The 288,358-nt window shown below is 42.6% G+C and overlaps 2 protein-coding genes and 2 pseudogenes across 3 annotated transcripts; all 4 read right to left on the bottom strand.

Moving 5' to 3' along the window:
* Positions 1 to 50,521: 50,521 nt before the first annotated feature.
* DCLK3 (doublecortin like kinase 3) lies at positions 50,522 to 75,455 on the bottom strand. Its single transcript, XM_003256841.3, has 5 exons — positions 75,392 to 75,455; positions 72,803 to 74,679; positions 57,029 to 57,161; positions 53,564 to 53,731; positions 50,522 to 51,109 (listed from the first exon to the last, which is right to left on the bottom strand). Exons 2-5 carry the CDS (start codon positions 74,252 to 74,254, stop codon positions 50,916 to 50,918), a joined length of 1,947 nt encoding a protein of 648 aa, XP_003256889.1. The 5' UTR covers positions 74,255 to 74,679; positions 75,392 to 75,455; the 3' UTR covers positions 50,522 to 50,915.
* A 27,219-nt stretch (positions 75,456 to 102,674) lies between these two features.
* LOC100594998 lies at positions 102,675 to 104,385 on the bottom strand (annotated as a pseudogene).
* Positions 104,386 to 155,586: 51,201 nt separating this feature from the next.
* On the bottom strand, positions 155,587 to 280,188 carry TRANK1 (tetratricopeptide repeat and ankyrin repeat containing 1). 2 transcript variants are annotated; one of them, XR_004029793.1, is made up of 25 exons: positions 279,894 to 280,188; positions 243,081 to 243,212; positions 237,913 to 238,039; positions 233,882 to 234,032; positions 230,409 to 230,527; positions 227,644 to 227,727; positions 226,971 to 227,109; positions 224,583 to 224,714; positions 209,442 to 209,612; positions 199,498 to 199,659; positions 196,088 to 196,342; positions 193,993 to 194,169; positions 190,446 to 193,325; positions 187,426 to 187,625; positions 187,001 to 187,138; positions 182,486 to 182,632; positions 181,532 to 181,688; positions 177,903 to 177,991; positions 173,894 to 173,997; positions 173,653 to 173,785; positions 170,378 to 170,523; positions 166,491 to 169,537; positions 165,156 to 165,254; positions 163,969 to 164,175; positions 155,587 to 157,542 (listed from the first exon to the last, which is right to left on the bottom strand). XR_004029793.1 is itself a non-coding variant. In XM_030812149.1 (24 exons), exons 1-24 carry the CDS (start codon positions 279,914 to 279,916, stop codon positions 164,075 to 164,077), a joined length of 8,913 nt encoding a protein of 2,970 aa, XP_030668009.1. In that variant the 5' UTR covers positions 279,917 to 280,188; the 3' UTR covers positions 159,236 to 164,074. The 2 variants fall into 2 exon arrangements, 1 of the variants encoding a protein (XP_030668009.1); XM_030812149.1 differs by lacking the exon at positions 155,587 to 157,542 and having other exon boundaries at positions 159,236 to 164,175.
* Positions 210,138 to 215,450, bottom strand: LOC105740286 (annotated as a pseudogene).
* Positions 280,189 to 288,358: the final 8,170 nt, after the last annotated feature.

The raw sequence follows: 288,358 nt of genomic DNA, 5'->3' as shown, positions 1-288,358 counted from the left end.
CATCCAGCTGTATTTATATATGGTGATGGTCTTCAAATTTATTTTTCACATATACCTTAACAGAAATTTGAAAAGCAATGTACCCAGTCACACATTTTTCTGCATAAGTTTAAATAAGTGCAAAAGATATAACATCCAGCATATAAGTGTTGATATTTTTTAAAATCAGACTTGTTAACTATCACTCATTTAAATATTTATAAGAGAAATTAAGTATCATGGTAGTTCGATATCAACTATCATCTCATATTAAAAAAAATTGATCATTTTAATGGTATCATCCAATGGTCCATGCAAAATGTGATTTAACTTTTGGAAACCAAAGTTTTTTTGTAAATAAAATGGTGTTCCCAAGTCCAAGGAGGATTAAAACCACAGACATTAACACTAAAGCTGATGTTTGCCCAGTTATTCAAACAGCTTGTGAGTAGAAAAACTTACATACTATTCCCAACAAAAGCCCAAAACAACTCATTGGTAGGACTGGGCACATGCTGAGTAACTGAAAAGAACAACTCAAATCACACTGAGAAGAATCAGTGGCTCTATAAATGTAAAAATGGTATACAAGAATTTTGCTAAGCCTCTATTGGCAGTGTAAACCTCTGATTATCTTATAAATGTCTGACCAGAGATCAGCAAATTACTTTTTTTTAATCCCCTCCCCTACCTTCATGGATCTTCAGCCTTACAGAGTTCCAACTAAGAAAACAAAAAATGAAAATTAAACAGAATTATTGAAAGCTGGCAAGAAGTATGAGGACACAGACAGTTTAAAACTAAAGGAACTGAAGGGAGTGTGGCAAGAGAGAGTGGGAGTCTTGAGGAGGAAAGCTCCTCTAGGGGCTGAGAAAAAGAAAGCTGGAAACAAGGGGGACGCAAGGAGGGAAAGCTAAAGCCCACCTCCTCTCCCAATTCTCCATTCCAGGAGGATTCTGTGTGGGGATTACAGAAGATGATTCAAGTTCGAAATAATTAAGTGCTTTGAACATTCTTCTGGAACTGTTGTATCATGGATGGACTAAGAAAAGTCTTCTTCCTCTATGGGACCTTGCTATCCCACCCATCACATATTAATGGCTTTGTAAATAGACTTGCATTTAGGTTCTGCTTCCAACATACATATGATTTGGAAAGAGATGAAAAATTTTAGTTAAGTCTGAAGTTTTCCCTTTTCCAGATGGAGGAGGGAGAAGGGCCTGCCACCCATAGAAACTGCCTGAGATCCAACAACAGTCCACAGAGCTAGTCAGTTTCCTGGACTAGAGAAGACCCTGAGAGGAAATACAATATGCATCTGTTAAACACCCCAAACCACACGTCTTCCATCCTGCACAAGTGAGTGGATCTTTCACATCTGAGTCACATCTAAGTACCTACATCCTAGAGTGAGACAGGTCCTCAAGGTTGCTATCTTAAAGAAAGTGAACTATAATTATCTTCATGAACCAAAGTAAGAGCCAAGAGACTAGAGTTCAAGTTACCTGTCTCAGCTCAAAGAGGTAAGCACAAAAAGTACAAAGTAGACATGCATTATTTTTGTAAGCTCCAAGATCATAAAATTAATATAGAAGAATCACACATCAGAAGTTTATCACTCCTTCAGCAATTTATTTTTTCTTTTATCTTGCCTTTCTCTAGTTCTCTCTCTGATTCTATGGAGAGAATGTAATGGTGCCTTTCTACTTTATAAAAATTAAACATTTTTACTCCTATTATCATATTCTGAACAGCTGATCTCTATACTCAAGAGATATTTTTCAATGCACAAGAAACTGATCATCATTTTCAATCATTATCACCAGCTGGGGCTGGCAGACTTCTAAGATGACCCTGCAATAACATTCGCCCTTCTATAAGCCCTGCCCTTTGGAAAGGGTGGAATTTGTGATAAGATAAATTTTACTCCCACAATTAAGTTTTGTTATATGGCACAGTTAAATTTAAGAAAAGGAGATGGTCCAGATGGGGCTAACTTAATCAGAATTTTCTCCAGCTGTTGGGAGAAGAAGTCAGAGATTCAAACATAAGAAGGACTCAATGTGCTGCCACTGCTGGCTTTGAAAGTAGAAGAGGTCATGTGAAAGGAAACTAAAAGCAACCTCTAGAAGCTGAGGGTGACCTCCAGCCGACAGCCAGTGAGAAAACAAGACCTCAGTCCTACTGCCACAGGGAACTGGCTTCTACCAACAACCTGAATGAGCTTGGAAACCTATTCTTCCCAAAACGTCCCAATAGGAAGGCACTTTAGACCCTGTGCAGAGAACCCAGCCATGCTTTGCTAGACTTTTGACCTACAGAACTGTGAGCTAATTAATGGTGGTGTTTTAAACTTCTAAATTTGTGGAAATTTGTTATACAGCAATAGAAAATGAATATGACAGTCTTGGATTTAAAATAAAAATATTCACAAATACTAAATAAGATTAAGGACAAATTTTATTTCATCTCATAATTAAATGACTGGACACAAATTTATGTGCGCAGAACATGCTGTGATTGGCTTGGTGAAGGGTTTATCTATTGAGAAAACAAAGTTGCTTTCAAATAGTACATGTAGTTCATAGTCACCCCCATCTGATTCTTAAAGTTACAAATACCGAACTTTTGAATGGAGAATAAAAGCCTCAAAAAGGAGTAGTAAATGTTTCTAGAGCCAAAGAGGACAAAGGAAAGGGTTTTCTATATATCAAATTTGCATTTGAAAAACAGGGGTCATTAGGAGCATCCCTCTTGTCATGATTGCATCCAAAACTCATATAGCATCTCCTCTGGAAGATGCTCACCTGCTAAAAGAGAAAGCTAAATATCTAAAAGCCAGAAACACAACATGCCAAATGTAAATCTACAGTTTTAGCAGTTGGGCATGAATGACAGGAAGGATGAATATCCCCTGAAAAATATATTTAACTGTCGCTGCTGGGATAATAAATTCAACTAACTGTAAAAATGTGCTTCTTAAAGAAATGGCTTTATAAAATTATTCTCTAGGAAGTGTGAAACTTCATACACTTATTCCATTGGAGGAGAATTTAAAACCACTCATACATTACTATCATACAGCTGATGAGACATGAAGCTTCCTTATCAGTAACAACAGATACACTGCTATAGTCAAGATGCTTTCACAATGGCAATAGAAAAAGGAGCCTGTACCAGCTTCCCAGATCCAGAAACAGCATAACAAGAGCCAGCTTGCTGGATCACAGGCAGATAACCCAGCTGTGCCTTCCTCAAAGGCGGGGAAGAGGATATTTACCAGTGAGGTTGAAGAACCTTCCAAAACTTTCATTCTAATCTTTCTTGGTTTTCACTTTCTTCTACTAGAGCTACCCAGTAATAAAACACCAGCAAAAAAATCTATGTCTTTGTACCACGTTGTTATATTTATATTTGAATTTGGCCCAAGAGCAAAAATGTATACCGACACATTGAATATGAAAATTTATCCTGGCACATTGAATATATGAGTTTAACTTTTCTAAATATTTTCTGATTCATGTCCTCTTAGCGGTAAGCCAGTTTCTCTGCCTGCACCGTATTTATCACAGCCTGAGAAGAGACCAGGGCAAATGCTGTCTCAGCCAAGAGGAGAACATAATGGAGAGGAGTCCATGCCCAACAAGAGAAAAAATAAGCCCACCCAATTAGCCCTGGAAGACCCAGGAATTTCTTAGTCCCTAGTAGGGGTGGAAGCTCTGGAGAAAAGTTGGATCTATAGTAAGCAAAGTAAAGAAGTTAACTTTTCACATCTGAATCTGCTGGAGGTAAATTTGGAACCCTCTTGCACAAAGATTTCACGGTAGTTTGAACAGTGGAAAATGAGGAAAGAATTGAGTCATCCACTGGCCCACAGCAGTGGAGTCAGAATGAATTCAGAAACCTGCCTCTTTGGCTTTGTGCTACAAATCAGTGTACTGTGTAATCTAGTGTTGCCAACAAGTCCTGGTTTACCTGGGAATTTCCCAGTTTTAGCACTGAAAGTCTCATGTCTAGGGAAACCCCTCAATCCTCCATGAATCCTGTCTTTGTATATGTCAGCTTGCAACCATTCATTACAAGTAAGTGTAGGAGTAAATGTAAAGCAGAATAATTTAACTGGATTAGATATCCACTTAACACGGCTTTTAATATTGTGGCATAACTCATGTTATCTTCAAGGAAACATAATGATTTATAGTTATCAATGGACACATTTAAACTGCCTTTTGATAGTCACTTACTCGCAGAGTTTTGGGCGTGAGGTCTGATTTCTTAAAGAAGAAAGTGTTAAACTGATCCATAATGTCTTGGACAAGTACTTAAGAGAACAATCATTCTTTGCATTGAAATTACCCCAGGATAGTATACACATATGTTAATTTGTGTTTGTTCTAGTTGCTGAAAACACCTGAAGCATCCAAAATAACAGAAGCACTGATGTAATTTGGCTCTGTGTCCCCACCCAAATTTCATGTTGAATTATAATCCCCAGTGTTGGGGGAGGAACCTGGTGGGAGGTGATTGGATCATGGGGCAATTTCCCCCTTGCTGTTCTCATGAGAGTGAGTGAATTCTCAAGACATCTACTTGTTCGACAGTGTGTAGCACTTCCCCATTTGCTCTCTCTCTCCTGCTCCACCATGTGAAAATGTGCCTGCTTCCCCTTCCGCCATGTTTGCAAGTTTCCTGAGGCCTCCCCAACCATGCTTCCTGTCAGCCTGCAGAACCGTGAGCCAGTTAAACCTCTTTTCTTTATAAATTACCCAGTCCTCAGGTGGTTCTTTATAGTAAGGCTAGAATGGACTAATACAGGCATAGTAGGCAGTAGCATAGCAAAGACAGTGGCTACAAATGTATCACCAATATAAATTATGTTGAGCAGAAGTGGAGAGTGGAATTGATGGATCAGCCCAGCCCACTCTGTCAACATCTTGCCTACCTGCAGGAGGGAAGAGCCGAAGGAGGCAAAAATGACAGAAGGTCTGAAGGTCCTGCCACCTCCTTATCCTTACTCCCAACAGAAAAGGAGTCACTTGTCCACTCCCTTCAGTTACTAATTTTAGCTTCTAGAATTGATCAATAATGTGCTTTGGCTCTCATCACCCAAAATCAATAAGAAAATTGCTAATAACATCACTGCAAATTATAACTACTTTTAGGGAAATGTGTCCTGTCAAAATGAGTCATATTAATGCAAACACCATGGAGAAGGGGTCAACCTGAAAAGCAAATGCAATAAAAACAAAAAAGCACAAAGCGACTTAATTAAACTAAAAATCTTCTGCACAGCAAAATAAACAAATAAAAATAATCAACAGAGTGAACAGATAACCTGCAGAATGCAGAAAACATTTGCAAACTCTGCACTTGTTAAAGGACTAATATCCAGAATCTACAAGGAACTCAAACAACTCACCACCAACAACAAAAGCAACAACAAATAGCCCCACTAAAAAGTGGGCAAATGACATGAACAGACATTTTTCAAAATAATACATACAAATGTTCGACAAGCATATGAAAAAAACTCAATGTCATTAATCATCAGAGAAACACAAATTACCACCACAATGAGATACCATCCCATGTCAGTAAGAATGACTATTATTAAAAAGTCAAAAAGTAACAGATGTTGGTGGGGATGCAGAGGAAAGGCAATGCTTATACACCATTGGTGGCAATGTAAAGTAGTACAACCTCTATGGAAAACAGTATGGAGATTTCTCAAAGAAATAAAAATTGAACTACCATTAAATCCAGCAATCCCTGAAGGAAAAGAAATCATTTTACTAAAAAGATACCTGCACTGGTATGTTTATTTCACCCCTATTCATGATAGCAAATATATGGAATCAACCTAAGTGTACATCAACAGATGACTGGATAAAGAAAATGTGATATACATATGTATGTGTATATATACATACAATGAAATTTCATTTATATATATATATATAAAAATATACACACAATGAAATACTACTCAGCCATAAAAAAACAATGATATCATGTCTTTTGCAACAACATGGATGGATGGAACTGGACGCCATTATCTTAGGTAAAGAAATAAAAATAATCAACAGGGTGAACAGATAACCTACAGAATGGAGAAGATATTTGCAAACTCTGCATCTGTCAAAGGACTAATATCCAGAATCTACAAGTATAATCCCATTAAAAAGTGGACAAAGGACATGAAAAGATATTTTTCAAAAGAACAAATACAAATGTCTTCTTTGCTTCTTTACTTGTAATTTTTGCTTAAATAACTCAGAAGCAGAAAGTCAAATACTGCGTATTCTCATGTATAAGTGGTAGCTAAATAATGTGTACACATGGACATAGTGAAATAATAGACCTTGGAGACCCGGAAAGTTAGCAGAGTAGGAGGAGGGTGAGGGATGAGAAATTACTTCATGGGTACAATATACACTATTTGGGTGATGGCTACACTAAAAGCCTAGACTTCACCACTACACAATATATAAAATTTTTAAAGTCTGTTTTTATAGATTTAGGGGGTACAAGTGCAGTAACAAGTAACAAAACTGCACTTGTACCCCCTAAATCTATAAAAACAAACTTTAGGCCGGACACGGTGGCTCACACCTGTAATCCCAGCACTTTGGGAGGCCAAGGTGGGCAGATCACCTGAGGTCAGGAGTTTGAGACCGGCCCGGCCAACATGGCGAAAACTCGTCTCTACTAAAAATACAAAAATTAGCGGGGCATGATGGCAAGTGCCTGTAATCCCAGCTACTTGGGAGGCTGAGGCAGGAGAATCGCTTGAACCTGGAAGGCGGTGGTTGCAGTGAGCCGAGATTGTGCCACTGCACTCCAGCCTGGGTGACAGAGCAAGACTCCATCTCAAAAAAAAAAAAAAAAAAAAAAAACTTTAAAAATGAAAGAATGTGTTTCTTTCTCCATTGGTACCTATTGGGAGAAGGTGAGAAACCCAGCAATAACAAGCAACTGTAATACTGTTTTTGTAGTTTTTCTGTAAATCTAAAACTGTTCTCAAACTTCTTTTTTTTTTTTAGAAAACATGTATTCTGCTTCCAGCATCACTGATGAATCAAGTGATGTGGCAAGACCCAGGCAATTCTCTGGGTATTAGCTTCCCCCCTTCTATAAAATGATATTCTAGGTTCAGCCTTGGTTAATTAAGTCCGTAAGGGGTTGAAAAAAAAAAAGAAAAGAAAAGTTACTGTGTATAAAACAGTGCTGCAGATTCCTTTCCTCTCTGGTATTCTGGATCCTTGCTATTCAAAATACGTTCCGTGGACCAGCAGCATCCACACTTGGAGCTTGTTAGAGAGGTTGAATCTCAGGACCTGCTGCAGGTCTGCTGCAGAATCTGCATTTTAACAAGATCCCAGGTAAACAGTGTACAGGTAGGAAGCATTCTTCTAGATGGCAGTAAGGACATGGGCTCCATGCAAATGGGTCATATACCAAGAGTCCATTTGGGATCCCATTCAAAGCTGTATATCCCCATTTAACTGCACTTGCTGCTGCCATCCACCTTACAAACTTCTTTTACCCGACACCTCAAGCTCAAAATCCAAACAAGGGCCTTCATTTTTAGGTGAACTACTGTATACCACAGTTTTTGTAGCAGGAGAAATCATGTAGCTATAACTGAATTTATGCATCACCCCCACTAACCCAAAAAACACATGGTGTGACTGTAAGCACCCGTGTTCACTGTGCCCACAGCCTAGAAAGAAGCCGATTTATCAAGGCAGGAGAATTGCAAAGGAGAAAGATTAATTCATGCAGGACCAGCTACGTGGGAGACCAGAGTTTTGTTACTACTCAAATTAGTCTCCCCAAGCATTAGGGGATCAGAGTTTTTAAGGACAACTTGGTGGATGGGGGGAAGCCAGTGAGCTGGGAGTACTGATTGGTCAGGTCAGAGAAGAAATCATAGGGAGTCGAAGTTATCTTCTTGCATTGAGCCAGTTCCTGGGTCGGGGCCACAAGATCAGAAGAGTCATTTTACTGATCTGGGTGGTGCAGGGTCTACAAAATATCTCAAGCACAGATCTTAGGTTTTACAATAAGTGATTTTATCCCCAGGAGCAATTTGAGAAGCGTCAGAATCTTGTCACTTCCACCTTCATGACTCCTAAACCATAATTTCTAATCTTGTGGCTAATTTATTAGGCCTAGAAAGGTAACCTAGTCCCCAGGCAAGAAGGTTTGTTTTGGGTAAGGGAAGAGAGAGACCCTCTCATATTGTTTTATACTCAGTACCTGTTTTAAAAAAACAACAAGGAAGTAAAACCAAAGACAGGCAGCCCGACGCCAGGCCTGAAACCAGGCCTGGGCCTGCCTGGCCTAAACCCAGTAGTTAAAAATCAACTCATAACTTAAAAACCAATGTTATTCATAGATTCCCAACATTGTATAGAAGAACATTGTGAAACTCCCTGCCCTGTTCTGTTTCTCTCTGACCACCAGTGCATGCAGCCCGTCACGTACCCCTTGCTTTCTCAAATCAATCACGACCCTTTCATGTGAAATCCTTAGAGTTGTGAGCCCTTAAAAGGGACAGGGATTGCTCACTCGGGGAGCTCGGATTTTAAAGCAGTAGGTTGCCAATGCTCCCAGCTGAATAAAGCCCTTCCTTCTACAACTGGGTGTCTGAGAGGTTTTGTCTGCGGCTCGTCCTGCTACATGGGGAAAGGCTGTTATTGTCTTTGTTTTAAACTATAAACTAAGTTCCTCCCATAGTTCAGCCTACTTTCAGGAATGAACAAGGACAGCTTGGAGGTTAGAAGCAAGTTGGAGTTGGTTAGGTCAGATCTCTTTCACTGTCTCAATTATAATTTTGCAATGGCAGTTTCATGACCAAATTTACAATATGCAGACCAAAATGCCTTTATGAGAACTCCAGAAAGCAGTCCTCTAAGCTTTAAGACTGTTGTTTATTGACACCCAAAGGTCATCATAAAATGTATCTTGCTACAGCTATTGCCACTTCACTAAAGCCTGCTGAGGCCTTGCCCAGGAACTTTCTTCTTAGCCCTGCAAGAGTATCAGGTCTGCTTCTATAAACTCATGCCATCAGCTGGCCTCTCCTGAGTCACTCAAGCTACACACTCCTTCCTGCTTTTACTTACTTGAAAAGCTGGCCTCCCATCAAAACTCAGGGTCTCCTTATGTGTTACTACTCTATAAATCCAGAACCGACTTACCCTTTTCCAAGGGAGTCAAGCTTAAAAGTGTCCCAAGCCCACCAACCAATCTCAGACTATTACATTACATTCATCAAAGACATAAGCTCTCATTAAGCACGTCATGGAATGCTGAACACACCAAGGGCAGGTTCAACCATGTATCCTGTCTGCTGTCTTGAAATTTTTTGTGTGTTCCTTAGATATTATCGAATGCTCCAGGAGGAAAAAGAAAAGGGTTTCCACAATCAAATAGGGTTGTGAAACTACTTGCTGTCTTGGAGATTCACAGTGATCATTAGCATATTAAAGGTTCTGGGTCTTCTTTCAAAATGGAAATCGATTTAACCATGTTTAAACCAGCATTTCCCAAATTTACTTGGTCATTTAACCTTCTTTGGTTAAAATATCTCAAAAAACTAGTTCAGGGATAACTGGCTTAAAAGAAATTAAAGTATAGTATTATTTTAAAATCTCAAATTAAATAAAATCTTGGCATAAAAGTAGTTGTTTCAGAGACAAATGGCAGAATAGAAAGTCCCAGCCCTTATTCCCCAGAGAAAATACAATTTAACAATATGCAGACCAAAATGCTTTTATGAGAACTCCAGAAACCAGTGAAGACATGCAGCAGCCCCAAGGGAGTGAAAGGCTATAGATAAAATAAGAGCCTGTTTCACTTTATTCCTAATTTCCCCTCCCCCAAGCCAACAAAGCTCAGCTTGTCTCACAGCTTCTGGGGAGTGGGTAAGAAGAGTAGAACATGTATCCAATGTTCTAATATTTTCAGAGAGCTTCCTGAAGCACAGGTTTCAGTCTTCACTAACTTGTAGCACTAAGAGAACTGACATAGTTTGCATGCCTGGGAGCCACTGAAGCAAGGAAAAGATGAGGCAGCTTGCTGCAGCACCAAAGAGCCTACAGGACCACATAGGGAAGCTGAGACATCTCAATACAATCAGAAGAAGGCACCAAACTCATGGCCTCTCCCTAGGGATGTAGTGAGAAGAATGAGCATATGTTTGGCATTCCAACTTTGCAGAGAGCTACCTAAAAGATTAGTGTCTATCTCACCTGATTCTATGTGCATACAGGGAGCTGTCATACTTTGGATGCTTGGGGACCTGAGAACAAAGGAGAAGAGAGTGGCTGGTTGCTGCACCAGAGAACCTGCAGTACCGGAGACAGACACTAGAAAAAGCAAGAGATTACAAGCTCCTGAAAAACAAACTAGCAAACCTCTCTAATTGGGAAACTATGTGTACAAGCCCAGAAATGTTGCATCCACCCAAAAAAGGTTTCAAAGGCCCCCAGAATCTATAGCCAGGATGATTGGTGAGTTCTTCCCTCAATGAAGCCAGTCCATAAAGACTGGGAAGTGTCAGTGTTTTTTTCAAATGCACAAAAGTCAGCTCCCATGTCCCCCAACCCCAAAAATCACAAGGCATACAAAGAAACAGGGAAACATAGCCAAATCAAGAAAAAAAATAAATTTTCAGGAACCAACCCAAAGGAAATAGAGATCTATTGATTACTTGACAAATAATACAAAATAACTGTCTTAAAGAGGCTCAATTATTTATAAGACAGCACAAATAACTAAACAAAATCAGAAAAACAATTCATAAATAAAATGAAAATATCAACAAAGAGGTAGAAACTATACAAAACAACCAAGCAAAAATTATAGAGCTGAAAAATACAATAACTGAATTGAAAAATATACTAGAGGCATACAACAACAGACTTGATCAAGTAGGAAGAAAGAATTAGCAAATGTGAGAATAGATCATAAAAACTTATTGAGTCACAGAAGAAGAAAGAATAAAGAAAAATTAAGAACTCCTAAGAAACTTATGGGACATCATCAAGCAGAACACCATCTGCATTATGGGAATTCAAGGAGAAGAGAAAGAGAGAAAAGAACAGAGAGCTTATTCAAAGAAATAACTGCTGAAAATCTCCAAAATCTAAGGTAGGAAATGGACATCCAAATGCAAGAAACATAAAGAAACAGGATCATGACTAACATAAACCCAAAGAGGTCCCCACCAGGATGCATTATAATCACATTGTCAAAAGTCAAAGATAAAGAGAGATTCTTGAAAGCAGCAAGAGAAAAGTGACTCATGATGTCCAATGAAAATTCTATAAGATTATCGATGGATTTCTCAGCACACACCTCACAGGAAAGAAGGGAGTGAGATAATATATTCAAAGAGCTGAAAGAAAAAAAATGCAGGCAATATACTATATCCAGCAAACCTGTCCATTGGAAATGAAGAATAAAGATTTTTCCAGATAAATAAAATGTGAGGAGGTTTATTATCCTAGATCTGCCTTACAAGAAATGCCACAGGAAGTCCTACTAGTTTAAATATAAGATTTCTACAGTAGTCCCCCGTTATCTGTGGGGAATACACTTCAAGACTCCCAGGGGACACGTGAAACCATAGATAGTAACAAATCTGATTGCTGTTGATTGAACACATTTCTGTTCATGTCCTCTACCTACAAATTTAATGCCTTATGCATCTCAATTAAGTACTCCTCATGCACTGTGGCCATGATTTTGGCAATTTAAGGTGCTACAGCAAAACTAGCACAGATTCGATTTTCCTTCTTCACAATTTCATGAATAGAAGTTTTGTTCTTACTATAGATCTTAGCAATCTCAGTGCACATTTTTTTTCTTGTTAAGTTGAGAACTTTCACCTTTTCACTTAAAGAAAGCATTTTACAGCTTTTCTGGCAAATCTGAATTGCCAGCATAACTACTCTTGTGCTTCAGGTGATTATTAAGTAAAATAAGAATTACTTGAACTTAAGCACTGCAATACAACAGTCATTATCACAACTGAGACAGCTTCTAAGTGACTAAGCAGCAGGGAGCATATACAGTGTAGATATGCTGAAAAAAGGAATGATTCATACCCCAAGCAGGACTGAACAAAATGACACAATATTTCATCATGCTACTCAAAACAGAGTAAAATTTAAAAGTTATGAATAGTTCATTTCAAAAATATTCCATTTAATATTTTGGGGCTGTGGTTGACTGCAGGTAACCAAAACTGTAGAGAGTGAAACTGTGGGTAATGGGGGACTACTGTAGAGAGCAACATGAAGGTATATTAAAATATAAAGCTTCTTGGTAAAGATAAATATATTTTAAAAATACAGAATACTGTAATACTTTATTAGTGGTTGTATTAGTTCATTTTTGCACTGCTCTAAAGAAATATCTAAGACTGGCTAATTTATAAAGAAAACATGTTTAGTTGGCTCACAGTTCCACAGGCTCTACAGGAAGCATGGTTAGGGAGACGGCAGGAAACTCCATCATGGCGGAAGGCTAAGGGGAAGCAAGCAAATCTTACATGATGAGAACAAGAGGCAGAAAGAGATGGGGGCGGTGCCACACACTTTTAAATAACCAAATCTTATGAGCACTCACTCACTACTATGAGAGCAATACTGAGGGGAAACCGACACCCAGATCAAATCACCTCCCACTATGCCCCACCTCCCACATTGGGGATTACAATTTGACATGACATTTGGGTGGGAACACAAACCAAACCTATATCTTTCTGCCCCTGACTCCTCCAAAATCTCATGTTCTACTCACATTTGAAAATATAATCATGTCTTCCCAACAGTTCCCCAATGAGTTAACTCATTCCAGCATTAACTCAAAAGTCCAAAGTTTCATCTGAGACAAAACTAGTCCCTTCCTGTAAAATCAAAAACAAGTTAGTTATTTCCAAGATACAATTAGGGTATAGGCAGTGGGTAAATATTCCCTTTCCAAAAGGAAGAAATTGGAAAAAAGAAAGTCATTACAGGCCCCATGCAAGTCCAATTCAAAGCAGGGCAGTCATCAAATCTTAAAGCTCCAAAATAATCTCCTTTGACTCCATGTCTCACATCTAGGGCACACTGATGCAAGGGGTGGGCTCCCAAGGCCTTGGACAGCCCATGTGGCTCTGCAGGGTACACCCCCCATGGCTGTTTTCACGGGGTGCTGTTGAGTGCCTGCAGGTTTTCCAAGCACAGGGTGTAAGCTGTCAATGAATCTACCATTCTGGGGCCTGGAGGATAGTGGCCCTCTTCTCACAGATTCACCAGGCAGTGTGCCCCCATGGGGACTCTGTGTGGGAGCTCCCACCCCACATTTCTCCTCTGCACTTCCATAGCAGAGATTCAAAATGAGGGCTCCACTCCTACAGGAGGCTTCTACCTGAACATCCAGGCTTTTCCATGCATCTTCTGCAATATAGGCAGAGGCTCCCAAGCCTCAACTCTTGGACTCTGCACAACCGCAGGCTTAAAACCACATGAAAGCCACCAAGGCTTGTGTCATTCACCTTCTGAAGCAGCAGCCCAAGTACTTGGACCCCCTTGAGCCACAGCTGGAGCTGGAGCAGCCAAGATGCAAAGAGCGATGTCCCAAGGCTGCTCAGGGCAGCAGGGCAGTGCCCTGGCTCACAAAATCATTCTCCCCTCGTAGGCCCCTGGGCCTGTGATGGCAGGGGCTGCCATGAAGTTCTCTGAAATGCCTCCAGGGCCTTTTTCCCATTGTCTTGGCTATTAGTACTTCCCTTCCTTTTAGTTATGCAAATTTCTACAGCCTGCTTCAATTCCACCTCTGAAAATGGGTTTTTTTCTACCACATGGCCAAATTTTCCAAACTTTTACTCTCTGCTTCCCTTTTAAATATAATTTCCAGTTTCAGGTCATTTCTTTGTTCATGTATATGAGAATAGGCTTTTAGAAGCAGCCAGGCTACTGTTCAAACACTTTGCTGCTTAGAAATTTCTTCTGCCAAATACCCTAAATCATCTCTCTCAAGCTCAAAGTTCTGCAGATCCCTAGAGCAGAGGCACAATGCTGCCAGGTTCTTTGCTAATGCATAACAAAAGAGACCTTTGCTCCAGTTCCCAATAAGTTCCTCATCTCCATCTGAGGCTTCATAAGCCTGGCCATCTCTGTTCATATCACTATCAGCATTTTGTTTGAAACATCCAACAAGTTTCTAGGAAGTTCCAAACTTTCCCTCATCTTCCTGTCTTCTTCTGAGCCCTCCAAACTGTTCTGACTTCTGCCTGTTACCCAATTCCAAAGCTGCTTTCACATTTTCAGGTATCTTTATATCAATGCCCCTATCCTAGGTACCAATTTCCTATATTAGCTTGTTCTCACACTGCTATAAAGAAATACCTGAGACTGGGTAATTTATAAAGAAAAATATTTAATTGGCTCATGGTACCACAGGCTCTACAGGAAGCATGGCTTGGGAGACTTCAGGAAACTTACAATCATAGCAAAAGGGGAGGTAGGCACATCTTACATGGCCAGAGCAGGAGAAAAGAGAGAGGGGGAGGTGCTGCACACTTTTAAACAGCCAAATCTCATGAGCACTCATTCACTGTCACAAGAGCAGCACTGAGGGGGAAATCCAGCCCCATGATCCAATCACCTCTCACTAGGCCCCACCTCTCACATGGAGACTACAACTTGACATGAGATTTGGGTAGGGACACAGACCCAAACCATATCAGTGATGCATAAAGCACTTTTAATTCTGGTATAGAAGTTAAAAAACAATAACATTTTTTAAATTACATTATAAAATTATATTAATGGGTACACAATACATAAAGATGTAATTTATGACATTAATTACATAAAATGAGGGTAGAGAGATGTGAAAGAGTAGTTTTTGTACACAATTGGAGTTGTTACCAGCTTAAAATAAGAATGTGGTAACTATAAGATGTTTTACATAAAGCCCATGGTAACCACAGAGAAAATGCCTACAGAAAATACACAAAATAAAATGAAAAAGAAATCAAAGCATGACAATCAAAAAATCAACAAAACACAAAGTATAGTATCAAGAGAGGAAAAGAGGAACAGAACAGCTACAAGACAGATAGAAACAACAGTCATAGTAAGTTTTCCTTTCTCAATAATTTCTTCAAATGTAAATTATTAAACTCCACAATCAAAAGACAGAATAACTGAATGAATTAAAGAAAAACAACAAGATCCATCTATATGCTGTCTACAAGAGACTTACCTTAAATGTAGACATAGGCTGAAAGTGAAAAATTGAAAAATGATAGTCCATGCAAATAGTAACCACAAGAGAGCAAGGGTAATCATACTTACATCAGACAAAATAGAACTTAAGTCAAAAACTGTCACAATAGACAATGAAGAACACTATATTATTATTTTATTATATAAGAATTAAAGTCTTTCAACAGGAAGATAAAACAATTATAAATACATAGACAACAAATATTACAACATCCAAATATATGAAGCAAAAATTGATGAAAGTTTAAGGGAGAAATAGACAGGAACATGATAATAGTAGGAAATTTCAATACCCCACCACTTTTGACAATGACTCAAATCATCAGGTGGATAATCAATAAGGAAACATAAGACTTAAATAAAACTAAAGATCAATTGGACCTAACAGACATATATAGAACAGTCCATCCAGCAGCAGAAGAATATACATTCTTGTGAAGCACACATGGAATATTTTCCAGGGTAGACTATATGTCAGACCACAAAGCAAGTCTTAACAAATTAAAGAAGATTGATATCAAATTAAGTATCTTTTCTGACTACTACCAAATATAACTAGAAATAAAAAGTAGTAGGAAAACTGGAAAATTTACAAATATGTGGAAATTAAACAATATACTTTAACAACAAAAAGGTCAAAAGAAATTACAAGAAAATATCTTGAGGCCAGTGACAACAAAAACACAATGTACAAAAACAAGATACAGCAAAAGCAGCACTAAAAGTGAAGTTTATAACATGTCTACTTTAAACTAGAAAAAGAATCTCAAATCAAAAATTTAACTTTATATCTCAAAAAACTAGAAAAAAAAGAATAAACTAAACCCAAAGTTAGCAAAAGAAAGAAAATGATAAAAATTAGAGCAGAAATAAAGGAGTGAGCAGAAAAACAATAGGAAAGAACAAGAAAACTAAGAGTTGGACTTTTATAAGATCAAAAAATTGATAAGTCCTTAGCTAGATTAGCTAAGAAAAGCAGAGACAGACTCAAATAACTAAAATCAGAAATGAAGAAGGAAACATTACAACTGATACCACAGCAATAAAAAAGATTATAAAGGCTTACTATAAATAATTATATACCAACAAATTGGATAACCTAGAAGAAATGAATAAATTTCTAGAATATACAATCTACCAGGACCAATTTATGAATAAATAAAAAATCTGAACAGAGCTATAACTAATAAGGAAATTTAATCAATAATCAAAAACCTCCCAACATAAAGCCCTGAACCAGATGGCTTCACTGGAAAATTCTATGAAACATTTAAAGAATCAATGTCAATTTTTTTCAAACTCTTCTTGAAAATAAAGAGAAGGGAAGATTTCCAAACTCATTTTATGAGACCAGCATTACCCTGATGCCAAAGTCAGACAAAGATACCACAAGAAAGAAAATTATAGAGCAATATTTCTGATGGATATTAATGCAGAAACTTCAGCAAAATACTAGCAGACTCATCATCTCAATTGATGAATAAAAAGCATTTAACAAAATTAAAAATTTCATGATAAAAAATAACCATCAAACTAGGAATAGAAGAAAATTACCTCAACATAATAAAGATCATATATGAAAAGCCCACAGCTAACATCATATGCAATGGTGAAAAACATAGCTTTTCCTCTAAGATTAGGAACAAGGCAAGGATGCCCACTTTCAGCACTTCTATTTAGCATAGTACTGGAAGTTCTAGTCAGAGCAATTAGACAGAAAAAAGAAATAAAAGACATGGAAATTGGAAAGAAAGAAGTAAATTATCTCTGTTCATAGATGACACGATCTTATATGCAGAAAATCCTAAAGGTTCCACACAAAAATACTGTTAGAATTAAAAATAAAAAAATTCAGCAAAGTTGCAGGATACAAAATCAACACTCAAAAATTAATTGTGTTTCTATACACTAAAAACGAGCAATTAAAAAAATAAATTTAAAAAGAAATTAGGAAATAAGCACTTCAAAAACAAAATTAGTAAACAGTATGGACATTCCTCAAAAAATTACAAATAAAACTATCACACAACTAGCAATGCCACCTCTAGGGCACACATCCAAAATTTGATGCAATCAGGTGCACCAAAATCTCACAAATCACCACTAAAGGGCTTACTCATGTGACCAAATACCACCTGTACCCCATCAACTTATGAAAAAACTAAATAAATAAATAAATTTTTTTTTTAATTATTTTTTTTTATTATACTTTAGGGTTTTAGGGTACATGTGCACAATGTGCAGGTTTGTTACATATGTATCCATGTGCCATGTTGATTTCCTGCACCCATTAACTCGTCATTTAGCATTAGGTGTATCTCCTAAGGCTGTCCCTCCCCCCTCCCCCCACCCCACAACAGTGCCCGGAGTGTGATGTTCCCCTTCCTGTGTCCATGAGTTCTCATTGTTCAATTCCCACCTATGAGAGAGAACATGCGGTGTTTGGTTTTTTGTCCTTGCGATAGTTTACTGAGAATGATGTTTTCCAGTTTCATCCATGTCCCTACAAAGGACACGAACTCATCATTTTTTATGGCTGCATAGTATTCCATGGTGTATATGTGCCACATTTTCTTAATCCAGTCTATCATTGTTGGACATTTGGGTTGGTTCCAACTCTTTGCTATTGTGAATAGTGCCGCAATAAACATACGTGTGCATGTGTCTTTATAGCAGCATGATTTATAGTCCTTTGGGTATATACCCAGTAATGGGATGGCTGGGTCAAATGGTATTTCTAGTTCTAGATCCCTGAGGAATCGCCACACTGACTTCCACAATGGTTGAACTAGTTTACAGTCCCACCAACAGTGTAAAAGTGTTCCTATTTCTCCACATCCTCTCCAGCACCTGTTGTTTCCTGATTTTTTAATGATGGCCATTCTAACTGGTGTGAGATGGTATCTCACTGTGGTTTTGATTTGCATTTCTCTGATGGCCAGTGATGATGAGCATTTCTTCATGTGTTTTCTGGCTGCATAAATGTCTTCTTTTGAGAAGTGTTTGTTCATGTCCTCTGCCCATTTTTTGATGGGGTTGTTTGTTTTTTTCTTGTAAATTTGTTTGAGCTCATTGTAGATTCTGGATATTAGCCCTTTGTCAGATGAGTAGGTTGCAAAAATTTTCTCCCATTCTGTAGGTTGCCTGTTCATTCTGATGATAGTTTCTTTTGCTGTGCAGAAGCTCTTTAGTTTAATGAGATCCCATTTGTCGATTTTGGCTTTTGTTGCCATTGCTTTTGGTGTTTTAGACATGAAGTCCTTGCCCACGCCTATGTCCTGAATGGTATTGCCTAGGTTTTCTTGTAGGATTTTAATGGTTTTAGGTCTAACATATAAGTCTTTAATCCATCTTGAATTAATTTTTGTATAACGTGTAAGGAAGGGATCCAGTTGCAGCTTTCTACATATGGCTAGCCAGTTTTCCCAGCACCGTTTATTAGATAGGGAATCCTTTCCCCATTTCTTGTTTTTGTCAGGTTTGTCAAAGATCAGATAGTTGTAGCTATGCGGCATCATTTCTGAGGGCTCTGTTCTGTTCCATTGATCTATGTCTCTGTTGTGGTACCAGTACCATGCTGTTTTGGTTACTGTAGCCTTGTAGTATAGTTTAAAGTCAGGTAGCGTGATGCCTCCAGCTTTGTTCTTTTGGCTTAGGATTGACTTGGCGATGCGGGCTCTTTTTTGGTTCCATATGAACTTTAAAGTAGTTTTTTCCAATTCTGTGAAGAAAGTCATTGGTAGCTTGATGGGGATGGCATTGAATCTAATAAATTTTTAAAAAATCGATGCAATCCCATTTACGATAGCATCAAAAAGGAATAAAGTTAACAAGGAGAAAAAAGGATGTGAGGGTGATCTCGCTGCAACATCTGTCACCCCATTGATTGCCAGGGTTGATTTGGCTGATCCAGCTGGATAGGTGGGTGTCTCTTTTCTCCCTCACTGCTCTCTGTGCATCTCTCTTGAAGCTGTGCACTGGTCGAAGGGGATGACCATCCCCCATAGAGAAGTATCAGTCTTCGGTCAAGGGTATACAAGAAGCTGCATTCCCCTGTTGGAACCTCCAAACAAGCTCTCAAGGTCCATTTGTAAGACAATGTAGGGTAGTCAAGCTTCCAAGACTCCAGACACTTCCAAATGAGGTGCTGCATGTGGCAGTCTGCCTTTCTTTTGAAAAAAACATAAAAACACAAGGAGACAAAAGACTTGCACAATGAAAACTATAAAACAATGCTAAAATAAATAAAAGAAGACATAAATAAATGGAAAGACATCCTATGTTCATGAATTGGAAGACTTCATTTTGTGAAAATGTACTGCCCAAAGTAAACTACAGAGTCAATCCAATCCCTATTGAAATCTTTATCACATTTTTTGCAGAAATAAAAGGAATATCCTAAAATTTCTATGGAATCTCAAAGGACCCCAAATAGCCAAAATAATCTTGAGAAAAAAGAACAAAGCTGGAGGCTTCACACTTCCTGACTTCAAAGCATATTACAAAGCTACAGTAATCAAATATTTACATAATATTTTAAGTGTATATTATCATAATAACATAATCAAATATTGACATAAAGCCAAACATATAGACCAATGGAACAGAAAAGAAAGCCCAAAAATAAATCCATAGGTCAAATCATAGCAAGGGTGCCGAGACAACACAAAAGAGAAAGCATATTGTCTTCAACAAATAGTAGTTAAAAAAATTCAATATCTACATGAAAAAGAATGAAGATGAACTCTTATCTTACATCATAAACAAAAATTTTTCAAAATAGATTAAGCACCTAAACATAGGACCTGAAATGGAAAAAATTCTAAGAAGAAAACATAGGCTTTATGACACTGGAATGGGCAATGATTTCTTGGATGTGACACCAAAAGCACAGGTAACAAAAGCAAAAATAGATAAATGAGATTACATCAAACTTAAAAACTTGTGCAGCAAAAAGAACAGTCAATTGAGTGAAAAGGCAATCTACAGAGTGGGGGAGAATATCTGCAAACCATATGTTGGACAAAGGCTTAATATCTAGATATATTTTTAAAACTCCTATAACTTGATAATAAAAAAATCAAAGGACTTGAATAGACATTTCTTCAAAAAAGATATGCCAATAGCCAATAAGCATATGAAAAGATGCTCCACATCTCTAATCACCAAAGAAATGTAAACAAAACCACAATAAGATATCACCTCATAGCCATTAGGATGGTCACTATCAAAAAGATAGAAAATAATAAATGTTGGTTAGAATATGTACAAATTGGAACCGTTGTACAATGTTGGTGTGACTGTAAAATGGTACAACTCGTCTGGAACAGTATAGACATTCCTCAAAAAATTAAAAGTAGAACTATCACATGACCCAGCAATCCCACTTCAAGGTACACATCCAAAACATTTGAAAACAGGATCTCAAAGAGGTATTTGTGTACTCATGTTCATTGCAGCATTATTCACAATAGCCAAGATATGGGAGCAACCTAAATGTCCATGACAGATGAATGGATAAAGAAAATGTAGTTGCCAGGGCATATACACCATGGAATACTACACAGCCATAAAAAATGATGAGTTCATGTCCTTTGTAGGGACATGGATAAAGCTGAAAACCATCATTTTCAGCAAACTATCACAAGGACAAAAAACCAAATACCGCATGTGCTCACTCACAGGTGGGAATTGAACAATGAGAACACATGGACACAGGAAGGGGAACATCACACACTGGAGACTGTTGTGGGGTGGGGTGAGGGGGGAAGGATAGCATTAGGAGATATACCTAATGCTAAATGACGAGTTAATGGGTGCGGTGCACCAACATCGCACATGTATACATATGTAAGAAACCTGCACGTTGTGCACATGTACCCTAAAACTTAAAGTATAATAATAATAAAATTTTTAAAAGAGGCACATAAATGTCTTGTTAAAAAAAAAAAAGAAAATGTAGTGGCCAGGGGTTGCAGGTGGGGGAAATAGGGTGCCGTTCAATGAGTATAGAGTTTCAGTCATGCAAGATTAAAACGTTCTAGAAATCTGTTTACAAAAATATGCATACAGTTAACAATAATGTAACGTACACTTAAAATTAAGAGGCAGAAAACTAGAAAAAGAAAAGCAAATTAAATCCAAAATAAAAAGAATAAATAAATAATAATATTAAGTCACAAATCAATGAAATAGAAAACAGGAAATCAGTAGAGAAAATAGACAGAACCAAAAACTGGTTCTTGGAAAAGATATATAAAGTCCATAAGCTTCTAGCCAGGCTAACTAAGAAAAAGAAAATGGAATGAACACAAGTCACTAATAACAGAAATGAAAGAAAGACATTACTAAAAATCCTATGAACATTAAAATAATAATAAAGGAGTATTAATAACTCTATGTCCACAAATTTGATAACCTAATTGAAGTGGATCCATTCGTTGAAAGACACAATCTGTCAAAACTCACACAAGAAGAAATAGACCATTGGAATAGGCCTTTATCCATTAAAGAAATTAAATCAATAATTTATAACCTTCCAAAACAGAAAGAACCAGGCCTAGATGGGTTCACTGGTGAATTCTAGCAAGCATTTAGGAAGAAATACCAATTCTCTACAATCTCTTTCAGAAGACAGAAGCAGAGGGACTTTCCTAGTTCATTTTATGAGGTTGGCATTACCTTAATGCAAAAACCAAAGATATAAGAAAATAAAACTACAGACCAATATCTGTTATGAACATAGATGCAAAATTCCTCAACAAAATATTAAGAAATCAGACCTAACAATGTATAAAAAGAATCATACATCACCAAGTGAGATTTATTGTAAGTATGCAAACCTTGTTTGGCAATAGAAAACCAATTAATGTAATACAGCATATCAACAGGCTAAAGAAGAAAAAACACACAATAGATGTAGAAAAAGCATTTGACAAAACCCAACACCCATTCATGATTTTTTAAAACCTTTCAGTGAATTAGAAATAGAACTTCCTCAAAAACTCTACAGCTAACATACTTAATGGTGAGAAACTGGCAGTTTTCTCACTAAGATCAGGAACAAGCCAAGGAAGTCCCCTCTCATCATTCTGTTTCAACATTGTACTGAAAGTCTTAACTAGTGTAATAAGAAAAGGAAATAACTAACTACAAATAGTAGTTAAAATTCAATATCTATATGAAAAAGAATGAAGATGAACTCTTATCTTACACCAGGAAATAAAAGCTACACTGATTAAGAATAAATAAATAAAACTGTCTTGCTGAAATAAATAAAAGAAGACATAAATTAATAGAAAGACATCTTATGTTCATGAATTGGAAGACTTACTTTTGTTAAAATGTCCATACTACTCAAAGTAACGTACAGATTCAATGCAATTCGTATCAAATTGTTTAATCATAATTTTGCAGGAAAAAAAGGAATATCCTAAAATTAATATGGACTCTCAAAGGACCCCAAATATCCAAAATAATCTTGAGAAAGAAGAAAAGCTGGAGGCCTCACACTTCCTGTCTTCAAAGCATGTTACCAAGCTACAGTAGTCAAACCAGTTCACAGGTGACATGACTGTCTATGAAGAAAATCCAAAAAAATTCACACACACACAAAAAAAAAACCCTGGAACCAAAAGGCAATTTTAACAAGGTGGCAGGATACAAGGTTAATACAAAAAAGTCAATCACTTTCCTTTATGTCAGCAATGAACAAGTAAAATTAAAAATTAAAAAATAATGCCATTTACATTAGCACCTCTTAAAAATAAAATACTTAGGTATAAATCTAATAAAATATGTACAAGATCTATATGAGGAAAACTTCCAAACTCTGATCAAACAAATCAAAGGAGCTAAAGAAGTGCAGAGATATTTTTGTTTTGGCGAGTAGGAAGACCCAATAGTGTCATGATGTCAGTTCTTCTCAAGTTGATCTATAGATTTAATGAAATCACAGTCGAAATTCCAGCAAGTTATTTTGTAGCTACTAACAAACTGATTCTAAAGTTTACATATAGAGGCAAATGACACAGAATAACCAACACAATATTAAAGGAAGACTGATACTACCTGACTTCATGACATTATAAAGCTTCAGTAATCAAGACAGTGTGGTACTGGTGACAGAATAGATAAATATATCAATTTAACAGAATGGAAAGCCTAGAAATAAGCCCACATAAATATAAGTAACTAATCTTTGACAAAGGAGAAAAGGCAGTACAGTGGAGCAAATAGTTTTTTCAATAAATGGTGCTGGAACAATTGACCATCCAAATGCAAAAAATAAAATAAAATGAATCTACAGATACACCTCACACCCGTCACAAAAATTAACTCAAGATGGCTCATAGACCTAAATTTAAAATGCAAAACTATAAAACTCCTACAAGATTACATAGAAGAAAATCTAGATAACCTTGGGCTTGGTGATGACTTTTTAGATACATCAAAGGCATGATCCATGAAAGGAAGAATTTATAAGCTGGACTTTATTAAAGTTAAAAAATTTTGGTATGAAGGACACTGTCAAGAGAATGAAAAAACAAGCCAACAGACTGGGAGAAATATTTACAAAAGACATAGTTGATAAAGGACTGTCATTCAAAACATAACAAAGATACTCAACAGTAAGAACACAAACAACCCAATTTAAAAATATTGCAAAGAGTCTAATAGACACTTCACCAAAGAAGATGCACAGATGGCAAATAAGCATATGAAACGATCCACATCATAAGTCATCAGGGAAATAGAAATTAAAACAACAATGAGATATCCCAATTTAAAAAATAGTTGTTTCCCTGGTAATAGGGGAAGAGATGGTAAAGAGGTGGGGCCTTGAGAAGTTTAGATTCACAACTTAATCTTCCTTGGGTATTTTAATACATAGTGGCTTTTAGGTAGAAAAATCCAGTTATTTATTTGAACTGAAAATATTTATCATAATCTTATAGCATCTACCAGAAAATAATAAGTTTATTTATTTTTACATCATTCTTTTTGTCCTTTAAAAAAAAACAGGAAAATAAAATCCAGGAAAAAATATATACCACAACTTGATATTCCCTTAAATGATTAAGTAGGAGAAAACACTGGGGTGGGGGGTGGTGCCTAGCAAGTTTTTTTCACAGTTACATCGTATAGCTGCAAAATCAAACATCACTGAACACATGGAAGATTTGATTCCACCTGGCTATTACACAAGACTACTGCATGTTTTCCTTTCACTACTGGCACATTTATTAGGCCTGATCTCCTACACATTCCTATCACCTTTATCCTGCTTATAATCTACTTTGTGCTGCTCCACTTACTCCTCTCCAGCTGTTGTCCACCCTTCTCTGTCCTGCTCTGGGCCCCAGCAGGCTGGACTTTGTGGAATACATTTCCCAGGTTCATTTGCCCTCTCACTTCTGATTGGATTTGACAAATGGAGTTACCAGCAAGCAGCTGAAGGGCAGAGGGAAGGAATTATGTGTTTATTCCCTGGCTGCCTCCCCACTAGACAATAGTTAGACATGGTCTCTGTTTTTCTACCCAAGCTCGCACTGCCTTTTGGGAAGGCCCTCTCCAGCAGCTATAGCTCTTGCCAACTTCACATCACCACTAACCCTTTGCCTGTCAGGAAAGGCAATGTCTTCCCACTGATTTTGATCCTACAGTGCCTCGTTACTCTTTGTTAGTGCCCTTCACCCTATCTACATCTTTGCAAACACCTCTTCATTAAATTCTCCTAAATTATAATTGCATGCACCATCCATTTCCTGCAGGACTCTGACCAATCCACCACTGTTAAGATAAACTGAGCACAAAGCCACTTCAACAAAATATTTGAGTAGCAAGCAACAAATTTTTTCATATGTTCATGGAGCAAGCTCCAAGTTAGAATGAATATCTGTCTCCACATTGCATACTAGGCTTCCTAATTAATCTATCGCATCATTTCCAATTTGTGTTATGAAAGCTTGTGCTAAAGAGAAACTTTAAAGAGATCTGTGCTGTGAGATCCTGTCACAGAGGGCAGAGTCTGCATAAAAGAAGAGCTATTCCAACATAAAAACAGAATAGGGGTGGCAGAGAGGCCCCACTAGAGGGAGCCAGCCTTCAACAGGTGGTGTCAGGGAGGGTCAGAACCAATTGCGAGAGGTTAATTTGGGTTGTTCTGAATGGCCAACCCCAAGAAGATAGTTCAGGATAGGTGATGCCCACAAGTAATCGGGCAGAGGAGGATTCTCACGGTGATTAATGAAAGTCTTGGCCCCTGACTCCTGTAAACTCACAAGGAAAATTAAATTTCCCACTAGATTCCTCCCCTGCCTGGGGACAGAAAAGCCCATTGTTCAGTCCCTCAGGATGCAGGCAGGCAAAAGAATTATTACAAAAAAATATTCAATTACCTGGGTTCCAAGGGCTGCCTCACCTTTCTCTCCAACTTTGGAGCCTCCACCAGCCTGCAATAGAGGCAGGGGGAAGAGGGGTGACCTGCACCAAGCCTCCTGCCTCATGCTGGGCACTTTACATACCTTCTTTCATGGAAGATGACTCTCTATATTACCCCAAAGGATAGATATACACAGAGGGAGCCACCGACCTTCCTGATGAAACAGGTGTCAAGAGGCAAAGCCATCCTGGTTAATATTCCAGGGTCATAGAAGGTTATCCTACCTTACTTAATTTATTTAACAAAATACAGCAAGGAGGTTTGGGGGACGGAAGCGGGGAAAGGATAAATAGGTGAATAGGTGAAGCACAGGGGATATTAAGGGCAGTGAAACTATTCTCTATGAAACTGTAATGGGAGATACATGTCTTTATGCATTTGTCAGAACCCATAGAATTATATAACTCAAAGAGTCAACCTTAATATAATCTATGGGTTATAGTCAATAGTAATGTATCAATAGTGGTTTAATTGTAACATATGTACCACACTAATGCAAGGTGTTTCTAGTAGGGAAATTGTGTCCTTTGGGTGGAGGGGACTGGAAGGATGAGTATATGGAACTCTCTATGCTATCTGCTCAATTGTCCTGTAAATCTAAAACTGTACTAAAAAACAGCCTATTGATTATAAAATATGATGATGGTGATGATAATGCCACCCACTGAGCACCTACCCATCTTTATTGCCTTGGAGTGCATCTTGCCCTTCTCCCATCGGAGGTATAGGAGGCATTGTAGCTAGGTCTATTTGGCTGATCTGGACATGCCAAGCATAGGGACGGCCCAATGCTAAAGTGTCCAGCTACAGCTCAGTGTCACAAGATACTAAGAACTCAATGAAAAAGGGGGCAGTAAACCTCCTGATGAAATACCTCTAAATTAAGGGCAAAGGCCATGGTAGCAAGAAGACTCCTCCCTGACAATATCACTAGCAGTCAGCAGAAATTGGGAAGGGCTGTGACATGCTCACAGTTATGTTTTGTTTTGTCTTTTAATGTGTATGTCTGTCATCATGAATGAATACTTCTGAGGTAAGAAGGAGGTAACTATCCAGACTTCCATGATGTAATACTTATCACAGCATTCTAAAAATGCCTTAAGATACTGGGAACCTAAGATTTTCTAAGCCATTCCAAGAACCCAAGGAATCAAGCTTCTGAAAAGGCTGTGGGATTACTGTGGGTTCTCAGGAGGGCAAAGCGTGAGACCTGGGAGCATAGTGTTTTAGGGAGGTGATCCCAGGAAGCAGAAGTGAGGAAGTGAGGGAGCGAGGGAGGCAGGAGAAGGAGGAAGGCCAACAGCAGCAGGGTAAAAGGGCCTGATAGCTGGCAACGGGTAGCTGATGACAATCTCCACGGAATATCAAAAATAATCAGACCAGCCACTTATAGTGGAACAAAATAAAAGGAAGGCCACCTATAATCATGACTGAACACAAAGACAAGGACACCGAAGAGCCACAGAAATAATCAAACATCTCCTTCTTTCTAATATGAATGAGTTCTGCCTCTTTATCAACAACAACCCTAGCTCCACTTCATCACTCCTGCCTCTTAAATAAAAATTATTAAAATATCCAGTCATCAAATTCCCCTAATACCCCATTCAGCACTCAATTCAGGGAATAAAAAAACTTACTGCCCACAATCCTCTTCAAAATCACCCAGCACAAGTCTCCCTTAATTCTTTATTACAACTCCCCATGGTATGGTTCTCCCTCATTGCAGCAAACTGTAAACCCTTACCTTGTTTGACTTCAGATGGGTCCTGTGGCCTTTGGTTGATGGACATTTATACTAATGTGTATTCATGAGTGTATTAGTGAGTTAATCACCAATGCAGGCAACTGGGAATCAATCCCATGTGGACCACGGAGAAACTGTCTAGAACACATCCCAGAATTGTGCCACCAGAAGATGGAGAGACTGAAGAATCCATGTGGGACTGCCATTCTCCTTTACTTGAAAGTTGCTCCTGGGGCATTAACTCCTCTACATTTTTGGATTGTGTCTGCATGAGGCTGAGTGACCTTTCACAGCATCAGAGGACTCCCAGGGACAGGAACACAGAGAAACACCTTGAGTTGTGCTCCTAGTACACTCATTGTGGGTCTTATGAAGTGCATGGAACTGTCCACCAGACATGTCCCAATACTAGGTGGTCCAAGGGGGTATGGTGCGGTGCAAACTTCTGCCACAGGTGTCTTGGTACTCATGATAATCCTGATTTTACTGATACAGAAAACAAGACTCAAAGATGTTAGAAGTGTTGAACTAGGCCACATAGCTGTTTGCTCAATATTAAAAAAAACAACATTGCTGAGGTTAGGCATGGTGGCTCACACTTGTAATCCCAGCACATTGGGAGGCAGAGGCAGAAAGATCACTTCAGCCCAGGAGTTTGAGACCAGCCTGGGCAAGATGGCAAAACCCTGTCTCTACAAAAAATATAAAAATTAGCCAGGTGTGGTGGCATGCACCTGTAGTCCCAGCTACTCCAGAGGCTGAGTGGGGTGGATCACTCAAGCCCGAGAGTTAAAGTCTCCAGCAAGCCATAATCATGCCACTTCACTCCAACCTAGGCAAGAGTGAAACCCTCTCTTGAAAAAAATTTGTTTGCTAAAATTTTTCTGCCAGAGACACATTTTTGCTCTTTTTGTTAGATGCATTTCTATGATATTGTAAATAAGAGGGAATGTGTTAAGTCCCACTTCTCACCCTGTCAAGTAGTAGAATGGGGTTTGTGAGTTACCTGCTACTGCAAGCCATCTTAAGGAATATGCATAATTACATGGAGCAATGGTTTGCAAACTCTTTTTTAGTCACGGAACCCTTTTCTTCTTCAGGGTAAATCTTATGAGGAACACACAGCACAGATGAAAGTCCAGAGCTTCCCCTACTTGAGACATACCCCATGGCCTCAGCCAGCTTCTGAGGCCCCTCCAGGAATGCCCAGGACTCTATAGAGCACAGAAGTAAATCAGGAGTAAATAACAGAATATTGGAGTTCTAGGTGCCTACACCAGCCTGACCTCTATCAGCCTGTTACACTGAGCTAGTCAAGTCACCATTCAGGGTTTTGCTGCCTTATCTATGAGATGGTGCTCCTTTGGCCCTAGAATTCCAGTTTCTTTATTACATTGTAGAAATACTTCATATATCGACCTTTGCTTGAAGGTTAGCCCCAGCCCTGCTAACATGATTCACAGTTAAGCCTACTCATTCTTCAAATACAAAATTCAACTGTCTCAATAGTCCGCATGCATCAGTAGCACCTGCTGTAACACCTACTCTCCTTTATTGTTTATTTGTTGAAACACATTGTCTTGTCCCCCTGCTACCAGCAGGGGTGCATGGTCCTTGATCCTGGGAGATTTGGGAGAAAGAATTCAGCCAAGAGACAATTAGTAATGCAAGCAAAAGGTTTACTAAAGACATAAGAGTACACTCCCAGAGATGATTGGGCTAATGCAGCTGGAAAACAGCTTCAGGCTGGCCCAGCTGGAAAAATAACAGTAGCAGTGCCATCAAGAAAGTGTTTAAAGAGACAGTACGAAAAGGAGTCAGAGTGGGCTGCCTGAAAGAGAGACTGCTGAGCCAGTAGCAGCTAGTGCCGCAGGACTCTATTTATGAGAATCCTACGTGATTATTCATGTAAGGGCATGAGAGGGTGTCACTTGCAAGCATGTTTTAGGAAGTCCCCTTGGACATGCATGCTCTGTGGTTGTACGTGCTAGTACACACATCGCATGTCTCACTAGCATTTAAAATCTCCACCAAGGGGTGTGTTTCTACTACTCTAATGGGCAAAAGGGTACTGTATGGTGAGTTACTGGAGGAGTGTGCATGCTTGACAGCAGGGAAAGTCCCTATCATGGTTATCTCCAGCAAGGGCCAAATAAGTCCCCTTCGGGGTCAGAGGAGCCCAACCACAAGGCCAGAAGCAGCCAGTGTAGCCACTGTCTTTTTTTGCTGTCAGTGGGCAGCATCTCTAGGACTTATTTTCCCAGGGACTCCCTTGCCTGCTCATTTCTGGCTGTCTGCTGTTCTAACACCCCCATGACCCTTATCACATAGCTGAACATAAGGACAAGGCTAAGCAAAATATTCTGCTCTTGCTTTCAATTTTCCTTGGGAAACAAAGGAAAATCATGGCAAATCTACTTGATTAATTGCTAAGTATACTGAGCAGAAACTAGAGAGCTTTAGGAGCCCAAAGACCCATGGACACTGGAAAATATAAGGGGAACATTTTTCAAGAGTCTACTACATGGATTTAAGGGTAAAATAATATAATGTTTGGGATTTGCTTAAAAACTCTCCAAAAACATAAAAAGCAGGAGGACTGATGTAACAAGATTGGCAAAATGTTGCTAGCTATTAAAGCTGGGTCTTAGGTACCTAGAAGTTCATAATGTTCTCTACTTTGGAATATATCTGAAATTTTTCATTATAAAAGGGTAGATTTTTATGTACACTGTGTATGATGCCCATCTTAAACATTTGGCACATTATATTGTTTAATCTTTAAAAATGAAGAATCCAAGAGTCAGAGTGATTAGGTAATTTACTTAAAGAATGATGAAGACAGGATTTCCCTTGAGCTCTCTGACTCTAAAAAAGGCCCCAAGAGGTGGACTTTGAATTGTTCTTTGACTTCTAGGAAGGTAAAAATATTCCAGGAGGACAGCAACATGAACAAACCCCAGGATAAGACCCACAAAATGGGACCAACAGTATAAGGAGATGGTTTCACAGCTCATAAATATATATTTTATTATCCAGTTGATACAAGCCAATTGTCTCATCACCTAATCAACCCTGAATAAACTAATAGAGGCAGATCAATGAGGCTGAAAATCAGGCACTGGAATAGAAGAACAATCAGTTTGAGTATCCAGCGAAACGAAAGTAGGACTTGAAAATACCCCATGAATTGCTCTGTCTCAGCTGTGTCGTAACTCCAATGTGAGAATGAAAGGGACAGGGTACCCTGAAGCTGGATGAGGCAGAGGCTCTGGATCCTCTTAACTTTCCTTTCCCCTTCCTTTTTCACTCCCAGCTCCTGGGCAAAAATAAAAATAAAACATAACTTACTAAGAACTCGACAGCATGCTAGGTGCCAGGCTGGATGCCAGAGATTTGGAGGTACAATAGACCTGTCCAGCCCTCCAAGAGCTGCAAGGAGGGAGCAGACTCTACATTTCACTATGAAGCAAGAATGGAGCTTAGGTAAACAACTAGAAAGGGCTGCCCAAGGAAAGGTAGGCATGTTTAAGATGTGTTTGACTGGGAGATGAAGGTGGGAGGTATTACTGAAAAGTGGTAGAAAAGAAAGTTATAAAGGAAGGTAAAGGATTGCCTTTAGACTTGAGTGCCAGGCTAAGGGTAGTGCAAAGCCATTGCGGTTTTTTGAGCAATACAGAGAAGTATCTCATATGCACTGTGGTAGATTACATTTTGAGGGCCAATTTTTTACACCTCCCTATGTCCACACCCTTTCCCATGTGATTTTCCAGTTCCCTGTGTTGACATCAGTAGAGTGTATTTCACCACCCCTTGACTTTGGGATCAGCTCTCAAAGTTACCAATGGGATCTGAGCAGATATGTCATGAAGCTGAGGCTTGAAATATGTTTTTGCAGTGGAGTATTCCTGTGTACTTCTGCCATTGCCATAATAAGGACATGCCCTGGATAGACTGCTGGCCCAGGAAGCATGCGAGACACTGCCCAAGAGACCTACAGACTTGCAGTTAGAGCTTCCCCAGCTATTGCAGTCAAAGCAGATCCACTCAGCTGTGTTAGATCAGTCAATCCTCAGCCAACTCATGATATATGGGCAAGCCCAGCTGAGATCAACAGACACGTCCACTAACCTGCAGATGAATAAGCTAAATAAATGCTTTGTGTTGTATGTTCCTGAGATTTTTGTGGTTGCTCATTACATGTAATAGCTGACTAACACACTACCATATTTCCCTCCAAAAAAACTATAAAATACTTTGTCAAGGAAACTAGTCACTCCGTGATCAACGGTGGGCACTTGTGAGGGTAAGGCTAGGAAGTATTTCTCTCCTCTTTTTGTGGAAGGAAGGGCAGGAGAGTGCTGGAAACAACTGTGGAGAAATCATGGTTCTGGGTAAGACAGTGTGCTCATACCCCTCCTATGTATCTGACCTAGCCTAACTCTCCCAAACCTTCTAGAAAAAAAAAAATTCTTAGAAGTTAGGAGTAGTCTAGAAGGTTCTGGGAAACGTTCAACCAATCCTGGAGAGTTGACAAGCAAACTGCCCTAGAAAAGTAAATATTATAAGTCACCAAAACATTGACACCCTTCCACACAACTTTCAAACCTAAATATTTCTGGGGTTTTGCAGTTTGCATCCATAAAAAACACATTTTCATCATATCAATGGAAATTTGGTTTATAACAAATTAATCTTTTTCAGCATATGAAAACCCACATATCTGAAGTCATAATCAACATGCCCAACATGTCCTGGGCATGTCTAACTCATTTTAGTTCTCTGATTTTAAAATGTTGGCTGACCTCAGCTATTTTAAAAGGTTAAAATGGTATAGTCCTCACAACTGTCAGCAACTCTGTTATTAGAAAAAAAAATTGCACAATTTGAACATTTCAGTCCCAAGACCTTATCTTCTTTTCACGACAGCTAGTTCCAGGCAAGCTTGGGCAAAGCAGCCCTATGCATTTATTACTACCCTGATCGAGAAATTGAGGCTTTTAGCTGGTGAGAGGAAGAGAGAGAGAGAGAAAGAGAATTAGTTGTCCCCACGACTGACATTCAAACCCTAACAAACTTTCTCTTTCTCACAGACAGAGATGGGGCAGAAATGTACCTTGAGTACTTTGCAACCCTCAAGTGTGGCCACAGCCTCATAGCTGTCTCCAGGCCCCCAGGCCCTGTCCTTCCAGACATCCCTTTACAGCAGATGCAGCTCAGCTCACATCCTGGTTAATCCCAGAAAACATGCTCTCCATGGCAGGCACTGCCCATAGGATGAATCAGAAGATCTCAAAGCAGCAATTTAACAAAGCCTTTCTAACTTTCAGGACTTTTAATCTAGCTTTTTACAGCATCTATAACAAAATAGACCTTATCAAAGTGTAAAAAGCACTCATGCTTTTTTGTAAACGTGCATAAGGCCCTCCCACAACCCCACAGCTTCCCCCAGCGTCACTCAGCATCTGAGCCCTTTCCTATCAACAATCCCATCCTCTGACCCCCGACAGCCTCAACTCATCCCTCTCCTGCTCCCTGTCAAAGCATCAGTCCATCCCTGGGCCTGGTCCACCCACACTCTCCCTCGCTGACCTCTGGGATGGAGGGAAGCTAAGCCAAGGAGATTAGGTAAGGATCAGAGACCAGGTCTGCACATTTAGAGCTTATCCATGAGGCTTGTCATTGCCATGAGCAAGAGTATCTTGTTATGATGACACAACCCTTATCTCGTCAGACAGAAATATCCCATTTTGAGAGACTAAACATAGCATGGCAGAAAATGAGAAAGATACCAAACACAGATTGTCAGGGAAAGCATTTATCAGAAGCCAATATAGCTCCAATCCCTCAGGTTTAAGGTCAGGGAGCAGGATGCAGGCCCAGGCATTGTTGCACCTAACAAAAGTCAGTCGCTCCCTGATCACAGCCAAGCTAGTTCCCCAGGCCAGACACACAGTGTCCCCTGGTGACAAAGATAGATTCTCTCCTCGCCTGGGGTGAGAGGAACATGATACTGCCCACAGCACCATATCCTGGCTCCTTGATAATGTGCCAAAATGCAGAGCCTGAAGACACCAGCAAAACCTAAACCAAAAAGGTATACCCTAAAAGTCAAAGCTTCACCCTGCTTTTAATTCTTTCTCTCACCTGCTCACTTTTGTTCAACTGCCAATATTTATCTGGTCCTGGTAATCAGTATAATAAGGAAAAACTCAGACATACCCAAGTTCAATTTGAAATAAAGCAATTTATTCATTTTCTTTGTTGGGGTACATTAGACATCAAATCAGCCAGGACCACTGTTGGAATGTGCCAAGAGGTGTTCTTTCAGCCCAGCTGGGTACAGAAAATGACTATTTCCAGGTAAAAGTATTCATGAAGTCCCTGCCATGATAACTCTTAGTCTTAACAGGGGAACTCCAGCAGACAAAGGGGACACAGAATGTTCTAAAAGTGAGCAGGAAAGAGAACCGTGGAGCGTCATAAGCAAAGCAGGCCATCAAGGTACCATAAACACTTGACAGAGAATACTTCCTTTGAGATATTAACCCACGTTCTGCTCAGCGCTGTTTTCCTCTCATTGGGTTTCATGCAAGCAGCCTTTGTAATTCTATACCTTAGGGCATTTTTGCAGAGCCAGAGACAGAAGCTACTTGAGGTCAGAAACCTGTTCTCCTGTTCTCTGTAACAACCCTCTGATGAGGAAATACTGGGTGTTCCATAGACAGTGGAAACAGGGATCATCTTATGCTGGCAACAAGAGAGTGCAGGGCAGAACTCCTGATGGTAAAAATGTCTACGAGTCCCATGAGTTTATGGGGACAGTATTCCAAGTAGGTCCTAAGACCTCTAGGGGATACCAGGGTCAGGGGGTTGGACCAGTGACCCAAAGCACCAGGCCTCCTGGCCTCACCAAAGATTATGGTGTCTCAAGTGAAATGTAAACAGGCCTCAGCACTAGCCAATGTGGACCCATGGCTCATGAATGGAGAAGTTTCCCCCTTTGCCTATGTCCATGAAGGACTCCCAGGACCTTGGCACAACCCCAGGGTGAAGAGATGCCCACCCGTTATACCAGAGGTGAAATTTCCTGTCAGCCTAGCAGAATGGGGCTTCTATATTACAACATTAAAAGGCTGGGCACAGTGGCTCATGCCTGTAATCCCAGCATTTTGAGAGGCCAAGGCGGGTGGATCACCAGAGGTCAGGAGTTCAAGACCAGCCTGACCAATATGGTGAAACCCTGTCTCTACTAAAAATACAAAAAATTAGCTGGGTGTGGTGGCAGATGCCCGTAATCCCAGCTACTTGGGAGGCTGAGGCAGGAGAATGCTTGAACCCAGGAGATAAAGGTTGCAGTGAGCCAAAATTGTGCCATTGTACTCCAGTCTGGACAACAAGACTGGAAAAAACACGACTCAAAAAAACAAAAAACAAAACAATACTACAACATAAAAGAGGTGATCCTCCCCACCCACCCTACATTAAAGACTCAGGTTTATACCACCCCAAACACATGGGCAGGACCAGACTTTGCAAAACCTGCTACTAGAATTATAGGGACCCAGAAGGAAATATAAGATGGAGAATGAGGACAAAGACTCAGAAGTAAGGAATTAAAATCCAAGCATTTAAAACCCATAGCCACACACAGTCCCCATAGTGGACAAAGACAAACCTGGTAGTTGACTTACATTAGTGAAGAGTGACTGGATCCTTAGTGAGGGGCACCTGGAAACACAAATCAGAGCCTCTGATTAGAAGCTACAGCTGTTGTGTGTGGTCACTTTCCCCTTTGAGTTCTAAATAAAATTGGCTCAGGCATCTTTCTCACAAGGTATAGGTTTGGTGAATTTCTGGGAATGCATAATCAGAATATTTTTCTTAAGAAGACCAGGAGAACTGGCAGGGTCTCTAAGGTTTTTGTCTTTCTTTCCAGACAGGCCTTGTGTAAGACTTAGATGTATAGTCAGTTTTGTTCTCAAAAGGCAATTACTCAATTGTCAAAACTCATCAAACTAAACACTTAAGATCAGTGTGTTTTATTATATGTTAATTAGCCCTCAACTTAAAAAAAAAAAAAAAAGCCACACTTGTTATGGGAGTCCCTAAAATCTGGAAGCATAGACATATGTATGTCATCAAAGATATCTTCAATCTGATGTTATAATGTCTACAAGTCTCACACTTGACGATGCCCTAGATTGAGTTACATTATTGGAGACTGAATGTATATAATATTGTCAGTCTACAGCATGCGCTCAATCTATTTCAATAGGGATTACCTGGGCAAGACAGACCCAGGTGAGCAGCCCGTAGCACAATGCCAGCATGACAATGTATGTAGGTTTTGCACTACGGCTGGGGGGAAATTCTGGTGTTTTTAAAAAGTGGATTGGAAGAGAAAGACCTAAGCTGTGTTACTCATCCACTCGGCTCCCTTGAGCAAGTTTATTTCCCCTTCCTGGGCATTAGATATCCAGATGCAAGAAGAGTAAGGTGAACAAGATGATAGCTACATCTTAAACTTTATGACTCTATGTTTAATATCTCCAGAAAAACTCAGGGTGACTTTCATTATAAATCATATAAGTGAGACATTCTATAAATGAACATCCTTAAGAAGATGCTGTTATTCCAAGATTCCAAATAGAAAAACAAGCCTTAGTGTGGTTGAGGCCACATAGCAAATTGAAAACAAAGTGCCTTATGATCCCATACTACTGAAGAGAAATGTATACTGGGATTTTCATGTTGCTAAGGGTAAAATCACCAGATTTGCATTTTAAAGACCCCTTTGACTGTTTGCAGACTACAGCAGAAAGGGCTTATACCTCTGCCTTAGCATGAGAATTGACCCGCCAGCCTACAAGCGTGGGGCTCTGGAGTGGACTAGCTTTGAAAGATCCAGCCTGCCTGTATCTAGGGAGGTACAAAGGTCTCCCCAGCAAACCACTGGCTATCAGGCTGGGGCCAGCATTGCTTTTACAGCCCAGGAAAAAAAATATATATATATATATAGATAGATAGATAGATAGATAGATATAGAACATAGCCCAAGGACCAAACTGCAGCCCAGCAGTCACTTGCCTGTGCTTCATTAGGCTAAGCTTGGCTGACTCGGCCCAGATAAGGTCATCACACAGGGAGTATTTTTTAAAGATTAAAAAGCAACAAACCCACTGCAATGCAACACCAGTAAATTATATCTCATAGACGACCAACGCACCCAGGACTGCAGGCCCTGTGTGATTCCAATGTCAAGAGCACCACCTGCTGCCCAGACTGTGCAGAGTCTGGTTTGTCCTTCCTTTCTCTTCAACATCAGCAAAAAGTGCTTCAATGGAGAGGGTCTCAAACTGAATGAGTATGCTATCAAAGTGCAAGATATGTGATCTGTTGCATTATTTTTCACTTTTATAATGAATTTTTAAAGTTAATCCAAACATATGCCAGGTTGTCAGACTGATAAAGTAAAGGAAAATCATAAAACCAGATTCCAGACCTTTATTTTGCATTGTTAGGATATGGCTAGGAGGTCGTGACAGGTGCTATTATTTTAATTGTTGAAGGTTAATGAAACAGAACAGAAGTGGACTAACTCATTAAGGAAGCATTTATACTAACAAAAGCCAAAGGACTCAGCTGCAAGCTCCACAGTGATTATGGAAAAGTGATGTGAGACTTAAGTGATGCAGGGTTCACAAGGGTGTAAGCACACTTAACTCAAAAGAACCTGAGACAGCAGTTAGGAGCTTGTTTGCAGTGTGAAAAATAAGAAAGAAAAGCATCATCTACCCCATTAAGTTGACATAGATTATTGATGCAGTTTTATTTTAACTTAATTTGCAATGTTATTTTGCTTTATGATTATTGATTACAAGGGTAAGAAATGTATACCTAGTATTGTTTGAAATATTTGTTTCATTGTATAAAATGATTTAATTACTTCCAACTGGTCTTCCTCTCGCTCCCTCTCTCGCTCTCTCTCTCTCTCACTCACACACACAGTATTATTTGTTAAATGAATTAATAAATGATATCAACACAGAGAGTTTGCCAGAATTTCTTCCCTCTAAAAAAGACCCATACGTGACTCAGTCAGGTTTGGCTGAGATAGTGCTATGCTGTGTAACAACCCCAATGTTACTTACAGTAACAATCATTTGTTTTTCTCATTCACGGGTCTGCAGGTCACTTAGGGCCACTCTGCATCAGTCTACAGGCCAGGTTCATGTCTGCTCCATGTGTCTCTCATCTGTGAACCAGAACTTCTCAGGACATGCAGACGGCAGAAGCAGGAGAGGCCAAACGAAACAGGCAAACATATATAAAGCCTCTGCTCATATCTCATTGGCCAAAGCCAGTCACATGGCTAACATCAATGGAGGAGAGAAGCACATTCCCTCCCACGGAGGTTGCCTAGGATGAGGGAGAGGTGGAAAGGTAGAATTATGGGTAAATAATACATCTATTGCAGATCCACATTTTAGAAGCACTGCTTTCAAGGAAAGGAATAATTTACATTCCCATTACTTTCTTTAAAAAAATGTAGCACCTCCAATCCAAGTGGTAAATTAAGTCCATGTAATTTATTCTCTTCCCCCATCAAATCTCCATCAAAATAACAAAATAAACTTCAGGATAAAAAAATTCTAAATCAGCCGGGCTCGGTGGCTCATGCCTGTAACTGCAGCACTTTGGGAGGCCGAGGCGGGAGGATCACAAGGTCAGGAGATCGAGACCATCCTGGCTGACACGGTGAACCCCCGTCTCTACTAAAAATACAAAAAAATTAGCCCGGCGTGATGGCAGGCGCCTGCAGTCCCAGCTACTCGGGAGGCTGAGGCAGGAGAATGGCGTGAACCCGGAAGGCGGAGCTTGCAGTGAGCCGAGATGGCACCACCGCACTCCAGCCTGGGCGACAGAGCGAGATGTCTCAAAAAAAAAAAAAAAAAAAAAAATTCTAAATCATAACAGGTTTCTTAACAGGAAGCCAGAGAGGGCTTTAAGCCTAAAACTTAAAAACTGAAATAGAGGTTAAATTGATAAAGGGAACCTGGAAGAAGTGCTGTCCTTTTCACCATCTGCTGCATGGACGTCTAAGAAGGGCTCAACTGGACATGAAGTGATGGGATCCCAGGAACCTGGCTTTCACCTGAGCTTGGGACCAAAGAAGTTAGAGATGGAGGTGGATGGTGCTTGCAGTCAGTGGAGAACAATGCCTTGCAGGAGTGGCCCTGTGGCCTGCTGCCAGGGTCCCATGGAATGGAATTGAGGGTGACCTCAGCTCTCACTGGCAATCACCCTGCATACACTGTACATGGGGATAGCCAGCCCTAGGGTACATGGGCCCTGCTGGTAATGACTCCTGCCATCGGCCACTGGGCTGGGTGGTGCGAAGACCTTGATCTTGGCAGCCTTGGGCTGCTGACATGGACATGGAAGAGAAAATGCTCAACGGTGGCACTCCTATGGTAAGATGCCTCCCTCCATGGAGAGGAAGCCCTCCACTGACCCTCAATGGACATGCCCGAGTGTCCAGTATTATGCAAATGAGACCAGTCTTGTCTATGAAAATGAACAATGGGAATAATCACAGGATGTGAGAAATGACTCCACAGTTTAAAAGAAGCAGCCCATCTGGGCACGGTGGCTCACTCCTATAACCCCAGGACTTTGAGAGGCTGAGGCAGGAGAATCACTTGAGCCCAGGAGTTTGAGACCAGACTGGGCAGTGTGGTGTAACCCCATCTCTACAAAAAATACGAAACTTAGCCGGGCATGATGGTGTGTGCCTGTAGTTCCAGCTACTGGGGAGACCAAGCAGGAGGATTGATTTAGTCCAAGTGGTCAGGGCTAGAGTAAGCAGTGATTGTGCCACTGTCCTCCAGCCTGAGTGACAAAGTGAGACCCTGTTTCAAAAAAAAAAAAAAAAGAAGAAGAAGAAGCCCATACTAACTAAACTATTAAACTATTGCAACTCTGGCACATGGATTCACAGGTTAATGAAACAGAATATGGCCTAGATATAGACTTAATGCATAAGAAAATGTTGTATATAATAAATGAGGTATTCTTGAAAATTTTTTTTAAAATGAGTAGATCAATAAGAATTGTGTCAGGACAAGTGATTAGCTCTTGGAGGAGAAAAATAGAGCTGGATTCCATATTTAACTCCTTGCACCAAAAAAATTCTGGATGGATAAAATATTTACTGTTTAAATATTTAATAAGTGTATACACAGGAGGGTGTTTTAATATTTAATCTTGGTGTGGGGAAGGCCTCTCTAAGCAATCTACCAACATCAGAACCCAAAACGGAAGGCCAGGGAGTGAGACTATCAGAAGATCATGTTTTCTTGAAAGGAAAGCTTACCGGGCTGTGCTCCAGAGTGATGGGCAGAAAGTAGGGAAGTAGCACTTAGGGATGGCACTAGACACTCTAACCATTTCCTACACGCCCAAGACCCTCCGCTTCTTTGAGATCTACCCACACTCACTCTCCTCTAAAAAGGCTAGCCCATGTACCATGTGACCTGCCGCCACTAGCTGACACAGCTAATTGGACTGGAGGTGGACACCTGACCCAGGCTGAGCCAGTTTCCTCCCCAGGAATTTGGATATGGAACCCTGAGAATTTCTTTCCTCTAAAAAAGATCCATACCTGACTCAGTATCAATCAGGTTAGCTCTGAGGAGACAAGCTGTAAGGTAATGGAGGCTTGGGGGCCAGAGTGGGCTCCATGACACCCATAAATGTGAGTGAGCAAGACCTAGGAGGCCGGCGTGAAGTGCACTGGAGTGCAGCAAAGAGAGAACACCCTGTTCCAAGGCCTTGCCGAGAGCTCACTGAGCCTCAGAGGGACAGCAAGGCTGGAGAAGCCAAGCAGGTGACCGTCTTATTCTCAGGAAGATCTTTTCCTGGAGATTCCCCCCACGACCTTTCAATAAGCCCCCTTTCCACCTGAGTTGTTTGGGCTGTTCATCTTCCTGGCAACTCCCTGATTCCAAATGAAAATGCAGCTCATAAGCCATGGATCCGTTGTCAGGAACAGTGCCATAAGCAGGAAGGAACAAAGCAGAGGTAAGGGGAACCCGTGTGTGAGGGACGAGACCCAGCTGCTGCCTCTGTTCTGTTTGAGAGGGATGTGAGCCAGCCGTGAAAGCACAACCTGGGAAAACAGAACCAGGGAAAACAACACTCAGTCACTCAGAGCTTATGGAAGGGAAGAAGTCTGTGTTGGGAAGCCTGGTAAAGGAAAAAACCCTCAGAAGCAGCAAATGTGGGACAAAATGTCCCATGGTGCTTCTGTTTATTTTCAAGGGAGTAGACAAAGCGGAGAAACAGAGTGATGTTCAGCCCTTCAACGATTTTTATGAGGGCTGAACGAGTCAAGCCAGGCAGCTTGAAAGCGGCTGCCTCGCAGGTACAAAGACCCAGAATCCTCTGATTCCAGGAGGAAGAGCAGCTCCGCTGACTTTTCACAACCTTATATTGTTTCTCTGATTTTGATTTCTTCCTCCCTCAGGGGAAGTTTGAAGCGAGAAGCACAATAAAAGGAATCACCCTCACGTTTGAAGCCTCCGCTCTCCCTCCTTAATGATAGCGCTGAGCTGGAGCTACTGGGCAGAAGTTGAGCCTTTTATAAAAATAGAATCGAACTTCACTGATCTCAGTTTGGAGAATGGAGGCTCTTCTTGAAAAACTGTTTTTGGTTTTGTTTCTTAATGAGTCCAAAAGTACAGATCAGCCTAGGGCCACGGTCAAAAAGTGAAGAATTGAGCCTCAAAGAAATAAGGAAAATTGAAACTAAGAGACATCGACAAGTCATGGGCCACTGTCATTTCTTTTTTCTTTTTTACTTTTTGGGACAGAGTCTCGCTCTGTTGCCTAGGCTGGAATGCAGTGGCACATTCTCAAATCACTGCACCCTCCACCTCCCAGGTTCAAGCAATTCTCCTGCCTCAACCTTCTGAGTAGCTGCGATTACAGGCACCTGCCACGGTGCCCAGGTAATTTTTGTATTTTTAGTAGAGATGGGGTTTCACCATGCTGGCCAGGCTGGTCTCGAACTCCTGACCTCGTGATCTGCCCACGTCGGCCTCAAAGTGCTGGGATTACAGGCGTGAGCTACCATGCCCGGCCCCACTGTCATTTCTGTTGTAACTTTAGTAGTAGTGAGACTGTGTCAGTTGGCTATGTCTCCGCAGCCATGAATCTGAGCTGAAAAGCAACTTTAATTCCTGCTGATGATTGAGGTGGTTGGGGGAGCAAGTGTCTTCCTTTTTACATACCTATCCAAGATATCAAACATGGCCTCATCCTCTCCCTGGTATTAGAAGCATAGGTGGGAGAGCATTATATATATATATATATATATATATATATATATATATATATATATACATATATATATATATATATACACTCTTGAGGAATGAGCTCTTGAGATAAAGCCCATCCCTCTAATTCTATTTGTGGCTAAATAACGTCCCTAGATAGTAATTATACGGTTTTTCCACCTTAAATTTCCCCTCTTTCTCTCATTTCAAGCTGGTTCTTAGGATACATGGCAAGACAGAAAGAAGGCGTGTATTAGTCCATTTTCACTGCTATAAAGGAATACCTGACACTGAATAATTTATAAAGAAAAGAGGTTTATTTTGACTCACAGTTCTGCAGACTATCCAGAAAGTGTGGTGTGGGCATCTTCTTCTGGTGAGGCCTCAGGAAGATTTCAATAACGGCAGAAGGCAAGGGGAACCACATGTCACATGGTGAGAGAGGGAGCAAGAAAGAGAGAAAAAAAAAAAACAAAAGAAGCAAGAGAGAGAGGCAGCAGATTCTTTTCAGCAACCAGATCTCACATGAACTCATTACCAAGTGGAGAGCACCAAGCCATTCATGAGGGATCCACCCCACTACCCAAACACCTCCCATCAGGCCCCACCTCCAACACTGGTAATCACATTTCAACATGAGATTTGGAAGGGACAAACATCCAAACTATATCAATAAATAAGCCATAGGATCTACTGTGTTTGTTCCCAAAATCCACAACCAGAATTAGGGTGAGGTGAGTGAGGCACTATCCTCAGTTGCAAATTTTTTTTTCAGACTGGGTCAGGCTCTGTTGCCCCAACTGGAGTGTAGTGGCATGATCTCAGCTCACTGTAACCTTCGCCTCCCAGGCTCAAGCCATCCTCCCACCTCAGCCTCCCGAGTAGCTGGGACTATAGGCACATGCCACCATGCCTGGCTAATTTCTTATTTTTTTATAGAGATGAGGTCTCACTAAGTTTCCCAGGCTGGTCCCAAACTCCTGAGCTCAAGCAATCCTCCTGCCTCAGCCTCCCAAAGTGTTAGGATTACAGATGGGAGCCACTGCACCTAGCCTCCTCAGCTGCAAAATTTAAGGAGCTACCAAAACACTCAGTAATCAAGATAAGTAATATTTTCATGCAATAGTTTAGAAAAAGAAAATAGATACCAAAAGAAATCTGATTTTTGAGGCACACTCTTGAATGTAGTGGGTGAGGAGGATACCTGATCCACCTCACCTGATCCCAGCCCTGCCCAGAGTAGGATTTGGAGGTCTGTGGAGGATGTAGGAAGAGAGAAAGGGGTTTACAGATAGAAAAGAAGAAAAGGTTCTCCCAAAATCATACAAAGAGAGCCTTCCTAGCTCAAGGAAATTGAGAAAAAGAATTCTACAGGCTCTGGAAACCCTGGGAACCAAGTGGTGACACAGCAAGGGGTCAAGACGGCAAGGAGGAATCATCAGTGTGGCCATGGAAAGAGGGCCACAGGCAGTTGTACAAAGTATTCTTTGGCCCTAGAGTGACAAGGAAGCAGCAGCGAACCACTGGGCAGGGAAGGTGAGTGAGTCAGTAGTAACCCCAGGGAAACTAGTGACTAAAGGATGCACCCCATGACTTAGCACTTCACAAGACGCAGGGACTGCAGTCCAATGTGAAGTGACAGCTAAGATCACTGCCTGCTGGCCAGCAGGATGGAAGTACACACTGAATACATAATTAGATTTACAGAAAATAAAATTAGGCAATATTGTTGCATACCTGTGGCTTCAGACAAATTTCAACACCTGCTATATCCAGATAGGGAAACCAAGGTCAATGGGCTAATTAAGCAGCTTGAATTAAGACTGCATGAATCTGCATTTGCTGGAAAAACATATCAATTTAAACATGTCCATTTAAAATGACATCCGAGGTTTAGGAAGAATTCCTATTAAAATCATACTTTCTGTTTCCAGAGTTACCTCCATGATGCTCCTGCATAAATCTCTCACTGCCAAATGCCTGGGAGCCTTTGGTGATGACTGACGGGAAATGAGAGCAATCTGAGAGCCATCTGTCTTCCCCTAACCTCACCTCCCACCAAAGTTCTTTTGGGAAGTTAGAGCTGAGAATGTATACAGCATGCTTCTTTCTATCAGATCAGGAGAGAGCCCAAGATCTCACAAGTGAAATTTACTTTCAGATCATGATGAAGTTATTGGCTTTCTGTTGACATAAATTACACAGGTACCACAATAGAAGACACATCTTTCTCTCTGTGCTGAATGGCTTTTCTAATAGCAGCTGGATTTCTCAATGTAATTTTTCTTAAGGTCAAATTTTCCTTTCTGAGTATATTCAGAGATATGAAACTTGTCAGAACAAATCTAGATATATCTTTATGTTCTTTTATTATTTGATTCCAAGATTCTATCAGGAAGATAGACATGGAAAAAAAACCATATACCATTAACAACAAAATAAATATCTGATGCTACTCTGTACAGTACCTGTGTAAAACAGAAAGAATACAACCCAAGGGAAAGAGAGAAATTTCCACTATTTATCTCAACTACCATTGCTTTCTGGAAAACAACTACAGGGTTTTCACCACAATCTATTTCCAGATTCTAGGATATTGTCACTGTAAGATACACCTTAGGTTTAATAAGATCTTTCAAGGGGAAAAGGAAACAATATTAAGCATTCATCAACAGTAAAATGCACTCCAATTGAAGAAATTCTAAAATGTGAAAAAATATTCATTCAGTTAAGGAAAAACAGCAATGGAGATTCTATCTCAGAAACTCAGCCATTAGTATCTGCCATAGAGGAATGACCCTGGGGATTTTGCATCGGGACTAAAGGCAGGATGCTAAAACTTGGGATCAAGATACAGGAAAGGAGAGAGGTGAGTTTTCCAGGTTTCCTAGGCAGGGTGGCATGGAGAGAAGATCCACAGTCTTTGATAATTATGAGTTCAGATCTCAGCTCTGCCATTTATGACCTGTGTGACTTGGAGCCTCAGTTCTCTCACTGATACATTGGGAATTGCTTCATGCATACAACAAATATTTATTGTGAGCCTACATTTTTCTAGGCATTGACAATACAAAAGGAACAAGACAGAGAAGTTTCCTTCCTGTCCTCCTGAAGTTTACATTCTGAAAGTGGGTGGTGGGGAGCAAACAGGTAGACAAACAAAATAAACGAGATTATTTCAGAGGCTGAGGAGTGCACTGGAGGAAACGAAACAAGGGGAGGGGACAGCATCTGAGGGAGGCCGCCTCTCAGGGAAGGCAGTATTTGTGCTGAGACCTCAAAGAGCTGGAGGAAAATAATTCCGGAGAAAGGAAATGATCAGTACAAAGGCCCCAAAAGGAGATGGCTGTGTTTGAGAAGCCACAGAAGCATTTGTGGGACTACAGCAGAGCTAGCATGTGGAGAGGGTGGGAGATGAAATCATTGAGGTAGGGAGAGCCAGGCCATTTTTCTCCTCTAGGCCATAGTGAGGAGGCAGCCTGAGTTCTAAAATGTAATGGGAAGCCATCTTAAGCTGAGGACGACACGATTAAATTTCTGTTTAAAATTCACTCTAATGATGGTCATTCATGCAAGAGATGCTGGGGTGGGATAATAATGCCTATACAATGAGGTTGTTTGAGGATTCACTGAGAAAATGTCAAGGACCTGGCATATACTGGAAGCTTGCCTGGCTCAAAACAGGACAGAAGCGGCAGGGAGTTCACACACCAAGAGAAACGCTCAAAGAACAAAGGACAGTAGTTGGTGGATACAACTCCTGCTTTCTTGCCCAGTATGGGACAGTTCTGAAGTGTGTTCGAAAGCGCTCTCAGTGGACGTGAGCTCCAGGTGCCCAGAGCAGCCCTCACACGTGAATGCACCCTTTCTTGGCTTTCCTCTCTTCCTGGACTCATTTCCCCATTCCTTCTCCACACTTCTTGGATTTGCCTCCCAAATAAACTATCCACCTATGTCCTTGTCTCAGGGTCTGCTTGGGAGAACACCATGTCCCCAGATTTCTCCAGGTAGGCTCAGCTTCCTCCCACTCTGGCCAGCAGCAACCAGCACTACCTGGGTGAGCTGCTCTCCACTCCTCAGCACAGCTGTAGAGCTGGACCCTCGTTACTCACACAGGCCCAGCCAGTCTTGCTCACACACTGGAACTTGTTCTAATCCCTCTTTTGAATAAAGAAAACCAGAATTATTTCTGCAAACTTTCTGAGTTTGCTGGTACCCTGGATTGCATGGCTAAAAGCTTCCTCAAAGCCAGCAGGGTGCACTCGCTCAGAGAGCCCTGGACCCAGAGCCGATCTGTGCCCTGGTCCTCTGGGATCAGCCACAGTCTGGGCAGCCAAGCATTAGGCAGGTCCATTCCAGTCAAGAGGAGCTAGATGGTCCCCAAGCTCAGTGGCCTCCTGCTCATTCTCACTGGCTGTGAGAAAGTCACAAGCTGGTTTCCCTGGGAAGCAGACACTGAGAAAGAGGCATGTGTGCAGGAAGTTTACTGGGGACTGTTCTGTGTCAGCGCCTGCTGGGGAAGAAGGTATGAATGGCGTGGGACTGAGGAGAAGAAGGAGCTAACTGTGGTCTAGTTGAAGCAAAGGCCACATTTGATCCCACATGGAGCTACAGCATGGCCCTATGGAGCTGTCCTGAGTTGAAGCAAGGGGACTGGACCTTTTTAACCCAGATCAATCAGTTACTGGATGTGAGCTTCCCCGGAGAAAGATATGACTGAGTGAGGAGACTCAGTTCAGCCCAGGGCAGGATCAGAATAGTGGGTGCTTCAGGGATCGATAAGGCAACCAGAGCCTCCACATCAGTGTCATGAGTTTTCAGGGGAAGAGAGAATCAGAAACTCCCCTGCCACCTGGAGCAGGTAAGAAATACAAAGCAGTTGCCTTATGACTGCTCAACTCAGGAGGAGCTGGAGCCAAGCCCTAGAAAGAACACAAGTCACTTGACGGTCACCCCTGGGGCTTCTCCACTGGAAGTGTCCCCCTTGGAAGGACCAACCGTGACTCCTAAGCCACCTCCACATTCACCATCAACTCCCAACAAATCTGTAGGTGACTGGGTTGCATGCGATGCCCCTGGCCCCACAGTACTGGCCACTGGTTTCAAACACAGCCTTCCAGGTCTCATGAAGTGGAAAGACTGGGGCTGGAGTTAAAGGAACCTCTAGAAAAAGTACCTCTGTTGTGGAAAGGAGTCTTTTTAGTTTTGCTCATCCACAGGTATTTGGGATCTGGCCTTGCAGGATCAGACACAGAGCAGAGGCTGGGAACTGAAGGGATGGTGCCACTCTGCACTGCAGTGCTTATCTGGCAGCTGGCATTTTTTGTAAACCAAGTGATGATAGGCAAGTCAGGTTATTTTTCTGAGCCTCAGTCTCCCCATCTGTAAAGTAGGGCTGAGAATCATAGCCAGTGGTGCCATTGTTCTCGGTGGAAATGAGATACACACTGGAATTCACTCCAAGAGCTATATATTAAGTGCTACACAATTGTCAAAGTTTTGAACACAGCTTTGTTGTAATAACAACACAGCTTCTGTGTTATTTCTCAATTATGTTCAAATGTTATCATTCGAGTAATAAAAAGCAAAACCATGTGGTAAACCATGAGAGAAAAGAAGCTTTCATCACTCTTTATGGGAGGATAAATTAATTCAAAATCAAGTTGGCAATATCTGATCAAGTTGGAGATTTTCTATCTAAGAAAAGAAACTCTCCTACACATGCACAAGGGATGCATGTAGGATGGATGGTAAATACAGCATGTTTGTGAGAATAAAGAACTACTGAGAAACAGCCTAAATGTCCATCGGAAGAGAAACTAAGGAATAGTGGACAGATCCAAGCAACACTGAGGAAGTAAATCAATGGGGAGGGACTGATTCAGGAGTCTGAGAGTGAGGTATCGAGGGTGATGCCTGTGTTTTGAACTTGCTGAACAACACCACTCCCTGAGATAGGGAGAAATAGAGGAAGGACAGGTTTGGAGGTGATAATTGTGCATTCTGCTGTAGAGGAACTTCTGATGGCTGTGCAGGGATATGTTCTGTAGGCAGTTGGAAAGGTGGGCCTAGAACTTAGAGAAGCCTTGGATGGAAACATAACTGGGGGCAGGGAAGGAGAAGCTCATCTGCAAATAGATAGTGAGTGTAAATGAAGTTGCCAGGTGAAATAGAGTGAAAATAGAGTCTAGGACTGAACTTTGAGGACCTGCAACTATATTTTTAACAACTTTATTGAGGTATAATTGACACACAATAAACTGCACACAACAAAATTATACAATTTGGTATGTTTTGACATATATAACCCCATAAATCCATTATTACATTCAAGAAAATGAACACATCCCTCATCCCCGAAGTTACCAAGTGTTCCCTTGCAATCCCTCTGTCCCTCCTTGCCCCATTTCCCTCTCCAGCAAACCCCTGATCACTTTCTGTCACTATAGATTCACTTGTATTTCCTGGAATAGTATGTAAATGAAATAATCAAAATGTAGTCTTTTTTTTTCTTCTTTCATTCAGCCTAATTCTTTGGCAGTCCATCCATGTCATTCATGTATGAATAGTTCATCCCTTTTTTGTGGCTGTTACTCATTGTGTGGATATGCGATCTGTTTATCCATGCACCAAATCATGTCCATTCAAGATGTTTCCACGTTGGGGCTACTACAAATAAAGCACCTATAAATATTGTGAAGTCTTCATAGGACATATGCTTGAATTTCTCCTGGGTAAACATCTAGAAGTAGAATATCATATGGTAGGGACATGTTTAACTTTTAAAGGAACTACAAAACCATTCTCCAAAGGAGAAGTCCCATTTTATTCTCCCAACAGCAATGTACAGGAAGTTCCAGTCACTCTGCATCCTCGCTAGTAGTTGGTATGGTCAGTCTTTTCATTTTAGCCATTTAATTTTAGCTATTCTAATGGGTGTATAGTGATATTTCATTGTGATTTTAATTTGCATTTCCCTAGCCACTAAGGATGGAACTACAGCTTTTAGCAACTGGAAGAAGACTGAATCTATACAGGAGATCCAAAGGTATAGGAGAATAAAAAACAGAAAAATGTGACATGATAGTCAACAGGAGAAATTATTCAAAGAGAAAGTGGTCAATAGGGTCAAGTGATGCTAATTTGAGGATTGAAAATTCTCTTTTGGATTTAGTGAAATGAAGGTTACTGGTGTCTTTATCAAAAGATGTTCTAGTAGCAACTGAATCCAGCTTCCAGCCTCATTCACATGTTCAGAATGAGTCCCATTACACTGCCTGCTGGGCAGCACCCTCTCCTCAGGGGTCTGAGTCCCTGGTCCACAGGGCCCCTTCTCCAAGCTTCTGAGGTTAAAGCACCAGTTACTTCTTTGATGTGGTTTCAAGTTTCTAGCGGGTGTCAAGGGTTTGGTTTCCCGAGAAGCCAACTCTGAAATCCAGATTAGCGTCCAAAAGGCTTATTAGGGAGTGGTCTCAGGATCATTACCTCTGGAAGGGAAAAGAAAGAAGCAGGATTGGGCAAGGGAGAAGGTGGGCTGTGATGCAGTCTCAACCAACAGTTCAGCCAACCCCCATGAGCAGGTCTGTAGTTGGATGGCCCTTCAGTATTGTCCCTATTTGGGACAAAGATGCTGAGCCGCCATACCCTACATGGACTAGTCATTTGATATGGCCTGCTTCAGGAGGGAGCTGAAAGGTGTCTCTTCCAGTGGAGGGTAATTCCTGTAGAGGGCTGAAAGCTGAGAGCCATCATCCAGCAGCACCCCAAGCAGCTTATTCCCTTCAGTCTTGAAGGACCTGAGTGGCATACTAGAGTGTCCACTACAAGGAATTTCTCCTTCAATCTCTAGGTTCTAATAAGCCCAACTTCTTCCCTTAGTTCTCCACCTAAGAACGGGAGCCACTTCCTGCAGTTACTATCTCTAAATTATACCAAAGCCTCCTTTGTGCTTCTTCCATTTTCCAAAACCTGATTAAGCAATTCCTTATGTTGAATTCTCTAGTACTGTTCCTGTTTTCCTAACACACCCCTCCCCCCAGATGGCTCCAAAACTGTTAGGGAAGGTAGACGTGAAAAAGCCACACTCTTGACTGGATTTTGTGGCCTACTGACCAGGTCATTTATAATCTAGGAAGGTCATTTTGGGAAATATTAGGATATGTTTTGCTGTCAGCTCACATATACTCCCAGAGTCATCTGCAAAGACCAATATTTCAGCACGGAAATCTGGAATGTGTCCTGGGTGTATGCCCTGCAGGTAGGAATGTGCTTGAACTCTGAGCTCCTTCGAGCCCCAGTGTAATCCATTTACTGCATTTCTGACATATTAATGTACTAAATGGCTACCTCGTGATCTGAAAATGTTAACACAGTCACAGCCTGAGCGCCTGACTTCACATATAAATGACTCAGGCTCAGGGATAATTGGGCTGAAAAGCAGTATAACAGTATTGCAGGGGCAAGAATGATTCAATGGTTTGGTTTTTTCTTTCCATGTCTCAGACTGCACCAAAACTGATTTTTGGTAAGACTGAAATGCAAGAGACCAAGATTAGTACATCCTAAATAAACAGGTCTTGTCAATTAATCAAGTGTCCTTCACATCTATATGTAGTCATATCGGCTTCAGGAGATGTGCCTGAACTATAATTTATTCCCTGGCTGTCATCACCAGCACAAAGAAGTAATCAGAATACAGGCCCACTTCTGTTACTCAGAGCACATTTTATTAACACAGAAAGACCACAATGCACCTTATTAATCTCACAGGCGGAGTTTAGACCCTGGTAAGCACCACTCCTGTAGTACAGAATAAACTTGGTTACAAAGGGGAAGCAAAACACATCATTATTACCAAAATCCCTCGCTGATGACAATGCTTATCCCCCAAAAATGTATTAAAGGCTTTAAATATACAAATCTAAAAATATGTTGTGACATTTAACATTGATTAATTTTTTTAATATGCTTTAAAATATACTGAGTGTCTCTCCCTCTGATTCACCAATTATGTGAAGAAGCCTCTTTCATTGTTTTTCTCTCAAACTTCTATCCTTTTCTCTGTCCTTGAGCAGAACTAGGGGCTGGACAGATTCCCAAGGCGGTGACTACGATACCTGCTCTGCAACCCTCTTGTGCTGGCTCCGGAAGTGACCCTCGCCTCTGGGGGACACCTGCTTCTGTCGTTTCACTGTATTGGTCTTGCCAGCCGTTTCAATCCAGGGGTGCTGAAGAACCTGATGAGCTGTGTAGCGCTTTTTGGGGTCTACCACCAGCAACCGGCTCACCAGATCTTTGGCAGCTGTTGGAATGAGAGAAGGGGAAAATGTGATGAATGCAGGTGGTTCTGAATTTTTCTTCCCCACACATGAAAGAAGAACACAGACATTCACGTCAGCACCATGGCTGGCTGAAAGCCTCCTTCATATTCTAGAGCAGCACAGTCCAATAGAAGACAGGAACATTCTCTATCTACACTATCCACCTGCGATTATTGAGCATTTGAAATCTGGCTTGTGAAACTGAGGAAGTGAATATTTATATTATTTACTTTGAGTTAATTTACATTTGCAATTAAATAGCCATGTGTGGCCGCAGAGAGGGGGGTTACCATGTTGGACAGCACAGCTCGAGAGGACGTTCCTTCATTTCTCTAGAATTGCAGGGCCAGGCCCACTCTTAACATCCCTGGCACTCAGGGCAAAGGAACAAATGGAGACTACATGCCATACATCTACATACTTTAAGGTTTCAAATCAAAACTAACACATTGTTAAATAAAATATGTTCAATCTTTCCAAGTCAATACATATGCCTTCACATTGACAAAACTGAAAACCGTGTAAAGAAATCTAAAAAGTAAATAGTGCAAATTCAAAAATAATTTTATTTTCTGCCCAAGACCACGACTGATTTTAGAGAAATGAGGGCCCAACTGGTGGCCCCAGCAGCAGGCAGAAAGCAGAAGAGATTTCCCCCTGGCTTGCCTGCTCTTCCAGTCACTCAAGAAATGCACAAGAAGAAAACATCCACTTTCTGTTGTTGTTGTTCTTTGCCTTTATTGAAGGCTGTCTCTTACTCAAGACCAGCTGCTCACCCCCCAGTCACTGCTCCCCTACCCCGATGTCCAGCCACCTCCTGAGCACAGAAGGCCCAGATTCCTCCTACACCACCCAATTCAAGCTGGAAAAATTCTGCCCCAAAGAGCCCCAGCCCCATTGCTGCCGCATCACTCCCTCAGGGTCCTCAAATGACTCGGAGGCTGGAAGGGCAGATTTAAGTTGAGAATCCTCAGACTCTTGTGTACAAGTGTGGACAACCAGACAACCCAGCCAACACGTCCAAGCTCTGTCTACCGCCTCCAGACAGCCACTCCTTGGCCACTTTATGGCATAGTGGGAAGAGGCTGGAAAGAGGTCTCACAAACCTTGGAGGTAGGCTTGGGCCATTTGGGCGGGGAATTCAGGGGTCCTAAGGAAGTGATCTAGAAGAGGGGACCTGGGCTCTGGGGGCACATCCCCTAAGCCCCATACTCTCCTCACTCTGTAGAGAAGGATGTGACTAGAGCAGGGCCCAGGACAGGGGCCATCCATGCCCAAATCTAAGGAGTGCTGCATAGAACTCTCTAAAATGATTTTTAGTCCCTCAATTCCCAGTTGCCACTGCCTTGTCAGCTCAAGATCCTCATCTACTGTGACAACCACCCTCTCCCTACCTTATTTAAAGGGGGGAAAATGAAGATTTTCCTTTCCCTCATCCTCCAATCCCAGTGAGGAAATAGAAGCTAGGGATGGAGGCAGTTCAATAACTAAAATTAAACAGCATGTTTAGGGAAAATTGAAAAACAAAATGTTATCACTCCTATTCTACTTTATTTTTATTTTGAACCAGGGTCTCTATCACCCAGGCTGGAGTGTGGTGGCACGATCATAGCTCATTGCAGCCTCAAACTCCTGGGCTTAAGTGATCCTCCTGCCTCAGCCTCCAGAGCAGCTCGGACCACCCCTGGCTAATTTGTTTTATTTTTTGTAGAGAAGGGGTATCGCCAGTAGCCCAGGCTGGTCTCAAACTCCTGGCCTCAAGCAATCCTCCCACCTGGGCCTCCCAAAGTGCTAGGATTATAGGTATAAGCCACCACACCCAGCCTCCTACTCTACTTTTGAAGCTAAAGACTCAAAATCCCCAATTATCTAGTTCCCAGTTTTACAAGGACAGTGAGCAGCACAGACAAATCAGTAGAGACAAGGGGAAGGATTTCATTTGGAATCAAATGGAACAGAGGGCCAAAAGCAGGGAGGACTATGCACGCTCCAGGTCACTAAAAAATAACTGAGATCTTCATTGCAGAGCCCCTGTGCTTCAAGTGTGCTGCTATAGGACCCTTGATTATGCATGTGTAAAATAAGCATTTTCAGTCTGTTCCATTCACAAACACTTCTGCATATAAGATGGCCTTTCTCTTTCCAAAGGAGAGTTACAATGTTTCTGATATTTTTCAGTTCTGAGGTTCTTGAATTGCCCTAAGGAAAAGTACTTGGTGACTGTAACTGGTGGTTAGGCTTTTTCACTAAATCTCAAAGCAAGCCATGTTTTCAGAGTGCTACACAAACCTACATGAAGCTACTGAGGAAGTCAAGTCTGAGACATGACATGTTGACAGTCCAACTCTGCGCCAGACACAGTGGTGGGTCCTCTACACATCTGACCTGAAAAACCCATCCCCTCCTCTGCTGTGTGAGGAAGGCCCAAATCTCACCATCAGAGATATTGTCCCAATAAGGGGGAAGGAACTCAAAGTGGCCCAGCTGGATGATGTTAAAGAGCTCGTCCTGGTCCCTCTCAGGGCTGCGGAATGGGGGAAAGCCACACAGCAGGATATAGAGGATCACGCCAGCAGCCCACATGTCCACCTCCAGTCCATAACCTGTGCAGACAGAGGCAGAGACACAAGCAAACCTGAGACCAGGCAGGGTCAAAGGTGATGAAATAAATGATGGAGTATTGTGGTTCTAAATAGATCTAAGTTATAGAGGATCCCAGCTCTCAGCAACCAAGAGCCACTTCCAAACACAGCTCCCTGCTAACTCCTATACATAAGGACTCTACACCATCGTTACTCAAAGTGTGGTCCATGGACCACCGCCACTTTGCAATGCCTTATTAATGGTCTGTAATAAAATGAGCACAGAAATTGAAAGCAAGTGTTTGGAAACTCTTACAGCAATTTAACAAGACTGTGACACTCAGTTGCATGATTGAAGGGCACATCTCGTTGAACAGCACATACATCAGGCGTTGTCAAACACATGTGGTGAGTCGCATGTGGCACAAGATGTGTTCTAGTCACATGCAGCAGGACCGTGAGTCCACACTGTACTGGAAATTTTAAAACTTGACCCTTCACTGGAGATGGTTAGAGAAGCCCCAGTCTACACTAGCAATCTCTGCTTCCTATATATCCATTGCCTTCTCTCTCACTTAAAAAATATCATTTACTGGCTTTTTAAATGATTTTTAAAAGACTGATGTTTACTAGCTGTATCCCCACATGTGCACACACTGGTACAGAACACACACACACACACATGCACACACCCATATAGAGACATGTATGCTTTTCTAAATAAAACTTTTATTTACTTTTCTAAATAAAATTAGGATCACATTGCACCTATACTCTATTTTATTTACTGAATATTATATAATGGCATTTCCAACATAAGAATTTCCTATGAAAAATATCAAAAATATTTTTTACAAACATGATTTCTAATAACTATTAGTATCCCCTTTACATAATAAATCCCTATGTTGTCATTTAAGTTTTTACTAATTTTTTTACAACTGTAAGGAATTTTCTGATGAGCATTTATTAAATATTTGTGCACGTCTGATTATATTCCTAAAACAACCTTTCAGCAATGAAATAGACAAAGCAATATACAGTAAAGGTTTTTGATACATATTACACATTGTCCTCCCAAAACTTATCACAGCAATATAGACATTTTCACACACTTTCTAACTTTTTACAGTTAGAAAAAGAAAACACTTGACTACTGTAATTTAGAAGTTAGATATTCATGATTAAGCCCCAGAGTAAGTTTGTCAAAACACAAATCAGCAGGAAAATATTAAGAGAATAAGTCACTAACGAGGGATTGATTTTCCTGGACCTCATCAATCCTAGAAATGTCCCTTGGCCTCTGTGACAATGCACTTTCCAGATCCTCTCTGGGCTGCTCAGCCTTTTCTCTGCTGACCCCTCCTTCCTTCTCTCATCCCTGAGCTCTTGGCCTCCTCAAGAATCTGTCCTTGGCTCTCATTCCTGGCATCACCAAGGAGCCCATTGTCAACCATCTCTGTGTTGAGGAGTCTCAAAGCCACATGTTCAGCTCACAGCTTCACCTCCTTGCCAAGTGGACAACTCCATTATCCATCCTGATATCGCTACAAAGTCAGTGTATTCAAAACTAAACTCACCCCATCCCCCTATCTCCCAAAAGAGCTATCCTTTCCAACACCCTGTTTTTGTTGGTGCTACCATCAATATGTGGTTTTCCCAAGAGTTCGTGTTGCCTATTTGCTTTCTTTTCTTCTCTTATCCAGTTCATCAATGCCACACCAAGTCTAAACATCTCTATCCAGTCTTCCCATTTGTGGAGAATTTAAGCTCAACCTACCCAACTGATATAGTTTGGATATTTGTCCCCTCCAAATCTCATGTTGAAATGTGATTCCCAATGTTGGAGGTGGGGCCTGGCAGGAAGTGATTAGATCATGGGAGTGGATCCTTCATGAATGGTTTAGTACCATCCCCTTGGTGACAAGTGAGTTCTCACTCAGGTAGTTCACTTAGGATCTGGTTGTTTAGAAGTCTGGGACCTCCTCCCTCTGTCTCTCTTGCTCCCAGGACCACCATGTAACATGCCGGTTCCCTGTCACCTTCCACCATGAGTGTAAGCTTCTTAAGCAATTACCAGAAGCAGAGAAGATGGCTGGCACCATGCTTGTACAGCCTGCAGAACCCTGAACCAACTAAACCTCTTTTCTTTATAAATTACCCAGCCTTCGTTATTTCTATAGCAACAGAAAAACCTGACTAATACACCAACCAATTGTGTTTCTCTGGTCCATTAAGGCTAGTCTTCTCCATGTCTCTAACACCTCACCTCATGCATGTTGCCATCTCCTCATCTTTTTTTTTGTTTGTTTTTTTGAGATGAAGTTTCACTCTTGTTGCCTAGGCTGGAGTGCAATGGTGCGATCTTGGCTCACTGCAACCTCCGCCTCCCGGGTTCAAGCAATTCTCCTGCCTCAGCCTCCTGAGTAGCTTGGATTACAGGCATGTGCCACCACACCCAGCTAATTTTTTTGTAGTTTAGTACAGACAGGGTTTCACCGTGTTGGCCAGGATGGTTTCGAACTCCTGACCTCAGGTGATCCACTCACCTCAGCCTCCCAAAGAGCTGGGATTACAGGCATGAGCCACCATGCCTGGCCATCTCCTCATCTTAATTGTCCTGATGCTTCTGCTGCTGGGAAACTATCCGTCCATCCCCTCTCCCTGTCACCAACCCTGTAACCCGATGAGAGTCTTCCCATCTTACCAAGGGTGGGTAAATTGATTTCCCCTGGAGTGCCACAGTAGTCAAATAGTCATTCATATATTTAGAGCCATATCATAACAATTATTTCCTTTTTAAATGTTTTAGAAAGTTTGTCACTAAAACAGCTCATTGGATCCTTGCACAATATACAAGTAGGTAATAAATATTCATAGAGTTCATGGAGGAAAATGGGATCCCCTTTTCCTTTAAATGCAAGGTTGGTGAAGAAATTTTTAAACCAAGTGCCATAAGGACTGCTTCAATTCTCTCCTATTAGAGATAGCCTTGGGTCAGTAGCCCAAATGGCCTTGCTTGCTTGAGTTCCCCACCCAATTCTCCATCATCTTTCATCTCACTGTCCTGCCTAAACACACTAAACACACACACACATGCACACACACTGATCCACTGACTGTAACAAGAGCAGCCCTGATGAGGAGAAAGCTCTCATGCTTTGGTCAAGCCCACTTCAAATATTTTCATTGAAGTTCAAATCCAAGCCTAAGTATCAATTCTCTGAGATTTATTCCATATTGAAAACTACTAAATATTACAAATGAAACATGTTAGTAAGAGAACTAGAGTCCCACAGATTGATGTGTAACACTTACCTTTCTCAGAAAGAATTTCGGGAGCTACGTAAGTTGGGGTCCCACACACAGTAAATATAGGTCTCACCACATGCTTTGCAAGTCCAAAATCAGCCAATTTCAAAGTAGTAGATTTGTCCTCATTTCGCTGAACCTGTAAGAAACCAAAATCCCCAAACCACCAAAATTGTGATTAGAACAAAGAAGGGATACTAATGAAACAACAGGCATGCAAGGTCAAGAAAAGCAAAAGATAAACCTATATGAGATTACAGCTTAGCCCATCACTGACAAAGCTAACTTGACCTCAATGACAAGGGCTCACATTTTCAACTAAAGAACCAATGAGTTAGGTTTACTATGCTGTCCAATATGGCAGCACCATATTGTCACAAGTGGCTATTTAAATTTATTAAGTAAAGATAAATTTAAAATTTAGCTTCTCAGCTGCATTAGGCACATTTCAAGTGCTCAAAAGTCACTTGTGGCTTGTGGCTACTATATTGGGAAACACAGATAGGCACACTTCCATGTTGCAGAAAGGGCTATTAGACAGCATTGACTTAGAAAAAGGATCAAGGATACTTTGAGCACAGACTAGCTTTCATGAGCATTAGAAAATGCCTCTGGGCAATGCAAAGGCTGGGCAGAGGGAAAAAAGGAAGGAAAAAGACTGGGAATTAAAATGAAGAAGTATGGGGCAAGGGTGAGGGGGAGATGGGGATGGTTAATTGGTACAAAAAGAATAGTTAGAAAGAATGAATATGACCTATTATTTGATAGAAAAACAGGGTGACTATAGTCAATGATAATTCAATTGTACATTTTAAAATAACTAAAAGGGTATAATTGGATTGTTTGTATTAGGTTGGTGCAAAAGTAATTGCACGAGGATAAATGCTTGAGGGGATGGATACCCCATTCTCTATGATGTAATGATTATGCATTGCATGCCTGTATCAAAACATCTCATGTACCCCAAAAATATATGCACCTAGTATGTACCCTGATATGGTTTGGCTGTGTCCCTACCCAAATCTCATCTTGAATTGTAACTCCCACAATTCCCACGTGTTGTGAGGGGAACCTGGTGTGCAGTAATTGACTCATGGGAGTGGGTCTTTCCCATGCTGTTCTCATGACAGTGAATCAATCTCACGAGATCTGACAGTTTTAAAATGGGAGTTTGCCTGCACAAGCTCTCTCTTTGCCTGATGCCATCCACGTAAGATGTGACTTGCTCCTCCTTGCCTTCCACCATGATTGTGGGAAGGCCTCTCCAGCCATGTGGAACCATAAGTCCATTAAACTTCTTTTTCTTCATGGTCTCAGGTATGTCTTTATCAGCAGCAGTAAACTGGTACCAGTAGAGTGGGGCACTGCTGAAAAGATACCCAAAAATGTGGAAGTGACTTTGGAACTGGGTAACAGGCAGAGATTGGAACAGTTTGGAGGGCTCAGAAGAAGACAGAAAAATGTGGGAAAGTTTGTAACTTCCTAGAGACTTGTTGAATGGCTTTGCACAAAATGCTGATAGTGATATGGACAATAAAGTCCAGACTGAGTTGGTCTCAGATGGAAATGAGGAACTTGTTGGGAACTGGAGCAAAGGTGACTCTTGTTACATTTTAGCAAAGAGACTGGTGGCATTTTGCCCCTGCCCTAGAGATTTATGGAACTTTGAACTTGAGAGAGATGATTTAGGATATCTGGTGGAAGAAATTTCTAAGCAGTAAACCATTCAAGAGGTGACTTGGGTGCTGTTAAAGGCATTCAGTTTTATAAGGGAAACAGAGCATAAAAGTTTGGAAAATTTGCAGCCTGACAATGCAATAGAAAACAAAATCCCATTTTCCGAGGATAAATTAAAGCCAGCTGCAGAAATTTGCCTAAGTAATGAGGACCCAAATGTTAATCCCCAAGACAATGGGGAAAATGTCTCCAGGGCATGTCAGAGGTCTTCATGGCACCCCATCCTATCACAGGCATAGAGACCTACAAGGAAAAAGTGGTTTTGTGGGCTGGGCCCAGGATCCCCATGCTGTGTGCAGCCTAGGGACTTGGTACCCTGCATCCCAGCTGCTCCAGCCATGGCTGAAAGGGGCAAATATAGAGCTCGAGTTGTGGCTTCAGAGGATGCAAGCCTTGGTCAATTCCACGTGGTGGTGAGCCTGCCAGTGCACAGAAGTCAAGAATTGGGGTTTTGGAACCTCCGCCAGATTTCAGAGGATGTATGGAAATGCCTGGATGTCCAGGCAAAAGTTTGCTGCAGGGGCGGGGTTTTCATGGATACTCTCTGCTAGGGCAGTGCAGAAGGGAAATGTGGGGTCGGATCCCCCAAACAGAGTCCCTACTGGGGCACTGCCTAATGGAGCTGTGAGAAGAGGGCCACTATCCTCCAGCTCTCAGAATGGTAGGCCAATGACAACTTGTACCGTGCACCTGGAAAAGCCACAGACTTTCAATGCCAGCTTGTGAAAGAAGCCAGGAGAGAGGCTGTACCCTGCAAAACCACAGGAGCGGAGCTGCCCAAGACCATGGGAACTCACCTCTTGCATTAGCATGTCCTGGATATGAGACCTGGAGTCAAAAGAGATCATTTTGGAGCTTTAAGATTTGACTGCCCCACTAGATTTCAGACTATCATGGGGCCTGTGGCCCCTTTGTTTTGGCCAATTTCTCCCAGTTGAAATGGCTGTATTTACCCAATACCTGTATCCCGACTGTATCTAGGAAGTAACTAACTTGCTTTTGATTCTACAGGCTCATAGGTGGAAGGGACTTTACTTGTCTTGGATGAGACTTTGGAGTGTGGACTCTTAAGTTAACGCTGAAATGAGTTAAGACTTTGGGGAACTGTCAAGAAGACATGATTGGTTTTGAAATGTGAGGACATGAGATTTGGGAGGGGCCAGGGTGGAATGATATGGTTTGGCTGTGTCCCCACCCAAATCTCATCTTGAATTGTAACTCCCACAATTCCCACATGTTGTGGAAGGAACCCAGTAGAAGGTAATTGAATCATGGGAGCGGGTCTTTCCTGTGCTGTTCTCATGATAGTGAATCAGTCTCACAAGATCTGCAGTTTCAAAAGTGGGAGTTTGCCTGCACAAGCTATTTGCCTGCTGCCATCCATGTAAGATGTGACTTGCTCCTCCTTGCCTTCCACCATGATTGTGGGAAGGCCTCCCCAGCCATGTGGAACCATAAGTCCGTTAAACCTTTTTCTTCCCAGTCACAGGTATCTCTTTATCAGCAGCATAAAAATGGACTAATACATACCCACAAAAATTAAAAATTACGAAAAATGAAGAAGTAAACTAATAAACAGGAGACAGATGTTAAATACAGGCCCTCATTGGGAGGGGTGGGGGATTAAGAATCAAACAGGCCAGGAGTCTTTGAACAATTCCAACTCCAAGACTTGCAGCTGGATGGTCTTGGACAAATTTCTTTACTCATCTGAGTCTCTGTTTTCTCATTAAAAAAAGGGGGGGGTGGGGGGAGGGGGGAGGGATAGCATTAGGAGATATACCTAATGCTAAATGACGAGTTAATGGGTGCAGCACACCAACATGGCACATGTATACATATGTAACAAACCTGCACATTGTGCACATGTACCCTAAAACTTAAAGTATAATAATAATAAAATTTTTTTTAAAATGGGCTGGGAACAATGGCTCATGCCTGTAATCTCAGCGCTTTGGGAGGCCGAGACGGGTGGATCACGAGGTCAGGAGATCGAGACCATCCTGGCTAACACAGTGAAACCCTGTCTCTACTAAAAATACAAAAAATTAGCCAGCCTGGTGGCGGGCGCCTGTAGTCCCAGCTACTCCGAAGGCTGAGGCAGGAGAATAGCGTGAACCCGGGAGGCAGAGCTTGCAGTGAGCTGAGATTGTGCCACTGCACTCCAGCCTGGGTGACAAAGTGAGACTCCATCTCAAAAAAAAAAAAAAAAATGGGGGTGGGGCAGGTGCAGTGGCTTACACCTGTAATCCCAGCTCTTTGGGAGGCCAAGGTGGAAGGATCACTTGAGGTCAGGAGTTCAAGACCAGCCTGGGCAACACGAGGAGACCCCATCTCTACAAATAGCAAAAATATTAGCCAGGCATGATGGTGCATGCCTGTGGTCCCAGCTACTCAGGAGGCTGAGGTAGGAGGATCACTTGAGCCTGAGAAGTCGAGGCTGCAGTGTGCCATGATTGCACCACTGCACTCCAGCCTGAGCAACAGAGTAAGACCCTGTCTCAAAATAAAAGAGGGGAGAATGGGAGTGACAGTTTCCAGCAAATAGGCTTATGTCACAAGTTTCATTCAATGTCTGTAATCTGCCTAGCAAAGTATTAGCTCTAGAATGACCAAAAGGCCCAGTTTGCCTTGGACCTCCACCACGTTTTAGAAAAGGGTAGAATTGGTCAATTTTTAAAATAGAGAAAAGGCACACTCACCTTCACTCTGAATGAATACAGAATCTCAAATGCTCCCTCCCTTCTCCCATTCAAAACTTATCCCACCTGTCTCACTCCTTCAAACAAGTCCAGGTGACTGGCTTTCTCATCTCTGGTAAACCAATTCCCATTGCCAAGTTAGTATGTCCTGTCCTCCTTCCCCAACAAGGGATTTGATACAAGATTATGACTGTTGGGAAAAGTTGGATCTTAACCTAAAAGAAACTAATTGCAAGAGGTAAGCGTGGCAAGTATTTAGGTCACTATGCTAGAAAAAATAAAACTAAATTTCACAAGAAAAACCAAACCATGAGGGCGCAAACCCAGCATATCTTGTAACAAGTAAAAGATGCATCGGTGCCGCCTGCCATTAAATAAGTTTTCCAGTTTCAGGGAAGGTTAAATAATCAGACACAACTCAATACTCCAGCCTCCTTCCAAACTAGCTTGTACCCGCACACGTAAGGTCCAAGGGTAACTGCCCTGTTTCTCATGGTAGAAGCTGATTGCTCAGACCAAAGGTGAACTAAGCAGTTAATTAGACCACTGTGTGAAAACTTACTAGAATAAATTTGGGCAATCTTATCCAAGCAGGAGACTCATTAGTGCCACCACAGCTGTAGGAGAAATTATCAACTTGTCTGCAGGCATACACCCTCACATCTCTCCTGGAACTGGGGCAAAGGCTCTCAATGCTCCTACCAGTGCCAGGACAGGAGGGCAGTAGAGGAACTCTGCCTCTCCCTGGGACCCATCACAGCCATAGGCAACACCTAGAATGGCAAGGTGGAGCCGTCTCTCCAAACCAGAATAAATTCTCCACAGTTGCTTTGGTTTCTGCCAGTGAGCTTATATCTCCATAAGCAGCATGTGTCTTAATTACTGAGCCCCAGTCACCACCAGACAATCTAATCAATGTCTCCATAATTAACCTCACCAAATGGAAAGTCATAAATTTAGAACTAAAATGAAATTCTGCTCGGTCTGCATATAGAAACTGACGTAGCCCAAAAGGAGACAACAGGGTAATTACCAGAATAATTTACGAAAACCTTGTTTGGAAGGGAAGGAAAACAAAATAATGTGATACCTAGAATGACCAGATGGATCATATACATTAATCATAGTTCCTGGGTGACTGCTGGAAAAATATGTCTCTCACAGATATTTATAAATTAGCAGCATAAAAGCATTTGGCTAACTGGCCGGGCACGGTGGCTCATGTAATCCCAGTACTTTGGGAGGCTTAGGCATGTGGATCACTTGAGGTCAGGAGTTTGAGACCAGCCCGGCCAACATGGTGAAACCCCATCTCTACTAAAAACACACACACAAAAAAAAATAGCTGGGCATGGTGGCGGGCCCCTGTAATCCCAGCTACTCAGGAGGCTGAGGCAGGAGAATCACTTGAACCCTGGAGATGGAGGTTGCAGTGAGCTGAGGTTCGAGCCACTGCACTCCAGCCTGGGTGAAAGGATGAAGCTCCATCTTAAAATAATTAGTCTTAAAAATAAATAAAGCATTTGGCTGACTTAGTACACCAAAGTAAGAAGTGTGTTCCTATTGTGAAATAAGTGAAACATTACCTTCCTCATGGAAGCCCCCAATTCCAAAACCTGGCTCCACTGAGCTTGTAGAAGATTAAATGTTTTGGAAACTCACACTTTACTTTGAAAATTTATTACGTTAACTATCCAGAGACTGAAGGATACATTTTCAAAATGCCAAATCTGTTTTTAGAGTATGATATGGACCTATGTGAGATATATTATGCCTCTTCTAGTTTCTTCATGCTATAGCTTTTCTCTTTCAATCTCAGAATCATCCCCTGAGCATCAACAATTGCATAAGCAGAACTTGGTGGCGGGGCGGCAGTTAAGACCAGTGGTGCCACTTTTCTCTTCCAGAAAGTGGCCCCAGATGGCCCGATGTTTTTAATTCTTCTCTCTCCAGCTTCTGCTGTCAAGAGTTATTTAATATTCTTCAGTGTTGTCATTTATTTCCTCTACCTAAGCAGCTTAATTACATTTAAGGTCGCACACTGTCTGCAAGTTTTTTGGCTTATTTTTGCAACAAGCACCTCACATATTTGGCTTCAGAATATTTCCTACCTTAAACCTTGAAATTAAATGAGTGATGTTGTCCTAGAATAATTCTTCTTCACAGAATCTGTGGGACATCTGATACCATCAAACCCAAACCTCCACCCAAATGAAAAATGTGTCTCAAACATCCTCCCACCAGACTATCGTTCATGTCTGAATGAAATCTCAAAATGGAAAAGACTCCACAACTCTATGCTGTAGTCCATCCCATTTATGGCAAGCTTAGCTTGTGAGGAGACTCACCCCTATGTTGATTCAGAATTCCTTTCCCACTCCTGTTTTCTAAATCTGCCCTCTCCAGTGAGGCTGAATAAGAACGCATCCCTCCAAAGATGGGAAGCAAGTACCATGATCCCCAGCTTGCCTCTGGCTTCTCCAAGCTAGCATCTGTGATGATTAATTTTAGATGACAACTTGACAGGATTAAGGAATACCTAGTACTGATGAAGTATCATTGGTGGGGGGCGGGGGGACGGTGTCTGTTAGGTATTTCCAGAGGAGACTGGTGTGTGAATCCAGGTGGACCAAGTGCAGAAGATCTGCCCTCAATATGAATGAGCAGCATCCAGCCAGCTGGGGGCTTGGATAGAACAAAAGTAGGGAAAAGGCAATTGGTGTCTCTCTGTCTCTCTCTCTCTGCACCCCCTCCTCCCCCTCCTCCTGGGACATCAGAACTGCAGGCTCTCTAGCCTTTGGGATCCAAGACTTATACCAGTAACCCCTGGGTTCTCAGGCCTTCAGACTTGGGCTGAGCCATGCTACTGGTATCCCAGGGTCTCCAGCTTGTGGACAGCCAGTCACAGGACTTCTCAGTCTCCATAATTATGTGAGCCAAGTCCCCTAATAAATCCCCTCTCATACATCTCTATAAACATATACCCTATTGGTTCTGTCTCTCTAGAGAACTCTGGCTAATACAATAACCAAGGATGCTCTGGTGAATCCTTATAGGACCTGGTCTCCTGGTCACCCTCCCTCACTCATCCCTATTCCAAGTGCAGCCCCTGGACCCTGGACCAGCACCATCAGCACCTCCTGTGAGCTTGTTACAGCTCTCAGCTGCCCCAGAGCCCCTGAACCAGAATCTGCATTTCCTCGCAACCTCAGAGAGGTCTGTGTGCACAGTAAAGTTCTGGATGGCCCCCATGTCATTGATGCCTTTCTTAACCAAGAATGCCCAGCACCAAACACCACACACCAGGTGTGATTTGATCAGAACGGAGGACCTCAGGACTCTCGGCTGACCAGGCACTGGGTGGTCATCAAGACAGCCAAAGACCCCACCAAATGACCCACTTCAGTGTCCCTGCCTGAGAAAACCTTTCAGGGTTTTCCCGGGTTGTGTGGTGGGGGGGGGAGGGTACTAAAGCCCCCTTTACACACATCTCACTTTGCCCTCACCCCACATCTCCCTGTATCTCTTTTGCATCCTAGCTAAACTTGCTGCTCTGGGCCATGTTCCTGCTGGGGCTTATTTTCGGTTGTTCCCTAACTGAAAGGGTGTAAGAGGTTACTTTACGTGGCACTGTAATGACTGTTATCTGTCTACATCTATCATCCTTTTCCAGCCACATCAAAGTGTCATGCTTGGAATTCAAGTGATCTACATTATTTACATAGGCATTCAGATAGCATCTGGATAATCTCAAAGCTTCAAGAAGAATCTTTATTTTTCTGAACAATTAACTCTGCTCTCTCCTTCACTGGTATAATTTAAATGTGATCTTGCAATTCTCATCTCTGAACAGAAGATGGAAGCAGAGTACAGACCAAACAGCAAGCGGCTCCCTTAAGGATTAAGACAGGGATAAAGTTTATTTATTTTTGCCACATTCTTACTTGATCCTTCATGGTTTCTCGTACTTTTTCCCTCCAAGGTCCATTTTCAACTGGCTGTGAAGAATGAAATGATCTTAGAAACCAATTCACGTTAAAATGCCAATACCTAAAATCCGTTTATATTTCAACGACAGCAAAATGTACTATAACACAGGCCAGGTGCAGTGGCTCAGGCCTGTAATTCCAGCACTTTGGGAGGCCAAGGCAGGTGGATCACTTGAGTCCAGAGGTTTGAAGTGAGCCTACACAACATGGCGAAACCTCATCTCTACAAAAAATACCAAAATATTAGCCAGGTATGGTGGCTCATACCTGTGGTCCCAGCTACTTGGGAGGCTAAGGTGGGAGGAGTCTGGAAGGCGGAGGTTGCAGTGAACTGAGATCACACTACTGCACCCCAGCCTAGGTGACAGAGTGAGACTGTCTCAAAATATATGTACATATACCATATATATACACACACACACACACACACACACACACAAACACATAAACATACCATAATACAAAAGTACAACTGAAAAAAAAAATCAGTGAGGACAAAGTCTTCCCTGGGACTTGTCACATGGCATGCTCACAAAATGCTTTTGGTGTCTGTTTATTGCATCTGCTTATTTCTACTTAATTAAAATCTCATATTCATTCAACAAATATTTACACACCTACCATCTACCAGGCAGTGTTTCCAATATTAAGAATAAAGTAGTGAATGAAACAAAGTTCTTTTTCTTATGAAGCCTCCTTTCTATTAATGAACAATATTCAAATAAATATGTAATGTCAGGCAGTGATAGGCGTTATGAAAAAGTAAAAGTGGGATAAGGACTGCGTTGTCTAGTACAGTATCCACTAAGTACACATGGCTATTGATTTTTACATGAAACTTAAAATGCAGTTCCTTAGACAGGAGGAACTGCCCATGTGGCTAGAGGCTACCACATTGGGCTGTGCAGATACAGGAAATCTGTATCTCCATCATCACAGAAAATTCTACTGGCAGTGCTGGCACAGACAGTGGCAGGGTTTTGTTTTTGTTTTTTTTTAATAAGGTGGTTAAGGAAGGACTCACTGAGGAAGTAACATCTGAAAGAAGGTAGGGGTGAGCCATATTAAGATGTGAGGAGCAAGTTTTTGGGTAGAAGAAACAGCAAATGCAAAGGCTGGGGGGCATGCATGGTTTGATGTAGCAAGCAGGGGCAGGAGCAGGGCAAGTGAGGAGCTGAGTGGCTGGAGAGTGGCTTTGAGAGGAAGACGGAGTCCACATCATATAAGACCTTCCAGGTCGTGGAAATGACCTTGGCTTTTATTCTGAATGTGAATGTGAAGGGAATCTAATGGCAGCTCTAAGCAAAGAAGTCACTGTAATGCACTGTCTTTTTAATCCCATGTCTGGTCAGAGGTGGCCAGCCCAGCTGATGAAGGAATGGACTTTGGACTGTAGGTGTTTCCTGAACTTGATAGCCTCATATTTCACAGTACACTTTACTTCACCACCTAGTCATCCAATCAGATGATCATCTCAAATTCAACATGCTGGAAACTGATTTCACCTCGACCCTGCTTCTCTCCCACAGTTCCCGAACACAGAGAATGGCTCCATCATCACATAAAGATGCTGTCATATCTCCCAACTTAAAAAAAACACAACCCTATTTTCTCTGCATCCCTCTTAACTACTGTCCATTTCTATGATCTCCTTCGTGCGTGCACACAAACACACACACACACACACACACACCCTTGAAAGATGTGTCTATACACACTGTCTACAGTATTCCACCTTCCATTCTATCCTAGCTCAGTCAGACTCTCATCCCCATAACTACACAGAAACCACCCTCCTCCATTAAAAGGATGGGGCCATGACTGATCCAGTTTCAGGTCATAAACATCTGTTACCCTTGAGTCTTCTCTTTCCTCATCCACCGCATTCAATCCACTCACAAGTCTTGTCTTTACCCTTAGGATGACCACTTCTCCCCATCTTTACTGCAGTCCCCAAGACCAAGCCACCATCATCTCTTGCTGGGACCATGGCTGCGGACTCCTCACTCCTTCTTTTCTCCCTCCCCTCACATAACCCCTAACATGTGGGACTTCCACAAGATGAACCAGAACCTGAGGGTTTCTGTTGCAATTAGACAACTAGACCTTAGACCTCAGAAACCTGAAGAGATTTACTAAGCTGTTTCCTCAGCTTAAGAGCATTTTCTGAATGCCCTTAAAGAGTTTTAAGAAAGTTAATCTTAGACCCTCAAATGGCTCACAAGAATATACTCTTTTAGAGAGGTGATAACATACATGAACACAGGGATTAAGCAGACTAAAGGAAGGTGCTGTTATGTTCCTTTACCAAATGACCTGAACTTCAGGCTTCCTTGATGAAATGAGGTCACAGTTTTAGAACATATCCACCAAGTTGATAAACAGGAACCACACTTTAAAATTATGTTTGTTGTTGATAATTTACTACAGACAGTAACTTATTAGACACCTATCCTTTTAGGTGGATGTTTCGAAAGGAACTTATGGAGGAAAGAAAACCTCAATCCTCAAGATGATCCAGTATCTAGAATTTTGAAGACTTTGAGAAATTTCCTGTGACCTCTGCCTATGTGGCCAAACCCTGGAAATACATAAGTTCACTGAGTGTACAGATACTATTATTGTCCTGGAAATTGCTGAAATGGATACTGAGAGCCTGTCTTACCAATGTAAACCTACAGTCATAACCACAATGATTTCTGACAAGAATATACCCCGCAGTTCTCCAGAGGAGTTCAATCTCTTATATAACAGCATTCTCACTGACTCGATCAAAATTGGCCAGTGACCTAAAGACTTGTGTCACTGTACTTTTTCTTTGGTAATTTCATGTTACTGCTGAAATTCACATTTATTTATTTTATTAAGTAGAGCTTAAGTATACTTCATAGTTGTTACTAGTTTTTTTAATTAATGTGATTGGGGTATAAATGCATTCATGAATACTTGGACTATAATGAGAAGACATGAATACCTCTGTCTTGGAAGCTAAGGGAAAGGAGATTGAAATTGAAGCTGTTAGAAGAGAAATCTTGCTGATCAAGGAGAATTATGCATTGCAGAACCAGTGACTACCATAGCAATAATCAGTGAGTCCTTCTTGTGTATCAAAATAGAAGAGAAAAAGAACTTACAGAATTCAGACCAAGAAAATGATTGAACAGGTTTATGGTAAAGGGAGAATGAGCAGGAAGTGTGGCCGGCTACTCTTTATCCTTCTAGATTTTCCCTGCCACCCTTAGGGACACCAGTCACTGCCCTGTCCTAGTCATATTCACCAGTAAATATATAGACAAGCCTGTTTCTTCCTAGAACCAGCAGGAGGCCAGAAAGAGGGTACAACCTTTGTCCTTGACCAAGCTGAGACCTGTTCCCACCATCACCACCACCGTCTCTCCTGGATTTCAGGGATCCCTGCTCCCAGCACTCCAGGGCTGTAACAGCTAGTCTGGGGGTAGTAGCAGAATTGGAGACATGAACACCCTATATGCTAGTGGAGGTGTAGCAGCATGCCCACCCTGCTCATTCCTTCCCACTCTGTTTCCAGTGCAGGAACACATCCTTCTCTTCCCCTTATTCTGGAAGAAATGTTCTCAAATGACCATGCTCAATGCTCATGTCTGACACCTCCTCAGTCCCTTCCCCCATCCCACTCACCCAGCTTTCTTTGCTGGATATAATCTCTCAGCCATCATCTATAAATAACCTGGCCTGTGCCCTTCCACCCTGTGTGAGCTGGTCTAATCATCATCATCACTATTCCAGCTCCTGTTTGCTTTCCCACTTCCTTCCCCAGAGCCCAGCCAACACCACCCAGCATATTCCAACTCCTCCAAGGAGCACACACTGGCAGAAGCAGCAATTAACACTGGTATTTCTGCAAGCTGGAAATTCTTATAATTAAAACTTCTTTTGTAAGATCTCAGGAGTCTAAATAACCCTAAGGGAAGAAGAGCACCATCATCTTATCAGGAAATGTGATCAGTAGAAATAGATAAACTCAGTAATATAGGCCTAAAATTTTACTCTAGGGCACAATTATCAGATATAAATATTTCTGTTGATTAAAACTTGAAAGCTTACTATATTCATTAGGAGCTTTTAGCACATACAGATAGTCTCTAAAAGCAGCAACACTTACAATCAGCCGTGTAATCAAAAGTTAGTTCCGACATAATCACTTCCCGAAGCTTAACAAAGACAGGTCTTAACAGACACAGCAGCCATCCACTAAAGGAAGAAACAATTAGTTTGACAATATAAAGCTCAACACAAGTGCAAAACACTAAATTAAAGGCAACTGAAGAACACCAACTTATGGACAGTAGTCACCAATGTGATATTTATTAATATTTTAAATCTTAGAAGGCCAAATTTGCAATGTAATTATATCAGCAACTTTAGAGATGACAACTTGCTAAACCCAGACAATGAGTCAACTGTCAATCCAATATTATCTCTACCTCTGTCTGAAAAACCAAAAAGTGCTGACATTAGATAGCATTTAGACTTCTGACATAACAATATGTTAAACTTCACTCACCCAGAAAAAGGATAAACATGTTTTATAAATGTGCCAGACCTGTCCATTTTGATAAATGCAAGCTGACAAATTATCCACAGGAAAACAAATATATTAACCTATTCCACATAAGATGGCTCAAACATGTAGCTTTCTACAGTTTCTGAAGAAGCCATACCACCACAAAAAAAGTTTATTTGAAATATATATATATATATATGGGTTTTCTTCAAAATCAGAAAAAAGAAAGGGTCTATATATCAATTGGGATCAATTCCAATAAACAAAAGCTCATGCAGTTAGACTGAAAAAACTATAACCACTCTGTAGTTTGCCTTCTCTCTCTCTCTCTCTGTCTCTCTCTCTCTCGCACACACACACAATTCCATCGCCCCAGAGCATTAAAACATGCATGCACTGACATTTAAACCATGAAGAACTACCCAGAGGCAAGTAGCTTGTCCATATTAAACATATTCCTTGCTGTTTTCCTACTTCCTCAAACCACCCTCCATGTGATCTATAACATTGCTGACTTTCTCCATCTCAGAAATAGCGGATAAATCCCTTCACACAAATGAGAGCTTCTATTGCCCAAGAGATGGGTCGACTCAACCGACTGGTTCCAGGATCTTGTTAGAAAATGCAAACTAAGCTAACTGTCTCCAAAAGAAAATGATCTCATTCCACATAGCTGAGAACTTGTATAACTGTTATAATGCTACAGTAGGCACATGACTGAAATATTCAGCTCATGGGACCTCCTCAGGCCTCGAAAGGGATCTCTCCTGCTTACACAATTTGGTGAAAGAAGCAGAGAGTTGTTAAAGAACATTGCTCTGTTGCAATTCCAAAGTGTCCATAATAAAGAGTGTATAGTATATCGCACATGGAAGACATCTGGGCTCAGACCTAAAAGACAGGAAGAATCAAAAAGCGAGTAAAGAAAGGACAAGGACATCCAGCTAATGCAAAAAATGAAATTCTTCAAAGAGAGTTATTTGATGGTAATTCAGACCGCTCATCCAACCAGTCAAACTGCTTCTGTAATTCTATGGGTTAGGACAAAAACACAAAAACAAGGTTGCTCGACTTACTGGTCAATGTAGACCTCATTTCACTGGATAATTAGCTTGACTCACTCAGTGTTTCACCTGCTTGTGAGAGCAGTTTACAGACAGGCAAATGCAACTGGGATAGTGTCTCCAGGCTGAGTCTACAGCCATGGAAATTAAAGAAAACAGCATAAATCCCTTCCCCCACCTTCCCAGCTTCCCGCCAAAATATGGCCCATCAAAATCACTGTGTTCATTCACTATTGCTTTATCTGCAGTGATGTGACTTTGAATGCTTACTCATGATACTCACCTTGATATCAGGGTTGCTTTTAATGTAATAATAGTGATAGTCTCTGCCACTGATGGAGTTCTTGCTGCTTCCCAGGCAGCATGGTATGGCCTTTAGGCATTCATACAACTAATATGTATTAAATGTCGACCAAGTGACAGAACTGTTCTAGGTTTGGGAGCACAATCTGAATGAAACAAAGTCCATGCTGTCATGGAACTTTCCCTCCAATAAGAGGGAGACAGAAAGGCAAATATAGACTCTTATCAAGTGGTGATTGGGGCTACAAAGAAGAAAGTGGGTGAACGTGCCAGAGGGTGACAGTGTCATCCTGACAAAGACCTCCTGGCACACACTTGTACTCAAACACACTAAGTTTACTGACTCATTGCAATAAGGGAGAACACGTACTGTTGGGATCTGGGAATCAAAGTAAGAGAGTGTTTAAAGGACTCATGATAATATGTGGGCTGTGTTAGATGATTTGGGGGAGGATTCATGAAAGCAGGGTTTTGCTCTGGGCTGGATAGTGTCAGCACGTGGGGGTAATTCTATAATCGGGTATCTTAATAATTCTTACATGAAGGTAGGAAGGATGAAGCAACGCAGTCAGTACTCACAGCAACCACAAAGGGGACATGTGACCTTATTTGTGGTTTGGACAATATTCTTATTTTTATCTGCATTTGGACATCAGTATAAAGGGGTTTTGCTTTTGTCTTGATCCCTTATGGTCAGAGTGGCCTTATCTGATGTTGTGATCTGTGAAATTGCTTATGCTCAACAGGAGAATGGCATAGCTGAGATAAGAGTGTCAGGCCAGCTCCCAGCTGTCAGGGGCTGCTTTTCTTTTTCCCATACTCAAACTGCAGGCAACCTTCCAAAATAGGCACTATTACCATCTCTCTTTTACAAAATGATGAAACTAAGGTCCAGCAAGATAAAGGACTTATCTAAGAGCAAGCAACTAAGAAAGCCAGGATTCAAACCCAAGTTATCTGACTCCAGAGCCAGCCTCATCAGCACTCCTTACACAGACCCTTACAGCGCTGCACCTTTTCACCTTTTGAGCTGCTTAGCAAAGCGTTATCTTCAAAAAGACCAAAGTGGCATCTCAGTGGGAGGGTGGATGATGCACACAAAGCCTCGAGGGGAAGCTGCCACCAGTAGGCATCCCAGTACCTAAGTACCAAGAAATTAAGTCCACGTGTTCACTATCAAGACAAAAGCATTTTTCTCCCAGAGATGAAGAGACATTTTCCATTTTATTTAAATTGGAAGGTTTCTTTTTCCGTAAGTTAATCAAAACTAATTTATCTCAGCAACTTATGACCTATAACCATAGTTTTAAATACTGGAACAAGTATGTTATAATAACATAAAAGTAAAATTCTAGTGTGTAAAGAGTATAAAACAATTAATATCGATTTTATCCCATATTCTAAAAACACCCTCTCCCATATCATCAAAAGTCAAGGCTTACCAAAAGGTTTTCTGGCTTGAGGTCCCGGTGGACAATGCTCTTGTCGTGCATGTGGACGAGGGCCTTGCATAAGTCCATGATCATGAGGGCAGCATCAGGCTCCGGGAACTTCACACTTTCTATGATGGCGTCAAAAAGGTCTCCTCCCTGCACGTACTCCAGGATCAGGTAGATTTCCATGTCTGTTTCATAGACTTCGTGCAATTTCACGATGTTGGGGTGAGAGAGGCTCTGGATGATCAAGATCTCACTGTCCACCATGTCCTCCTTGCCCTTGAGTCTGGACTTGTCAATGATCTTCATCGCATAGGCCTGCCTGGTCTCGCGGTGTCTGCACTCCTTCACAACAGCAAAGTTCCCATCCCCAATGACCCGGCCAGTCTCATAATGCTTTTCCACATTGGCGGCAATGATGCCCATGGGCCGCGGCTTCCGACCGCTGGGCCGCTCTGGCTTGTTCTCTTCTGGCCTCGTCTTGGGCTCCTTTTCTAGCTTTGCAGGTTGGTCATCTCTGAGAGTCGTCCTTCTGCCTCCAGACATACATGGCTTTTTCTCCTTCTCTGCCTCCTTCTCTTCTCCTTGGGTCCTGCGGAGCTTCTCAAAGCCCGCCTGGTGCTCTCTCAGGAGCCAGCCACCATGCTTGCTCCTGCTCATGGGCCTGGTGTCCTTCTTCACCTCCCTCAGCCCCTCCTCTGTGACAGGAAGAACTTCCACAAGGTCCTTCTTGGCCTTGGCTGCTCCCTGAGCACGGCTTTCTTGATCCTCTGGGCCTCTGTCCTCTTTCTTGTCCGTGCTCTTGCTGGGTCTCCTCAGCTCTTGAGTGGGATTCCTGGGGCTGCTCCTGTGGCTGTCACCCTTCCACCCTTCCTCCCCACTTGCAGGATTTGCCTCGGGAGACCTCCTGCAGCTTCTGGTCCTCACCAGCTTCTCCACGTCATACATTGGGCCCTTCCCCATATCCAGCTCACTGGTCCCCAGAGAAAGCCTCTCACGCTCCAGGCTCTGCTGGAGCTCCCTCTCTCTCTTGCACTTCTCGCATCTGATAATTTCACCTGAGGTCTTTTCAATCTCCACCCCAAGGTGCTTCTCTCCCCTTGCGTGCCTCTCTTCTAGAGTGGCTTCCCTGGGCGGCTTGCTACTGGGTTCCAGCTCCCGTTTCCCCCTCCCCCACTTCTTCTGGGTCCTCACTCTGTCATCTAGTGAAAACTCCTCGGGGATCCTCCCCTGGTGCCTCATGGCTGCCTTGCATCCTGCAACTTCGCTGCAGCTCTTGGGGGTCTCGGTCTCCCCACAGCGGTGGTCTCCTTTCAGAGCCTTGCTAAACAGCCTGCTCCTCAGCCTTGGAGAAGGGGCACGGCTGTGCTGGGCCAGTGTCAGGGCCCGGGCTTTGTTGGGGTACAATTCTTCTACAGCCACCTGAATGCTCTTCAGTGTCAGTGGTTCTTTGCCCATAGCTATGAAAGCATCCCCTTCCCTGAAGAAATCAGAGACGCTCCTGATTTCCCTGCCCTTGAGGTTAAACAGTTTCCTCACACGGTCATTCTTCCATCTGGGAGAGCCCAAGGCTTCTGAGATGTCGGCTAAGAGCTGCTCGAACGTCTGCACGGATCGCCTGTTGAGGAGCAGGGTGATCTTTCGAGGGCGCTGCCCACCCAGCTTCACCACGGTCACGACCCTGGGCTTCAGAGGGCTGTTCTCAGGATGTGCTGAGTGAAGGCCATTCCGAGGGCAGAACAAGGGCACGACGGGGCCACGCGGCCCCAGGAATGGTTTCTCCAGATTCCCTCGGCTGGCAGGCAGCCAGGAGCCTTGCAGCTTCCGCTCTGTGATTCTCGAGCTTAAATATTTTAGAGAATGGTCACATAGGCCTTGCTGTCCTGCAACAAGAAAAGGACAATAGAGTATTAGTTAAGATGGGTTCAGAGAGCCCTCAGCCTTCACCAAAACTTTACTAAAGATGAGTGATTCTAGTATTACAGTTTGTAAGTGTGGTTCCTGAGAGTCTGTTAGAAATAACAGAGCCTTTATACTTAGGTCTAATTCCCAGTCTCCTCTACACCAAGAGTGCAGAACAGAGTCAGCGTTGGGCTTGCAGTGATTCCTGTAGGCCTCACAGGGGCCCCCAGGATGGGCCACACCTCGGGAGCTGATACAGTTTGGCTCTGTGTCCCCACCCAAATCTCATCTTGAATTGTACTCCCATAATTCCCACGTATTGTGGGAGAAACCTAGTGGGAGATAATTGAATCATGGGGGCAGTTTCCCCCAAACCGTTCTCATGGTAGTGAATAAATCTCATGAGATCTGATGGTTACATCAGGGGTTTCCGCTTTTGCATCTTCCTCATTCTCTCTTTGCCTGCTGCCATCCATGTAAGATGGGACTTACCCTTCCTTGCCTTCTGCCATGATTGTGAGGCCTCCCCAGCCATGTGGAACTAACTGTAAGTCCAAGAAAACCTTTCTCTGTAAATTGCCCAGTCTCAGGTATGTCTTTATCAGCAGCATGAAAAGGGACTAATACAGGAGCCCACTCACAGTGAGGTCTGACTCTGTAAACACAACTCCAGCTACCCCAAAGTGAACTGACCTTCAAGGATCTACAACTGAGATAAAAAGGGCCAGTTTTGCTGCCCATGAAACACCAACAAGAGGCAGGAACATTCTAAAACTTTGAAGGGCCAGGTTTGCTGCCCATGAAACGCCAAGAAGTAGGAACATTCCAGAACTTTGAAAAACCCAATCTTACCCATCTCTTTGCCAAGAACTTTTTTTTCAGCTTGACTTTGAACTCACTCAAGGTGGAGCAGTACGCGAAGAGGTTGTGGTCACAGGGTTTGAGACAGATCTGGATTTAAATCCTGGCACAGCCACGGACTACTTGTGTGAACCTGGACAAATTATTTGCATTTCTTTTTTTTTTTTTTTTTCATTTATAAAGTAAGAATGCTACACCTCCCTCCCAGGGTTTTTGTGAAGAATAAATGATCAAATTACAACTTACCTAAGAGAGTGCCTGACACATAGTAAGGACACAATAGTTGCTAGTTATTAACACCGTCCTTATGATCTTAATATCTATTTTATATTATAATTTCACTTTCTTGGTAGTATAATCTATCAATAAGGTAGAAGTCTACTGTGCACAGCTTCATCTGGCATCACAAGAACTCATGGGCCAACATGATATGGTAGGTATTTCTTAAAGCTCTGACTGGGATTCACTTGCATTAGAGTTAGTATAGGAAAATTGAAGAAGGTTTCAATCTAGGTGTAAAAACTTCCTTGTCCAGATGGTTTTCCCTCTTCTTATTAAAAAAATGTAAAGAAACCAAGGTTCAGAGCTTAAATAATGAGAACATACATGAATAAAACAAGACTTTTGTATTTCCTGATTGACAATACCCAGCCAGAGTAAAACAGGTGAGGCAGGAGTGGTTTAATTTCCTCAATTTCTATCCAGGTCAGGAAGAGAAATTGGAAAAGAACAGAATATATAACTCAGTCAAGCCACAAGGGTGGGATGACAATTATTAAAGTTACCCTGCAGGACCTATATGTCATATCCTACATGGAAGAATCTGCTATTTCTGTTTCCTTTAAAAAGAAACTTAAAATAATCATTTATACGTGTATTTGAATCAACTGTAGCAGAAACTCCAGTTGTGCCAGGATGGGATTTTGGCCCAGCAAATCTACACAGAATGTTTTTTGTTTTTTAATTATAATGTACAATCTGTTCTGAGATTATTTCCATCTAGATGCAGGTGTCAGATGAGATGACAAGGTAGTGGCTGATACTGATCTTCCCACACACCACAAATTTATGAGCTTAACAATCACATTTACAGTTAAACTATATATGGACATCTGTTATCCCCTTTCTTCTCACAGCCTCTTTAATTAATCTGCCTCCACTTTTGTCTGAGATAGCTGATGTTGAGAGAAAGAAAAAGAGCTACAGAAGGAATACTAGTTTGTATTTCCTGCACTGGGGAACTGAGGAAGGGTGTCAAGGAAGGTGACTGTCAAATGCATGTGCACAAAAGGGCTGGTGTTCTTGGTTTTTCTTATGTGCTTCACAGATAGTAGGATCCTTGATACATACTGTCAGACTAAGTAAATGAAGTCCTGATTATTTTGTCAGAAGACTCAGTATAGGGACAGAGAAAGAGATTTTAGCCTATAGCCTGGACTGAGGCTTTTCCAAGCAGATGTGGGAAAAGGATAGGCAGGCCCAAAGGATCAACTGCTGGCTGTGATCAGGGCAGACCTACCAGGAAAACCTAGAGGCATAAAGAAGATGTAATGAAATCCAATGGAAGTACCAGGAGAATGAGCAACCAAGACTGCTAGGGAGACAAGATTTGAGTTGGGTTTTCAACACCTGATGAGGTGGAGGCCACCCAGTACATAGCAAAGGATCCATGACATAGGGCTGGACCAGTTGTCCACATGGCCACTGAGGTCAGCACAGATGAAGGTAAGACTCAATGTGGAGAGGAAGACAGTGGTAACATGGAGAAATGAATGGTCAGCCACTATATGACAGTGGCAAAGCAAGGGTGTATATTGTATCACCGGATGATATAAGCCTCAGCTAAGGAAAGGTGTTATAGGAGGGAAGAAAAATAATAGCTCTGAAGCAGACCTGGGAAGCTAAATTCTGAGCTCTACCTTCAAAATCTATAGTCCCTGGAAAGGAAGAATTATCCATTACAGGGAAGAAATAGGAGAGGAATCCTCAAGGGAGAACCAATAGGACAAAGGAATATTCAGTGAATACCTTAAGGATGTTCGAACATTTAGCATAGAAGGAGATTCAGGAAAGCCCCTGAACCCTCCTAAAAGGTCCAAGATGGGATGTCAAGGAGGCATAAAGCAGTGCTCATGAAACAGGACTGACAGTAATGGGCTCTATGTATTGAGTGTTGACATAGAGTGACAAAGAGGCCCAAAATACAATAGGACCAGTGGCCTCAAGTTCCCAAACATTGGAACTGTAGAGTCTGAGTGTGGTAATGGATGACTTGGCACAATGGTATCCAGAGCTGGGTAGGGAGAAGAGGGGATGTGCTCTCTGGGATTTCTGTGCTCAGCCAATTTCAGCAGACCCTACCTCAAAACTTGCCCTGATCCCTAGTGGTTAGGAGAACAATCTGGGAACATCCCATCCCTGAACAAAGAATGGACTCCGTAAGAACAGCCTCCAACCCAGGGCATGGTGTAAAAGGATGTAAAGAGAGAACAGCTCAGCCTCTACCACACCAACATCAGACATGCTCATTCCACTGCCTGGGCATTCACAAGCTTATTCAAAAGCTCCTTGGTCTGCAGCAAAAGTGACAATTCAGTCTCCACCTCCTCAGCATAACTGGGTCCTACTGAAATTGCACTTCTTCTAGCTATGACTGCTTCAAGCTACTGGGAAGCACCAGGAAAATGCAACCTTGGGATGCACCGATTTTTATCTTCTCTTTCACAAGACCTCTTTCCTCTTTTAAAGTAGTCTACAGCAAAACTTTCTTCTTTACAGGTAAGAGAAAAAAATAAGAAGACTATGAATGCCTGGTCCATGGGCAGGGAGAGCAAACATTAGGGAGAGCACAGCATATCCTTTAGGCCTGGGGCTCAGTCTCCAGGAACGTGCTTATGCCCTAGGACAACTGCACACAGAGTACTTTCAGTCTCCCACTAAGCACCACTGTCCAGAACCTACCCCAATCAACTTACTAGAAAGCCACAGCCTGCCCAAGTCCACTCAGCTCCAGCAACACCTTTACTTACAAAATCAGTAAAATGGAACCATATGAAATTGCTGGTAGTTCTACCAATTTTGAAACATAAAAAAACAAATTTCATGTGGCTCACCCTCATACCAGTTGAGTATCCCAAAACCAAAAATACAAAATCTAAAATGCTCCAAAGCCTGCAAACTTTTTGAGCACTGACATTCTTACCAAAGGAAATGATCATTGGAGCATTTCAGACTTCAGATTTTCAGATCTGGGATGCTCAGCTGGTAAGTATAACGCAAATATCCCAAAATCAAAAAAAAAAAAAAACTCTTTGAAATAAAAAAATTAAATTAAATTAAAAAATAAAAAACCACTTTTGGTTCCAAGCATTTTGGATAAGGGAGACTCACTCAACCTGTATAATCTAGGATAATAATCCGTATTCTGTCCCTGTATCAACAGTAAACTGTTTATGAAGTCATAGATAGTAAAAATTAAACATGCTAATTCTGTCTTCAGCCACCAAGCCAACCACGTCCCATGAAGTAACACAGGGAAAATATGTTCTTATTAACACCTTATTTTTCTGTTAACTTGCTACAGCAACATAAATTGGCCTGGACTTGACAAAACTGCTGCTTCTACTTCATTAAACCAAAATACAAATGTTTATAGGGTCTCTCCTCAATGCCAATCTAACCCCACATATACAGAAGAGCAAGCACTGCTTTTGATAAGCCATCCATCTGCTCAATAACCTACAGTAGCTCCTTATTAGCCTCCTTGAGTTCCAAACCCAAATTCCTCTGCTTGACACATAAGGCCCTTCACAATTCCAACCCACTCCATCTCCACTCCCCCACCAATCCAAGCCTCACCATCTTGTAAAGCCTAAGACCCATCTTTACTACCAAACCTTCTCTGTCCTCGTAAGTTCACAGTGATAGCTCCCTCCTCTGAAGACCTGCTCATTCATTAAGGCAAAATTTAGCATGAATGCCTGAGACCAACACCTAGCACAGAATGTGGAACATATGGTTTTGCCTGCTGCACATCTCAGCTAATTGTTACTTCATCTTAGTAGGTGTAAACATTCTCCCTCTCAACTAAACTGTAAGCTCTCCAAAACCAGAGACCAGGGTTTATGCAAACCCCCCAACTCTGCCCCAGTACAGAGAGCAAGCACACAAGATTTGGGGAACAAATTCCCAACCCTAACATCAAACACAAATATCTAGCTTCAGTCTTCCAGCTCTCACTGTAAGTAACTGAGCATTGCTAATTGCAGCACCAGTAGACATCACACAAAAGACCTCCTAAAAGCATTAGATAAGTGAGGTGAAAAGAAAATATAATCACAAACATCCATCTGCGACAGGAAATCTGACAAAGTAGCATTTCTGAAGAACGACTCATAGAGGTAGGGGACAGCAGTACATTGCTTCAGGTTGAGAAAGCTTTGTTTTAGCGCAAAGAACACTGACCATGGGTCAGAGGACTTCTGCCAAGCTGTTATTAGCTGTGTGACCATGGGAACGTTAATTAATCCCTATGAACCTCAGTTTCACCACCTGCCAAATGGCATTAATGTCTTACTCATTGCTGAGGATGTCCAGTGCATTGCTCTGCCTAGAGTGAGCGCTCAACTTGTGCTTATTTTTCACATGTTCATAAAGAAAATAAGTCCTGTAACCTTGAGTTTCCTCCAAGTACACATACATCTCAAGGCCAAAGAGAACATGATGCTAAATGTGACTCAGCAGGATGGACTTGTCATTCACATAGTGATTGAAATGAAAAACCAGTAGGGATGGGATAATAAAAGAAACACCCCAGCAAACCTAAGCAAACAGGTCTGCTGGGGAGATAAACGGAATTTCTGCTCATTGATCCTAGGATGCTCTGATTCTGGGGTGAGCCAATAAACTCAGTAACTGCACCAGCATGGCATGCCATTATTGCCTCTAATAGGTTTGATGCTCAGAAAGTGGGTCTCTTATCTGCTGCCACAATTCAGATAAAGTAACATAACCTGATTCCACGATGATCAGCTCTCCACCTTATTATGCTAGAAAGGCTACCAGAGTGACTGTAAGTCACATTAACCCAGTTTCCTGTATAATTACTTATAATTACTTTTCTCTGTTACAAGATTAGCTGCTAATCAAGTTTAGCATCAAGAAAAAAATAAAAGATTTCTCTTTTATATTGTGTTTTTAAATCACAATTAAAGAGATTTTACCTTTTCCAAGTCATTTTAAAATAACTCACATGTCTAATTAAAACGCAAAGAAACCTATGTCTGTGGTCAGTATTAACTTCAGAATTTTCATCTTGGCTCCTAAAAAGCCATAATAACACAAGAAAAATAATGAGAGATAATCAAAATTGCCATAGGACTCAAGTATTACATACTCTCTCTATAAACATTTACAAATTATGTGTACTAAACAAAATGAATTAGGTGTTTTAAACTATCTGGTAATATTCAATACAACAAAAAGATGACTAAAAAAGAAAGGTCAATGCATCTAACACCACATTATTAACCCCCTCCTCCTAGCAGAAAGGTGCCCCTGAAAATACTTTCCCTTTTATCAACTTTTTATTTCTTTGTGGTTTCACTAGATTAATCACTTGTGGCCTCAGTATGTAGTGCTGAGAGGGTATTCATGTCTATTCTTCTGTGGAAGATAGAGAAAGACTGGCTGAAATAATTTTACTTTTCACTGCGTAATCATTTGTCCTGGGCATTTTCCAGGGGCTGTTTGGGAATAAACTCATTTTGCTCATATGCAAAGATGAGGCAGGAGGAACGTTTGTGAACTTACATTTGATTATGCCAACACCCCAAGGAAGGCTTTGTAAACAAATAAAAAATTGGAATGAAGCCTCTCTCACTAAGCCTCAAAAATGCTACTGTTTCGTAACTCAGAAGCCTGGCCAATGTCTATATTGATCAGAGCTGTAGAAATTAATAAGAGCGAGGTAATAAAATGAAACTGCCATGCTGTTTATTGGCTGTCATCACTGATGACACTCCAATCTCTAATTAACATCCTCACTACCTATCCTCTTTATTACCAACATGACATTGACTGAGACATCAGAAACAAAGTAACTAAACAGACTTTTTCCTGCTCTTCTCTCAGAAGTGCCTCTGTCCAGGGTTGGCTTTTATCTGCTGACTTACCCATGCCAATTTCCCTTAGTGCCTCCCAGCATACTGGCTCAGAACCCTGTATGGTCTCTGACTGAGAGATATTTGCCAGGCCTTGTTCTAACCCACCTAACAGATGCCTGATACTTTTTTCTAAGCTACTCGCAAATTTAAAGATGGGATTGACTGCCCTATCTCATGATAACTTTGGAGTTATCATGAGTTTTACATACTGCATCAGTTGTTTACAAGAGTGTTTTTAAGTGGACATTCCTTTTCTCACTTTTAAAGCTTATCCCTGACCCCCACGATAATCCTCATCCCTCATCCCTCGGTTTTCCTACTCACCCTTGTCTAGTATATGCCACCCATCTCATCATTGTATCACAGTTCACACTTCCTCCACTGTTGGCTTTATTATGTCTGAAAAACCCTCATGCTTCACGCAAACCAGAAAGCATTTTCCTCTCTTTTCAGAGATCCCAGGACATTGGGTTATACCCTACAGACACCCCATGACAACAAAGAGGACTAACAGACAAGGTCTGAATTTTTCCCTGCTGTCGCCAACATGTCTCCTTAGAGGATCCTGTTGAAGTGGTTAAACTGGAAGCTCCCATTTCCAATTTACTATGTGCTACAGAGCAGAGCTTCTCAAATGTTCATGTGCACACAAATCACTTGTAAATCTTGTTGAAGTGCAGGTCCTGATTCAGACAGTCTGGGTGGGGCCTGACAGTCTGTGTTTCTAACCAGGTCCCAGGTGATGCTGATGCTGTTGGGCCCTGGATGCACTCTGAGCACCAAGATATATCGTGAAATTCCAGAGTATCCTTTTGGGAGTGCAAGTTGCCTATAAGTAGTTATTTTCATAAAGTTAATAAGTAATTTGTGATATGTTATAAAAACATGGCATCAGTGCAGTGAAACACAAAGTCCAGCCATGGTTCCCTTGACAAAAGATTTTCTGTACAGTATATAGAAGTGGCAAAGGAAATGATCTAGAATTTGCCCACTGTTAGAGAGGGGAAAAACTTTTTTTCCTCTACTCTTTAAGTTAAATGATTGGGGTCCTGCAAAATAAATTGACAAAAGACAGATTCACAGGTGAAAAATGTCTCTTTCATATGCATATAAGGACCTCACAGAAATGAAGTGAAAATCCCAAAAAGGTAGTCAGACTCAGAGACTTACATACCATTTTAACAAAGAATGATAAACTTGTAGAGAAGTAATAAAACAAAGGGAAAAGGTTTGAGTTTCTATGGGGAAAAAAGGTATATATATGTATATATATATATGAGAAACTAGTGGAAGATAAAGATTATTTTAGTAAGGGTTGTTATGCATATTCCTCTCAGAGCCATCTCTGGGCTGATATGAGTCTAGAGTCCTCTCTGGTGATTAACAGTTGTTCAGCCCTTCCTGTTACAAGGCAAGTGAGAGGAACAACTTCACAAAGGGAAATGTATGTCCACTTTTACATAAATAGGGTGAGGATAGAGATCTTTTCTTGCATCTGCTGTTCCTCAAATACCTTCAGCTTAAAATAATTCTTGTGACAAAGTGTCATATTTGGGGGTAGCATATTTTGATCCCCTTTACAACCCAAAGTGGACCAGCAGCATCAGTATCACCTGGGAGCATCTTAGAAATGCAGAATTTCAGGCCCCACCCCCAATTTACAAAAACAGATTCTGCATTTTAACAAGACCCTCAGGTGGTGTGATGCACATTTGCTTGAAATGCACTGCCATAGAATATCTCTTGCTTTGCCAAAGTGGTTAGTGAAACCAAAATATGCAGCCCTCAGTGGGAGTGAGGGGATCATAAAGCCCTTGGACTTGTACGTATCTATTTCATTAGTCCTTAAAGTATGGCAGCATGACCCAACTAAACCCAAACTGGGACCCAGGATTACATTCGGCTCAGCAGTGGGTTTATTTTTCCAGGATCTGTTTATTTGTACAAGTTGCCAAATGGGCAGACAAGGGTGTGGGTGAATAGGGAAGGAGGTGTTTCATGCACAGGCATTCGCAGCCCCCAAGGAGGAGATAACAGGCCTGGGAAGCAATGAGAAAGAGGGGACAGTATGGCCTCTGCCCCTGTGCTCCCAATCCCAGAACAGCTGGTTTAAGTGTTGTTGGAACACAGGGTTGAGTGAGAATGCTGAAGGAGCTGTGTTTCAAAGACTGTGTGAAGCTCTGGGACCCAGGTGACAAGGCACAGCAGAGTGAGAGGAGGACCAGCCACCTGCCTTCCCCAGAACAGGCCCCAGGACCCAGGGCAGCCTCAGCAGAGGAGGGTGATGAGGGGCCTTGGGGAGACAGCAACAGCAGGAGGGCCACAGGGGCAGGGAACAGGAGGAAAGATTCAGAACAGGAGCCATGGTGTACATGAGCACAGATAACATCCTGCCCTGGGGACTCTGAGGACACTGGCAGAGGGCACACCAGGCATTAATATTAACATGGCCTCATTTGCTCCCAGGGCTCGTGAGGCCTCAGACCTGCCAGCGACCATAACAATAACCACCTGACCGCTCTTCCTCCAGGTGAACCCTTCTGCTTTCCAGTCATTTTGTCACATTGTGCCTTTGGGCTTTTCTTTTCTTCCATAAATTCTGAAGCAGGTTGGCCCTCTTTCCTTTTCCAACAGGATTCTCTTCACATGCAGCTCTTTGTGCCAATGCATGGGGAGCCTCTCCAAGTGCTGCCACCCTGTCCCCTGCATTGTCCTTCTCTGAGACATCCAATGCTGGTTGGCTTTGACCAGACCTCCCCCTGGGGACAGCTTCTCTTTCAGTCTCACCCTGGGTTTCATGTTTCCTCCCAACTCTCCCAACTCACCCATGATCACATCCCTGGGGCTTCATCGCTCACTCAGTAAAATTCCAAGAGGGCATGGCTTCCAGGCCAGGCTGCTGTTTCCTACGGCCTGAATATTTAATCCCAATTGTCTTTTGTAGTGAGGAGATTCATAGTAACCTTGATTGGGGCTGAGTTTTGCTTTTCTCAGTGCTATATATAGGGCGGCTCTTCGGATGTGCTCATTTGGAAGGGGAGCCTTCAAGTACTTTGGGGCTACTTTCCCTTCAGCTGACTGGATGCTCACAAGACTTCATAGTTTCCTTTCCCTCCCTGGTTATCAAACCCTAGGGGCCCTCCCCGCCCCACTAATGTCCACTGACCTGTGTCATGCAATACTTTAAAACACACTAGGCTAGACAGACCCTCACCACATTCCATTCCTACTGGTGAGGTTGCAGAAATCATTCTAAAAGCATACTCCATCTCCTTTTTTCTAGAGATGAAGCAGATCGATCTCATTTCTACATCTTCACGGTTTGGCTTGAATGGATCTTAGATAGGTATAAGGATACCTGGAATATTTGAACCATCTGTCAGTGCCTGGATCTGAAGACTCTCACAGCTCATTTATCAGATGAGGGGTCAGTCTAATAAATGAGATCTGAGGTGGAAACTTCCATGATCCATTCATCTACAGGAATGAGGAGGCAAACAGCCTGCAGATTCTTCAGAAAGTGGTTTTTAAATGATTTTGACTTCTTGATAAGACAACCTCCATGTCCAACATATAATTAAATGGCAAGCCAGTAAAATAATTTGAAAAGAAATGTTTTTTAAAATATATAGCCTTCATTCATATTCAGGAGAGATGATACACTTGCGAAACACTGGAGCTCTTTATGTAAAATAATAATAAGGGAATAGTATGAATAATTTTATGCCAGCAAAGGAGACAACTTAAATGAAATGGATGGATCCCATGAAAGACACATTACCCAAGTTTCTCAAGAAGAAATAAATTTCTTTTACTTCTTAATGTAATTATTTTAATGTTTAATTCTTCTTTATTTCTTTTTATTTACTTATTTGAAAGAGAGTCTTGATCTGTCACTCAGGATGAAGTGCAGTGACGCAATCTTGGCTCACTGCAACCTCTGCTTCCCGGGTTCAAGCGACTCTCCTGCCTCACCCTCCTGAATAGCAAGGATTACAGGCATGTACTACCACGCCCAGTTAATTTTTTGTATTTTTAGTCAAGACAGAGTTCTGCTGTGTTGGCCAGCCTGGTCTCAAACTCCTGTCCTCAAGTGATCCACCCACCTGGGCCTCCCAAAGCGCTGGGATTACAGGCGTGAGCCACCACACCCGGCTTTCTTAATTTCTTTTCACTTTATTTCTCAAGAAGAAATAAATAAGCTAAATAGCTCCACTGTGCTGTTTATTGGAGGTTTACATCCACCAGACTGAGGAAGGACTTTCCATAAATACTTAAGACGTGGTCATTTATATGATGATTAGACTTGCTGGTAAAACTTCTCACAAACTGCTTGTGTTGAAATATGCATCTTCTGTAAACAAAAGTAACACCACAGATCCAATCTAAAGAGGACATGTGTGTGGGATGCAAAAGCAGTGTGGGCACAGATCTTTGCATTTTAGAACTGCAAGGATAGTAGCCCAGTTTCCACAACTGTAAGATATAACTGTAGGCCAGAGAAGGTAAGCAACTAACCCAAGGCCACACAGCTAGTTAGTAAGAACTGAACAGACCTTCCGCAGATCGTGAATGTTTTTGAACAATGACATGGACAGATTTAGAGGTGTCATTTATAACATGGAATGTTAAACTCATGGGGTCATCCAGAGAAAACAGAGCAGCACTCAGATGCATCAACAGGCATCAACACTGAAGCAAAGCAGCCTCAGCTTAGTTCTGCCCTAGTTGTTAAGCCAGCCAACATCCAACTGGGCAAAATTAAGTCACACAGTGTTCCTGCAGCTGGCAATAAACAGATGAGCTTTTCCCTGATATCCCTGTAGATGGGATGATCTAAAAAAACAAAAAAAAAAAAAAACTCCCCGAAGTGTATTAAGATTTCAAACAAAGAAGAGTCATTTTGGGGTAAAGCGGATTAAAGTGAAAACTTTTCTTCTTTTTGGGAATTCAGACTGGGTTTGGTTTTCCTCTAATTCAAAAGTAGAGAAGGCATGGTACCAACACCCCGATGAAGTCAGGCATCCAATCAGACCCACAAAGCTTCAGCAGTGGCCCTAATACCCACCCTGAGTACAACGCATCTCTGCTGGTGGAGCACCAAGCAGTCCTCACTGCTGTGGGAACCTGCATGGCCCCCACTAGCCCATCCTCCCAGGATAGCTGTAATGAGATGACAGGCATAAGGTTGCCCACATATGGTCAGCACTCAGATTAAACCAGATTGACAGTGGTGGCACTAAGGCAGAACAGCTTCTCTGCTGAGAAGTCAACCTCAGTGGGCAGAAACTGACACAGTTCCCTCTAACAGCCCAACTGCTGCATCTAAGCCTTTTGAAAGCATCAGACACAAATGTTTCAACACAGACTGCTGCCTTCAGAGCCTTTATAAGGATAAACCTTAGCAGCTTTTAGCTTCTGCAGGAGTTGTGGTTAAGCTTCTTTGGGATTTCTTATGATGTTATATCATGGCATTTGCCAAATATATATAATTTGTTGGGATGGAGTCTACTAAATAAATGGGCCTTGCGTGGCAAGATTCTAAACACAGAGCCCTAGTGCCAGGTATGTGGTAGGCTGGCAATGAACAGGTGTTGCATGAAAGAACCCAATAAATCCACAGTAGTGTTCAATGAAAACAGACTATTGGTTGGGTCATCAGAATGTGCTGGGTGATCATCCAAGCCTGCACTCAGGATTTTTCATCTATTTCTGCCCCCAAATTTATCTAAAGCTACACAGCCATCAACATTCTATGGGGCCAGCACACTGTCATGGATTCCATTGGTACCCACTCAGATTCCTTTACCAGGGCTGCCCCTCTCCTCCAGCTCTTTCACGTGTTGGCAGCCCACCGCTGCCCGAGTCTCCCAAGAGTTACTTTGGCTGACTGGAGCCACTTTACCCAGGAGGTCACACATCCAACTCTGCCTTCACAAGGACAGCCCATAATCAATGACTGATGGACAGGGGTGTGGGGAGGGGTACAAAAGACCCAGCCTTTACCCCAGGGTGGGACAATTCCATGGTACAATGCATGTTCCAGAGCTTCTCATGGCTGGGGCTGAGATTTGACTCCAGCTGAGACCACTTCCTTGCTTGGTCGCACTCCCCACCCACCTGACTCCCTTCTCCTGAGAGCTGTCCCAGAATAATCACATGCACAAGAATCCACATCTCAGGTTCTGCTTCTAGGGAAACCAGACCCTCACCATTGAAAATTGTGGATTTTGAAATTCACAATTATGAAAAGTCTTTATATTTTACAGTAAGAATGAGCACTGATGGTTTTGTGGAATTTTTAGAATTCATAAGCAGAAGACATTCCTTCTCTCCTGTTTCATTAAAAACAAAAGGCAAATAATTACCCAGAGGTGCCTGGAGTGTCTTGAAACTATTTCTCTCATGAACATCCTTCCTGCCTTGTTCAGGTCTGTGATGGATCTAATATCATACTCCAAGAGGCCTTACCTGAAAGACCCTCAAATTGCTCCATCCCTCTCCCTCACCAATCTGGTTTCTTTCTGCATAGCATGTATCACCATTGATATGACAATTTACTTGATGCTTTATCCTGTTTCCCCAACTCTCTAGGGCTCTGCAAAGTTTAATACCATAACCACTAGACCCATATGGCTATTTTCCATTTAAATTTAAATTAATTAAAAGTATTGAGCCTACCACAGTGGCATGTAGCAGACAATAAATATATGTGAGCCAATGAACAAATAGTTCATGGTAATCATCAGTTATGTCCCTGGCATCTAATTTTGTAGCTTTTATACTAAGAATTGATATTGTCAAGGGTAGGAAAAGAACTGTAAGAACATTTAAGAAAAAATTCTTAAGAAGCTATGAAAGGATATGACTATTACTGGCTGAATTTTTAGCGGATGGTAGTTAATTGTAGGTTAAAAAAACACAATGCCAACCTCCAGATGGAGACAGCTAGCTAGCCAGAAACTGCTGAGAGTTTTTTGACAGTTATTCAAGGCAGCATAGAAAATATAAAACTTTCCTTTTTTTCCCCTCTGAGATGCGCAGATATTTAAAGTCCCACTCCCTCCTCCCAATAGAATAAAAATCCAACATGTATGTTTTTTCTTTGATTGTTAACATGCTCACTTAAGACTATCTAAAAGCCCACACATTGCGTTTGTGGCCAGGTGAACATGTTGGGAGCAAAATACAAAGACTCCACTCTGTCTCCTTATCTAGCACCTCAATACTAGCACCACTTTCCTTTCTAAGGAAACAGTTTAATAAAGACATCACTTTGTACTCATGATGAAGAAAGAGCAAGAAAGGAAACATAAAGAGAACCAAGAAGCCTCTGCCATTTTTGCCTTGTAATGCAGACAAAGCAATTGGAAAAAAGCAAGTAACTAACAAGCATTCCTGAGAACATAGGAATTCCAGAGGTCTTTCAGTTTGTTCTCAGATGCTTTATTTTATTTTATTTATTTATTAATTTTTTGAGATAGGGTCTTGTACCCAGACTGGAGTACAGTGGTGCCATCATGGCTCACTGCAGCTTCAAACTCTCAGGCTCAAGCAATTCTCCCACCTCTGCCTCCCAAGTAGCTGACACTGCAGGCATGAGCCACCACACTCAGCTAATTTTTGTTGTTGTTGTTGTTGTTAAAGAGATAGGGTCTCACTATGTTGTCCAGGCTGGTCTCAAACTCCTGGGCTCAAGTGATTCTCCCACCTCAGCTAATTTTTGTTGTTGTTGTTAAAGAGATGGGGTCTTACTATGTTGCCCAGGGTGGTCTCAAGCTCCTGGGCTCAAGTGGTTCTCCCGCCTCGGCCTCCCAGATTTCTGGGGTTATAGGTGTGAGTCAGCATGCCCAGTCTGTTCCCCACTTCTTAATATGAGTATGTATTCCTGTCTTTCATTCATGTTATAGAACATCTTTGGAAAATATAATCTTCAAAACCAGTAAAACATCTTCAGTTATGCAGTCTTTGTAGAAAATGGTCAATTCTTTGATTCTAAGTTAATATTATCAATGGCATTAAAGAAAAAGCACTAACAGTTCCCAGCAGCCAATGCATAGCAAACTTATATGCTAATACTAGGAGCTTCCTTATAAATCAGATGACTTGGAGGTCTACAACTCTTGGACATCAGTTGACTCCAAGAAAAAGGAGCTTTAACCTAATGTATTTCATTTCTTTGTTTCTCTTTTCTTTTTAAATTAATAAGTCCACTGATTTTGGTTTTCTTAACTTGAACACAAGGTAAGACCCCTGTTAGGGATGTACTGACCTTTTGTTTTACATTAAACAGTCTGACCTGCCAGGCCTGTCTTTAACATTACTGAAGAGGTGGCGTCCTCTGACATCATCTTTTCTTATCCAGACCGAAAACATAAACACATTATCATTGATAAGTTTCAATCATCTAGGAGAAGCCTTTGATTTGGTGCTAGTAGTGTCTAGGACCAGTCAGAGACACTTATAGGTAAGTTTTAAATGTGTGAGAGATTGTGTCTCAAAGAGAAAACCCACAATGAATCCAAGCTATTTGTTTTCATGGCTCCTGTAACTCTGCACATGTTCTGTGATGGAGAAAACCTATGATTGCTACCACATAGCCAACTCCTTCATGTATCTTTTCTCTCCATCTTTCCCTCTCTCCATGAACTTATTTCAATTCTAGGACATACCTGTGTGTTTGTTCTGAGCCACCTTGAAAGGCGGTTAGAGTACATGGACTCTCATGAAATAGTTTTTATGTTTTTACTTCCAAATATAATTAGAAAGTAGTCAGCTATAAGGCAAAAAAAAATCATTAATTACATATATTAACTATCTATGAATTTTCTATATGTATAGGGAAGCTTATATGTACATACAACCTTTCAATATAACTGCAATAAATTGAAAAATATATGAAAAATTTATAACATTTATATGTCAACATACAGAAAATTGCTAGGAATAACTAACAAAAAATGTGTATGAGCAACATAAGGAAAACTACAAAACTGTGAGAGGAATTAGAAAACCCATTTAAATGACTGTCCATTCCAGAATGTAAAAGCCTAATAGACATATCAGTTCTTCCTATTTGTAATTTGTAGGTTTTGTGCAATTGGAGCACTAATACAATTTTTGAGGGAGGACAGGAAGGAGATGAGTAGTGAGTAATGAAGATAGTAAAATATATTACAGAGCTACAATTACAATGTCTCGGTACTTGCACAAGAATTTAAGAAAAAAACTATAGCTCCAAAATAGATACTACTTTATATGAGAATTTAATGTATAATGGAAGGTGATTACAAACTAGCCAGGAAGGTTAGAATGATTTTTATTCAATATTGGAACAACTGGTTAACAATTTGGAAATAAAATTAATTTAGATTCTTATTTCACAAATAATAACAAAATAACTTCCAGATGAATTAAAAACCATAGAGAAACATAAATTTTACTTTAATATTGATCAAACTACTGAAGAGGAGGGGAGTTTGGAAATGAGAAGCATTAAAGGAGGTCATGGGTAGCACATCCCAAGAGTTCTCATGGACCAATATAGGATGGAGAAGCGGAGGATAGGCTGACATGAATGGTGGCACCCAAAAAATGATAGTGTGACACTGTGTATCAGAAAGATAGGTGCCTTAACTGATAAATATCAAAAAGCTCTAGGGCTACTACAATAAAAGACTCTTGCTTGTATGAATCCCAGTATAAACCTAGCAGCTTTCTCCATCTCTGATCATTCATTCAAAGCGCATGGCCTCCAAGGTGGCCCCAGCATCAGATGAGAAAGACAATGGTGGTATCCTGGCTTTCAACTGCCTGGAATGAGAAGTGACACGTGGCGCTTCCACCTACAGTCCAGTGGCCAGAGCTGGTCACATAACCCCAATCACCCCAAAAGATTCTTGGGTTGGTCTCTCTCAAAAGCACAGCCTGGGGCAAGGATATGGGTTGATTTGGGAGGTGATCTCAGGAAGCACTAGAGGAGAGTGGAAAAGTGAAGTAGGACAGTGGCATGAAAGAGTAGGTAACTGCTATGGCCAACCTGGGCTCAGTTCTACTGGGAACCTCTGGAGAGACTAGGTAGAACATGCCTCAGAGTTATCCTTCCAGAGGGGCAAGGAAACTGTGATATTCACCCATCCATTCCCTTCCATTAGTGGTTGAGGGCTGCCCCCAGGAGATTAGCTGCCCAGCACTTCTGGGCATCTGCACCAGATGGGGGCCAACCATGCCCCTGCAACCAAAGAAAGCCATCCAACAGTGAGTGTTGCAGTGGCCTGCAGTGGGAACCACCAGAAGAGGAAAGATGTATGCTCAGGGACCATGGACAGGTACTGATAGCATCTGCTAAAGAAGGGGAGCACATGGGTTATCTGACAGGAACCACTGCCTCTGGCACAAACGGAGAGACCCAAGCTCCAGGGGACTTTGGTTGTAGCCCTCTGAAACTGAAACAACATCTGAACTAAAATGAATAACCAGCCTCGTCTAACCCATTCCTGGAAGAGACATTCCCAAAAAGTTATGGCTGTTATTGCTAGGAAATCTGCTCCTCCAACCAACCCTGAGACCCAAAGACACTTCCTGTAGTGTGCCTTGGACTAGCTTGTGGATATGGAAACTGCTGTTAGGGGAAATGCCCTGCTAGTCTGGGGGGATTCTGGGATGAAAAAACATGGTGCCATCCTCAAGTGGCATGTGGTGTCTGGGGGTGACAGGTATGCCTTCGCTCACAGAACCTTTATCACAAGTTCCAGATAGACTCAGAGGAGGGGAGGCTACACATCTCCCTGGAGGGCCTCAGAGGCTCTGCTATGAAAACAATGCCTGAGACCAGGAGAGAGCAGAAGTTTCTCAAGTGGGAACAGGAAAGTAAAAGCCACTTCTGGCAGCCTGCTCATGTTGCTTCCCTCCATCAGTTGGTGCATTAGGTTAATTATTTATACAAAAAGTAAATACCAAGTTACATTTTAAAATACTTAATGCCAAAATTTTAATTAACATGAGATTTCACTCTAGAAACCATAGGGGTTTATTTTCGGTTTGTGAAATTTTTGTCTGTTTGTGTGGCTTTGTGTTCTCTGCCCTCCACTTCCCCAAAGTGCAGTGTTTCCATTTTACTTCTTATGTAATTACCTAGAGATCATTTAACCTCTACTCATTCCTCAGAGAATTTTCAGTATCTCCATCCAAAAACACAGAGTGGAAAGTTGATCGTTTGTGCTCTTAAAATAAAAACTGAAGGCAGAAAACTAATCTCACATTATATGGTATGACAGCTTCTAGTTTAGAACCATCCACAATTTTCTCCATTGTTTTCACCTCCTTTGAACATACAGAAAACAAAAAAAAAAAGTGTGTGCTTAATCAGGCAATATTGCCAGAATCTGCTCCTACAGGACAGAAGCAGCAAGCGCAATAGAAAAGCTAATAAAGCCATTCAAGTCATCTTAATGAGCACTAATTAATGTCCCATAGAAGAAAAATAAACACTGCAAGATGCAGCAGTTTCTCAGAAACTGGTTCAGGAAAAGTCACATCAGTGAGAAAAGATGGGATGGTGAATACGGCAGAACACAGTTCTGGTCTTGAGCTCTCCTGTTCTTGCCATGGACATCTGACACCTGTGGTCCTCATCCTGGTCAGTGGTACCACCAACCACCCTCGACCTCCAAGACCAAGAGTCATCCCTGACTCCTCTTCCCTTCCATCCCCTCCCACATCGCAGTCAACCTCAAAGTCCTGTGGATTCCAGCTCCTACGTGTCTCTCAAATCCATGCTTCTTCTCTCCCATTCCCTTAACTACATCTGAGCACCTGCCTTCATCACATCTTAGCTCAGCTACCTGCAAGCCACCCCAGATTCTGCTGTCTCAGCCTTCCTCTCTCCCCCTCAGCCACCCCATACACCCTGGGAAAAGTGATGTCTCTAAACTATAAAGCTGGTCATCTATGTCCCCTTCATTAAACACTCCAGTAGTTTTCCAGCTGTTTCTCAAATTCCAGGAGATCCTCAAACCTATTTTACGAGGGTCCACGAGTTCTCAAAATTGTGTTTTGTTTAACTTTCTGTTTTCACTTTCATGATCACCTTTTTTTAACAATCAATAGAAACAGATTCTGGATCATCTGAATGGCCATGTTATGACTAAGTGCTACCACATAATTTCACCATATATACTCTTGCATTTATACTGTAGTTGATGCTATGGTCTGAATATCCCAGAAAATTCATATGTTAAAACTTACTCCCCATTGTGGTGATATTGAAGGGTGGGGGCTTTGGGGAAGTGATTAAGTCATGAGGGCTCTGCCTTACAGAATGGATGAGTGACTGACAAAAGGGCTGAAAAGAACTAGCTTAGGCCCTTTGTTGGTTCCTGTTCCTTCCACTATGTGAAGACAAAAGGTCCATCCCCTTTGGAGTGTGTAGCAACAAGCAGAGAATGAGCCTTCACCACACATCAAGCTTGCAGGTGCCCTAATCATGGCCTGCCAGTCTCCAGAACTGTTGGGAATCAATCTCTGTTCTTTACAAATTACCCAGGCTCAGGTGTTTTGTTATGGCAGCACAAACAGACTGAGACAGTTGGCATCAAGAAACATTATTTCAATTATCACAGGCTAATGAGAAAATAACAAATCAGGCTTAGTGTATAGAAAGGAAACTGATGAGAAAATTGAGCCATCATACAACCTTGTGGCATGGCACACTGCACACCAAATTCATAAGAACCTGAACAACAGCTGTTATAACCAGAAATAGGGATTTCATTTTAGCAAAAATAACTTCATCCAGAACATTAAATTCATGAAGTTAATCCAAATGTATTTGACTTGTAGCTGTGTTGATATTTTATTTATATATTTGTTTTGGTTATGTGGTCATATGAGAACTCTAAGTATAAAGAGTTTAGACCCATGTAAAACTACTACATATCTGAACTGCATTATAATAAAAATAATTTAAGCAACACTAGGAATCTACAAGAATTTTTTTCCTTTAAAGGAATTCCCATATTACTCTTATTTGAGAAACTGTGGCCTCAGAATGAGGCTTAAGCTTCATAACAAGACATATGTGGGAGAGTTGATATTCTCTGACTTTTTCTTCCATCCCAGCCCCCATCCCCTATTTCCTAGCGCCCCCCCCCCCCCGATCACACAATTAGTTCTGACCAATGGGCTGTGGACAAAAGCAACATTGCATTCATTCCAGAGGAGCCAGAGAGACACTCTCCCTCTATCTCTTCCTGCACTGGTGACTACAGTGGCCACATTTTCCAGATGGCAAGGCTGAAAGCTGGGAGAAGCTCTGTCTACTTGGCTATCAATTGACCTGTGAGGGACACACATCATGTGTGAGAAGTAACCTTTGTTAAGTTAAACTACCAAGATGATGAAGTTGATTTGTTCCTGCAGCAAAGCTTAGAAAACCCTCCTGACTAACACAGCTTCATGAACTGAGCTCTGCTCCCTGATCAAGTCCTCCCTATCACACTCCATGCTCCAAACAACTCTTAGTTCAATGACCTGAACACACCAAGCTGTTTCATCATGGCATCCTACTTTTGCACATGCTGTTCCTCAGTCTTAGAATACTATTCCACACACTCTTCTGCCCTCCTCCAATCCCAGACACAGTGATTCATCCATCAAAACCCAGTTCAGATTTAATTACCACCAAGAAGTGTTCCTCCCTTTCTTAACTCTCTTACCTGCCTCTCCATTACCCTAACGCCACAGAGTGCTCATCTCACCATGTCATAATCGTACATTTCTATGTCTCACACCTCCTCACCCACTCCCTGCAATCACACTGTGGCAGGGGAAGTGAGGGGCCAATGGCTTATTCATCTCTACATCCTCAGGGCCAGCATGCAAGAGCAGGCAGTATTTGGCCATTTGGCCAGGAAGAATTTCCTCCAGGAGGCTGGTCCTAGGGCATTTGAAGGAAGCTGGGTTTGATCCATTACCTACCCAGTAGGAACATCCTACTCAACAGCAGCAATTCCTAGCTGTCTCTACCCCAGCTCCAGGCCAGACCTGCCTGGGAGGCCTGAACCCTCCCCATCATCTCTCCAAACACAGTTCTCTTCAGGTCCCACAAAGGACTCAGACTTTACCCAAGAGGGAGTAGCCTAGGGCCTTGTTCTCAAAATGTGGTCCCTAAAGAAACAACATCTACATAGTATTCCATGGTGTATATGTGCCACATTTTCATTCTCAGCAAACTATCGCAAGGACAAAAAACCAAACACCACATGTTCTCACTCATAGGTAGGAATTGAACAATGAGAATACATGGACACAGGAAGGGGAACATCACACACCAGGACCTGTTGTGGGGTGAGGGGAGGGGGGAGGGATAGCATTAGGAGATATACCTAATGTTAAATAACGAGTTAATGGGTGCAGCACACCAACATGGCACATGTATACACATGTAACTAACCTGCACGTTGTGCACATGTACCCTAAAACTTAAAGTATAATTTAAAAAAAAAGAAACAACATCTACAGAACTTAGGAGCTAGGGAGAAAAGCAGAATCTTAGGCCCCACCCCAGACCTCCTGAATCAGAATCTATATTTTAATAAGATCCCCAGATGATTCATATGTCCAGTAATATTTGAAAAGTACTGGCCCCAGGCAGCCAAACAGAATCCATTCAGCTAAAAGGTAACTTTAATAACAATACTTTTCATTTGTAGTAATATCTGGTAATTGCTTTACATCACTAAATCCTCAGAGCAATTTGAATATGCCCATTTTACCAATAAGGAAACTGAGGCTCAGAGTAGTTGGGTGTCTCTCTCAGGATCACATGGGCTTAAGGGGTCAGAGCCCAAATGTGAAAGCAATTCTGATGGACTCACCCCCATAACTACACACTACATGACACCCTGCCCTTTGCAAAATTCTGTCAACATTTAGCTTTCAAAACCAGCCCAAGCAGCTCTAGAGACTCCCCTGTCCCCTCATGCAGCCACTGATCTGGTGATTATCTCTATTCTACCACTTGCTATCTACATCATGATGCCTCTACATACACCACTGTCCCCAAGAGATTGCCAGTTGTCTCTGTATAAAGATTTTACGGGCTTCCCCTACAATCACTGGATAAGTCCATGAAAATATTTCCCCTTTGATCATTAAAGAACACTCTGAGGTTGGCTGGACAATTGTTCTTAAATGAACGGTGAAGATACTGAGGTTCCTAGAGAAGTTCAGTGATTTGCCCCGGGTCACCAGGAGGCTTCAGAACTCTGGGGATGGAGCCAAACTCCCCTCCCCAATTCCCAGTACAGATGTCTTCTTCCCACTCTTTCACTTTCCCTAGATTTCTCTCTTCTGACCTACATTACCAAGCAGTTAACAAAAACATTCTTTTCAAAGGACTCCCCCACATATGCATCTTCAAAAGGGGCTCTGCTCCACCAGCAGACAGGCAAAATTTAGACATTATCAAGAGGCCACCAAAGGAAAAGGTGAGGAAACCCAGGATGCCAGATCAGATACAATGACCCTCCTGGATCCAAGGAAAGGAAAACGTCTTCAAGCAAGAGCCTCCAACTAAAGCAGCCCATCCAAGCCCCTACCCAGTAACCTCACCGTCAAGACAAGACCCCTCTGAGAGCTTCTGGAGGCTGGTGGAGACCTACCCACCCTCCCTGACCAGGCACCACCACCCTCCTGCAGGCTGCAGGATTGAGATTCCACCAGCCAAAGCAGCCCTTTTCCTCCCCTTTGTCGGCTTTAGAAAGAAACTAAGACTGGCTTGTCCAAAGAAAACCAAAACATCTGCCTGAAATATTCAAATATTTAGGGGAAAAAAGGGGAAAATCCCTCTTTAGGGGATTTTTTCTTGGGAAAAAAGAGAAGCCAAGAAACGAGATCCTGGGACAACTAAGCAACTCCGTTTTTTGCTTTTCTGAGCACCATGCCACCATGATCGTTGAGTACTGTGTGCACTGCCAAAGATGCACTGATCAGGGGGCTAGTGGACACTGAACACCTGTCCGCCAATCCGTTGCCTGGGCATGGGGATCCATCTGCCCAGAAGGGAACACCTTTTGTGAATTCATACAAAGGCACCCTACAGGTTAGCATGGGCTACCTATTACCAATGTTAGTCATATTTGGATAACATAGGAAGAATAAAAACATTGACAGTGAGAAGGGTCCATGTTTTTATCTGGATTCCTTAGAATCAGATCCTGAGATATGAATTCCTATGAAAGTGTATTAGGAGGTATTCCTAGGAAAAAATGGTAGGGATGTGAAGAAGTAAAACAAGAAAGAGTAGCAAGCCAAGCAAGGGAAACAAGCCAAGCAAAGAACCATAGAGGTCAATTTGACACAACTCCACATTGGATCTCTGGAAACAAAGGATGTCATGCTTCAGAGTGTCCCAATCAAGGGCAAAGAAGCTGGACTATTTATACTCCAGCACCCATCAGTCATTGAGGAGGGGCTGCCCCAGGGGAGATGTAAATTCCCAGGCACTCCCTGTTCTGAGTCCCTACAAACATAGGCTCTGCAGCCCAAGGGTCATCCTCCAACAAAGAGATGGAGGGACTGGCAATTGGAAGTGAAGGCACCCAGGGTACCAATGTGCACCAAGATGGCAAAGCTCACCATAAAAGAACATGACTCAATAATCTTTCAAACCTAAATGAAAGGAGTTACAGAACATCTTTCAGAAATCACTTTCTGTCCCTCTTTGTTCTTTCTTCAGTGAAGCAATTTAAATATTAAATTGAAATGCTTTCCTAAAGTTGGGCTGTGAGGCAAACCCAATACTCTTTTCTTTTTTTTTTTCTTCCTGAGGGTCTTGCTTCTTGCTACTTTGTCCTAAGGATAAGCACAATGCTTGCCTATTGCTGTAGATGCCTCATTGATCGAGATCATTAGCTCAACATCAGCCCAACAGATCTCCTCTGTAAGCAGTAACACAGACATGTCGCAGCTCCTAATACAATCATCAAAGTGCAGGGCCACCTAATTAATGCCAAGAGGTTTTAGGACAGCCAATGATGAAGGTGGGACCCTGCTTCAATTTGACAGCTGTCATCTTGGACAATACATCAAGGAAAGGAAATGGAATCAACTAGGAGGGGGTGAGGTGGAGGAATGACTAACTGTCAGGAATGAATAACAACCGAGTTCCCTCCACAACTTCTCACACACTTCCCCCCTCCCAGCAGGCAGATACTCTGAAAAGGTGTCCCCAGATGCCTCTGCCAAGCACTGGCAGAGCCTTCTCCCTTCCTCACCACACCTCGCCCCCAGGGCCAGACATGGAAAGGAGTGCAAACGTGATGCTATATTTGAAATTAATTGATATTTCACGAGCTCAGATTTTTTTATATTAATTCCCAAATGCTCTGCCTGTATCCTTTTTCCCAATCATCTTTGGTTCTTCTGTGTTTCTTTAGTTCTAAGAAGGGTTTCTTGCCATTTAGATGGGTCAGAGACCTCTAGAGACCCGGGTCCACCTCCAGTTCCGCTGCAATGGAGCCGTATGACCCTGGGCAAGGCACGAGCTCTGTGGGCCTCAGTTTTCTCATCTGAGAAATGGGGATAATTCCATTCTTTACAGATTTGTGGAGAGGATGAAATAAGCTTAACTCTAGGTGAAGCCCTTGGTATGTTGAGTTGCACAATAAATGTCAGCTCCCTCCCTGCGCCTTCTCCCTTCTGCAGCCTCACCGCACCTGCACCTTGAAAGACGCCCAGTGCGTTTCCCAGGAAAGTCCCCCCTGCTGGCGAGGGAAATAAAATCAGCTCCGGACAGGGTTATTCCCCCTAGCAAGCGAGTTTCAGGTGGTGTACACCCACAAGCGCGCGCGTTTACACACACGTACACACACATACACACGTACACACACATAGGCACACACACAGTCCTCCGTACACCCACGCGGGGTCTGGCACTGCTGCTCCAACCCGCACGGAGCGGGGTCCAGAGTTAGGGCGAATGAGTCCTCCCGCCCCCGCCAAGGTGGCTCCCAGGACTGGTCGGTGCCGGAGCGCACGGTACTCACCCGGGGCAGGCCGCGCCGGGCAGGCTGGGGCTGGCCGGGCCGGGGGCGGCGGCGGCTGAGGGGCTGGAGTGGCGGCGGGCATGGCGCGGCGGCGGGCTCGGGGAGAGCCTGGAGCAGAGGTGGCAGCGCGGGGACGCGGCTCGACGGTCGAGCAGGCGCGGGAAGGCGGGGCGCGACAAGCAGCCACGAGCCCGCGCCGACTCTCCCTCTTCTCTCCCTCCCGCCGCCCGCCTGCCAGCCCCGAGCCGCGCAGCGCCCGGCGACAGCCACCGGGAACGTCTCCGGGGGCGCGGGGCTTAGCAACCGCTCACCAGCCGCAGCCGCCCTCTCTGCGCCGGTCCCGCCATGCGCGCCGCTCCTGGCCCTGGAGGCCGGGCGGGGCCGGGCTTTGAACTTGCTCCCACACCCCCTGCTTCTCCAGTGAGCGCCCAAAGGCGGTCCCGCCTCTCCCCGGTCCGCGGAGTCCAGCCTCTCTGCTCTCCTTCCCCGCGCAGTTCCGCCGTGGAACCTGGCTGCGCTGGGTTTTGCCCCTGTTCTCTGTGGGTGGGTGGCAGCCCAAAGGCGACCCCAGGACCACCAGCCATCCTCATGCCTCCCTGCAGTGCAGGGGCCAGACTTTCCACACCACTCCCTTCCTCCTATCCCATTCCCGCTCCTTGGATACACTGACCGTAGGTCCCAGGGCCGTCCTACTCTAACACCCTTGTTGCCTCCCAGATTCAGAGACCTGCTTACACTCTGGTCCACATCCATGGTCTCAGAGACATAGGCTGCAAAACGTTCCTCCAGCCTAGTGGCTTCTTGGTACCATCTGAAGGCAGCTCGATGGCCCCTTGCGTTATTGTACCTCTTCCCAGCACCACACACTTGTTCCTCATATTTGCAGGTCCCTCAGGTCTGCAGTGCGGGGTCTGGGGACCCATATTCCCGGGTACTGGCTCCCAGACTTCTCCTGCAACAGATAATAAATTCACTGGATCAGCCATACCCTTCTCTCCACAGGGCCGTTGACATGATTACAGAGTGGTCTGGCTATTGCCTTTATCAATCAAGTCACAAAGTGGTCTTGTCTGTTGGGTCTGATGTTGCTGTTGTGTGAAATTGTTTATGCTCAACAGAACGCCCAGGCCGAGCTGATAGAACCAGACCAGCTCCCAGATGGCAGGGGCTGTCTTACTCTTTATCACACATAACAACAAGCCTGGAAGAAGGCTCCTCTGTGTGTGTTCGGCTGTTCAGGGATGACGTTAAGGACTCAGTCTCTTTCCATGATTCCACATGGCCACCTTCAGCATCTTGCCTTTTCTCCTCAGACTTGTTGCCTCAAGATTCCAAAATGGCTGCAACAGCCCCATGATGCTGCTGTGCAAAAAATAACTCCTGGTTCTAGCTGGTTTGTTGGCCAGGTACTCTGAAGTCATCATCAACGACCGTTTTCAGCAATCCAGTTCACCAATGGTGAGCACAACAAATGCCCTGCCTTCAAGTCACTCACCTTCTAGTAGGGGGAGACAAATAATAAAATAAACAAGTATGGTGATAAATAGTATGAAGAAAAATCAACCAAGAAAAAGGGAATGTGTTTATGTAAGTTGAGTGGTTGGGAAAGGTAACATTTGAGTAAAAACCCGAAGGAAGAGCCTATTGGAAATCTCTCTGGGAGACAAGGGTCCTTGAGATACTTACACACTTTCTTTTTAAAAGCACTTACTTTTCTCTTTAACAGCCACTCTTCCTGGCCATATCACCTATATTTTAGGAGAAAATAAAAGTTAAATAAACTGAGTTTTAGTAAAAGGTTTAAGTTTTGTAAAGGAGAGATCAGATGACTTGTGTTTTCTTCCTTGCAAAAGCAGCAATCTCACAGTGTTTAATTACTGGCTGGATTATCACGATTTAAATATGAACTAGATATACACATATCAGGCAATCACAATGAACACCTTAAGTTATCAGATTACTTCACAAGAGTGAGGGATACATCTTGTTGAATATTGGCAAAGAAATTCCTAATTGCCTACTCAACACCTATTTTCATTTCTGATCTGGTGTTTAAAAAAACAATTTTTTAGCTAAGCATACTACAACCTGCAATTTAAAAAAATACATTTTCTAGCCTCCCTTGCAGCAAGGAGTGGCCATATAAAAAGTTTCTGGCCAATGAAATATAATTGCAAGTGTTGTATTGGATTTTCAGTAGATGCCTTAAAGATGCTGATGTGGCTGACAGATGCACTCCTTTGTCCCTTTTCCTTCGTCCTGGAATCCAGGTATAATGATGTGGTGGGTGAGATTATTAATTTCAGTTATTCACTCCATTCCTCAGTTGAATTAGACAATCCACCCTTTATGGTACTTGGAGTGTGTTTCCCTGTACCTTGACTTTAGGCTTGGCCATCTTTCTTTTTCTTTCTTTTTTGTTTTGTTTTGTCTTTAACTTTAAACCAATTTCTTATTACACAAAGGTTGTCACATAAGTGGATATTTCTCTACTTTGTACATAATTATTCTCACTCTCCACAGAAAGGCTGCTTAACTTCTCATCTGGTGGTGGTAAGCACTAAAATCCTGATTTTAACAGAATAGTAGTAAAAATGCCTCAGTTATTTAAGTTGAAGGTAGTACATTGGTACATGACTCTTGTACCCAATATCAGGAATGTACAAATGTCTCTTTATTCAAAAATACAAAATAAAGTATTGGTAGGCATGGACAATGACAGCAGTAAACCATTATATATTTTGTCAACTGAAACCAGTAACTGATGGTTATAATGATTTCTTAAACATCAGTCAGCCTTTTCTTCGTTTTCTCCAGCTGACTTCTCTGAAGTTATTGGTGAGGAACACTGCCTTGGACTTCCTGTCACAGTTCATTAATAAAGGTAAAGCACTATTCTAGGAGTTACAACATGCCCCCTCCCGTACCACATCCCATTCCACCCATTGCACCCTTTCCAGGGTCCTTCTTTTCTTTAGGAATTTCTGTGACTACAATTTCTGCTGTAGTTAACAGAGAGGCCACACCAGCAGCATCCAATAAAGCAGTTCTCACAACCTTTCTTGGGTCAATAATTCCTTTTCCTACCATATTCACAAAATCTCCGACCCTAGTAGCATCATAACCAACTTCTGAGGAACGTTGCATAATTTTCTCAACTATCAAAGATCCTTCAACACCTGCATTCTTAGCAATGGTCATTGCTGGAAGTTTGAGTGTTGTTTTAATTGTTTATATACCAATTATTTTATCTTCATTAGCTGGAGTCAACGAGTCCAAGGCTGGAATGCACCAAAGCAGGGCAGAACCCCCTCCCGAAACAATGCCTTCTTCAACAGCAGCTCTTGTAGCATTAGGGGCATCTGTAACTCTGTCTTTCTTTTCATTCGCTTCAACATCACTTGTCCCACCAACCTTTAGCATAGCTATTCCATCTGAAAGTTTTGCCAGTCATTCAGTTTTTCCTTTTCATATTCACTAGTTGTGACATCTAACTGCTCAATGATTTCTTGAATATGTTTTTCAATTTGAGCCTTGTCTCCTTTTCCTTTTAAGAACATGGCATCATCTTTGGTCACGATGACCTTTCCAACTTTTCTTAAGTCATGAGGCTGAACATCTTCAAGATTTAGGATCAACCCTCTTTTCCAAACACTGCACCAACAGTAGTAATAGCCATATCTTTGAGCTGGTTCTTTGTCACCAAACCCCGGAGCCTTGACTGCCACAACCTGAAAATCAATCTTTAGGCTGTTCAAGACAAGTGTACTTACAGCTTCTCCACCAACATCTTCAGTGATTATGACCAAAGGCTTATGGTGAGCATTGGCAGTTTCAAGAGCAGGTACAATGGACTGGACACTAGAAATTTTCTTTCCACTCAGCAGAACATATGCCTCCTGGAATTCACCTTTCGGACCTTTTGATGTATTAATAAAGTATGGAGAAACATAGCCTCGATCAAACTTCAAGCTTTCAATAATTTCTAATTCATCATTCAGTGTTTTCCCATCCTTTACTGTTATGACACCCTTTCTTCCCACCTTTTTCACTGCATCAGAGAGGATATGGCCAATTTCTTTGTCTCCGTTTGCAGAAATTGTAGCAACCTGCGCAGTTTCTTCAGGGGTGGTCACAGGTTTAGACTGCTTTTTAAGTTCAGCTATTACAGCATCAACAGCTAACATCACACCTCTCCTGATTTCCACTGGATTAGCACCTTTGCTAACCTTCTCAAAGCCTTCCTTGGCAATAGAGCATGCCAGCACAGTAACAGTGGTAAGGCCATCCCCAGCCTCTTCATTTGTGTCATTGGCAACATCTTGAACAAGTTTAGCTTCAATGTTTTTATATTTATTCTTTAAGTCAATTGACTTTGCAACAGTCACACCATCTTTTATTACTTTGGGACTTCCCCAGCTCTGCTCAATAATCACTGTTCTTCTCTTTGGCCCCATTGTAATGGCTACAGCATTGGCTCAAAGGTCTATACCTTGACACATTAAGGCTCAGGCATCTGCACTGAATTTTACTTCTTTGGCATAAGCCTGAGTGAGATGAGGAGCCAATATCCTGGACAATGGTCTTATCTAAAGACTGTGGGGAACCGAAGCATTTCTGTGAGGTGGTGGCAGGGCATGCCCGGGGCATGGCGAGGCAGGTCGGCGGTGAGTGAGGCCTTTTTTTTAAGACTTAGTTTCACTCTTGTTGCCCGGGCTGGAGTCCAATGGCACAATCTCGGCTTGCTGCAACCTCTGCCTCCCAGGTTCAAGCAATTCTCCTGCCTCAGCCTCCTGAGTAGCTGAGACTACAGGCGCACGCCACCACACCTGGCTAAGTGACCATCTTTCTTACTTTGGCCAGTGGGACGTTATTGAACATAATGTGAACAGGGGTTAGAAAGTACTCCCATGGTTTGGTTTGCCCGGGTATGCTTCTGCCAATAGCCTAGATAGCTGCTGGTCCAAGATAAATGTGGAGAAATATGATGCAGACCTAAACTTCAACAGGTAGCTAAGTTCAGCCAACCTGCAGCCTGAAGCAGACCTGTAGGAAGGAGACAAAAAAAAAATGCCCATTGTTGTAAGCTACTGAGTTTGGGGCTGGTTTGTTACTCAGGATTATTACAGCAAAAGTTAGCTAACATGATGGTTGATGATGATTGGACCCCCAGCAGCCTACTTAGGTCATGTGGTGGCCTTAAAAGTGGAAGCCAAGCCCTAAGGATCACAGAGCAGAAACATAGAATAACCCGTAGTCCCTTGACGTCATGAAGCTACTGCACCACCCCAAAGTATTAAATTTGCACTTCCTTTTTAAGAAAGAATAAATCCCTATATGATTAAGCTGCTATGGTAGGAGTCATCCCTTGTTATTACCTGTCAAATGATTATTTGTATCAATTCACTCAAAAAAGAAAACACTTTTTTTCATATTAAGAGAAACATTGAACACACACAGTATCAACATTTAAATGTAAAATAGAAGACAGAAAAGGATCATCATGCTTACAGTAAGCCACTTAACTAGAAACTCATTTAGCATAACTAAAAAGAATGGGACAATAGCCATTGTGGTCTAGCCAAGGTGTCAGGGCTATTTTGGTTGCAGGTGAGCAAAATTCACTCAAGCAGCTTATTTTAAGTGGCAGGGAGCACAGGGCATTTTAAAGATATCTGAAAAAATCTCAAACACATCCAAGAGCTGATTGGTGACTACCTCAGGACCTTACTCTCAAATGTCCCCCACAATAGCTGTTTCAGAAACCAGTTTCTCCAAGGAAAGAATATAGTTGGCCCAGACTATTTATTCTAAACAGGCCACTTAAATCATTAGCCAGCACTGGACTGGCTGCTTTGGGATGGATGTTCAACCCTGGTCCAAACAATTGTGGCTCAGTGGGAAAGAAGATAGAGGAAGAAGCATTGAATGACAGTCATTCTGAAGCTGTGCATGGGACATTTTAAGCCAGGAGGGGAAGTTACATATGGCAGGCAAATTGACTGGCATATCCAAGACACCCAGTAAGCTTTGTTGAGGAAAGAAAGAAAACATTTCCGGGAATTCAAGCCTGGGTAGGATACCATTGTGTTTGTAGGAGTGGTTGGAGGAGACAGCTAGACAAGAGGCATGATGGAGCCTCTAAGACAAATGTTCCTACCTCATGGCATCACCCAGGATGACTCCAGATTGGAATCTCAAGAAAAGAGAAAAATTCTGAATTTTCTATAAATTGATATTCTAACAAATTTGCAATGTGTTTCTTCAGTCTTGTCATCATGTTGATAGAACATTTTTATGTGCCCCCCCACCCCAAGATGTCACCATCTCTTTCCTTCCCTCTCCAGGTAAACTTCTTGAGAGATTACTTTATATTCCCCAACTATACTCTCTCACCTCTGTTGAGCTCCTCAGACTAGCTACAATGTGACAAATTTCCCTATCTCTCCACATTGCTGCTTTAAATGGATTGCTAAAGACCTTTCATCTGCCAAACTCAGTAAATGCAATTCAGTCTTATTTTATTTCATCTCACTGCAGCTGTGACCAGTCTTGAAACTCTCTCCTGTCCTGATCTTTATAGCACCAGTCATTTTTGATTCTACCCCTTTTTCTCAAGGCAAGCATTTTTCCTGCTTTGTGGATCTTCCTTCATTTGTCCTTAAATGTTATCTCTCAGTTTTATTCTTGACTTTGCTAGACTCAACCTGGGTGATCTTATCTAATCCCTCAGCTGTAAATTCAGAGGGATCGCATCTCATCTCTCCCAAATCCAATTCAGCTGCCTACTAGAAAATTCCCATAGATATCTCATAGGTACCCTTTACAATACAACCGAAACAAAACTCATCATCTTTCCCCCCATATCTGTCCCTCCTACTGGATTCTCAGTCTTATATAACTTAGTTTTCCATGCCACAAATCCAGGAATTACTGTCAACCCCACATTCAGTCACCAAATCCTCTGTTCTCTACCCTTCCTTCCTACCTCCCCTCATTGCCTTGTTGAAACTGCCATTGCATCCCTCTAGACCACCCCAAGCATCTCCTTTCTTACATTGCTACATCCTCTCCATCCTTTCTTCCAGATTATCAGCCCTACTAGAGTCAAGGAAATCTTTCTCCATACTGATCTATATAATTATATAATTTCCCTGTTTAAAAATCCTCCAGTGGCCTTATGTCTCCTGAGAGTTAAAAGCTAGACTCCTCAGTAGGATCTTCAAGGCTTTTCAACCTCGAGTCCTATCTACCACTCAACCTTCATCTCCTGCCATTTTCCCACAGATACTCTGGGCTCCAGCTAGTACAAATTCCTTGCTTGATCTTGGCCACCATCTCTTCCATACCCTGCTCCATACTCTGCCACTTGCAGCCCTCACTCAAGCATTACTTCCTCTCAGTAAGTAAACTGCCAAGCCATGATTCAAGCTCATGATCTTCACCATTAACTATTCTGTCCCCCTGCCCCATCACCACCAGCAGCAGAAGGATGGGAAAATAGGGTGGGCCAATATGCTTAAAATGTCTACATCATGGCCAATCTGATCTCTCCCCAGTGCTGACAACCGACCCAGACAGTGGTACATTCTCTCCAGCCGTGATTCTTAGCTATCTTGAAGTCAGCCAAAATGCCTCAGTCTGGTTTGGCAGACTCTTCATGTTTGACCTGAGTTTACTCCAGTGAAAGGTTTCAAAAGGAAAAAGTCGAATCTCCTACCTGAGATAAAATGTGGGATTTCCTGTGAATATTACTGATGCATGTAATCTCTCTTCTTACTTTTTTCAGATAACTGTGTGTCAGCCTGTGTGTAGATGTGTTTTATGGAATATATCTAAAAATGTTACCACTTTTCCTGGATGCAAGCTCCTGCTTTTAAACAAATCAGTTTATCTCCAGTGTCTGGTAAAGTTGCCATCTGGACCCTCCTGCTGCCCACAAATATGGCACTCCATGCTGTAAAAGCAAGAGGCAGATAATTGTTTCTGTATTATAGCAATAAAAACAAAATCCTTTGCAAAACTACTGATCAATTTTCAAATGCAGAATAGTAATAAGAGGAAAGTCTGAAATATTTTCAAGTCCTTAAGTACAGTAATAGATTCAAGGCAAGATTTCAAGTATCATAGGATACTATAACACTTTAAAAACTGTATAAGCATTTCTCAAAACACTTCCTATACTTAGACATACAGTTAGAAAACTGAACTGGACTTAAATATGAAAAAGCTAGACCATAGTATAACAAGATCTGTGATCTCCATTGAATTACCAAGCCTGCCTTCAAAAAAAAAAAAAAGAAGAGGGCCAGGTATGGTGGCTGTCACCTGAAATCCTAGTGCTTTGAGAGGCCAAGGCAGGAGGATCACTTGAGGAGTAATCACTTGAGGCTACAGTGAGCTGTTATCCCGCCTGGGCAACAGATGCTGTCTCTAAAACAAAACACAAAACAAAGAAGAGATAATAAGTAAACAATAAGAACAAGGCATGTGTGCATACAAAATTAGAGTCATGCATATGTACATGCCCATTTTCAAAATATATATGTATGGTTCATGACTATACATGGGACACACTGAAACTGAAAGTACTATGAAGAAATGTTTATCTTAGGGGTTCAAATTCTCTTATATAAAAATTCAAAATAAATTTATCTGTGATTCAGGTGGCCTCAGACAAATTCTTTCTGTTCATCTTAATGTCAAAGGATAGGAAGTCACCTCAGATATGGGTGGTGTTCTCAACAACAGAGAGAAAGTGAACAGAGCTTTCCTGGTTCTTGAATTTAGCTTAAAGACTTGCCGCTCTAGGGCAGGGGTCTGCAAACTATATGACCCTTGCAGCCAAATCTGGCTCACTGACAATTTTAAGAAATAAATTTTTATTGGAATACAGTGCTCCTTATTTACTGGAATGCCCATGCTCCTTCTACCACACCTTGCTGCCTGATCAGTTATTTATTTATTCATCAAATAAATAATAATTGAGGGCTTCAGGAGCATCTTCTATGTTCTAGATGCTATGCCAGGCACCAAGGACACAAAGATCATTAAAAATAATGGAGACTGACACCAGAGTAAGATCAATTTTTTTTTTTTTTTTGAGACAGGGTCTCACTCTGTCACCCAGGCTGATAGCTCACTGCAACCTCGACCTTCTTGGCTCCAGAAATCCATCCGCTTCAGCCTCCCAAGTAGCTGGTAGCACAGGTGCACACCACTGCACATAGCTAATTTTTGTATTTTTTGTAGATATAGGGTTCCATCACGCTGCCCAGGCTGGTCTTGGAATCCCTAGGCTCAAGCAATCTGCCTGCCTCAGCCTCCTAAAGTGCTGGGCTTACAGGCATGAGCCACCATGCCCAGCCAGATAAATTTTCAATAAGATTGATGTGACCCCCACCCCAGAAACCCTTACCCACAATCTAATTAAAAAATTAAGAATAGGCTGGGCATGGTGGCTCATGCCTGTAATCCCGAACTTTGGGAGGCTGAGGCGGACAGATCACGAGTTCAAGAGATAGAGACCATCCTAGCTAACATGGTGAAACCCCGTCTCTACTAAAAATACAAAAATTAGATGGGCATGGTGGTGTGTGCCTGTAGTCCCAGCTACTCGGGAGGCTGAGGCAGGAGGATCACTTGAACCCGGGAGGCAGAGGCTGCAGTGAGCTGAGATCGTGCCACTGCAATCCAGCCTGGTGACAGAGCGAGACTCTGTCTCAAAAAAAAAAAAATTAAGAATAACAGTATCTTTATGAAAGATTATTCTATGATTTTATTTTTCTAAAAGATGTAGTGTTGATTAATTAAACTATAACCTTAAAGTATATGCATGATATATAGTATGTTGATAAGATATCAGAGAAGTTACCTGGCTCATAAAATTTAAGGCAATTTCTCAAGCCAATTTAGTTTTTATTTTATCTTTATTATATTTTTAAATTCTGTTAGCCACCATACCAGACATAATTCCGGTGTCACATTGGCATGGAACCCACAGATTGTGATTAGTCACACTCAGTCACTATGCTATAGTCTCTAACTTGGATGTTATGACTTTTTTTTTGTTTTTTTGAGACGGAGTCTCGCTGTGTCCCCCAGGCTGGAGTGCAGTGGCGCGATCTCCGCTCACTGCAAGCTCCGCCTCTGGGGTTCACGCCATTCTCCTGCCTCAGCCTCTCCGAGTAGCTGGGACTACAGGCGCCCGCCACCACGCCCGGCTAATTTTTTTGTATTTTTAGTAGAGACGGGGTTTCACCGAGGTCTCGATCTCCTGACCTCGTGATCACCCGCCTTGGCTTCCCAAAGTGCTGGGATTACAAGCGTGAGCCACCGCGATGACTTTGTAATATAATCTTGAGTAATCTTTTTTGCCTAAGTTTTAAAAATTGGAAGTTTACCATCTTGACAGAGCATCTCAATTTTCCAACAGAGCTCTGTTTAAGGGATGATTATATTATTATTTCTACTAAATTTTCACAGCCACATGAAGTCTTTTCTAGAAACCTAAAAGTAGTAAAGAAAATAGTATTATAAACATTGCAACTCTAAGTAGTGTTTTAAATGTACATAGTGAAGAAGATTCCAGTAGAAGTAGTAAATGTTAATCTGTCTGTGCCAGAACAAGTGAATAATGCTAGAACTAATGTGTGATTTCACATAGTTATAAGATTTTGTTTTTTTTTTTAAAGCCAACCGGAAGTTGAACAGATAAGATATAAAATCTGACGATCCCTGGATCAGCAGTCTCCTAACCCTGATCCTCAAGAGCTGTGTATCTTATAATTCTGTCAAAAACTTGCAGGAAATCACCTATACTTTTTGTCATTTTTCAAACTAAGCACATTGACACAGCCATAGTTATAGACAATCCAATGACTTCCCCAACCCCCAGAATAAAGCATGTGTTCCAGCATAAAACTGATAAATTAATAACTAATGGACAAAAAAAAGACTAAAGCAATGGGGGCATCACTCCAAGTTATACTCCTCACAGCAAAAGCAGAAGAAAGTATCCCATAAAACCAGTCACAACCATCATGAAAGAATCACGCCTGGAGAGAAAGCAGAAAATGCTGTTGGCAAAAGTCCCCTATGACTTCCAATGACAATATGGGGAGTCACATAAAATCAGTGGAATACAATAGGAAAGAGCAATCTGTATTATGAGTGTGTGTGATAGAAGTGACTTCAGCTTAGATTTGAACGAAGCATTGCAAAATATAATCCCACACTTGACATGTATGCCACAGATATAAGGGAGAAGTGCTGAATGACTTTTGTGCTCCACAAGAAAAGATTGGGGTGTTGTGTTGTAAACTGGAAAACAAGTGTTAATGTCAGGGCTGATGGAACACCACACACAAAAAGCAAAAAAGAATATTCCTATACAGTTAAGAGTCTGCTCCTGCAGGCCCACCCATATACAGCTTTAGTGACAGAGAACAGTCAGTGGTCAAAAGCGTGACCTCTTGGCCATAGTATAATATCAAAGGAGCCAGTGAAAATCCTGGATCAAATCACAGCAAGTGTCTGCCTTCTCAGTTGCTCCAAGAAGAAATGGGCAACAAGAACAGCTCTGGTTACCCCACACTCAAGTATGATTACAGTCAGAAGTGTGTTTACATAAACTATGGAGACAAAGATGAGCTTATAAAAATGGTGTTCCCATGCCATAAGAAAAGACTTCTTTTATGATTCCAAGTGGCAAGTGTCAGTGATATATTCAGTATCTTAGAGAGGCTGAGCTTTTAACTTCAGGGCTAAAATATCACAGTTGTAAATATCAAAGATAAGTTATCAGAATTTCATAAGGAGGTTGAGCTGCGGTACAAATGAATCTATCAGATTTTTTTTCTAACACTTTATTTTCTCCATTCATCACAGAAAGAAGTCAATATCATATTATTGGGCATGTTTAAAAGTCACATTCAAACGCTTTACCAGACCATGAAGAAATTCTTTCCTAGGCCAAATTAATCAAGTATGGGATAAGGGAAGCAAGTAGTATTCTCTTCCAAAATCAAACATTCACCCTTCTGAACTCTGAGTGCAATGCAACTGTCGATCTAACAGACTCTGAGTGAGTGTGGTCTTCAGCAAGAAATTGCTCCATAACTTCTATGTGATAGTGCAATTCCAATATCCAAACCAACTAGCAGAGCTAGATCCTGGACCTGTGTCCTGAGTGCCTAAAAAGAGTAGGAAGAAAATAGCTAGTCAGATAGCCTGATCTGTTGCTCAAGCTGACAGATATAGATCGCTTAGAAAACAAAAAACAAACAAAAATATATATATACTCTTTTCCCTCTTGGTGCTGATCTATTTTATTTATTATCAGTCTTGATTTTAATATCATGCTTCGTAATATTTAAAAATTGTGGTTATTTATTTAACCTAAAGTTGGTAAATTGCTTGGTCCAAATCCCCATGAGTGGTTTAAACTGAAAAACAGAATAAATTCCTGAATAAGCATGTTAAAAATAAAAACAACTGAAGCACAGCTCTTTTTGCAATCTGAGAGCAAGGCAGTCATGGCTCCGTCTTAATATCCATTGTCTTTTGTATGAGTCCTTGTCTTTGTCTTTTACACTTGCATAGAATCTTCCTAGTTGGAAATTTCAAGAATTCTGCAAGTGTTGCATAAATCTTTAGACCATCCCACTTACACTGAGAGTGGGTGGAGAACATGAGACCCAGGGAAATGAAACAGCCTCTTCTGTGTCAGAGAAGAGAATAAGAAAGAAAAAAAAATGTCCTAACTTTTTTCCGGTTCACTTTTAGTAATGTCGTTTTTTACAGTATTTTAGCAATAAGAAAATGTGGACAAATCCCCCTCGAATTATACTTAAGTCACAGAAGGTAGCAAATGTAGATTTTAAAGGGCTATTTTCAGGAAAGCATTTAAAAAGCACAATTATCTAACAAGCAAAACTGATAATTATGTAATTCCACAGCATTTGGCAAGATGATAACTTTTGTTTTAAAGAATGGGTAGGATTTACTTTATGCCTTTGTGCATACAGAACTTTGTGCCCCAGATCTCTAGAGATCTCTAGTGCAGAACAACAAGGTTATCATCAATCAAATGTCTTGCAGAGATAGACACTATTTATCTTAGTCTTTAGGAAAACAGAAGTTGAAGAGTGCAAAGTGAAATTGCTGGTAATGAAAATAGTCAAGATATAGTTTAAAGAATATTTTCTCTGACAAATGAAAGCAAATGACACACAATCAGTGACAGAAGACTTGGTTCCCAGAAGAATGGTACCTCCCACACCTTGAATTTTAAGAAGGTATCACCTTGGTTCTTAGACAGAACCTCAATTATACAGCATCAATTATGTGCTAAGCTCTGTGTTGCTAGCTTTATTCTAATTGTCTTAGTTATTCTGATCTTTGTGTGGAAATTGTTATGCCCATTTCAAAAATGAATCAGATGGAGTGAGTCCCCCAAAGCACACAGCTAATAATAAAGGTAGGTCTGCTTGACACCAAAGTCTATGTTCATTTACTACACCATACTGTTGCAGGCTGGAATGCAAGTGCATTCATTTTTGCTGTGTAATAACCCCAGAACTTAGTGACTTATAATCAAAATCACTTACTTAGGTAATGAGTTGGTGTTAATGATTTAGGCAGGGCTCAGATGGGCAGTTCTTCTTGTCTTGAGTGTGTTCACTCATGCACCTGCAGTCAGCTGCTGATAGGTTGGCTGGGGGTTGTCTGGTCTAAGATAGCCTTGGCTGGCAGACTTGCCTCTGCTCCATGCAGTCTCTAGTCATTTAACAGGTGAGCCTAAGCCCGTACACATGGTAGCTGGGCAGTATCCCAAGAGAACAATCAGCAGTGTGTAAGACCATTTGAGATCTAGGCTCTGAATTCACACATCCTTTCCATCGCATTCTGTTGTCCAAAGCAAGTCTTAATTCTAGCTCAGATTTAAGTGGAAGATACAGACTTCACTTCTTGAAGAGAGGAACTGCAAACCACATTGCAATTACCTCTGTGATTTTCTTCCTGAAACCCATTGTCTCTCTTTAACCATGAGAAAACACCAGAGAAACCCAATTTGAGAGATATTCTACAAGGTACCTGCCAGTGCTCTTCAAAAGTGTCAAGGTCATGAAAGACAAGGAAAGCCTGAGGAACTGTTACAGATTGAAGGGGAAAACCAAGCAGACATGACAACTAATGCAGCATAAGGTTATGAACTGAATCCTGAAACAGAAGGACACTGGTAGAAAGACTGGCTAAATCTAAACCAAGTCTATAGTTTTATTAAAAAATAAAGTGCCCTGGTTTGGATAAATTATAAGGTTACTTTACTCCTGTCTAACCTGAAAGGAATGCTTTCCACATTACATTTTTAAGCATGATATTTGCTGTAGTTTTAATTGATGACATTTATTGAGGTTAAATAAATTCCTGTCTCTTCTTAGTTTGCTAAGAGCTTTGCATAATAAATTTATGTTGACTTTTAGTAAATCTTTTTCTTTATCTGCTGGAACAATCATATGGTTTTCATCCCTTGATATGGTAATAATTAACCATTTGTCAATGTATGTAATTGGTTTTCTGGAATTAAAACAATCTTATGTTCTTAAAGTAACCAAACTGGATTATAATTTATTGTGGTTGTCATGCATTGCTGAATTTGTTTGATAATATTTTCTTTAGGATGTTTGAATTTTTATTTATGAGTAAAAGTGGTCTATAATTTACCTTACTCATCCTCTCCTTTTATGTTAAGTTTTTAATATGTTGAGATTTTTATATCAAATTTGTGATAGCCTGCCTCTTAAACAAAATTATTACATTTTCTTATATTGTTTGGAACAGTAAATTTAAGATTAAAATTAGTTGTTCTTTCTATGTTTTATAAAACTTACCTGTAAAGCCGTCTGGGCCTAGTATTTTCTTGGTGGGAAGATTTCGAACACCTGATTCAATTTATTATGTCACTGTAAGACTACTCAGTTCAAGCACTTTGGAAGGCTGAGGAGAGCGGATGACTTGAGGTAAGGAGTTCGAGACCAGCCTGACCAACATGGCAAAACTCCATCTCTACTAAAAATACAAAAATTAGCTGGGCATGGTGGTTCACGGCTGTAATCCCAGCTACTCGGGAGGCTGAGGCAGGAGAATCACTTGAACCCTGGAGGCATAGGTTGCAGATCAATGCAAGATCATACCACCGCACTCCAGCCTGGGCAACAGAGGGAGACTTCGTCTCAAAGCAAAATAAAACAAACAAACAAACAAAAAACTATTCAGATTCTCTGGTTCTTCTAGAGTTGATTTTTGCAAGCTATGTGTCTCCAAGAATTCTCTCATTCATCTAAATTTTAAATTTTATTGACGAAAAGTAATTCATAATGTCCTTTTAGTTTCTGTTTAATTTCTGCAGCACAATAATCTATTGATTATTGAGTTATATTTTTAATGTCTCACTGTAATAGTAGATTTGCCTACTTTTCCTTATTGATCTGTCCATTTTTACTTTATATATTCTGATATGTTATTAGCTGCATACAAGTTTTTTGTTTGTTTGTTTGTTTGTTTGTTTTTGAGATGGAGTCTTGCACTGTCACCCGGGCTGGAGTGCAGTGGCGCAATCTCGGCTCACTGCAACCTCCACCTCCCAGGTTCAAGGGATTCTCCTGCCTCAGCCTCCCAAGTAGCTGGGATTACAGGTGCCCACCATCATGCCCAGCTAATTTTTTGCATTTTTAGTAGAGACAGGCTTTCACTATGTTGGCCAGGCTGGTCTCAAACTCCTGACCTCTTGATCCACCTGCCTCGGCCTCCCAAAGTGCTGGAACTACAGGTGTGAGCCACTGTGCCTGGCCTAGCTGCATACAAGTTTTAAAGGATTGTTTTCCTAGTGAATTATACATTTTGCCATTATATAGTGGCTCCTTTTATCTGTGATAGTGCTTTTAATTTAAAGTGTATTTTTGCCTGATATTAACACACCTATTACAGCTTTCTTTTGATCAATATTTGGTTTTTACTATCCTTGACTTTAAATTTCTCCATGTTCCTATGTTTCAAAGTTTATTATAAATATCAGACAGCCAGGTTTTGAGATTTTTATTTGATCTGAAAAATCTTTTAAACTATAAAATACACTGTGTTTCCTCTTATATTTAAATCTGTTTCCACTTTCTCATTATGTGTTTTCTACTTGTCCCATTTTAAGTTTATTTTTCCCTCCTTTCTTGCCCTATTTGGATTGATGTCTTCTTTTTTTCTTTTTCTTATTCCATTTCTCTGTACTTGTTTGTGAGTTATGGGCTCTATGCTTACACTTAAAGTTTATACTTTAGTATTTTCAAGTTATCCTTATAACTTGAATATGCATGCATTTTTAACAGCCTAAATTTAATCAATACTTTACCTTTCTCCTGATTAATATAAAGAATTTAGACTGCTTTAACTCTGATCACCCACTTTTGGCTTACATTGTTTTCCAGTATTTTAGTTATAGCCTATTGTCCCTATGATTTAGTCAGTATTGTTATTTTACATGGTCACATCTAGATAGACAGACAGATAGATAGATAGATAGATAGATAGATAGATAGATAGATAATAGATAGATATACTAGTATCTTGGTTTACCTTTGTTGGGGTTACAGACCTTCTTTCTGGTTTTTGTTTTTTTTTACCTTCTTTCTGAAGTACATCCTTTAGGATTTCCTTCAACAAATGTCTTTTAGTAACAAAGTCATCTGCTTTTGTTTTTCAGAAGTGTCATATTTTATTCTCATTCTTGAATAATAGTTTCGCTGGGTAAAATTTTAGGTTGATAGTTTTTCTCCCTCAGTATATTGCATACAAAGATATTAGTATGTCTGTCTGGTGTCTTCTGTCTTCATTGTTGCTACTGAAAAGTCAGTAGTCATACTAATTGCCATTATTTTAAGGTAATTTACTTTCTTTCTCTGACTATAAGATCTATTTTTCTTCAATGTTCAGTAGTTTCACTATGATGGGTCTAGGCATGAATTTCTTTTTAATTGTCTTGCTTGAGATCCATTGGTCTTCTTAGAGAAGTAAAAGGAAGATGATATCCAGCCAACATAACCCTAAACCATGAGCTCTGAGTCAGGGCCATATCCAACCAAAGAAAATTATTATTTCTTGCACGTAAATGTTTAATGAGCTGACCCAACTATGAGCTCTTGGGCTGCATCTGCTCAGTGTCTTCTTCTAATTCATCTTCTTAGAAGGAGGATCTTTTTGTAAACACATTAAGACATCGTAATGTTCCAAACTGCTAGAGGTGAGTATTCATCAATATGCATAGGGCACACAGCACTGGTTTAGTGGTTTAGATGTCACTTTACCATTCTCTTTGCCACAAAGAATTTGTATGCAAAACTAGGTCTCTTTAGAAAGAAATAAATATGTATTTTTGACTTTCAGTTAAATTTGGCAAAATTAAGCCTTTTCTATCCCACTCTCTCTTCTGAAGCCAAAAAAAAAAAAATAGTAAGTAAAATAGCTCTGCCTTTGGTGAAACTAGGAAACAATAAATATTGAAATCCTCAATCTAAAAAGATCAGCTGCCAAGTGCAATGAAAGCTGAACCAAAAAGAGGGGAGATACTGGAAAATGACTTATGTCTTTGCAGACCCATAGCAGAAAACAGGAAAACGTTCTGAAAAACTAAACCATTATACCCTTGCTTAGAGCAGAGGGGGCTGGGAACATCCCTGTGCTATACTCTTCACGGAGTGGTTAGGGAGGAAGGGAGCTGACAAGAAGGCTCACAGACCATTATCTTTGTAGGATCTTTGGAGTCAATGTGACAGGGTAAAAATTAGCTCTGCAAGTGCTGATATTCAACAGCTAAAATTGGAGGCAAATGCTATATCTCTATACATGAGTTTCTAAATGAGCCAAGTAGGCCCACTGCTCAGCCCTGGCAGAAGTATTTCCTTAGGGCGTGGTAAGGTTTGTGAAAAAAATGTTCTAAGCCAGTATCTTCAATCTAAGGTGCACACAGTTTTAGTTCACTTCTCAAATCTCTTAGCCTTGCTCTTCTTTAGCGGGTAGAAACCAGAAAAGAACAGTCTACATTCACAGAAGAGCAGTAATGAGAAACAAACCACTTTAGTATCTAACCTAGGTAATATAGGAGAAAAAGAAGAAGAAGCAGATGAAGAATAGGCATCAGAAACTCACGAATTACAGGGAAATTTTGAACAAATGATTGTCCATCATATCAACCAAATTGAAGAATCTATGGTTTTTTTAAAGCAAATGCCCAGGGAAGACATGATGATATAATAGAAAGAAGTAAAAGAGAAGCTGGCAGAACTCAGGAGATATGTGAAAGTGGAAACTAAATTTTTTATAAAAATAAAAGCCATATTAGAAGGAGCAAAACCACAAACAGACATTAATGGAAACATAGTTAAGCATGTAGAATTCTGACAGACTTGAGAAAGAAAGTTAAACCAAAAAATGTTAAAGAGTATTAGAAAAACTATAAATAATAAAAGCCATGCATAGGAAATCCATCATGAAAATAATTTACATCTCTGAAGTGAACTGAGCAAATGAAGCAAGAAGATAATATCCAGAGATATAATGGAAGAAAACGTTCCTATTTTTAAAAAACCTCAAATCTTTAGATTGAAAAAGTTCAGAAAGACTAACACTGAGCCATATCTTGGTAAAGTTACTGGCCCCGAAATGTAAAGAAAGAATGGACATATGAAAGAAAATTAAATGACTCATAATAAAGGGAAGCAAATCAGATAACACTTTCCCACTGCAACATTCTAAGCTTGAGAAAGTGGAACAAAACTTCCAAAGTCTTCAGAGAAAGAAGACATGACCACTTGACAATATTCAGTCCAAATGACATTTACACATATAGGCAACGACATTTTCAAACATGCAGGATCTCAAGAAATATATTAATAGTACCTATGAGCCCTTCTTGGTGGAGCTACATGGTGATAAATCCAACAACAGGACATGAATGAAAGACTTGTAATAAAAAAAAAAACTGATGAAAATATTTAAACCATTTCAATACAAAGCCAAGGCTAGATAGCCATCCAAAATGTAGACTCTAAAGAATAATTGCCAAAGAGAATGTAAACATTATAAACAATGCATATACTTAATCTGTCTCAGTAATTGGTTTCCATAGACATGGAAATAACACACCTTTGGATCTCACTGTTTAGATGTTTTTTGCTTTGAGTATGTGAGTATGTAATCCTTGTTTTTTTAATCAAAGTATGTATCTTTTTGTTGTTGTTGTTGTTTATGGAAATACTACTTACTTGGTTCCTTCTCATTTTACTGTGAGCCTAGACTTAAGGAAACTGTTCACAAGAAATCAGAGATATTATTTGTGAGTCTACTCTTTACCTAGCAGCAGTAGAATTTCCAATCTAAAGGCAGAGAAAAATAAGTGAATCAGGTTAACGTTCATACCTAGCTTACTGACTTAAAGGAAATTTCTAAATACAATGCCTGGGACCTAAAAAAATGGCACTGGAATGCAAAACGTGGGAGTAATAAATTTAATTAAAGGCTTAAGAGTTTTCAAATAATTCACCAAATTTCACAGTCCATTTGGTAATGATCTGAAGGTAAAGCCAGCCTCGGTCATGATTCTTATTTGAGGAGTCCTTCACAGAGCAAGTTCCCAGATCTTAGCTCATTTCATCCTCAAAACAAACGTGTAAAGCAGAGAGAGATGTTATTATCACCATTTTACATGTTTAAAAAAAGAAATCAGACACTCCAAGTGGTTAAGTGACTTACCCAAGGTTATTCAGCTAAATCAGTCATAATGGCTATGAGAAGTTGAGTGGGAATTTGGGGCTTTAAGAGACACATCTTGAGCCCTCAGCTGAACAATACTGGTTAAATTCCAAGCAAATGTCATCAGATGAAATTTGGTTATCTTTACATCTGGGAAATTGTTAGAAGAAAACATCTGGATCAGACAGGAAATTCCAAGAAAATCCCAAGAGTGTAAGTATGGGAGTTTATTGTAAACTTCCCAATTCTCAATGAAATTTTTCTTCTTTAAGTGTGTTAGAGACAGAGTCAGTGCATCACGGGAATTGCCCACAGGAAATCAGCTCAATGGAAAAAAATGTGTTCTAGAGACATAAAATTGATGCTACTCTGTTAATAGACACCAATGACTCTTGTGAGACTTAAATCATGGAACATTCAACATGACTCAGGGACATTCCAGGGAACAGCTAATGAGACTCCCAAGATACCTGCTTTCTGTTCAGCCTACACCACCCAGAGGAAGCTGGCTAATGTGAGTGAGAGGTGCTGAAGTGTTCTGGGTAGTTAGGCCAGGGTAACAAGGAGCTCCATTAAAAAAAAAAGAACTCAAGAAAGAATTCATAGATGTGGCTGCTGTGCCACAGTCTCCATTCCAATATGGACTCTGTGGACAAGAGCACCATGAATCACAGCTGATGCCTGCCATGCTGATCTAGAGATGAAGGCCCAAGATCACTTAAGTTCCTACTTCCCTTGTTGAAAGCCAGAGATAGGGCTTTCTGCCCTGGTTAAGAACTTGCTTTATGCCATGAAAGGAAACAGTAATTTTTGGCTTATTTAAAAGAATAAAAAATGTTAAAGAAATTGATGGCCACTCATGGCCATAGCCTCCTTGAGCTTTGGCCAGGAATTAGGCTGTAGCTCTCCTCTCCCTGGTTGCTCCTCAGGCCTCAAGAGATCTTTCAGAGGAATCCATCTCAGCCCCTGCCAGTTTTGGGGAGGGCTTTCTGAGCATGAGTCTAGTTAAGATCCTGGGTGACTCTTTTGATTCCACGGGAGTTTCATCCTTCCCAGAAGCTGCATGGAAATAAGCCACAGAAAGAGCAGGTCATAAAAAATGTCTCAAAACTGTTTACCTCACCAGCCAGACCAGCAGTCTCTAAAGGGCCCTATACTTCTGAGAATTTTCTCACAACCAATATAATATTTATCTAGGTTCTTGTGATTATTTCATTTCTGAGCCATCTGGAACAAGAATTCAGAAACCTGAGAGAATAAGAAAGAAATGTCAAATAAAAATGAATAATAAAAAGGTCATATTCAATTACCATATTCGATGTGTTTCTTTTTTCCAATTAAAATTTTCTTCTCCAGTCTTTTGAAAGTAACCAAAAAATCCTAAAGAAAATATATGAAATGATCTCAAACCTAAAATTCAGAATAGGAAGAAATGGTGTGTTAACCAGAAATTTTATAGCCACAATTTTTATACCTTCTTCTCTCTCAGTCCCTGCATCTAATCCACCACCAGGTCCTGACAATTTTACCTCCAAAATGGCCTTCAAATTCATCTACATCTTTCCAACTCAACTACCTCTGCCCTAGTCCAAGCTATCATCACATTTGGCCTTGACCACTGCCACAATCTCCTAACTCAAATCCCTGTTTGGATTCCTGCTGCATCCACGAATAGATATTCCACACCAAAAGCCAGAAAGGATTACTTAGAATGCAAATATGATCATTTCATGCTCTTGGAAAAGTCTGCAATGGCCAATAAAATTTTGGAAAGATGCTCCCCTGTTCACTCATTAGGAAAATGAAAATTAAACCCCAGTGATATATCTCTACAAAACAACCAGAATAGCTAAAAAAATTTTCAGTGCAGAATATCAAGTGTAGGTGAGTGTGAGAAGAGATTGGAACTCTCATACCTTGTTAGTGAGAATGTGAAATGGTATCATCATTTTGGAAAATGATTCTATAATATCTGCTAAAGCTGCATATACAACCATCCTGTGACCCTGCAATTATACCATTAAGCATATTCATCCAACAGAAATGCATATTTGTCAAGACATGTTCATAAATGTTCAGAGCAGCACAATTCATAACAGCCCACAACTGAAAATATCCCAAATGCTTATTCACAACCCAGTCGTGTATTCATATCGTGAGAATGGACAATCTACAACTACTACAGACAAATTTCATAGACATTACTTTGAGTGAAAGAGGCCAGATAACAGATAATTCCATATACATAAAATAGAAAAACAGGCAAACAAATATATGTTGTGGAAAGTCAAAATAGTGCCTACTGGACGGGTGTGGACTGGCAGGGGGTACAAAGTGAGTCCCTCTTGGCTTCTGATAATGTTCCGTTTCTTGGTCTGGATGCTGTTTATGTGGATATTCAGTTTCTGGAAATTCAGTAAACTATGCACTTATCATATGTGCATTTTTCTGTATATGTTTATAGCTAAATTGAAAGTGTTTAAATTACTCAATGACTTCCCATTAAGGTAAAATACAAAACCCTTAACATGGGCTACAAGACTGTAAAATCATCTAGCACCTGCCCTTAACTCCGTACTTCTTCTGAGCTGCTAACCCCCTTGCTTAATAACTCCAGCCACATTGTCCATGAATCAGTTCCCTAAATATACCTCATTCCTTCCCATCTCAGGGCCTTTGTACCTGCTGTCCCCTGGCCTAAAATAGCAGCTGGCAAACTATGGCCCACAGGGCAATTCTGCCAATCCTGCCTGCCATTTGTTTCTGTAAGTAAAGTTTTATTGGAATCCAGCCATGTCCATTCACTTCTATATTGTCTATAGTTGCTTTGGTACTGTAACAGCCACAGAGATCATATGGTCCACAGAATGAAAATATTTGCTATCTGGCCCATTATAGAAAAGCCTTGCCAACCCGTGGCCTAGAACATTCTCACATGCCTGCTCTACCCCCATCTGTCTAACTCCTACTCACTTTTCAGAACTGAGAAAAAACAAACATGTCCTTTGTTGAAAGAAGCTTAAGTCCGTATGTTGATTGTACACTCCTGGACTTTTCTTCTAGGGCTCTCCCTTGCTTCAGATCAGCAGAGCAATGGCTTTCCTTGCTCTTCGAGTGAAATGCAAAATTCCCCACAGCCTACGAGCCTCTGCATAATTTGGCCTACTGTGTACCTCTTGGCCTTTGCTCCTACACTTGCTCTGATCTGATAACTATAGCCTCATTCTAAGACCTGGTTAAGTTCTTTTGCGCCTCAGAGACTTTGCCATGCTGTACCACATGGCTCAAATGCTCTTTCCCAGTTCCTCATCCAGCCAGCATTTGCTCACTGTTCACATGTCAGCTAAAAGATGGCTTAATAAAAAAGAGGCCACTCCCATAGAGGGTTACCACAGCCAAGTGCTGGAGGCTCCTCCCTCAGCTTGGGGTCCTGAAGCTGCTGCTTCTTTCAAAGAGAGACTCTTCTTGACCCTGCCTACACCCACCCCTGCATCTTGCTTCCACTTTTCCTTCCACAGAGGCTGCCCACTTCTCAGACACCACAACCCCCTCACAGAGCCCACCACAGGCTCCTCAGAATGGACCTCTCCCCTCATCCTCTCCCAGCTGATGACTGTTACAGACATAGCTCCCACAATATCCTGCCCTCTGCCCTTTGCCCTCTGCCCTCTGCCCTCTGCCCTACTCAGAACTGGTGCTGCCTCTCACTGGGAAGGGAATAGTCAGGTCCAGGAGAAGTGTCAAATCTTCATGGTGCTTCAGGCATAGAGATGAGTCACCCAGAGCCCCCACCAATGCAGGATTCATTGCCTCCAGCTGCCAGTTCCTTCAGGATCAGGCTCAACTGCAGAAAGCCACCTTGGTGGAAGTCATGCCCTTCTGGGGGCAGCCCACATCAGAGACTGAGTGAGGTGGGGGCAGTAAGGCCCGGGCATTTCAGCACATGTGGAGATAGCTCTTCTTGCTCCAGAACACCCTGCCAAGTAGGGCAAGGCCTTGTCAGGCCTGCATCATAATTTTTTTGTTTTGTTTTGTTGAAATGGGGTCTCGCTCCCATCTGGAGTGCAGTGGCGTGATCTCAGCTCACTGCAGGCTCAACTTCCTGGGCTCAGGTGATCCTCCCACCTCAGCCTCCAGAGTAGCTGAGACTACTAGTGAAGGGGTTTTGCCATGTTGCCCAAGCTGGTGTTGAACTTCTGGGCTCAAGCAATCTGCCTGTCTTGGTCTCCCAAAGTGCTGGGCTTACAGGCATGAGCCACTGTGCCCAGCCTGCATTGCAGTTTTACTTCTCTGTCAACCCAATCTTGTTTCCTGTCCCTTCCCTTTACATATTTTGACTCCTAATAAACACCATGAACCCTGCACTCTGTCTCAGCATCTGCTTCTAGAGAACCCAACCTGCAACATTCATTTTGTATTATTATGAATTCAACACAGAATTTGGAGTCAGACAGGCCTGGGCTGGAATCCTAGCACTGGTGCTCACCAACTTGCTGGCCTTGGGAAAGTAATTTGGACTCCTAGCTTCCTAGCCTCAGGCTCAGGAAGTCTCCTCATCAAATGGAGATGAAAATATCTTTATTGCAGAGTTTTAGGATTAGTTGAAGTAATGTTATATGGCAGAATGTTAAAATGGAAGTTGGGAATGAGTGCCCAAGCTGTGAAATGGAATTGAGGGACAGACCACCCCTTTCAAAGTAGATCTCCCACAGTGGAATACATGACCTTTGTAAGTCCTCACCTACTTCAATTTATAAACAGTATCATTGAGAAGTATGTCTTAGAGAGTGGTTTTGAAACTCATATCTGGCTCCTGGAGGTAAAGGTAAATTGCAATTTTGACTTTGCTTCAAGACAAGAAGGAGGACTTCAGAAAGCTGACTATCCTAAAATTAGGGAGATACAATGGGCTCTTATCTGATTCCCACCAGGGAAATCAAAAGGGCAGGACACAGGCTGAATGGAGATGATTTAGCCATTCCACAATGTGTACATATATCAAAACATCATGTTGTATACCAGAAATATACATAACTTTTGCCCATTAAAAATTAAAGAGAAAACACAATATTGAGCAAAATAAGTCAGACGCAAACTACTTTACACCATATGATTACATTTATATAAAGAACAAGAACAGGCAAAAGAAACATAAGTTAGAAGTCATGGTATATTTACCCTTGGGGACATTGTGACTAAGAGAAGGCACAAGGGTGGATTCTAGGTGCTTGTCACCTTCTGATTCTTGATCTGGGGTGCTGGTTACAGGAAGTGGTCAGTTTGTGGAACTTCACTGAATTGTCCTCTTATGTTCACTTCTCTGTATGGTGAATTCAAAATAGCCCCATTTCTTTACATAAGGAAAAATCAATCAGATAATCTTGTAGAGGATAAAATACCATTCGTACTAGCAACACAAACACTCAAGAATCAGAGTTAACAACAAGGAATGACCAAGTTACCTGCAGAGAAAATTTTACAATGCTATGAAGAACATAAAAGAAGTATCTAAAAGGAGAGCTACGCAATCTTCATCGCTAGGGTGACTTAACATAGCAAAGCTGCCAATTGTTACCCAATAATGTATAAATCCAATAAAATACTTAGAACAGTGATTCTCAAAGAGGGTTCCAGACCAGCAGTTCTCAAATTTTGGTGTGCATCAGAATCATCAGGAGGGTCTGTAAAAACAGATTCCTAGGTCTCCCCCAGAGTTCTGATGCAGAATTCCTCAGGGTGAGGCTGAGGCTTGGCATTTACACCAAGTTTCCAGGTGATGTTGATGCTACTGGTTCAGCACTTAGACACTGTGAGAACCACTGCACTGGAATCAAGTCCCTCCTCCTCACCCCGTAGAAAACTCACCTCCCACAGACACACTGACACTTCATGCTTTATTACAGGACCTGCACTCCACGAACTTAAAGTAAAGCAGGTTTTGCCCTCATCAAAATGCTAATTTGTCCAGGATGGTGAGAAGGATTAGCTGTTGCCAGCTTTTCATCAGTCCTTTGAAAGGAGTTGTCGACACTGCTCAGGGCCACCTTCTCTACTCCAGGTTACTCTTCAACCCAATGGCTTCTGCTCTTCTGCTAAAACAATTCCTGCTAAGGGTTTTAAGACCTTCTAATTGTTGAACCCAGTGGGAATGTTCCAATCACTGTGCCTCAAACACTCCTACATTTGGCACAGGTGACCCCTCTCACCTCCTAAAATCCCTCCATACCCTTGAAATTTGTAGAGACCTACCTTTCTAGCCATTCTTTCTTTACCTCCTTCACAGAATTTATTTCTTTGTCCATCCTTTAAGTGCTGCTTGCTCCACGGCTCTATCCCGCAGTCACGCTCCTCAGGCCACCTTCTCATACCCTTACCTGCATCCCACCCCTTCCCCCAAGCTGGATACTCATCCATCAGCTTATCACCCATAGTGTCTCCATCTAGTTGTCACACAAGCATCTCAAATCTAACATGCTCCTCCTCCAGTGCTCCCTGGCTCAGTGAATGGAACCAATATCAACTCAATTGCCTAAATCAAAAATTTGGGAGTCAATTTTGATGCCTCCCTCTTCCTTAGCCCCCATAGCCTATGAATAGCTCACTTGTGGGCCTTTGCTTATATGGTCCTCAATAAGGAATGCTCTTCCCCTTTGCCTCAGACTTCTCACAAGTCACTCTGACTCATTTTTTTAAGAGACAGGATCTCACTATGTTGCCGACGCTGGATTCAAACTCCTGGGCTCAAGTTATCCTCCCATCCCAGTCTCTCAAATAGCTGGGACTGCAGGTGAATGGCACTGTGCCAAGCTCCACTCTGATTCATTCGTTAAGATTCAACCTAATCATCTCCTCCTCGTGAAGCCCTTCCTAACAAGCCCCTACTAGGCAGCCAGAATTCCATAATCCCCAATCCTTACAACGTCTGTGTATTTGCCACAGTGTGGCAGTTAGTGCGGAGTCCTAATTAGGGAAAAGGAGTCAGGCTAATGGGAGCAGGGGAAAGCAGGAAAGAGAAAGCAGAAAGGGGGCAAGTCTGCCTTTCTTCATGGTCCAGGATATGCAGCCCTCCTGCACCCAACTTGCCACCAGACACCTGCAAATTACCCATTGCAACCTTGGCATCATCAGTACTGCACAAAGCCCTCTTCAGCACACAGCATAAACACTCTTCTATAAAATCCCCAGCAAGCTTTTGTTTCCTGGCAGTCCACTCCTCTTCTGCTGATTCTGCCTGTTGCCTCAACACAACAAAGTATTTTCCTACTTTCTCTAATAAATCTGCCATTCTTTATCCACAATTGTCTTGGTAAATTTTTTTACACTCGCTCCACCAGCCCAAATAGTTGTTGCTCCCTTGCAACAGTTAGCTCTTTGTATATCTGTATCCCATAGTTCTTTTAAGTCTTTTCATTTAACAAATACTTGTAGACCTTCTTCTAAATGGCTGGCACTAATCTAGGCCCTTAGGAGTCATCAGTGAACAGAACAGATGAATATCTCTGCCTCCATGGACTGCAAAGCTGGCTCACGGTGCACTGGTTACCACTTTAGCCCACTGCATCTTGGGCTGCAATTTCTACTACTTGCTTGAGTCCAGTGAGACAGAACACTCATACAAGTTAAGTGAAGCAACGTTTTTACTCACAGATAGGCAGCAAGAAAGAGTAAAAGCCTAGAATTCACAGCAAGTCAGTTCCCAAGGCTCAAAAAAGCTGTCCTGAGTGGATGGAATCCTATCTTCATGTGCCCCACTTGCCCGACAGCTGAAGGGCCGGGAAAGCAGTCTCCCTGGCTTTTTATACCCTGGGAACAACATGATATGCTGGGCTAAGGCATTGAAGGACACCTTGTTCTAGGAGGGACAAGATCAGAGCCCAGAGTATTCTGGCCAGTTCCTCCTTATTTCAGGATGTTATATTTCCAGCACATGCCAGTTATTCTTGAGAACTGCAAGTGAGAAAGGAGGAAGAACTAGGTCAGTCCAAGGAGAACTATACTGTATGGTCCTTACATTCTAGAGCATCTGTGTCCCCAGGATTTAGCCAGGGTATGGAATACATTCAATAAACACTCCTTGACTGAATATATTTACATTGCAGTGTGGATAAGACAATTATAGTCTTTTTCCAGAGCACACTTAAAAAAAGAGAAGAGCAAAAACGGAGGGAGGCAGAAGAGGGCGGATCCAGGGCATAGCCAGAGGAGGGAAGGAGATGGCTCCTACCTGGATCCAGACAACAGTTTCCAAACTAAAACCTGGGAAGCTTAAGAAATAACTCGCCTGCAGGCTCAGTTCCCTGCACCATCTGCATTGATTTGTAGAGGGGCCCTTCTAGATCAGCCTGGGAATCTTCCTCTCCCACAGGGGGAGCTCAAGACCTGTGACCAAGAGGCATCTCCCCAGGCTACAGATGCCTTGGTATCCATAGGGATACCCATAGCTCAAGGGAGGGGGAGTGATAGGCAGACCCTGAGCACCACCACCCCCACCCCGCCAGCCAAGCAACAGGGCTGGTGTCAGTCTCCAGGAAGCAAGAGACCTATAAGGAGCCTAGGGATCCTAGGGGATGAGGATAATGGAGATGCTCTTCTATTATTAAACAACAAACTACTACATTGATCAGGAGACTTCAGTCTAAAAAGATGGCTCCTAGAAAGGGAAGATATTGAAGCAAAGGAAGCAGCAGGGTCCTTTCTTAACGTCTCCTTCTGACATGGTTTAGTGATTTCACAGAATTCAGGCCTACGTATCAGTCCCTGACCGTATTAATCTTCCTCAACTGTGATCTCCCATAGCATGGGGAATACCTCTCCATCACTGTCTTGGTTCTGCCCAGCACCCCTTGTTAATAAGGCAGGCTGGGAATGGGGAGGTACATATGAGTGACAGCCAGGCTAGGCTCCACTAATGACTAGGTCTCAGTTTCTTCTTCTCTAATTTCATCAACATCATCATCATTCAGTACTCGCTATGTGCCAGGCATTGTTGTAAGTACTCTATATATCTAACTCACTTAATCCTCACAACAACCCTAGGAAGTACACACTAGCACCATTCCCATTTTACAAAGAAGGAAGCACAGAGAGGCTAAGTAACTTACTCAACTCACATAGCTCACACAAGAGTGTGCAGTGAAGCCTGAATGTGAAATCAGAGCACTGGCCTCAAAGTCCGTGCTCTTAGCAAATGGATTCGATCTTGCTTGAAACAGTTATTAACATGTGGTGCTACTGAGAAGGATTCTGAACCTTCTCAGGAGCACTCAGTAGGAAAAGTGCCATAGCTGATTAGCAATGTCTGCAATGGTGATGTAGATGCTGTCTTTTTTATTCTTGTATTATATAATGGCAAAGACACTCCCCTCACAAAACTTTAGTTAGGCTCTCCTGAGACGTCTTTTCAACTAGGCCTTCGCCTTGGCCCCATCCTGTCTTTGGCCTGCCTAGCCCACTCTTAGGCATAATCGGCTTTGGTTAAGTTATGCTGTGACTTTTTTAAAAAATAAAAGAAAATCTCAAAATGTCAGTGGCTTACAGCAGCAAAGGATTGTTGCCTGTTCATATTACATGTGGGCCATGAGTCAACTACAGATCTGCTCCATGTGTCTTTTTTTTTTTTTTTAGACAGAGTCTAGCTCTGTTGTCCAGGCTGGAGTGCAGTGGCACAGTCTCAGCTCACTGCAACCTCTACTTCCTGGGTTCAAGTGATTCTCTTGCCTCAGCCTCCCGAGTAGCTTAGATTACAGGCATGTGCTGCCATGCCTGGCTAGTTTTTGTATTTTTAGTAGAGACAAGATTTCACCATGTTGGCCAGGCTGGTCTCAAACTCCCGACCTCAATTGATCTGCCCGCCTCAACATCCCAAAGTGCTGGGATTATAGGTGTGAGCCACCACCCCCGGCCCACATGTCTTCTTCATTCTGAGATCTAGGCTAAACGTGCAGCCCCTCTCTGAGATGAACACCAATCTCATGGCAGAGGGGAAAGAGCAATGGTGGGCCTTCTGATGCACTTAGAGCTTATATTTACATATGGTAAATAGAACAGTGTATTCGCCAAAGCAAGTCAAAATGGCCAACCCTGATGTCCTTGGCAGAAATATAATCCATCCACAGACAGGGGCACCTGCGAGGGACACTGTGGCTATAAATCCAGTGGAGAGCAGCAGCCAACAGTTGGGAATGATCATCTGATTTACCACAATGGGTGTAAAGTTTTGGCTCAGCTCTTTCTTCTCTGGCCTCAGTTTCTCAGCTTTAAAGTGTGTGTGTGTGTGTGTGTGTGTGTGTGTGTGTGTGTGTGTGTGTGTGTCAGGGTGCAGGGCTAAAAGGAGTCAACCTCTAAGGCTCTTTCCAGTTTTATACAGTCCCACTCCAATACCTGAATTATCCTCTTGCCTGTGCAGCCAGGTTTTAGAACCATGGATTTCAATCCTTCTTCACACAGTAATCTGAACAGTTAACATATACCAACTATTTTCAGTTTTTTCCCCTTACACCTAAGACTGATAGTTTCCATGTACAACATATCCTGTAACCATTCCCAGCTTTACAAAGATAAGTCATTGGTTCTACATGTGACTTGAAATAGCAGAGTGCCCCCTACTTGTCTCCCCAACTTTTACTGACTCAAAAGTAGTCCTGTTCCCCTAAGGAGGCAACTAGGAAATTCAGGCTTACTGCCCCTCACACATCAACATCTGCTAACACAACCAGCTTCTGGTTTCATCCATTGTTGCTAATAATTACTGGTGACTCCCCTTGAGATCCTCACAGCCATGAGGATATGACTAGGGCAGATTCTATCCATCCTTCCTTAGGCCATCCAACTTTGATAACCCCATCCAGACCAAACCACAGCATCACAACACACATGTAAGTTTCTGTACCAAATGGTCTGAACAACCTCAGAGTAATAGAAACTCGAGGGAGAAACAAAGGAGGAGCTCCATCTGAAAGAGTTTTTGGCCTTTTCAAGAGGAATGACCACTGTGGATGAGCCTCCCTCCCTTCCTCACTCAGTCTCTTTTTCTAATGGATCCTCATTTTCCATATTCATTCACTTCAATGTCTTTCAATTTGGTGCACCCAACTGCTACCTTATTCAAGTAACCCCGCCCTTCCCACAGAAGGAGACAGTTCCTAATCTTTCAAACGTCTACTGTGCCTTAAGCAGGTGACCATTGCAACAGCTTGTGAGCAAGGCTCTGGTTCCATGAGGGAGGGCGAATGTGGGAGCTCCTCACCTGGAAATGCTGTTCTCTTTGCTACCCAGCAAGAATGGCCCCAGCTTCCAAAAGAGCCTTTTGATTTCATTCTTCCCTGAAAGAGGGGATGGTAGTGTTAGCAGTTCCTGCCCTCACCTGCACAATTCCTCCACTTCCCTATCTTTCCTACTGATCCTGAAACCCCCATATTTTGTGATGGAGACTGTGATGCCCTGCCCAGAAGCCCCTCCAGGGAATAACTTGTTGCCCCAACTGCTGGGGGGCCTGTCAGTGGACAGTCCTGAGCCCTCAGCCCCTTCAGATATTGCTTCAGCTTCAGAGTCCCCTCACCCAAGGTCACTCTCTTCCTGGGACAGCCAACATTCAATGACTAATCAAGATAGGGTATAAAGGCCTGGCCTTCTTGACCCAACTTTGAACAACTTTGAAGCATCGTTCTAGTTAGAGAGCCATGGCTGTCATTGGACCTTCCTTTGGCTCACTTCTGCTTTCTGCCTCTCCCTTTCATAAGCATTGATCCCCAGGGCTCTACTTAATAAATATCTTGCAAGCTAAACTCTATCTCAGAGTCAGTTTCTCATGGAACCCAACCTGCAACAGATACTACCTTGGAAAACCAGTGATACATGTATATAATAGAATTAATAGATGATTCATCTTGATCTTACTGCCCCCTGTCACTCAAAACCAAGACTATCAAAAGGTTTTCTCAACCTGAACACTACTGACAGTTTGAGCTGGACACTTCTTTGTTGTGGAGGCTGTCCTGTGCATTGTAGGATGTTTAACAGCATTGCTGGCCTCTACCCACAATATTCCGGTAACGCCTTCCCAGTTATGACAACCAAAAATGTCTCCAGACATAGTCCTCCGTGGAGCAAAATCAGTCCTCAGTGAAAACTACTGATTTATAAGAAGCATCCCAGCAGGCAGATTCAGTAAGTGTGTAAAAGCATTTGGACCCTGAACATAAATATTTTTTACTTAAAATGTAATGCCTCTTCTGAGGCACTTGCCAGAAAACTCTATCTCCAATTGCCTTCTCAGATTTGCTTGTCAAAAGCACAGTTGAGACAACAGATGTTTGAGAAAACTGGCCCAAGGAACTTCTTAGCTCTCCATTTCTCTAAATATTTCTCATCTCTTTCTCTGTAATTATTTAGATCCAAGAAAACAGCATGCTTGGACTACATTCCTTTAGTTAAAAATAATAACAGTAATTTTTTTAAAAAAACCTCCCTGGAATGAGTTAAATAGTGGTTTTATCATGGGTAATTTTAAAATGGCCCGTGAACATGCCTGCATGCTTTATGATTGATGAAGGCATTACATTCAGCATGAACCACAGATTTTTCTAAGCCATATTCTTTCTTTCCTTCTATATTGTCTTTTGTGGGTCAAAAGGACTTTATTAAATATCCTCATTTCCTTTTACCATAGTGATAGGAGAGTCATACATTATGGCCATTAAGATAAAAATACTCTTATCAAAGTCATGTAATTGCTCAGGTCCTGGGAAGTGGAGAGAGAGAAGGGAAAAAGTGAATCTTCTTAGAAATCCCGTACAGTATTGATATATTGTTTTAGTCCACCAACATCACTTCCTCTAGGGACACCCACCTTTCTCCACTGTAGTTGGTTCTTGTGAATTGCCAGTCACAGGACCTTGCCTTTATGACCATAGAACAGGGCAAATGACTCATGCTTGGACAACCAGATTCTCTCCTGGTATTTGACTCTTAACTGGAAAAGCACAATGCCTGAAACTTCTTGAAGCTGAATCATCTGATATTAATACCTCAAATAGTCCATGAATTCTTGCTGCTAAGATCCCTGGTGCTGCACCAGTTTCTGTCTCTCCTTTAAACTTTTATGCATATGTACACCTAAAAGAATTTTGAAAAATTATATACATCTTCATACATTTTTAATGTCATCTAAAATTTTCAACATGAGTCTGTTTTATTGTAAGGAATGTCATTTGTAGTTCATTGTAGATACTGACTTTTAAAATAAAACTATCACATTTGTCTTTTAAATATCCAAAAGAGTATAAGTACCAAAGCAATCTGAGACCCATCATCAACATTTAAAAATATATATACGAACAAATGTCTTGTTAACAATTGGAAATTATATCATTCCTTTTTCTCCTTGAACTTATACTTCCATTGCATATCCCCACAGAATTCCATTCTACCTTTATATTAGGAAACCTTTAACTGATCATTCCATCATAGTTTTCTGCAATAAAAATATATATAATATGAAATCAGTCTTTTAAATTTAATTATGTTAATGATTCATGTAATATATAACTACTGATCTAATATGTAATTTAATGGTTAATATAATATTATTTTGCAATTTTATTATATTAGATAGTTATACTATATGGACACAGTTGTTTAAAACTGCATAAATGGTCCTATTAGTTTTGATAAGCAATTGTTAAACTACAAAATTAAACTTTTATTGAGAATGCATCTCTTAATGAGATTCAAGGGGAAATGGTGAATTAACCTTTTGTTTGATGCCCTAAATATATTTTTGTTTTTATATACTTTTTTTTTATTATACTTTAAGTTCTAGGGTACATGTGCACAACGTGCAGGTTTGTTACATATGTATACATGTGCCATGTTGGTGTGCTGCACCCATTAACTCGTCATTTACATTAGGTATATCTCCTAATGCTATCCCTCCCCGCTCCCTACACCCCACAACAGGCCCCGGTGTGTGATGTCCCCCTTCCTGTGTCCAAGTGTTCTCATTGTTCAGTTCCCACCTATGAATGAGAACATGCGGTGTTTGGTTTTTTGTCCTTGTGATAGTTTGCTTAGAATGATGGTTTCCAGCTTCATCCATGTCCCTACAAACGACATGAACTCATCATTTTTTATGGCTGCATAGTATTCCATCGTGTATCTATGCCACATTTTCTTAATCCAGTCTATCATTTTTGGACATTTGGATTGGTTCCAAGTCTTTGCTACTGTGAGTAGTGCCACAATAAACATACGTGTGCATGTGTCTTTATAGCAGCATGATTTATATTCCTTTGGGTATATACCCAGTAATGGGATGGCTGGGTCAAATGGTATTTCTAGTTCTAGATCCCTGAGGAATCGCCACACTGTCTTCCACAATGGTTGAACTAGTTTACAGTCCCACCAACAGTGTAAAAGTGTTCCTATTTCTCCACATCCTCTCCAGCACCTGAAGTTTCCTGACTTTTTGATGATCACCATTCTAACTGGTGTGAGATGATATCTCATGTGGTTTTGATTTGCATTTCTCTGATGGCCAGTGGTGACGAGCATTTTTTCATGTGTCTGTTGGCTGCATAAATGTCTTCTTTTGAGAAGTGTCTGTTCATATCCTTTGCCCACTTTTTGATGGGGTTGTTTGTTTTTTTCTTGTACATTTGTTTGAGTTCTTTGTAGATTCTGGATATTAGCCCTTTGTCAGATCAGTAGATTACAAAAATTTTCTCCCATTCTGTAGGTTGCCTGTTCACCCTGATGGTAGTTTCTTTTGCTGTGCAGAAGCTCTTTAGTTTAATTAGATTCCATTTGTCAATTTTGGCTTTTGTTGCCATTGCTTTTGGTGTTTTAGACATGAAGTCCTTGCCCATGCCTATGTCCTGAATGGTATTGCCTAGGTTTTCTTCTAGGATTTTTATGGTTTTAGGTCTAACATTTAAGTCTTTTTTTATTATTATTATACTTTAGGTTTTAGGGTACACGTGCACAATGTGCAGGTTTGTTACATATGTATCCATGTGCCATGTTGATTTCCTGCACCCATTAACTCGTCATTTAGCATTAGGTATATCTCCTAATGCTGTCCCTCCCCCCTCCCCCAACCCCACAGCAGTCCCCGGAGTGTGATGTTCCCCTTCCTGTGTCCATGAGTTCTCATTGTTCAATTCCCCCCTATGAGTGAGAACATGTGGTGTTCAGTTTTTTGTCCTTGTGCTAGTTTACTGAGAATGATGGTTTCCAGTTTCATCCATGTCCCTACAAAGGACATGAAGTCATCATTTTTTATGGCTGCATAGTATTCCATGGTGTATATGTGCCACATTTTCTTAATCCAGTCTATCGTTGTTAAACATTTGGGTTGGTTCCAAGTCTTTGCTATTGTGAATAGTGCCACAATAAACACACGTGTGCATGTGTCTTTATAGCAGCATGATTTATATTCCTTTGGGTATATACCCAGTAATGGGATGGCTGGGTCAAATGGTATTTCTAGTTCTAGATCCCTGAGGAATCGCCACACTGACTTCCACAATGGTTGAACTAGTTTACAGTCCCACCAACAGTGTAAAAGTGTTCCTATTTCTCCACATCCTCTCCAGCACCTGTTGTTTTCTGATTTTTTAATGATGGCCATTCTAACTGGCGTGAGATGGTATCTCACTGTGGTTTTGATTTGCATTTCTCTGATGGCCAGTGATGATGAACATTTCTTCATGTGTTTTTTGGCTGCATAAATGTCTTCTTTTGAGAAGTGTCTGTTCATGTCCTTTGCCCACTTTTTGATGGGGTTGTTTTTTTCTTGTAAACTTGTTTGAGTTCATTGTAGATTCTGGATATTAGCCCTTTGTCAGATGAGTAGGTTGCAAAAATTTTCTCCCATTCTGTAGGTTGCCTGTTCACTCTGATCGTAGTTTCTTTTGCTGTGCAGAAGCTCTTTAGCTTAATTAGATCTCATTTGTCAATTTTGGCTTTTGTTGCCATTGCTGTTGGTGTTTTAGACATGAAGTCCTTGCCCACGCCTATGTCCTGAATGGTATTGCCTAGGTTTTCTTGTAGGATTTTAATGGTTTTAGGTCTAACATTTAAGTCTTTAATCCATCTTGAATTAATTTTTGTATAAGGTGTAAGGAAGGGATCCAGTTTCAGCTTTCTACATATGGCTAGCCGGTTTTCCCAGCACCATTTGTTAAATAGGGAATCCTTTCCCAATTTCTTGTTTTTGTCAGGTTTGTCAAAGATCAGATAGTTGTAGATGTGTGGTATTATTTCTGAGGTCTCTGTTCTGTTCCATTGGTCTATATCTCTGTTTTGGTACCAGTCCCATGCTGTTTTGGTTACTGTAGCCTTGTAGTATAGTTTGAAGTCAGGCAGCATGATGCCTCCAGCTTTGTTCTTTTGGCTTAGGATTGACTTGGAAATGCAGGCTCTTTTTTGGTTCCACATGAACTTTAAAGTAGTTTTTTCCAATTCTGTGAAGAAAGTCATTGATAGGTTGATGGGGATGGCATGAATCTATAAATTACCTTGGGCAGTATGGCCATTTTCATGATGTTGATTCTCCTATCCATGAGCATGGAATGTTCTTCCATTTGTTTGTGTCCCCTTTTATTTCGTTGAGCAGTAGTTTGTAGTTCTCCTTGAAGAGGTCCTTCACATCCCTTGTAAGTTGGATTCCTAGGTATTTTATTCTCTTTGAAGCAATTGTGAATGGGAGTTCACTCATGATTTGGCTCTCCGTTTGTCTGTTATTGTTGTATAGGAATGCTTGTGATTTTTGCACATTGATTTTGTATCCTGAGACTTTGCTGAAGTTGCTTGTCAGCTTAAGGAGATTTTGGACTGAGACAATGGGGTTTTCTAGATATACAATCATGTCATCTGCAAACAGGGACAATTTGACTTCCTCTTTTCCTAATTGAATACCCTTTATTTCTTTCTCCTGCCTGATTGCCCTGGCCAGAACTTCCAACACTATGTTGAATAGGAGTGGTGAGAGAGGGCATCCCTGTCTTGTGCCAGTTTTCAAAGGGAATGCTCCCAGTTTTTGCCCATTCAGTATGATATTGGCTGTGGGTTTATCATAAATACCTCTTATTATTTTGAGATATGACCCATCAATACCTAATTTATTGAGAGTTTTTAGCATGAATGGCTGTTGAATTTTGTCAAAGGCCTTTTCTGCATCTATTGAGATAATCAACTGGTTTTTGTCTTTGGTTCTGTTTATATGCTGGATTACGTTTATTGATTTGTGTATGTTGAACCAGCCTTGCTTCCCAGGGATGAAGCCCACTTGATCATGGTGGATAAGCTTTTTGATGTGCTGCTGGATTTGGTTTGCCAGTATTTTATTGAGGATTTTTTCTTCAATGTTCATCAGGGATATTGGTCTAAAATTCTCTTTTTTTGTTGTGTCTCTGCCAGTGACACCCTAAATATTTTTACACCTTAGGGCAATGCAGCAGAACAAGACACAGGATGAGTGAGAGGTAAGCTTTGTTAAAGTGGAAGAAGGACATGTTTTTATTATACTTGGGATTTAATTTATAAAAGTGACCAAGTGATAACCTGGAGAGGTCAATGTCATTGAAAGAAGTTTTATGGTTCCTACAAGACGAGGTCACACCATGCCATGCAGGGCCACATGGGGAAGCACCAGGATCAGTCAGGAGACAGGAGGAGAAAAGGGAAAAATGTGGCCTCAAGGCTTTACTGTTATGCCTGCGTGAAGGAATGGGAGCAGCTAGGGCAAGCAAGCTTGAACAAGTTTAGGATTAGATACTATGAGTACTTCCAGGGTTCTGGACTGTAGGGGCAGTCTCTAGTTGTATGGTACCTGGCCCAGAGGTGATTTAAGACGGGAGAAATATTGGCTTGGTGTATGAGAGTTAGATAAATGAGGTGCTGAGCATGTGGGCCTTGGACTGGTTGGTTTGCATACAAAAAGTGTGCTCACGGACAAGTTTTTTGCTATCTCTAGGAATTAGCTAGTCTTGGGAGGGGCAGTCTCTCTCCATTTAGCAAGGCCCTCAAGATGTCAAAGCATCATAAAATATAGGAAAAAATTTTTAATATGATTAACAAGGGCAATTATGAAAGAGACAGTGCCAGAGCAGTATTTTGAATTTTTATCACATGCATATATTACTTTTTCAAAGATTAAAAATCATCTTAAAGTCAAATGAGGGCTTCCTTTTCATCTTTTATTTCTCTTCCCATCACTTATCTTCCCTCTCTGAATAATCAAATACAAAAACCATTAGATGGAGCCAAGCAAGATGGGAGTTTGCTTATGTGTGTCAGGGTTGGGGACAAGGCATGTTGACCCAGAAAGAAACCATGGAGGAAGTTGGGGCTGGGGGGTCTGGCATGGAGCTCAAGCAGAGTGAAGAAAGATGTCTGTAAGGGAGTAGGGAGGGGGTGCAGGAAGGGCCAACTCGGTGCCAGGGGTCAGCTGAGAGTAGGGTCTATCCACATTGGGATAGACTGTTCATTACAGGATTTCAGAGCTCAAACTGGCCAAGGAGAGTATTTGAATGGGTTGGTGGCAGCAGCATTTGTTGATTAGAATGAGATGACAGGATTAGATGGTAGTAATGTATCAATTTAATTTTCTGATTTTGATGGCTGTATTGAGGACATGTAGGAAAATGTCCTCTTTGTGGTAGATACACACTAAAGTTTTTGGAAAATGATGGGCAGTAGTCAGCAACTTATTCTCAAATGGTTCAGGAAAAGAAATTCTTTACACAGTTGTTACAACTCCAGTGAATTTGAGGTTGTTCAAAATAAAAGTGTTAAAAATAAAACCAGAGTGAGCGAAGCTGGGAAAAAAATCTCAGCATGCTGATTTACAAAGGGGGTAAAAGAGGAACAAGATCTGCTTTTAGAGGTCATCTCTGTGTTCGATGGTTTGGCTAAAATAGATGTCTGAATGGATGACATTAATTCTTTCCTACAACAAATATTCACCATGTCCAAATATATGCTATGTAAAGGCTGTGCCCTGAGGATATAAGAGTGAGCAAAGTAGGCATGATCCCCAAACTACAGAAATCAATGGATGAGCTAAGGCTATAGACAAGTAAGAGGCAGTGACAGCATGTCTTACGGGCACAGACAAGTGCTCAAATGCAGACTTCAGTATGGAGTAGTCTTCCCAGAGGATGTAATATCCAGAGACTGAGCAAAATGCCAGAAAGGAGGGTGATTTAAAGTGTTCATAACTATGTATTTTATGTGTTGTCTGACTCAGGGATAGTTAATATTAAAATCTCAGCACCTTCTGGAGTCATCAATCTGATTTGGCAAGTATCTGACCAGAGCAACAATGTTTACTTTACAGATGTCCCTCCAGGTGCTGTAGATCAAATGTACCCTCCACAAATGCATATGTTAAAATCCAATTCCCCATGTAATAGCATTTGGAATTGGGGCCTTTGGGAGATGACTGGGTGGTATACGGAGGTGGAGCCTTTGGGATTACTGCCTTTATGAAAGAGGCCCCAGAGAGCTCCCTTGCCCTTTCTACCACATGAGAACACCATGAAATGACAGCAGTCTATGAACCAGGAAGCGAACCCTCACCAGACAACAAATCTGCTAGCACCTTGATCTTGGACTTCCCAGCCTCCAGGACTGTAAGAAATACATTCCTGTTGTTTATAAGCCACCCAGTCTACAGTATTTTCGTCATAGCAGCCCAGGACACCAGGTATTGTTGGGTTTTGGGGAGGTTTTGTTGTTGTTGTTGTTGTTGTTGTTGAGACACAGTCTCCATCTGTCGTCCAGGAGTTCAGTGGTGCTATCTCTGCTCACTGCAACCTCTGCCTCCCAGGTTCAAGCGATTCTCCTGCCTCAGTCTCCTAAGTAGCTGGGACTATAGGCACCCACCACCACGCCCGGCTAATTTTTATATTTTTAGTAGAGATGGGGTTTCACCATATTGGCCAGGCTGATCTCAAACTTCTGACCTCAGGTGATCCGCCCACCTCGGACTCCCAAAGTGCTGGGATTACAGGCAGGAGCCACCACACCCAGTTGACACCAGGTATTGTTTAATTATCAGTAAAGCAGACTCATTCTTCTTTCCCCATCCTATGGAGCGGGCACAGATGTTAGGCTAAAACCCGTCTTCTAAAAGTAACAAAGTAATGCTCTGGAGATCTATCTGTGCTGTCTTACAAACAGTTGCTAAGACAACACCACAGGCATTTGCCAACCGCATGCACTCGGCAGGCTTTTCCAGAGCCGCTTGCTTTGCACCCATGCTGTCCAGAATGTTGCCCCCATGGGGGCTGTGCTGGGACCAGACACCTGCAGGGGTCTGTGCTGAGATGGTGGTTATGGAGACTTGATATGTCGTGTGTGAGAGAAGAGGAAGAGCCAGAGAATTTGGGAAAGAAACATAATATACAGGGATAAGCTTTTGTCTTAAATTAACAAGTTAAAGCTTAATGAGTCTAAGGAGCAATTGTGCATGAATCAGCATGAACTCAAGACTTTGAGGCTTCCTACATGTGAAATTGCTGCACAGTTTGTGCTTGGAGCATACCCAGTGCAGTCTTTTAACCCAGGTTACATGGTTTCACTCAGCAAGAGGAGCAGAGTCAGCTGTTCTAACTCTTGGTCCATATAAGAAAAAGACAGAAACATTCTTTCCACAGCAACAATGTCTTCCCAGTTTTCTTGTTAGGAACAGCATGCAGTCATGGGGCACTAAATTCTCTATGGGACCTTGTTCAGAAAAAAATGTAGACATGTGTCTATGATCATGGGGGCTATACCCAATCTATTCCAGTGGAAGGTAATTAGGAAGGGCATGAGGAGACCAAAAAGAACTGGGAATGATAGAAAAGTAAGCTGTGTGAGCAGCCAACACCGAGATATTTGCTGGGACTGTCAACTGCCATCATTCTGACCCTTGTGCCTACTGGTCATCACATCCTGGCCAATCCAGACCTGGCATCCTCTCCCCAGCTTCTGCCTCCTCCTCTTCTTTGATATGGCCTCTCATTCTTAAGCCTTGACAACCCAGCCTCTCTGCACACTTGGAAAAGGAGGAAGGGTCATCTAGACAGGCTCCAGGTGCTGAGGATGTGGAGGTAAATAAAACAGACAAAAGTCTAATGCCCAAGGAATTTGCATTCCAGTAGAAGAATACAGACAATAAAGAATAAAACAAATAAATAATTTCTGATTGTAGTAAATGCTATAAGGTTTGATAAAGCAGATTCTGTGACAGAGTGACTGAGGGGTTAGGAAGGGGGAGCCCTTCAATTGCCCCTGGCCCAGCATGGTCTCGGCAGCTGAGGATGGTAATTCTCATCCTCCAAGGGAAGAAGAGAAACACCTTGGGGAAGTGGGGGTGGAGTGAGGGTGGATCCCTCTGTCATTTCAGCAGACTGTTGTCATCTGAGCCCTGTTGCCAGGCAACCCAGCTATGCCACAGGCAAACCTGGTGGAGAGCTTAGAGCCCAGGTGAACAAAGCTAATTTCTGCTGAGCAGGAAAGCCTCACCCAGAGTATCTTGGTGCCTAGGTGGTCTTGGCTAGTAGGTCCTTGAAGGAGAGAGAGGAGGAAAAGCACTTGTGAGTAGGCAGAGTCAGCTGTTCTAACTCTTGGTACCTGGAAGGAGACAAGACTAAAAGCAACAATGCCAACAGCAACTATGCTTAGCATTAGACTAAGCAAATCTTAACCAGAAAAATAACTGGATGTCTCTTATTCATAGCCTGTCTTTCAGCTGATCAGCCCTTGTGTCTTCACTGAGCTCCCCAGCCCCACACCCTGCCTGGCAAACTGACACGCAGTCACAGAAGCACCTAGCAGCAGGGGCTCTCTGCTTATTGGCCTGAGACATGGAGACCTGTTTTGAGCAAAGGGGATGCCTCTCCTGCCCCCTTTTTAATTCTGGCACACCCTCAACCACAAGCCTCTCAGGTAGCTTCTTCAGCTTCAATAAAGGAACACGTGAAAGGTGCTACTCAGAGAATCTCTTGTTACTGATGATCAATCAACCTCCTAGACACTGCCACCCTGGCCAGGCTAAGGGTGTGTTTGCCGACTGCCTGGGCCTTCTCAGAGATCAAGGGGCAACACTTCTTTATTTTCTTATTCAAGAGTTTTAGTTGTGATGTCATGTGGCCAACCATCAGCCTTAGATCTTTCTGTAGAAAAAAACTTCTATCTATCCCTCCTGGTTGTCCAGAGCTGTTAAAGTATGAAAGCAGAAGGGAGCTAAGAAGTTAGTGGAGAATACTTGGCAAGAGACTAGAGAAAACAGAGGGGAGCCCAGAATTTGGGGCCGCTCTTCTTCTGGTAGCACATGCCAGTTCCAAAAGAGCCTATTAACAGGGTAAGCTGTACTTTGGCACCTTCATGGATCTAGGGGCACAAAATAGAGTCTAGAGCCTACCAAGGGTGAGGTCACTGGTAAACTCCCACACTTTAAGTTGGGGCCCCAAAAGGTTAGATCCCAGGATTAAGAGTGAATCAGAAGTAAAACATTCATTGTGCAGAAGTCATCTGAGTGATCCAGAAAAATTCAATCCCTGGTTGCAGATTAAGGTAATCTTGGATTTTTAGTGCCCCAAGCCAAAACAAATTAACATCCACACTGGAGGAAACTTTCATTATTCTAGGCTTCACCTATTTCTACAATTTTTCAAGTTGTTTTTTCTCATATACAATCAAAGATAATCAGTCAAAAGAGAAGATAAGCAGCAAGGATGAGAACTAGCAGAAAAAACAAATAATAGAAATAGACCCACAGGAGTTCCAGATTCTGGAATATCAAACACAGACTTTAGAATAACTTTGCTTACTAAGTTTACATTAAAAACAAGATGAAAATTCTGGGTGCTATAAAAAGCACCTGAGAACTTTTTCCAGGCAGGGAGCCGGGGCAATTATAGGGCTCAACTCATTTGTTTTTCATCTCTCAAGGATCACTCTTGATTTTTAGTATGGTATACCATTGTGTCTTTTACTTTGTTCATGGTTTTTGGTTAAAGTAGGAAAGTAAATTCAGTTCCTCTTACTCCATCCTGATCAGAAGCAGAAATCATACCCTAAATACTCTTCATTATACCACCTTGTTTGTTTCTTCACAAACCACACCACACTCAAACAATTTTGCTCGTCTCTCTGCTTAGCTATTACGTATCTTATTCATCAGAATACAAACTACATGGAGCAGGAAACTTTTTCTCCTATATCCACTGGATGCACATATATTATCTGGCATATGTCTGGCACATAGTGAATTATCAATAAATATGTGTTGACTAAATAAATAAATGAGCTCATAGCACCCAATCTGTACCTTCCAACTAAGCCAACAGAAGTCCATACACATTCTATATATGGCTCTTTGGGAATGGAATACATCCCCTCACTAAAAGAGCCCCTCATCATCCCTCCCAACTTGAGCCAGCAAGCTTCCCTCTCTGTCTTCTTGCTGTCCCTCTCTTTCTCCCATAGGACAAAAGGCCAGATTCATCCCTCTGACATCTTTTGTCTGGAATGTACAATGAATTTTTTTCAATTAGTGCCAAGATTTTATAATTGGGAGATTTTACTGACAAATATGAATTTCTGGCTTCTTTTGATCAACCAGAGCTGGCAACACTGGTCACTACTTGGAAACAGATTGCCAGAACACGGCCATGGTTACTCTTCTTAGGAGGGTCACATGCTGTCCTGTTTACCATAATCCCCACTCAACCAGCCTCACTGACTCTACCTATACAGCGGGAATAGGCATTGGAACCTAGGACCTGTTTTGGTGTTTGAAAACACAACCTTTTCCAATCCAAACGAGACCCTCAATTTCCAAGACAACAAGATCTACTTGCCTTCGTGGTAAGCCTGGAAGAAATAAAGATATTTAATTTTCCCATTAGCTTCCCTGGTACATAATAATTGTGCCCGTCACAGAAGGACCTAGGAAGGAGACTGATAAAGGCTAAAAGTTTGACTCCAATATAATAATTAAGAGTACATTCAGCTGCGAATGACACATCACTCAAAAGCATATTTAAATTAACTAGACAGAAGTTTATTTCTCTCTTTCCCGGAAGTTCAGATGCAGACAATCCAGAGCTGGTATGACACTCCTCATGGTGAGTCTCCAGTTTCCTTGTATCTAGAACTCTGCCATGCCACTTTATGATCCAAGATGTCCCCCTATCTCTAGCAATCTTGTCCACATCCCAGACGGTAAGAAGGAGGAAAAGAAGAACGTTAGGTTTTTATTTTCTTAATCAACTTCTAGAAGTTAAACAAACACACCAATCCTATTTCCATCCAGTTCTGATCAGAACGTAACCACTTGGCTACCCTTAGATAAAAGGAAGGCATAAATATACTCTTTATTAGCAATGTTGACCAGGTTACTACTACTTGGAAATGGGCTGCCAGAACGTGGCTGTGGCTATCCTTCTTAGAAGGGTCACATGCTGTCCTGTTTATCACACTCCCCACCCAACCAGCTTCGCTGACCTTACCTATGCAGCTGGAATAGGCATTTGAACTTAGGACACCAGAATGTTAAACACTAGGGATTCTATTTCTATAACAGAAGGGGAAAATGAATACTGAGGAATCACTTGTACTCTCTGATGCTCCAGTATATAAAAATACAGAAGAAGAAGAAGACCTCAGAAGACTACAGCTTGTTTCATGGATGACTTTCACTTGCTCCAAAGTTTCTTCCCACCACTCCACTCCTAGGACTCTTTCTAATAAGGATTGGGACGCAGTAAGTGTTGCTGGAGGATCTAACATCAACGTAACTCCAAACATTGACATAATCTCAGGAAAATGTGGAGAAACATGGAAAAAGAAGTGAAGTTGAATTTTCCTACTAACTGGTTGGGTAGGGGATTGTACTGGCCATTAAATTACAATACAGAAAGTAAATGAAGTCCTATTTTTCTTACAGCAGGAAGACAGTGAGCAAAAACACCTGCTATTGCTTTCCCAGACAAATCCAGCAAAACAGAGCTCTAATGCTGGTGGCATACCTCTGAAAGCAGAATCAACACTCTGTCTCTGGAACAGTGGGATCAGCTTATAGGCTGGCTATAGGAGATTCCCTGGATTCTGTTTGGCATGGGAAATAGGCTGAAGACAAAGACAGGAATAAAGAGACACATTATATTGAAGGAAGAATTCTGTGGTTGAAGGTGGATACAGGAAAGACTGAATTATGAGCATCTCTGCAGCTGCCAATCTCTATTAGCTTAACAAATTACACACACACACACACACACACACACACGCACACACACACACACACTGCTGTATAAGCGAGTTCACTATGAACCCCTCAGCTGGGACCCGCCATTTGATTCTCCTGACAACAGCTGCAAAGAAGAGCAAGAAATATGAGGAACAGGACAGGGCAAAAAACAACATACATCAGAAACATACTGCCATGGAGCAAATGAAAACTGTGACCAAATATTTGACCACAACCTAAGAAATTAATGAAATAATCACCCCTTTAAAACAACAGCGCAAAGCCAAATAAAATATTCAAGGAAGAAACAACACTAGAAGATGTTTCAACATAATATGAAAAAACATCAAAACTTAGGAAAGAGGAAATAAAGCAATTGCAGAAATATAAACCAATTTGGAAGGAGCGAAAAAGACATAGAAGACTGAACAAAGAAGGGAGAAAAAAAATAAAGAAAATTCCGCAAGGCAAATTAAAAACTAAACAGAGTCAAACTACAAACTATGAAGAAATATTTGCAAGACATGATGAGTAAGAAGCTAATTTTCCTTCATATAAAGAATGCTGGCCAGGCACGGTGGCTCACGCCTGTAATTCCGGCACTTTGGGAGGCCGAGGTGGACAGATCACCCGAGGTCAGGAATCTGAGACCAGCCTGGCCAACAGGGTGAAACCCCATCTCTACTAAAAATACAAAAATTAGCCAGGCATGGTGGCAGGCACCTGTAATCCCAGCTACTCGGGAGGCTGAGGCAGGAGAATCGCTTGAACCCAGGAGGCGGAGGTTGCAGTGAGTGGAGATCACGCCACTGCACTCCAGCCTCGGTGACAACAGTGAGACTCCATCTCAAAACAAACAAACAAACAAACAAAAAGAATGCTGTCTTAGTACTTACAGGCTGTTATAACAAAATGCCATAGACTGAGTGGATTATTAACAACAGAAACTTATTTTTCATAGTTTGGTAGCCTGGAAGTCAGGATGCCAGTATGGTTAGGCTCTGGTGAGGACCTTCTTCTGCAGACGGCCAGACTGCTCATTCTGCTCACACATGGAGGAAAGGGGATGAGAGAGCCCTGGGGTCCCTTTTATAAGAGCACTAATTCCATTCTTGAGGGCTCCACCCCTTATGACCTAATCACCTCCAAAAGGCCTCATTTCCTAATATCATCACACTGGGGGTTATGAATTTGAGGGGACACAAACATTCAGTCCATGGCGAATATATACAGTAAATAAGAAAAAAAAAACAGAAACCCAAAAGAAAAATCCTCAAAGATTATGAATAGACAGCTCACTGAAAAATAAACACAAATGGATTTTAAATGTCTGAAAAAGTTATCATAAACAAACTGACAGTATAAAAAGTGAATATTAAAACTCAGGTTTCTAGATATAACTACTCCATTGGCAAAGGTCAAAAAGCCAAATAACACATTGGCAAGGAAATAGGAAAATATGTTTCTCATACATTGTAAAAGGAAGCAGAAATTAACCATCAGTGGATGGTAATTTGCAAAACCTATCAAAATCTCAAATGCACATGTACCTTGACCTACCAATTCTATTTCTAAGAATGTATCCTGTGGATTTGCTCTCCTATGTATGCAGAGATGAATGTGCAAGGTTATTAACTACATCATTGTTTGTGATAGGAATTGGAAACAATGTAAATATCAACATAAGATTTGTTACATATGTCATAAACGTAGAAAAATGAGATAGATCATTATATACTCATACCTATAAGATATGTTATTCAGTGAAAAATTCAAAGGTAATAGTGTTGAAAGGAAAATTAGGAAATCAGCAGTGAGAAGAGGAAAGAAGACTTAATTTGCATAGTATACTCTCTGGTGTTATTTTAATATTTTACCTTATAATTGATGTGTCTATAAATAAAAAGCCAGTCAAAAATAATTAATTTTAAAATATATTATCCAAAGTATCCATTTTAAGCTCAATGATAAATAATAAGAGGAGGTTATTTGGGAACCAATCCAAACCAAGACCAGACCAAACTCTCCAAGTGCAGCAGCTGTTGGGAAATATTACATATTTGTAGTAATGACTCCAATTTTTCGGTCCTTGTATCCATGCCCTTTGTTGTTGTCAGGTAAATTTCAGTGGTTTCTCGCTGTAGGTGGAACATAATTCCACCCCTGACATCCACGTGACTTGCTTTGGCTAATACAATAAAATGGAAGTGATGAGATGTCAGCGGTAAGATTAGGCTTTCAGAGACTGTGTGTTTCAGCTTGTTCCTTGTGCTTCTGCTATCTCCATGAGAAGGACATGCCTAAGGAGCCTACTTGTCCCAGGAGAAGAATAAGAGTCATGTGGATCAGATTGATTGCAGCTAAGATTGCATATCCATCCTCAGCCTGAGCCAACCCCAACCGTGAGCAGAACCTCCAGGGGACTTACAGATGCATGAGCAAGCCCAGTTAAGATCAGCCAAGCTCAACCTCATAACCTGTGAGCTTTAATAATGAATTGTTGTTTTAAATAATTGTTCATCCAGAAATCTCACTACTGGGTATCTACCCAAAGGAAAGTAAGTCATTATATGAAAGACACTTGCATACATATGTTTATAACAGCACAATTCACAATTTCAAAGATGTGGAACCAACCTAAGTGCCCATCAACTAATGAGTGGATAAAGAAAATGTGGTAGATAGACACCATGGAATATTACTCAGCCATTAAAAGGAATGAAATAATGTCTTTTGCAGCAACTTGGATGGAGCTGGAGGCCATTATTCTAAGTGTAACACAGGAGTAGAAAACCAAAACCCTATGTTCTCACTTTTAAGTGGGAACTAAGCTATGAGTACACAAAGGCATACTGAGTGGTATAATAGACTTTAGGGACTCAGAAGGTGGAGGGTGGGGCGGGGGCTAGGGATAAAAAACTACACATTAGGTACATACAATGTACACTACTGGGGTGATGGGGGCACTAAAATCTCAGAATTTACCACTATATAATTCATCCATGTAACAAAAAAAACACTTGTACCCCAAAAGCTATTGAAATACATTTTTTAAAAAAAGGAAGAGGGAAGAGGAATTGCCCTTTGAACAACAACCCAGTGTCAATCACAAACCCCAATGTGTTCCAAAGTATACTCTGTATCTCAATTCTTTGTATTCTTATAGCCTAATGAAGCACACAGATTTTCAATAAATGCTTATTAGAATAATTGGATGATTCAGAAAGTTTAGGACTACTTGGGGGATTTTGGAAAAGTGACTGTGGATACATAAATGAAACTACAGATCATCCAGTGGTCTTTTCCCTGACACCTTCACTCTTGCCTGTCAATCATTTTGACTTCTGGCCAGGAAGTTGTGCAGTGAGAAAATGCAAACGGACAGAGAAGCAAAGGAGCCTCAGTTTCCTTCTTTGTGAAATGGGTAAGAATGAAATAAACCTCATCTGTTATTTAAAAATAAATAAATAATTGTTAAGGTGGTTTGTTACATGACAATTGCCAGCCAACAGGGATGGTGTCAAGGTGTTTTAACCATATTACCTTCAATGGAGTGTGGTAAGGCCAGAAGCAGATTATGAGAGAGAAACAGGAAAGAATTCCACAGTTATTGTACTCACAGGTCCCTGGGAGAACACAGCACACCATGCAGGGATGCTCAGGTGAAGCTCCAGGCTGATCATGAGGCAGAGGTAGAAAGGGCACCTGTGGACAGGTGCCTTTATTATGGTTTCTGTGGGAAGGAATGCATGAGGCAGGGTAAGCAAGCTAGTTTGGCTAGTTTGAGCCATTCCAGAATTAGCTAATTCAAATAATTTCTGGGGCATGCGGGTTGTCCCTAGTCACCTGATACCTGGCCCTGGGGTGATTAGGGCAGGCTAGACCAGTCCAGGTGGCTGAGGATGTGGATTTAATTGAATGCTCAAGACAGAGAACTGACCAGCCTGTAGCCAGGGCCTCAACCCTGGATTAAGACAGTATTTTTAGAAAACTATAATACTCAAGGTCATAGTCCCTATGGCCTTATGGATTTTTTTCTCACAGAATATGTACTAAGAAGCAGCTAGAGGCAGGCATCCTGGGGAAAAAATCAGATAAGGGGCATATCAATTATTAATTATTTGGATTAAAAGTCCATTGAGGGTGTTCCAGTTGCTCTAGCTGCATAACAAACTACCCCAAAACACACTGGCTTATTTTGCTTACAGATCTGCCATTTGGGTAGGGCTCAGTGAGAACAGCTTGTCTCCATTCTATTTGGCATCATGAGGGGCAGCCTGAGGGCCAGGGGCTAGAGCCATCTGAAGTCCTGATCACTCGTGTGTCTAGTGGTCAATGTTGGGTGTGAGCTGACACCTTAACTGGGGTTGTTGACTAAAACACCTACATGCGGTCTCTCCATTTGGCTACATGGGCTTCCTTATAACATGGCGGCTGGGTTCTCCAGACCCTTGTGATAGGAAATACTGTAAATAATCTAAATACCTAACAACATGAAATTTGTTACATATACTGGTGGAAGCCGTATCATTTTTTATGACCTAGCCTTGGAAATAATGCAGTTTTCCTTCTGCTATATTCCATTCCTTAGATTAGTAACAAAGCCCCACTCAGGTTCAAGGAGGGGGAAATAGACTCCATCTCTTGATGAGGAGTGTAAAAGTGCTGGGACAGCATGTGGACTAGAAATATTGCTGTGTCTGTTTTTGGAAAATACAGTCTGCCTCAGGGAATTGGGGGAGCACAGTAAAAATGAGGTAGGCGGTGTCTCTGAGGTGAGAGAATAGAGTAGGGGCATGACTAAGCTTGGCTGCGAAGAGCCTGGGAAAAGCAGGCAAGCAATGCCTGCCTGTGGTAGAGAGTGAGCTGGAGATGCTGGTAAGCAGCAAGGAGCTTTCACGACCTGCCTGACAGTTGTCACCTTTCTTTAGTGGCATCTCTGCTGGGTGCTGCTTAGGACTAATGATGCCAGGGTGTGGTGGGAGGTTAAAAGTGTGGCTGAAGTTGCAGGAGTCAGTGGGACCTGATGCTGCATCAGGAGTGTCCTGGGCTCAGGCTTGGCTAGCCGGAGAGGCAAATCTGAAAGCTATCACGGACACAGTGGGGGCAGCAAATAAAATCCCTGTTATTTGCACAGTGCTAGGGAGGCATGGAGCAGTGTACTAGAAGCTGGTGAGGAAAAGGCAGGCTGCTTAATGTCTTTGACCTCAGTTTCTACATCTGCAAAGTGGACATTGCCTACTTTTCAGGGTTACCAGGAAGATTAAGTACAAGGATACCTGAGACATTTGGTTACAAACGCCAGTTAGTGGACACTCCACATAGAGGCCATGATTGCTATGCTTGGATTCTCATGAGCCTTCTCAAAGGAAAAGGAACTAAGTGCCAATATTTTGTCCAGAAATAGACTGACTCCCAGGTGTCAACATCATCTCGCAATATTAATTCCTGGGAGCATTTACAGGGAAGGCAGCAGAGTCTGATAGGGGAAATGATCCACTTCTTGATTTGAGCCTGACAGCTCAGAGCCTCCCACTCACAGCAGAGGACCTGCAGACTGGGTTTCCCAGAGAAACCAGCTACTTCTTGCTGCAAGGGAGGTGCCTCTATTTGAAGCTAAGACTGACACACAGCCCCAGATTCAGGCTGGAAAAAGGCCGGAAGCCTTGCTCTTCCCTCCTCCCCATGGGCCTCCCCCTGTTCTCTTTGCTCTCTCCAGGGCCCCTCTCGGAGCTTAGCTCAGGTGGCCTGGCCCCTCACCCATCTTGCTCTCAGGGCAGAGGAGTTGCTGAGACAGGGAACAAAGGAGGCCGCACTCAAATGCTGACAGTCTCAGATGCACCCACTCAAGTGCACACTCTTGGCCCTGATTCTGTGTTAAGCTGTGAGCCAAAAATACATCTCAACTAGACGGGAAAATGTGTCTCGAATAGCATTGTCTGCACCCACACACACACACCCCACCAGCCCCACCAAACTTTGGACTGACTGTACACTAGGCCTAGCAAGCAGTAGGTGCTCCACTCCCAGGCTTCCCCTCTTTTTTCTCCTGCCTTCTGCCCCTCAGGGCCAGCTGTAAGTTCACTTCGGAAGTCTACAGAACTGGTTCAAGGGATCCAAAGAATTCTCTTACTCCCTCGGAAACAGAAGTCCAATTCAATTCAACAAACACTGAAAAAAATTCAATAAACACTGAAAAAAAATGAGCACCTACTGCAGGCCAGCCCCCTGCTTAATACCAGGACAGGCCACTAGGAGCTCTTCGCTAGAGCAGCACAGCCCCACAGAGCTTTCTGGGCAATGAGAATGTTCTAAACCTGGGCTGTCCAATACAGTAACCACTAGCCACACATAGCTACACTGCACTTAAAATGTAGCTAGTGCGACTGAGGAACCAAACTGTCCATTTAACTTCATTTTTAATTAAATTGTCACAGGTGGCCAGTGATTGCTATGTTGGAGAATGCAGGCTAGAAAAAGGCAGGCGTGTGCACAAGAGCTCTCTTCTACCTTCCACTCCAAAGTCCTACAATAGAGCAGGAGAGCATGAGGGTTAGGGAAGGCTTCTTGGAGGTGGTGTTCTGGCAGAAGAGGATTAAAGGAGGCAGAGGATTTCAACAGGGGAGTCTAGGTGGGAAAGGGACTTCCAGGCAGACACTAGCACTGGGCAAAGGCGCAGGAGCTGGAAGTGGGGTGTATCTCCAGGGGGCTGTTAGGAAAGGGGGAGACTGGTACATCAGTTCCTTAGGGGTAAAGGGGGTGAATGGGACATGAGGCTGGACTAGCAGGCTGAGGAGAGCTTGACTGTCAGGCTACACGCTGCGGGCACCCTGCTGCCTTTGAGCAATGAAACGATACAGTCCAGGTAAGCTTTAAGAAGCAGGCAGCTGTGTCTAAGACAAATAAGGGGGAAAGCTGGGCAGCCCTGGGAGGTGGGTGCCGTTATCCAAGCAAGAGGGCATGAAGACCTGAGTCGGGACAGAGGTAAGGATTTGGGGAAGGGGGAGTGTGAGTGTACCCTCGAAGCCACTCCTAGCACCTTCTTCTCTGTCTGGCATCCCTAGCACCCAGCTAAGTTTCAGACTATAAAAGGAAGTCAAAGCACATAGTAAGTGGCCAATAAATGTTTGCAGGGGGGAAGGATGAAATTGAGCAATTTCTTAGGTATGATGATTGGTTAGAATGTATCCATGGGGCTGAAACAGAGATATTGATTCATTCCCTTGAACTCCAGAGAGCTCTTGGGTGCTTACTAAGGGCTGCACACATAGGTATGGGGGATGTGGCATAAAAGAGCCCCAGCCCTGTCCTCGGGGAGATCACAGCCTCACGGAGGGAGGCAATCAGCTTCTGAGGCTCCTGTCTGAATTGAGGATGGCCCTTAATGAAATTTGAGAAGTCAGGAAGAAAAGCTGGCAGGTCGGGCAGAGCATTACTGTTTGGGGCATGCTAAGTTCAGTGTGCCAGTGAGACAATCAGGGTGGAGAGGCCCAGCTGGTCCTTGGAATAGGTGTTGGGGCCACAATCTTTGCTTGTGAAGTCCTGAGCACAGTGGAGAAACTGAGGGAGCAGGAGGGGTAGAGGTGTCCAGGAAGTAGAATCAGAAATGGAGGCAGAAGTCAGTGCCCACAGAACAGGCTTCACGCTCCCGTCACATCACAGGTTCCGGTCTCTGTGATTGTGAAGTGGGACTAATGGACTCAACCAAACCCATTCTCCTTTAAGTGTTGCTCAAAAAAACCAACACATTTACCAATGATATGGGCTAAACTGTGTTCCCAAAATTCATATGTTGGAGTCCTAACCCCCAGTACCTCAGAATGTGACTGTACTTGGAGACAGTCTCTAAAGAGGTAATTAAGTTAAATGAAGCCATTAGGGTGGGCCCTAATTCAATATGGCTGTTGTCCTTATAACAGGAAATTAGGACACAGACAGGCTTAGAGGGAGACCCTGTGAAAACAACGGGAGGAGACAGGCACCTCCCAGCCCAGGAGAAGGCCTTACAAGAAATTAAACCTGCCAATGCCCTGGTATTGGACGTCTAGCCTCACCACCATAAGAAAATAACTTTCTGCTGTTTAAGCCATCCAGTCTGCCTGGTGCACTGTATGGCAGCCCTAGCAAACTAAAACACCTGGCCATTGTTGAGCAGCTGACAGCTTTAGGCAAGAAGGCCTCTAATCCTCTTCTCCTTCTGCCGAACAGGCAGTGCCCTCCCCACTGAGCAGAACTTCCCTTCCCCTTCCCCTTTCCCACAGGACCCCACTCCCACACACCTACTCTCATCCCAACAAGGGCGATAAGAGGATTTTAGAGCCCTTCAGTTTGCAGTCTCTCACTTTTTAAAAATATCTCTTGTAATATAGGTAGAAAAAACAGTGTTTGTCCCTTGGCAAAGACTCCTCAGATATATTTCCAGATTGAAGTTCACATGCACTAAACTGCAGTTTGCTTTAACTCCACCTGGACACCCCCAGGCAGCCTATGCATTTTTTTTTTTTTTTGGCCTTTGAATTAAATGCAAAGAAGAAACGGAGGGAAAGAAATTCAGCCACATGCATCCTCTTCCTCTGTGCCTCAGCCCCCAAAACACACCACACACACACACACACACACACACACAGAGAGAGAGAGAGAGAGAGAGAGAGACAGAAGGAGAGGGCATGCATCCCCTTTCCCTGGCAAGTGTCCTCTCACACAAAAGCTGTGCCCTTGGGACCAAGGCCACCTCCCACCTCCTCCAGCACATACAGCCTGACAGCCCAGCATCTCTCAGTTACAAGCCAAGGTATCCCTGACAGCCCTGACCTGACTTGGGGTCCTAATAGCTGAGTTCTGACAAGCGAGGAGAGTTGATGATTAAGGGTAGCAGTCCTGCAGCCAGCTCCAAGGACTCCGATGCTTGGCATCAGGCACGCCAAATCCCAGGATGGCAGGGTGCATCTTCTGCCTTTCATCCGGCTGTTCTGACATCTCGACGTCCCGGCCAGAGGAGATCCATGTTTTACCCCTAGCCCTGACCAAGCTCTGAGCAAAGTTGAAAAAGTCGCCAACTTGATCTGTAGTTCTGTCCACCCGCCTTGTGAAATTAGGAATATCCATGCAAGGGACTCCTTCCCTTCCTTGGATCTGACTAAGCCCTGTGTTGTCCCAGGGGTCCCTCTCTAAGGCCGACAAGATGGGACAGTGGGAAAGAATCCCTGACATTGGGTTCACCACCGTGGCTCTCACTCAGGAAAATGGACTTTGGGAGCAGCTCAGCCTGCAGCTGACAGGTAACAGCTGTGGGGCGGCCCCAGCTCCTTCCCATTGGCAAATTAGCACCTGCCAGACCTGCAGTCAAAATAGCCAAAGGACTCTGGATCATTGGAAGTAAGTTGACATCTGCTTGAAGGGAAACTGAAAGGAGGAAAGTGGTGGGGTAGAAGATAGAAAAAAGGTGTTCTCACCCTCAAGAAAACTTCTGTCCTCTGTATTTCTGTACAGTTCAAACGAACTTACCAATGCCTGGGCTACTACTGGAGTGGAGGTCCTGGGGGACAAAGCTAGACAGAGCTCTCCGGGCCTCAGTTTCCATCTGCATAACAGATGTACTAAGACATCTCTCTCGTGGGGTTGTCGTGAGTATTCATGCAGGGCCAGTCCCTGTATGCAGCAGTACCAAAGGACTCATCCCAGTACATGACAGCTGTTACTACTGAAAGAAGTCAGGGAAGGAAGCAGGAGGATGCCATCAGTCCCAAGACTCAAGGACAAGGATGCTCTCATGGGGTAAAATCGGAGGTGTAAAGCCAAGATTACGAAGAGCAGGACACCAAAGGATCTGATGATAATGTTCCAGTTGTACATAATGAACAGTGTAAGGGATTCCCTTTTAGTTACCGGTGGGTGGAGATGCATACCAGGTATGCCCTTGGGACCCAGGCCACAATCCACCTCCTCCAGCACATATAGCCTGACAGCCCAGCATCTCCAGAGTCTACTTTTGTTTTAGCAGGATTTCTGCTTCTTCAAAAATTTTGTTTCAAAGCTCTTCGAAATAAAGTTGATTCAGGTCAACTGGATGAGAAGCACAGGGCCAAGCCAGACCCAGGTGAGACCTCAAAGGATGTCTAGAGGAGCATCCTTTCCTGCCAGGCTACCACCGCCGTGGAGCCCACAACACTGGCTCTCAATATTGCTTTGTAAACACCTGAGTGCAGAGAGAGGGTTCTCTTCTGACCACCTCTTTGGGCCACAAATGTTTTCCTTCTCGAACCTCTCTATTTTGCTGTCTAAAAATTTCTTAGTTGTTTTTTGTGACCACAAACATAATCCAAACTATTTTTAAAAATCTAACTCTTACCGAATAATTAAGGACACCAGCAACAACAATTTGGCACTGAATTTTTGTTTTCATTTTACAAAGTAAAGAAATAAATTGAACCATAAAGGTTTCTCTGTGGCTTGAGTTTTCAGTGAGCAAGTGATCTTTGCCATATTTTTATACCAGCAAATTTAGGTAGAAACCAACACATGTTCATGGTATTCAGCCATGCCCCTGAGGAATACATGGATTGTCTCCCATCTTGCACTCTCCCAGACACTCCTGAAGTAACCGTTAATTTAGGAACTTGTAGAAATGTTTCTTTAATATAAATTCTTAAAAGTAGGAATGCCGGTTATACAATGGGATATTATTTGGCCTTTAAAAGTTAGGAAATTCTGACCCCTGGTACAACATGGACGGGCCTTGAGGGCATTATGCTAAGCGAAATAAACCAGTCACCACAGGACAAACAACATATGATTCTACTTACATGAGGTAATAGAGTAGTCAATTCACAGAGACAAAGTAGGAGGGTGGCTTCCAGGGGCTGTGGGTAAGGGGAACTGGGACTGGTGTTCAGTGGGTGCAGAGTTTCCAGTTCGCAAGATGAAAAAGTTCTAGAGATCTGTGGCACAACAACACGAACATACTTAACACTACTGAACTGTATGCTTAAAAATGACTAAGGTGGTCAACTTTATGTTACTGGCATTTTACCACAATCAAAACTAACAATAAAAAAGAGAAAAGGACTGCCCAAAACAAAAAATGGGAATTCTGGATCCAAGGGTGAGTCCATTTTCAATTTTAATAGATATTGTTGAAGTGCCCTCAAGAAAAGCTGGACTGACTTTTGTTCTCATTACAGTGTGTGAGGGCCTTTCTTGTCCACTTTTTCTCCATCATGATTTGGTAATAGCGAATGGGAGAGAAAGCGGGCAGAAACTGATACACTTTACTTGAAGTATAACAAAAGAATGTTCGTCTGCTCAGCTATGTCCTGACCCTTAAGAGTGGCCACAAAGTAAATTGGGTTGCAGCTTTCTGCAGGGTAGGTGCAGATCTCTGCGATGCCTCCAGAAACTCCAGAGTTATTCTGGTTCTCTTCCCCCATCCCACTCCCTAACCTTAAAATGATGACTCCAAAAATCACAGACTGGCCTACATATTTCCCTTAAACAGCTGTCCTACAGAATCACAAAAACTTGGGTTAAAAATAGTCTCAGTCTCTAAAAGAAGGCTGGGTCCCTGGAACAAAGCCCTCTTAGAAATGCTCCCACCACCACAGAGGGAACACAAAAGCTGACCCATGTGGCCCCAGGGCTCTTCATCAATCCTGACCCTCCCTACCACCGTGGAAACAGAGAACCTGCCTGAAATCTTTTCATATCCTTGGTCCATCTATGAAACAGAAGTCGGAATAGAGGGAGAATAATGCAATTACAACCAAGCTATGCGTTTGTGCCATTATTTCCATTTTATAAATTCCCAAAGGAGCTCAGAGAATTTAAAATTTAACTAAGGTGTCTGAATTCACACAGTCAGTATGAGAAGCCACATTTTAATCTTAGGTCTTGCTCCAAAGATACTGTGATGACAGTACCCTGTTCCCCATTGCAGCCCATCCCCCTAAAATGTCCTATCAGATATTCAGGTCACATCATCCATAAGAAGATAAATTCTGAGTCTTAAACGAGGACATAAAGTTCTGAACAGGGTTAGAATTCTGCAGCACCAGGAGGAAGGTTTCTAAACGACCCACCTCAAGAACGCCTGGTACCTCACTGATGGCTTCTGCCTCCTCCTTACTGGGCAGAGAAATGCATTTTCCTGGATGGTGGGTAAGGATCAGCTGTCTGTTGTTGGCGGGCCTGATTTCTCTGCTACGGAAAGGAATTAAAGTCTATCGGGTTAGACAGAGTTTTCCAGTGAACTCTTCTTAAACTTTGCACCATTATGGTGGTTGTTGGGGGAGGGGAAGGTGGTTCCTCAAGCGCCCACCTGGGCTTTTGTTCTACAATCAGAATCTCTGAAGCAGATTTAGAGTGACAAGATCAGGGGAAGCCAGTATCCATTGTCTAGGAGAGATATCTGTGGCAGAAAGGAGAGCAATTTCCTGCTGAATTGATTTACCCATCCTTTGAATCATGAACTTACAGATGACCTGGGACACAGGTTTCTACATGGTATTGTAGACCTGGGACACAACTACATGGTATTGATCCAGGAACATGTTTAAGGCATCCCAGATGCCAGATTAGGCTGCTGGAGAAGGCCAGGAAGAATTTATTATTTTATTTATTTTATGTGTGTGTGAGAGAGAAGGAGTCAGAATGGGAGAAAGACGTTGGGCATTGAGCAGATTATGATGGTTATGGCTAGAGTATCTCTGAAAGCTGGCTTCTTGTCCTGCAAGGACCCTGAAGGAGAAAAATGCACAAGGAGAAATGACCAAGAAGAGTAGCACAATGCTGTTTCTTAGCTACACACCATGCCCCAGACCTGCAATAAAAGTACACATTCAAGGCCCCCGCCAATCATATTTCAGTACCCAGGAGCCCTGTGCCCAAATAGCCTTCAGCCACTGATGTACTGGGCCCAAGCAGAGGCCAAGCGTGGCTGGTTGGGGAAGAGGGGGTGCAGCCATGTAATGAGTTTAGATTTATGGCTGGAATGTTCACACACATGCCAGGGAGGTTGTTTATGGTATAGGATAAAGCAAAGGGTGGGAAGAGAAGGAGCGGGAAGAAGACACCATATCTTACCCCAGACCCCACAAATGTTAGGGGTGAGCCTGTCCATCTGTGACAGCCAAAAGTGTTGGCTGCCAGTGGCCCAGGGGAACAAGAACCCAGGTGTTCAGTGGAAAGAACCATGTAACATTAATAAGAGGGACCCACCCCTCCTGCAGGTTGTCCCAGCAACCAAGTCTCAGCTGCTGGTGAAGGCCTGCACAACTACGTAGTTGCCAAAGTGCACATGGGAGGTAAATGACAAACACTTGGTTCTAGGGGTGGGTTCCAGGATCCCTTCAGGGCACTAGGTTTCTAGGTACTATGGTACTAGGATCCCACTAAGGCCCATGAATGAGGTGGATTAAGCCCTTTCTTCCAAGGACAACTGTATAATACATAGGATCCAGTAGTTCTGCTCTGCCACCCACCTGCTCACTGACCTCAGGAACACCCCTCACTTCACAATATGTAAATGAGTAGTTCTCATTCTGTATTTTGGAGAATTGTTGTAAGATTGAAAGGTCACAGATGTGACATGACCAAGAGTACCAGACATGCTGGAAGTCCTTGTTTTGGTTATCTTTTGCTGCATAACAAACCACCCCAAAATTTAGTAGCTTAAAACAATAATGATTTATTAATTCTCACAATTCTGGAGGTCAGAAATTTGGGCAGATCTGAGCCGGTGGTTCTTCTGCTCCATTTGGCCTTAGCTGGGGTCACTGACTCAGCTGCATCCTGCTGTCACCTAAGCCGAAATGTTCAGGAGGGCTTCACTCACATGAATGGTGCCTGGGGCTCCATGTGGCTCTGCACATGGCTAGCTCTGGCTTCTGCACAGCATGTTGGTCTCGCAGTATTCGAATTCTCACGTGGCAGCTGGATTACCCCAAAAGCTTCCAAGCCTCTCAAAGGCCAGACTTGGAAATGGCACAGTATCATCTCTGCTGCATTCTGTTGGCTAAAGCAAGTCCAGTCATAGAGGAGACAGACTCCACCTCTGGATGAGCAAAGTGACACAGAGATGGGAAGGAATTGATAGTGGCCATCCGTGAAGTCTACCTAGCCCTCAACTTTTTTTTCTTTTTGAGACAGGGTCTTGCCCTGTCAGCCAGGCTGGAGTGCAGTGGTACAGTTGCGGCTCACTGCAGCCTCAACCTCCTGGGCTCAGGCAATCCTTCAACCTCAGCCTCCCAAGTAACTGGAACCATAGGCGCATGCTAGCACACATAGCTAGTTTTTGTTTGTTTTTTGTGGGTTTTGGGGGGTTTCTTTTTGTTTTGTTTTTTTTGTAAACAGGGTCTCACTACGTTGCCCAGGCTAGTTCAACTCTTTATTCAGTTATTAATTTGTGTTTCTTTGCTCTCTGTGTATTTTCCTACCCTTTTTTTTTTTTTTTTTTTTTTTTCAAGAAAGTAGCTAGGACTTTAGGCTCTCTCTGTTCAGGGGTGAGGCAGCGGCCAAGGGATGTCATGACCAATAGGGACCTGTCCTTATCCTCATGGCAATACAATGGGGAGGTGTGAAAACTTCAGGGGGTGGCTCAATTGTTCATCTGCAGAGGCCAGATCAGATACCTCACAGCTTCTAGTCTTGTCAAGCTTGGCTTGGAGGGAGAAGAATCACCCACCTTCTCAGATACCCTATCAGCTGGGACAGGAACGGGTTAGCAGCAGCCATGATGAACTGAAGGAGAGAGGGCCTCCCTCATTTTCCCCATACCAGATTGGCCTCCTAATACTTCAGAGATCCCGAAGAAGCAGAGGGTCCTCCAATAATTATTAGGCCACATTTCCCACCAAAGCAGGAATAGGGTCCAGAGTAAGATTTGAATTAAATAAAATGACATTTCTTACATGACTGAGATTCACATGTATTATGTTACTGTTACACCATTAAACCCCAACATTATCAAAGCCATATTGAAATCAAAAGGAAACAGAGGAATATCCAATGCCATCAACATTTACAAATAAAATGGAATGCCTCATATGTGTATATAAGGTAAAACCTGGAAGTTGCTTTGTTGAGATTTAAGATTGGATATTTATAGCCTTGGTCATTTTCTTAGGCCGCAGGAGTGATCCTCCTGTCCAGGCCTGGAGGGCTCTTTCTGAGAGCTCCTGTTTACATACAGGAGCCCCATCCACTGCACCACTACTCCCAAGCCTAGGGATGCAGATGCTGTAATACACCTTTTCCTGGGGAGCCTGCCTTTGTTTCCCTGGAGTGGTCACTTGTTCAAAATGAGCCGCAGATTTGCCGCACACCCTGGCCAGCACCAACTGCCAATGAGCTCTGTGTAACTTATAGCTTATGTTGCACCTGCTCTCAGGTCGTTTGGAAAGAGGAAATATTAGTGTTCATAATAGGTTCTGGTTGTTACCAAGGTCTCCTACTGGTGGCCAGAGTGTATCAGCTATTAATCTCTCTAGTGCTGTCAAAGAGACTTTTCTGAGCTCCTCCCAAGGGGCTGAGTCTAGTGCTGCCAGATGGGCTCACAGTTCATGGAGATGTGAGAGGGATGAGGCTGGCAGATGAACAGAGCTTGTACTCTGTCACTCTGCCAGTGAGCAGAGTGTGATAGGCTCTGAGAAAGAATTGCTGGCATTTGCTGTTGACCTTGGCACCTGAGTCCTTAGTGGAAAGGGTGCTAGCTGGAATTGGAAATCCCAGGTCCATGTATCAGCCCTACCCCAAACCAACTCTGTGACCCAGGGCAAGTTGTATCATCTGGGCCTCAGTTTCCCCACAAGTGATTTGCTAAAGTACTGAGGCGATAGCACACAGTTTAGGGTGCTGCTAGCTCCCGTGTCAGTTTATTCTTCCTGAAAGACTGGATTTTTGTTGCAGAGAGAATGTGAGGAGAACAAGAGCTCTTGGCTAAGAATGGTCAGGCCAAAGTGTGTGTGTGTGTGTGTGTGTGTGTGTGTGTGTGTTGGTAGAAGGAGGAAACAGCCACCAGAGGCTTATAGGGCCCTCCCCCTTCCCCAGCAGGCCTTAAAGAACCCAAACAGCATTATGAATGCTTAACACTGATTGCAAGGAAATGAAGTCAATGTCTAAGGCACTTAGAAAAACAGTTTCTTTATCAGATGGGTTTTTAGAAAATGAACTATCCCTGAAGATTCACTCCCTTGACTGGGGAGAGTCAAGAGGTATATAGGTGCTCATCCAGTGGCTGGATACACAGGGGCGCCTGTAAGGCAAGCTAGTGGGATGATCATGACAAAGCCCCAACTTGGGGGAACCCCCTGTGCAGAAAATGGCCCAGCAGGCCTAACTGCTGCCCTTTGAAAGGTCTGCTTACTGATTCTTAGAACTTGGATTTCAAGATGGCTCCCTACACCCTCAGAACTGATCAACATGGCTCACAGTGCCTAAGTGGTTTGTATAAATAATGTGGTTTATGCTGAACACTACTTTCCTTCTGAGACTCTGGAACTTTGGTATATGCTGGGCAAAAGATACTCATATGACCAGCCGCTAGTAGAAACCCTGAGCTCTGAGTCTCTGATGAGCTCCCCAGATTGGCATATTTCACACATCAAGTTGTCACAACTCGTTGCTGGGAAATGAAGCCTACTGTGTGTGACTCTGGAAAGGAGCCCTGGAAGCTTACACCTGGCATCCCCTACACTCGACCCCATGGGCCTTTCCCATTGCCAGTTGTGCTTGGTATGACTTTGCTATAATCAATCAGAGCCATGACTCCAACTACATGCTGAGTCCTGTGAGCCCTCTTAATGAATTACCAAGCCTGAGAGTAGTGGTCTTGGGGGACCCCAGATACACATCCCCTATCCTGGACTGCCATGGCAAGTCCAAGACACCAAAGCCACTGCTACTGAACTGGGCCCAGGATTCTGGTCATTAAGGGAAGTTACTGACTCTTCTGCTGAATTCCATTCTTCTCTCCCAACCTCCACACCCCCACTCTAAGGAGCTTTATAAGTTGAGGAGTCAGATTTTTGGGGTTGGATTTCTCAGGTAGTTCTAATGGACAGTGCTAATAAAGATATGACAGCAGGATCACCTGTCCCATTTCCGAACCTCTTTAATTTTAAAGGGTAAGATCAGATGCTTTGCTTGCTAAGACTCAGCTGTTCAGCTCACCTGACGCAAGCAAACACAGGCATCCCAGCACCAAGACTGGAGGGTATGCAAAACCATGGCAACAGCTTACAGAACCACTCTGCATCAGGTAGGAAGGGACCTTAGACCACTTTCCCAAAAGGGGAAACTGAGGCCCAGCTGGGTTATGTAAATGCATATGCCACCCATGCAATACACATGTCTATCACCACTCTTTTCTCACATTTCCGTCTCTCTCCTACACCAAATCATGAGGTTCCTACATAGTGCGGCATGAAGGTGCTCAGGGTTGAATAGACCTGACTCACCCGGCATTACACAGCTCGTTAGGAACAGGAGAGGAATTTGATTCCAGGTCTCCTGCCTTCCAGGGCAATGTTCCTTGTTGGGAAAGCCCCGGTACGTGGTACAGACAAAACTTCTTACTGTCCAAACCGTGCATGCTTGGGAGCATCCAGATTGGAAAAAACGTGCACGAGGTGGGCCCTCGAGAACACCAACCAGCTGGGAGTCCTGGACTGGGCTTTTTCTCTATCCCTTGATTTCGGAATCTCTGACGGCACAGAAAGCTTCTGTCCTGGCCAGCATCAATCAGCTGACCAGGGGGAACCAGCTCCAAGATTTACCCCCTTACTCTGAGTAGAGACTGGAAATAAAACAGCAGCATGTAAGAGAAATGCTTTAACTTTATAAAAAATGTGGTAATACAGCAAGATACTGTTGTAGTTTTCTTTTTTTCTGTCAAGTAAGAAAAAAAAACCACCTGAAATAAAAATTAGAAACATAATCTAAGAAAAATTGGAAACAAGCATTTCAAGGAAACAATTTGGAAAGACAAGGAAGAGAAAACAATGAGCAGCATGAGCAGCAAAAGCAGCAGCAACATGGGGGGAAAGCTGGCTCTGCTGTGAGGACAGAACAGTCAAAGACCAACGTGCACCTGGCCTTCCATACCAGGCTGAGCTGAGGGGTGGGATAAGGGTGGGCATTAACCATCAGAGAGGCATGAAGGCTTCCCAGGTGGGATCAGCTGATGGCTGCTGGCTCACTGTGGGGAGAGGGTAGGCAATGGCCTCCTGCAAACAGGCCCAGATCCGCCCTCTTATAAGGCCTTCCAGCCAAGTGGCAGTGACGGATTTGGCTTAGCTGGCTTCCTCCTCTGTCCACTTGCTCCAACCTGCAGCTCTGCAGATCACTGTCCCACAGTGATAAGCTCAGCAAGCAGAGACTCATCAGAACGTCAGCCTAAGCTAGGGTAGCAAAGTTACCAGGGAGAACCAAGAAAACTAGATGTACAGGGCTGTGTACTAAACACTTTTTGGAATATCTGCACCATAGCCAAGGCAGAGTTAGGACCACTTTGGAGAGGCAGCTGGGAATGCTCCCAGCAACATTCCCCAGCCTTTCCCTCTAGGGAAGGGACATCCAAAGAACACTGGGTGAATTCTTGACTACATTCTGAGGTAGTCTAACTGTGACTTGGCACAGGTAGCTAAGAATAATCACAAAACACAGAGGGAGGGAAGGCAGAAAAGTCGCCACAGAGAGAAAAGGCTAACATCTCTAACAGAAGAAACTACACTACAAGTGGGCCCAGAGATGACCAGAATGCATCCTGGGCTCGGGGTGGCTAGTGGCAGGGCCCACCCCTGGGCGCATACAGCTCTCATAGCACACTTGATGCTGCAGCAGTGTGGCAGGAGATGAGGGAATCCATAGAGAGATTTCCTGGCCCAGAGCAGCAGCAACTGAGGTGAGGAGAGTCTGTCTTAACACCTAGTCCTCTGCTACCAACTCATGTCATGCTGGGGATGAGCCAGACACCCCAGGGACCATGCAGTGAGGAGTCCCAACATTCCCTTGGACTACAATTTCTCTACCTGAACTTGTTTGTGGGGGGAACTAATACTGCTAGACTCTACTTGGAAACACTTTAGAGGTGAGGGAGCAATCAGATCCTAAGCCACTGAAAGAGAAGTAATGAGAACAAAAAGCAATGGTGTTAGACTCCCCTACTTTTAAAATGCTAATTCACATTCTTTTTGTCTTCTGCCCCAGCACTCAGAATTCTAAGTCAGAATGGAATGTTCCGAAGGATGAGGAGGCTGCAGCTGTGTGGACATTAGTATTTTCTCTGCTTTCCACATTTCCGAGGACGCCTTCTAGGACGAAGCTCACCAAAGTCTTCAACTTCATTTTCATAATCATCTTCCTGAACAATACCTAAAGAAAGAAAGAAGGAAGGAAGGGAGGGAGGGAAGGAAGGAAGGAAGGAAGGAAGGAAGGAAGGAAGGAAGGAAGGAAGGAAGGAAGGAAGGGTAGAATGGTGATTTTTTTCCCAATCCACTGTAAAATATAGCATCCTAGTAAAACCTAATGTCTCTGTAATCGTTGGTTTAAATTAATGAAATAAAACTTTCTGCCAGGGTGCCAGAGAAAGAGAGATTTCCTTTGAGTACTGATGACTCCCAAAAAGACTCAGAGTAAACACCCTTCTCCAGAATTAAGTTCCTTTATAGGCTGGTTCCTCTAGCCCTATTTTAGAGGCCTTTTAAATAACAAAGAAATCAAGCAAAAAATAAACTCAACCATACACTTGAATTGGTATACCAATTCTCTTCCCTTTGAAATACACATCACAAAATCCAAGACCCCAGAAGGGACTAAATGCTAAAGATTTTTTATTGGCACAGACATTTGTGCCAAGTCCCTTCAAGTTTTCCCCACCTCTGGGGTCTGGATTTTCCAGGGGCATCTGGGGTTGATGAAATACTCGGAGCAAGAAGGAATATGGTCCTGTGGCTGGAATGGGCAAAAGGAAAAACATTCTGGATCCCATATAACTTGGCAAGATCATTCTGACTGCCAGGAGAGAAAGCACAGCTTTGCAATGCTTTGTCCATCCTTGGGAGTCACTGTATTGAGTATGTGCAGTGACTGAGCATTATCAGTAACAGCTCATGAACAGCAAGAGGTTTATGGCAACTAACACGTGCCCAGAATAATGGCCCTCATAATCAGATAAGAAAACGCAGATATTATGTTGCCAGTAATTTGAGTCACTGGAGGTGATGCTCCTAGACAGCGAGAGTCCACTACTGACATCACTGGGCCGCCCCACTTCAGATTCCCCCCGGGAGCCAGGAGTAATAAGAACCACAGGACCCAAAGTGTTACCTGTCCCCAGAATCAAGACTCCCTACCTTCCTTCTTTAAGCGGGTCTCTGTTTTCATCAACCAGTCTCGTGCATCCCTGACTGACAGGATCAGAATGTTGACCAGCCGAGTCATCGCCTCCTCCGCTTCAGAAACCAAAGAACAGGGCTCCGAGTAAAGATGCCATTGCAGGAACTAGAACACCAATTACTAGACCCAAAGCCCCCACGTCCCAAGAGCTCGTCTCTATGTTTTCCCTGAAAAGAGCCCTCCTTATGGGGTAAGGGACCCAAAGCTGCCTTCTGCTGCTACAAGCATAAACTACAACTAAAGGCTAGCCTGATGCCATTACTGTATGTCTATAGAGACTGCCACAACTGCAAACCTTTCTAAGACACTTGTGTCCAAAATGTCATTAAACCTTAAACTGGAAAGAGTATCTGAATTATGGAACGTTTTAAAATATTCAATTTCACTAAGTTTATACATAACTTCTACTCAGTGTTGATAAGAAGTAGCTAGTAAAAAAGCCAGGGAACTATAATCCCAGCACCTTGGGACACCAAGGCAGGCAGATTACCTGGGGTCAGGAGTTTGAGACCAGCCTGGCCAACATGGTGAAACCACGTCTTTACTGAAAATACAAAAATTAGCTGTGCATGGTGATGGGCACCTGTAATCCCAGCTACTTGGGAGGCTGAGGCAGGTGAATCATTTGAACCCAGGAAGTGGAGGTTGCGGCGAGCCAAGATCACGCCACTGCACTCCAGCCTAGGTGATACAGTGAGACTCCATCTCTATTTAAAAAAAAAAAAAAAACGAGAAATCTGATTCTAAAATAACATAAGAATTCTATTAAAGGCTCACACTGGGTATGACTTAAAGACCCTCCTAAAAGGAAGAGACCAGCTAGACCAGCTACACACTTCCAGCTCTTAGTCAGGGGATGAATGGATCAAGAGAACTTTAAAGAGTTTTCTCAACACTTTAAACATTTTCCCTATATCTTCTCCACAGAAGATTATTCTGGCAAGAATCATTCTGACTGCCAGGAGAGAAAGTGATTCATTCTACACAAGCTTTTAACCCTCTGTAGGAAGAGGCATGCAAGTTTCTAGAGTACAAGAGCATGCAAGTTTCTGGAGTACCTGGGGAAACCATCCCAAGTCAAGGATAATGACAAACTTTTAACTGGGGGAGGGGTAATCCAAACAATGAGGTTTGCTATAACTTGAGAATATACATTCCTCATTTGTATTTCTTCTAAGGCCAAGATTCCACCATCCCCAAGTCAGAAGCCACTACAAGGAATTTAACCCTGAGAAATGTCCTCGGAGCCCAAGTCTCACTCCGCCTGGGCCCCCATCTCTGCAGACCCTTACCACCAGCCCAGGCCTTCCGCCTGTAGAGGTCCTCCACCATATCTGAAACCCTCTTGATGTGCTCCTGGACCTTCTGCAGCATATGGCTGTGCTCCTTGGAGCCCACGTGACTGTGGATCCATACACTTTGCTCGATGTCCTGCACTACCAGCTTGCCTTCATCAATGGCCGGGTCCACCTTCTCGTGGAAAAATTCTGAGTATTTCTGGTAGGCCACTTGCTGCCTCTGGTGGTGTTCTAGATGGATGTGCTGCTCGTAAGACTCGCTGTTCCTCTCCTGACACTCCTCTCTTTCCAGCTCAGCCCTGGAAAGGACTGCCACCTCGGAAGTTGCCCCCTCAAATGATTTGCTGGGGCTGAAATAGTTCTCTGGGCCACGGGTAAACTTCACTCCACATAGGTCACACTGGGTCCTGTCCACGTCTGCCTTTTTGAAGTTCCCAGCCCTGGGCTCCCTGGCCTCCTCCCTGACACGCTCCATCTGGGTGCCCACTCTTCTCCTCCAACTGATGCACAGAGACACCACTAGACATGCCCTCCTCAACTTCCGCTGTATGGAGGCCTTCCGTTGCTTTTGGGAAAGAATGGTGGCCAGGACGTGGTCTCGGTCTTCTAATGCCAGTTCATCCATCTCATCCTGGCCAAACTCACACTCGGGTTCAGTAAAGTGGTCCACGGGGTCCAAACAGAGCAGGCGGTTTAGTCTGACCTCCTCATAATAGAGGCCACGGACTATGGACCCTTTGGTGTGCACAGGGTCCCATCGCCAGTCACAGTCCATTAGGTACTCTTCATCCCGCTCAAAGAGCAGGTCCTGCAGCGCCTCAGCCACAGACTTCACATTGACTGCCACCAAGACCCGCTTCACCACCTTCAGGAGCCTCTCGGGAACCTGGCCAGGGCAGTCCATGCTCATGAGCTGCAGCCTTGACTCGATCTCCCGGAAGTGGCGGTACAGGAGAGGCTTGCAGTACGGCTGCAGGATCTCCTCAGCATTCACTAGCATCACCAAGCACAGCACCAGCGTCCGCTCAGCCTCACCCGAAACCACATAGTCTATTTCACTGAAGGCATCAAGCAGGACATTGAAGTTCACATTCTCATAGCCACATAGCACCTTGGCGAGGTAGGAAAGATGGAACCGGAAATCCTGAATGGCTCTTGTCACATCCTTGGGTTTGTATTCCTGAATGATGGAGAACACATCCCCAAGCTCCTTGTCCTTCTTGCTAAACAGGAACTCCCAGTAGTGCAAAAGTGCAATGTAGCTCTTGGGGAGGCACAGAATGACATTCTTCCAGAGGCGGGCCAGTACCACCCCACAGTGGATGAACTGGAACTCCAGGAGAGCCACTGTGTTTCCAATGCTGGGGATGAGTGGTTCTTTGCACCTCTTAATGAGGACATTCATGAAACGGAAAAAGAGCCTCTTGTAGTCTTCTGGGTTCCTGTACACATAGAATTGATCAATGCAATTCTCCAGCAGCCGGATGAAGCACAGGTGGGTCTTGTCCATATTTTCATCATCCCTGTTGGGTGCCAGCATGCCAAATTTCCCTTCTATTCCTTTTATCCTGCTGCCTCTCCCCCTGCCCCTTTCATCCTTTTCAGACTCTAGAGATTTGAGTTCCCTGTTGTAGTTGTCCTCCTCCTGGTGGAGCAGCTTTTCAAACTCCTCTGGATAGTTGGAAGAGAGAAGGAAAGCTTGCATGGCACTCAGCCACAGGTCTGTGGATTCCCGGCGGTTGCGTGCGCTTTCATTTTCAAACAGAAAGTAGATGTACTCTTTCAAAGCAAATCTGTAGAACCGGAATGATTTGTAATTTGGTTTCAGGATTTCTTTGCATGCCATGGGGTTTTCTGACAACACTCTCTGATGGAAATGCTTAGGAAAAAGGACATCCAGAATGGACTTGCAAAGGCCATACATATCTGTAGACAAAATATAATCAATTTCTTTAAGTTCTTCTGCTAAGATTTTAGGGAATACTTTTTTAGCTTCCAAAAGCAACCCGTTGATTGCCACCAAGTTCATTTTTGACTGAACTAAACACTTGGCTTCACAACGCCGCAGAGGCCTGTGAAAATGTTCACAGTTTTCATCCTCACATTTTAAGCCTACAATAAACCTCATGCAGACTCCTCGGTAGGTCTTCCCAAGTAGGCTCCGTGTGATCTGACACAGCCTGCCCAAAAGGTGTTTGTTTAGGGCTAATTTCACTTGATCAGTCATTATCAAAAAGTGATCTTTTGTTTTCTTCTCTCTCAAGTTCAAATCCAGGTCAAAAATTATTCTTAATATGGGCCCAGGGTCGTTCTGAGCTATCTGGCAATACTTGGCATCCACCTGGGAAATCCCAAAAAACTCAAAGCAAGATTTGACCATTTCCTTCTCAGCATTGTTGGTCACTCTTTTGAGAGCCCTGACCAGACTGAGGAGGATTTCCAAGCCCCCTGGAGCCAGGCCCAGAATCTTCTCAGGCTCGGCCTCACACTGGCTCGCTGCTTCGTAGAGTGCTTCCACCACTCCAGCTGAGTGGTTGAGCGTGTCAAACTTGAAGAAGGCATCCCTGAGCTTCTGAAAGTCTCTCAGGATTACCCCTTGCAGGAAGTGGGCCTCGGCAATGCCAGACAACTGGCCAGTTTGATAGCAGAGATCAAGTGCTTCTCTCAGAATGTCCTTGGTGTGTTCTATGTCAGAATCCCTGGCCACATTGAGGCGGGCGGCCCCCAGCAGACATGAGGCCTGGAAGTCCTTGTCGGCAGTGAGCCTGGCAGCCTCCAGGAGGCAGCCATGTTGCTTCATCAGCAGGGCAGCCTCTTCTCTCCTACCTTCCCTGTTCAGCAGGTCTGCAGCTTCTGCTAAGCGTTTCCGAGACTTCAAAAACACCAGCTGGTCTTCTATGTCTAGCTTTGAGAGGACAGCCATCATTTCCTTCATCTTATTTGCACTCAGATACTTTGCTGCAGCTTCCAAGTAAAACTGACTGGCAGAATAGGAGAGCTTGGAAATGGGAAGGGTCTTGGTCTTTAGCATTTCTTCATACCTGCAAAGACAGGGGACACAAATGTCAACTTGCCATCACCCAATCAATAGAAAATTTCCTCCAAAATACAGTGCAGAGCAACTTAAATAAAACTCCCACATGTAGATATTACAAAATAAAACCTAAACTTGTCAAGCATTCAAGTATTTTTACAAAGGCCTTATTTTACACTGTTACCAGTATAATAATAATGAATAAATTCCTTATGTTTCAATCAGGAATTGGTGTGTTTAATTAATGAAATATAGTGGAAGTGTAACTCAAACAAGTGGGAGTGAAATCCGAAAGTCAATCTATAGGGCAAATGTTATGCATAGTCTAAATTATCCTTGAAAAACATCTCTTTGGTTCTCATAAAAGCATCATAATCATCTGGGTCTACAACTCTGTTCAGTTTGATAAAATGAGAAAGGACGAAATGGGGGCTGCACATGCATCAGCAATTACACCAGTCTTCCCCTTATTACCCAACTTGTGATTCTTCTCTTTTAGCGGGTGTGCATTAGTTGGGTTCCTGTGAGATTAATGAAGCTCTGAAGGACTCCCTTTTATTATGCTGATGGAAGTCAGAATACGTCGTTATATACACACTCATAACATACTCCCATCCCCCTCAGCCCCCTCTCTTTGTGACACTGCGTCAAAGCTTCTAGAGACTGGAAAACAGAGTCCTGTTCTCAAAGAGCTGCTGACCCAGCACTGAGGCCATCGCTTAAGTGGAAAGAGAGCAGTGTGGTCAAGCCATGTCAGAAGCAGCAGGATAGCACCACCCAGAGCAGGCTGCCCCCAGAGAGAAGTGGGAGGAAGGGAGGGGGAAAGGGAGAGAATAAAACCACCTACTTTTCCACTGCAATAGCAGCTTCTTCAAAAAGCTCCTCTTGGCAGTACATTTTGAGTGCTAGATCAAATTCCTGAATCTGCTCAAAGCATCTGAAAGCGTCTTTGTAGCACTGGCTTCGCTTATAGAAATAGGCAGCATCTCTTATCTAGGATAGAGTAAAATTTTACTTTTATTTAGAGTATTCATAATTAACTTTCTAATCTTAAACCAATACCACAAGTAATAAAGAGGATAGTCATATGTCTGCTTTCTGTTAGAATCCAGTTAAAAACCCTATAACATAGATATTAGGAAAACCAATTATTTAAAGGGAGAAAAAGAAAGTTAAATCCCAACCTCACAGCACACACAAAGGTAAGCCCCAGGTAGATTATAGACCTAAATATGGAAACTATTGTGGGAAAATGTGTGAGAATATCTTTGTGACCTTGAGGTCACACTCAAGTGGAAGGAGTATTCACATGACTTACAAAAATAACATAATCAAACCCAAAACATAAATTTCAGGAGAAAAACTGATAGATCAAACTGATGCATTAAAACTGCTCAACAAAAGACACATGAAATAAACTAAATTAAAAAAAAAATACCTAGATCAGTACTGTCCAACAGAAGTTTCTGTGAAGATGAAAATGTATTGTTTCTTTGCTATACGATCTAACCACTAGTCACATCTGAACGTTGAGCCTTTAAAATGTGGGTAATGCAACCAAGGAACCGAACTTTTAATTTAATTTTAATTATTTAAAAGTTAGAGTCACACATGGCTAATGGCTACTATACTAGACTGGGCCTGTCTAGACAAAAAGAATTCTTGCAACCACAAGAAAAAGACTTTCCTCAAGACACAACAGAAAGCTAGGCAAAGGATATAAACTGGCAGTTTACAGTGGGGTAAACTTGAATGACTAACAAATAAATAAAAATGCTCAACTTTACCAACAATCAGAAGAATACAAATTAAAGCCACAGTGAAATACATCCACCAGGTTTGAAAAATTAGAAAATCACAATCTGCTGACTATGGCCAAGAATGTGGGGAATGCAGAACCCTCATGCACAAAGTGGAATAGCTATCCCAGAAAGCAAAGGGACTGTACTTAGTGAAGTGAAGCATGTGCATACCCTAGGCCAGCAATCCTGCTCCTGGCAATACATCTTGAAGAAGTATCTCACAGAACCCTAAAAAGACATACTGTGCCAAGGTGCTGTGTGTGGGAGCCAGGAGCCAGTGGCAGCCTGGAAGTGCATCACTAACGAAATGAATTCGTCAATGCAGTGGATGCCCACTCAGGAATACATGGCTGTCAGAAGCATGGCCAGACCTAACACTATATAGCAAGGGATGGAAAAGGTAAAACACAGAGCAAGATGTCTTCTAGATAAGCCTAAAGTATATATGTAGAGAAGACACCACTATTCATTCAATAATGCATGCATTTGAGCACATATAAAAATGTGTTAGAATGACTACCAATGAGAAAAGAACGGAAATGGAGACTGGCTGTGAAGAAGAGGATGAACAAAATAACATGCAATGATTGGGCCCCATACCCACCAATGGTGGGCTTGCCATGAACAGCAGAGTCTACTAGACTCTTCTTCCTATCACAGTTCCCATCCAGTTCACCAGCTAATCCTGTCTGCTCGGTTTCCCGAACATTTCCCAGATGTGCCACCATCCCACCACTTCCACCACCACCATAGTAGTCCAGGCCCTATCATTTCAACCTAAGCTGATGCTAGACTCTAACTGGCCTTTCTGCTTCAGCTCTTGCTGCCCTATAGACCTCTTCACAGAGCATCCAGATAATTAGCTTCATGTCACTCTTCCCATCAAAGCCTTCCACTGGCTTCCCATCATGCTTGAACAAAGCCCAGTCCTTGCCACAGTCACCAAGGCCCTACTGATCTGGCCCTGCCACTTTCTCTTACTCATTTACCATTTCTTGTGGTCATCTCACCCAAACTAACTGGCAAGATTCAAATCAACCAACTTGGCAGCAGCCTTATCTGGATCCTCAGGCCACATCACCTGCCTTTTCCCAGTCCCCAAATGCATTCTACCCACAGGAAGAAATGTTTATGCAGACGTCACGAGACTGAAAGCTTTCCTTTCAGGGATTCCTGTGCCTTGCCTGCTTCTTGCCTCTAGAGAGCAGCATTCTATCCCTGTTCCATTCCCATCTCCCACATCCTAAGAAGTCACATCCCATAATAAACATGGAACAGGGTAGGCAGCATCTGGAGGGCCTTATCCTCTTCTTCGCACTGACTTGGGGCCACACTTCAAACTTCCCAGTAGGTCCCACTCCTACCCCTCTCAATGCCCAGGGTGCTCTGAGGATCCCAGGAGTCACCATATTTCACATACAGACAAGGAAACCCCCTCTCCTCCTGCAGGATAGTAACACCCGATAAGGGAAAATGCAATGGCCCACAGCTCCTTAAGCACAGTTTCTCCAACTACCTGTGTTAAGGGACCAAATCATTTTAAATTTCTGATCCATCACAGTTGATACGTTAAAAAATGAATTGATGGGAAGATTATCACCACTTGGATGTCAAAGAATTGCCAAATGGCAATAAAAAAATTCTAACTACTTACTTTTATCTTCTGTGTTAATCTTGCTGCAGACAAATAATAGTTTGTAACCTGCTGACCACTCTGTGAGTAGCTGTGTTCCAGACTAGCAGCTCTGTCCAACAGAGCTTTCTGCAATGATGGAAATGTTCTGTTAACAATGAGCACTTGCGATTGTGGCTAGTAAGATTGAGGATGTGAATTTTTAATATTATTGTATTTTAATTAATTTAAATTGTAAATTAAATAGCCATATGTGATTCCTGAATTGGATAGTGCAGATCCAGAGTGATTACTAGGAACACAGCCGAGGAACCTCCATCTAAATGCCAGGCCACTCAGCCAAGTTGACTGAAGACTAGGAACACAGAGAAAGAAAAGGGGTATTCTAAAACCTTTCTTCCCTTTGGCTTGAGCATTTGGCTTCCCTGTGGTTAATATTAGGCCCTGAATATTAACACAGACTTTAACACACAAACACACACACACACGCACATGCATACTGTCTTCAGAGCCTCCTCAAAATTTGCACAAGTAGTGAAAGTAGGGTTCCCTTAGAGTCACAGGGCCAGTCTCCCTCCTTGGAAGACTGCAGCCTCTTCCTGCTATGAGTAGAGGTCAAGCCTACCCCTCAATCTGCTCAAGTGAAGCCCAGTTTTCCCTGGAGCAGCAGTAGACTAGGGGCCATACCTTTCCCAGCCTCTCGCACAGCTGGGCGGAGAGCTGGAACTCCTTGGCATAGCTCAGACACTTAAGGGACAGCGTTGGCTCTTTGCACTCCAAATAGGTCTTAGCCAATTCCAAATATTCCAACTGCTTTTCCCTAGGGGAAGGAAAACAAAATAATATTTCCACGGAACGTTGACCCAACACCAATATTTAACCTGCTGCTCTCATCGGAGCAAACCAGAAGTGATCCCAAGACTCTTACTTGGGGCTGACTTTCTTGGATTTCATGCTCAGGGCAGTGTCATGGGCCAGGGCCAACTTCTCCTTCTCAAACGCACCTCCTTTCTGGTAACACTTGGCTGCAACCTGGAATAGGCAAAAAGTTTTATTACCAGCAAGGTAATGGAGGTAACAGACAGAACAAGAGTTAAAGCATGCATTATAAGTTTGTACTGACAAAACATGAAGTCTTGCTCCAGCCCAATCTGAGAAAGAGGAGCAGGAAGGTGCAGATATTCTAAAGAAAGTAGTCTTGGAGGATAAAACCCAACAGTATTCACATTCAACGGTATCTTTTGGAAGCGCCCATCGAAAAGATACAGAATACATATTTTTTCAAGCTATCATAGTAACACCCTTATTTAATTTTCCAATAGCTACAGCAATAAGTATCATCCTTCTCAATGTATATAGTTGCTACTTCAGATCAGAGCCATGGAGCAAGTGGCCCAAAGTTACCCAGTGGCTTTTCTGAGCTTTGACCCAGTTGGTGAGTACAACAGCTACTTTGCAGTGTTGGCAGAACAGCTGGAGTATGCATACTGGAGGTAGAAATGGGGATAGAGATGATATCACAATACATCCAGATCCCTGGGGCATGCAGATCTGTTACCAAATCCTCTGACTATAAGGTAGGCAAACAAATGTCACAGAGGAGTCAGGCTTCACCCTGATCGTTGCCAGCAGAAAGTTGCTTTTTTAAAACAGGGGTGCTGATGCTATGTCTCAAAGCACACAATACATGGGCAGGAAGTTCACATTCTGCCCAGCACGTACACATTAGGTCTCAGTGTGGTCAAGGGAGGGACTAAGTGGCACATGCTGATAAGGTGGACAGGATGACCACTCTCCCCTTCATGTTATCTGTGTGGGTCTCCTTTCATTCCCGTGACCTGTGCCATTTCCTTCCCATTGCAGGGCCTTTGCACACACTGTTCCTTCTAACTAAAATGCTCTTTGGTCCTTTCCCTGTCTTGTTAACTTCATTCATTCTACAGGTTTCAGTTCAAGGCTATGTTCCTCAAAGAAGGCTTCCCACACCTCTATTTCCAGGACAGTTGGTTCTGCGAGCAGCTGGTCTCTCATCTGTGACACCTGCAACAGCTGGAGCTGTGCATTGCTCTATGTGCCTGTTTTGCTCACCATCAGATTCCTGGGATCTAAATGTAACGCTTGGCCCATAGCTGCTGAAGACTAGGAACATAGAGAAAGAAAAGGGGTATTCTAAAAACCCTTTTTGTTGAATGAATGAATCTTCTGTGATAGTTCTGAAACATTTATTGACATGCAGCCAAAAACTCAATAAACCACCTGAGTCCTGAAGTCCTTTAAAATTAAGTCCTTCAAAATAAAGTCAGGTGAAGAGAAGGCTTTTTATAACATTCTCATCTGTACCAGCTCCCCTAAAAAGATTTCAGATTCAAATATTCAAAAGGTATTTTTAAAGTGATAAATAATTGGATATCCATGGGCAACACATATGGGTAACAGCAACAGTGTTCTGAAGGGAATAAAGGGTAAGATTTTATATAGTTTTCCAATTTCAGACCCATACTTGCTACCCATATTATCCCTCCCTTCCCTCCCTAACACCCAACCCCTGCCCCACCAAAGAAAAAAAAATTTCTTGGTTTCATAACAACGGCCAAACATTCAGTATTTCTTTCCAATTCTAACAAGGATGGGCAGTGAAGAAAATTGTGAGGCTTGGTCTTCTGAAGCTAAATACTACATACTAAGGAAAATACTTTCCAGACCTACCCAAACCTACAATAGCATAAACTGTATTTTTCACCCCATATAATACATTGCCAGGGTGGCCACAGTTCTTTACTCCTCCCTATATCTGTCCACACCCCCTTACAGTGTAACTTTCCAGCCTCTCCCATCAAGAGTGCTGCCTATTTACCCTCCCGCCCGATCTAGGCTGAGACTTGCTTTGGCAACAGAATTCAGCAGAAGCAGCACTGGGCCAGTTCCAAGGCCAGGCCTCAAGGGCCTTGTGTGCTTCTGTTCACGTTCTTTGAACCCTGCTCAGGCATCATGTGAACAAACCCAGACTAGCCTGCTGGAGGAGGAAAGAAATGTGATCCAGGAACCCCAGTCACCCCGTCCCCCGAGCCAAGAACCAGCCAACCCCCAGAAGCAGACATGCCCAGCTGACTGCAGACACATGAGGTGCTCAGCTGAGAACAGAACCACTCAGCTGAACTCAGCACTGCCAATCCATAGAACTGTGAGCCACATAAATGACTTGTGTTAAGCCACTATGTTTCAGAATTGTCATGCAGCAAGAAGTAACTGATAAATCCCAGATGTAAGTTACACGCTACAGACTTAAAGCAATTTCCCTGAAACAATAGACAAAACTCTTCGAAGAACTGGAGCTGAGAAAATATTGGAAATTCCTTCTCCAGGTATGTCAGATCACAGAAACCTCACACTGTGGCTTCCGTTAAGTCCTGAACTTGTGATTTCATTGTACTCATCACTTCACAGAACCTTTACTCAGGCCCAACTCCATGAAATTGCAATGAGAAGAAGGATCATTAGAGAAGCAGGACAAGCCCTCCGTAGAAAACACTGTTTCAAAACAGTGTTCCAAAGTGGCAAGAGAAAGTGCAGATACTTTTCCTGTAACATTTGAGGAGCTGAAGCCTCCTAACATGAACACTGAGGTGAAGAAAGAAAGATGGTGATCTTTCCAAAACCCAGATCCAGTTGTTGTTTCAGAAAACATCATCTGCAGCTGCATGCATGGGGAGCTCCAGGTGCCTGGGGTAGAGAAATCTTAGGGAAATGTGCATTTAGTATGGTCATGCCTGTGGTGTCAGACACTGCTGGTTAGTTACCCACAGCAGTTCCTCCTCTCTTTCTTGCCTTTTGGTGGAACTTACCGCCCACAAAAAGTTAAAATTGCCAGATGGGATTGCTCTCCCAGACTCTCTTGCAGCTAGGAACGTGTATGTGACCTAGTACTGACCAATGAGATATAGAAGGAAGATCACTGAGGACTTCATGATAAAAAAAAATTTATAAAGAGAGAGATCAATGAGGAGAAAGTGCCTACACTTCATTCCTGCTTGGAGTGCTGCTGAGGGAATGGAGCACTTGGAACTGCCACAGCAGCCATTAGGCAACCAATGAAAGGGAACATCTCAGACAAGCTGCAGATGACACAGGGAAGAGACGGAATGAGACTGGGCCCATGTTGACTTTGTTGAACTGCAGAACCAACCCTAAGACCTGACTTCTTGTTATTAGATTAAAGCAAAAAAAAAAAAGCAGTCTTTTAGTAGGGTGTTTAAAACTTGCAGGTGAAGTCATCACCACTCTTTCAAGTGAGACACACATCCCAGCCATGGTGCCCCACCCAAAACCCTGTGATGTGCAGGAATGCTGACTTTGGGAAAAGCAACGTGGCTCTTTAACCTGGTTTCAAAATTTCAAGAGGTCTGATGCAGAGATAACACTTCCTGGAAGAAAACTGCTCAGGACCACTAAGATGGCTTGTAACTGGAAATTGGTCAGTGCAGTGTAATAAAAAAGCTTAACCTATATTCACCAGACTCAGATTGGCAATGAAATCTGTTTGATCAATTTGAAAAAAATCAAACAGATCAATCTTTTACTGCTTTAAAATGCAGTATGATGATAGCAAAGCATTTAGGCATAGATTACAGGAGGGAAAGAAAATATATAGAAGGATTCCTTGGTGGGGCAAAGGCCACAGCCCTCCATGATCTATCAGCACATGCTGGCACTTGGCCAAAATGAAGAGTTGTCATGCCTGCACTGACCAGAAAAGGAGCAGGACAGGAAGCTCTCCTCATCTTGAGGTGACCTGATGTTTCAGAACACGTGGCACAAGCACCATTACCCTCATCCTTTCCTGGTGACAAACACCATGATGGGAAACCTGCCTGTGAGGTCTGACAAGGGCACCAGTGACAAGGACCCCTCATCCCCTGGCTCCTAGTCCAACCCCTTACCTTCCAGCACTGGTGCTTGGCGTAGTAATCTCCCTGTGCAATCCACTCCGCAGGAGTTGAGGTCTTAACGAACATGCTATCATCAAAGTCTAAAATGAGAAAGAAAAGTGTGTTTGCTTCTCTGGGCTTTCTTTCACTTAAAACTGTTGTTATAGGCTGAGTTGCGTCTCCTCCGCCAGCCACCAAATTCACTTGTTAAAGTCCTAACTCCCAGTACCTCAGAATGGGGCTGCATTTGGAGAGAGATAAGGCCTTTAAAGAGGTGACTAGGTTAAAATGAGGCCATTAGGATGGCCCCTCATCCAATCTCACTGGTATCCTTAGAGGAAATTAGAACACAGGGCGACCCCAGGGGCAAGAGAGCACAGAGGAAAGACCACGTGAGGACACAGAGTGGCTGGCTGCAAACCAAGGAGAGAGATTTCAGAAGAAACCAACCCTGCCAACACCTTGATCTTGGACTTCTAGCCTTCAGAACTGTGAGAAAATACATCTCTGTTGTTTAGGGCATCTAGTCTGTAGTATTCTGTTATGGCAGTCAGAGCAGACTAACCTGTGTTGTCTTTCTAGTATTCATGTAAGATATATTTTAACTTAACAAACCACATTTGTGAGGTTATTGAAAGGAGGAGGAAGAGGGGAGAAAGGATGTGGTTTGGTTTTTAAGTTTTGGTCTACTTTCCTTTTCTATGGCTACAAATCAGAAGACAGAAATTAAAAATTCCTCCTTGAAAACCCAAAGTCAAGTGGCTCTTAGCAAGCTCCCAGCCAAGGGCTTCAGCAAGAAAAAAAGGTGACAAAATTTTACACTATTTCCAAATGTGCAAACTTTGCCCTCATCACAATAAGTAATCTGACACATTCCTATTGGTGGACAGAGACTATTGTCACCACCTGCTGTCCATCCCTTCTGTTATCCTCACTAGCCTGCTGGTGAATATTTCAGCACCGCGCCCCACCCCCACCCTGCCACCTGCATCCCCCAGAGTATCACTAGACAATGGGTGACAATCCCTGCAGGTTCTGAGCCACAGCTTCATGAAGCACACAAAATACAGTGAATACCAGGGTAATACTGGCAGACAAATCAGAGCTGAAGGAATCAGAGACACCTAGGCCAATGGATATCAACCGGGGAGTGAGGCAGACAGGCCAGATTTGTTTAGAAGGTGCAAAAACACATTAAGCATCACAGCCTGATCCCTCCCTGCTCGCCCTCTGCTGGTGCTGTGTAGCAGTACAGTGATGACTTCTCAGCATCTTGTTCTGACTCCATATGTGCTGCTATGAGTGCCCCCCTGTGACATTTAATTCCCACGGCAAAACCCCATCCACATTACCTCAGAATAGGGCCAGTGAACTCTGCAGATGCCACGTAAAAGAAACACAAATTGCATAATCACCATACTCAATCCAAACACAATGGGAACAGATGCTTTAGAAGACTTTACTATGTACAACTTAAAATTTGTAATTAAGACTGCACTTTTTCTTGCATTCTTAATGCTACCAAAACATAAAATAAATTGTAATCTGTTTTCATTTTGAATTTTTAAATTTAAAAAAGTCACTTAGCTTATATGACCTTTGGGTTTTTTTGTTTTTTTGTTTTTTGTTTTTTGTTTTTTTTAAGATGGAGTCTTGCTCTATTGCCCAGGCTGGAGTGCAGTGGCACAATCTTGGGTTAATGCGACCTCCGCCTCCCAGGTTCAAGCAATTCTCCTGCCTCAGTCTCCCAAGTAGTTGGGACTACAGGCACGCACCGCCACACCGGGCTAATTTTTGTATTTTTAGTAGAGATGGGGTTTCACCATGTTGGTCAGGCTGGTCTCGAACTCCTGACTTCAGTTGATCCGCCACCTTGGCCCCTCAAAGTGCTGGGATTACAGGCATGAGCCACCGCGCCCAGCCATATGATCTCTTATAGTGGATGCCAGAACATACTTGGGGAATAAAGGGGGATGAGCTGCAGGAAAGATTGAGAATGCCCATGCTAGGCCAATCCACTCATTTTCCTTTGGGAGAGAAGGTGGGACCTGAACAAGGTTATGTCATTACACAGGTAGAAAGTTTTTATGAGAAGCTATGTTTTGTTTTTTAACTCCTAGCCTTTGACTTTTACCATCGCAATAGTCAAGTCTTAGGATAAGAAATCTAATCCTAGTCGCCAGCCGTGCCATCAGTAATAATCAGAAATAGCCTCCCAACTGGCTGAGGAATGTTCAGGACAAACCTCTCTCCAGAAGCCAAACTCTGCTCCTTGCTCTACCCTTATAGAAATGAACAATGGCCTTGAGGAGATGACTTGACAACTAACCCTCAAGAAAGACAACAATTTTCTCCTTCATGAAGGGCTGATTATTTCTCTTCTCAGTTATCGTATCAGGAGAACTTCACTTCGTTAGGTAGCCTTTGTAAATTATGAAAAAAAAATACACAAAAAAAACCCCTGCAAATAGCACAGAGATAAGAAGGTGAAAAGTAAAAGGTGTCCATATCTACTCGACAACCCCATACCCACCAATCCTAGCACCAGAGGTAATCACTATAAACAGTTTTGCATCAGAAATAATAGGTGTATACATGAATTTATACGCATGCTATCTCTCCAAACTCTTGCTATTTAAACCCTTGTTACCCATAATCAGGAACTGAATACAGATAAGTTTTCTGATTAATTCCTTACTATCTGAACTATTGGTTCTTACTATCTGAACTAAGAGTTCTTACTGTCTGAACTCTTAGTTTCCTTGTTTTGTGAAACTCGGAAACCAAACAGATTCAGACAACCTGTTAACTCAGTAGCTGAACTCTCACAAACCCAGTTCTTGTTAAACAAACTCAGGAAATGAATTGGGTTTGATGGTTAAAGACACTTCAATAGGTATTTTTATATATACACAAACATACGTACACGTGCATAAACATTCTATTCTGATATATACTGATACGCATAAATGGTTTTTATATTTGCATAATATAAAGTTACTTATAAATTATATCATTCTACCCATATTGTTTTAAATTTTTCTTTCACCCAATATATCTTGAACATCTTTCCTTATCAGTAAATGACAATCCACATCCTATTTCTTTTTAATGGTTGCATAGTAGACCCCTGAAAGAAATAAATTTAGCCTTTCCCTCATTGGTGGACACTTAGATTGTTTTTAGTTTCTTGTAATTACAAACAGGGTTGTGATGAGCATATTTATGCAGGTATCTTTGAGATTTTGAACACAAATATCTCAGATATAGCCCTACAAGTGGAACTGTTGGGTCAAAGGTATGTACCATCTTTATTTTGATAGATACTGTTAATCAGCTGTACAAATACTCATAGCACTTTGTATTCTCCCAAAAGGGCCTATTTCCTCTAGCCCTGTCCATAATCCCCACTTTTAAAGGACAAATAAAAGATCTTCCCTGAAGGGGTTAACCTTCCCAATCCCATTACAGCTACACTTTCCCATGCACCTTGGCAAATGAGTAACAACTTCCATTTCTCAGAAGATTGTGGAAAAGAAAGAAAGCACTTTCAAAATACTACACCTTTTATTCCTGACCATAAGGACGGTTGAGAGAAACATGATTCCTCCAACAGTGAGAGTATTTTAACAGGATCTTACCTTTATTTTCATCTGTCTTTACAACTTGGACAAAATCTCTTCTAATGAAATATTTGAACGCAGGAGCCCGTTTCTCTCGGTTTTCATCAAAGATCCAGAGGTTGACCCGAGCCCGTGTGATGGCGGTGTACAGCTGCTTCAGCTCTCCGTTGAGGAGCTAAAGATAACATTGAGGACAAAGATGATGAGCCATTTGTCTGTAGCTACAATGTAACACACTTCAATGAGCTTACTCTGATTTTGGAAAAACACAAAAACTAAATTTTAGAGAAGCATAGCACAGCTGAGAACAGGATACCAGGAGCTCACTGTGGCCACAGCACAGGTAAGTGAGGCTCCAGTGAGGCTATGAGAAACTCCACCTCTTTCCCACCTAAGCAGGAAGTGAGCATGCCATCTGTATAGGATGACCTTTGAATCAGCCATAATTTTTTTTCCTGTTTTTGCTATAATTATTTTAAGAGTTAATTCTGAAGTAATTATAGACTCACTGAAAGTTACAGTGGAAGACTCACTGGAAGAGTACAGACAGACCCCGTGTACTCAGTTTATCCCAAAGATTACATCTTACACAATTGCTGTGATTTATTTTAAAAAATTAAACCAGTCATACACTTTTACTATAACTATCACTAGTACTGAATTACTCCAAACCTACCTTATGATTGCATCAAAATTTCTGAACAAAGCTGAGTTCCAGAGGTGAACTAGAAAGGACAACCCTCCTCCCTCCGTTTTCAGACAGTGTCCGCCCATCAAGCCCAGTTCTCTACTAAAAAAAAAACGGAATTTACCAATACTGAGATCCCTGCCCCCCCCTTTCTTATCCTCAATTCCCTGTTGTTGAGGAAAACCAGCTAAATGCAAGCTCCATTTTTCCTCTCATCTTCTCTTCCAAGCCTTTTTCACTACTTCCATGTCAAGTACATGTGTTGACAAATGGCAGAAATTCACCTTGTACATTTCTGGATTCACCATGAGAGATCGACCCTGAGAAGAGCTTGGTTTGTCCAGGGGTACTTCAACCAATGGCCGGTTTTCCTCTCTGGAGTCAGTTGATGTAGGTGTGAATGAGGAAATGATCTTCCATTCCTTATAAGCCTGAACAACAACAACAAAAAAGTGAAGACCAACAGAATATGCTTTTGAACTACGCATACAGCCTCCCTAAGCTTCATGGAAAATTAAGCCTCATCGGGGGACCAGGCCTTCAACCCCAACTTTGAGGAAGATCCATCCTGTGATCTTAGAGTGGATAGGAGGGAGATTAACTTGCACAAGCAGAGATCAGGGAAGTTGTGAAAATCCCCCATAACTAGACCAAGAAGCTAAGAAGCCAGGCACACATGACCACTTCCAGGGAAGAATGCTAAGGGCTCAGGGAGTTATTCTCATTGAAAGAATTTCTACAATCAGTATGGACAGGGGAATCCTCACCCCTTCTCAAAACATGGTTAAGAGATGCATATAGGGTCAGCCGTTAAGATACTTATGGCAGAATTTTCTATTTAAATGAGGATGAAGAAAATCCAGTGCTATGGTGTGCAAGGTAGACTCTGAGGTCAGACAGAACAAATTTGTATCTCAGTTCTTCCACTTATTAATTATGCAACCTTGAACATATTGTTTATTCTCCTGCTCTATAAAATGAGAATACTACTACTCAACTTTGTTGGGAAAATAAAAACAGATTATCAGTGTCAAATGTCTAGTACAATGTTTAATAGTCGATATTTTACCCATTTTTTTCCTTTACCCAAACCCCAAAACCAAAGTGACTACAAACACCAGGCATTGGTAAATTTTTTCTTTAAAGTGTCAAATAATAAATATTGTTATGATTGCGGGTCACATGATCTCTCTTTGCAACTACTCAACTCTGTTATTTTGGTGCTAAACCAGCCACAGTCAACAAGTAAATGAATGAGTGTGTCATGTTCCAACAAAACTTTATTTGGGAACACTGAATCAAATTTAATATAATTTTTATATGCCATAAAATATTATTCTCCTTTGGGTTTTTTTTTCTGGCCATCTAAAAATGTGAAAACCCTTCTTGGCCCACAGGCCATAAAAAACCTCCAGTATTCTGGATTTGGCCAACAGGCTGTAGTTTACAGACCCCAGTAAAACTGAAGTGCCCAGATTACATGCAGAATTTAGAATTCGGAATTCTTAAGAAACTTCATATTTCATACTTTCCTATGTCTTATGAGAGTAGCTCTCCTAGCCTTTACTTTTCTTTTTATAAAATGGTGCTACTTGCCATCTATGTAACTTTTAAAGCACGCTGAAAAGGTGAAGTGGATAGAGTTTATTACCTGCCTTAAGTTACTCTATCACTTAAACTATGTAAACAAGGTTAAATGCCTTAAACACTGTCTATTAAATAGGAATGGTTATGCTACTAATCGATTATAGTACTAATCACCATGTTTGGAAATCATGAAATCACTTAAGTAGTTGGAAGGTTTAAAACAATCTTCAGGACATATTTGTGACTGTCCTCTTTGTGAAGCTATGCAGACAACAAAATTGTTTACCAAGGAAAGTAGGCAGAAGACACAAGTGCTTGACATTTGAGAGGATCCTCCTGGCAGGTAGCATGAGATACAGACTGGCTAATATTGAAAGGGCTAGGGAAGAACAATGTATTTTAAAACAGCTGTAAGAGAAGCAAAAGCTGCTCAGATGGCACATGAATGGCCTGTTTCATGAATCAAACACATATTTTATTTCCCAGGTGGGGCCTTTTAGGAGTGCGCTTGTGTACTTGCAGCAAGGATACAGGCCTACAGCATTTGGGGGAATAAAAGCAGGAAAATTTAAAGTCTTCCAGTTTCTTCTCTTGGTACCATCAGTTGTGAAGGAAAAGGCTTAAATTTTACTAGCAAGCCTACCTTTGAGGGGTCTATTCTCTAGGTCAATTAGACAACCCATAAAGGTTGTAGTTTTCACAGTCCCTCCTGTCCCACTGCCATGAGTATGAAAGAAAGGAGGTCCCACTGGGGCAAGGTATAAATGGCAGTTACCCTTCTAAGTCCCCACAGAAGGATAGCTTGAGGGTGACTGGAAGAATGACTTCCTCTCCCCCAAAAAGAAGGTAACATCCTACAAAAAGCTTTGGGGTAGCCGTTCTGTGGTCCCTTTCACATCTCAAGAGACGGCTCTGGTGACCATGTGGTTCAACAGGTAACAATAAACCCTCCAGAGAGAAGAGTCACAAACCAGGCCAACAAGCACCATACCCCTCAACCCACCCACATATAAGCCCAGATAACAGCTGCTTCAAAGAGAGAGCTTGCCTGAAATATAAATGAGATGGAAGAAGAGGTCAAGGAGAGAGAGGAGCTCTCCACAGTTCCCCAAGTTCAAATAGCAATCACTGTTCAGCAGCCTTCAGTTACCTTGAAAGAAACCCCATGTAAGCAGCCAGACCACAGGAGGCTGGGGATATATGGGACCTGTCTTTCTTCTCCTTTTATGAAAGCATTTCCTCTCATCTGCTGACTGACTTCCTTTGGCCTGGAGGTTGTGAATGATAAACTGAGAGTGTGCTTTGGGCCAGGGAATACACGGTCACATTAATACTGGGAAGAACCCCAACCAAAGTATTTTCCAAAGTCTTACTGTGTACACAGGATGAAGTGGATGTTTACAAAAGATTCCGTTTGGGATTGTTTTAATTTCAGGCAACTCCCTGAGCCATTGGTGGGAGCCCCGGGTCAAGATACCTGAGCCTTCGCCACTTCCAGGATCAAGGTAAGACACATAACTGGATTTTTCTTTCACAAATAGAGCCAACCACAATTTACAGATCCTTAAGTCCAGAGCTCCTTGAGCTTCTTACTCGCACAAGCATACAACTGGTACTTAATAAAGAACAGAAACAACAAAGTCTTACCCTTCCTCTTTTAGGAGAGCCTCAGTCCAACCATGACCGATGGATGTATCATTAGAAAAAAAAGTTAGTCCTCAGAGGTAAAAATGGTTCCAGGGTTAATGAGTGTGCATCTGATTTTATTAGCAAAATTTAATAGGAAAGGAATGTACATAAGGAATAGCAATGATACACTAATTGTGGAAGGTTCTGGAATTCAATTCGCATGCGAGACTTTAAAAGGAAGGAAAATGGAAAGAGATTTAGAACTCAAAGCATCTGAGTTCATCTCCAGGCTCTGCCATCTACATTATGACTATGAGAAATGTACTAATCTCAGTGACCTTCTGCTTTATCTACAGATAAAGGTGGCTCATTCTTATAATCTCAGCACTTTGGGAGGCCAAGGCGGGAAGATCACTTAAGGCCAGGAGTTTGAGACCAGCCTGGGCAACACAGCAAGACCATATCGCTATAAAAATAAAAATAAATTTTAAAAAATAGAATGAGAGTAATGAAAATACATATAACCTCAGAGGGTTGGTGGAGTGAGACAATGACTTCAAAAAGTACTCTGTAAACTGCAAAGCACCTACCTCAATATTGTAATAGCTGTGCTATTAAGGCAAAATAACATTTAAAAAATGATGAGAAAAAAAGGAAGGACTCCACCTAAAGGGTCAGTTCTGGGGCAGATTTTTAAAGTGTTAAAGCCAACAGTGCTCTTGACTTGGGTATAACATAGCCCCTTCAAGCATGCATCATGTGCAAAGGAAGTCTGCAACAAGGACTGGGACACAGCCAGCTAAGTCCCCAAAGAAGACCCCACAGTACAGTCAGCAGCCAGCCTGAGTCTCCCCCAAAAGATAGTGGGAAAAAGAAAACAGTGGCTAGAAAACCCAGGACAATGGCCATGAGTTGGTGGCTCTACCCATATTGAACTAAGCTTGGGGAGAAAAACCCACAAGGACTCAGGAGCCAAGTGAAAGCAGTGGACCAATACAGAGGTCACTGGGGGTCAATGTGGGGACTCTTTGGCTACCATCATCCGCATGGGCTGCAAGCAGTGGTAGTGAAGCCATGCTAGAGGGGTCTCCCATGCAAGGAAGCTGTTCTTGTACCCCACATTACCTGATCCAGAGGGCAGGAACCAAGCCTCATTTGTCTTCCTGGAATTGTCTCTATCTATGAACTGACCTTACCCAGTTCTGTCATCACAGGGTGGATATTGCTAACCTTGGCTTCATCTGTAAGGCTCTCCTTAGAGCTTGCTCCAACTTGGGCATCCCTGGGAGCCAAGGATAACAGTGGCTAATGAGAACTGGACACTGGAACTTGGGTACTAGAGAGCCAAAGAAGAGCAGGGCACAGGGGGAACCAGCCCACGACACACTGTGAAACAACCCACACCTAATGTCAAAACCCACATCTAAACACACACAACCTCATACTGAATGAATGATGCTCCAGAACACAAACAGGAGCCTGTGATAAAGTCTCTTACCCTCAGCTCCAAATTCTCTTCCCCAGAGTGAAGTTCAGCTCATACATAAATATTCATTGTGTGAAAAGAATTAGGTGTGACATACCTCAGAATCAGTAAAGAAGTTGTAAAGGAGGACATCATCAAATTCTAAGCCTTTTGCTTCATAAATTGTTAGCACAAGTGCTAACCCCAGCTCTTCTGGAATTTTCTCCTTTGCTGTTTCATTGGCCACAAGGATTACCTGAAGAAAAACAAAAGAACATCAAATTCTACAGAGAAAACCCCAGTAAGCCTCAGTCTATTTCTATGGAAGATAGGTAATGTTTTTAAAGAGAAATGGCCGCATAAACATGGTCAGGCAGGCCAGGGGAAAGATTGAAACACTTGGTCACTCAGCCATCTCTGGAACTCACCCACTGTGGGACAGGGAATATTTTTAATGCTACCTCGTGGTATAATTTAGCTTCTCAAACTTTTTCAGTTGCAAACTGTCTTTTATTTCAAAACATAAAATCCCAAGCACCTCACCTGGTGGGCTCCAAATTCAATGGGCTGAGTTTTCCTTTTATTCCCTCGTAGCAAAATTGCCAAGTCGCTTACACTACAAGACTCCAGAACAGTTGGCTTGGGACCATCAAAGAGGCCAGAATCCCTTGGAAGACGATCAAAAGATTCTGGGAAATAGAACTGAAGTAAGTCCACCACTCCAGATGCCAGATTGAGGATTCCTGGAATGAAACAGAAAACCCAAGTTGGATAATTAACAACATGGCTGAGTTTTTTGGTTATTTGGGGTGGGGGACATGTTTTTCCTGAGAAGCAGATTTGGCCCCTACAGTGTGTATAATTGCAAGCCTGTTTTCAGTTCCCATTTGATTACCACCACAGCCCTGAGCTCTCCGGGTGCAGTGGATGAGAAGGCAGAGATATGTTGCTGTGCTCAGAGAGTTTTGTAGGATTTCATTACCAACCTATATTCATATTAGAGAAAATTACCTCACAAAGAAGAGTCAAGGCAAAAATGTAATATAAACAATGAGACCTCAGGAGGCTGAGGCAGGAGAATTGCTTGAACCCAGGAAGTGGAGGTTGCAGTGAGCCAAGATCACACCACAGCACACTCCAGCATGGGTGACAGAGCGAGACTCCGTCTCAATTAAAAAAAAAAAAAAAACAATGAGAGCTGTTAGAATGCTCTCATAAGGGGCTGGTATTGACTTTGGTAAGAAAACCAGAATTACCTTGTCCTCTCCCATTGGTGCTTACAGAGTCAGAAGCAACATTACCATGGTAAAAACAGTGCTGCATGTGAGCTAAGGACAGCAACCAAGGCCTCCATCACCCTTTTCCCCCAGGTTTATACCCAGTTGAGAGAGGATTACACTAAGAAAAAATGTCAGAGCAGGAGAGAGGATTTTCCAAAGAGATTTATTCGTGGGTCCCATTTCTTCTCTAATATCTGAAGTGACATTAATAGTGACATTGACTTAATGCCTATCATACAGCAGGCACCTTCAAAAAAGTCATCCCATTTAATCCTCACAACAACAAATCCTCACAACAATGCAGTGAGACAGATGAGACAATTGCACTTTTACAAACAGGAACTCTGAGGTCTGAGAAGCTAATAAATATCTCCAAGTGATAGGATTTGAACACAGACCTTCCTGGGTGTCTCCACTATTCTTAGAGGCCATGTGCCCTTTGCTAACACCAGATAGAATACAATGGTCTAGGTAGAACATCATGAAATGGGCATATGTATCCCCATTGCTATTACCAAATAGTGAAGGGAAAATGTGACTATCCAATACTATTGTTATTGAAAGTATACCGTCTAAAGCAATAAGCCTAAGTGGAAACCGCTGAATCTAAGCAAATAAGTTTCTACTGTGGTTCCCTTCCCATTAGGAGTTAGCAGGGGCCAAAGATATATCTACATTAACAGGAGAATCAGAAAAGGGCACAAAAGTTGCATGGGAATCCACTTAAATGGCCTTCTAGGGAACTAGACAACTAATTTTTGATGTAACCATACTCAAAGAATAAAAGATGGTTCAACCATAGAAAGGAATAAGGTGCTGATACATACTATACACGGATAAACCTTGAAGACATTAAACTGAGTGAAAGAAACCAGACACAAAAGGCCATGTATTATATGATTCCACCCATATGAAATGTCCACAATAGGTAGATCTGTAGAAACAGAAAGATGAGTTGTTACCGTGGAGTGGGAAGAAGGACACAATGAGTAGTAACTGCTATGGTTATGGGTTTTGAGGGGTTTTTAATTTCTGAAAATGTTCTAGAATTAGATGATGGTGATAGTTGCACAATCTTGTGAATACATTAAAAACCACTAAACTGAACATTTCAAATGGGTGCCTTTTATGCTATGTGAACCTCAATGAATGCACCAGAACTCCACATTATCAACATGCAAAATTCTCAACAACAGGCCGGGCACGAGGTCTCACGCCTGTAATCCCCGCACTTTGGGAGGCTGAGGTAGGTGGATCACCTGAGGTCAGGAGTTCAAGACCAGCCTGACAAACATAGCGAAACCCCATCTCTACTAAAAATACAAAATTAGCTGGGCATGGTGGCAGGCGCCTGTAGTCCCAGCTACTCGGGAGGCTGAGGCAGGAGAATTGCTTGAACCCAGGAGGTGGAAGTTGCAGTGAGCCAAGGTCACACCACTGCACTCCAACCTGAGTGACAGAGCAAGACTCTATCTCAAAAAAAACAAAAAAAAAAAAAGAAAGAAAGAAATCTCAACAACATAACATTAGGCAAAAATACCCAGTTACAGAAAGATATGTCCAATTACAGTTTTTAAACATGTAAAGCAATACTCCATATTGTTCACAGATATTTGTCAGCCAAAGGAGATAAATTTGTTAGTATCTATAAACCATAAAGGAAATATTCCAGCATTGGTACCCTGTTATTTAAACTTGTGTGCCTTAGTTTCTCCTTTGAAAAATGGGTCTGATGCTTACCTCGCAGTGGTGTTATGAAGATTAAGCACTATACGTAAACTGTTTAGCATTGTGCCTGGCACAGAAAGAGGGAAAAACTAAGACACAAATTAAAAGCACCCAAGTGTGTGTTAACTCCCACTGCCTACCACCCTCCCTTTTTTTTTTTTTCTTCTCTTTGGGAGAAAACCTGCTTCAAGGATTAATGACTTGTAACTGGTATGTTACTTTATACAGAATGAGCAGGTACTTCCCAAGTGCTTTAATGAAAGTTCTCAAACAGTTTAAATGTTCCCCTGAAATGTATTCATGTTATGGCAAACTCCTTGAAATATAATTACTTAAAGGTCAGTTGCCACCCAACCACAGCTTAAATTATCAACTTAAGGAACAGTGGCCAAAATCATGCTATCTCTTGTCCATGAGTGTTTTTACCAACAAATTCAAAAATACCACCCTTACTTCAGCTGTAAAAACCTAACAAGAGCTAGTCTGCAGTTTCAAAGGCAGCCCAAAGTCTGTGTCTAAGCACCCCCGGTAGGCAAGCCCAAGGCCTGGACTTACCTGAGTGGGACCTGTAATTCTGGTACAGCTGGTGGATCCTCTTGGGCTTCCGGACAGCACACTGCTTGTCTATGGTGTTTCTGCTGGCGTAGTGGAACAGAGAGCGCAGATCGCTAAAGCGGAATGCCACGCCCTTCATGATGCTCTGGGCCGTGTCCCCCGTGAGGAACATAGCGTTGGGGTCATTGATGCATTTCATCAGCAGCGCCAGCTCGGCCTGGGTAAAGTCTTGAATCTCATCACCATAGAACTCGTGGATGGACCATGGGAGCACCCTGAGCTTCGACAGCCTCCGGGATATGTTGTACAGAACATCCTCTTCATCAAAATAACCTTTCTGGGACCTGATTTGCTGATACAGACAGAAGAGGCTGTAGATCTCACTCCGGTCTTCCTTGAAATTGGGGCACCGTTTCCTCCCTAATTTCTTATATACTTCTTCAGTGAGTCTCCCATGGGGACAGCTGAGGGCCTCAAAAGAACCCTTTAGAAAAGATTTTATTTCTTTCCAAATCAGTGCGGGGTTGTAGGCGGTCCTCCCTTTGGTCATTTTGGGCCATATTTCATTTTTGAACACCTCAAACGTCACATACACCCGGGGGTCACTGTCACCTGTACGCATTTCTACAGCTTTATCCTCCTCACTGTAGTCCCCATCCATCTCAGCCTCCTCCTCATCCTCCTGCCAACTGGGGATGGTTGACTCTTCCTGTGCGGACCATCCTATGATGGTTCTTTTCAAGCTTCCATCTTCGTTTCTCAGAAAAAATGGTTTGGGCAGAGAAGCATCAAGCAGAAGCAGCAGCTGCTTGGAAGTGACAAACAGAGGAAAGTTCTCGTCCCTCAGGTCCTGGAGTTTGTGAATGTTGGGGTCCAGTGGTTTGTAATGACTAGTGGCCTTGGTGGACTTGGAAAGCTCAATGAAATTCCTTTGTACCTCCTGGCACAGCACATGGTTCTTGGTCACAAAGATCTGATGTAAATGCTCCAGCTGGTGGGGATGTTCTGGTGCACATACTTCTGCAGCCTGGCCGTCCCCTGCTGGCTCCACACCGGCTCCTCCTGCGCAGGCTTCGTACTCCTGCTCATCTATGCTTTCTACTGTTTCCACTTCAATAGAATCTTCCTCTTCCTCATCCTCTTCCTCCTCCTCTTCCTCCCCAACTGGACCCTCTTTTCCGGGTTCCACTTCCAACCTTCTCTTCAGCCAGACCTGTTTGGCCAGCAACGGGCTTCCTGCCTGCTCAGCTTTTTCCCAGTAAACATGGAATTTCTTCCACAATCTGTACAAGCAGCAGGTTGTCTTCCCAGTGCCACTTCGCCCAATAAGGATGATGGGCTCCAGTGGCCTGGGATTGAGGTCGATCACCGCGTACTCAAGCTCGCCCACCCGGAAGGGGTACTCCACTGTGGCTGTCGTGTCATTGAGGATGTTAAAGGCCATGTTGGTGCTGAAGCTGTGGAACTTCATGATGTTATATTCTGTCTCCACTGCACTGGCTGGGGGAAAGTACTCAGGATTGACATGCTCCCTGCCCTTCTCGGCCTCCGTGTCCTCCACATAGCAGCGAGGTATACGCTTTTGAATTTTCATGTTAGCTGACACTTGGCCTTTATTGATACCCTTCAGCTTCTTCCGCAGGACACAGGACAAGCCCCGGTTGTAGGCATTGCAGATGGCCTTGATGGAATCAGCCAGTTTGCAGTGATCTAAGACGATGTCCCAAATCCGGATGATTTCCGTGTAGATCCGCCCTGATTTCTCCATTGCACACGTGTTCTGCTCCGTGGCAATGATCTTCTCAGGGTTCTCACTGCATCGAGGGGAGAAGTCAATGGCGAGCTCCCAGAGCATCCGGGCTCCTTTGTCCAGTTTAGCTTCGAAGAGCTGGATGCTTCCTTTCAGGTGCTTCAGTCGCTTCTGCAGGCCCTGGGTCCACTCGCCATTTCCCAGCTGCTGAATGGCAAGGATGATTTTCTTCTTGATGACTTTGGTCATTACCTTACTAGACAGCTTCTTCAGCATTTCTGAAGTGCACTCGATCTCCCAGGTCATGTTATCAAAGTCCTGGAGGCAGGCCTCAATCTCCTGTGTGCTCCAGTCATCCTGATCGTCATTGCCCTCCTTCCCTCTGTTATCATCAGGCACAAGCTGCAATGCCCCAAGGCCCACCTGAGCATGTCCTTCCGCCACCTCACTACAGTCAGGGGCCCCTGCACCCAGGGTCGGCTGGAGCTCATCTTTCTTTCCTTCCTTGACAGCTCCTGCCTCCAGAGGCTCAGAGCTCTGAAGACAGTCCTCTGGGAGAGACGGAGCGACTTCAACCTGCTGAATCAAAACTGTGATGTCCTGCATAAGGTAGTCTCTCAGAGAGCAGGGCCTGAGAGCTCCAGGCTCCTTCCTGGTCACCCGGGTACCTGGGAGAGTCTCCCAGCTGTCAGGGACTGCACTTCCTTCAGGCAGCGTTCTGGCAGTGGCACCACATGGCACTGACTTGAATGAACCCTGGGACTTGAGCTGAGACGTGTGACCAGGGGCAGTGGACCTTGAGAGCTTCCCCAGGTGGGCAGCAGAGTCCTGCCGGCTCCTCCTCCTGTTCTCCATCAGAGCTTTGTTCCAGGCCAAGAGCAGAGAGTCGTTCTTCTTAATCCGGTGCCGTGCATCTTTGCCCTCTTTGTTCTTCAGATTGAAGTTGATGTCAAACTTCACCAGCAGGTCTAACAGCTTCTTCATGCGCTTTAGCATGCCCTTCTGGAAGAGGATGTGCATCAGCGTGTTCCCATTGCTGTCCTGGACATTGGGGTTGAGGTAGTCAAATTCGGTGGGGTTGGACCAAAACAGATCCAACAGATGGTTGAGAAAGCTAAAACCAATGTCAGCTGAAAGACACAAACAAAACCCTGTGAGAACTGAGCCACTCTTCTCAGGGGACAGCAGACCCTGGGGTCTGAGAGTGATGCCAGCCAGGGGCATCTCAGAATGCTGAACTCCCTCAAAAATCTGAAATCCATTAAAGAACTCAGTGGTTCTCAAGCAATGGTGATTTACTCCCCAAGGGACATTTGGTAATGTATAGAGACATTTTTTATTGTCACAACCAGGGGAGTGTCACTGGCAGCTAGTAGGTGGAGGCCAGAGATGCTGCTAAATATCCTACAATGCACAGGACAATGCCTTACAACAAAGAATTATCCAGCCCAAATGTCATGGTAGTTCCTGAAATGACCATATAAGATTCTAGCAAGATCTTTCATATGCAGACCCTTGAAAATGATATAAATAAATGGAAAGTATTTTTCAGCTACCAACAGCCAACTCTGGAACTTAAGAATCCTCCATCAACCCACCCTGACCATTCACCATGGTGGTCACTTCTTCCCATTATGCTACAAGTGAGAGGCCAGGTGACATGGGCAGGCCTGGCCAAGAAATGGGCCTTTTTCAGATCACTGGTTTACACAAAAGGAAAGACCAGAAAACATAGCATCAGTTCTAATATCCAGCTTCCTCCTCAAGGAAACGGCTGCTTAAAAAACAAGGGCTTACCTTTGATCTCTAGAAAGATGTGGAGTGCTGCATGCAAAGGAGTATCACCTTCCGTGAGAGAAATAGCACGGGGGTCTGCGCCCTTGGTCAAGAGAAGGAAAGCCAACTCGAAGTCCTCATGTTTCAGGCATGTGACAAGTGGCCTCTCCTGGCTCTCCTGAAGACCATCAGGCAAGGCTGGGAGAGGACAGAAGGGAAGGGCAATGTGAGCAGGCACAGCCTGGCTCGCCTGATGAGAGAAGGACCCCTTCAGTTATTCAGTTGCAAGGGAAGAGCTAATGTTTACCTAACTTCCAAGATCCTCCTACCAGCACCCATTCTGGGAGGCAAAGGCTTCTGCCAGTAGCCACAAGGTGAAAGCCCAGCTCCTTCAAGCCCCTGTCTGGGGGCCTCACCCCCGCCTCCTCTCCAGCTCCCCACCACAGGAGCATAGTTCCCACCATTCCCACTGTCCTGGCATGAGGACAGGGCATGAGAACTGAAACCCTAACACCCGCCTAACATCATTCCTGACACAGTCAGTGTGAGGACACTTTCTATATCCCTTGCTTTTTTTTTTTTTATACTTTAAGTTCTGGGATACATGTGCAGAACGTGCAGGTTACATAGGTATACACGTGTCATGGTGGTTTGCTGCACCCATCAACCTGTCACCTACATTAGGTATTTCCCCTAATGCTATCCCTCCCCTAACCCCCAACCCCCTGACAGGCCCTGGTATGTGATGTGCCTTCCCTATGTCCATGTGTTTTCATTGTTCAACTGCCACTTATGAGTGAGAACATGCCACATCCCTTGCTTCTACTGAGCTCCTATTCTCAACTGCCATCTTCCCTGACATCTGTCCACCCGAGAACACCTTCTTTTTAGCTCAGTCCACACAGCTCCTCTGCATCAAAGTTCCCCAACATCCACCAGAAGGCAGACCCACCCACTATAGATCTGCAGTCTCCTCCACACACTTCCAGCAGCTGCACACTCACCTCTGTGGGCTTGGTTCCTAGCACCTGATCCTGAGATGTGCTCTATAAGTGCTTGCTGAATCAAGGAATAAAACAGGAATTCCATGACAGCTGTGGTTTCCAGGGAAAGAAAGTAACACTCCACTTAAGGAAGGAGTTTAAAAAAATAAATTATAGAAGCCACCCCACCTACCTCCTGAAAGCTGTGGATGGAGCCAACACCTAAAGGCTCTGCAAGGTGTGTAGCACTTTGAGGGCTAAGGATCAATGTGCTATTGATAACACACAATGTCTTATGTGTCACTGTTATATCTTACATATTATGTGTTATTGATAACACATAATGTTTTTTCTCATGAAAGACAATTCCTCATACAGCACGAAGCAAGCAGAGAACTACATAGCCAAGGTACTCTTCTAAAAGCCTGCACACATTAACTTATTTAATATCCAAAACAACCCTATGAAAGGGGGCCTATTTATTCCCATTTTACCAGTGAGGAGATGAAGGCATAAATGGCATGTCCAATGCCACACAGTTAGTAGTGGCATTAGTGGAGGTGTGAGGGACAGAGGTAGGAGGAGGTTGGTGTTTCTAAATCAGCTTGGAAATAAAAGCCAATTCAGCAAGATGTCTGCACACTCCAGACACACACCCAGCCATGCGCGATAGTTCTCATTAAAGCAGCAGATGCTTCCACCCACCAATTACTTGACCGTTTCTTTAAAAACAAGCATCTTGAATCCCAATCCGTTGATCAGAAAAGAATGTCACAGGAGTAGACAAGGATCCACACAGTATATCCACTGCAAGTCAAAGTCTAGCCAGAGGTCAGGAGGAAATGACTGCTGTAGGCTAAACCAGAGCCAAGGACCCTTCACACACCTGATGTTTCCCATACAAAAGAGAAAGGTAGTAACTGGAATGCACAAAAATGCGGAGTTCCTCAAGGGCAACTCACTTACAGGGCAGTAACCTCCATCACTGTTTCAAAACAAGAATATACAGGGTAGGCAATGAGGATGAACTTCATGGTGCCTCCAAAAGCAAAGGAAAGGCAGGCAGTGGCCTGGACTCCATCATGTGGAGAATGTGGACAAGTCTCCAACGCTTAGCATCCAGTCACTCTCACCTCCACTGTCTATCAGGCAGCCCAGAAGCTGTTTCTTCCGCTGGTCCCAGGTGCTGAGATGGGGGATGATGGTACAGATGTCGAGGTCTGAGAAGTTGCAGTCTTTGATAAGGCAATCCCCAAGCGGTGGCTCTCCACTTACTTTGCGGGTCAGCAACAGAAGCACCTCAGGCCATTTCTGTTTTTCCAATAAGAATTTGAAAACGGTGGTGGCACAGTCTTGATTAATATCACAGACCAGGTCAGGAGGAATTTCTTTAAAAATAAGAGTAAGACACATTCCAAAAACGTTCATATGATTTCTCTTCTTTCCCCAGTCACAACCCAACATCCATATATAATTAACATGGATTATATAAACAAGTAATTAATTATTTGGGGCATTTTGCTTAACCACTCGTGAACATCAATGTAATGACCTTGAGACTTCATGGGAAGATTAGAAATACCCTATGAAGAGTACAGACCCTGGCCCAGGAGACAGAAGTATGATGACTGTGTCTTAATGCAGAATACTTGAATTCAGAGTATTCTGCTGAGATCAGAAGGGCAAAAGCCTGACTTGAATTTTGCATGATATTAAGAGTGTCCTTTCCTAATAAATACTGAAATACAGAGAGATACTACAGAACAATTAAAAAGTCAAGAGCTGTAAGGTAACCATGAGAGGATGGTTTATCCCTTAATTCTTGATTTTTAATCATGATAAATAAATGTTTCCATCTGATCTTTGATGTCTAAAGACAGGATAAAAATTATCCCACTCCATACTGCTGGTGAATCTTAAGAGTAGAAAACTTTTTTTTTTTTTTTTGAGATGGAGTCTCACTCTGTCGCCCAGGCTGGAATATAGTGGCACAATCTCGGCTCACTGCAAGCTCCACCTCCTGGGTTCACGCCATTCTCCTGCCTCAGCCTCCCAAGCAGCTGGGACTACAGGCGCCCGCCACAACACCCAGCTACTTTTTTGTATTTTTAGTAGAGACAGGGTTTCACCGTGTTAGCCAGGATGGTCTCGATCTCCTGACCTCGTGATCTGCCCACTTCAGTCTCCCAAAGTGCTGAGATTACAGGCATGAGCCACTGTGCCCGGCCAAGAGTAGAAAACATTTTAAACAGATCTTCAGCAAGTAGATGGTCAGATTTAGCAAATAAAAACATAGGATGCCAATTAAATTTGAATTTTAGATGAACAACAAATAAATTTTTGTATAAGTATATATATGCAATATTTAGGGACATATTTATACTAAAAAATTATTCATTGCTTATCTGAAATTTAAATTCAACAGGGAATTCTGTATTTTGTCTGGCAACCCTACCACTAAGGAAGCAGGGAGGAAGAGCAGAAGGGGAGAAAAATCAAGGATTACCTAAATAAGAGCAACTTGATTTGCATTTGCTAGTTTTTGCTTCCCATCTTTTTCCAAGTTTTCTTAAAATGAATATTCATTTTAATATTTAAAATGTTCATTTTAAAATAAGAAGAAATTAAATATAGGCTAGTCTATCATCTTATTTTAACAGGAATCAGAATAAAAGCGTAAAAGGCAAACTATTTAAATAGGCATTTGCAATTTTTGTCCCCCGGAATCTATTCATTCATCAGCTGGTAACAGCCCTCTCCCACCTTCTGGCACTCTCCGTTGACGTATGGATGAGATAGGGTAGCATGTGATTTGGACCTAAGCCAATCAAGAATCTCCATCCTTCTGATCACATTTAGCTACAGAGGTATACATCGTGATCCAAAGTGAAGCCTAGGACATTTGTTTGAACCACTGAAAGAGAGAAACAGATGGGTCCACAAGTCCAGAAATGTGGGACAAGTTAGAGATTAGAGACCTCAATGTCATCTCCACAGAGAGTCTGAGATGGAAGCCAACTAGCAGAGAGCTCAGTTGAAAGATGGGAGACAACGGGTCGTGGTGACATTGGTGAGCTCCCTGAAGCCAGCTGTACTTAAAGTCAGCCTGGCACTTTTATTAGGAGAATCAAAAAAAGTTACCTTTTTGCCAATTTTTAGCCCATTCGAGTCTGTCATTTTCAATAGGAAGAGCTATAAATAGCCTACCCTATGGCCAGTTAAGGATACAAAGAGGAAAAAAAAGGAAAAGTGAAGACAGAAAAAAGTAAAAAAGGTTGGGTGGATTAGAGACCCACTCAGCTCTGGAAGACAGTTGAGGGAGAGACTTTCAAGAAAGGTACGAAGAGTAAGGAATAAGAGGAAAGGGGAAAGTAACCAAGACAAAGCGAGAGAAAGAAGAGCCCACACCAACACTCACAATACCCTACAGAGAAAAAAAGGAGGCACAGGAACATAGGCCATAAGACACAAAGGACATTAGAGAAGCAGCGTTCCCATGGAATGGGCTTTTATGAGATTTTTATCAAATACCACTAAATAAGGTTTTATTTTCACAACACTAAGTATAAATGAGGACAGTCCTCATGGGCCACAGATCAAATGACATTAAGTCCAAAAACCAAAGGCTCCCTAGATGTGGTTTGTACAGAATGTCTACATCTAATAGATCCCATACAAAGTGGCCCCATCCTAGAGTGTGTGTAACAGGTATGCTGGTTATCTTTGACTCACTGATACCTAAGAAAGAAAGGCTGACAACCTAGCCTCATCTCAACCCATCCTAACAGCTAACGAGTACTAGCATTTTATGTGCAGGACATGAGACTAAGTGTTCTATATCCATTATCTCACGAGGTTAGTTCCCTAGCCAAGGCAAGGGGATGAAGAAACTGAAGCTTAAAGAGGTTAATTAATTGGCCTAAGGTCACAGATCTGGTATGTTGGTAACAAGACTTGAATGCTAAACTCCAAGCCTCAAATACTATCATCTGCTGCATACCCTGAGTATTTTAGGTTTCTCTGGCCATGCCTTCTTGCACTCTTTGTAAAATGGAGACATCCCAGCCTTATGAAGGGTCCATTTTAAAAATATTAAATTTTACCTACTTAGAATTTCTAGAATCTTCCCAAATTATTTAAATTTTTGTCATCTAAAGTTCTTTTCAGGAAGTTTCCTGATTTCCCCATAATGAAAAAGAAGAGCATTTAATTCTACAATAACTTTATACTCCAACATTAGCCAGTATCTACAGAAGAGAGAAATATCTACAGTATTTTTTAAATGACTGTATATGCAAAGAGTAATTCCAGAAGGACACATAACAAGCTAGTAACAGGTTGTTTCTGGGGATGGGATTTAGGGGTTGAAGTTCAGGGGTATGCAATGGATTTTACACCAAAGAATGCTCTGTGCTGTCTGAATGTTTTACATGTAGATACATTATCTTTATTTTTTAAAATTAATTTCTGAACAGATATTAGAAAAGAATTTTAATGAACATAAACCATTTTTAACATAATTGAACATTGTGGAAAAAATTACCTTGCAGAGTAGAAAGGAGGCGCAAGAACCTCTGAACTACTTCCTGCTTCAGAAAGTTTTTATGCAATAACCGGTTTCCTGAGTTCATATACTTCACCAGCTGCTCCAAGACCTTCCTGAAAATGTCGTTTTCACTAGTGGGTCCATCACCATTGCTGAATCCTACAAAACAGCACCAGGTAATGCTTCTGAATACAGAAATTGCAGCTGTTACAGATTGCAAAAATAACCACACTTCTTCAACCCTCCACATACTCACATGCTGTGCAGTGTGACTTTGCCGCTCCTCCCATCAAGAAGTGGAGCCTCTTTCCCCTCCACCCTCCCCTGATTCTGGACTAGCTTCATGACTTGCTATGACAAATAGAATGCAGTCGATGTGATTTTTGTGCCAGTTCTGAGCCTGGGCCTCAAGAAGCCTTCTATACTTCTGCTGACTCTCTTGAGGCTCTGGCCTTCATCATGTGAACAAGTCAGGCTAGCCTACTGAGAGATAAGAGACAACCTAGAACAGGAAGGAATCGGCCTAGTTGTCCAAACTGAGACCCTATAGATGTGAAAGAAACCAGCCAACATCAGCAAAGACTGCAGACACTTGAGTAAGTTCAATTAAGGCCGTAAGAACAGCCCAGACTAAATTGCTGACCTGTAGGATCAGGAGCTAAATAAATGCTTGTTGGTTTTGAGGGTTTTTTGTTTTTTTGGTTTTTTTTTTTTTTTTTTTTTGAGACGGAGTCTCACTCTATTGCACAGGCTGGAGTGCAGTGGCGTGATCTCCACTCACTGCAACCTCTGCTGCCAAGGTTCAAGCAATTCTCCTGCCTCTGCCTCCCGAGTAGCTGGGATTACAGGCACCTGCCACCGTGCCCGGCTAATTTTTGAAATTTTAGTAGAGACGGGGTTTCACCATATTGGCCAGGCTGCTCTTGAACTCCTGACCTCATAATCCACTCGCCTCGGCCTCCCAAAGTGCTGGGATTACAGGCGTGAGCCATCACACCCAGGATGCTTGTTGTTTTAAGCCACGAAATTTGGGGTATTTTGTTATGCAGTAATAGATAACTGATATAACAATTCAGGGAGTGACAGCAGAAAGATGGCTTAGCACGACGGCAACATCCAACTACATGTCAGCCACCCAAACTTTTATGTCTTATTTGCAAGTGGAAAAGGCCAAGTAAGGAGCCATCCCTCTGGCCAAGGAAGGGAAGACAATATCTTTTTCATTCAACGTATTTGATAAAGTAGTCATGATGAGAAAACACCCACTGGCTGGGTGCGGTGGCTCACTCCTGTAATCCCAGCACTTTGGGAGGCTGAAACAGGTGGATTGCTTGAGCTCAGGAGTTCAAGACCAGCCTGAGCAACATGGCAAAACCCAGTCTCTACAAAACATATATATGTACACACACGTATATATATATAGACATATTCATATATACAAATAAAATACAAAAATTAGCCAGGTCTAATGGCACATGCCTGTGGTCCCAACTACTCAGGAGGCTGAGGCAGGAGGATTGCTTGAGCCCAGGAGGTTGAGGCTGCAATGAGTAATGATTACACCACTGCACTCCAGCCTGGGCAACAGAGAAAGACCCTGTCTCAAAAGAAAAAAGAGAGAGAGAGAAGGAGAGAGACAGAGAGAGAAAGAAAGAGAGAGAGAGAGAGAGAGAGAAAGAAAGAAAGAAAGGAAGGAAAGAAAGAGAGAGAGAGAGAGAGAGAGAGAAAGAAAGAAAGAAAGAAAGAAAGAAAGAAAGAAAGAAAGAGGAAGAAAGAAGTCACTGATGAAGTGTTGGAAAAAAATGACAAATTTTTTTTATTAGGTATCAAAAAATATTGTTAATTAAAATGGAATCTTACAGAACAGATAAGGGAGCAGAACTGGACATTTATTTTCACACCAAGTGAAAAGAGCCTGGCCCAGAGTAGCACTATCATGGTTGTGAAGAGATGAATGAATGTTCAATGTCATGTTCTACCAGAGTGGGAATACTTTAAAAGAGACAGGCTATTTGAAAATAGGAAAAAAATTAAAAGCATGCTTCATTCAGGTTCCCTGGCAGCAGACACTAGATTTGTGCGCAAGTAGTTTATTAAGGAGGAAGACCAGTAGGGGAGTGGAGGAAGCAGAATAAGGGTGAGAGGGGAAGCCAAACCCAGGTGTGCACTCAGGCAAAGTCCCACAGAGGGTGGTCTCAGCCTGATCCCACAGGAAGGCTCTGGAGTGTGAGTCACACTTCAGAGTGGTCCCTGTGCAAGGCAAAGGAAATGGGCTTTCATATTCTCGCATCTATCAGTCACTAGCTACAGGCTGCCTTTGGACAATATAAATTCCCAGACATTTCTGGTTTAAAAAGAGGCATGAGCAAAACAGCCACTATAAGCCCAAAGACACTCCCTTGAAAACAAGCCTTGGGTGCTGACTTTTCAAACTGCACACACACCAATGTCAGGGGGTACCCAGAAATGGTGAAAGGGATCCAGGGGAATCCAGACAGTGCTCTCCAACATCTGCCACACCTTCTGACACACATCTAAATCACATTTCAATAAATCAAGCCAGAACACCAGAAACATACACATATCCACTTCCGGGGCAAACACTCATTGCCCACTCTAATCAAGAGACGTTCAGGTGCCAGGCAGAAGGAAGATCCACTATAGCATCATCCTCCAGAAAACAGAAAATGATAATCATTTGGCAAAGAAAGACCCACATCACCTTAGCTGGAAGCTCACTGAGATAGAAATTGTATGTAGTAAAGCAGTATCTGGCTAGCATCCCTGGACTTTGCCCTCCCATCTTCATCCTAAAATACCTATGAAGACACACAAAAAATGATGAAAACTCACAGTACAAAAAAAAAAAAAAATAGGACCTTTGGCAAAAGAGAAACTTCCTTCACTATCAGGCTGATGGAAACTTGCTGCTTGTCTGCCTGATAATATCTTCGCAAAAACATCATTCTTCCCCCAGGAAAGTAAGTTTAGTAAAAAACTCACATGAAAATGAACAGAAACATACTAAGCTCAACAAAAGACACAATTAGATGCAGCTGCATAATAAATACATGATTACATGGTTCAGACTTGTTAAGAAGGCAGTTATAGATGAGCAAAAGATTCAAACATCAGGAAAGAAATCAGAGAATGATACAGATGGAAAGTTGCTAAATACTGACAAATGGTATCCCTTGGTAGGAGGGCTGTGGGTGACTTGTTTACTTCACTGATCTTTTCTGATTTTGTTTCTAAATTTCCTATAAGCTTAAAGAGTCAAAAGAAACATCAAGAAACAAAGTTGCTTATGCATTATAATCAAGAGTTTTTTAAAAGATGACTATGTAAGTACTGAACAATAAAAGACTGAATAAAAATATGCTAACATGTAATTACAATAAATTTGCTTTTATATAAAACTATACTTTTACAAATTTTCAACAATGATCACATTTAGCAAATACAGCAGGTCCTCAAATAACATTCCTTTCAACAGGGTTTCATTATAACATCGATGAGAAAACAAATTGGGTCCCCACCGGGGACACTGTGTGGAGTTTGCACGTTCTTCCCATCTTTGCATGGATTTTCTCTAAGTACTCAGGTTTCCTCCCACACCCCAAAGATGTGCACGATAGGTGAACTGGCACGTCTCAATTGTCCCAGTCTGAGTGAGTGTGGATGTGTGTGAGTGAGCCCTGCAATTGAATGGAATCCTGTGGAGGGCTGGCTCCCACTTGGCTCCCTGAGCTGCCAGAATAAACTGGCCACCTTCAACACTGAACTGGAATAACTGGGTAAATAATTATCTTACTTGTTTTTATTAATCTTTCTTAAATGTATATATAGCTCACATTTATTTCCATGTTTAATATTAGATCTTTATTTAGAAGTTTGTTGATGTTGTGACTAAAACTATGCCTTAGGAACTTAACTCTTGTTCGTTATCAATTAACCTATGGTAAAACTGGTTTCGTTATACATCATTTTGCTTAAAGTCAGTTTCCAACAACCTGTTAATACTGTTAAGTGATGACTTACCGTGTATCTATGCAGATTTGAAATTAAAAATTAAAAAGCTCTTCTGAAGTTTCATCCATAGTCAAAAGTAATAGAAAATAGAAATAAATTATTTCAAAAGGAGATTTCATTTTTGCCCAAAATCTTTTTATAAGGTTTAAAAAGCAAAAGTGTTAGGTTTTATTACATACATTTTTATCAATTTAAATTTACATTCTCATCGCATTTTATAAAAGAAAATATAAATATATAACTAAAAATGCATGGAATAAGACTAAATGACCAAATCACAAACACATTAATTTTTTTCTGGCAGGTACGATTACAGATAATCAATAGTTTCTTTTCTACATTTCATAAATTTGCTAAATATATAAAAAGATTGGTTTTATTAAAAGGAAGAAGTGTGACAGACATCCTTTAAGTCAATACCCCATGCCTGCATTAACTGAAAACAGGCACTGTCCTGGTGCTGAGCACAGCAGAAAGCAGCTGGCTCCCCACTGGAGGACCAGAGAGACAAGGTTTCAGAGGCCTGATGTAAGCTGACTCGAAAAGGCCAAGACTAGTAAAGCAGAGAGAAGATCACAAACAACTGTGAGAAAAACGAAGGCTCCAATCTTGCGGCTCTTGTTCCTAAGGAAAGGGCTGAGCTGCAACAGCAGGTAGAGCAAGTGGACATGCTGCCATCTGGTGGTGGCTATGAAAACTGGATAAAGACCGTTCTGTAATCTTGACTATTGAGGACTAAAGCCTTGCTCCTCAAAGTGGTCCCTGGCTTGCCCTGGCAGCTAGTGAGAAATATAAAATCTCAGGTCCTGCCCTGAACCTGCTGAATCAAAATGTGCATGTTAGCAGGATCCCAAATGATTCATGTACATGTTAAGATGGAGAAACACTGGTTTAGAGAACAGCAGAAATCTTTAGCAAGACCCTTTATTTCTCATCTAGATGCCAAAAGCAGCCCCATCCTAAGAGATGAGGACCACCGTTATCAGCAAAATGGGGTACAGCAAACTTGAGGAAGAGTCAAGGGAGAAAGTATCTTTCATCGTGGTCTGTAAATTGGAATGTTCATTCATCTGGATGTAAAACAACTCATATCCTAATGTTATTGTACTCAGGACCATAGCTGCGAAAAACAAATGTTAGGCACAGGTACAGCTCCCTAGCAGCAGCTCTTCCTGAAGACAATGCTTCCATCTGTCCCTTTAATGGATTAGGATGGGGAAGGATTAAGGTCCATAAAAACAAAGTAGATCCTCCTTCATTCCCATGGCCCTGGGCCTCCTCCTTTGATTCTCCCACAGTCTCTTCAACTACTGTTCTGGATAGAAACACCTTCTGGGAACTAAAGTCTAAAGCTACATTATCTCATACATGGCCACTAACTTACATAAAATTACAGTTAATTAAATAAAATCAAATTTCTGTTCCACACACATTTCAACTGCTCAACAGTCACATGTGACGAGTGGCTATCATATCAGACAGAATAGGTGTAGGACATTTCCATCATCTAGGAAAATTATACTTCATGGACCTAGTCTAGAAAGATCCTCCAGCCCCACCTTAGGTTTTAAACTTTGTGCCATCAGTAAAATCTTAGAAACAAAATATATGCATGTAACTCTATACAACTCTCTGGATGTATACAGGAACAGTGATATTCAGTATATAATTTCATTCAAAGATCATCACCTATGGAGTTCACATAGGCTTTAGGCTTCTCCACAAGTTCTACTGCTGCGACAGGAGCGGTGGCTCATGCCTGTAATCGCAGCACTTTAGGAGGCTGAAGGGAGTGGATCACCTGAGGTCAGGAGTTGGAGACCAGTCTGACCAACACAGTGAAACCCCATCTCTACAAAAAATACAAAATTAGCCGGGCATGGTGGTGCATGCCTGTAATCCCAGCTACGTGGGAGGCTGAGGCAGGAGAATCGCTTGGACCCGGGAGACGGAGGTTGCAGTGAGCAGAGATTGTGCCATTGCACTCCAGCCTGGGCAACAAGAACAAAACTCTGTTTCAAAAAAAAAAAAAAAAAGAGAGAGAGAGAGTTCCACTGCCTAGAATACTTTGGGAAATATACGATTCCACCTTGCCAGCCCTTCCTGATTAACTTCTCCTCTTTACAGATTTTTTTTCACTAGTTCCTTTCACTCATGTTTCTCTATAGTCTTTCAATATTCCTCTAGCATGGCAAGAAAATCTTTGTGACCAATGATCTGGAAAACTTTACAGAACTCAAACATCCAACAAGTTTACCATTGAGTATGGAAGGCTTTAGGCTTTACTGCATCCACTACCATCACAGACTACCTGGTGAGCCAAATGGCAAGCCTGGAACGATGCACAGTCCTCTCATGCATGCTTTTCTGCCAAGCAAGTACAGGTGAATTCTAATGAGTGAAAAGGGGACACACTGAGATTCTACTGAGTCTCTTCTCTTGGTTCCAAACCCAGGTCACATTTAACTGGTGAAGGAGAGAGAAGAGAAGCGAGAGCAAGAACCTTGCCTCAGAAGACAAGGCATTTTTAGGATTAACAGATATTTAAGGATTGTATTATACAAGGAAACTAAAAAAAAAAAAAAAAAAAAAAAAAACTAAAACCTTAAAAACTAAACCAACATGAATGACTTAGGCCAAAGACTTTAACACTAAATAGAACATACACAGTATTCTAAGAACTGAGATTAAAATTAATAAAAGATAAAATTTGCAGGCTGAGTGCAGTGGCTCACATCTGTAATCCCAGCACTTTGGGAGGCGAAGGCAGGCAATCACCTGAGGTCAGCAGATCAAGACCAGCCTGGCCAACACGCTGAAACCCTGTCTCTACTAATAATACAAAAATTAGCCGGGTGTGGTGGTGCACACCTGTAATCCCAGCTACTCAGGAGGCTGAGGCAGAAGAAATGCTTGAACCCGGCAGGCAGAGGTTGCGGTGAGCCAAGATCGTGCCACTGCACTCCAGCCTGGGCAACAAGAGCGAAACCCTGTCTCTCAAAAAAAAATATATATATATAATACATATATAAATATATATAATATATATAAAATATATAATATATATTATATATAAAATATATATTATTCCAAATTAAAATATATATAATATATAATATATAAATATATATAAATATAAATATATATACATTGCAATATATATATATATTGCAAACAAGTCAGCCATTTTCTACCACTAACCAGTGGTTCTTCTTTTGCCATTATTTTAAAGCCTGAAAATTCACTGACCTGTTTGGCTACTTGGAGTTTCTCCAATCATGGAAACCATTCTGAAACTGAGATGATAGCACAAGCTCTCAAAAAGCATTCCACAATGACCTACTCATTATACTACCTCACAGAAGAAATTAGTATTCCTAAAAACATGAGGTCATTTAAAAACTAAACATGGTATGTCAAAGCTTTAAAAGAACACCCATGAAAAGGAAAAAAAAAGAGGGCTCTACCCCTCTCTCCTTGTTCTCACAGTCTCATAGAAATGACATCTTTAAAATAAATAAATAAAAATTAAAACATAAATGGGGAAATGGAGTCAAGGGAGAAGTGTTCCAAAAGCAGCTTCAATCTCCCTCACATAAAACTTTTCTCACTCTGGCAAATGCAATAATCCGCAGCCTGACAGACTATCTCCCACCCCAACACATGCCCTCTACAGGTTGCCTGCAATTTGCTGCCCACTTGCACATTCAAGAGAGGGAGTGTTTCTAGGAAAGCACATTTAAATAACTGCAGGAAATGAATGCTTACCAACTACTAAGTATTAATCAATCTAGTCCTTCAATCATAAATACAAACCATCCAAAGATCAGAAGATAATTAGGGAAAAGGAATAGCACAAAAGAGAAGCAAGAAAATGAGTCAGGCTGAGCATGGTGGCCCATGCCTATAATCCCAGCACTCTGGGAGGCCGAGGCAGGTAGATCACTTGAGGTCAGGAGTTCGAGATCAGCCTGGCCAACATGGTTAAACCCAGTCTCTACTAAAAATACAAAAAGTAGCCGGGTGTGGTGGTACATGCCTGTAATCTCTATGACTTGGGAGGCTGAGGCAGGAGAATCGCTTGAACCTGGGAGATGGGAGGTTGCAATGAGCTGAGATCGCACCACTGCACCGCAGCCTGGGCAACAGAGCGAGATTCCATCTCAAAAAAAAAGAAAATGAGTCAACTAACCCCAAAAGTAACATTAATAATTCAGGGAAGAAAGGAGAAAGTTTTTTAAAAAAATTATTTGCTTTTTTAAATGCAATGCAAGAAGATGTGGCAAATATAAAACATGAATAAGCTGCTACAGATAAGAAACAATCAAAAGAGTTCTAGAAATTAAAACTGTAATTTTCCAAATTAAAAAATGCAGCAATGGATGAGATAAATTATAAAAGGAGAAGCTTTAGATGAATTTAAAGATCTGGGAAGAGAAAAGGAGACAGAGACTAGTAGGGAAAGGTACAGAGACATATATTATAAATTCAAGAAGCTCATCCATTTAATAGCAGTGGCAAAGAGAAAACAGACTTGGAGGGGAACAAAATAATAGAATATAATTCCCCTGAGCTAAGAAAACAGAAGGCAAGGGGCCAACAGGTGCCAAGCCAGAAGAATGAGGAAGGACCCACATCTAGATACATACTAGGGAAATTTCAGGACTCCGAGGACAGAGAAAATTCTAGAGGGGGAAAAAATGAGACTGACATCAGACTTCTATCGGTAGCAATGGGAGCTAGAAGATAATGAAATAATTTATACAAATTTGTGAGGAACAAGGTTTTAAGTATATTTCATAAAACTAAGATACCATAGATATTGATGAACATACCAGAAAAGGCTGCCATTAAACTACGACACATCACTGATTATAAAACACATTCCCATTTCAAAGATGTTAAAATTGCTGGGCGGCGGGGGGGAGTGTAACTTACTATTGATGAAATACAATGCCTATATTCAGACAAATTATCCATCAATATGAGGGTAAAAGAAAGACATTTTCAAAAATTCTGTAAGTCTACTATCTATGCCTCCTCCATGAAAAACTTGCTTGACCAAGTACTCCAACATATCAAGGAGGAAATCTATGTGGATAACAGTAGCCACAGGAGTCATGTATGAGTGCAAGAACTACAAGAAGTGTAAAAATATATACATGTTTCATTAAACTGAGATGCTTTTAAAGAGTATCACATTTAAAGAGCAAAGTTTTCAGGACATTTGGTGATTCCTTTCTATAGGTCTGCCCATGTTACTAGTTGTAGAAAGAGTAACATTTACATAATTATACTACCATGCAAATGTCATTCACTAATTTGCAGTTTTTAGAATCAATCTGTAGATGCAGCATGAAAAACTTAAGAAATAGAATATAAATGATACAAATAGCATTACTAAACAAAACCCAACAAATAGGACTGACACAGCCAAGCACTTCATCTTTTACATGGTCTTGTCAGCAGATGCTGTCCAAAATTGATAAACCAAGAAATAGAGATGTATGTGTATTTTAAATTGTTGGTCATAATTGTTTCTAAGAAATAGACTTGATTTTGTTATCTCATATTCTGTCTAATTTTTTTCCTTTTTTTTTGCTGTGTGCATGCATGGGAAAAAAAATCACCCACACTGTCCAAAGGTGGACTTGAAAAAGTTCCCAGAATGTCATAGCATCTCTCTAAATAAGAGCTGTCTCATTCTACCTTAAAAAAATAAAAAAAATAAAAAAATAAAAATAAACAAGTTTTCCAAAGATTGGTAGATCTCACTTCCATATATATGTGTGTGTGTATATATGTGTATATATATATATATACACAAAAAAAAGAGATAAACTGATTTGTTTCTAATGTCACAGAACCAGTTTTATCCCCCCCAAAAGTTAATACACTGGAAGCTGTACCTGATAGGTCCTTAGAACACGTAGCTAGCTTTTCCAAGTGACTGTTGATTTTCTCGATGGCTTTGAAGTTCTTATTCCTCTTCAGGACATCCACAACAGACCGAGACTGTCGATCCAGCAAAGTGGGATCTGCCCCAAAGCGCAGGAGCATCTGCACATCCTCTGTTTGTCCTAGGGCAGGCCAAAATGAGAAGAGGGGTTTGTCATGGTTCCTTCCATAAGATGTCCCCATGAGTGCTCTTCTTCTCAGTCTCCTCCCAAGCAGCCCAGGGCAAGAGAACTAGGGTCTTCTGTTTGTGGAGCCTGAACTGCTAGCCTCAGGTAGTCCACCCAACTCCCTGAAGCAAGGAGTTCTGTGTAGAGTGGGAAGGACAATAGCTTTCAAGAGGTTCAGAAGTGCGCTTCTCTCTACCTTTCTCCCCTCTCCTTGGTAACAAGCAAGGAGAGGGGAAATCTGGTTACTAAGCAACAGTTACAGCTGTAAGTATAACATCAAGCTGTGACTTCAGATTTCTTTATTCCCTAGAGAGGAAACAAAATATTCTTCCAGGAGAAAGTCTGCCTGGAGACAGGACATGAAAGCGGTGATTGCTTTGGCATCAGGGGCTATTTTGTTGTCACTGTTCCCACCCTCCCAGCCCCAACTCCCTGGATGCCAACTCTATTTGCTGCTCTGATGTATCCATTTGCCAAACATCAACGTATGTCTGTGGTCACAGATGCAACTGTTTGCGGAATGAAACAGGTATATCCCTGGGGGTACACAAAGACTTAAATGGGCACAGAGAGTTAAATGACTCAATGCCTAATCTCCAACTTCCGTATGTAAGCTTTCCTAAAATTCACCTCCTGAGAAGGCAACTGCCCTTCTCCCACTTTACAAAAAAAAAAAAAATAAGTCATATTTCCTACCCATCGAGAATCTCACTGTGGTAGGCAGAATTCTAAGCCCCCAAGATTTCTGACCTGCTGTGCATCCACACTTTTTCCCAGTTATTCAATCAAATACTAGCCTAGGTGCTGCTGTGATGAAACTGTGCAAATGAAACAAAGGTCCCAAATCAGTTTATCTTAATATAGGGAGATTATCCAGAGAGGCCTGACCTAATCACATGAGTCCTAAAGGTCAAAGTTCTAAAGGTCAGAGATTCAGAGTATGAGAGGGATTTGATGCACAAGAAATTCTCCTCTGCTGGTTCTGAACATAAAGGAGACACGACAAGGAATGTGTGTGGCCTGCAGAAGTCAAGAGCAGCCTCTGGCTAATAACCAGAGCAGCCTCTAGCTAATAACCAGGATCTCAATCCAACAATGGCAAAGAACTGGATTCTTCCACAACCATGTGAGCTTAAAAGCAGGCCCAGAACTCCAGATGAGAACATAGCCAAAGCCAACACTTTTAGCCTTGCAAGACACTGAGCAGAAAACTCAGTCACGTCATGTCACTCTACTGACGTATAATAAATGGGTATTGTTTCAAGCCACTAAGTGTATGGTGACACAGCATAACTATAGTATACTGCCCCAAAGAGGGTAAACCTCCAGGGTATCAACCCAAAGGACAATTAAAGGGTCGGAGTTAGCTCAAGCGGTTACCTCCTCATGCCGGACTTTCTATCTGTCCAAAGGACAATTAAAACTAACTGAAACCTGCAAAACCTCTTTTAAAAGGCACTACATAATCCATCCCCTATCTACTTCCCCCTAGAATTTTATTTTTATGTTTAACAATTATAGAAATTTCACTATATTTATGTTGTTTTAATAAGCTCCATATTGATAATTAGTAATAATTCAATCCAGAAAAAAAGTAATGCTTAGAGCCTTACGATCACAGAAATGTTGGGAGAACATCATTTCCATTCTATTAAATACAAGTAAAGAAGTGAAATAACAGTTTTATTTTAAAATATCCATGTGTACAAAATTATACAAAATTCCAGATGTCAACTTAAATACATGCAGAGAGGTACACAGGTTTTCAAAATTCTTTAAGGGGATAAGGAAGCAAATTTTGAAAACCACCAACAAATCGGACTTATTTTTTTGTCTGGTCAGTATCCATTCTCCCTTTTTCTGAGAACCACCCAGTTTTCCTTTGAGACACCTCCTCTCTCTCAGCCTTACCTGATTTGATGGTGTGAACACCAGACGGACTGACACACACCCCTGTGACAACCACATTCTCTACCATTTCACCAACCCCCAGGTCCAGGGGCTAACACTTAACCAGGATCTGGCCATTCAGATCATTCTGTTCTTCTAGCTCTGTCCCATACCCTCCTCCAGAGGCTGAATCCTGGCCAGGGCCTTGCCAATCAGATCATTCCATTCCTCTGGCTCCAGTGATTGATTGGTTCATAAGGAGGACATGTGACCAAAGTCAGGTCACTAAGACACACTAGGAGGACTTGTACTGAACTATTGGGAGGAGGTATCCTCTTTGACTGAGATTGACAAATTGGCAGAAATAAGCCTGAGGTTCTGGTGGCCTTAACTGAAAGACAGCCTGTCTAAAAACAAAACTAACAGAAAGAAGAAATAACCACAAACCAATATTGATGAAAACAAACAAACCCAACAACCCTCCCAACACCACTTTCAAAATGAACATATCAAACTTGATTTTCATTAGAACATAGTTATTTCTTCACACAGAGGAGTAAGAGGCAAGACAGACTCGTAAAGACAGCTTTGAAGCAAGCACCTGAACCAAACTCTGGAGTCTTCAGTCACATGAGACAATAAATTCTCTTTCTTGCCTAAACCAGTTTGAGTGTAGCTTCTAACCAAGACAGATGCAATGATCCAACCTCACTTCTTCAATTTCAGGAGCTAACCATACCTAGACTTGGGTTATGCTGCTGCCCCGCTCTGGTGAGTTCCTGAGCCTCTGCCGTCCTGGGCCTCTCAAATCTCTATGCACCAAAGCCAATGAGACCATTGTAACAACAAGCACCCACCAAACTACAAACAAAGCTGAAGATTTCTAAGGCCCAGCTGACACTGCCAATTTTTTCAAATGGGTTTAAAATTTAGGCCAACTTAAATAATCTGGAAAGTTCTTGATTCTGTATGTACCAAAAAATACTTAAGAAGGAGATAATAAACCCAGTGTTCAGGCAACATTTCTGGGGTTTAAGTTGGCAATAGCTTTCAAAATCCAAATGCATACCAATATGCTAGCACATCTTAAACATATATGCTTTTACTTGTACATCATAAATATTTGCAGAAAAAAATGTAAGATATTAGTAACATTCATTCCTTGGTGCCTAATGGACAGAGTAGAATAGAGACTCTTGATGTATACATTTTGTACCTTTTGATTTTTTAATTATTTAAAATTTAAATAAAATTAAAATATATCCAAATAAATAACATGTACAACTCCTTCAAACAAGCAATTTCTTAATGAGGAAATCATCCTATAGATACAACCCCACTGATTCACAAACATGTATGTAAAAGAATGGTCTCCAAGCCTTGTTTTCAGTTGCAAAATGAACTAAAATACATTTAACCGTCTATTAGTATGAGCTGTTAAAAAAATGAAACTGCCATGCAGATACTATTAGGGAAAGATGACTAAGATACATTGTTCAGTGAAGAAAGCAAGTTGCTGAACAGAATGTACAGTGTACCTACATTTATATTCAAAAGGGAAAAAACTGGCATTATACATATACATTACTAGCAAGACTCACAAAAAAAGTGTTTTAGTAGTTGATTTTGTAGAAAGAGATTTACTTTTTATCATATTCTTTGAAAGTGTCTGAATTTTTTCAAGGAATATAAAACTATTTATTGACCATCATTCACCAGTATTTTAAATAATAAACAATACACAGTTGGATAACATTCTGATTAATACAAAGTTGTTTTTCCTGGCTTCTGCTGAACCAGTGAAACAAATACTGAAAAGACTGAGCCTACATGTAAGGAATAAGTTGAGGTAAAGAAAAAACATGCGAGTCAATAGTTTAGATCAGGGGTCCCCAACCCCCCAGCTGTGGACAGGTGCTGGTCTGTGGCCTATTAGGAAGCAGGCCTCACAGTAGGTGTGCAGAGGAAAGCGAGCATCACCGCCTGAGCTCCGCCTCCTGTCAGATAAGCAGCAGCATTAGATTCTTATAGGAGTGCAACCCTGTTGTGAACTACGCATGTGAGGGATCTAGGATCTATGTTGCCACTCTTGAGAATCTAACTAATGCCTGGCAATCTCAGGTGGAACAGTTTCATCCCAAAACCATCCTCTTCTCCCACCCCCAACTATACCCTGCCATCTGTGGAAAAATCGTCTTGCACAAAACCAGTCCCTGGTGCCAAAAAGGTTGGGGACCGCTGGTTTAGATTACAAGAGTTTGTTCACTCATTTATAGCTGCAGGTCCTAAACTACCAACATCTCTAACCATCTGATTAGTTTCCATGATCCACGTCTTAGTCCATGAATCATGACCTTTTGGTCAACGTAGCATCAGGGATTTCAACTTACATGTTCTTACCTGTAAGTGAGGGCTACACAACTAGAATACTTGGATACCAGGAGGGAAACAACAGACACTAGGCCCTACTTGAGGGTGGAAGGTGTAAGGAGGGAGAGGATCAGAAAAAACACTTACTAGGTACTATACATATTACCCAGGTGATGAAATGATCTTCACACAAAACCCCTATGACATGCAGTTTACCTATATAATAAACCTGCAAAAGTACCCCCCCGAACCTAAAATAAAAGTTCAAAAAAAAAAAAAAAAGAAAGAAAAGAAATGGCTCACTAAAAGCATCTTTTTAAATGCCCATTTAACTGTCTTGTTTAATTAAAACGTACTAGGATTTTCCTAGTTTCCTCATCTGCATAGGGAGGCTGCTGGGTTGTTGGCAATAATAAAATTTTTCTTTAAGGAATTTGCTAACAAACCATTGCATTTTTAGATATAAATGCTTTTAAGTTATCAATTTAAATTGTCTGATTAATTAGAATCACTTATTTCACTTGATACACGTGGCTTCAGGAAAATTTTCAATTTACCTAGAAGTGATTTATCTCTTACGTTGCTCAGAATGATGGCATATTAGAAACATGGGCTTACTTGTGACTTTGTTTTGGCAATTGTTTAAAAAAAAGAAAGAAAGAAAACAATTTACATATGCATTTTATGTATACGTACACAAAAACAAAACAATCAGAATGATCCTTAGGCTTATGAGAAGCCAAGTTATGATTAATGACTATGAGAATTTTCCCCAACGTTTAGAAAATCTGTTTCTTACTGCAGAGGAAATAATATACCATGATATCGAATGTTCTTTACTGATAAAGGAAGCAACTGCAGAGACCTTTTGTTTCTTTGTTCAAAGTAACCAGTGCTATTGATGAAAAAAAACAACAACAAACCCAACAACTATATATAAATATATATATAAAAATATATAAAACAATGTGAACAATTACTAACATCATCTTCTGGACAAGAATGCCAAGTTAGTCTTTCTTCGTAAAAAGCAATTATAATTTAAGGACACTTCACACTTGTCTCTTTTGCCAGCATCAAGTCGGCCTCATTTGAATCTTTCCATCTCATGAGAAACATTGATTCTCCACTGCTGTCTGTGGCACCAATTATTCTTTCAGGATTAAGACCTCCAGCAAGCCCTCTTGGTTTCTCAGCAGCATCTCTTTCCTTCTTTGATTTGCTGTCATCAGATTTACTGTGAGATAAAGTATTTTGTAATTCCTTTTCTTTACTTAATTTGGGAATTAATAAATGCTTCGATTAACTCTGGAGAATCCAAATTTTCTTCAGGTAACCAAGCATTGTATCATGACATTCTTCCATCTGTAGGTCTGTAGCATCTGTACATCCCTCCCACTTGAGGAAATAGTCCACTTTCCCTTTCATTACACATCAATCTACTACTTTTTCCACCACAAATTCTCCAACTTTTTTACTCTTTCCATTCTGTTTCTTTCCCCTTGTTTGCAATTTAGTTTAATTGAAGGCCATTTTCTTTTTGTTATTATTATTATACTTTAAGTTTTAGGGTACATGTGCACAACGTGCAGGTTTGTTACATATGTATACATGTGCCATGTTGGTGTGCTGCACCCATTAACTCTTCATTTAGCATTAGGTATATCACCTAATGCTATCCCTTCCCCCTCCCCCCACCCCACAACAGTCCCCGGTGTGTGATGTTCCCCTAATTGGAGGCCATTTTCTTATTGCAGACTTGAAGAGCCACCATTCACTGCCTCTCAGCTGTTCTGGGTCATGGGTCTGTGGCATCTCCAACCCTGTGCACCTTAAACTCAAGTCACATCCAGTGAACTTTTTTTTAATCAAAAACATGAACTTTCAATATTTTTCCCCTTTAAAATATTTTTTCCATTGAGATACAGCTCATATAACATAAAATTCATTCTTTTAAAGTGTACTATTTGCCCAGGTGTGGTGGCTCTCGCCTGTAATCCCAGGATTTCGGGAGGTCGAGGCGGGCAGATCACCTGAGCTCAGGAGTTCAACACCAAACTGGCCAACATGGTGAAACCCCATCTCTACTAAAAATACAAAAATTAGCCAGGCGTGGTGGCATGTGCCTGTAGTCCCAGATACTCGGGAGGCTGAGGCAGGAGAATGGTGTGAACCCAGGAGGCAGAGCTTGCAGTGAGCGGAGATCGCACCACTGCACTCCAGCCTGGGTGACAGAGCGAGACTCCATCTCAAAAAAAAAAAAAAAAAAAAAAAAATTAGCCAGGCACGGTGACACATGCCTGTAGTCCCAGCTACTTGGGAGGTTGAGGCAGGAGAATCGCTTGAACCCAGAAGGCAGAGACTACAGTAAGCCGAGATCGCATCACTGCACACCAGCCTGGGCGACACAAGGAGAATCTCTCTCAAAAATAAATAAATAAATATAAACTATATAATTTAATTAGTTTTAGTATATTTATGAAGTTGTACAACCATCACCACTGTCCAATTCCAGAACATTTTCATCACCCCTAAAATAAATCTCATACACACTAAGTCATTCTCTACTCCCCTTCCCCAACCCCTGGCAACCAGTAATCTACTTTCTGTCTCTAGGGATTTCCTTATTCTGGACATTTCATATCAACGGAATCACACAACACGTGGTCTTTTTTTGTCTGCTTCTTTCAGCTAGCATAACGCTTGCAAGCTTTGTCTGTGTTGTAGCATGTATCAGTACTTCCTTTTTATGGTTGAATAATATTCCCTTGTATGGATATGGCCTATTTTGTGTATCCATTCCTCAGTTGATAGAGATTTGGGCTGTTTCCACTTTTCTGGCTATTATGAATAACGCTAGTATGAATAATCATGTACAAGTTCTTATTTGGGCATGTTTACCTTCTCCTGGTATATACCTATGAGTGACAGATTTGGTCTTATGGTTAATTGTTTAACTTTCTGAGCAACTGTCAAACTGTTTTCCAAAGCAGATGCGCCATTTTTCTTACCCACCAGCAATGTATGAAGGATCCAAGTTTTCCACTTCCTTGTCAACATTTGTTGTTATCTTTTTTTATTTTAGTCATCCTGGTGGGTATAAAGTGTACTTAAAATTTTTAAACTGGTTTTTAGAAAGGTGATTCAAAGACGCCTACAACACATGAATAGGCAAAGAGATAAATAGAATAGAACAGCAAGTTCAGCATTAGTGGCATCTCCAATTACTGAAGTTAAAACAGACTTTTAAATAAATAGTGCAGAAACAAATAGGTAATTATTTGGAAAAAAGTAAAGCTAGATTCTTACAATAAACTACAATGGACCAAGAATCTAAATGTAAAAAAATGAAACACTACAGGCACCTGAAGAAAATACGGGTGAATTCTTCTTTAACTTTGGTGTAAGGAAAGACTTTGTAACTCCAAATCTGGGGGCAATAAACAATAGATTGATAAATTTGACTACATAAAAAGAAAACCAAATTGCATGACAAAAAACAACAAAGTCAGGAGACAACTGACAAACTGGGAGAAAATAATTGAAATATATACCACAGACAAGACCTAATGAGCAAAGAATTCTTAAAAATTGAGGACAAAGGACCAAAAACCATATAGAAAAATAGGAAAGAGACATGAACATGTAATTCATAGTAAAAGATATTAAAATGATTCTTAAACACATTCTTAAAAGTTCAACCTCACACATAATTAGAGAAATGCAAATTAAAACTATACTGGAAAAACAATTCTCACCTATTGGACCAGAAAACCTTTTAAAATAAGACAACAAATTCTGCTAGTGAGAATGTTGTGAGAGAAGCACCCTCATACATTGCTGGTGGTAACGCAAATTGGTACAAACCTCTCCTGGATGAAAAGTTGATAATATCTAACAAAACTACATACGCATTTATACATATGAATTAATATGGAGTGATTTCCAGGACACACTCTCAGTGAAAAAAATCAGGCAAGGTACAATGGCTCATGCCTGTAATCTCAGCATTTTGTGAGACCAAGGCAGGCAGATCACTTGAGCCCAGGAGTTTGAGACCAACCTGGAAAACATGGCGCAACTCTGTCTCTACAAACAACAACAACAAAAATAGCCGGGCATGGTAGCACATGTCTAGTCTTAGCTACTCAGGAGGCTGAGGTGGGAGGATCACTTGAGCCCGGGTGGGTGAGGCTGCAGTGAGCCAAGACTGCACCACTGCATTACAGACTGGGTGATAGAGTGAGACCCCTGTTTCAAAAAAAAAAAAAACCACAGAGAAAAGAGAAGAAAAAAGAAAAAGTGCCAAAGAGTTATCTATATAATGTAACTCTTCATGCAAAAAAAAAAAAAAAGAAAGGGAGCTATAAGAAAATAGCATGTGTGTTCATTGCTGCAAAAGAAATGCAGAAAGAATAGGCCTGAAATTAAAGAAACTGATTATCTATAAGGCTGGATGGATGGGCAGGGGGCAGAAAGGAGGAGGAAATGGAAATGGCCAGGGAGCAAGGATGAGAAGGAAGTAACATTTCTCTAAGCCTATCTTTTGTAAAGTTCTGACTCCTAGAACCATGGTAATATTTCACATGCCCCTCATATACCCAAAATATAAACAAAATCAATCAGGATGTGGGGCAAATCCTAAAATGGAATACAAACACTAAAAAAATGAGTCTGAGTGTTCTACAAATTACTAACAAAACCATAGTAAAAGGAGTGGGAAAGAAAAGAACTACCAGTATCTTAACAGGATGCTCTAAGGCTAAAGACAAAAAACACTGAATATAAATGAACATAAAATGAATATAAATCTAGTCAGTAAATGTGTTTCTCACAGAGGTATTATGTCTGAAATTCATAGACTGAATAAGTAAATATATTGTAGATGAACAATATTACAAATAAAAAGGGCTGAATGATCATGGTGTTTGGACTGGAATCAGAGATATCAATATAAACTCATGTTTTTTAACATAGACATATGCAGAGAGATACAATAATATAGATGTAGTATCATCAGTTAGTGCACATACATGTATGTCCTAGCTCTTATCTGCCAAAAAGTCCTAGAAACAATGACACTCTGCTTAGCAATGGCATACATACCTAGTACCAGATCCTGTTTCCTCTAACATTCTCCAATAGGAACCAGGGATCCTTAGAGAAGTGGTTGATTCTAGGGCTGGGACAGGGACCACGCAATATGAACCTGGAACACCTTGTGGTGTCTGAAAGTAAGGAAGTGCTCAAGAGGACTTTTTGAAGGAACACAGGAGCCAGTCTGAAGGACTGCTTTATGGCTAAAGCTGGAGCAATGTTAGCAAAAAAAATACATAATCATAGCATTGGATTTTATCCCATAGAATAAAATAAACATCCGAGTCCATACCGAAATCATTAAATAATTGAATATACAGGGAGAAGGAACAGCTCTTCATTACAGAAGAATTCCAAGCAATAGGCTGGGCGTACTGGCTCACGCCTGTGATCACAGCACTTTGGGAGGCCCAGGTGGGTGAATCACCTGAGGTCAAGAGATCGAGACAATCCTGGCCAACATGGCAAAACCCTGTCTCTACTAAAAACACAAAAATTAGCTGAGCATGGTGGCACACACCTGTAATCCCAGCTACTCAGGAGGCTGAGGCAGAAGAATCACTTGAACCCGGGAGGCAGAGGCTGCAGTGAGCCAAGATCGTGCCACTGCACTCCAGCCTGGAGACAGAGCAAGACTCTGTCTCAGAAAAAAAAAAAAAAATTTTTTTCAAACAATAAATGTAGACAGAAGGAAGAAAAATTTTAAATCAATGTTAATCAAAGACCATAGTAATACCTGTAGCTGTCAAGATCTACAAAATGGATACCAAAATTGGTGGGCAGAAGTTTGAGAAGAAACAGGGTATGTGCACAGTTTCAAAGTATCCCCTCCAAGATACTCATTAACTACAAAAGAAAAGATAGTAATTTTACAGTGGAGAAGCTCCACACATCATACCTTGACCAAATAATCAAGGTTAATGTGATAAGAAGTATTGACATCATGAACCCCTTGGTATGATTCACTGAGGATACAAAATCATTTCTGTAATATTCTTACCAAAAACATGTAACTTCATTCCAGTCATAACAAAATATCAAACAAACCAAAATTGATAGATAGTCTACCAAATAACTGACTACTACTCTCCAAAAGGGTCAAGGTAACAAAAGGCAAGGAAAGACTGAGGAATGGTCACAGACTACAGAACACTAAGGAGACATAAAAACTAAATGCAATGTGGGATCCTGGAACAGAAAAGTTACGTTAGTGAAAAAGCTAGTGAAACTCATATGAGGTCTGTATATTAGTGGACAGTATTATATCAATGTTAATTTCTTCATTTTGATAATAAAACTTTGCTTTTATTTTATTTTTTAGAGACAGGGTCTCAGTCAACTGACTGGGCTGAATGCAGTAGCACGATCGTAGTTCACTGCAGCCTCGAACTCCTGGCCTCAAGCCATCTTCCCACCTCAGCCTTCTGAGTAGCTAGGACTACCGGCCTGTGCCACCACACCCAGCTAATTTTTTTATGTTTATTTTTATAGAGACAGGATCTCACTATTTTGCCCAGGCTGGTCTTGAACTCCTAGGTTCAAGTGATCCTCCTATCTCGGCCTCCCATAGTGCTGGGATTACAGGCTGGAGGCACTGTGCTGGCCTAAACTTTGATTATACAACATGCTAACTTTATGAGGAGGCTGGGTGAGGGGAGTACAGAAAATCTCTGAACCATTTTTGCAACTTTTCTATAAGTCTAAAATTAGTTCAAAATAAAACATTTTAAAAAATGGAGACAAGATTTTCCCTGATGAAAAAGAAGAGGAAGAGGGTATGGGAGAAAGCAGAAGAAGAAGGAGCCTGTGAGAGTTGAAAGCCTCATTCATTGGAGGTCATACTGGCAGCCTATGTTGACATCTCTAATTGAAGAAAGAAAAGGCCCTCCTTTTTTTGAGACAGGAACTTGCTCTGTAGCCCAGGCTGGAATGCAGTGGCGCAATCTTAGCTCACTTCAACCTCCGCCTCCCAAGTTCAAGCAATTCTCCTGCCTCAGCCTCCCAAGTAACTGGGACTACAGGTGCCCACCACCACTCCCAGTTAATTTTGCCATGTGGCCCAGGCTGGTCTCAAACTTCTGGGCTCAAGTGATCCACCCACCTTAGCCTCCCAAAGTGCTAGGATTACAGGTGTGAGCCACCACACCCAGCCAGCCCTATCTTTACTTTATGTTTTATCCTCCCAACTTTCAGAAAGTTGGAAGGGTTTCTGCGTTTATAAGAAATAGTATAAAATTGTTATTCTAAGCCACATACAGGTTAGAGTGTAAGCCACATATGGCTATAGAGCACTTGAAATGCATGATGAGGTGTGGTGAAAAGAGTGAAACACATGCTGGATTTCAAAGACAGTACAAAACAAAAAATAATGAGAAAAATGGCCCGGCACGGTGGCTCATGCCTGTAATCCTAGCACTTTGGGAGGCCAAGGAGGGCAGATCACAAGGTCAGGAGATCAAGACCATCCTGGCTAACATGGTGAAACCCCATCTCTACTAAAAATATAATAAATTAGCTGGGCATAGTGGCACACATCTGTACTCCCAGCTACTTGGGAGGCTGAGGTAGATCTTGACAGCTACAGGTATTACTATGGTCTTTGATTAATGTTGATTTAAAATTTTTCTTCCTTCCATCTACATTTATTGTTGGATTTTTTTTTTTTTTTTGAGACAGAGTCTCGCTCTGTTGCCCACGCTGTTGTGCAGTGGCACGATCTCAGCTCACTGGAAGCTCCGCCTCCTGGGTTGAAGCGATTCTCCTACCTCAGCCTCCCGAGTAGCTGGGACTACAGGAGCGTGCCACTATGTCACGTGGATGTCAGGAGACCTGGAGACGTGTTTTTTGCAAATCAAAGAGTCAGACAAGAAGTATTTTTTAATTGAAGATTTACAAGGTAGAGATATGTAAAGAGAGCACAATGATTGGTGTGGCACATTCTTTAACCATAAATTACTAGGCTAATGTGAGCTTTAGCACAGTGGTATGCTAAGACCCAGTTCATATTAGTTCACAAGAGCCAATTGTTTAAGGTCCAGAAATGTTGCAAGCTGGTTGATAAAAATTATAATAAAAAATTGTATGACAAACAAAACCCATCACTTCCTAATAATTTTTACTACATTTTGCTATCATCTATGATGAGGTTTCTTTACATCTATCTGAAAATGTATCTGTATACTAAAAATAAAATATAATAATGTCCTACCACACATCTCTTCCCAACTCTGTGTTGCATGACATCACATTGGTACCATGAATTATGCCACATGGGAGTATTTCCAAGCTTGTCCAACCCATGGCCCACACAAATTCGTAAATTTTCTTATAACATTGTGAGATTTGTGCATGGACCTTCTTTTTTTTTTAAGCTCATCAGCCATCATTAGTGTTACTGTATTTTATGTGTGGCCCAAAACACATTCTTATTCCAATATGGCCCAGGGAAGCCAAAAGATCAGACACCCGATTATACCATGGAACTCAAGAAATGCTACAATTCAGGCCTTCTGTCTTGAAGAGCTAGTTGTTTGCCAGAATATCACTGTCTTTAAGAAGGGACTAAAACACAGAAAACATCAAAAGAACAGATAATAAATAACGGGTTAGGAAGTGAAGAAGCTGGAATCATCATACACTGCTGGTGGGACTGTAAAATGGTACAGCCACTTTGGGAAATAGTCTGGCAGTTCCTCAAAAGGTTAAACATAGTGTTACCATACGATCCGGCAATTCTACTCCTGGGTATCTAGCTGGGAAAAATGAAAACAAACGCCCTGTACACAAATATTTACAGCAGCATTATTCATAATAGCCAGAAAGTGGAAACAACCCAAACACCCATCAACTGAAGAATGAATAAACAAATGTGGTATATTTATACAATAGAATATTATTTGGCAATAAAAAGGAATTAAGTATTGATTCATTCTACAACACAGATAAACCTTGAAAATACGCTGGTGAAAGAAGCCAGTCACAAAAGGCCTCATATTCTGTGATTCCACTTACATGAAATATCCAGAATAGGCAAATCCATAGAGACAAAAAGTGGTGATTGCTTAGGGCTTGGAGATAGGAGAAATGGAATGACTGCTGATGGATGTGGGGTTTCTTCTTAGGATAAAAATGTTCTAAAATGTATTGTGATGATACTTGCTCAACTCTGAATAGATCAAAAAGCATTTAACTGTACACTTTAAACAGGTAAATTATATAGTATATGAATAATATTTCAATAAAGCTCAAAAATCCATAGGCCCCTTCTCCTTTGTTTCCCTAGATATAGGTTCCTAGGTCCCAGTTCAGTGGGAATGACATTAGAGAAACAAGCCTCACTGGGCTCCTCATGACAGATGCTGAAGAGAGGAAACTGCAGTTTCCTACGAGTAACCACCAGACCAGGGGTCCCCAAAAGGAGGTCTTCAGACTGGTTCTAGTTCACAGGCATATTTAAATCTGAGCAGACAGCTAAAAAATCACAAGATTTCACAGTTTTAAAAAATCCAGATTTCTGGCCATGCATGGTAGCTCATGCCTACATCCCAGTACTTTGGGAGGCCGAGGCGGGTGGATCACTTGAGGTCAGGAGTTCAAGAACAGCCTGGCCAACATAGCTACTAAAGTTACAAAAATTAGCTGGGCATGCTGGTGTTTGCCTGTAGTCCCAACTACTCAGGAGAGGCTGAGGCAGGAGAATCCCTTGAACCTGGGAGGCGGAGGTTGCAGTGAGCCAAGGTTGTGCCACTGCACTCCAGCCTGGGCGACAGACTGAGACTCCATCTCAAAAAAAATCCAAATGTCCAACATCTCTTGCCATGAAAAGATGACAGCCCAGCCTGGTTCCTATGATCACCTCCAGGCTGCAGCAGCACCAGGCACAAGCTCCTCACCACTCCCTGTCACCTCCCTTCCACAGAGGCTGAGAGTCCATTGTATGTTCTTCTCTATCCCAAACAGAAAGCAAAAACTGAGGGGTCTGAGAGTTTCAAGAAAAATGAGTGACGTCAGAGAGCTCTGAGAGAGTGAACACAGCCTTCCTGCTTCCTGGGCTAACACGGTGCACCGGTGTCAGAAGAACCAGCTTTTCCTTGCATGTGCTAGCCTCACTCCCTCATGTGCCTGGTCTGGCCCCAGCAGGTATGGGAAGATGCAATCCCTGTGGTAGATTCTAAGTGCCATGAAGGCAGAACCATGTGCAGTTCAGTTCACGATTCCTCTCTGGCAGCTAACACAGATTTGGCACAAAATAAAATGAGTAACCATGTGATGAGGGAGGGAAAAAAGGCAGCCAGGAGCCCATGTTTTTGAATGATTCAACCCCACAGAAGCCATTTCAAGGTGAAAGAGCTCCTGAAGCCCAGCAATTCTTCCTTCTCTCACCTCACCTTCTTTCTGCATTACAGCTTACCCACTCACCCACCAAAATCAAGTTTAGTTCAAGGGGAAGTTTAGCCCTCTGAGCCAGCTAGGGATAGAATGGGTAAAACAAGGCAGTCGGTGGTGTGGGTCCTCAAAGCCTGACACCAGCCAGCCACAGCGCACCCTCTGGGTAGTGCCACTACTCACGCTTGACGAGGTATCCTGGGGAGTGGGCAGCGACGACGTGTAGGACAGTGCAGCCATCCCCGTCCTTCTGGTTAATGCGGCCTTTCCACTCAGGCTTGTGATCCATTAACCACCGGAAAAGATGGTTTTCTCCTGAAGGGAATTAAAATGACTTACTAATGTTTTCCACATACAGAAAGTCAGCAAAGTTAATTTGTGCAGCAGCAATAGATTAAAAAGAAAGAAAGAAAATCAGCAAAGCAAATCAATGTGGACCACACTAAGGTAACCAAATGAGGAATCCAACATACGTTTCCACTCACCACAAACAGGTGTGGGGAGACACGGGCGTTTGTCAAGTGAGAGGATGAGTTATAGAAAGCTACCCATAATCATCGTAGGTCAGGTTCCCTAGAAGCCTGAGACAGGGATTCTTATACATGTGACTGAGCTAGAGATAACATGAGAAAAGAGCAAGGAAGGCAGGACAGGTAGGGGAAGCAGCTAAGCAAGGTAGTGATACCAGTACTGTCACTCCAGCCTGACCTCATGAGCAGCCCTGCAGCAGGAATGCACCACAGCCTGGACCTACCTTGAGGCACTGGGGCTGGCCTTTTGAATCCCCATGTCAGTCAATCAAGAGCTACAGAATGCACTCAGGGAGAGAGGCAAGGTCCAGAGAGAACCTCTCTGGGAAGTGGTTTCTTTTGACAAAGAGCAACTCTCTGCCCAAGGGGCCAGCTGTGAGTTGTTAGCAGCTAACATTGACAGCAGGTGGGGGTGAGGGGGGTGGTGGCAAAGAGGATCTGGGTGAGGCGCAACAGCCTCCACTTTAATAATCAAGCCAGTATCTCTGATGAGATTACCCTACTACATTACTATCGATAAGACATATATATTGATTTCTTTTCCCAGACTCCTTCCTTGGAGTTCCTGAGATCTAGGAAAGCCACGCACCTCTGCCAACTCTTTGGACACCAATTTGTCACCATGTCAGGGTTCTCTGAGAAACAAATCAAGGATTAAAACATACCACCTTGAAGGCTCAATCTTACTGATACCACCTATAATCACAAGAACTAACTTAAAAGTAGACACAATGGGGAATCATGACATTCATAACCAGAGCCACACTTCTCTGCATTCCAGTTTCCTCACTTGAAACTGGGAGGATTAGATTAAGTAGCTTTCAATCAGGCTTTACTTTTAAATGTTTTATCTACCAATCTCTGCGTAAGAATAAAATCTCTCGGCCAGACATGGTGGGGCTCACGCCTGTAATCCCAGCACTTTGGGAGGCCGAGGTGGGTGGATCACTTGAGATCAGGAGTTTGAGACAAGCCTGGCCAACATGGTGAAACCCCGTCTCTACTAAAAATACAAAAATTAGCCAGGTGTGGTAGCGGGCGCCTGTAATCTCAGATACTCAGGAGGCTGACGCAGGGGAATCGCCCGAACCCAGGAGGCAAAGGCTGCAGTGAGCCAAGATCACGTCACTGCACTCCCCCAGCCTGGGCAATAGAGTGAGACTAAGTCTCAAAAAAAAAAAAAAAAAAATCTTATAAATTCCCCACTATATGAAACAAATAACAGCAGGACAAATCTGGCTAAAGCAAAGACAGGGGTTCCAGGTCTCAAGCCCATGGCCACCTCCCACACCCCCATTCCTGGGGAGATGATACAGCCTACAAGAGGTAGACTAGACAAGTTCTCTTGGCCCTTTCTGGCACTAAAATGCTATGGGTGAATGTCCCACAGTGTTGCCACGTGTGCTTGGAAAGAAAAACAAACTTCTATCTAAAGTGTGAGTGTGTGCATATGTGTGTGTTAATGATAAAATAAAAATATTTTTAAAGTTAAAGCCTATAACCAGATGGCAAAGCTTAAAAAAGAATTTCATGAAAATAGCAGTCCTTTAAAAGAAGCACAACCAAACTGTATCAGCAACAGCTCATGTCTCCCTTGGGATCCCCTCAGCCAAGGGACTGTGTTGTGTGTCTCACAACACAGCCGTCAGCCCTCTGGGCTAGAGTGAAAATGAACTGAGAGAAATAGAGCAAAGCTGCCTATGCCGGAAGGAGGAAACTCTGCAGGTCTCCTGGAAGTGTTGCCCAGCAACAGCCGTCTGTCCTAAGTCCCTTCCTTGGGTCCCAGGGCTCCATCCTCCTGCCAGGATCTGTCTAGAAACACAATCCTTTCCGTTTGGACCTCCTGCAGCTACTAGGTGCCAGGAAAGATAAAAATGATACTATTTCCCTGCTGCTTCATTCATTTGAATAATCAGCTCATTTGAATATTAAAATGGTCTGCATTCAAGTGGTTTAATTCTAGTTTCACTTGAGCTCAACAGAGTCCCAGAACTCGGCTGGAAGGGCAGCTTGGAGGGTGGAAAACTGGGAGAAGACTCACTGGCTTGGATACAGAGTCGCATGAGGGCATGAAGGGGATATGGTCCTATAGTCTCAACACTTGCACCAATGGAGATGAGCCACTGGACTAACTTGGGCACTTGTTCCATCTTCTCATAAAGTCCAATGAAAACGTATTTCTGGGGAAAAAAAAACACACAGGACAAATTATGGAAGTCACTAATCAATAGCAAGTTTCAAACTCCTTTACCCATAAAGTATGGAATCAGTAAAACTTGGATTAGCTGTGGTCCAAGCCTAGGATTATTATAAATAACAAATTTGTGGTAAGGCAGCTGAAGGAGAAAGTACCAGACACGAGGAAGTGTATGTTTCAAGAAATCGCCTTAGGAGGCCAGGCGCAGTGACTCACGCCTATAATCCCAGCACTTTGGGAGGCCAAGGTGGGTGATCACCTGAGGTCAGGAGTTCAAGACCAGCCTGCCCAACATGGCGAAACCCCATCTTTACCAAAAAATACAAAAATCAGCCGGGCATTGTGGTAGGCACCTGTAATCCCAGCTACTTGGGAGGCTGAGGCAGGGAGAATTGCTTGAACCAGGGAGGCGGAGGTTGCAGTGAGCTGAGATCGTGCCACTGCACTACAGCCTGGGCAAAAGGGCGAGACTCAGTCTCAAAAAAATATATACATATATATATATATATCACCTTACCTCAAAGAGACTTTTCAGTGATAACTCTGGGACATGAATATTTCTTGGTAATCGGTCTTTTTTTGCTGACAGAAGTAGAAATGACTGGTGGGAGAAGACAAAAAGAAAAGGCTGGAATAATAATGTTCTCCACATAGGTTATTAAAGCAAAAAAGTTATTTTAAGCTTTAAAACAAGCAAATAAAAAAAAAACCACTCTCTAGCCTTGTCTTTTTTTAAAGTGCTTGCCAAGTTTTTCAGCTATTTGCTGTGACAGTTAAAGTCTCTGTCTAGCCAACTTCCTGTTCCTGCTGAGAACTAAGGCCCCTCCACACTTCCTCAAAGCCTGCTGAGGACAGGAGCAGATGATGTCATGTAGCATTTCACAGTATAGTTGCAATGAGATTTAAAAAAAAAAAAAAAAAGGAGTAATTCCCTGCCAAGTTCTTAAGGCTTAGCAAGTGGAAGACTCAAATCCTTTAGAAATATCCCATCCCAATCAATTATTCAGCACATCAGCATTTTAAAAGCCGCAAGTACTTGCAGCCCATTAGACACTGTCAAATAGTCTGCTGCAGCCAGCTCCTATCAGCTACTGAGTTGATGATGCACATCTCCTCCTAACTTCAAGTGTTGTATGTCATATTAGTAGCTGGAAATTGGCCATGGTAAGAGTATTTACACTACCAAAGTTAGCAAATGCTACAAATCGGGACCTTTTCTTTTCAGAGACCCAGTTGTTAAACTACTGACCCTATCTAAAGTTGCTGAAGAGACTGAATCCCAGAGAATTTAAGCCAGTTTTCACAGGTCTCACAGCACATCCTGAGAAGCCCCTACTGAGATCATTCAGGTATGCTAACAAGTCTAAGAATTCCCAGCTCTGTTATGACCATGACTGGAAACCCAGTCTCAGCTCCAACCTCTCTCATGTATGGCTCTTGCCAGTGGACTTAGGACCACAGGAACTGAGCCCATGGCCACATCTCACTTCTAGTTTCTTTCAGATTGATACCCATTCTTTTTTTTTTTTTGAAACAGAGTCTCACTCTTGTTGCCCAGGCTTGAGTGCAGTGGTGCAATCTCAGCTCACTGCAACCTCTGTGATGCCCAGTCTTAACTTTTTGCCCTAAACAAGCCTTGCTGCCAGCACTCAACCCCACATGATAAGTTCAGCATTCCAGTGGTCAGATTGCTGGCCTTTTAAAAGATGCTTCTGTCTGCAGTATTTGGGAATTACTAGAGGCTCACTGCAGTAGGATGTTGGACCTGCTACTTGGGCTGGATTCCTGGGCCCTCCCTTGACTGGCTGGGATAATAATCTATTAGGAGTTGCCTGTCTCCCATTCTCTCATTCTCTACCTAGGCCCTGGAGCTCTATTCATGTCCACCCTACACTGGGAAGAGAGGACAAGGTTCTTTTCCTGAGTGCAATAAATTAAACTATCTTCCTGCTAATGAGGCCTAAGGCCTCCTACTCACAGATCTACCCTAGCACTTGGAATCACAGAATTTCAAAACTTTTTAAAAAATAAAGCTGGAAGGATCCTTATAGATCTCTTAGGCCAGCTACCTTATCCAAAGAGAAAATATCTCAAATGTCTTTTAACGGGACCCTGGATTTCTGACTACTGGTTCCCCAAGAGTTCAGTCTGCCTTCCTCATCCCTGCTCCCTGCCCTCCCAAGATTTTTTAATATGGGGGTAAGCTTCAGGGAGCCCATGGCTGGACTCCAGGAGGTTTCCCATGAACCCCCTGAAACTATACACACAACTGTCAGTGCATGACAAGAGAGCCCCACAGATTTCATTAGATTTCCAATAGAATCCATTACCTTGCCCAGAATTTAAGAATTCTCTATTCTAAAGTCATCCAATCTGCTAGGATCAGGAGTCCTTAATAGGTTGCCCTTGCTTTTGGTGACTTTTCTGGACTGCCCAGCTTTAGAAAGCCCAGCAGGGCTGTTCTAACCAAATTCCTAGCTTGGCCATGAGCATTTATAGCCTATCACCAATGACAACTACTATTCACTGGGCACTTAGAATATGCCAGGTATTATAAAACCCCTCAGCTCAATGCCTGGCACTACAGGCCTTCAACAGACATTACCTGATGAGTGCTCTTGTCCATTATTTCTGATTCTCACCAAAACTCTGAAGAAATAGGTTTATATAATGCAACTTACAAATGAGGAAATAAGACTTAAAGGGGAAGTAATTAGCCCAAAATAGTAAGTGGGGGATTCTGATTCAAGGACACATCTGTGTGACACTGAAGCCCAGACCTCCGCAGTCCACCCACTCCTCCATTCCATGGATTCCTGGCCATTGGTTCAGGTCCTACAACCTCACTTAGCCAGTACCCAAATGTTAGCAGTCCCTCAAAACCACATGAGAACCCTTGTGAGCAGCCCAGATAGGTCATCCGGGCACACATTAGCTAAAGCAGTATAAAAAAGGATTGTGAAAATGAACACACAGCTTTGTTTTTCGCATTCCACATTACCATTAGCATCTGTACTTTATATTTCTTTGATGACAGTGGAGACACAGAGCAAGGAGTGAGGTTACCACAATCTAAGTGTTTTTCCCATTTTTAAAAATAAATGGAAACTGGCTAATTAATCTATCTCAAAGACTTTTCATCTTTAATGATATCCTAGTTAAAAATTTACCCTGGCATCAAGATCAACAAATAATAAATTACAATCCCTCAATGCCAATGGAAAGAAATCATTTCATCAAGGACGTACTCTCCCCATGAGAGAGCCATCTCCTTTTACTTACATGCCATAATCCTTTCTTTGCCAACTTTTCTATTACAGATTGCCACACTTCTGTTGGGAATCCAGTTGTGAAAATATGATCAAAGCAAGGCAAGAAACTTTGCAAAACAATGGAGTCACCTGAAAGAAAGTTTCATAATTTAGGGATTTTAATGTGGGGAAAGTCTACAGCATTTAGGAAAAGGTCCTCCAATTAAGTTCACGCATAGACAAAAGTAAATTAAAGATACCCTAAAGAAAGGCATTTTCAAAGTAGTATGAAGTCATTTATAGTTGGTTGAAGTGGCAATTATTTTCAGTTCATCATCAAATCAATCCCCTAAGAGTTAGGCAGCATAATTAACATTCGCTTTGCCTTTCTAGTTGCCAAGCCCAGTGATATGTGCTTATATTTAATCCCTCAAATAAACCACTAAGGAAGTGCCTATTATCTCCACTTATAAAGGAGGAAATGGAAGCTTAAGTCACAAAACTCACTTCCTTTAAGAAAAATGGGACAAATATTGTTACCCAAAACATTAGAAACTATGACAAATGAAGATAGGTTTCATGGCATATCATGCAGTTAGTTCATGACAAGAAACAAGACTGGAACCCAGATCTACCAACTCTTGTCATCAATACACATTCTTCTGACCTGGTGGCCCATCGACCTATTGTACCTGGTGATCCTCCAACCATATTTCTCAAATTCATGGATGAGAATGTCCAAGGGGTACAGGTCAAGAGTCAGAATAACTTGGCACCTCTTCCAAGTTATTAATTTCAAAAAATAAGTAAATATCAAAACAAATGCATACTATATAAAATGATACAAAGTTTCCCATAAATATATTTTTCAAAATTTAGAAACTGGGCCACGCCAATTTCTTTACCTTCCAAAAAGGAGTACTTTGGTAAAATATTGGATGCATTGTCCTAAGAAGTCCTCTTAACTGCCCTCTTTCAGGTTGGGGACAGAATGAAAACCACCCAGGTTATCTTAAGGGGCAGTCATCAAGAAGCAGTTGTTTGGAATTCCCATAACTCCGGCCTGGCTTCTGACAGAATAGTGACATTTAAAAGATGCAGAGGGCCGGGTGCGGTGGCTCACACCTGTAATCTGAGCACTTTGGGAGGCCAAGGCGGGCAGATCACCTGAGGTCAGGAATTTGAGACAAGCCTGGCCAACAGGGTGAAAGCCCGTCTCTACTAAAATAACAAAAATTAGCTGGGCATGGTGGCAGTGCCCGTAATACCAGCTACTAGGGAGGCTGAGGCAGGAGAATCACTTGAACCCAGGAGTTGGAGGTTGCAATGAGCAGAGATCGTGCCATTGCACTTCAGCCTGGGTGAAAAGAGTGAAACTCCATCTCAAAAAAAAAGAAAAAAAAAAGATGCAGAGAAACTGGGCGCAGTGGCTCAAGCCTGTAATCCCAGCACTTTGGGAGGCTGAGGCAGGTGGATCACCTGAGGTCAGGAGTTGGAGACCAGCCTGGCCAACATAGTGAAACCTCATCTCTACTAAAAATACAAAAATTAGCCGGACGTGGTGGCATGCACCTGTAGTCCCAGCTACTCAGGAGGCTGAGGCAGAAGAATAGCTTGAACCTGGGAGTTAGAGGTTGCAGTGAGCCTAGATTGCGCCACTGCACTCCAGCCTGGGCAACAGAGCAAGACACCATCTCAAAAAAGATGCAGAGAAGTGCAGGCCAAGTCATTGGGTTAGGAAGAAAATGAAGCCAGCCCTGGCTACTATTGGCAAAAGACTGACTGAAGAGCTGTGACCCATCAGCACCCATCTAGAGACCTTCTACTTCCCTGTCTAGGGGACATGGCTGCACCCGCCTCTAACTCCTTCCCACTGCCTGCTACTACTATAGTCCCCTCTCTGTACTGAACTTGTCAAAATCTGTGAGATTCCACCTACAGACCACAGAAGTTGCTTTCCCACAACTGCAATGGGAACAGTTTGATTGATAACAGTCTATCCATTGTCAGCTGTGGTTTCCCCACATTTAAAAGCCAAAGACCATTTTTCAGAAATTCTAACATGTGCCATTTTTCATATTCTAACATCTCTGAAATCAGGATGTGTCTTACAATCAATGTTGTCTTTCACTGGCAGAGCATAAATTAATAACACATCTTAGTGCAACTTAAATTTGATCAAACACCATATTTAAAAACAACAGCCTGGATATTGGCAAGACCTTCAGACTGCACAATCACTGGCAAGGAGTGAAGTTTATTACACTGTGCTTTACCAGTTTCTGGTTTTGCCTGATCTGGGCCACTGACAAAGCTATGTCTTAGGCCAGGTCATTAGAGTCGTAACTTAATGCAGTGACATAAAAGGTTCCCCTCCCTGCTAGGCTGAACATGTGGGTCCTCCGCTGATTCTGCGGTGCCAGGCAGTGAGCTTCACAACCCTGACATGGAGAAGCCATTATCAGCTTTCACAGGACCTTCCATCAGCCCTTCCAGGTTATTTTCATAGCAAACAAATATTTTCTCAATAGATTGGAAAAATACTTGTGAAAAACCATAGGAAAGGCTGGGCATGGTGGCTTATGCCTGTAATCTCAGCACTTTAGGAGGCCAAGGCAGGTGGATTGAGGTCAGGAATTTAAGACCAGCCTGGCCAAGATGGTGAAGCCCTATCTCTACTAAAAACACAAATAGTTAGCCGGGCGGAGTGGTGGGCGCCTGTAATCCCAACTACTCAGGAGGCTGAGGCAGGAGACCCTTTGAACCCGGGAGACAGAGGCTGCAGTGAGCAAAAATCATGCCATTGCACTCCAGCCTAGGCAACAAAAGTGAAACTCCATCTCAAAAGAAAAAAAAAGAAAGAAAAAGAAAAATCACAGGAAGGAGCAAAAGTCACATCAGGCGAGTAGTATAAATACGGAAATCCCTATGAATAGCAACACAAAACACTTAAGAAATCTGAAGCCGGCCAGGCAGGGTGGCTCACACCCGTAATCCTAGCACTTTGGGAGGCCAAGGTGGGCGGATCACGAGGTCAAGAGATCAAGACCATCCTGGCCAATATGGCGAAATCTCATCTCTACTAAAAATACAAAAAATTAGCTGGGTGTGGTGGCGTGTGCCTGTAGTCCCAGTCACTCAGGAGACTGAGGCAGGAGGATCACTTGAACCCGGGAGGCAGCGCTTGCAGTGAGCCAAGATCGCGTCACTGCACTCCGGCCTGGCGACAGAGTGAGACTCTGTCTCAAAAAAAAAAAAAAAGTCTGAAACCAAAGTCCCAAAGCTTTTAGTCATTTATGCAAAAAGTACTTCATTGTTTTCACAAAGGCAGAAGCCACCGAAGCATCCAAAATGCTTTCTAATGTGTGAACTAGGTTCATTAAACTGCATAAATCAGCCACAAAGAAACACCCAGAAATTATCTCTCCATGAGCCTGAGTCCCCAGGAGCTATTCGAATAAAATAGCAAGGACTTTACAAAAAGTCTCCCCAGTTCCAACTTACTGCTCATAGTGGTGAAGACTCCAACAAGGAAATCAGCAACCGGTGCCTGGTCTTGGCTTCTCTGCACAAGTCGCAGACCCTCAAAAAACATGCGAGCGGCTTCATAAGGCTGATGCAACCTCAGCAAGGAATAACCAGCTCGGTAGTATCCCTGGAACAGGATAAAAAGCAAAACTGTCATGTACCACATCTCCTTTAACCTGCTGGTGAAAGAAAAAGCAAAATTGGCAACATGGGAAATCCAACTCAAAAAGTCTGACTTCTGGCTGGGCACAGTGGCTCATGCCTGTAATCCTAACATTCCGAGAGGTCAAGGCAAGAGGATCGCTTGAGCTCAGGAGTTGGAGGCCAGCCTAGGCAACATAGTGAGACCTTGTCTCTACTAAAAAGAAAATAAAAATTAGCTGTGTATAGTGGCACGTACCTTGTAGTCCCTGCTACTCAGGAGGCTGAGGTGAGAGGATTACTTGAGCCCAGGAGATAGAGGCTACAGTGAGCTACAGTCATGCTACTGCACTCCAGCCTGGGCAACAGACTTATATCCTGTCTTACTTCTATGTAAACAGGGATTTCTAACCAACACTGGATACAGGGTTTCCACATTATATTCTGTGCCACATTGCTTCTGTTATTTAACTGCCAAGAAAAGAATCACTTTCAAATCCATGACTTACATGGCCTCTAACATATGACACAGAGAGAAGGAAGCAGGTCTGCTTTCAATTACATCTCTGGTTGGTTGGATTGTTATTGACTGATTGATTGATTGAGACAGGATCTTGCCCTATCACCCAGGCTGGAGTGTAGTGGCATGATCCTGGCTCACTGCTACCCTCTAACTCCTGGGCTCAAACTAACCTCTCATCATAGCCTCCCAAGTAGCTGGGACTACAGGTGTGCACCACCATGCCCAGATAATTTTTCCATTTTTTGTAGAGATGAAGTCTTGCTATATTGCCCAAACTGGTCTTGAACTCCTGGCCTTAAGCATCTTCCTGCTTCGGCCTCCCAAACTGCTGGGATTATGAAGCCGGGGTGCAGTTCAAGTGAGCCACTGCACCTGACCTTATTTATTTATTCATACTTCAAGTCACAGCTTGAGCCGGAACAGAAGAATGAAAACGATCCTTTGATTAGTGTTCAGGAAAAGAATGAGACTGACATGAAAAACAAAGGTGTTTTTCTTGCCCCTTTCAAAGTAAACACAATTTCCACTGGGTACTTAAGAAAACAAATTGTAATGACAAACATTGAGATTTACTGAGTTCTACATTATAAGCAATATTCACGAGAGGCCAAAGAAATATGTGATTTCTACAGAAAGAACAAAATTACAATGATCAATAGAAGAAAATGGTCTAGTTTTGCCTATATACAAATAATATGACTCTTGAATGGGAATAAAATGATATTGCCTACACCACGTTGATCACCTGAATTAGCATCAGGGATCTACCAAACAATTTTCTGTCTAAGATAACAGAAAGCCAGGTGTAGTGACTCAAGCGTGTAATTCCAGCACTTTGGGAGGCCAAGGCAGGAGGATTGCTTGAGCCTAGGAGTTCAAGACCAGCCTGGGCAACATAGTGAGACCCTGTCTCTACCAAAAAAATTTGTTTTCTTTAGCTGGGCATGGTGGTGCAAGCCCGCAGTCCCAGCTATTCCAGAGGCTGAGGGAGGAGGATCACATGAGCCCACGAGGTGAGGCTCCAGCCTGGGCGAAAAAGCAAGACCCTGTCTCAAAAAAAAAAAAAAAAGAAGATAACAGGTGTTCAGCAACTGGGTTCATAAAAAAAGAAGTACTTTAAAATTCCACATAACACCAAATTTCTGGCTATTTAATGATTTGTTTTAACTTTCATTTTGAAAGTCTAAAGACCTCAGATAACAATCAAAGTGAGGAGGAAAAAAAAGTTGTTTTGTTTTTTCTAACTAGGCAAGCTGATAATCTCCATTTCTTTGCCTTCCTCAGATTCAAGGTTTTTTTGTTTTGTTTTTTGTTTTTTGAGGAAGATGAAGGGGATCAGAATATGCCACCCAAAAATATGCCACTTTGGCATAAGGATTATTTCGAGCTGAAGGTATCTGAGATTCAACAGGTACAAAAAGAAGCCTCCCCTGAGCTTCACTTAACTGACTAAAAAGCAGAAACTCTAAAGAAATGAGGACTGCCATAAATCTTCTCTCCCAGGGAAGTTTTATGGCCATGAAGAAGAGAGAAATTGAGCACCAAGACTGGCCTGAACAAACCTTGCTAAGATAGCCCTTATCTTCCATTACTTTCCCACGTATATACACCTTCCCACAGTTTGCAGCCCCTAGAGACCTAAAACTCTTTTCCTTTGTCTTGTCACATCCCCACAATTTATTATTCTTTATTAAAAATATCATAGAAGATCTCAGGCCTGTCCACATTTTTTGGAGCTTTACTTCTCTTCTAGAAAGATTCCTTTGACACATAAAAGTGAACATCAGATGAAATCTGTGTGCTTTTCTCCTGTTAATCTGTCTCTTGTCAATCTGATTTGCAGGGCCTCAGCCACTGAACCAAAAGAAGGTAGAGGGAAAATTTTTTGCCTTCCCTGTAGAGGACAATTGCGGTGGGGAAGCGGAGAGAGGATGGAGAGAGACTCCCAGGAGCTCTGGGTAAGAACTGGGAAGTGGCCCTGGTTGCCGTGCTGTCAGGGGCTGCTGCAGGTTTGGCCAATCAAGGAAGAAGCCCCTTGATGTAAGAGCATCAAGTCCCTTAAGCCACAGTCACAGCCTCCACTTCCGGGATGTGGGCAAAACCAAAATATTAATACTGTCCCAGCGAGAGGATTGGGAATATCCTAAAATACCTTTGGCAAGAAATTTCCCAGGAATGCGCCCCCATTTTCAAAACTAGTCAATAAATTCTAAAGCAGAGGTATTCAATCTTTTGGCTTCCCCGGGCCATATTGGAAGAAGAATGTCTTGGGCTACTTATAAGATCCACTAACACTAACGATAGCTGACAAGCTTTAAAAAAATAACTGCAAAAAGGAATCTCAATGTTTTAAGAAAGTTTATGAATTTGTGTTGGGCCACATTCAAAGCTGTCCTCGGCCAGGGGTTGGACAAGCTTGTTCTAAAATATTCATCCTCCAATAAGAAGTTTAAGAGTCAGTGTCTACTTATTATGTAAAATATCCAAATCCCTCTCTTAAAGTACTCTATAGGTCAAACCTCCACCACTCCCTTCCCGTTGTATTTTGTTTCTAGCAGTCACACATTATATGTTGCTTCAGATGCTCCAGAGTGGCTATTGAATTTAAGTCCTCTGATTGTAATGCTCTTCTTCTCCCCAGATTGAATGCAAACTACTCAAGAGCTGGGATGAGTCTTCTGCTCCTTTTGTCTGCCTTGAGGCACCAAGAACAGTAAAGGTGCCATGAAGAGTGGCACTCAGGGCATTTTTGATGAAAAAACAATCAAATGATGTTTATTGACCTTTGTTAACAACCTTAAAGGGTCTTACTGGCCTCTCAAACTTCCATGATCCCTCTAAAGAGCTGGTTTCTACTATAAGAAATGCCTTCTGAAGAATCGGTTTTGTATCATCCACCCAGCTTGCATTTGAAGTAAAGCTTCGCTCAGATGAAACTTGCAAACTGCGCAAAGAACATGAACAGATTATGAGTTTGGGTGTAACTACATCAGAACAAAACAAGCTCCTCTGTGATCTCCATTGTGCTCCATCCACTAGGAGGCCAAGCTCTGCTGTTCCTACAAAGTGCATTTCAACACTAGGCGATCCTTGTTTTTACTCTTCTCCAGATAATGATCACATGCCCCACGGGCATCTGTCTGAAGATGCAAAGAGATCTAGAAGCACTCCTAGCATTTCCACTTTTAAAAGGAACGGAAAGAGGCAGGCTAAGGGGAAGGAGGCAGCAGCTGCCACCCCCGGGTGCCACCGCCCCACACCTTCCATCATCCTTTCATACCTTTGTCCACTACCCCAATACTCTCAAGTCATCTCCCCACACCTTCACCCTCCCACCCCATACCTTCACATAGGTTGGATCCCATTGGAGACATTCCTTGGCAGCAACAAATGCCTCATTCCACTTCCCAAGGCTGAAAAAAGCATTTGATTTGTTGCACAGCAGCACAGCCAAGTCCCTCGGGGGAACCCTGTAAGAACAAACCGGTGGTCTGTCACGGTTCTGCAAATACAGAAAACAGTCTGTGAAGTCCCACCATTCAGTGCTGGCTGCTGCCATCAGGAAGGGGGTTTCAGTAGGAAATGACTCATTCATGCTTATCAGATCAGTCTCCCATACCCCAAAAAAGCCTGGAACATTTACAATACATAAATCTGTCCTTCCTCACTCCCAAATACTCTGCTCCCGTCTTTTAATGACAATTGTTCTCAACACGTTGGTTCCATCTCTCACTGATCTCCATGTGTAATCATTTCATCTCCATTGCCAGCCCTCAGAAGAATGGCCTTCAGGTAAGAGGCCTGTGCAGGCCCTGGGAGCAGGGCCTATAAGGCAGGGAATTCCATAGTCTTGCTACCCACAGTGTAGACCAAAGGGGATGCAAGAACTCTGGGTGAGTACGGCCCTGGCCCCACAGACTCCTGCCTGTAAGGAGGGGCACAGCTGGAAGATGGCCAAAGGAGGACCCTTTAAACTGTAGCAGGGCAGGGATGGCTCTGGCCTTGGTCTAGAGGTAATATAGCTGCAAGTTAATGCTGAAACCAGGCCAGAAGAAAAAAGAAAATTCAAAGCAAACCACAATATGTCAAGAGAAGCCCAGCTACCAATAGAATATAAGACACACAAATAAGAAAAGCAAGTCTTATGACTTCTTTTTTATTTAATATCTTTGAGACAGAGTCTCACTCTGTCGCCCAGGCTGGAATGCAGCGGTGCAATCTCGGGTCACTGCAACCTCCGCCTCCTGGGTTCAAGCAATTCTGCCTCAGCCTCCCGAGTAGCTGGGATTACAGGCGCACACCACCACACGTGGCTAATTTTTGTATTTCTAGTAGAGATGGGGTTTCACCATGTTGGCCAGGATGGTCTCGAACTCCTGACCTCATGATCCACCTGCCTCAGCTTCCCAAAGTGCTGGGATTACACAATTAAGACGTTAAATAGGCCAGGCGCAGTGGTTCATGCCTGTAATCCCAGCACTTTGGGAGGCCGAGGCCGAGGCAAGGAGTTCAAGACCATCCTGGCCAACATGGTGAAACCCCATCTCTGCTAAAATACAAAAAAATTATCTGGGCATGGTGGGGCGCGCCTGTAGTCCCAGCTACTCAGGAGGCTGAGGCAGGAGAATCATTTGAACCCAAGAGGCGAAGGTTTCAGTGAGCCGAGGTCGCACCACTGCACTCCAGCCTGGCAACACAGCAAGACTCCATCTCAAAAAAAGAATAAAAAATCTTCATCGTAAAAATAATACAAATCACTGTAGAATAATACAAAAATCACTGTAGATAATGCAGATAAGCACAAAAATATTAATAAACAAAGGAAAAATAACCTCCTTTACTGTCCCCACTCTCAATGTTTTGTGTCTGGCTTCTTTCATGGCCCAACATTCCCTCTAGGTGAAGGGATGAGGCCCCAGAAGCACACAGGAGGCAGCAGGGTCAGGCAGTGAGGGATCAGCAAGGAAGCAGTGACCACAAGTGTAAGAGATGCCATGGTGTCCATCCCAGACACTCTGGCCAGTGCAGCCCTTCCCAGCTGCAATGTCTGTTGGCTGCAGCTAGAGGTTCTCAGCACCCTGTTCTCCAGAGATTATTCTCAGCCTAATGAGAGCCACCGTCTCTCCGGGAAGTTACACCCACACTAGGGACTGAACTTCCCCCATCCCCAACTGCCAAAAAAAAGAAAAAAAATCCCTGGGTAGGCCGGGCACAGTGGCTCATGCCTGTAATCCCAGCACTTTGGGAGGCTGAGGCGGACGGATCACAAGGTCAGGAGATCGAGACCATCCTGGCTAACACAGTGAAACCCCATCTCTACTAAAAATACAAAAAATTAGCCGGCCATGGTGGTGGGTGCCTGTAGTCCCAGCTACTCGGGAGGCTGAGGCAGGAGAATGGCGTGAACCTGGGAGGCGGAGCTTGCAGTGAGCCGAGATCGCGCCACTGCGCTCCAGCCTAGGAGACAGAGCGAGACTCCATCTCAAAAAAAAAAAAAGAAAAATCCCTGGGTTGAAGCCCTAACCCTCAATGTGACAATATTTGAACATGGAGCCATTGGGAGGTAATTATGTTTAGCTGAGGTCATGAGGGTGGAGTCCTCACGATGGAATAAGAAGAGATACTGGAGAGCTTGCTCTCTCCTCTTTGCACATAACACAGTGAGAAGGCAACCATCTACAAGCCAGGAAGACAGCCCTCACAGAGGCCAGCTTGATCTTGGACTTCCCAGCCTGTAGAACTTCGAAAAATAAATTTCTGTTGTTTAAGCCACCCAGTCTGTGCTATTTTGTTATGGTAGCGCAAGCGGACTAATACAGCCCCACTCCCTAGGATGACTGCCGGGAGCCAGACAGCCTAAAACCAGCGACTGACTGATAGGAGAATCAAAAGGTTAACCTCCTTGCCTCCAGGTGGAACCAGCTCTGCAGTATGATTCATGCTCCAGAGCTGCCTATGGGATCAGGTGAATCTTGCTTGGTTTAGACACCATCCCTGCTTAGAGCCTTCCTTGTGCCATCCTGCCTCCCTCAGTCCCCTTTCTCCTGCAAGTACACTGTAAATCACGTGCACCTGAGTCTCAGTGTTAGCTAGCTGTGGCAGGAAGGCCAGCAGCAGGTGATGGGCAAGGGGAACAGTGTCAGGAAGGTCCCATAAAAGGCAACATGAGGGTCCAGGCAGAAGTCCCAGTAGGGGTCACACAGTAAGTGGTGGAGCTGAGCTTTGAACACACATAGTGTGGGGTCAGTCTACAACCATAACCACTATACAATACTACCTCTTTCTAAGAAAGCTGAGTTTGCCTTGACCAAGGATCTCTAGACCCAGCTCTGACACAATTCTGATATGTACCAGGACAAGGCAGAACTGCAGAAACTGTAGACACAAGCTAATTACACTCAACTCAAGCTCAACTAGAGTGTAGACATCAAGGAGATGGGAGGGGGAGGTGGAGCCGTGTTTCAGTAATTTAATTTGGTGCCATTTCCTAGCACAAGTTTAGGTTGCGTGCACCCTATAGATGCCAACATCTGCTCACTCTACTGCAGCTGTTCCAAAAGGATGATCTGGGAACTTCTGGGGACCCTCAAGGCCACTGCAGGTGATCCACAAGGTGAAAATACTTTCACAGTTGTGGTAAGCTGAATAATGGCCCCCAAATACTGTTCTTTTTATGGAAAAAAACAAACTTCTGTGATTAACAAATGATGTAGCAGATGCGATCAATTTAAGGATTTTAGGAATAGAAGATTATCCTGAATTATGATAAAATCACAAGGGTCCCTATGAACGAGAGAGACAGAGACAGAAGCACAGCTGAGGAGAAGGCGAGGTGATGACAGAAGCAGAGATTGGAATGATAAGCTTTGAAGATAAAGGAAGGAGCCGCAAGCCAAAGAATACACACCACCACTCAAAGCTGAGAAAGGCAAGGAAGTGCCTTCTCCCCCTCAGAGCCTCCACAAAGAACCAGCCCTGCTAACACCTTGATTTTAGCCCCAGTAGACTCATTTAGAACTTTTGATCATCAGAATTGCAAGAGAATAAATTTATATTGCTTTAAGCCCTAAATTGGTGGCAACTTGTTACAGCAGCAACAGGAAACTAATACAATAAGTAAGACACAATGTGCCTTGTTCATACTCATTCCCTCACACTAACACAGGGAGTTTTCCAGAAGCTATGTGACATGGGATATTGCAACAGACTGAATACAGATGTAAGAAGCCAGCTGTCTTCTATGGAGACAAGACAGTAAGAAGGAGATTTACAAAAATGTGCAAGTTTTTGTTTTGGAAAATATACTTTAAAAATACAACATGTAATAGATTTACTGATATATTTATTTATTTATTTTTGAGACAGAGTTTCAGTCTTGTCACTGAGGCCGGAGTTCAATGGCGTGATCTCAGCTCGCTGTAACATCTGCCTCCCACAATCAAGCGATTCTCCTGCCTCAGCCTCCTGAGTAGCTGGGATTACAGGCGTGCACCACTACGCCCGGCTAATTTTGTATTTTTAGTAGAGATGGGGTTTCACCATGTTGGCCAGGCTGGTCTTGAACTCCTGAAGTCAGGTGATCTGACCGCCTTGGCCTCCCAAAGTGCTGGGATTACAGGTGTGAGCCACTGTACCCAGCAAATTTATTGATTTTTGTTTGTTTGTTTGTTTTTGAGATGGAGTCTCACTCTGTCACCCGGGCTGGAGTGCAGTGGTGTAATCTCCGCTCACTGCAAGCTCCACCTCCCGGGTTCACGCCATTCTCCTGCCTCACCCTCCAGAGTAGCTGGGACTACAGGTGCCCACCACCATGCCCGGGTAATTTCTTGTATTTTTAATAGAGATGGGGTTTCACCGTGTTAGCCAGGATGGTCTCGATCTCCTGACCTCGTGATCCGCCCACCTCAGCCTCCCAAAGTGCTGGGATTACAGGCGTGAGCCACCACCCCCAGCCAGTATTTTTAAATAAATACATATTTTTTTTTATCAGTTTTAAGTTCTAACATACGGTATTGACAGCTACAGCCTACATAAACAGAAGAAGCTCTTTAGGGTCCTCAGCAATGTTTAAGCATGTTGTAATACTACAATGTTTAAGAACAGGTCTATAAGAAGCTGAAGGGGCAAGGAAAGAGAAAGTGAAACTTAGTGCCCGGCGGGGTGTGCGCTGTGACCAGGGAGTAAATGGCATAGATAATAAAGAAGATGAAATGAATGACAATGAAGAGGTTTGTTCGAAGACTTCAGCCATCCCGTTAAAACTGACTCCTAGCCAGCCAGAAGGGGAAGTTTTGTTACGTTTATCAACAGTCCTCTGTGTTTCACTTTCTATTTCCCTTCTTACACAATCCCCGTTCACTTTCTAAGCTGACAATGCAGAGAAGACAAATAGGAAGTGAGGGAGAAAGAAAACAGAAACAGGGTGGAATGATAAGAAATGAAAAGAAATCATAAGGAACAGAGTCCCATGTACTGAAAAAGAAAAGATGAGGTGAAAATGCAAACACTTACCCCCATTGGTATAACTGCAGGAGAATCTGGATGGCTTCATCGTACTTTCTGATGGCCAAAGAGAAGTTCCCATTCTTAAGAACCTGGTTGCCGGATTCTTTCAGCAGCTCAGCGTAAGCTGTCAGGTCCATCCTGTGAGGAGACAGGGGAGAGGCTTGCTGCCAGACCCGTGCAGGGCATGTTCACCTTCCTGTCTGCATTGCTGAAATCTGGAGAAGGAGTTTGTTCACTATGGCCCCACCCACCTTAAAAGGGCACATCTTGTCAACACCTCTCACCACCAGGAAACCAGGCAGAGTGTCTGACAAGACCATTTCTTTGTCAGTTCTTTTCTGTTCTCAAGGGTGGCCAGACCAATTCCATTTATTCAGCATTAATGATCTGGAGGAGGCTGCTTCCATGCATGAGACAACATAAACCTGGTAGGTAGTGAGTGCTATCCCTGTAACTAACATTATTATTAATCTCATTTACCCATCACCACAGCCCACAGGAAGGCATTGTCCCCACTGTTCAGATGAGGAAACTGAGGCTCAGAGGTTCAAGTCACTTGCCTAAAATTCTGCTAATGGCATATCCCATTTCTGACCCCAGATCTGACCAATTCCTAGTTTCTGCTCTTGACCACTGTACCACATCACGCATTGGTAAAAACTCAGCTGATAGTACTTCCACTCTCTTAGAAGATGGGACAGGGAGGGGAGGTGAAGGCCTCAATATACAAGTGGCTAGGACACAGAGACATAACAACTGTCTCTCCTGTCCCCCTCCTTTCTTAAAACACTATAAAATAAGCCTTGAAATATTTGTCCCTGAGACAGCCATTGCCCGCCTACTTGTCTGTGTCCCCCAAGGGTATTTGCCTCTTTCAGGTCAAACCCCTATTTTGCTCATTTTGTAGCCATATGGCCTCGAACATAAGGGGTACTTAAATATCTGTGGTGTAACAGTTTGAATGCCAGACCCAGAGAAGACGCACATTACTGATTTTCTCCAACGTGGCCTGGGTGGTTGGAGAGAACTGCCTGGCAGCGCTGACCACATGGGGGGCCTTGGTAAGTGTGCTGAACAAAGGCAGGAGAGGACAGCGCCCAGGAAGATCTTAAGAAGCAGCTGCCAAGGAGGCAGGGAAAAGGTGGGGGTCAGAGGAGAGGTCCTTTAGTATTGCTTCCTCTCAAGATGGCAGAGGGAAAGGCAAATTGGTAGGGTAGGGTAGGTCTTAAATATGAGGACAGTTTCAGGTGTTCACAGACGACATGTAACTATGGGGTCATAAAATTTCTTGGGTGTCTTGATGACCAACACAATTCCTGGATAGACAGTAATTATTAATTTTATCATTTCAAATCCGGGTAAGGGGTCAGAGGCGGAAACAGACCCAAGCACACATAAGTGGTGATTTATTTTAAACAATTTGACTTCTTGGGAATGGGGTTTTTGAACTGTACTCCACTTCTTAGGCAGAGCTTTAACAGAATGAGACACATGACTCTGAAGTCAGCATACAAAACTCTACCTATGCTTTTCATGTAGTAATCTCTAAATTATATGACTACTATTTACACAGAGATGACTAAGAAGAACATGAAAAAAATGTAAAGAACTATGTACTAGGGAATAAAGTATGCTTTTCTTTCAAATATTGTCAGCCATTTGTCCAGTAAATATTCTTTAAGCTGGTCATGGTCAAACAACTGAAACAAGAAAATTATTGTAATAACTGACAAAGAGTTCATATCCCTTCGTTATAAATAGCTTTCCACTGCAAGAAAAGACCAACATTCTCACCAAAATGTATAAGGGTCCTAAGAAACAATTCACAAAGAAACACCAAGTAATTGCTACTAAATATATGAAAAGTGGGTAAATAGGATCACCCTCACTAGTGCATAAGTAAATCAAAAATTGAACAACAAAATATCATTGGAAAATAATTAAAAGAATGACACGAAATGTTGGGGACACTGCTTACAGAGGAAATAGAATACATCATAAATAGGTTTAGCCTCATGGATGTTCACCACTTCGAAAACTTGGAAATAACTCTAAATGTTCCGTAATATATAATGGGTTTAAATCAGTTATAGAAGATCCGTATGTTAGAACACCACACAGTTATTTTTAAAATCATGCTGTGGCTGGGCACGGTGACTCACGCCTATAATCCCAGCACTTTGGGAGGCTGAGGTGGGCAGACCACCTGAGGTCAGGAGTTCGAGTCCAGCCTGGCCAACATGATGAAACCCCATGTCTTCTAAAAATACAAAAATCAGACAAGTGTGGTGGCACACGCCTGTAATCCCAGCTACTCGGGAGGCTGAGGCAGGAGAATCACTTGAACCCAGGAGGGAGAGGTTGCAGTGAGCCAAGATCACACCACTACACTCCAGCCTAGGTGACAGAGTGAGACTCTATCTCCAAAAAATAAAATAAAATAACATAAAATAAAATAAAATAATGTTGTAAAAGACCCAGTGCGCTGGCTCATGCCTGTAATCCCAGCACTTTAGGAGGCTGATCACCTGAGGTGGGCGGATCACCTGAGGTCAGGAGTTCGAGACCAGCCTGGCCAACATGGTGAAACCCCGTCTTTACTAAAACTGCAGAAATTAGCCAGGCATAGTGGTGAGCACCTGTAGTCTCAGCTTCTCGGGAGACTGACGCAGAGAACTGCTTGAACCCAGGAGGCAGAGGTTGCAGTGAGCCAAGATCATGCCACTGCACTCCAGCCTGGGTGACAAGCGCAAACTCCATCTGGAAAAAAAAATCTTGTTGTAAAAGAACATTTAATGACAGAGCAAGTTAGTAAATGAAAAATACAGGCCTATACAGTTGAAAAGGCATATTGTAAAAGAACATTTAATGACAGGGCAAGTTAGTAAATGAAAAATATAGGCCTATAAGGTTGAAAAGGCATATAATCCCAAATTGTTTTAAATATATAAAATGTATTGAAAATATGCCAAAATGTTAAAAGCCACACCTTTGGGATTTGACAGAATTTTAATTTTCTTCCTTGATTTTCTGAATTTCCAATCACTCTACAATGTACCCTCTTACTAATCAGACCATAAATGTTATCAAACAGACTCTGTAAGGGTTTGACTGAAGAATTCAAACACAAGGCATTTCCATTGTATTTACAAATACAAAAAAAAACTCTTCATTTCAAGATTATTTTTCATACTTCTCTAGAAACCAACAGTCAGCTCTTAATGTTATGTGGGCAACAACAAATGTATTCACCCACCTATGTTCTGCTTTTTCTTGATACAATCACATCAAAGGTGAAAGAACGAATGCCAACCACATGGAAGGCTTTTTTCTTCCTAATAGGATTCATTGAGAGTTACATTCTCATTACACGGAAGAATGCTTTACAGCTCTACAACAGAATACAGATGGCTCAGTTGTTGGGTCTTTAAAAAAACAAAAAACTGACCAACTGATGATTTATTTATAAGATGAAATTATTAAATAAAAGTGGTAATAATTTACCATGAGGACAATATTCTTCAGAGCCAGTATCTGCTAAGTACCTACTATGTGCTTTACATCATTGTGTCTTTTCATTCTTATAAGAAGCCTCAGCCAGGCACAGTGGCTCACGCCTGTAATCCCAACACTTTGGGAGGCTGAGGCAGGCAGATCACCTGAGGGCAGGAGTTCGAGACCAGCCTGGCCAATATGGTGAAACCCCCATCTCTACTAAAAATATGCAAAAATTAGCCAGGCATGGTAGCGCATGCCTATAGCCCCAGCTACTCGGGAAGCTGAGGCATGAGAATCACTTAAGCCCAGGAGATGCAGGTTGTAGTGAGCTGAGATCAAGCCGCTGCATTCCAGCCTGGGCAACAGAGTGAGACTCTGTCAAAAAAAAAAAAAAAAGTGCTATAAGGTCAGCGTGACTGTGTCTCTATTTTGCACATAGGGAAAGTGAAGCAAAGACAGGCTAAGCCACTTACCACTTGCCACAGTCACACTGAAATTGGTAATGCGAGAATTCCAACCTAGGTGGCCTCACTTTAAGAGCCAAACTACACTCTGAAGGGCCAAGACAGAGGCTAAAAGATCAGCACCCAGTAAAATCACTAGGGTATTTTTTTTTTTTTTTTTTTTTTTTGAGACGGAGTCTCGCTCTTTCACTCAGGCTGGAGCGCAGTGGCTCGATCTCGGCTCACTGCAGGCTCCGCCCCCTGGGGTTCACGCCATTCTCCTGCCTCAGCCTCCCGCGTGGCAGGGACTACGCATAGCTGGGACTACAGGCGCCCGCCACCTCGCCCGGCTAATTTTTTGTATTTTTAGTAGAGACGGGGTTTCACCGTGTTAGCCAGGATGATCTCAATCTCCTGACCTGTGATCCGCCCGCCTCGGCCTCCCAAAGTGCTGGGATTACAGGCGTGAGCCACCGCGCCTGGCCTCACTAGGGTATCTTATACCCTTTACTCTATACTCTACTCTTTACCCTTATACTCTACCCTGCACTTTCAGTTTCGTTAATGGTGTAAAAGCTACAAAATACTTAAGGACAACTGCACAGCTTCCTGGCTGGCTTTCAGAAATTTTCACTATGTCTCTATGAGAATTCAAACTCTAGTTGTTGGAAGCTGTCACAGGCTGCTGAGCTACATATGAGGAAGAAGATGCAAGAAAAATGCAAATGCACTGAGTAGATTTTGAAACAAGCAAGTCTGAAACAGAGCAGATCCAGGTGGTTGTGGTTTTTATGACTCATTGTATATACGTATACACATGACGTTATGTAACTGACATACAGGATTACAGCAAAGACTGGCAACACAGATGGCCTGTGAGGGGGTTATTACTGAAATGGGCAGAGAGGATGGCTGTCCCTTCATACATTATCTGGGTACTACTTGAATTCTTGACAACAAATTTGTTTACTTTTTTATTTTATTTTTCGGGGTTTTTTGTTTGCTTGCTTGCTTGCTTTTTTTGTTTAGGGTTGCCAAAAGAGCCCAAAAGCAGTCAATGATCCAAGATTAACTCGGGAATGCTGGCAGCAGTAGTAGATCCAAATTGAAGCTAGAAAGAGTATGTCTTGACTCTGTCACCCAGGCTGGAGTGCAGTGGCACGATCTTGGCTCACTGCAACCTCCGTCCCTTGAGTTCAAGCCATTCTCCTGCTTCAGCTTCCTGAGTAGCTGGGATTACAGGCTTGCGCCACCACGCCCAGCTAACTTTGTATTTTTAGTAGAGATGGGGTTTCCCCATGTTGGCCGGACTGGTCTCGAACTCCTGACCTCAAGTGATCCGGCCGCCTCGGTCTCCCAAAGTGCTGAGATTACAGGCTTGAGCCACCATGCCCGTCCTTTTCCTTCTATCTTTCTATCTTTCTTTCTTGGCTGTTTGCTTGCTTGCTTTCTTGCTCACTTACTTTCTTGCTTGCTTTCTTTTTCTTGCTTTCTTTCTCTCCTCTCCTTTCTTTCTCTCTTTCTTTCTCTCTCTCTCTTAAAAGTGACTCTTTCCTCTTCCCCACAGGAAAGGTGCCACAGACAGTCAAGGATAAAAATCCAAAGTCAGGATATATCCTGGGGACTTCAGTGTGTTTTGTTTTGTTTTCTTCTTTTTTTCTTGGGGAAAGGGGTACAAATGTGGGACGAGAAGAACAGGAATTTTCTTAAGAAACTCAATCAAAATATTTCATAAGGCCCCTGGAAAAGTATGAGGTGCTGCACCCAAGTCTTCCCTACCCAGGACATTTAAATAGGACAAGACCGGAACACCTTGCCACCACCCCCCTCAGCTGTCTCACCATCCTGCCCCCACCGATCAAAGCCCAGTAAAGTGGCCTGCACTAAACCTAGGGCATTACCAGTGCAACTTATCCCCTTTGCCCATCAACTTTAAGTTATTCCTCATTTATTTACAGCCTCAATTACACCCAACTACATGCACACCAAAGATGGTATTTCTAAAGCCAGTTGACCAGACCAGCTCCGAACTGTTTTTGTAAAATTTATAACATAAAAGTCATTCTCACAGCAAAAAGTAAACACCATAAATAATTATCTACCTCTCCAATATCTGGGGTCTCTTGACTGCTTTTGGGTTTGTTTTTGTTTTTGTTTTTTTTTGAGACTGAGTCTCACTCTTTCGCCCAGGCTGGAGTGCAGTGGTGCAATTTTGGCTCACTGCAAACTCCATCTCCTGGGTTCAAGCTATTCTCCTGCCTCAGCCTCCCAAGTAGCTGGGATTACAGGTGCACACCACCATGCCAGGCTAATTTTTGTATTTTTAGTAGAGACAGGCTTTTCACCACGTTGGCCAGGCTGGTCTTGAACTCCTGAGCTCAAGTGAGCGCTCAGGTGATCCCTCGGTCTTCCGAAGTGCTGGGATTACAGACATGAGCCACTGCACCCAGCTGGTTTCTTCCTTTTTTTTTTTTTAAAGTAAATTTTATTGAGGTACAATTTACATATGATAAAATTCACCTGTTTTAAGTGTTCAATTCATTTAACAAAATTTACAGTCATGTAACCACAACCACAGTCATGATATAGAACACCCCCAATCCCCCATCCCCAGCTCCTGGGAACATTTTTCTGAATTTTTTATTTATTTACTTATTTATTTCGAGACGGAGTTTTCACTCTTGTCACCCAGGCTGGAGTGCAATGGCACGATCTTGGCTCACTGCAACCTCTGCCTTGTGGGTTCAAGCTATTCTCTTACCTCAGCCTCCCTAGTAGCTGCTACTACAGGTGCCCGTCACCACGCCCAGCTAATTTTTGTATTTTTAGTAGAGAGGGGGTTTCACCATGTTGGCCAGGCTGGTCTCAAACTCCTGACTTAAGGTGATCCACCTGCCTCGGCCTCCCAAAACGCTGGGATTACAGGTGTGAGCCACCACACCAGGCCTATTTTATTTCTTTTTTGTTTTTTGAGAAGGAGTCTCATCTCTGTCACCCAGGCTGGAGTGCAGTGGCCTGATCTCTGCTCACTGCAAGCTCCACCTCCTGGGTTGATGCCATTCTCCTGCCTCAGCCTCCTGAGTAGCTGAGACTACAGGCACCGGCCACCACGCCAGGCTAATTTTTTCTATTTTTAGTAGAGATGGGGTTTCACTGTGTTAGCCAGGATGGTCTAAATCTCCTGACCTCGTGATCCACCCGCCTTGGCCTCCCAAAGTCCTGGGATTACAGGTGTGAGCCACCGTGCCCGGCCTACCTATTTTATTTCTTAAATTGACATATTGATAATGTACATATTCATAGTGATGTTTTGATACATATAATGTTTAAGTGATCAGATCAGGGTATGTAGCATATCCATCATCTCAAACATTTATTATTTCTTTGTGTTGGGAATGTTCAATATCCTCCTTCTACCTATTTGAACTATAAGTTATTGTTAACTACAGTCATCCTACAGTGATAAAGAACTGTTTTTAATTTTCACACACCCAACACACATGTGCCTTCCCACTGGATCTGAACTTTCAGCACACCCTAGTCCTATTGTTTATATAGCATCTACCCTATCCTGGGCACTGTGCTGGGGATCAGGAGTCTGATGGTGAAAGGATGGCCACTATCCCCACCTTCCAGAAGTTTACTGTCTGTTAGGGAGATGAACATTAAGTACATCAATAATCACACAAATATTATAGTTAAAATATTTTTCTTCTTATGAAGAAAAATTAGAGGGTATAAGAAAGCCTGTAACAGGAGATCACAGCTTAGATTGCAGGGATCAAGGCAAGTCTGTTGGAATTGACATTTAAGACAAGATCTAAATAGTGAGCAGTTAGCCCAGTGACGAGGACAGTAGGTGTCCAGGCCACGGAAACAGCACATGCAAAAGCTCTGAGCTTCACAGTTCAAGAACTGCCAGGTGAGTAGGATGCAAAAGTGAAGCTGAAAGAGTAGGTAATTGCTGCAGTAAGTAGATGATGGATCTTGAAGGCCATCAGAGGGTCTTTTCTTTCTTTTTTTTTTTTTTTTTGAGACAGAGTCTTGCTCTGTCACCCAGTGGCACGATCTTGGCTCGCTGCAAGCTCAGCCTCCCGGGTTTATGCCATTCTCCTGCCTCAGCCTCCCGAGTAGCTGGGACTACAGGCGTCCGCCACCATGCCCGGCTAATTTTTTCTATTTTTTGGTAGAGACGGGGTTTCACCTTGTTAGCCAGGATGGTCGTGATCTCCTGACCCCGTGATCCGCCCGCCTCGGCCTCCCAAAATGCTGGGATTACAGGCGTGAGCCACCTCACCTGGCCCCATTAGAGGGTCTTGGAATTCATCTAAATGAGACTGGGAAAGAAGCATTGTCTATGACAACTTTCTGTGATAATGCAAATGTTCAATTTTATACTATACAATACAGAAGCCACTAGCCACAACTGGCTACTGTTCATTTGAAATATAACTAGTACAAATGAAGAACGGAATTTCAAATCTAACTTAATTTTAATTAACTTTGCAATACATAGCCACATGTGGCTAGTGGCTACCGTATTGAACAGTAAAGCACTAGAGGGTTTTAGCTTGGGGATTAACAAGATCCAGTTGGGCCTGGCACAGTGGCTCACATCTGTAATCCCAGCACTTTGGGAGGCCAAGGTGGGCAGATCACGAGGTCAGGAGTTCAAGACCAGCCTGGCCAACATGGTGAAACTCCGTCTCTACTAAAAAAATACAAATTAGCCGGGCATGGTGGCACGTCCCTGTAATCCCAGCTACTCAGGAGGCTGAGGCAGGAGAATTGCTTGAACCCAGGAGGCAGAGGTTGCAGTGAGCCAAGATCGTGCCACTGCACTCCAGCCTGGGTGACAGAGCAAGACTCCGTCTCAAAAAATAAAATAAAATAAAATAAACAAGATCCAACTGATACTTCCAGATCATCCTGGCTGAAGGCAAGATGGAGAGAAATGAGCCAAAGTAAAATGAATGCAGGAAAAGCAGCCAATAAGAGGTCCTGATGAATTTCATGGGCGTGAGAGTGGAAGGCAGAAGAAATCAACTCCAAGGCTTTTAGCCAAATTTTACTTTGCGTTTTACAAACAGGGGCTTTGGTTTCAAATATAAACGTATGTTTTTGTGTTTTTTTGTTGTTGTTGTTTTTTGGGTTTTTTTTTTTTTTTTGAAGAAACGCAGTCTTGCTCTGTCACGCAGCCTGGAGTGCAGTGGTGCAATCTTGGCTCACTGCAGCTTCCACCTCTCCCAGGTTCAAGAGATTCTCCTGCCTCAGCCTCCCAGGTAGCTGGGATTACAGATGTACGCCACCACGCCTGGCTAATTTTTTAATTTTTAGTAGAGACAGAGTTTCACCATGTTGGCCAGGCTGGTCTTGAACTGCTGACCTCAAATGACCTATCCACCTTAGCCTCCCAAAGCACTGGGATTACAAGTGTGAGCCACTATGCCCGGCCAAATGCATGTAATATTGGATTTTCTTTTATACAAACACATACACACACACACACACACACACACACACAGCCTAGCTCCCTGAGGATAACTATTGCAATACCACTGCATCTAATGGGGCAAAATATACGCTCTATAAAGCACATAAATTTGGGAAATACACAAAAGCCTCGAATAGATAACCTTAAAACTGTCAAAGATGAACCAAATAGAAATATATTCTATATTTTTTTCATGAAATGGGAAAAAAGAAATATATTCTATAGGACAATATACGTTATGAGCTAAATATGGAGTCATCAACCCATTAAAGTGTTTCAGCAACAACAGCAGGGAAAGGAGGAGGCAGGAGACACAGAGAACCATTCTCCCCTCTAAAAGAGAGGTCATCCCCATACCAGGACCAGGAAAGATCAAAGAGGTGAACTTCTTTCTTTCTTTTTGTGTATTTATCTGTTTGTTTAAGGGAGGGCAGGAGATGTTGGACGTTTGGTGGGATCAGAGAAGGGAGAGGCGAGTTTAAGATTTTCTCCAAGTACCATTTCTTTCATTACCAAGTATTTAGTAAACTTGGGGCTACCTCTATATGTATTAATCTGGAATTGGTTTTCCCTATAGCATGCATTCTCAATGGGGCAATATTGCCCCCAAGGGAAAAAAAATGGGTTATTGGGGAGTAAAAATGTTTATTCTTTTCATGTATAAAGCACAGATATACATGCAATACAAAAAAAAAAAGAATATACAGTATTATCTGTGGTATTAAAATTTCTTGGGGGGGTGGGAAGCTAGATTAGCTAAAAGTCTGAAAAGGTTGGGAGGAGCTATAATGAAAAAATGCTTGAGTAACAGTACCCTAGAGGAAATTGAGGGATGGAGGAAAGGGTGTTAAATGTAAACAAAAGATCTACTGATGAATGTATAAACAAAATGTGGCATATACATACAGTGGAGTACTATTTAGCCTTAGAAAGGAAGGAAATCCTGACACAAGATACAACATGGATGAACCTTCAGGGCATCATGCTAAGTGAAATAAGCCAGTCACAAAAAAACAAGTATTTTACAATTCTACTTATATGAGCTACTTAAAATAGTCAATTTCATAGAAACAGAAAGTAGAACTGTGGTTACCAGGTACTGTAAGGAAGGAGAAATGGGAAGTTGTTGTCTAATGAACGTGGAGTTTCAGTTTTGCAAATGAAAAAGTTCCAGAAATCGTTTGCCCAATATGAATGTGCTTAACATTACTGAACTGTACACTCAAAAAGCGTTAAGATGGCAAATTATGTTTTGTGTATTTTACCACAGTTAAAATTTGTTTTAAGTAAAAAGAAAATAAAGCAAAAACCCAGAAAGAAAGAAAGAAAGAAAGAAAGAAAGAAAGAAAGAAAGAAAGAAAGAAAGAGAGAGAGAAAGAGAGAGAGAAAGAAAGAAAGGAAGGAAGAAAGAGAAATGCCAGTGTAAATGAATATGTTCTGGACTTGTATTTCTACTCGAAGTTTGGCAGAAACATTACTGATTTTCCTTATGCACACTATGTTACACCATGATACCCAAAAGATGGCAGGATATCAAAGTTTCCTCGGTTTTGTAGTAGTACTGATTTACATGCACATTCAGGAAAGTAAAAGCAGCCAAGATACTAATTACTTACAGAGCCATCCTAAGACCCTGGCCCCACTGACAAGATGACAGTTAAAATATCCCCCAGCAGGCTTCACAGGCAGGTGGGTTTGCAGTATTCAAAGTATAATTTATGTGCCCATAAAAAAACTATATTACGCAATAAGGATATGAGGGGTTACAGTCAAATGGTCAAACAACATACAGCAACAATTACCGTGCAATATTAACAAAGACATACAGTAGAGGTCTGTCATATCCCATTATCTTGATGGGCCCAATTTTTTTTAACATTTTTATTGAGGCAAAACATAGTATAATGTGTGTAACATGCACTACTCTTCGGTGTTCAGCTCTGATTTTTATACCCATCTACCCATCTAACTCCCACCTGGGTGAATATATGGAACATTTCCAGGTCTCCAGAAGGTTCCCTCTTGTCCATTCCTAGTCTAAACCCACCTTCTTCACCACTATTCTGATCTGTAAACTATAAATGAGTTTTACATGTTCTTGAACTCCATAATAACATAGTGGGTTCCCTCTTTCCTTAAAGATTATCCATGTGAGACTCAACTATATTGTTGTATATATCAGTAACTCCTTTCTCTTATTGCTGTGTAGTGTTTGATTTTATGAATATACCACAATGTACTTATCCATTCTGTTGATGGGCATTTGAATTGTTTCCAGTTTGAGATAACTGTGAATAAAGCTGTTATAAATGACCCTATCTATGTCTTTCAGTGAGTTATTTGTCTGCCTTTCTTCCCAGGAGTGGATCTGCTGAGTGACAGGGAAGATGTGCTGTTTACTTTTAGTAGAGACTGCCAGTTTTCCGAGTGGTTGAACCTATTTATACTCCCAAAAGCAGTGTTTTGTGTATATAAACTGCCAACATTTGTCAATTCTGCGCACTATCAATCTTTTTAATTTTAGCCACTGTGGTATCTTATTGTGGTTTTAATTAGCATTTTCCTGATGACTAATAATGTTGTGTGCCTTTTATTGGCCATATGAGTGTCCTTTTGTGAAGCTCCAAATATAACCAATCCTAGAAGAGTTGTTTGTTTTGTTTTTAATAATTAACCACTAGATGACAATATGCCAGGCCCATTTTAGCTCACGTTCTTGCAATATTGCTAATAGCAGGGGAAAGAATGGACTCTGACCTGCACACTGGACAGCCATCATTCTGCTACACGGTACACAAACTATAATAAGCTCAGGAAATAAATTCTCTTAAAATTCTTTACCAATAAATGGCTAAGGATATTTCATTAGATTATAGTGACAGCATGGTGCCAGCAAATATTCTTGTAAAAAACTAAAAACAGGTTAAACTTTTATGTCAGATACTTGAAAGCTGACCCTTAGTAACAGTTAATGATATTTATAATTTAGGAAGCTCTGACACTCTACCCATTTAGCTACAATGAACCATTCTTGGGACCTTTGAAGTGGCCACTCCTTCCTCACTGAGTCCCAGTTTTGTTTCTGTTATCTGCCTCTCTTCCCCAAGCTCCTTAGACTTAAGGGAAGCTGACTCCACCCTTACTTCCTAAGGGTCTGATGAGCAAATTTATCTCCCTGACAGAAACTGGTTCAGTATTGAGTGTAGGGCACAATTCTGGCCCCTGAAACTTAAAAAGATGTTTATTGGAGGATTCTGAGACAGTGTTTTATCATCATTCTGGATAAGCTTCTAGAAGAGAATCTCTCTACTACACGGGGCACTGTCCAGTGTGGAAGTGAAGCTGTGAATCCTGACACTGAGATGTGTAAATGTGTGGCCCTACATTTCAGCTGCATTTTGCTTCCAGCATAAGGATGAAACCAACACTCACAGGATGAAACCAACACTGACAGAAGAGGATAGGGCCCAGGGAAATAAAGGAAAATAGTGGGGAGCCATCAATTTGGGGAGAATCCTGAGGCCTGCCCTATCTCTGGACTCCTACTTATACGAGTCCATCAGTTAGGATGACTTTGGCTGCAAACGAGGAGTTGGGGGGTGCATAATTTTCTTATTGGATACAGTGAGTTCTAAATTTCTCTTCAAAGAATCAGTATGTCAGTATGTTCAGTTCTTTGTCCTCCATTTTAAAGTTTAACTTCCTCGTAGTTTCAGTAAACAACCTTTTCCACCAGTTTTAATCAGTAGTTCACATCTGTTCCCCTGGTCACCGGCTCCATCCTGACTCATCCTGGTTACCTGCTTTGACCTGAGTCACCCCTGGTCACCTGCTCTGACCTAAGTCACCTTCAGTTACCTGTTCCATAACTGTCTTTCCTGCCAAACTGCTCACCCCGCCACTCTGGCTCATACTCCTGCTCTCTTTAAAATAGCCAATTGGAATTGGCTTAGACTGTGCCGTCCAACCCTAGCCAATAGGGGAACGACACAGCAGTAGGGGCTACCTGCAACAGGAATAAGAATCCCTTCCCCTCCCCTGTCCAGGTGTGCTCTCAGCATTACTCCATTCACAATTTGCATCCTCCTATAGAAGTAAAAATTGCCTTGCTGAGAAAATTAAATTTATGTTCCAGTGCTATTTCTTTGCAGCACTGAGAATTTATTTGTAACATTCTCACAGAATCAGAAGTAAGGGAGTAAGAGTACAGCTCTTTATCTCTCTGTAACACCACCCTAAGCACACTGGCTTTGTGCCCTCATGCTTGTCCTCTCAAGATTGAAGGTTGCTGTAACTCCAGGCATCACACTAAAGACAGGAAGAAGGGGTCCCTGCAACCATTGGCTCCCTGGTACCACAATCTCTTTATAAAACAGGAAAACTTTCCCAAAACCCCCAAGTAGACTTCTCTGCATTTCACTAGTCAGAAATAGGAATCTAGAAAAATAAGTATGTGGCTCTATAATGGTAGGTGGCCAGGGAGGAGAATGCAGGTAGGAGCTGCTGGGTTTGCCAAACAACAGGGTGAGCCAGTACATATCCTTATTGTTTAAGTTAGGCTTTCTGTTACTTATAACTAAAAGCACAGCAGGCCAGGTATGGTGGCTCACACTTGTAATCCCAAAACTTTAGAAAGCCAGGCTGGGAGGATTACTTGAGCTTAGGAGTTCCATACCAACCTAGGCAACACAGTGAGACCCCATCTCTACAAAACAAAAATTTAAAAATTAGCCAAACATGGTGGCATGCACCTGTAGTTCCAGCTATTTGGGAGACTGAGGCTGAAGATCACTTGAGCCCTGGAGGTCAAGGCTGTGGTAAACCATGACTATGCCACTGCACTCCAGCCTGGGTGACAGAGTGAAACCCCATCTCAATAAAAATAATAATAATAATAAATAAAAAATGAAAGCAGGGCAATTTGCTCTGTGACAGTTACAATTCTATCTGCTACTATTACTATTCTATCTGGAACATTCTATCCAATGTGGTAACCACACATGGCTATTTACATTTTAATTTAACTAAAATTAAATACAATTAAAGGTTCAAGGCCGGGCGCAGTGGCTCACGCCTGTAATCCCAACACTTTGGGAGGCCAAGGTGGGTAGATCACAAGGTCAGGAGTTGGAGACCAGCCTGGCCAATGTGGCGGAACCCGGTCTCTACTAAAAAATACGAAAATTAGCTGGGCGTGGTGGTGGGCGCCTGTAATCCCAGCTACTCAGGAGGCTGAGGCAGGAAAATCACTTGAAACCAGAAGGTGGAGGTTGCAGTGAGCCGAGATCATGCCACTGCACTGTAGCCTGGGCGAAAAAGCGAAACTCCATCTGAAAAACAAAAATACAAAAAACATAGCTGGGTGTGGTGGCGTGCACCTGTAGTCCCAGCTACTTGGGAGGCTGAGGCAGGAGAATCACTTGAACCCAGGAGGCAGAGGTTGCAGTGAGCTGAGATCACACCACCGCACTCCAGCCTGGGAGACACAGCAAGACGCTGTCTCAAAAAAAAAAAACAATTAAAGGTTCAATTCCTCAGTCACCCTAGCCACATTTCAAGTACTCCATAGTCTTATGTGGCTAGTAGCTATCGTATCTGTGGAGTCCTAATTAGGAACAGGAAGTCAGGCTGGCAGGGCCAAGGGAAAGCAACAACAGATATCAGATAAACTATAAGTCTGCCTTTCTTCATGGTCCAGGACACACAGCGCTCCTGTGCAAATAACTTGTAATCTTCCTTTGCCCAACTATCACCAGACACCTGCAGGTTAGCTCACTGCAAACTTGGTGTTTTATCGGCACTGCATGTAGCATTCTGCAGCCTAAGAACCATCCTATAAAATCCCCAGCAAGACTCTGTTTCCTGGCAGTCAGCTCCTCTTCTGCTGATTCTGACTGTTGCCCTCTTGTAACATATTTTCCTATTTTCTCTAATAAATCCACCCTTCTTCACCTACAACTGTCTTGGTAAATTTTTTTTTTTTTTTTGAGATGGAGTCTCGCTCCAGTTGCACAGGCTGGATTGCAGTGATGCAGTCTCGGCTCACTGCAACCTCCACCTCCCGGGTTCATGCGACTCTCCTGCCTCAGCCTCCCGAGTAGCTGGGATTACAGGCGTGCGCCACCACGCCTGGCTAATTGTTGTATTTTTAGTATACATGGGGTTTCACCATGTTGCCCAGGCTGGTCTCGATCTCCTGACCTCAGGTGATCCACCTGCCTCAGCCTCTCAAAGTGCTAGGATTACAGGTGTGAGCCACCGCGCCTGGCCTTGGCAAATTCTTTTACCCCCATGCCACCAGCATAGTCACTGCTCACCCACAACATTTTAGTGGCCTGTAGGGGGAACTCTCTCTGGATGGGAACTCTCTCCTCACAGGAAACTCTCTCACCTCTCTCTTTCCCTTTCTCAAGTCAGCACCCTCCGAGAACAGCCTGTAAGCATGGAGGCAACTGCAGGTCTCTGGCAGGAGCTACACTCCGGTGGGACTGAAAGGCGACTGTGTGGAAGCATCTGACGGCCGCCGCCCAGTTTGGGTGAGGGACCTGGGTTCACTTACTCTTTTCAGTCTTTCAGCAGCTGGCTTCTTAACCATCCTGGTACTCTCCAGTGCTGCCTGAAGGCCAAAGGGTGAACAGGGCTGGCTGCCTTGCCTGAAGGGAAGAAGACTCTCTCTCCTATCTGGCAGCAGCAGCTCGTTCAAAGCGAATTCACACACGTTTGGAGTAACTCAGGTGCTCTCTTTCTCACTCTACTTTCTCCTGTGGGGTCAGCCAGCCATCCTGTCTTGGACATTGCTAAATCAGCTGACCTCGGACAGCCTCAAAATGGTGAGGGTTCCCTTACCCACTCCCTCTCCTGGGCGGGCACCAGGTGAGATCATCATTTACCCTTTTTTCCTCGTACCTGGGCTGATCACCCAGAGTGAGTACCTGGACTGGCCGTCCAGCGTTAAGGCCCCTAGCAGCCAAGTGCTCTTTTCTAATAGGTGGAACGCCCCTTTGAAAGTGCACCCAAGTCCCTCAGCAGACACAAGTGGAACCCTCTTTTCATCTTGCCAGGATGTCCCAAGAGAAAGTGCAATTAGTGCCCTCAAGTGGCAACGCCCCCAAGCAGCATGTTTTCCAGTCCCACCATGGGACAAACCCCATCTATCCTTCAAACTCACCTCTGGGCTACATTCTAAGGCATTAAAACAAATTTAATTCTCAGACTCTCAAAAAAGAGAAATGTGTAATTTTCTTGTGTAACACAGCATAACCCTTATGCAAAAGAAATCATCAAATTAGCCTCCTCAGTCTTTTATAACCAAGAGCAGAATAAGGAGAACAGGGCTAGAAAGAAAGACGCAGAGACAAAAAGCAGGCTCAACTGTTGGCTGCTTCACAACACCCCAGCCCCCTCCTCGTTGCCCTAAGGACACTCCTCCAGATAACTGCCACTGGTGCAAAAGTCCAGGCCACGAAAAGGCAAAGCACCTCAACTGAATAAACAAAAAAAAGCCCCACATGCTTGCCCCCTCTGCCACAAGCTTGGCCACTGGAAACAGGACTGCCCTGAGAGCCAAAGGACCCCCCGGACAGAATCCCAAACCCCAGTGGCCTTAAGCTAAAGAGGCTCTCTGCTCCTGCTAAAAATAGCTCACCTTAACTGGTAACTTGCAGAGGTGAGGAAGAATTCATCTCACACCATAAAGGTCTGGGGTGCTAAGGCTCTCCCTGATGGGAGAAAAACAAGGGTGTTGGGGTATTGGCCCCACACCATTCAGTGGCTGAAAGGGGGTAACCCAGGCAATCTCACACAAATTTTACAGGAGGCACACAAACTCTCCTGTAAAGTTTAACCTTTTCCTCTCTGTTCTTTTTTTCTTTTCCTGTTCAATCTAGGGGTCCAGATTGAAAAGACAGTTTCTAACATCCTAACCCCTGATTTTATTGTTCTTTTTAAAACTCCAGCTGGTTACATATTATGGCCTGTTTTGTGCACATTTTAAACTAATGGACAAACTACAATAAGAAAAAGTCAGAGCTCAAATGGTTAACCTGCACCATAGGGTTAAGTAGAATCATCTAAAGTTCTCTATCTTCCTCTTTTTTTTTTCTGTCTGCTTTAAATCTACTGTTACAAAGTTGCTGGTGCTGAGATAAGACTCGTTATTTATGATCCAACTAGAATGTAAACATTGGAAACTCATTCAAAGTTAAAGAAAAAAAGGTAAAAGAAGTTTTGTTAAACAAACAACCTAGAATTTTTTTAACCTTCCTTAAAAGTTAGTAAGTCCAATACCTCTTTCGAATCTTTCTTTTTTTTTTTTTTTTTTTTTTGAGATGGAGTCTCGCTCTGTCGCCCAGGCTGGAGTGCAGTGGTGCAATCTCCGCTCACTGCAGCCTCTGCCTCTCGGGTTCAAGCAATTCTCCTGCCTCAGCCTCCCGAGTAGCTGGGACTACAGGCACTCACCACCACACCCAGCTAATTTTTGTATTTTGAGATGGGGTTTCATCATGTTGGCCAGGATGGTCTTGATCTCCTGACCCTATGATCCACCCACCTTGGCCTCCCAAACTGTTGGGATTACAGGCATGAGCCACTGTGCTCAGCCATTGAATCTTATTCTTAAAGCTAACTCTTTTTATTCAGTTCTACTGCAGGCTCTCAGTAATTCTCCAACTACCTCTCTTAAGCACCTTCACCCTCTTAATATTGATGCTTTTATAAGGAAGGTAGTATACAATTGCTTTTTGCAAGGAAACTTCCAAGATTACTGCCCAGACAAAATTTCTTTCTATTTGTCCCAGTAATGACGTATACCCCCACACCACAACAACAACGTGCTGAGGTACTTGGTGTTTAACTGTTTTTCTTACACTCTTTACAGCCCTTCTTCTTTCCTGTCTTCCTGAGTTTCCTGTATATTGTCATTTTCCCTAAACATGGCTCTGTTTTTATTTGTCTATCATGGCTAATTATTGTTTCAATGGCTATACACAGGCATCCACTCTACTCAGTAACATCACGGGTTGCTAACATAACACACAGCACTAACTGCTGGATGTGCCCTCGCAAACAAGCACTTGAGGATGACATTACACTCTTAGCAGTCCCATGACATGATCTACAGAAGAAATTGTTAAGCCCAATACTCTGGATTAGACTATACCGTTTACAAGCACACCAAAAACACAGGTCTGGGAGAGGGACCTGGGCCAATGGATCCCTCGTGGCAATCATCCACCGTGACAAAGCAAATAGGGAAGGCACCAGAAATGGCCTGTAAGGCTCGCCTCTGCATCAGAAACTCCAAGGGGTCTGGCCCTTTCCTAGGGGCTTTAACACAAGCCCATTATAGTTACATCATTAACTATAATCAAATGTACCAGGAATGGTAGCCAAACAACAACTCTAACGAGTTCGCTGTGTACCTCTGCAGGTTTTCTCTATGGTTGGGAAACAACAAAGTTAATGCCAGCGAAATGTAGAGTGATTCTTTTATGCCTATAAATAGTTCAGCAAATGAGAGAGAATACAGAGGAAAAAGGGTCAAAACTGGGCAACTTCTTAACCTCACTAAGATGTCTACATCTGTTCCTCAATTTTCCCTTATCCCATCAATATTTAAAAACCTTATTTGTCAGGCCAGGCCCCACTTCTCCTGCCTATAATAATGATTATACTAGTTTATTTGCACCTTGTATTGTTCATGAAATATCTTGTTTTGCATCTTCTAGAATACAACTTCAAACCAAAATGTTACTGCAGCAAGGGTATCAGCCAGTAAAAGAACTAATGAATCCCCTTTGGAGCCAGCAGAACAAAATTTTAGGCTGCAAATGCTGTTCCCCTATGGTCCCACAGCGACTCTGCCTAATTTATCTCCCAACCCAGGGATTGAGGCCCATGTAACCTCCTGACTGACTAGCAATCCTAGGTAGGGCCAACTCTACATCCCTGGTCAGCAAGAAGGTGAAGGTGAGACCTTCACTCACATGCCAAAGATTTGTCATCGCTGCTCTGTCAGGGGAGGAACGTGGAGTCCTAATTACAGAAAAGAAGTCAGGCTGGCGGGACCAAGGGAAAGCAAAAACAGACATCAGATAAGCTATAAGTCTGCCTTTCTTCATGGTCCAGGACACATAGCTCTCCTGCGCAAATAACTTACAATCTTCCTTCACCCAACTATCACCAGACACCTGCAACACTGCAACCTTGGTGTTTTATTGGCACTGCACGTAGCATTCTGCAGCCTAAGAACCATCCTATAAAATCCCCAGCAAAACTTTGTTTCCTGGCAGTCAGCTCCCATTTACCTACTTTCTCTAATAAATCTGCCCTTCTTCTTGGGAAATTCTTTTCTCTGCACGCCACTGGCCCAGTGGTCGCTCACCCCCAACGATATTTGACACTGCAGATCTAAAATATCTCAATCACTGCAGAAAGTTTTGAGGAGTGCAGTTCCAGATAGAATAATAAGCCAGATGCAACATCTGAAATATTATTTTTCTACTCAGTGGAAATTTAGCCTTCAATTCTTGTGTGTGAGAGTATGAGGGCTGCTTCCCCAAATTTTGGAGTGCCCCAGGAGTTGGGTATATCCATGCTCCATCCTATTCCCACCTCAGTGAATCATGCTGTCTTTCTAGCCTGCACAAATCAAGACATAAAGATGAATATCCACAGTAAGGAACTAAATTCTCGTGGAATTACTTCTGTGGCGCATTTTGATATAGAATGTGGGGTCACAGATTGTGGTGAGCAAACCCAGCCCATATCTCTCCAAGCATTCCCTGATTAGTGCCCACAGTATTACAACTGGAAACTAGTTTCTTGCCCAATAGCTCCCCCGTAAATACATTAATTTTAAGTTTCTATCTACTTGTCCCCTTGAAAACTAGAGCAAAGGCCTGCAAAACCAAGGTACACCCAATAAAACTGCCATTGACCTTGCAAAGCAAAAATGAAGAAAAATTTCTGACATGATTTCATGAAGCAATGTGGTTTTTTGTTTGCAAAGGGAATGGGGAAAAAGTCTTTTTTTCTACGGATCTGATCCCTATTTGACTAGCTGTTGAGAATTTTCAATACAGCCAACTTTAAAGTCCTATTTCCCTTGATATTCATATTAGGACTTCACTCACCACACACTGACTCACTCTTGTTCCTTCACCAACCAGTACTTCAAAAGATGTTTTTCATTAAATTCTTCATTACACATGGAACATTTCACTATGGGAGAAAAGTAGAAGCAGAACTCCTGGGAAGTTTAATTACACTAATACTGGTTTATGACTTGATGTTTACAAGCTTAAACTAATACATGACTAAGGTAACTTGTATCTGTGTGACCTGAGGGAATAGCCACAGATTTTCAAAGAAAAACCAAGGTAATAAGAACGACGTTAATTTTGAAAAGTATACATGTAATTCTCATAGGAGCATTTTTTAAAAGCTCCTTACAAAATATGAACTGATGTCCTTAAATTTTCAAGACTTATATGGAGGAAAAACAAAACTTTACTTAAAAAAAAAGTATTTTTAAAATACTAACATGTTTCTGGTTTGGGCAAATTCACTATTATAAAATGTCAAGTCCTCCCATGTTAATGAATTAATATATATTTTCAGCAAAATTTCAATTTATAAAAAATAAAATGTTTAAAGAAATTAATGAAGCAGCTGTCAAGATTATCTAAAAGAATACATAAGCCAGAATTGCAAAGATATTTTTAATAAAAAGAGAAGTATCAAGAGGGAATCTTCTTCCAGGTGAGGCTTAAAGTATAATAGTAAATCAAATAAAACAAATAAAGAGAAGAAGAGGGAATCTTCTCTAACATTTTAAAATATGTATTTATAAAACATTAATTTTTTTTTTTGAGATGGAGTCTTACTCCGTTGCCCACGCTGGAGTGCAGGGGCAAGAACTTGGCTCACTGCAACCTCTGCCTCCTGGGCTCAAGCAATTCTGCCTCAGCCTCCTGAGTAGCTGGGATTACAGGCACACACTGACACACCTGGCTAGTCTCACCATGTTGGCCAGGCTGGTTTCAAACTCCTGATCTCAAGCGATCCACCCGCCTGGCCTTCCAAAGTGCTGAGATTACAGGCGTGAGTGACCGCCACCGGGCCTATAAAACATTAAATTGTTAAAGTCGGGTATTAACATGAAAGTAAGCACACCAATGGAAGAAAGTAGAATATCCAGCAATAAATATATATAGTATAAAAAGCAGAAACACATTCCATATGTGATAAAAGTGGCTTTTTAAGTAAATTGAAAAAGAGTGAATCATTTGGTACAACTTGCTAAACATCTGGAAAATAAGTTAAATTCCTACTTCACCCCCTGTGGTAGGCCAAGTAATGAATTCCCCCAAAGATGTCCAGATTCTTATCCCCAGAAACTATGAATATATTACATTACATGGTAAAAGGAACTTTACCGATGTAATTATGATTACAGACCATAAGCTAGGGATACTATCCCTGGATTATCAGGGTGAGCCCAATCTAATGACAAGAACTCTTTGACTGTGGCTCTGTGGCCAGAGTCAGACAGGCTCATGGAAAGACGAGGGCAAGGGAGATGCAGCAGATTGTTGTTGTTGTTGTTGTTTTGAGACGTAGTTTCACTCTTGTTGCCCAGGCTGGGGTGCAATGGCACAATCTCAGCTCACTACAACCTCAGCTCCCAAGAAGCTGGGATTACAGGCATGTGCCACCATGCCCGGCTAACTTTTTTTTGTATTTAGTAAAGACGAGGTTTCACCATGGTCAGGCTGGTCTCAAACTCCTGACCTCAGGTGATCCACCTGCCTCGGCCTCCCAAAGTGCTGGGATTATAGGCATGAACCACTTTGCCCAGCTGAGATGCAGCAGATTTGAAGCATGAAAAGGAGTGGGCCCATCACTGCAGGCCTTGAAGGCGGAGGGGGGAAGAGTGATGAGGAATGTGGGTCACCTTAAGGAACAGAGGCTCCCAGCTGACAGTAAGAAAATGGGAACCTGAGTCTTACAGCAACCAGGAACTGGATCCTGCCAACAACATGAGTGAGTCTGGAAGCAGGGGGTCTTTGCAGACTTTCCCGGTAGGAACTCAGCCAGCCAACATCTTGATTTTGGCCATGTGAAACCAGCCAAGCTAGCCCACACTTCTAACCTATGGACTGTGAGATAATAAATTCATGTTGTTTTAAGCCACTAAGTTTGTGGTCATTCATTATGGCAGCAATAGGAAACTAATACACATCATATACCAAAATTAGTTCCAAATGAATAAAAAAAGTCAGTGTGAAAATGATACCACAGCAATAAAAGGAACAAATTGCTGATAAAAACAGCAACATGAAGAATCTCAAGAAGTTTATGTTGAGCAAAAGAAGCCAGACAAAAGAACATAAACTGTGTGATTCCATTTAGATGGCATTCTATAACAGGCAAATCTAAGAAATCAGAACAGTGATTGCCAAAAAAAGAGAGGGGGACTGACTGGAAAGAGGTATCAGTGAACTTTCTGGAAGAATGGAAATGTGTATTTTGACATTGTGGTGGTGGCCACACAGGTGTATATGTTTGTTAAAACTCATTGAACAGTAACTTAAAATCTGTGCCTTTTATTACATGCAAATATCTCATTTTTTAAAAAGCACTGAGAAAAAGAAAAGCACTAAGAGAAAACATAGGTACAGACTTTAGATAATCTTCAACCACTCTAGGAAGACATTCTGCAATACCTAACAAAGTGACACGTGCATATGGCCTTTGATGCAGCAACTCACTCTACTTCTCGGAATGGATCTTACAGACTGACTGCATACATTGGAAATGGCAAATGTGTAAGATTATTCACTATTATGTTGCTTGTAATAATAAAAGACTGGGACCAACCTTAATACCCATCAACAGGGGACTGATTCAATAAATTAAAATGCAGCCCCCCCAAAAAAACAAAGTATTAATCAAGCATTTTAAAAAAAAAAGAATGAAGACGGTTCTGTATATTGATCTAGGATAACCTCCAAAATATATTTGAAAAAGCAAATGCAGAACAGTGTGTATATTACATTCCCTTTTGTACAGAAAGGAAGAGAGGGGCTGAATAAGGATATATATTAATATTTGCAACCAAGTGCAGTGGCTCATGTCTGTAATCCCAGCATTCTGGGGAACCAAGGTGGGTGGATCACTTGAGCCCAGGAGTTCCAGACCAGCCTGGGCAACACAGTGAGACCTCATCTCTACAAAAAATGCAAAAATTAGCTGGGCATGGTGGCACACACCTGTAGTCCCAACCACTCGAGAGGCTGAGGCAGAAGGATCACTTGAGCCCAGGAGTTCCAGACCAGCCTGGGCAACACAGTGAGACCTCATCTCTACAAAAAATGCAAAAATTAGCTGGGCATGGTGGCACACACCTATAGTCCCAACCACTCAAGAGGCTGAGGCAGAAGGATCACTTGAGCCCAGGTCAAGGCTGCAGTTAGCCATGATCACACCACTGCACTACAGGCTGGACAACACAGCAAGACCCTGTCCCAAAAAGAAAAGAAAAGAAAGAGAAAAAGAAAGAAAGAAAGAAAGAAAGAAAGAAAGAAAGAAAGAAAGAAAGAAAGAAAGAAAGAAAGAAAGAAAGAATATGTATTTGCATTTGCTTATATATGCATAAAGAAATTCTGGGCCAGGTGTGGTGGCTCACACTTGTAATCCCAGCACTCTGGGAGGCCAAGGTGGGAGGATCACTTAAGCTTAGGAGTTTGAGGTTACAGTGAGCTATGATTGCACTGCTGCACTGCAGCCTAGGTGACAGAGCAAGAAAATCCGTCTCTTAAAAAAAAATCTGGAAGGATCCACTAGAAATAAAATTATTTACCCTTATTGGAAGGGTGGGGCAGAGAACACAGGAGAGAGACTTTTCTTCATAACCTTTTTATATATTGTTAGATTCTTGAATTACATAAATTCAGAAGAGCTTTAGTGCAGTTTTATGTAATCTTCACATTTGAGGTCATTCTAATGATACCAAAAGCAGAAATCATAAAGAAAGTAACAGACATGAATCCATGAAAATTACAAACTCCTATATATCAAAAGGCACTGAAAATACTTTAAATCAACATGGTTATGGGTAGAGATTCACTCACATACTGCCATGGCAGGATAAAGCAGTACAGCATCTGTCTGTAGAAATGTTAAATGCACAGCTGAGTGCAGTGGCTCAGGCCTGTAATCTCAGCACCTTGGGAGGCGGAGGTGGGTGGATCACTTGAGATCAGGAGTTTGAGACCAGCCTGGCCAACGTGGTGAAACCCCGTCTCTACTAAAAATGCAAAACTAGCCAGGTGTGGTGCCTGTAATCCCAGCTACTCAGGAGCCTAAGGCAGGAGAATTGTTTGAACCTGGGAGGTAGAGGTTGCAGTGAGCCGAGATCACACCACTGCACTCCAGCCTGGGCAACAGAGCGAAACTCCATCTCAAACAAACAAACACACACACACAAAAACTATGAATTAGAGCTATCAGAGTGTCAAAATATGCAATTAAACTGAATAAAGCAAACTGGAGAGCAATTTGGAGAGCAACTTAGAGAATGAGTTGAAGAGCTTAAGGATGTATGTGTGTACGTACATTTCATCAATAGAGAGATTTCTGACTTAACAAACTAATAAGAGCAGTGATCTTTGGGGAGCAGATCTGGGAATGGGAAGAATGCTACTGAACTATGAGAGAGTACATTTTTCTGTTGTTTTAGGTCATCTAATTTGTGGTAATTTGTTATTGCAGCCCTAAGAAACTAATACACCACCACTCTGAATATATTCACAGAATCATATAAATAGAAAAAAATGCAATAAAGTGTGGGATATGATGAGGTTTCTCTTCAAATAGCCTGACCAATCCTTTATTCTTTAATTCATGGTACCCCCCAAACCCCTTTTTCTCTTTTTTTCTTCCTTTCTGTCTTTGTTACATGCCCAGACATGCCACAGTACCAGGCGTTATCATTACTAGCTCACATTCCTTTCCTTATTTGGAAAGAAGACTAGCTCTCTAGCTCATTGCAGACACCCCTTCCCCTTTCCCCTCTCTCCCTTACGTGCCCACCTTATCTTAAAAAAGTTCAAATGTTTAGCCAACCGGGATTAGTTTAGAACTTACGGCCCAAACCCAGCCAATGGGGAAAGGTTACAGGGGCAGGACTTGCATCAGGAATAAAGGCTCTCGTGCCCCTTTGTTCAGGTGTGTTGTCATGGCGACTGGCCAAGGAGGCACCCCTCTGCGCAAAGTAAAATTGCTTTGCTAAGAATCCTCTGTTTAAGTGCTCAATCTCCTTAGGATTTTGAATGTTATTCCCAAGAAAAGTGAGATAGTTGGACTACAATTTCTAGAGCAAGGAACCCAAGGCTCAGAGATTAAGGGGCCTTGAGCCAGGCCACACAGCAATGAGCACCAGAGGTGAAACCCAGGCTTATCTCCTAGCATCCACCCCAGCACCCTGGTCCACGCTGTCACCTGCCATTTCTGGGTGGGCAGGAAAGACAGGCCTAGATCCCAGGGCTTGCCTCTGGTTCATGATATTTCAGGTTAATGGCATATGGGCCATGGTGATCCCTGCATGTTATTTGAGTGTAATCCCTGCAACATTTACAGAACCTTTGCTTTGTTTACCCAGTAAGGAGAAACTATTTGGTAAAAACACAGCCCTAGTATTTGTCTATTTTTCAAAGGGGTTCCCTGAAATTACTAATCAATTAAGCAGCTACAGCTGAGAAAGTCTGTGGGACTCAAGACCTTGCCCCACTTCCCAAGCTAAGATAGGCTGTGAGGATGAGGGGTGGGACAGGTCAGCACTGTGATGTCTGGAAATGGCCCCAACTCTTTCCACTGGTAAGCATGCTCTAGATGGCTGCTCGGCTCACTGCAAAGGCCTTCCAGGGGAGAGCCAAGGTACACAGAGGCAGGCCAGGGCCTTGTGTGTGCTCCATGGGCCAGACCTGCCAGGACAAGGCCCTTTCCTGGGAGTTTCTTTACTAGAACTTTGGGAAGAGTCCCCTTGTGCTGGAAGCTGAGATGGGAGGCTCCAGAGGGTTGCAGCCTTACTTCCTACCCTGAGAAGAAGCCAACTTCTGGGGTAAAAGAATATAATGCCTGTGCCCAGAGAGAAGAAAGGCAGAAAGCGGGGCTCCTACAGCTCCCAAATTCCACATTCCATTGCCCTGAGGCCCAGCTGCTGCCTACCCCTTCCTTGGTTACTAAGCACCCTTCAAGAACTTTCCTCCTTCTGTCTAAATCATTTGAGTTGTTTTTTCTCTCATTCATTAAAAAGGAGGGAAGCAAGGAAAAGTGACCTGCCTGTTTCATTCTTCTCTACAGCTGCATATTAGACAAGGGTCTATAATACCAGGGGTGTCCTACCCTTGCCCCACCCTGGGTATCTCTGGTCACAGTATTCCTTCCTGCAGTACCTGACAAGGCCTCAGAATCCTTTGTGAAACATTCACTCCAGGTGGCCACAAGTTCACGCCCCAGATGAATCCTATGTGCCATTCCCAGTTTACATGACAACAAAGACTTGGGCCAAAAATCAACTTGTGCATTTAAGCACAAGCATCCAGAATGTCCTAACTAGAAAACAACAAGCCAAAGACACACAGTCACCTGTTCTCGAGCTCATTCCCAGCTTGCCTCCCTTAGGAGGCATGCAGGCCCCAGAATAGCTATCCCTGAATTGGATTCACACACACCCTCCACAGGTGTCTTCCTTGCCAGGCTGGATTACTACAAAATTGGCCTTTTCATTGCTCTCCCTGGCCCACCCTCACCCAGCTCCAGCGTGGCCTCTTCACCACAATCTGTAAGACAGTCCCCAAGACCATCAGATCATGTGCTATGTGTCCAGGTTAAAAAAGACCCCAAGATCACCCAGGCCCCCAACCCCATCTGCCTCCCAGCACAATTTCCATGAACATCAGCTCTTCCCCAAGGGACTTGCAGATTCTCTGGGCCCTTCTCCCTCCCTCCACTTTAACCCCCTCCAAACCTCATGGTCTCCCTGCATGCCCACCCTGGGAGGGTGACGGGCCACAGTCACTGCTGCTGTTCTTAACGCACCTCTATAAGGTTCTGTGTGTAGCTTTTATACCACTTAATCCCCTGAATTTATGATTTACTCGTTCTTTTGCCATATATTTCCCACCCTGCCTCTATGTTTGGGGCACTGTGCTGGTCTCGACAGCTCTCTGCCAGACACTAATTTGTTTTACTGCTTTCCCTAGAAGCCTGAATTCTTTTTTTTTTTTTTTTTTTTTTTTTTGAGATGGAGTTTTGCTCTCCTTGCCCAGGCTGGAATGCAATGGCGCAATCTCAACTCACTGTAACCTCTGTCTCCCGGGTTCAAGTGATTCTCCTGTCTCAGCCTCCCGAGTAGCTGAGATTACAGGCACATGTCACCACACTCGGCTAATTGTTGTATTTTTAGTAGAGACGTGGTTTCATATTGGTCAGGCTGGTCTTGAACTCCTGACCTGAGGTGATCCGCCCATCTCAGCTTCCCAAAGGCCTGGGATTACAGGCGTGAGCCACCGCACACGGCCGAAGCCTTAATTCTTAAGACAAAAACTAAGTCTTAGTAAGTCTTACCATTTCTGCAACCCAAGGGCTCGGCATTTGTTGCGTGAATAAATGATTCTCTGGCCACTTCTTACTTATCAGAGGCAGATGATTAAGCTGGAGGACTAGAAAAGGAATAAAAGTTTGGGGGATTTAATTCAAACTAGATTATTTCTCTGGTGGTATTGGATTTCCGGCCATTTCCTGTAAAGCCAGGTGGTATTGCTACTTGGGGAAAACAAAGGAAAAAGATGTGTACAAATTAATAAGCACCTGTTGAGAATCTAATGGTCAGCAAACAAAGTAACATATCCCCGTGAGCAATTCTAGTCCTGGAGATTCGGAAATGCTAAAAGCAAAGAACAATCTTGGAGGATCAGTAGTTCCTAGCTTTTTGGAACTGGAGAACAGTAACATTTGCACACACAAAAAAAGAAAAGGGATAGGTGTGGTGGCCCATGCCTGTAATCCCAGCACTTCGGGAGGCCAAAGTGGGAGGATGGCTTGAGGCCAGGAATTCAATACCAGCCTGGGCAACATAGTAAGATCACATCTCTACAAAAAAATTAAAAGTTAACCAGGCATGGTGGTGTATGCCTGTAGTCCCAGCTACTCAAGAGGCTGAGGTGAGAGGATCATTTGAGACAGAAGAGGTCAAGGCTGCAGTGAGCTGTGATCGCACCAGTGCACTCCAGCCTGGGTGACAGAGTGAGACCCTGTCTCAAAAAAAGAAAAAAAAAAACAAAAGGAAATTGAAGGGAATCTAAGATAGGGTTGCCAACACTTAATTTTGCCAAAAAAGAACTTTTTTAAAAAGTACCAACTACTGCCCCAACAATTTCACAAAAGGAGGAACATTTTAACTCCAAAAAAAGGAAGAAGAGTGTAAACTCAGACTAAAAACAGCCTTTCTCGAGGAAGGATGAGCTGAGAGCCTCGCCCCACATTTTAGTCATGGACAGACAGTGTGCAGATGAGATGGGCCTTGAAAGACAGATGATGGTTCCAACTCCCTAAAACCAAGCCAGGAAAATGCTCAAGAAATACTGCTAAAGGGCAGACAGGCCGGCATGATGGCTCACGCCTATAATCCCAACACTTTGGGAGACTGAGGCGGGTGGATCACCTGAGGTCAGAAGTTCAAGACCGCCTGGCCAACATGATGAAATCCTGTCTGTACTAAAAACACAAAAATTAGCCAGGCATAGTGGCACATGTCTGTAATCGCAGCTACTCTGGAGGCTGAGGCAGAATTGCTTGAGCCTGGGAGGTGGAGGTTGCAGTGAGCCGAGATCATGCCAGTGCACTCCAGCCTGGGCGGCAGAGCTAGGTTCCGTCTCAAAAAATATATAAATAAATAAATGACAAAGACAGATCAATTTCAACTTCTGGGTCTGAAGTGGAGTCTCAGTCATTCAACCTCCAAAAAGGAGACCCTAAGGCATCCCTCCCTTTGTGTAGCTAGTGGTAGACAGACACATGATTTCTCCTCAGTGTGCCACAGGCTATTGTTTTTCCAGATCATTATTTGGATGAATAGTTCAAGGCAGCTGCATGATAACAAGTAAAATGTATTCAGCACTTACTATGTGCCCAGCCCTGTCCTAAACCCATCTCAAGCATCTTCTCACTGAATGTCTTTAAGAATGCCAGGAGGTACAAATATCCCAATTTCACAGATCAGGAAACAGATTTACACAAAATGAAGGGACTTCTCCAAGCAAGGAACAAACTTATGTCTGATATAAAAATCTGTGTTAACAACCCATAGGACAGAAGAGGTGTACAAAGAGTAAAGCTTATTGGGAAAATCAGAAAAGAGGCCTTTAAAATTAAAATCAAATTCCTGCAAAAGCCAGCCCAAAGAATAACCAATAAGTTAGCATTCCACACTGTCTCAAGACAAATGATTTAGTTAAGCATCAGCCAACCACAGATTACTCATAAATCTTGACTCAGGTATCTGTGCTAGGCCCAGGCTGCCCAATAACTGCCATTTTTCCTTCATGGCTCCCATTGTTTATGCAGTGTCCCAGGAGCTATGAAGTTGGGAGCAGCCCAGAAAAGGGAGTACACCAGGCACTCCAGTGACAGCCATTAAACAAAGATGTTTTCTAATCAAAGGAGAACTTGGGCTTTGCTAATAGCAGCCCAGGCATCTCCCCACCCAGAACCTTCTCCAAGCCTCTATGTAGCATTTAAATGCTAACTAATGCCCTTCATTCCACCTCCCAACCACAAGACCACAGCAATTTGCTTCCTCCTCAATCTGAGGGACAAGTCAAACCCAGCAGAGAGGTAAAAACACCGTTCACTGCTGCATGGGGAGGGTCTGGAGGTGTCCAGGAGCTCCCCATAGACAAAACAATCTCCCATGGACAAGGACATCTGAAGGGTGGCCCCTTAACAGCTCTGGGAGAATCAGAGTTCTAGCCTCTGGTTTTTTTGTTTGTTTGTTTGTTTTTGTTTTTTGAGAGGGAGTCTCTCTCTGTCACCCAGGCTGGAGTGCAGTGGCGTGGTCTTAGCTCACTGCAACCTTCGCCTCCTGGGTTCAAGCGATTCTTCAGCCTCAGCCTCCTGCCTCCTGAGTAGCTGGGATTACAGGCGCCCGCCACCACGCCCAGCTAATTTTTGTATTTTTAGTAGAGACAGGGTTTCACCATGTTGGCCAGGCTGGTCTCAAACTCCTGACCTCGTGATCCGCCCACCTCAGCCTCCCAAAGTGCTGGGATTACAGGCGTGAGCCACCAGGCCCAGCCATTCTAGCCTCTGTTCTAACACTAGTTCATAGTTTCCTGATACATACATAGAGATTTGAACTTTACCTTGAAAAAACTGTGGACTTTGGCCAGGCTGAAAGATGTATTTATCCACACTCCCAGCCTCCAGAGTCAAAACTTCTAAATAAAACACAGAGCTGGCCGGGTGTGATAACTCACACCTGTAATCCCAGCACTTTGGGAGGCCTAGGCAAGCAGATCAGCTGAGGTCAGGAGTCCAAGACGAGCCTGGCCAACATGGTGAAACCCTATCTCTACTAAAAATACAAAAATTAGCCAGGCACAGTGGCTTACCCCTGTAATCCCAGCACTTTGGGAGGCCGAGGTGGGCGGATTGCCTGAGCTCAGGAGTTCGAGACCAGCCTGGGAAACATGGTGAAACCTGATCTCTACCAAAACACAAAAAAATTAGCGGAGCGTGGTGGCGCGTGCCTATAGTCCCAGCTACTCTACTAGAACTCTGAACCAGGTGCGGTGGCTCACGACTGTAATCTCAGCACTTTGAGAGGCCGAAGCAGGATGATCGCTTCAGCCCAGGAGTTTGAGACCAGCTGGGGCAATATAGTGAGACACTCTCTCTATAAAAACAAAATAAAAATAGGCCAGTGTTAATAGGGCTGGGACTAGTCCCAGAAGGAAGATGTAAGGATATGAGTGTTTTCCTCATAGAAGAGAAAATCCAGAAATCTGGGATCAAGTCCCACTCTTCTCTCTTCCAGGCCTGGTGTCAGGTGGTAAATTCACTTAATTTCTAGGCCTCAGTTTCCTTACTGGAAAACAAGGACACTATCCCATACGTGACTGGACTCCTTGTTTCCTCACGCAGTCAACAAATATTGATTGGTGCCTACTGTGTGCCAGGTACTCTGCTAGATGCTTGAGCTATGTGAAATAGCAACAATAACAAAAAACACTGCTGCCCCTTCATGAAGCTCACATTCCAGTACAGGTACATCTGTAAAATGGTACTTGCTCAAAATACTTATGTGGGAATTAAATACAATAATATATGAAACACAATTAACACAGAGCCTGGCACAGGGTAAACTATTATTATTATGTTGATGTTTAGGGTCCAAGCCCTTTTGTTCACTGTTTTTTTTTTCTTTTGAGACGGAGTCACGCTCTGTAGCCCAGCCTTGAGTGCAGTGGTGCGATCTCGGCTCACTACAACCTCCACCTCCCGGGTTCAAGCGATTCTCCTGCCTCAGCCTCCCAAGTAGCTAGGACTACAGGTGTGCACCACCATGCCTGGCTAATTTTTTTATTTTTTTAATGGAGACAGGGTTTCACCATGTTGGCCAGGCTGGTCGAACTACAGACCTCAGGTGATCCAGCCGCCTCAGCCTCCCAAAGTGCTGGGATTACAGGCATGACCCACCGCGCCTGGCCCACCATTATTCTTAGTAAGAAGCTGCTCCTTGGCCGGGCACGGTGGCTCAAGCCTGTAATCCCAGCACTTTGGGAGGCCGAGGCGGGTGGAACACGAGATCAGGAGATCGAGACCATCCTGGCTAACACGGTGAAACCCCGTCTCTACTAAAACAGTACAAAAAAATTAGCCGGGCGTGGTGGCAGGCGCCTGTAGTCCTAGCTACTCGGGAGGCTGAGGCAGGAGAATGGCATGAACCTGGGAAGCAGAGCTGGCAGTGAGCCGAGATCGTACCACTGCACTCCAGCCTGGGCGACAGAGTGAGACTCCGTTTCAAAAAAAAAAAAAAAAAAAAGCTGCTCCTTTAACCTGGAATGTCCCTCTCTCCCACCTGGCAACCCTAATCTGCCTGCTAGAAGTGCTCTCCACCTGTTTAGGTACAGCTCAAAACTGACCTCCCATACTTCTACTGGGAAGGATTCAGGAGCTGAGAAGTCTCTTAGAGTGCTTGCCTGCACCTCCACTAATCCTTTCCCAGAGGTCTACATGACATTAACTCCGTTCTGTCACAATTAGCAGAGTCTATGTCTTATATATTTACATCCTCCATAGCCCAATACGGACCTTTGGATATATCTGAGAAGCAGAACTGACTTGAAAAACAAAAAGCAAGAAGGGGTGAGAAAAGGCAAGAAGAAAGACCATATTAGAGAAACAGTCTGGGGGCCAGATTATAGATGGCCTTAGTACCTGGCCAATGAGTTCAGGCCGATGAGTCCCCAGAAGTCATCAATGATTGAGCCTCCAGGTAGAGTGGACCCTCATGGGCAGAAGATGAGCTAGTCTAAGGGTGAGCAAAAATGATTGCCCTGGTGGCCACAGCTGAACATGAAGGATGAGCCCATCCAAGGTCAAGGCTGCTGTCTGAGCATTCTTGCCCCAGTGAATGAAGATCACCCAATATAGTGCTATAATTCTCTATATTTTGTGTGTTGTGCACTACTGGCCTGGTTTCCTCCAAAATCCATCACTGATTTTTAGGACTGGGAACACTGCCCTCTTTCCAAGTGCTAGGAGGACCCAGTGCTTAAAAAATAAAAACATCCCAATCAAAATGTTGCTGGAACTTCAAAGACAGATATAGCTAAACCCAGAGTTGGCTTGGCTCCAAAAGACACACAGGGAGTCCCACCAGCCCACCAGGCTCACGGGAGCTCAGACAAGCATGCTATGGTGAGCACAGGGTAGGCACTGACACTGAGGCTCAACATCTAAGCAAAAGATGGAATTGATTCAGGTAAACTGAGTCCAGGGTATCTTAGGCAAAGGTCATTCACATTTCCAGATTTTCAGCAAAAACCAACAAGGCAATACTTATGCAATTTTAGACCAAGAAAAATGTCTGCTCTGGCAGAATGAACCTCGCTAACCCAAGGAGTGACCAAAGGAGTAATCACTCTTGGCTGGGCACTGTGACATTTTTGTGTTCCAAAGATGCCAGTTTATCTGGCTCAATACTTTCTTTTTTAAAGCTTAAACTTAACCATTCTCCCCATCGCTGTAACAGGCCCAACTATCAGTCTTTGCTGTAACTGTTACAGTGTCATCTTTCCTGCCCCAAATCTTTCTTTCCTGTAAAGATTTCTTACAAGGGTGCTTTTGGCCTTGGGAACCTCAGGCGGCACTCCAAGGAAATTTGTTTTAACAGCAATGAGCCTGTGGTCAACTCTGAGGGCAAGGCACTGGCATGTCACCCCACCTCCCCATCTGGAAAGGCAGTGGAGGGTTCATTCCTTAAGGTCAAGAAAACCACCACCACATACTTGATAATGGCCAGAGAGGCCCACACCTCAACCTCCGGTTCAGTTCTTAAAATCCTCCCCTTCAGATCACTTTACCTTCCCCAAACAGGAGGTCTGCAGGCTCTACTTGGCTGCTAAAATAATCTTCATCCCCAAAAGCAAAGATAAAATAATGAGGGCATATACTATAGAAATGGGTCTTTGGTAGTAACTTCAGGAAAACAGAAGCAACCAGCAAATAGAAGTTTAATATTTCCACAAGGCCAGTCTCTATTTGGTTCCTGACAGCCATGGACTGGGAAGTCAAGAGATAAATTGCCTAATCCCAGATCTAACACTGACTTGTTGGTAATGACTAACAAGTGATGGTCTTTCTGGGCCTTAATTTCTTCATCTATAAAATGATCATGGTCCAGCTCTTGATTGCAGCTGTGAAATTCTGAGACAAGAGCCAAAGAATCCTTTTAGAAAACTATGAATCCAAGTTTGCAGTAGGGTTGCATCATCTTCCTTTCTTCTTCCTCAAAAAAAAAAAAAAAAAAAAAAGAACAGGAGCTATTATGCCCCTACCTCCGTAGCATTTACACCAGGCCCCACTGGGATCCATGCAGGAGGCCAGCTCTGTGTGGACACATAGCCAGAACCAAAGTAACCAGAAGCATCTGCGGTCTGTCTTTGTAGATGGTACTGACTTAAACCACACAGCCATGTCCTACAGTATTCTAATTACTCAAGTATGAATTTCAGTCTACTTCATCTCTCCTACACCAAGTCCTCACTTCCAAAGTCAGTTCCCCAGTGAAATGCTGACAGTCTCCTCATACTCTGGGAGAGTCGCGGAAACAGAACCTGCAGTTGCCCCATAAAGCTGGTCAGTCGGTCATAAAATGAACTTAACAATTTACGACCCGCTTTAAAAAAAAAAAAAAAAAAACATAGAATGGGCCAGCGTGGTGGCTCTGGCGTGTAATCCCAGTACTCTGGGAGGCGGAAGCAGGTGGATCACTTGAGATCAGGAGTTTGAGACCAGCCTGGCCAACATAGCAAAACCCCGTCTCCACTAAAAATACAAAAATTAGGCAGGCGCGCACCCCACTCCCGGCCCCTGTAATCCCAGCTATTTCGGAGGCTGCAGCAGGAGAATCGCTTGAACCCAGGAGGGGGAGGCTGCAGTGAGCCGAGATCGCCTCACTGCACTCCAGCCTGGGTGACAGAGTGAGAATCCCTCTGGTGGGGGGTGGGGGAGGGAATAGAATGGAAAATATCATTGTGCCTCACCCTGTGGAAAGAATAACTATACCATGAAGCTCTTGCTGCAATTTTACGTGTGTGTGTGTATATATATATATGTATATATAATATTACACACATATTATGTATATATACATTATATACATATAGGTGGGTGGGTGTGGGTCTTGATCGAAAAAAGACTTAGAAACTCATACATAGGCCAGTAGCAGTGGGATGCGACTCTGGGAGTGAATGCCAAGCACACCTATCCCACCTCTACCCACCGCCCCACCCCCCCGCAGAGGATGCAAAAGCCAACAAAGAGCATATGAACTCAAGCACCTATCCTGCAATCCTACAAAACAGACCTGCCTGGAGAACAGTCGAAACAAACTCCTGACCACGGCCCCCGCCCTCCAACACACACAAGGTAGTACTTTTTTTTTTTTTTTTTTTTTTTTCTGTAAAGGACCAAACAGGATGCCATCCGGATAACAGCCTTATATCAAAAAGGATCCTGGAACCCAAAACGCTCAGCACGAGGGAGCAGGAGAGCATACCTACGCTGGGAACACATGGCTTTTCTCCCAACTATTCCTTCCCGCATAAGGACTAATTGAGCCAGCAGCAACTGGGCTGGAGCAGATCGGGGGACTAGAGACCTCAGAGCCCCATTCTCTTTCTGCTTCTTAAATTTTTTTTTCTTTTATTTTCCAAATTGCACACTTCCATAAAAATTTTCCTAGGAAGCACCAAAGCTTTCAACTGCCCAGAAACAGCCCGATCTGGGAGAAAAGGTGGCTCGCGCTGCACGCCAAAGATGGGCTCTATCTCAGCCGGGTTGCAAGTGCACAGGGCTCCCCGCGGGACGGAGACAGGGAGTTGGGAGGAAACGCAGCGCGCCTCCCAGGCAATAGACTCCGAGCTCCTGTTCGGAAACGCTCCGAGGCAGAAGCAAGGGCTTCTAAGGGCTCCGCTTCCCAGCCTTGGGTCCCTACTACTATCTTGCCCCTAGACTCGGTGAGCCCAGGCTGATGGACCGTGCAGTCCAGTTTGAGCCAGCCCAGCAGCCCTCAATCGGGCGAGCAGGGAAGAAGGCCTCCTACTGCCGGGAAGAGGCCAGCGCTCCAAGTTCCCCGCAAATTCCGCCCTTCCCGCCTGGCACGGTTCCCTTGCACCGCTGTGCTCCGCTCCCGGGCGCCTGCCAGCCAAGAGTGCTTGCCCCGGGGGCGCGATCGCTGGTCAGAAACGTGTCTGCAGCCCCCGGGAACCCCCAAGGATGCGGAGGTGGGCCCGAGAGCTGCGGCTTCGATGCCGGGGTGGAAGCTAGGCAGGCCGCGCGCCGCCGCAGTCCTGTCGCAGCGCGTGCCCTGGTCCCTCCGGACCGGAAAGGCCGGAGCCGTCCCCCGCGACCGACCCCGCGCGACTGGCTCGGGTCTGCACCTAGATGGCTGTGGGCCCCAAAGGGATGGCCCGGCGGGCCCGTTCGGCCGCTACCTCAGGGTCGCCAGTCCCCGCGCGCGGCCGCCTCCCGCCAGGAAGGGTGGCGGGCCCGGAAAGCCAGAGATGCCCCCGTGCTTCCCGCGCCGCTACGCACCTAGCTGCCCGCGGGTCCCACATGGCTGCGGCCGGAGGGTCCGCACCAGAACCGCCGCCGCCTCGGGAAGCGCTTCCCTGTGGGCAGGGCGCGGCGGGCAGTGCGGAAGCCCGAAAGCTACCGGAGCCCGGGGCAGGGGCGGCGCGATGCAGACGCGGCGCGCGGGGGCCCCCAGCTCCTTGCGGCTCGGCTACCCAGCCGCGATCAGAGGGGGCGGGGGGCGCAGGAACCCCGGCGTCCGGGCGGTGTGCAGTAGCAGACCTATTCCAAGTTTCCACGTAGTTGCGAGAGCCCAAAAACTGTCACGTGCACGTCGCTGCTGAGTGGGAGGGGGTGTTTGTCAGCGCATTCAAAAGGGGCGTTTCGGTGTCTCCCATCATGCAAGCGAGTGCTCCAATGGTATGGCTCTCGGCCGCCTTTGAAAAACGAGTGCTTCGAACCCTTTACCAGGAGGGACTAGGCACACAACCACCTCCGACACTCCTCGGGCATGCGAGAATTTGGCTTTCCTTAGTGGGGCCCATCGCTGTTGTACGGGAGGTAAAGAAAGTGATCGGCCAACGGCCTCAGCGTGGCTTTTCTCCTTCCCTCGTTCCTCCCTCCAACAAAGGACGAGCTCAGGAGTCGGGCGAATATCAAGTACTTACTGTGTGCTCGCCCCTCCACTCTGGGGAGGCTGAGGGTCCGGGAGTGAAGAGGGCAGCGAGACCGCGGGCTGCTCCACGCACACCGTCGTGTCCATGGAGAGTAAGTGCGCACAGGCCTGAACGGGCAGGCAACCAAATGAGGATCTTGCCTCGTCCTTCCACCTCCCCAGTGATGATCGACAGAGTAGTGGGTCGGAGAGGACCACCTCAGGCTGCTACCTCCCCAGCGGTTCTCGGCCTAGGGAGCCCGTTTGGTCTTCACAGCTTCTCTGGGCCTGGGAGTACTTTCCTACACGCCAGAGAATCCACCCAGAGAGCTAAGCCGGCCGCCCTCCCCTGGGACAAGGTTCGGCCTACACTGTATCCCGGTGGTTCGCCCATCCTTCTGGGGAACCACCACACCAGGCTGCCTGGTGGCAGGGAGGACACCACCAGAGCTTTAGCGAGGGGGACCACACATTTCAGTGAAACAGAGAGGCTTTGGTAACACGTGGACACACCTAAGGCACACAGTGTACTTCTCTGCACTGGTCATTCTGAGTTGTGAACTAGTCTCAGTCTAGCTAGTGGTCTCCTTGCTTCTAGAATCTCACAGATTTCTGTGCATTGATCTTCCCCAAACATCACGATGAATCACGTACAGTTCAAAGGCCATCAGGGGCACTTCATTGTCTCCTAGAGATCAGATTAGGTAGCCGGGCATTTGAGATTCTTCTTCACAATCTTACCCCACATTTCCAATCTTATCTTCCTCATGCGAACTCTATACTGCAATGCTTCCCAACCTTAGTTACACAATCTAATCACCTGGGGAGCTTAAAAACAAAAACAAGGCCGGGCGGGTGGCTCACACCTGTAATCCCAGCACTTTGGAAGCCTGAAGCAGGCGGATCACCTGAGGTCAGGAGTTTGAGGCCAGCCTGACCAACATGGAGAAACACCATCTCTACTAAAAATACAAAAAAAAAAAAAAAATACGCGTATGTTTGGCTTTTACTCCCAAATTGTCTAATTGACATGGGCATCAGGGATTTTTTTTTTTTTTTGGAGACAGTCTCACTCTGTTGTTCAGGTGATTCTCCTGCCTCAGCCACCTGCGTAGCTGGGATTATAGGTGCCTGCCGCCTTGCCCGGCTGACTTTTTTATATTTTTAGTAGAGACGGGGTTTCACCATGTTAGACAGGCTGGTCTCAAACTCCTGACCTCAAGTGATCCACCCACTTAGGCCTCCCCAAGTGCTGGAATTCTAGGTGCAAGCCACCACACCCAGCCACATCAGGATTTTTAAAAGACTATAACATGCTGCAAAGTTTGGGAGTCACTGCTAGCCACCAAATAGTTGGACTACTTGCTATTTCCCAGACATGATTGGTCCTTTCACTTATAGGAAACTTTCCATATCCTTCCTCCAATACTTTTCCCAACATCCCCCAATTCTATATTTAGGAAAGCACATGCCACCTCTTCTAGCATACCTCTTTCTGTTTGTGATTTTTGGGTTTGTTCAGTTTGGGTTTTGGTTTGGTTTGGTTTTGGTCTGGGGTTTTTTGGTTGGGGGGTATTTTTTGGTTTTGGAGATATTTTTGGTTTTGGTTTTGGGGTTTTTTGTTTTTCTTTTTGTTTTGGGGGGTTATTTTGTGTTGTTGTTGTTGTTGTTGCCAACTTCAAGGAGTCTACTTCCAGAAAGCCTAGCCAGGTTCTTACATCAAAAAGAGCAAGCCAAGGGATTGGTGAAGGAGAGGAGGATTTAAAAAAACCAAAAAGGCCCTTTTGCACTTTGACCACTCTTTCACTAGTTTTCATAAGCATCTCAAAATCTTGTTGTCATACATCTTCTTTTGATATCTTCACCATAATCCTCAAAAGTCACGTCAGTATGTTATCTTTCTTTTTAAAATTGTTTCTTCTCTGTCTTCTATTTTTATATCTTTATCAGTTATACATTCACAGTTAAAAGAGCAGGCCTCAGCCAAGCATGGTGGCTCACGCCTGTAATCCCAGCACTTTGGGAGTCCCAGGTAAGCAGATCCCCTGAGTCAGGAGTTCAAGACCAGCCTGACCACCATGGTAAAACCCCATCTCTACTAAAAATACAAAAATTAGCTAGGCATGGTGGCACACGCCTGTAATCCCAGCTACTCTGGAGACTGAGGCAGGAGAATCGCTTGAACCGGGAGGTAGAGGTTGCAGTGAGCTGAGATCGTGCCACTGCACTCCGGCCTGGGTAACAGAGTGAGACTCCATCTCAATAAAAAATAATAAAAATAAAATAAATAAATAAACAAATAAATAAATAAATAAATAAAAACAGCAGGCCCCTTTTTCCCTTCCACATGACTTCTTCCCTAGAAACAACCACTTTTACATCTTTCAGCTGATTATTTTGATGCCTATGCTCATGTCTCTAAATAACGTTTGTATTGCTACTTCTTGTTGTTGGGGCTTTTTTCCCCTCAGTTTTATGCATGATCAGGTAAAATTTTTGAGACTGTGCTTGGCTGAAAACCTTTATCCTTAATATAGTTTGGCTGGGTATAAAATTATCAGCTAGAAATCATTTTCTACCAGGCATGGTGGCTCACACCTGTAATCCCAGCACTTTGGGAACCCGAGACAGGCGGATCACCTGAGGTCAGGAGTTCGAGACCAGCTTGGCCAACATGACGAAACCCCGTCTCTACCAAAAATACAAAAATTAGCCAGGTGTGGTGGTGGGCACTTGTAATCTCAGCTACTTGGAAGACTGAGGCAGGAGAATCACTTGAACCCAGGTGGAGGCTGCAGTGAGCCAAGATCACGCCACTGCATTCCAGCCTCAGCAACAGAGGGAGACTTTGTCTCAAAAAAAAAAAAAAAAAAAAATAGAAACAATTTTCCTTCAGAATTCTGAAGCTATTACTTCAGTGACTTCTAGCTTCCAGTACTGCTGTTGGGAATTCTGAAAACATTCAATCACCAATCTTATTTATTTATTTAGAGACAGAGTCTCGCTCTGTCACCCAGGCTGGAGTGCAATGGTGCAGTCTCCGTTCACTACAACTTCCGCCTCCTGGGTTCAAGCATCAGTCACCAATCTTTTTATAAGACCTCTTCTTTTTTTAATCTCTGGAAGCATGAAGAATCTTCTTTTCCTCCCCAGTGTTTTGAAATTACACAACGATCTGCTTTGATGTGGGCCCATTCATTGATTCCACTGGGTACTGTGTGGGTTATTTCAGTCTCAACACTCAAGCTCTTCAGTCTGGGAAAATACCTTGAATTATTTTATTGATGTTTTTTTTTTCCATTTTCTTTCTCTCCTTCTCTCTTTTTAATCTTATTATTCAGGATATTGAACTTCCAGGACTGATCTCTGTGATACAGTTGCTTAATTTTCAAATCACTTCTCTCCTGTTTTCCATCTTTTTTGGCCTTTTTTTGCTCTAGTTTCTGGGAGAGTTTCTCAATTTTATCTTCCACTTCTTCCTAATGAGTTTTTTGTTTCTGATATCATACTTTAACTTTTCCAAGAGGTCTTTTTTATTCTTTGAGCATTCGTTTGTTGGAGTACCCCATTGTCTTTTCATGATTGCATATCTTTTATTATCTCCTTGCAGATGGTAATCGGGTTTTTTTTTCCTTTTGCATAGGCTCCATTCTCCATGATTCTTTTTCTGTTTCTGTGTTATGTTTTGTTCCCCTTGTTATGGATTTTCCTCAGATGCTTAGCTACTCATTACTAACAGTGGGGAACAAGATATCCATCAACAAAGAACTGATTGAATAAACTATAGTACATCCACATTGTGGGAAACTATGGAGCTGTACTAAGAAATGAGAAGTATCTCTATATAAGACTGTGGGCTGAAGGCAAGGAAATATTGCTAAGTGAGAAAAATCTAGACGAGAACAGTGTTTATAGTATGCTACCTTTGAAGTAAGTAGAAATGGGTATTTTTATGTGTTTGCTTATGATTTCTGAAAGAAACAATGGAAAGAAAACTAAAAACTGAGATGTGTGGTTATAAGAAGGAAAGGGGTAGAGGAGACCAGTAGGGAAGATAGGCTTCTTTAAATATGCCTTGTTTTATAGTTTCAGCTTCATAACCATTTATGCATTTAACATAATTGAGAAGTTGTATTTAAGTTTTAAAAAGCAGTTCCTAAAATTGAAAACAAACTGAGACAAATTAAACTGTATATCAAGTAGATAGCATAACTACACAAAAAATATTTCTAGTGACATTAAGACATAATATTTTGACTACAGGGATGTATACCAAGGGAAAAAGATAACAAACAATAAAAATATTGAATTTAATAGTCATATTTTTACTAAGTAATACTGGTACTCTATTTTTAAAACATTTGTTTAAAAATATTGCTTAGTAATATTTTTATTACTTAGTAATGAGTGTAAATTAGAATAAGCAAATAATTATGACAATGTGTCATTCAAAACCAAGATATTCAATATAAGAGAAAAATACAAATATAAAATGAAAGAAGCTGAGGGAAAAAATCTGTAATCTGAAAACTGAATTAGAAATACCAGTATGGACTCATGATTTATTTCCTATCTCTATTCATTCCGTCCATCTTTGATATGACGTGGTATTACTGGGATCATTAACAATGTGCACCTCTGGCACCCAGGAAGTGATCTCTAAACAACTTTCTTCTCTACAAGAAACCAAGACTCTAAAGCAAATTAAAAAGATTCTAAGTCTGGTGCAGAAATGTACAAGTTGAGCTTGGGACAGTTTGTTGTTCCAGAAAGCAAAGAAGCTACCAAAGAGTAATGCGGTTGTGTCCAAGGATCCCGCAAGCAACTTAAACGGGCTTTCACTGCTCAAACATGAGAAATTTAGCATTAAAAAGAAAAATCAGGCCTGCCATGGTGGTTTGACTAATCCCATGCCTGTAATCCCAGCACTTTGGGAGGCCAAGGTGGGGAGGGATCACCTGAGCCCAGGAGTTTGAGACCAGCCTGGGAAACAGAGAAATCCCGTCTTTACAAAAAATACAAAAATTAGCCGGGCATGGTGGCGTGAGCCTGCAGTCCAAGCCACTCAGGAGGCTGAGGTGGGAGGATAGCTTGAGCCTGGGAGTTCAAGGCTACAGTAAGCCATAATGGCGAAATTGCACTCCAGCCTGGGCAACAGAAAGAGACCCTGTCTCAAAAAAAGAAAAGAAAAAGAAAAATCATTTTTCTAATTATATCATTCTTTCTGCATTTATTAGCTGGAATTCTTTTATAAAGAACTGTCCATCTACAATCATTTGGCTGCCCTGAAAAATAGTTCAGATAGGAAAAGTGGAATAAACGCTTTTCTCCCTTTATTTACCAGTTTCACAATGAGTTGGTACCCTGGGATTCAGCAAATTTTTTAAATGACTCACGGATTTAAAAAATACAGTCAGTGTACTTTAATCATTACAACATTTTTTTTCTGAATGCTCTGATTTCCCATATTCAAAAAGTGGGAGCCCATGTAGTCAGTGATTATCGATGGAGCAAAAAACACTAGGAGAAAGGATAGATCTGGCCAGGGTTCTTTTAAAACTCATTTACCAATGCCAACATCATTAAAAGTGGGACAGCCAGATTTTATGTGCTTCCTGATGTGATGCAAAAGGAAGTACACAGCAACACGAATGAAGAACTTTTACCCAAAAGTTTTGAATCTGAATTTAAGGAAGCCTCTAAACTAGAAGTTCTTAACCAGAAATCCATACACAGAATTGGGGAAGTCTGTGAATTTAAATAAGAACATATTATCATCTTTATCTGCTCTATTCTTTAACTGAAATTTAGCATTGCCTTCGATTATGTATGTAGGCAAAAACAAAGAAAAAACTAAAACTACAATAAAAGCAGTATCCAAGGCTTTGTCAACAATAGAAATCATGGATTCTTTCATATTCCATTACAGTATTGTGGATACCCCAGAATATTGTTTTTGCTTATCTACTTTATAATTATGATTAGACCTACTGTTAGATCTTGTTGTTTAATGTATTAATAAAGAAGATATATTAAATCACAAATGAGTTTTTTTAAATATGTTGAGAATTATAGTTCAATATAAATAGTTTTCTCTGTAATCCTACACATTTCATTTTATGCATTTAAAAATATTATCCAGGCCAGACGCGGTGGCTCATGCCTATAATCCCAGCACTTTGGGAGGCCGAGGCGGGCGGATCACCTGAGGTCAGGAGTTTGAGACCAGCCTGGCCAACATGGTGAAACCCCATTTCTACTAAAAATACAAAAAATAAGTCAGGCACGGTGGCATGAGCCTGTAATCCCAGCCACTCGGGAGGCTGAGGCAGGAGAATCTCTTGAACCTGGGAGGCGGAGGTTGCAATCAGCCAAGATCGCGCCATTGCACTCCAGCTTGGGCAACAAGAGCGAAACACTGTCTCAAAAATAAATAAATAAATAAATAATAAAAATAAAAATATTATCCTGAGCAGGGGTCTATGGATGTCACCAGATTGCTAAGAGGTACATAACACATGAAAGGTTAAGAATCCCTACTCTCGATCTACCAGTTCTAATTTTTATATTTTTAGTAGAGATGGGTTTTCACCATGTTGGCCAGGCTGATCTCGAACTTCTGGCCTCTAGTCATCTATCTGCCTCGGCCTCCCAAAATGCTGGGATTACAGGCATGAGCCATTGTGCCTGGCCCATTTCCCACTTTTCTAATAGCTTTCCAGCTTCCAGGCTTTTGTTGCTGTTGCCTTCTCTCCTGTACTTCCTCTCCATAGGCCTTTTAACAATTTAGTGGGGTTTCAGGAGGGAGAAAAAACAAATATTTGTCTTCAATTCACTATAGTCCTACAATATTTTTTTAAATGGTTGAAAGTCCTGTCTTTTGGAGAATGTGCTCAATAATGCTTCTTCCCCCCATTCCACATCCCCCACTCCCATGCCTCCCTAGGCTTTTGCTCTGTGGCACCTGATATCACTCCCTTAAGGCCTTAGATTGCAGAGACAGATCAAGGCATGATTTGTCTGGGCAACTGCCTATGCTACTCACCTCTAACAAGCCCCAAAACATTCCTGGAAAGCTAACAAGATGAAGATGTTTTATCTACCAAATCTCTGGAGAGAGTTTTTATATGGGATTGGAAAGAGCATTTGAAAATACCAGTTGGTTTGGGGACTGGAGGCAGGATTGATGGAGAACCAATCCAAAGGACAAGTTCACTAACAATAGAAGGTGACTCAGCTGCTTTCCAACAGGAGTAGGTCCTATTAGATGCAGGGTTCTGCTTGTGCTCAGCAGTGTAAGGAGTCAGGTCCAAAATAAAATTCCCTGGACCACAGAGGAAAGGCTGATATTCCGGCAAGTCTTTGTCCACTGCCTTTGCCCAGACACTGTTCAGTCTCTCCTCTGTAGACACACTGAACACAAATTTTAAAGTATTAATTTCAAAGGATAAGAAAATCACCCAACTCGGGTGTCCACAGGTCTCTATCTTCTGAGTCTGTGGCTTATCCCTTACTATAATACCTTGAGGGCATGGCCTTGCCCCACCTATCTTTCTGCTTCTCACACGTGGTGGTTGGTTGAAAGAAAGGTAAGCTCTTCTCATTTGAAAGTATCCAAGGACCCATTTTAATAACACTCAATAACTGAAAGTTGTCAGATAATCTTAGGGATGTAGGCAGGCCAGAATCATCACTGTCAAAAACATCAGCAGGCTGGGCATGGTGGCTCACACCTGTAATCCCAGCACTTTGGGAGGCTGAGGTAGGCAGATCACCTGAGGTCAGGAGTTCAAGACCACCCTGACCAACATGGAGAAATCCCGTCTGTACT

This window comes from Nomascus leucogenys, chromosome 4 (genome assembly GCF_006542625.1).
Source record: "Nomascus leucogenys isolate Asia chromosome 4, Asia_NLE_v1, whole genome shotgun sequence".
NCBI lineage: Eukaryota > Metazoa > Chordata > Mammalia > Primates > Hylobatidae > Nomascus > Nomascus leucogenys.
This window is presented reverse-complemented; position numbering and strand designations above follow the sequence as displayed.

Bases quoted from the DNA above. Each gene is read 5' to 3' on its own strand.
- DCLK3 (XM_003256841.3), bottom strand. From the start codon at position 74,254: ATGGGCAAAGAACCACTGACACTGAAGAGCATTCAGGTGGCTGTAGAA. The intron at 53,732-57,028 runs GTAAGTGTTACA...CTGTCTGCACAG, and splicing joins CGAAATTCTTTCTGAGAAAG to GTTATGGACTGGAGGTGGAC. The intron at 51,110-53,563 runs GTGAGATTTGGG...TCATTCCAACAG, and splicing joins TTGGGACAATATCTCTGATG to CTGCCAAAGATCTGGTGAGC.
- TRANK1 (XM_030812149.1), bottom strand. From the start codon at position 279,916: ATGTGGGACCCGCGGGCAGCTAG. The intron at 199,660-209,441 runs GTACAGCTTCCA...GCTGTTTTGTAG, and splicing joins GTGTTCTAAGGACCTATCAG to GATTCAGCAATGGTGATGGA. The intron at 164,176-165,155 runs GTAGGGAGTCTT...TTCTTTCTTTAG, and splicing joins GACCCGCTTAAAGAAGGAAG to GTATTGTTCAGGAAGATGAT.